Source organism: Xiphophorus couchianus, chromosome 23 (assembly GCF_001444195.1).
Source record: "Xiphophorus couchianus chromosome 23, X_couchianus-1.0, whole genome shotgun sequence".
In the NCBI taxonomy this organism is placed as follows: Eukaryota; Metazoa; Chordata; class Actinopteri; order Cyprinodontiformes; family Poeciliidae; genus Xiphophorus; species Xiphophorus couchianus.
Genome location: NC_040250.1, coordinates 19874298 through 20162655, shown reverse-complemented (window position 1 = coordinate 20162655; position 288358 = coordinate 19874298). Strand labels below are relative to the sequence as shown.

Here is a 288358-nt window from a genome sequence, read left to right as displayed (position 1 = left end):
GAAGAAGTCTTTACGAATGTTTGTCACTGTTGGCATGAAGTGTCATTCTGTAAATAATGATGCTTTTAATGCAAACTTTCTTTAAAATTTGCATTAGAAGTCAATTAAAATGCAAACTTTGCATTATTTAGTAAATAATCACACTTTAATGCAAAGGTGGCACTATTAATTGACGTCTTTGCATTAAAAGTGTCATTATTTACCAAATAACACTTCATGACAACAGTCATAAACGTTCATAAAGACTTCTTTATGTTCATAACAGGTGTTATGTCATATTGATGACAGTGTCATGTCAGTCTTATGCACACCCCTTCAAACAAAATGTTACCGAAAGACTTTTGAGACACAAAAAGAGATACATCAGAAAAAAGAAATACAATCTATTATTAAACAGACAAATCCCATATGGAAGGATTTTATTGTCTCCAAATGAAATCAGAAAAAACACATGACAATTGTGCATAAAAAACATCCTTCCCTATGTGGTGCTGCAAAAACAATGAGGATACGTAATAGGTTCTAGCTAAATTTCAAGGGAAATTAAACAACACTGTGCTTTTAGTAACATTAAAAGCCAGAATTGGTGGCTTTACTTGACTATTGAAACAAAGAGAGCCAAACTGATTTCATGTGAGTCAGAGAAATCAACAGAGTAGTAAATGCCTAATCCACCCATGAAAGGCTGTGTGAAAGCTGAAATGAAACAGAAACAAAGCAAATTATAGGCCTCTAAAGCTGAAAGAGAAAACAAAAGGAGATTTTATTTGAAAAAATAAATAAATAACGAAATAACAAGCTGTAAAACACAAAGCTCTGTGCTGCACAGCTGCAGGTCAGGGACTACATTTCCAACTTCTCATTTCCGTTACTTTTCGCGAACTGCATGTCGACATTTGGTCACCCCGCACTGCATCTCTTGCAGGTCGAGATCGACTCTGCCACTCATGATGAATGGAGGTGAACGGGGCGTGATGCGTTTAAGCTACAAACCCCAGATAAACACAGAAAGCGATGTTAAGAGTTGAAAGCTGTGTCTCCTGGTTACAAGCGTGCATCATCGTTGAGAACAAAATGGGCAGAAAATTATTTTTCAGATTGTTCCTGTTTGTTCATCCAGGAACTGGCTGAAGAATGATATGATTCACCGTGACAGCCCTTCCTGTCTCCAGAGCCTGTGATGTTCTGGGGGTTTTTTGACATTACTGCACACAAGTGAAATTGCTTCACAAAGCAAAATGATTATTTTGAACACACCCCAATGAATTGTTCCTCCTGCGTTTGGTTGGCCCCTTTAAAGAGTCTTTTCAAATTAAGTGCGTTTTGGGCAACCTGCTGAGCGTCGGAGTATGGAGCGTGAAGCCAACTGGAGCAGAAAGGGTCACTCCAAGAGGCTCCGCTCGGGAAACATCAGCCCCGAAACGTAGCTGGTGCACCGACATGAAGCGCATAGCTCGCATGAAACAGATTAAATGACTTCACTTCTGAAACTCAGCAAGAAAGGCCGCATTATTCATGTACGGCAAGAGCACTGGCATGTTCTCTGATGAGGATGATCTAATGCTTTTCTTTTATCACGCAGTTAAGTTTGGGTCACATTTTCAGAATATTTCTTATATATATTTGTTTCCATTGCTTCTATATGTAATTTTGTTAAGCAGCTACTGCTGCTCATCAATCTGTTAAAAGTTATGAAGTTATTTCCAAATAAGTCTGACTTTTGTTCGCCAATTAGGCCAGAAACCTAAACTCCTCCAAGGTCACACACCAGCCAACTTCACTGATGCTTGTCCGACTGGATACCAAATCTGCACCAGTGTATTGATAAGACTCAAGTATGTAACTTTTATAAAAAAATTTAATAAAATAAAAAAACACCTGGGACCTGACGCAATGTGAAAATGTTCAAGGGATGTAAAAACTTCTGCAAATACTGCATATCTCTGGCTGAACAGATCCTTAGTTACAAAGATAAAATGTGACCTTCTTTGACTTTAAAAAGGAGAAAGAACATATATCAAGTTATGGCATGTTTGGAAAGCCAGTCAGGAACCCCCACCCACAAAAACAAACTCTCTAGTCTAAAAATAACAGCATCCCAGCTTGCTTTTTAAATTTGCATAGGAACTAACCACAAGACCCCTGAAACAAACTCCTTTGGACAGCAAGGAAAAAAAGTGGAGACATTTTTCCTATATTGCCCAGAGTCATGTCTGAGGAAAAATAAACACACTTCACCAGCATAAACATATTATCCTAAAAGACAGAGTTGTGGAAGGAGGATGATTTGGGCTTATTTTTAGCCCAGAAACCTTGGCTCTTGGGATTTGCGTGTCATTTGTGTTTTCCTGCATGCAAGGACAACAAACATGTTCAATTGCAAAATTAAAGTGGAGCTAACTATGTAAGTCGTCATACTATATTGAGTTAAATTCTATTACATTTCTAAGAAGCTGGAGTCTGTGTAGTTCTCCATTAAAAAATGGAAAACATATCTCATTTTTTCCATTGTAAGATAAAATATTGTCTTACAATTTTTTGCAAGATATTAATAAATTGTACTTTCAAATGAATTACATTAAGTTAAATTCAATTCATTTATATAGCACCAATTTACAACACGCCATCTCGAGAGACATTGCAAAAAAACTCATTTTAATTTAATCACACATAAATTCCATTGGATCCTATCAAACAATGCAATAAAAACTCCAGCTTTTTTCTGACCAGAGTAGCTTCATCCACATATTTGTTCTCTTACTTTTAAATAGTTTCATGTGACCTCAGATATAACTCCAATATATGTTCATACTTCTGTGTATATTTAGAATTTTCTAGAGACTTTCCAAAATACTATATTCATAACAAATTAAAAGTAATGATAACCAGGACTGGGCTGTATTTTTGTATACATTTTGCCCATTTGGTGAAAGATAAAAGTCTGCAAGCCAATTCAAGCCCAGCTTTTTATTTCAAGGTGATTAACGTTATTAATGTCTTCCATTGTAAGAAGAATGAAAAGCCTTATTCTCCAGATTCTAGATATAAAGTATACCGGAAGTTTCCTGGGGTGAATTTTAAAAGAAAATGTCAAAGCATATTAGCTGCACTCTTCTTATTCTAGGAACTGTGCTATACCGTAGGCCAGTGTCATAAATTTGCGCTCATACAGATTTTATGTCTACATGAAAAGAGTCTGATCTCGCGAGATTTGTTGATGACAAATCTAAGCGACGTCACGGTCTCGTGACTTATGCCGGAAGAAGGGGATTCATAACAACACGAACGAGAGTAAAACACCAAGGAGCGGCTTAAATTCTTCCCCGTTTCCACCTTTTTCTCTCTTCTTATCGACGCAGAGATGGACAGCTCCGTCCGAGCATCGTCAGACTCGTCTGCTGGACCTCCACCGTATTTTAGAGGGTGAGGAAGCAGCCTTTAGTGAGCAGGCAGGCAGCATGGGGGATGTGCGTAGCAGAGCTCCCTGTTAGATGTGTCGTAAATCCTGCAGCGCAGCATTATCCAAGGCCGAAGGACAAAACCACATCAGTAGCAGCGGTGCTAAATCTAACAGTAGCTCGGCTGTGTTCGCTTCTGTTGGATAATGTGAACTTTTGCTCCTGCAGAAATGAAGGCTCCTTGGTCTCTGCCCTGAAGACTCTGCTGTTCTTCACGATCCTCATGGTGACGCTGCCCATTGGATTGTATTTCGCAACCAAGGCTTACATCTTTGAGGGTAAAATTCATTAGTTTTGTCGCCACTTTTTCTGTGTTCAGTTTGTGTATTATTCAGCAATTTGGATGAAAACAACAAGACTTCTGCAGACGGTCTTTTTGCATATTGTTTGATGCCTTTTTGGGCGCAGGCCCTTTCCATAAATCCACAGTATCACTGTGTTACTTTAATGCATATAAAAGTAACTACTATGATGAAGCAGTGGCGTAATCTAGATGAAATAAGACACAATAGACAGTGAGTACTGCTAATAAATAGGCTGAATCTTGAGATGTTTATATTTAAGTATATTTGACATTTTTAGAAATGTTGTGTGAACCATTTTTGATGCTCTTATATCTTGTATTAATACAAAGGTAGCTTCAGTTTATGTTTTCATACACTGAATAAAAAGCCATAATTTTTTCTCACTGTCTGATATTCCATCAGATTAAACCTTTCCTGTTTTAGGTCAGTTATTATCGTCAAAATGATCTCTATTTGCTAAGTGTCAGCACGATTGCAGTGCAATTTTTTTGTTGCTTCCTCAACATTCTGAACTTTGCATACAGTAAGATGATGCCAATACTTTTAAATAAACCAGGAAAACCCAGATAATGGAGACATTGCACTGTAAGCTTTGTATTTATCCACTTAAAAAGATTTGAGTTTAAAAGAAATGCATCTCTGGATAGATTTTAGGATGGAATAAGAATATGCTTTATTATCCCACAGTAGGAACATTCAGCAACTATTAGCAGCAAGTCAAGAACAAGAGACTGTCCAATGGGGGTAACACCTTACACATACTTCATCATTATGTGGCGACATGGAAAAAAATCAAGCCAACATTGACAAGATAACTGCAGACCACCACAAGTCTGGTTTATCCTCGAATACAATCGTTTTAAATGCCTGAATATGTCACATTAATGTTTTTAAACAACTACACGTGGATACAAACACACTGGCCATTCAGGGTGTGATGGATTCTCCATCCGTTATCTAAACACGCTTATCCTCGCGGGGTCGCCAGGGGTTCTGCTGCCTGTCTCCAGCAGTCATGTGGTCATTTGTGGAAAATGTGTGTGATTTGGTCACACACAATAATTCCCTTTTTCTATAGTGAATGTAAATATCTGGTTTCAACTGTTACGCACACTAATATATTAATTTATTAAGCATTATGCTGTTTTAGAATAACAGCATAAATGCAGTTAGTGACACCTAAAACAACAATGTGGTAAATAAAATGAATGAGAGCAAGCAAGAAAAACTAAAAATATCTAAGCTTATTATTCATCTTAATGGGAGTCTGTGTAACATCCCAAGAAGGGACTTCTGCACAAAGAAAAGAAAGCGCACCCTGAGTCTGCATCACTTTTTTGCAGCAAAAATATTATTTTCAGGGCATAAGTTTGGTTTTATTTTCCACACATAAGGGATTTAAACAGGGCTATGCTAATTTAAAATTTAATTTGACTGTGGAAATGACATATACAGTGGAATCCCATTTTTCTCACTTCTTTTCAACATCTGCTAATGAAGATCAATTGACTTTTCTCTGAATGAGACCTCAAAAAACATTTTGAAGTTCCAGATTTAAGGCTAAAGTCAGAATAACTTGGGGATGGGGGGTGTGGATTTTGACACCGATCCAACCACCAGGGCAGAGCTGCAGGACATTAAGAGTGTTCAAACATGTTGCTGAGCGTCATTTTTGGACAGACTTTTCTACTTTGCAAGAAACAATAAAAATTCTTATTGAGCAAACAAGAATATACAGATCTTTTCTTTTATTTACCCACTTCATTCTGTTGTTTCGCACTAATCTCCATGCTAAAGTTTGCTGTTCAGGAATTTTGAAGAAAAAATCTGTGACATTTTCAAACTTTTGGCCATAACCTTTTAACATTTTATGCACATATGCGTTCTTTGTAATGAACTAAGATAATTAAAACCTTTTTAGCATTAATCCACTGTCTCTTCCTCTCAGGTTCGATGAAGATGACGAGCTCCGACAGCTACTTCTACGCGGCCATCGTAGCCGTGCTCGCCGTGCATGTGGTCTTGGCTCTGTTTGTTTACGTCGCCTGGAACGAAGGGACGCCTAAAAGCAAGGGCAAACATGATTAAGGCATACCCTTATCAGCTTCTGAGGCCGCTGGAGATGGTCAGACTGCAGGCAGGGATCCACAGTCCTGTCTCCCGCAGGCATCAACACTCATTGCTGCACCGTCTACCAACCAGACAAGTCGTCAGGGGGGATCTGGCTTGGCTCAGGCTTTGACCCCAGGTTTATAAGCAGGAAGTAGTGTATTTTCCTTGACGCAGGGGTGCAGAGACCGGAGGGTGCAATTTTGTTGCCAGGCCCCAGCAGGCATAATTTTGTTCCCCTTCACACAAAATGATTCCTTTTGTTGACTGAGAACAGTTTTTGAAACAATTTGTCCTCAGATGCTTTTTGACTTTGGGCTCTGAGTCCCTTCACACGAAGAGTTTATGTCAAAATTCATCTGCACGGCATGTTGGTTTTTTAATTTTATTTTTTAATTTGAGTTTGATCGATCTTTAATCAAGAAAACAACTGATTACTCTGTCCTGAATTTTCAGTCCTTGTCCGAATACCTCAAGGTTTTCCTTATGTATTTTGGAACAAAGTTATCCTGGTGTCTCATTGGTACTTTGTTAAAATGACCTCATCTATCCGTTTTCTTCCATCGCTGATTTGAAAATGTTTGTCCACTGTAGTGAGGTGATGTTGTAAAACATGCATTAGAAATCATTGCTTTTTACTTAAATGAGTCCTGGAGATGTTACAATACTAGTAGGGTTTGTTGAATTGCTCAAATAAAATGTGAAACTTTTATTGTTTGCATGTTGACTTATTCTATGTCATTAAATTTCAGTAACATTTGAGATTTTGCTTTGAAATGATTATTTGGTATGTTTTTTTTTATTCTCATGGGAATCCGCAATGCTCAGTTAAAGGGACAGTTGTAAATTTTAAAGGGAGTTTTGAGCAAAGCATTGCGAGTAATTCATATCTTACCTACCTCTTCAGGCATCTTCTTTGGGCTACAGGTGTAATTTGTCCTTTTCCAGGTCATAAATTATTTGCTTCTCCCTAAACCTAACTGCAGCTCAGTTACCAGCCTCTTTAGTTAATACCAGGCTGAAAGTACCACTAATACTTTCAGATCTTTCTATCTCTACATTCTTTTTGGCTTTGATTCAACAAGCTGTCAGAAACCTTCCTCTAAGATTTTGCTTTACTAGTATATTGATGTCTCACATAGTTGTTGCAGATTTATCCATGGGACATCCATGATAGATTTCTTATTCGTATATCTTCTTTTAGCCTTTTGAACCTTTACACCTGTAGTCAGGTTTATATTGCTGATGGGAACAGGAAAAGTGATTTTGATCAAAGTCACTACCTACAGAAAAAAAAGACAGATTAAATAGTAAGATAAGATTCACATAAACTGCTATAATATTTTGCTACTCACACCGTTTTACTTTATTTTGACTCCTGGAATGTCCTGTTTTCAAATCATGTTTCTCGCAGGAAGATTGCTGGAAGCGCACCCTGTCCAATATGTAATATAACCAACCAAACAACATAATTTTTAACTATTAATATAATTATATTCCTCTACACCAGCGTTTCCCAATTCCGGTCCTCAGGCCTCCCTGCCCTGCATGTTTTAGGTGTTTCCCTTCTGCTACACACCTGGATTGAATATATGGGTGATCAACAGGTTTCTGCAGCACTTGATGGTCATGCAATCATTTGAATCAGCTGCTCTGGAATAGAGGCACATCTAAAACATGCAGAGCAGGGGGGCCTGAGGACCGGAATTGGGAAATGCTGCTCTACACCAACCGCCGCTTCCTGTAAAAAATTATTATTCACTTGTGTTAAAATAACAACCTAATCCACATATTAAAATAACTTACAGCATCAACAAATATATATATAAATATATTAAATTAAAACCACTGTATTGCTTTGAGTGTTGGAGTTGTTTTAAGAGAGAATAAGTAAACTCTGGTCTTAGCCCTTGTAAAATTAGGAGTTAGCTTCAGCCTCTGGGACCAACTAATTTTATTTATTACAGGTCAGATATTAACTATGGGTTAGTTCAAGAACTATCCCTTTAAAAAGATGATTCTATGTGTGAAGTAATTTTTTTTTAATGAATTAGAGCCTTGTAAAACCCAGTTTGTGGTTAAACAAAAAAAACCAACACAAACTATGTCTGTGGATTCACAAAAACCCTCCTATCTTTTAAAGGATCTGCTGATTAAAAAAATGTGGTGAACTTATTTTTTTAGGTCTGCGCGTGATGAACAGGCTGTACCACCTCAAGAGGCATAGACTTTCCTCCAGCATCTGTTGTTTGAGCCAGACTGAAGAAGCATCCGCACAAATATCAGTCCTGTGTTTGTGAGTTTTGACTTTCTGACACTGGCTTTCTAACAGTGTTTATCTCACAAGCATATTTAACTGTCACAACATTAATAAACCCACCAGGCAGTAATCTAGTTCTGCATAAAACCAACTCGTATTCACGCCCAAAACGGATTAGGTCAAAAGAAAAATGCGGAGGAAAAAAAATTCCAATCATTTGGAATCAAAAAGCACATTTAACTTTCACACAAATGTATCCCAGTTTTTCTGTGGCCTCAGAAACACTGCAGCGGAATGAATCAGTTGAGCCGTAATAACAACACAATCTTTCAAGAGACCATGAGATGCTTTATTAAGTTGAGTAGAGCGTTGGAGTTGTCACATGGTGGCAGCAAATGTTCAGCCTGTTCCTGTATCCCCATAAGGAGGCAGAGAGGAGCGCAGACAAATCTGATGCCATAATGACATTTTCTGCATCAGAAACTGTGACAACAGCTGACTTCAGTTCATCTCCCCCTCTCTCCTCGTCTCTGGAGCCCCTCTACTTTCCTCTTGCGCCGTTTTTCTGCTGGTAATGAACCCGGAGATGTGCGTGCTGCATTGGTTTCAAACTGAGGGTGGCGTTAGTGATGACAGGCCCGTGAGCAGACAGACTGATTCGGCTATCGGACATCAGAAGTCGTCCTCTTTTTCCTTTTGGCTGATATTTTATGATTTTGGCCCTGCAGCACCAGCAGGTTGGTGTAAGGGCAGGCTTTGCTTCAGGGCCTGTGTCATCATCACATGTTTACAGGGCAGCTCAGCATGATGGAAAAGAAGTCAGAGAGTGAGGGTAATTGTGTCAGGGATTTTAAAACACACTCATGAACGACCTACAGTTCTTCCTCTTAAATCTTAAAGCCTGCTGCCAATTCAGTGCACTGGCTGGCTGCTTTTGGAGACACGTGTAATATATCATTTGAATGCTGTGGAAACGTCCCCGTTTTTATTCATAAAACCCAAGGTGATGTCAATTCAACCTTCTGGTCATGTGACATTATGTGAGTTTGTGAGATCATCTAAAGCACATCTTTTTTGATGAAATATTGCAACCAAACATTTACCGTCTATAAAACATATAATCTTGGAAAAATAAAATAATTTCTTGAACAAGATGTCAAATACCACTCCAAAGAAAATTATTCTTCAGATCCAAAAAGTATGTGAATTAACTTGGTTACATACTGCATAATGAAATATGACAAGTTCATGCAATGCAAACTCTACAAAAACTGCCTGCATCTAGTTTAGCTATATGTTCATGTGTACAATATATCAGTTTCACAAAGGATCATTTGGATGTAATATAAACTCTTACATTTCACCTGCATTGCTTTTAACAGTTTGCAGTAAATGCCACACTTCATTTAGAGAAACCAAGGTATAAAGCTCACAAAGAGGCGATGACAGAAAAAGGTTAGAGTACTAAGAAGTACCACATTTAACACAACTGATATCATCATTGTAATATTTGACAATCATAGGATAAATAAATATTGTGACTTACAGTAAACATGGTTTCAAAGTCATTTTTCATTGGGCATACAGGTAAAATCTGTAAAAGTGATGGCCAGGTAAACTGGAAGCTAATTTCTTTGACAATGATTATCAACCATGTTTTATGTTTTGCATTAAAAAAAATCACATCTCATGGTTCTGGTTCTTCAGCCCAATATTCATAAAAAAATCAATAACATTTTTATTCTAAAACAAACAACCAAGATGAATAAATAACAAGTAAAGAGAAAGTTGTATGTACAGCAGATGGCGCAGTCGATGCACAAATGGCAAGCAGTGGGAGAGGTTTGAAATAAAAGTAAAGACAGAGGGCAGCAGAGTACTGCGTCACGCTGCAGGAGCTCAGCCCAACTGATCACAGAAACATAACCTCACTTGAATGCAGCTTGTTCAGTTCATCTAGGTGAATAATTATTGTTCAAGAAGGATATGATCAAATTAAACTGTCTGTATCTCAGGCTTCTTGATTGGGATGTTCTCCACAGAATATAACATTTAACTGGAGCCGTCTGAACAATTAGGGAGGACAAGCAAACACTTGATCTTCTGTGAAACAGAGCCTAACATAATCACTGACAAAACAATAGTATTCTTAACGCATCCTAACAACACTCACCCTGACATGTTGAAAATGCCTGACTTGAATACTGATGGGGAAAATAAAATTAGTTTCATAAAAGAAGTTATTTTGTTTGAAGGTGGTCACTATTTAGAGGTGATGAATCTTGGCATTAGGTTTTTGTTTAGTACTGAGGTTCATGCTTTAATCTGTCTGAAGGGATTCATAAAATTAAAATAACAAAATCAGATTTGTGCACTAAATGGTTTACCTGGCGAAATCCATTCTAAAATCTTTCACAAAGCTGAGAGGTGGTCACAGAACATATTGTAAAAGATCACACACCCCATAGATCATGACTTTAATTTTGCAAGAAAATCCTCATACCATGTCATCAGTAAGGAACGGTGGAAGCTGTATTATGGTGATTTCTCCTGGTCTTGGCAGTCAGCTTTCACTCATTTGACAAGGAATACTGAAAGGCAACGCAAAGCTAAATCTATCTAAGATGAAGGATCCAAACTATGTCTAGTGAAGTCCAAACCTCGCAGCATACTCTGAGATCAAATCAAAACATTTGCAGACAGAGCATTCTCTGTGAAAACCTTCAATTGCTCTTCAGTTTAAAGAATTTTGAAAGGTAGAAGTGTCATACTGGTATAAAGAGGAAGTGTACTGATATAACCCAGAAACCCAGAATAAATGCTACTGTACTTGACAGAGCCCTGAATTACAGTTCATCTATTATTAATTGGTTGACACAAAACTGATCATCTGATTCTCTTATTAATTCTTGTAAATTAATTCTGCGATAAAAATGCCATATTGAAAAAAGTGCATACATGCAAAAATTTGCAGTGATGCACAGTGATTTAAAGTTTTGGGGTAAATAATTTTGTTTCTATGGGCTGCATAAAATCATGGCTTATAGCTGCACATCTGTTATCATTTTAAAAACATATACTCTTTTTTGTATAAAAATAAGGACGAATCATTTTTCATCTTCATTTCAAAAGTATGCCCTGCGACAGACTGGCGACCTGTCCGGGGTGTACCCCGCCTCTCGCCCGGAACGTAGCTGGAGATGGGCACCAGCAACCCTCCCGACCCCATTAGGGACAAGGGTGAACAGAAAATGGATGGATGGATGGATTTCAAAAGTAGATATTGTCGAATATTTTATTTTCTTTGCTGATTTATGGTGTTTTATATTGCAAATAACACTTCTGAGTATTCAAATGTTATATTTTACTGACTTGCCCCCTCCCAGCTGTGAAGCACGTTGAGTCTGGCACCTCAACAAATATAAGTGAAGCCCTTAAACCTTGCCAAAATTTGAAATGTATGTGAAAACACTGGGAAAACCATGATTTATGAGAGGCATGACTCTTGGTTTTAATATTTCTGAAAAGGACGATAACCTGATTTGTTTTCCCGCTGACAGAGCCAAAACCGAAAGGAATTCATGATCAGTCTAAAGAAACGAGAGTGGTTCATCGTCCTGAACATGCAGTTTGAAGGTTTTCATAGAAGTGTGCCTGTTCGGTCCTCTGTCTACAGAACAGCATTAGTCTTTAAACATGATGTGTTATCTTCGTGCTCAACCATGTCAGTTTGGAAACAGTGATATATAGATGACTCACACCACACTTGACAATAGGTTAAATAGAACACTGTAGGCCGAAGCAACAATATCTGTTTTTCTATTCTGGAGTTGATCCCGATTCATTTACACTACCTTTCGAAGTAATATTACTCATTAAACATTTTAATATTTAAATTTATTGATTTTTTTATGACAGACCAGCAAAACCTGCAACAAAAATATAAGGTAGAAGGAAAGACCCATAGTTTAGTATGCTTTGCAATGAAAAATCTGAAGTGATAGAGACAAATCTATTCTTTGCGAAATAGCTCAGGCTCAGATTGAATTGAGAGTGTTCAGTAACAGAAAATTTCAAGAATTACCTCAGATTGCTTATTAAGTTTAGACCTAGGTCATTTCAACACATAGTTTGAGCATCATGAGGTAATGTAAAGTATACAAAACAACAGCTGCCACGGTTATTTTCCAATGTAATCACTTCCCTTTTCTCGATTTGGAGCTGGAACATAAACGAACCGCCGGCGGTGCAAATTTAAGACAGGTTTATTTTGAGCAGTTAAACAAACACGGTCGTCACCAAGTGCTTTACAGGAAACAAACACAAATACACATACAAACAAGGATCGACCCTTCCCCCCCCACCCGAAAATGTGTTCACAATTATCTACTTCATGGCTGTCAAAATAAAATACAAAAACAAAAGAGGCAGCACAAATCTTGGAACTCATGACACCAGTCCAACTTCTTCTGGAATCAGTGACAGCCAATCCTCCGTTCAATGAGCTGTCACGTATTGCACAATTCTTCGCTTCAAGTCAGAGCAAGTGAACTTGATTGTGACCTCAAAACAGGCAAAGGAAGCTAAACTTAACTCTTCACCCTATCTTATTTCATTCACTGAAGTCAAGCCAGAGCCCAAACACATTCCTACTCTGAAGTCTGAGAACTTTCTGAACTTCAATGAAAGACAAAAAAACCCCAAATTAAACCTGATGAAACCATGTAATTTAATGCAGAAAGAGTCATACCATACCACCCAATTCAATAATCAGCAATACAAATCAAATTTTCGTCATAATGCACTATTAACCTAATTTGTGTTCCACAAACAAATGTGATTTGGGATGAGATTAAAAAAACAAACTATTAAGTTTCACAAAATATGAATTTAATGGCAGCAAAGCAGAAAGCTGATCTGAAAAAGGGAACCCACGTTTGTTAAGTGTACAAATACACTCGCTTCTACTCTTAAATGTACCCCACACCCAAAGTTGGAATGAGTCAAACCTGAGTCGTCTTGTGTGAGAGGGTGAGTTCAGCATATACAGCAGCTTTCCTGACAATGTAAGATTCCCCTCACTAGTGTTTTAAGACCCTTCCAAGAAACATATACCTTCTCATATCTTCAGATCGTCTATTCTAGTCCGGCTGCTGCTGTGCTTGCCGCCATGACTGGACCTAGTTTGCGTAGGAGACCCGGGGGCTGATACTGATCCGTTTTTTCCCTTCACGTCACATTCCTCTGGCTTGCTGCTGCTCCTCTCCACCGCCAAATTGTCCTTATTCTGCTTGTAGGCAGCCTTGCTGTGGTAAGGGTGGAAAGATGAGTCTGTTCCCTCAGACAGGGGGGAGAGGTTGTAGCTTGGTACCGGAGGGTAAGATGGTTGGACTTGGCTGTGTTCTCGGAAGTAGTCATCGTAGCTTGGTACCAGAGGCACAGGAGTCTCCCTGTGCCCCTTGGAAATGCTCTGCAGGTTCTGTTGACCCCTCTTGAAGGTGATGCCCTGGCGGCACTTGGTGAACCCCAGGTGGTAGATCTCTATGAGGTTCAGGAACAATGAAACACTGGCCACCCCAAGCATGAAGATAATGAAGATAGTTTTCTCTGTAGGACGGGATATGTAGCAGTTAACCACATTAGGACAAGGTGGCCTGTCACATGTATACATGGGTTTCAGCTCAAAACCGTACAAGAGGTACTGGGCTACGATGAAGCCCACCTCAAACAGTGTCTTGAAGATCACATTGAAGACGTACGTGCGCAAGAGCTTCCCCTGAAGCCGCACCCGTCCCTTCTCATCCCTTTTGAGAGCTTTCTTGTGATGAGTATCCACAAAGGGAGCTTGTTTGTCGACTTGTTGTTGCCTCTCTTTATCTTTCTCCTTCTGCTTCTCCTCCATCCGCACCAGGTGTAGGATGTGTCCCAGATAGATGAGGGTGGGCGTTGACACAAAGATGATCTGGAGCACCCAAAAGCGGACGTGGGAGATGGGGAAGGTGATGTCGTAGCACACGTTCTCGCAACCGGGCTGCTTGGTGTCGCAGGTGAACCCCGACTGCTCGTCGCCCCACACCTTCTCGGTGGCGGCGCTGAGGACGAGGATGCGGAAGATGAACAGGACAGTGAGCCAGACCTTTCCGACCACAGTGGAGTGCTCCTGGGCTTTTTCCAGAAGCTTTCCCAGCAGGTTCCAGTCTCCCATGGCTGTGTCAGGTCACTAAGATAGAAATGAAGATGGATGACAAAAAAAAATCTCTTTAGAAAAGTTTAGAGTATGTTTCCTTGTCCTAAATGACTATAAATTGTCTAAAAAGTTACAGGAAACTCAAAACAAACAGGCAAGTCCCTGACAAGCTGAGGGTTCAGCTGCTGAGCAACGAGTGGCCTCATCCATGTGGATGCAGACAGGATTATATTTACTTTAGGAGAGTATATTTGGTGGGTGCAGACAGGAGCAAGGCAGGTTTCAGGCATGATTCTGCATGTCCTGGCCTTCATGACCCAACCCATGGCAACACGATCCCTCAAGAAGGTGAAATCAAACACTGGCCAGATGTGTTGGAGGTCCAAACCAGAGACAGTTGAATGATGCTGCCACTGTCGGCTTCTGATAAAAGCTGTGCTATGAATGTTTCCCATCTCAGATAGATTTAATGTTCAGTAGAATGATGCTATTGTGAATTGAACTGTTGTCTTGGGAGCCACTGCAAATACATTTCTAAAATACTTTAACAATTAGAAATAGAGCAGGCGTTAAAAACAAAAATGTATATCAAGCCTGCTTACCTCAAGGTAACAAAATAGAAACTCAAATAATTGATGTCAATTAAAGGCTAGAAAGAGCTTGTCTTAAGATGATTGAAAAACTGGTCATAAATCTAAGCCCTACAACTTTTTACTGTACACATAAAAGGTCACAAACACTTGAATGATATAACTCACATTTACTGGTGAAAACCACTTTGTGAACTCAAAACATCTCATGGAGTGAAGCTTTTCACGTCCTGAAGGGTCCATGGAGCCGTCATGTTCTGCAGACAGGCCTCGGTGTGGCGCCTGATCCGAGGGCCCTCAAGCAATGCCCTTGAATGGACAGGAAAAGCGAAGTCCGTCTAGCGATACGCTTCGTTCCACACTGAAAAAAACCATCCGACTCAATCGTCCATCTTCAAAGCCTGTTAACAGAAATCAGGACCCAGGCTGCGGCCCAGGGGTCTTCCACAGACACCTAGTGCATTGGAAGCCCTCTTAACCATGTCCAGCTTGCTCTTCCACATCACCCCCTCCCTTCTGAGGTTAAATTTGGCACAGTGGACTCTCTCTAATGTAAACTTCTGAAGACCTTCTTTCTCAGCTGTTGCACTGAGTGGCAGGGAAGCGAGCCAATGATGTTTGTTCATTGTGCCTGTCTAGCCAAAAGAGCTCCTGGGGCCTAAATATAGCACAGGGGCCTATCTCCTATCACAGAGGGTGGGTGACATGGCTGGGAGATGAGCAGCCTGCTACAGCCTGAGGAAAAAAGCAAACTATTGGTTGTAAAATAACATAACAACAAGTCAATTGATCAGGTAGTTTGTTTCTTTATTACACAGTGTGTAATAACCCAAAATACTGCATGGAGGGTTTTTACCTGGGTGTGAACCGGAGCATTTATGCATGTAAACAAACATGCATTTGAGAGCATAAAAAATGTGTTGAGTCAACAACAATGTGAAAACAATGACGGCGTCTTTTGATATGAACTTTTCAGACCTCGACTGATACAAAGTAAGCAATACACAGATGCAAGTTCTAATCAGGAACGTTGACAAGCTGGTCAATGTCAAACATTTACTAGAGTCAAGAAGAAAGCAACACCTCAGTAAATGCTAAATGTGATTAAGTTTCATTTTCATTTACAAGTATTTTAAAACAGTAACATAACCAAACTTTGATGTTTTCAGCTTGTTTGTTTCATAACAAGCTGAAAACAAAAGAAATTGTTGTTCATTGATAAATGAACAATGTTCAATTTTTACTCAGAAGTTGACATTTCCAGTTCAAATGTTGAATATTTAACAGAGCAGAACTACGTACTTCAACTTACCCTACTAGTTGAAGTTAGTTGAAGTTTCCACACCAACTCAAAATTCAACATGTCTGATTTCTTATAAAACCTTAACAGGAAAAAAAATGCTTAACTGCCTTTCTGACAGATTGGTTTTTATTGAATGTTTCATACAAAGTATTAGGTAACCTTTTCTGAGGATGTTTCTAGTCCTTCAAAACACAAAAAGCAGAAAGACTGTTGTTAGTTCCTATTGCTAACAATAGTTAGCCTGGTTGCTGCACATATTATTGAGCAAAAATCCCATAAGTTTATGAACTCGGACCTGCAGCATGGTTAAGTAAGGTTTCAAGAGGTTTGTGATTAAGCAAAAATCATTGCTATTGTATTTATTAACCCTGTATCACAGATTGTTTATTTTACCTCACTGATAATTAATACTAACACTTTACCACAAGTGGTACTCTAAGCTGGTTGCAATTAGCTGCGAATAAGGAGTTTCCATAAATGAATATTTACAGTACAGCAGCTTAACAACTAAGGGTGGCCCAGAGGGGGAAAAAAACAAAACATTAAAAGTAATGTTCAAATCTTTCTATTGAATACATCCTGTGTTTAAAGGCATTTTGTCAAAATATGGTTTATTTATATGATATGTTAATTTTATGAGCCATTTTCTAGCTCTATGTATCATAGTTTTTTTGTTTCGAGTCTGACCGAGTCTACATCCCACCTGAATTTATAGCAATAATTTGTTTTTTTAACACAATCTAAGTTATGTAGCCGTTTCTACAAAGTTAGACATTTTCATTGAGAGTAAACAGCCTTGTCTCCGAACACTTGTACCAGATTTGATAAAGGCATCAATAAATATTACATATAAAAGCATATTTCCTCATCTAGCTTATGATTGCTTTAGTGATGTTCATCCTTGTTTAGAACTTTTTACCAGGCACATGCCTTCTCATTGCAGTCAAAATTTATACACAAGAAAGGTGGTTGTAGTTTTGTAACCTTAAAAGTGTCAATAAAAATAATAAAAAAAAGTAAAATATCACAGAATCTGCTGTACTATGCCCTCATGTGCAAACTGATCAAGGACTGGCTTCCAAAGTGATACATTTACAATGGAAATGTTTCACAGCACCTATTTTATACTAGATTTTTGTGTTCTGGAAGAAGTCCCTCCATTTCACAGCTCCTATATACAACTATGCTGGCAGTAAACTGGAAGCTTTGAGAGCCTGGACCAACTGCACCTGCAAGAGCCCATCAAATGCATCCTGCTTGTAATGCTCCGTCAGGCAGCAAATATGCAGCCCTGAACGAAACAAATTCTTATGGTTTTCTTAAATCAGACAGGTTTCCCACAGTGTCAACTTGTGTGGGAATAAGTGCAAGACACAGAGCGCCACAACCTAATGCACTGTGGTGTTGGATTTGTAAGAAATCATTACCATGTCTTAATATGCTGGAGAAGATTTAAGCAAGAAAAAAGTCACAATTAAATGAACATAAAAAGGAAACAAGTAAATGATTTTATTATACATTTATATAAATAAATGGTAAAATAAACAAATATACAGTTAAGGTGTCATTCATGGACAGAATACACATTACAGGCATGATTTATTAGTTTAACGAAGCTTCAGAAGGCAGAACATCTCTCGCCCTGTTCAGTCGGGCTCTTTTTGGTCACAGTTAGCTTTGACTTGAGCGAATGATCTGCTATCAGCTGATTGATTTCATTTTGTCTGTATGAAGACAACCTTTGAGTTATCCAAGCTGCTTTAGCCTCGTCCTCGGGGCGACTCATGCACCGTTTGCAGGCCCTCGCAATGAGGTAAGCCACCTCGGCCAGGTTGAGCAGTACGCACACCCCGGACACGGTCAGCATGAACACTGTGAATATAGTCTTTTCTGTTGGTCTGGAGACGAAGCAGTCCACCGTGTTGGGGCAAGGGTACGAGTCACATTTCACCAGACGCACCATTTTAAAGTCAGGATAGATCAAGTAGAAGACGTAGAGGAACGCCACCTCAAAGATGAGTCTGAAGATGATGCTGATCATGTATGTCCACCAAAGAGCTCCTGTGATCTGAAACTTCTGGTTCTTGATGTGCTCCAGCTCCTTGGGGCTGCCGCGGCCCGACCTTTTCAGGGCTTTCTTGTCAACATGTCGCCTGTGGGCCACATGCATGGCCACCAGCAGCGCAGGGGTGGACACCAGGATGAGCTGGAGAGCCCACAGTCGGATGTGCGAGATTGGGAAGAACTGGTCGTAGCAGACGCTGTTGCAGCCGGGCTGCTGGGTGTTGCAGGTGAAGCCGGACTTCTCATCACCCCAAACGCTCTCGGCGGCAACCACCAGCACCAGGATGCGGAAAATGAAGATGACGGAGAGCCAAATGCGACCGATGCCAGTGGAATGCCTGTTTACACCGCTGATCACGGCATAAAAGGTTCCCCAGTTCATCTTCGACTCCAGGTCTGCAGAAAGGTCAAAGTAGAGCACATCTCTAGTTATTTAATTAAACTGCAATTAAAAGAAATACATTTAATTCTTTAAAAGAAAAAATAAGACAACCAAAAGACAAACTAAGTCTTTCCAGCACACTGCTAGTAGTTGGTCTCCTAACAGCCCTCCATCACTGACTCTTGAATAAATCACAGCAAACTGTTGCAAGAATTTAGTGTTCAGAGCCTTACCAGGCTCATCCGGCTGTGCAAGCGGCGTAAGCAGCACCGGGGCCAAAGATGACCATCCTGAGGCCTGACATGAACATCAAGCTGGACTCGTTGGACACAGCTGACAAGAAATGCCAAAGTAGCCTGCTGGCTCTATAAAAGCAGGGGCGATGGCCTAACACAAAGCAGCATCACAAGACGCAAGAAATCGAAGCCAATTGCAAAACTTTTGCTGAGTCACGTGGCTTGCTGACTCCATATTAATACTGTACTCCAAAACTGGCCAACCACTCATTCAGACAGACAGACCGACAGAAGGACAGCTGTAATTCCTCCAAGGAGCCAGAAAGCCATTGTCTAACGGCAAAAATACCACAAAAAAATACAATAATTTCCTTTCAAACACTACAGAGAATATGCCCTTCAAATACTTATCCTGAATTATCTGTTAGAATACTTTCTAGTTGGATATTAAGAGCACATCAGCTACATCAAATCACATCTCCATTCACAATTGATGTTAGTATATACAAAACTAAAACCAGAGTAAGTATTTTACCTTCAGCTGTGGTGGTACACAAAAATGTGTACAAAATGGGAAGAAAATGAATAAAATATTTTGTTTATCAGCAAGCCAAAAGGCTGGAACGAAAACACCGTGCGTTTGGAAAATGCAAATCATTCTTCCGCCACTAGCCGCTGCCCTGCACCGTAGCAGTCATATGCTCTTATATAAACTATTTACATACAATGGTGGCCTTTATCAGGCTGCAACAAGACTCTTTAGAATTCAGATCAAACGCCTCGATTTCCGCCCACCCCGGGGCAAAAGAAGGAATCTGTGTGGACACAAAAGGCCTCAGCTTCGCCACATTATTTATTGTGCTTGGCGGTTCAGTGACGTGAAGGAAGCTTTTGACCTGGGCCGCTGCTGCGGAGAGTCAGGTTGGAAGTTTACAAAAAGCATGACTGTTCAGATAATCTATGGATAAATAATGTGATGATCCTCTCAACTGTTCCAGCACATTCTTTTTAATGCATTACACAGTTCAGTGCTGTTTCTGAATCGTTTTCAAAACATCCTGGCAGAAACCTTGGCCAGACTCTTAGCCCACTTTTGTGAAATTATAACAAATTATCAGTAATTTACAACAGCACAGTTTGTGCAGTCTATGAAAGAGTCTCTGCTGCACATGAATTGAAAGCGAAACAAGATGAATCACTCAATGCTCGGGCTCTTAAACCCACCCAGAAACTTTTATGGCTCCATGAAGTGATTCCTTACAGTTGGTTCTCATAAGACAAGAAAAAAACGATCAAGAGAAAGAAACTGAATTCCAGAGGAAAACAATGCCCATTTGTCATTCACATACATTCAAATAATCTACAGCAGAATACTGTGCTATTTCTGCGTCACTTCTGACAGGGCCAGTGGGAGGGTTTGCGTGGAGAAGCTGATTCTTTGAATGAACTCAAAAACTCATTTGCATTCAATCCACAGAAGGGAGACAAGAAGCACAAACTGTGCCAATGATAGTGACTTTATTTCAAAAGCAGGAACACACATGGAAATCAACATGCAATTGGACATGAAGCAAATGTGGCTTTTTGATCTTAAGCAGGCAAGCAATGAATTTAAGAAATACAATAAATCTGATGTGCAGACAAGTTAAGTAGAATTTTATAATGAAGAATCTAGGTGCACTATCAGTTCAGACAGGCTCCAGGGGAACTTTTTATTTCTGCTTAATCATGCACACATCGCACCTTATGTCCTTCTTTCTACCTAAATATCACATGCTTCTTTTTTTTTTACACAAAATCTAAGTCTGTGAGAATATGAGTTACATACATTAAAAACTTTCAAGGAGCAGCAAAAATAAGAGAACAAGATGTTGAGGAAAGAAATCAGATCTGTTTATATAAGTCAGTGTTTCTCTGTGGAAGTACCAATACAATACAGTAGTGCTGGACTGGCTTTTAATGGCACTTGGATATAATTCTAAAGCAAAAACTATTAGCAAGTTTAAATACAAACATATCAATTGTAATGTAATAAACCAATTTATGCTATTTTCTAGAGACTTCTGAAGTTGGAACTTCATAAAGGTCCAGTTTCAAGTCTGAAACCCAGCTGGCTTTGCTGATCAATTTGTTTATTGAGGAAGCTAATAGTAGCAATATAAGCTTACAGTAGATTTCTATTTTCACATACTTTAACAATGTGTTCACTAAAATTCGTTGTAAACAAAATATTATAAAAACAAAATACTGCATTTAAAGGTAAACTTGCAAAGAATGCAGTTCTGCAGTAAGCCCAGTCAAAAAAAAAGTGAAGTTTGTACTCGGGATTTAATTATTTAAAATAAAATATATATTAATTCAATCACTGCAGATGGTATAAAAATTACACACATCGTGAACACTCACTTTCGGAAGATGATGTAAAGATCAAAAACTGAACCCAGAGTGAGTTCTCCAAGTTAAAAGGCTTTGGAAACCCATTTTGAATCCACTGTATATATTCACACACTGCAAACCAATCAATACTTCAGAGCTCCAAATTGCATACATTAAAAGCTTCTTTTACTACACAACAAACTTTCTTACACTACCTTACAATGTCCTTCAGTGTCAGCTCACGCGGTTTACTTTTTATTTTGAGAGTAGCATGAGATGAGATATTTTTCCCATTCAATCTCTTGTTCCTTCATTTTAAGTTGAATAGCACCTGTATATGAAAATCAAAAAGGTGACAAAAATAAGAATCATAAGCAATACGAGCAACACACCTGGGAGGAGATTCACTTGCTCTACTTACTTTTCTTCAGAAGACAACTGTTCTTCACTTTGCTGTGCCTTGCATGTCCATTTTGGGCTAATCTCAAAGACAGAGATGCACCCCTCCTAAAAAAAACACAGACTTGCTGGCATTTTCACATATTTACAGTTACTTGCACAAGTATCACTTTACAACAAGGAAATGAAACATATTCAGTAGACTTATTTTCTGTGACTGATTAACAGAGCAATGCATAATTGTAAAGTAGAAGGAAAATTACTAATAGTTTTTGAAATTCTAAAAATCTGATGAAGGTGTTGTGCGTTTGTATTTAAGCCAGTGTGAATCCTTTGTAAAAATCACTTTCATGCAGTTAGTTCCAAGTCATTTAAGTGATGTTTCTACCTGCTTCGTAAACCAAAAAGTTGCGAATTCTGTCCATTTTTCTCAAGTTAACATAAACTCAACCTGATTGGACAAAGCACCTGTGAGGTACTGACACAGGTTCTTAACTGGACTTAGTTCTGGGCATTAATTAGGCTTTTGCTGTGATTGAAACCAAACCACTATAAAGTGCATTTGTATGACTCTTCTGAGATCTCCCTACGGTAATTATCAATGGTGCATGATAACACCATTTAGGGATTCTCGGTTTAGTACATTGACTGTTTTTGCCAACGCTGCATTACCATTCGCTGTTTTTGCTTGTGCATGTTTCAGCAGATCGTATGGTCCTACATAATACATATACATTTATAATTTATATTAATATGCAAGTTCATTACATATTAACAATTACTTTTATTTGTTCCATTATTTCAGACTTTTTTAAAATTAAGTTAATAGACAATTTATTCATATCAAGCCACTGTTTAACTTATATACAAATTTCTGATGTTATTCTCTCGTAACACTACACTAACCACTCCATAGAAAACAAAATATTGGTATCATTTGCAAGTAATATAAATTTCAGTCTCTTTGAGATTGTTTTCGATGTTATTTGTTTTCACCTATTTGTGCTAATTAACTGTTTTTGTTGTAACTTACCATGCAAGTTGGGAATATTTCATGATCAAAGGTATAAATACTTTGACTCTATAAGTATGCATACTGCTTTTTTTAAATTGTCTGTAGCATTTTGACATTTCTTTAACCATTACCAATAAAGCTGGAAATGTGGATATTTTTCTGATACAGCTTTGATTTTCAAGAAAAAAATGTTTCTCAATTAATCATCTAATCTACCTGTAAATATTCTTTTCTTGGAGAACTGAGATAAAGAAACAGACCAGTAATTTGTAAATGTCCACTACCTGCTTTATTAAGGGGTATTACTATTTTCATGTTAAAGTTTTATTTAGCCATTTATACACCTTTGTGCTTTATGCACTTCTTTGTGTTGGTATAACACATAAAAATGCCCCAAAAAACACAAGTTTGTGTTTATAACATGACCAAAGAAAAAATGTGAAGGACCATGAATACTTTTGAAGGCACTGTACATAGTCACTATAAGTTCCAGATGATTTGGACTTACCTTCTAATCTAATCCACCACTTCTATCTGAAAACTAAAACTGGCTCCCCAATTTAAAAACATTACTTTATCCCCCTAATGACAAACTGATGGCATTTCCCTAATTCTCTAATTAATTAGTGGTTTATCATTAAGTACCTCATGGCTCCAAGTTTGCCCTTTTCCAGGAACAGCTCAACTGTAACCGTGGGCCCCTGTGGATACGTTCTGGCATACAGCGTCCTGTCATGTACCATTGCTTTGAACCAACCCAGCGCCTCCTCAGTCCAATCTGTGCCATTAATGGGCATCACCTGAAGGAGAGGAAGCAGACTAAGTACCGTGAGTTTAGTGAATTTCCTTCATTATGAGGCAATAGATAAAGCTGTGACTAAGTAAAGGAAATAATTAGCCTCTCTTTGTTACAGAGCTGTTTGTTAACTTTTTCCATGAATACAAGTTGTAGACATTAGTTCCAGAAAGTGACGTAGCTGGGTAAACCCCAAAAGAAAGCTGATAGGTTTGGAGTATTGGACCACTCACATGTGCCATAGAAACCTGCAAAGCCTGAAGTGGAAGCACCGCCATTTCTGAGGAGAGCTGCTTAATATTACAGAGTGACACACAGGAACTGTCACCGTAGTCCAACCTGTTCACCTGCACGTTTATGGATGACGTTTTCCCAGTCCTGTCTGTAGCATTCAAGACAAAACAGGTTAGTCTGAAATTCCCAAGAGGTAACAGTCTGTCTAAGTGACACTGCTACCATCTAGAGGCAAGTCTTTGTAAAGCCATTTCACATTCAACTACTCACTACTGCTCACTCCAGAAATCCCAGCCACCTGAGCCCTGAACCACTGCTCATTTTGTGGAGACCAGTAGATGACCTGAGCGCCGATGTCTGGGATGCAGTTCTGCTCAGCATATAAATGACTGACTTTAAGGCTGAAAATCAAAAACAAGACACAATTACATGAGGAAGAAAATGCCAAGAATCAAAAACAATAAGATGAAAGTGTATTTAACATGTAAACATGACGTGGGGTTGTGACTTATGACTGAACAAATGACTTACTCTGTAAAAAGAGCCTCCAGTTTCCTATGGGAGTCTGCGTGCTGGATGTAGAAGTGGCTGGGGCTGACAACATGAGACACCACCACTTCAGTCTCTTCAAACTTCCGGATCTCAAATTCGGGAATGTTTACAATATTAGCTGCCAGCCGACCTGAATAATTCGAGTCGTTTTTTTCGAGTCGGGGTTGCATGTGCTGCAGAGTTTGGGGTTTTAATTCTATACTGATACTAGAGTCCTCCACCTGAGCAAATGCTTGTTGCCATTTCTCAGTATCCAAAGCAGTGCTATGAACAGATTCCTCCAGCAAAACCTCTGTGAAGATGTCTCCTATGTCCCACAATTCAGTTTCCGTGGCGATGACGCAACTGTAGATCAGAGGACCGCAGGAGTGGACTCTTTTCACTTGGAAAACCGGAGCGTGGTTAACGTTTGCGTGCAACGTTTTAGGACCTCGCTCGTCTACTGAGTCATCTGTCACAACATGTCTGAATTGATAGCTTTTTGTTTTGACTGTAGGTGACGTCCGCAAGAGAGACCCTGAATTGTTTGCCTTGTATTTGCTTTTAGTCTGCTCCAAAAAAGTGACCTTGAGTGAACCCTTGGTTTTAGCTTTCTCTTTGAGAAAGCGCAGCAGTTGGGAGGAAGTTTGCTTTTGGTGTAGCACCTGGACGTCATCGCCATGGCCCCAGATTACTTGAGACCTCAGTTTGCACTGTGACTTCTCTGAGAATGAATCTTGGACAGAAGGTAGTAGGACTTCTGACTTCCCTTCACTCACCACATTGCTCTGAATAATGGCAGCTGGGATGTGCATGGAGACTTCTTTGTTTTTATCTTCAGACACAGCCTTTTCCTTTTCCTGCTTTAAACAGGAGGAGCTTGGAGTCAGAGGAGTGTTGACCAAGTCTGATGTCTTGCCACCATCTTGCTGACTTAAAGGGCGCAGGGTATCGAGGGAAACTTTAAGCTGCTGGTGGGACAGAGCAGCTTTGAGTGGCTGAAAATAGTTGAAGCTCACCCTATCAAATGATTGGTAGTCTGTGAACATGGGGGAAACAAGAAAAGATTTTATTCTTTAAAAGCCTGAAAGGTTCCCTTCACGTCAACCTTCAAAAGAACTGAATCATTTGATTTATTTGACTTACCAGCTTTATAATTCTTTAACAAAGCAGAGAGCTTCACAATTTCGTTGCACTTTCTGTCCAGAGCCTTTATGACATCTTTGTACCGAGGGTTTGGAATAGACGAGTTGAGGACACCATGTGCATCTTCATAGGCCTGGTGGATAGGACACAATGGTTTATCAGAGGGGGACAAAAGGGAATAGATTTGTCTTATGAGCTGAAAAGAAGAAACATAAAAGATTAAAAACAGTTCTGGGAATGAACTGATACTTTTAGGAAGAAAACACTGAGCACCAGTCATAAATCTTGTCAAAACAAACAGACCTAAAACAGAAAAGTGGAAAACAAAGTGCACCCTTTCAACTCAGTTGCTCATAAATCTCTCCATCTTGGATCAAACTAAGAAGCCAGAGTGGATCAATTTGTTTGCTGGAATCTTTTTTTAGTTTAAAGGGTTCCATCACACTGAAGGAAGACCATAACTTGTCTGGGTTTGTGTATATTTTGCAGCATAAATAGGAAATACCAGTGACATCGGCTGGCCTTGCCTGAATATGAAGGCACAAAATAAAAATATTGCCAGTCGTTAATTTTATCTTCTTAATAATTGATAATAAAAACCTGTAGTTTTTCAAATTTCTTCTAGTTTTGATTTAGATATATTTTTTTAAAAAGTAAACATTTGCCAAATTATTTAGCTGTTCTACTTGTATTATCTGACAAAGACCATATTTAAATATATAATACACTTTCAATTTAGATGGTTCCCCACATCTCTATAGGAGTTGGGGGCGATTTGTACTCCTGTTTTTTTTTTTTTTCTTTCTTTCATACAAGGACAATGTGACAAAGCAATAATTTCATATCTCGACTTTTACAGTACAATCTCCATCATAGTTTTAATCACAACAACAAAAAACAAACCTACACTGATGATTTTTCAAATTTTCCCACCTAAAAAGAATGAATAGGTCTGTATTTTTCATCCGAAATACACCTCAACGATGAGAGAATTAAAAAAAAAAAAAACTAAATCCAGATAATCACATTGTATTTAAACACATATTCATTTTGTTTAGTGAAGTTTTTTAAGCAAGTTTTGTGAACCAATTACATTGCCTCAATAAGCAATATATTACTGTGCCAATCGCATTTGCATTAGGGTTTACCACCGCAAATATTTTTGAGCAAAACCTGAAAATAAAGCAAATCAAGTCCACACAAAGGCTCGCAATTTGTTCTACATCTTGTAAAAATGCTTAAATATTAATGACCCCACATACTGCCTGTTAGAGCAAGTGAGACACAGTGAGACTTATTTGGTCATACTCAGTTTTCTTTTATCCTTAAATATTTTACTAATGAGTACCATTATCTATGTTGTATTTATTCGATTATTCTGTCCCCATTCTGACTTCAATAGTTATTTTTTTAAAGCATTAACATAGCCGACAACATGCATGCTAGTTAAGTAAAATTGCTTAGCTAACACCCAGGTGACTTGTGAGTGTCGCAGCTTTTTTTTCCATCCGCGTAGTTAACAATACCTGGTTTGTGAAGTCCCGAAGTTCTTCCTCCAGCTTATTTCGAGCCTTTTCCAGCAAGTACAGTTTATAGGTTAACTGCGCTTTCTGGATGATTCTGGACGAGCGCGGTTCCTGGTAGACGCCAATCCGCTGGGTAGCCATGACGACCCTCGGCGGTTTTCTTCGTTATTTTCCTACGCGTGCGCACTGCTGATCGGCGGGTTGGGTGTTTCGGCAGAACGTTCTTTCCTTGAGTAATTTGCCAAATTAGAATACAAATATTGTTCCGAGTGTAAAAAATACAATTTCCTCGGGGTATGAACTGTTTCCACACCACAGCAGTCCCTCTGAAGGTCTCAGAGAATCCTCCTCTCAGTTCGCAGCAGCAGCCGTTGGTTTTTGGTCGGATAACTCAGTGTTTGCCATGACGAAAAGCAGCTGCTAGTTTTCACTCTTTGTCTTGAGGAGTTTTAGTTAAACCACGAGTAAGAAAAAAAAAAAAAGTTCGGAGAGCTGTTCCCCGGTGTTTTACTGATGAGTTTTGATGGACGAGGCTCGTGTCGAGGAGACCAGAAAGTTTTTTTTACGAAGGCTTGTGGCTCCTGAAGTATGGCGACGAGCCTCGCAAGATGGCTGCATCACGTGACTGATTCAGAACGCGGTTGGATTGTTTTGACCTTGCAATTTAAAACATGATATGGCGGCATGTTTTAATTAAATACCGTCATTTAAAACATGACATATGTGTAATATATGGAAACCAGTGAACACATTGAAGTCTGCGATTATTATTATTATTTGTTAAGATGACCTGTTCAGTCAGAAAATTAGATACAGTTTTATTTATAAAATCTATTTTGAAATTAAAGTACATTTTTCTTTTCTGAGTGTTACTGGGCCTTGAGCAACCAATGCTGTTGTTTTATATTCTGGTTATTTGTAATTCATCCTGGAAGTAGCTTGAAAAGATAATAGGCAAGGTGAGCTGGATATGCCTCTGTGTTAGGGCTTTCTTCTTCCATCCCTCCTTAAAAATGGATCTGCCGAGATTGGCTAGCGATGACCTCCAGAGCCGCTCTCACCCCACCAAGATGCAGAGTGTTCCTGTCAGTTGCTCTGCAGTTGCCATACCAAAATGTAATGCAGCCTGTCAGGTTGCTCTCAGCGGTGCCCTGGATAAAGGTGGTGATAAATGGAGGACTTATCCCTTGCTTCAGCCCTCCGAGGGAGCCCTTCCTCACTCTAGTGAGTGTTCAGCCTTATGAAGCATATCATCCCAGCCCCTCCACGCCTATATCTGAAGCTTTCTCCTCACGAGGCTTTCAACCCAGCCCGAGACACCTTCTTACTGAATCTCTGTCATGTGTGAAACGACTCCAGCGAAATAGGGAGTTGGAAGTTGATCCACCACTAACACAAAAACATATGGCTTCACAAGGCCATGTTTTTCGCGCTGATAAGATGGAGCCAATGTGTGAAAAGGGCTTAGGTCAGTGTTACATTTATGGCTGGCATTTTGTGTATAGACTTTCTCCACTCACCTGCTTGGATTGTCTCAGTAGTGTACAAATACAAAATAAATAAATAAAATGTGAAGGATTTAATTAATAAATGGGTCACTGGATAAATAACTTGTAGATTTATATTGTCATTTTTTTCTGTAATAAGCAGTTTAGTTGTGATTCTAGGTTTCACTGCTTGCTCTCAGGTGCTACTAAAAAAGCTGCAGCATTTCAAAATGCCATGATACTACAACCACCAAGAAGAATGAATGTAATTTACCACTTGCATTCCTTTGGTTTCACACCTAACATCCACGCCGTATTGTGTTCTTGAAGTCCTCTTTGCTCAAACTTGTCAAGCTGCCACTTGATCTAGAAAACTTGTGGGGTGGGGCTGTTATATGGCTCAAGACCTGAGTGATAAGCACTCTGGCTATTCGGATGCTTCTGCTGGAGTCAATGACTCAGCACTAAAGGTAGATAAAATGCAAAGGACACAAAAAAAAGCGTTATATTGGTAATATATACCATTTGAAAGGACATCATTAGCAGGGGGAAGTTAAAGCAAAATGTTCTGCAGCACTAGTGCAGTGTTTTATGCTTCTGTAGTATATAATTAGTTAAATAATGGGTTCTTAGTTGAGTAAATATGATACGGTTCAAGTGACAATGACAAATTCCGGTAACACCCAGTGACTCATAAAAGTAGACACACCCCTGTTAAAATGGCAGGTTTTTAATGATGGAAAAAAATAAGATCACATTAAATAATTTATCTTAAATTACTGATTAAAGCTCTGTTAATCTGACATAAGTCCTGCACTAGTAAAGTGAAAAGAAAAAAACCTTTTCTTTGGAGAAAGAGCCAGAGAAAAGGAGTTGCTTAAGATTACTGACATAATTACTTTGTTTAACCACCGTTTGGTTTACTTCTAGTTGGAAATTTTCTTTCAAAGGGCTCTGCCAGCATGCCAGATCTTGACTTGGCAAAAACTGCCTTCTCTTCCCTAATAAAGAGGACACCTTTCGACACTCCTGTCCAGATTACCACAAAGATTTATTTATGCTCAGATTTAGTACTGGACTCTGGTACGTTATAAAGCTTTAGTTTTCTTCACAGAAAGAGCCATTCTTATGTTGACTTGGATGTATATTTAAAATCAATGTGATGATGGAAAATAAAGTTCCTCTTCAGATTGTTGAGCTTAATCTGATGGATATTTGACAATGTTCATCTTTTTTGACAAACCCCCCCCCCAGAACAAAACAAACAAAATGTTTCACATAATCCAAGAACATGAAACTGTGCCCACCAGGTTTCAGAACAGGTTTTGTTTTCTTTTGAGGAGGTTCTTCTTTCCTGGTTGATACCTTTAAACTATGATTCTTCTGATTCTTTGCAACCTCTTTCAAAACTTTAAAAATCCAGCCAAGAAAAAGTCAGGAGAACGCCACTAGCACAGCTGAATTTTATTTATGATAATTCAATTCACTAAAAATCATATGTGTGAACGAACACAAGATGAGTGAGTGCTATAAATACATTTAAAAGTGCTTCAGCTGAATATGCTTAAGTGTGTGCAAAGTTATGCAAGTAGGTCTTTACATTTTTCATGCTAACAGATTTCCTTTATTCTTGTTTTGGCTTTACTGTACAGGACATAAGTCATTTAAAAGGTGGAAACTATTTTTTAAAATAATTTATTATGTTGTATTTATTTTAGTGCACAAAAGCTTTGCCTTTTAACACATCTGTTCTTTTTTTTTTACGCTACTGTATTTTATGGTTCACGGGGAAAACATCTGCTGGGCTAAAAACAAAAAACAAAAACAAAAACATAGAAACTGAAATTCACAGAAAGTGAAACTCATCCACTTCCAACTTCATATGATTTATCTGTAGGTATTAAACCAGAAGATTCAGACTCTTAAATAAAGACTGCCGACATATTGTGGTAATTAAGTACAGCATATTTATTAAGTGCAGCAAGACTGATGCAGAATGACATCTTCCAGGGTTAGATCCACGTCTGTTAGAAAACTCAGATTGATGTTTGATGTTTGAAGAGAACTGTATATCATTTTTGCAAGGGTTCATACTGAAAGTGTTACTGTTATTTTTCCTTTGACGATTCTTGCTTGGATTTCTCCGCTCTTTATTCTGGGAATCTTGTGAAAGGCTTCATATCAAAAGTATTTCAGCTCAAGCTACAGTTTGATATGCTAACAAATGTTTCGCAAAGTTCGGGCAGCGGATCTGTTCCTCTGTAATCAACACAACTTGGGAGCCTTGGTGTCGATTCAAATCACAACTTTTGCACCGAGTTGGTGATGTGAAGTGACATGTTTTGTAAAGATGTGCAGAAAGCTTTACATGTGCCAATTTATACAGGAAATTTTGCTTCCTTTAGTCAAAAAGGAAAATTGTTTTCGCAGACACTTTTCTGAGTCAAGCAAAGTGAAACTCCCAGGAGTTATCAGGAAATCTGATCTGTTGTCCAGTTTGCCTTTGAGTGTTGATTACTGACTTTAAACGCAAAGTTCTGGTCAGAGGTTAACAGGCACTCATCATAGACATTACTGTCATATTAATTTTAAACTTTGATTAAAACTAAAAATCTTACATACTTATAAGCAACAACATACAATTTCAGGGATTTTTATAAGCAACATTTGGGTGTTTCGCACATGGCCAATCATCAGCATATATACAAGCATCCTCCGCTTAAAAAGTAAACACAATTCTCAAACAATGCTTTTTGTTGATTGTTTTATGCCGCTGGAAATAAGTTTATTTCCCTCTAAGTGGTGCCACATTTGTATTGAAAATTAATTTTCAGATTGAGCAGCATGGTTGAGTGTTTTTATTGCACCCAGGAAAATCTTTGCCAAAATGTCTCTGCCAGCCCTAAACAGCTTATTCTGCAATTGACGATTGGAACTTGGAGAAAATAATTAGTCATGTATTTATTTAGCTAGCCATCAGCCTGACAGTCCCTCGTCATGCTGCTTGTTAGCTTCATCACATAATGCTGTGGACTGCAATTCCAATTTTCAAGCAGCATCTTGTGCTAGTTAGCTAAACCATTTTTTATGTGTATTTGGGATCACTGTCATGTTGGAGCAACCAGTTGTAAACAAGTTTCAACCATCTGACCAAAAAAGTGAAAGGTTATTGGTTGGGATGTATAAGAATAGCACCGAAACCACAAAGGCTTAAGCCTGTTATAAACTAGAAGCTGCTGGCTTCACCAGCATTACTATCCACAAAAATGAGCATTATGGCTTGAAATGGTATGATATTTCATACTTTAGGGAAGGATAAAAGCAACAATCAAAAAGTATTTAAAAGTTGATCAGTTATTGATTAAAGCTCCACAAATCACCCATTTTCAAACAGACTACTTTCTGTACAAACATAGATTTTTTTGACACCATGGATTCAAGAACGTCAAGAATAAATTATCTCAAACCACCCAGGTCTTGTTTTTTGAACATTATTGCAATTGTATGTTCCATAATCATTCCACGTTATAGAAAGAGCAGTATTCCAACATTTAGATAGAGCTTTACACTGTGCAGACTTTGTAAATATCACACCACAGAAGATCTTTGAGTGCAACAAAGCTTCCTGCTAAAAAAAATGAGCACTAATGACAATACAGTCACAAATAACAACGTTATGACCATTCCTCCAAAATGAACTCCCTGCCCATTTCTTTCAAAGGAACAGTAAAACAAAGGACTTTTTAGGTATTCTGACATCGTTAAGTTTCTCACTTGTGTAAAGCATTCGGCCTGGCTAATGTCGGGCAGCTTAACCCTCATGTCATTCATGACTGTCAACCATCTGCTGTCACAGCAGTTGAAACGGTTGCCACTAATATACACTGTAGTCAGATTTGTGGATACAGCCTCAACCAAAGAATAGTTTAGGGTCATAAAGTCGTTGTTTCTTACATCGATTACTTTAAGAGGAGAGCACCCTAAGCTACTAAGTGTTGCATTAAGTTTGTTGTTTGATATGTTGATCTCAGTCAGTGCAGGCATGCAGGGTAAAGACAGACCCGAGCTGTTTATGTTTATCCCACTGATTATCAAAGACTGTAAAGTTGTTTGCACACCTTCCAGTGCCATCTCATGTATTAGCATGTGGAGGTTTTTGGCAAGATTTAAGGAAATGAGTGAGGTCCCCTGAAAGGCATTTGGCGGAAGTATTTTTATGTCATTTTCTCTAAGATTGAGGTGTTTAAGAGTCTTCAGCTGCCCAAATGCAGTGCAGGAATAATCAAAATCTATATGATTTTTTGACAAAGATCCACTCAAAATGCTGCACGGTTGCAAAGAATTGTCTTGTAGATTTAGTGTTTCGATTTGTGTGAGTGTCTTGAGGAAGACCAGGGGCAGATGGGGCAGATCGTTGCCCTGCAAGTCGAGGTGCTTTAAGGAATGGAAAATTATCTGACGAACTTGCCGCGGATCACTATAATTTCTAACATCCCAGTTTATGTTTTGCAAACAGTTGTAGCTAAAATTGAGTGCTTCTAAAGAGTTAAGCAAGCTCAACGTCTCAAGAGGAAAAGAGCCAAAGCGGTTAAAGCTCAGGTCAATGTAAACCAGTGGCATTAGCCTCCAGTTTGCATGAAAATAATTATTTTGAAGTATCGTCTCATTTACAACGCCCTGATAAAGAGAGTTTACTTCAGTTACCATCACAGCCTCTGAATCCAGAGCACCAAGCAAATTGTTCTGCAAATGTAGATACTTTAGTCGATTCGTTTTTGGTAGGATTGGGAAGTATAACAGCTTGTTGTGACTGAGGTCAAGAACTTCAAGATTGTACAACACAGCATCCTCTGGAGTAACAAAGAACTCCACTAAATTTCTGCTGAGATTCAGATATTTCACCTGGTGCAACGTAAAATCACAGATAAATGCAAGATTGTTTCTTGCCAAGTTGAGAGATTCTAATCGGCTTAGTGGTTCAAACGTCTGCGGTGCTATTTCTGATATCAGATTATCCTCAATAATAAGACTCCTTATACTTTTGCTCTCTCGAAACAGGCTGGGTGACAGTTTTATTAAAACATTACCAGTCATCTTAAGTTGATCAAGGGAAGACTTGTTTCTCAGTAATAGCTCAGCAGCGCCATTACTCAAGCCGTTCATTGATATATCCAAGCTCCTGAGTCCGCCGAGGGATCTGAGGGCTTTGCTGTTGCTGCCAAGGCTGACGCTCAGTCGATTCCTGGACAAATTCAAATGTTCAAGCCGGGCCAGGTTTCCAAAAGCCGCCTCGGAGATAAGATCCATCTGGTTGCCGCTCAGGTCAAGCTCCTCCAAGCACGGCAGAGCAAACGCATGTAGCTGTGTGATGAAGTTATTTGACAGGTCGAGCTTTCGGAGCCTTACATCCAGATCCAAGGGGACAGAGGAGAGGTTCTGATTGTTCCAGGACTGATTCTTGAAATGAAATGAACATTAATCATGGTTAAAATAAACTACACGTCCCAAGAAAATTCGGGCCTAAATGGATCTCTTTTAAGAATCTGCCATTGAGCCTACCTTTGAAGCATGACGAGTCCCTCCAGGTCTGTAAAAGCCAAGGGTAACTGACCAAAGAAGTACAAGATTAGAGAACGTATGTCTAACCATTGTGTCTGCTCTGCTATACTGTACCCCTGCTGTGTTCAGAGCTCACACACACCACCTCTTATAGCCCATGCTTCACAAAAAAGCAACAGAGTAAACAGCTGTGGACAATAGATACAGAGAGCGTGGTTTCTATTTTTAGACAAACACTACAGATTATCTCTCCCTTTTTATTAAAATGAAGCAAACAGATCTCCTTTAATTTAGAATATATATATGGATGTCCAACACATATGCTCATCTCTTTGATTTAGTTTCTTGCAAGTTTGGGAAAAGAAAAAGAACTGTAAAAAGGTTAACAATTATGACACTTGCATAAGCTGAATTATTTACACATTTTTAATTGATTAAAGACATTGCAAGATTTACATTGCCTTGTGCAGCTTCATTTCAACCAAGTAAAGCCTTTACAATGTGATATAAATTTATACATCTGTTTGTTCCTGCCAAAGTCTGAGGAAAGCGGAAATCAGTCCTAAAATAGAGGAGAGGAACAAATAAACAGACAACGCGTTGGTGGAGCAGGAGGGACCGGCGAGGTATAAAGAGACACTTTAAAATAGAGTGATGAAAGGTCCTAGTGGGACAGAAAAAGAGCAGCAACAGACAACCACACAGGGGAAAAAAGTTTTAAAATATACATTTTTAAGGATAAAGAATTCAAATTAGGTTTTTTTATGCTGAAGATTTCTTTTTTTTAACTTCAAATTACTTATCCAGGAGGTTTGTGTTTCTGTGGGGTATCATTATAACTTCACAAAGGCTCATTTCTTTAAGCCACATTTACTGCACCGCAACACACAGTGAGCACAAAGCTGAGGGAGGTAAAGCAAAAACTCTCTAAAACACCTTATTCCTACTGCTAAGTGTGAAGGATCTGTTATAGCCTAATGTGTTTTTTTGAAATACCATCTCCAAGCAAAGTTATCCCAAATTTTTGACAACAAAAATATGTAACTTGACTTAATGATTGATTCTATATTGCATTGTGATTCTGTGTTTGTAATGATGTAAAGCACTTTGAAATGCCTTGCTGCTGAAATGTGCTATACAAATAAAATTTGATTGATTGATTGATTGATTGATTGAATATCAACACAGAAATTGTTGATCGGACACAAAATTAGTGATCCCCCATTTCTCCCAGTTAATCTATGGGCAACTAGTGCTGTGAGCTGAAATGAAGGGAGCATAAGAGAAGACTTAGGATTGGGTGATCAGAAATGGTCAAATATCCTTCTTTCTGCCTGTGCTCCAACCTCGTGCGATGGTATATACAAATAATCTACAGTGAATATACAAATAATTGAAACATTCATTTGATTTGGTTAAAAAAATCCTTTGTAATGTAAGTTTTATTTTCTCCCACATTATGAATGTGCTCAAATTAAATGTCCAGCTGTGTGTGCATATTGTTTACACTTATAAAAGTTTCCAGCTGTTTTCCTGTTGCTGATAGTTGTTTATCTGCATCCTGTCACACGGCTCTGTGGCAGTTTCCCACTTCCTGCAGTAACACCATTAATTTATGTGAACTTGTTTCAGTTTAGCTGTATGACACCAAAAAAGGTCGAGTCAGCCTCCAGAGAGATCAGAGCCGATGGTCGACAAGGGATCATCATTTCCAGTTCCTCACCCAGAAGCAAGTGCACAGTGCCTGGAACAAAGAAACATGTGAGGTTGTCTATAGGTTCAAACTGAAATACCTTTTTATTCTTTATATGTTTTCCCATTTTTTCAGTATTTTCTTACAGATAAAATGTAACTTGATGAACAACTTATTATCCTTGAACTAGTCTGGATAGGTTTTCAACAACTTTAAAGGTTTCTGGGTATAGTGGCATTTTATAGCACAATCAAGAACTTTGTTACTTTCAGTTGTTATGAAAATGCTCTGTCTCTAAAAACTCCTCCTCTTTCTGAAACTCCGCCTTCAGGACATCATCACAACAGTGTTCCCCTATCAACCCTTTCACAACATTTTACCTGCCATTATCTGAGAAGTATGAGCTCAGTTCCACCAGGTGTTTGCTAATTGCTGCTGGCTAGTCTGAAGGAGCTGAGTGGGAAAGTCACGGGGGAGGTGTACTCTGTGAGTCAGTAACTTGGAAACTTGCAAACTGCAGCTCCGAGAAAAGAGCTCGGTCCACAAGGCGTTTTGCACAGCTCAGTGGTTGCCACGGGAGATTAAAGGATTTCTCAAATATGCATAAAAGAATCAAGGCAACACTCCAAGTATATTTTTAATGAGGGAATAACATTATAACATTATGTAAAGTTAAAAAAAACATAAACTTTACATATTACTGCTTGTTTAATGATTTAGGGGCTTATTGAGGCTGCTTTCTCGTCAGTAAAGAAATTTGTATCGTTTGGTTAGACACATACCTAAACCTGGATAATCATATTAAAAATGATAATGATCTACTTTATATTTTTGCTTAACATACACATTTATTAGATGCTTTATTTTGAGAGTAAATTGAAATTTTATAACTTAACCTCGAGCTCTAGCATGGCACGAAAAATGGCTCTAGAACTATTTCTGAATACTTTTAAAGTTTTACCTTTCACTTCATAAATGGCTGTGATTCCTGCAATTTTATCCACATATATCATGTTGCGGCTGGCCTGACACAAACTGACTAGAACACAGTTCAAAGAAGAGTGTATATGTATTTCGACACGCATTAAATCATTTAGCGAAAACATCTGCCCATAAGAGTAATTGTTATGGTTCCTCACTCTTATGTGTAACTACTTAAATATGTGGGTCGTGCTGAAAGACGAGCTGACTTATACAAGAGCAGAGGCGCAGGTTTAAAGAATAGGAACCATTTTTTAGGTAAAAGCTTTTTTTCCTCCTGTTTCATAGCTACACTGACAGTGTCAGGTCATTTTCTATAATCATAGCAGACTCTTATCTCATCCTTCTTGCTTAGATGTCCTCCTGGTTATGATTAAAATCAATGGTATCTGAAATCAAATTCCTAATAGTAAAACTTAACATAAAAACAAAGTTTCTAAATCTAAAATTGTATTTGGAAATACAACGTTTATTGTATCTACAAAAGCTTAAAAGGTTATGCTAAGAATTTATAGTTATTTCAGTCCAGTATTCATAAATCCTTCTTTCCCAGATCAATAGGAACCTCTTAGACATTCAGCAGGAGTTTTTAATTATCCCACAACATTTTACATATTTCAACCATCATTCTTATCAGGACAAATTAGTGAACAAATGACTTTTGTCCTAACTCATGTGGGTGCTTACAGCTCCAAATAGCCATAATTGGATAATTCCTTTAATTAGCATCGTGGGTATTTGACGTAACAGTTTTCAGATACCAACATTTTTTTTACTATTCGTTTAATTTCACCTGTAATGAGACTAAAATGACCTCCCAAGTTGTTCCTTTTACTAACTAAAATGTTGCTTGTGGTATTCAGAGTAACTCGTGCAGGTGCACATTCCCTACAATTACAAGTTATGAGGAGTTTGTTTTTTTTAAAAGTACTTTCAACAACCAGATTAGCTTTTCATGTGAGCTATCCAAAATAACTCATGATCAGAACGACAGAAAGTCAGTATCACATCGTAAAAGTCCTGCACATAAAATATTGGTAAAAAGATTGGCCTTGGAAGAATTTAGACTTGTGATATGTTATTGTGCTACATTTGGTTCATTCTGACATTGTGGAAAGTTGGACCTGTTCTTTTCGGTGGTAGGACGGCCCTCGTTATAGCAGCTCGGATTGTTGACCACATAAATTTCTGCTTACAACCCATTTGTTTTCCTCAGTTCTTTGAATTACAATAAAATTTGTGTCTATAATGCATATTATCTTGCTTTTATATCTTAATCTTTGTAAAGCACTGTGGCCTGCAAAGATTGGCCTACTATAAAATATAGCAACTATTAGTGAACCCTTGAATTTGTCTGCTCACATGTAACAAAAAGCAGCAGCTGTTTGGTCTCACTGACCTGCAGTGTAGCACGTATTGTCATAAGCTCCCTCTGTTATATCCTGCAGGCAGCGCAAGAGCTCTGTGGGTCTCGTCTCTCCCTCAGTGGAGCTCCAGCTTTGAATGACATGACCCATAACTGTGCTTTGACTTTGAAACAAAACCTGTGAGTTAAGTAGAACATTAGCTGAATACTTGGAATAAATCATATGCAATATCAACTTAGTTACGCTTCATTTGGAATGACACAATACTTGTCCAAACACCAAGTAATAACCATCTTCTTGGACAACGATCCTATTTTCCCTCTGTGAAATTGTATTTCCTCGCTGTGCAGAAACAGTCCAGGGGATCACAGTTATATTTCCTGGGGGGAAAGGCAAAACACATTTATTCAAAAATAATGGCAGGAAGGAGTGGAACTGAGGCCAAGTACATGAATTTAGTTTTACCTCTTCTCTCTGGCTGTTTGTTAGTGTTAGCTCTCAACTGTAGGAATGATAACGGCGCTGGCAAGAGAGGCAGATAAAAATCATGCTTTAATTTTATTAACTGTGAAGATATCATTTCTGATCCCACTACCACATTACACTGTAAAACCCAGCGCCACATCTCAACTCATAAATGAGACAAGTTACCATAACTTGGCTTTTCACAAAAAGGTAGTCTATAAGAGTTCCATCAAATATCGGCGCTTGATAAAAACTTAGTTGCTTTGAAAAAATGCACATGTTTACATTTCATGACATAAATGTGTTGTCTTGACTAATTAATTTAAAATTTATTATAGTACCGTCCAAACTTTGGAGACAGTATCTTGCTTCCACTTATGGAACAAAAGTTAGTTGTGCTTAAAATAATTAATAGATTTTTAATTATTAACAACTATAAAATGATTACTTAATTTGTTTTATAATATCTGAAAAATCTCAATGAGATTCAGTAAGTATGAAACAATAGACAACATGCATGATTACCAAGTCTGTTAAAAGGTCTTTTAGTGTTCTTAAAAATGTACAATTATTTAAAATTTAAAATAAGGCAAAAAAAGCCCTTAACCATACATTTCGAAGTAATGTAACCCAAAGTTACTCCACATAGGAAAACAAGACATTGCTTGGCTTAAAAACAGCACCAAACATAACAGTTTGCTGATTGTAAATGTTAATATTTGCTACCATAGTGTTGTACTGCACTAACACGTTTCTCATTCAATTGTTTTAAACAGTTTAAAGCAGTCGCCATCTGACTAGCTGTCAGCAAATCAAACAGGAAAGAGAAACATTACTCATAATAACCAACGGTCATAACTTCATAGAACCTCACCTCCAAAAAATACAAACTAACAATTTTAGTTAGCTTCACTTAATGTAGACATTATACTGATAATGTCTACATTAGAAAATATCTAAAGTTTTGTGAACTTGGCAAGTTCAAAAAAGCAGGCTGTATTATGTATAGCTACCTCGAATTACTCAGCGTAGTTGGGTTCTAACTTGATTCACTCTTAAGTACTTTTGAAATCAAACAATGCGTGTCATTTTAATCATATTAAAAGTGTATGTGCATGTTGGTTAATAAACTGCTTTGAAGCAGGAGGAGTTTTCGCCTACTACTTGGGTTTTACAGTGTAAAGCATAGCTAATAAGCACATTTTATTTTTTAGTTCTCGGCTCCAAACCCACCTCTGCAGCTGCTCTGTTCTCTTTTTACTCTCCTAGAAAAGCTCTCCAGAGAACTCTGAGCTCTTTGGAAAACACTTTGCTTCATGCCCTGGGAGAAAACAAAGCATCGAGAGGAAATTTATTATTGCAGCACTATCTGAATACTCGCTAATGGTATAAATCTCAGCGGTACAGTGTCCAAGATGACGCCATAATGCGTAATCATTGACATACCTCCCTTGTTTTAGACGTCTTGGCCAGTTTCCCATGGACTCCCTCAGAACGTTGCTGATTTAATTGCTGACTTATGTCCCCTCGGAGTTTCTGAAAATCTTTCTCTAAAACACTGACCCTGTGCGCGAGGAAAAGGCTAAGACAAAACATGATCGCCGTTAGCGAGAATAAAGCATTATAGAGCATAGTGAGACCTGCTGACGGGATGTTCCCCCAGCTACTCAAATGGGTGAGGTCACACATCGGTGCACGCCGGAAACCTGCAGTTTCAAAATGAGTTTCTAAATGAGGAACTGTCCTCTTGTTGCCTCTCAGAGATGGAACTCATTTAAAAACTGCTGAAACTAAAGCCAACTGCGCGGCTTGTTGTGAAACTCGCAGACAACGTAAAAAGCCACATTTTAATAAAGACAAAGGCCCCGCTCGCACAGCATCATTCATCCTTGTCAGCGCTCGTGCCAGTTTGGGCTGATATAAGAGGGAGATTGGAGGCCTTTAAATGAACACCACCGGCTGCACAAACACAGAAGACGAGGGAGGCGCACTTAGGCAGAAAATGAAAACATTTTAATCCATCAATCAACTCCATTTACAAAAGTATATTCCATTTTATATACATTATGTACAAGCATGTATTAACAACTTGTTTCTCTACATGGATTCAGTCATAAGGTAACTAAACAAGCACTGGGAGACCTATCACTGGTAATTTGCAGGGATGCTGTAGTGCAAATGTGCGCAAAAAAAAAGAAAAAATATATATATACATATATATAGTGCTGTTGCTCTTTGAATACCTTCCTTCATCCTTGCATCTTGTGGAGTTTTCAACTCCTCCTTCCATGACTTGTAGAAAAGGCTTAAATAATAGAAACAGGAACTAAATCATGAGAGAAACAGTGCCTCACTAAAGTACCTTTTTTATATCTTACCACAATACAATCACAAACTTTTAAGGTTTTTTTTGCTATTGGAAGTTTATTTGATGGCCTTAGAGAAAGAGCTGTGAAATGGAAGGAAAATTATACAATGTATTTAAACTTTACTAATAAAAATATAAAAATGTCATGTCATCCCAATGGCGGTATGCTGTAGAATTTTTTTTCCCAACCGGTCAGAGTTGATTGGACGCTGGCTAAAGCCAAGTACAAGGCAATTCTGAAAGAAAGTTAGTTGGTAGGCGGAGGTTCAGTTTTTATCAAGATGACTGCAAACAACGCAAGCGCTCCAATGGAATGGTCTGGATCAAAGCATATTCATGAAAAATGCATTAATGAACCAAAGGCCAAACTTGCATCAAATTGAGACGTTGTGGCAACACCTAAAACCTGTTGTTTGCAGATGCTCTCCATTAAATCTGTGAGATTAACGTTTTTTGCAAAGTCAAAGTAGCTAACATTTTAAAGCTGGTGACGACATTTCAGATTTTTATTTGTAAAAAACAAAAAATAATGCTCAAAACTTAATTATTTTCCTTCCACTTCAAATCTAAGGAAATCTTTATGTTGGTCTATCGTGTAAAATGTTCATAAAATATATTCATGTAACGTGATGAAAGGTTTGAGAAGGAGTGTGAATCATGAATAAATTTGCAAGGCACCATCACTGGTGTTTTTTTGTCATTGTTCAACAGCACTTAAAAGTACGTAATTACTAAGTACCTATCAGCACAGTGTCCTTCCTTGTTATAAAGAGAGCTACTGCGTGTAGAGGGTGACTATAAATAGAAATTTTGAAGTTTGACGAGGATATTTGGTTCCAAAAGGCGTATCTCTGCACAGATCCATGTAGTCGGGAAGTATTGTAAGTGTTCAGAGTCCTTTTTAAAGGCAAACGTTTGAAAGTGAACAAAAGTCACCAAAGCTCGCCAAGTGTCCTCTAGACATTGGCCTTGAAAGGAACCCGGCAATCCCACGTAAGGCAGGATGAAAAGACAGCAGACGGCGAGTGCGGTTAACCGTTCTGTCCAGCAGATGGAGCCTCTCCGAGCCTGACGCTGCCCAGGAAGGTGGTGTGATTGGTCATGTTTATGAGCGTGTACTCGTGGGCAATGCGTATGGAGATCTTCTGGCCCGAGCGCAGCAGGCTCACGCCTGCCGTGTAGCAGGTGTTGAACTTGCGCTGGCCTGTCTCGATGCTGCACGTGCAGCGTAGGAACGGGCTGGAGTCCACCATCACGTCATAGCTGGCAATGTCGGTGAAGTTGAGGTAGTACACCTGGTGAGAAAAGAAAAGAGATCCGCACAAGACTGAGAGGGGTAATCTAAACAATTTAGGGGTTCTCTGAAAGCCTGAGCAGCAGCAGAAGCAGGACTTCCAGAGCTGCACACTGAGCCACAGAGGGAAGAGAATGACTCAGACATTAACAAAGCAGGCAGGATTTCTTTTAAGATCAGCTGCCAGCTCTTCTGACTGTAATTTTAAAGGAGTTACGTCAAGGACCGTACTCACTTCTACCTGACTATATATGAAGTAGACACCGTCCAGCAGCACCACCAGCTCTCCGGTGCGAGGGTTCATCCTGAACACATCTTTATTGATGGACACCATCTTCCAGTTCCTGAGGACGCCTTGAGACAGATCTAAACATGTCACAACAAACACAGGGCGAGACAAACGGTCAACATAAACAACTCGTGGCTATGTTTTAACGAAAAACAGATCTTGGCACTGAGAGAATATAAACCTGCTTAATGATGCTTGTGCTCTGTCTTAGGAGAAGGACTGAGGTAGCATGCGAGCCTTTCAGTCCTGACGTCAGGCCACGTGGCTCTGACATTTAAAGCAGGCTTACATGTGTTAAATGAACATGAAACAGCAGTAAGATAACAGTTAGGCTGCAATCATTCTGCACAATGTTAAAGTCACGGAACCAAACATTTCTCCAGCAGGAAAATGTAGTTTCTCATTTTGCAGCAGCTGACATTCATCCTTCGCAATTCAACTGAGTAAGAAATAAATCTGTTTAAAGGACCAAAAATGAAACAATGAAATTTGTTTGAATATTGTCAACAATCAGTCTTCATTGGTGGCAGTCTGTGAGCGTCTCACTCCTTCACTTGGCAGCGTTCAGTCCCTCCAGGCAGTTGTGACGTCGAAACTTGACTCAAATGACCTCATCATTCACAAATTCACTTCTCTGCAAATCTTTCCAAGCAATTTAACGTTTTCTGTCTTTTCTTCTTTTCTAACCAATCACTGCAACTCGGCTGGATTTTGACCAATAACCTTAGCCCACTTCTAATTTAACCTCATGTTTCATGACATGTTGTGAAGGTCAAACCTGCAAGATGAAAGCATGTGATGCTAAACGGTAACATTTGCCTTTTTTTGTCTTTTTTTTGTTTTTGTAAAAACCATTTGAGATGTTTTGTAGGATTTTCTTATACTGAATATACAGTTCATGTTAACTTGATTGACCAATATGGAATTACACTTTTGCACTTTGACAACTCCTCAGAACATTTTACTATGAATTACAGGTACTAGAATTACTTAAACATGTTATTTCCATTTTAATTATTAAATATGGTATAATATTATCTTTTTTGGGGAAATTATGTGCAGCAATATTAAGTATTTCTATAAGACGACGCTATGGCAAAAATAAAGCCCCCAAAAAATTGCAACTCTGACTGCAGCTTTTTGAAAAAAGGTGCTGCAAAATCAGTAATTTTAAACTGCAACAATCACAAAAAACAGCGCAAAATCCTGGAAGGATTAAGTACTTGCCTACTCAGTTTTGCAGACATCTTTCATATCTATCCAAATGCTCCAACAGTATTTATAGTTTTTCTGTCGACTCTAGTTCTGGATTCTGGCTCATCTGTACCAAAAGCTGAATTTTCTTCACATTAAGTCTTTATTTTGTTGGACTTGGTTTGGCACAGAAAAAATAAAATCGCTCCTCATCTTTCTAGCAAGGACCTGAAGTCTTTGGGTCAAAGCTACTCATATCTTATTTATTTTATTTATTTATTTCGAACAGACTTTAAAACAATCAAAAAGAAAATAAAATAAAATGGAATGAAACAACTTAAGAAATAAAATATGAAACAAATTATTATGCCCATGTGACATGCAAAATTTTTCTGTTCGAAAAGGAGCAGGTAGAAGATACATCTTATAATGTCCTGCCCCTTTCCTACTTGTCAATGTATTTACAATGAACTGTCATAACATCAAAAAGAAAATTTTTTCCATTTTTCCATCATGTATAACTATACAAAATTATTTTAAGTACTATTTATATCATCAATTACATTATAGCCTATTGGATATTAAACATCTTATACAGCATATTTTGAAATGAGCTCTGCTTTAATCAGCTTTTTAAATTGGTTTACATTTGTAATTTGTTTTAACTCATCATTCAATCCATTCCAGACATTTACTCCACACACAGATAAACAAAAACTCTTCCTTGTTGTTCTAATATGTTGTTTTTTAAAATATCCTTCACCTCTTAGATAATACCCACCCTCTCTGTCAGCAAACATTTCCTGTATACTGTGTGGAAGTTTTTGATGTCTGACCTTAAACATGAATTGTGTCGTTTTAAATGTTACCAGGTCCCAGAATTTCAGTATATTTGATTTAATAAATAACTGGTTTGTGTGTTCCCAGTATCCCACTTTATGTAATATTCGGATGGATTGTTTTTGTAAGAGGTATAATTGCTGTAAATTTGTTTTGTATGTATTCCCCCAGACTTCCACACAATATGTCAGGTGTGGTGCAATGAGTGTATTATATAGAATAAACAAAGATTTATAGTCTAGTACGAAGTTAATTCTTCTTATAACAGCAACACTCTTGGCTATTTTAGATTTTACTTGTCCGATGTGTGGTTTCCAGCTGAATTTATTATCTAATGTGACACCCAAGAATTTTATTTCATGTACTTCTTCTAAATTAACACTGTCAATTGATATCTTAATTGGATTATTTTCCTGTTTTTTATTGTTTCCGAATATCATAAATTTGGTTTTATCTAAATTTACAAATAATTTATTGTTTTTGAGCCAATGCTGTAATTTTTCTATTTCTGTGTTGATCACTTTAGAGAGTTGTTGAATGTTTTCTCCGGTACAGAAGATACTTGTATCATCTGCAAATATAATATATTTTATAAGATTTGATATTTTAACTATGTCATTTATATACAAAATGAACAATTTGGGTCCCAAAACTGATCCCTGCGGAACTCCACAGGTTATGTTGAGTACATCTGATTTCTGACCATCTAATTCTACAAATTGTTTCCTATCTCCAATGTAGCTCCTAATCCAGTTTAATGGCACCCCTCTAATGCCATACCTTTCCAGTTTTTTTAATAACATGTCATGATTAATGGTATCAAAAGCTTTTTTGAGATCCAGAAATACACCAATTGCACATTTCTTTTTATCCATATTGTCTATAATTTCTTCTGTTAATGCCATCAGTGCCATCGAAGTTGATCTTTTTTCTCTAAAACCATACTGACAATCAGTCAGAATGTTTTGCTTTTCAATGAAATTATCCAACCTTTTACTAAAAACTTTTTCTAGTATTTTTGAAAATTGACAGAGAAGTGACACTGGTCTATAGTTGCTAATTATATTCTTATCTCCAGATTTAAATAGAGGAATAACCTTCGCTATTTTCATTGCATTTGGAAATGTTCCAGAAATGAATGACAGGTTGCAAATGTAAGTTAGAGGATCTGCCACATCATCAATTATCTGTTTTATAAGTGACATGTTAACGTCCTTCCAGTCCATTGATTTTTTATTGTTACATTGATTAACTATTTCCTTAATTTCAATTTTGTCTACTGGTTTCAGGTACATAGATGATGTATTTTGCTTAATACATATTTCCGATGAATCCCCATCCAGTGGGTTTGATTTATTTATTTGTTCTGCTAACGTAGACCCTACATTTACAAAATATTCATTAAATCCATTTACTATCCCAACTTTTTCATTCAGGGTTTTATCATTATAAATAATATATTTAGGGTGAGTAGTATTAGAAGAATTTTTTCTTATCAAGCTATGTAAAGTTTTCCAAATTCCTTTAATGTTTAGTTTATTATTTTCTAATATTTTAGAATAATAATCTGTTTTGCATTTTCTCATAATAATAGTTAATTTATTTTTATAAGATTTATATTTTTGTTCTGCTTCAACCGTTTTATATTTTATAAATTGTTTATATAGATTATTCTTTTTCTTACATGCCTTATGTATGCCTTTTGTAATCCAAGGCTTATGTTTGTTTTTTTGCCTGTAATTACAAGTTACGATTGGACAGTTTTTATCATAAAATGCTTTAAATATTTCGGTGAATATGTCAAAAGCCTTATCAATATTTCTTTCTTCATACAACACTTTCCAGTTCTGTGATTGAAGATCTTTTCTTAATGCTCTTATTGAGTCCTCTGATATTATTCTTTTGTAAGTGATGTTTGTGACCTTGTTTATTTTTCTGCAAACATCTTCAAGTATAACAAACACTGGTAGATGGTCACTGATATCATTTATAAGAAGTCCACTTCTCAATTCACTTTCCATATAATTAGTAAATATATTGTCAATCAGGGTTGAACTCTGTGTTGTTATTCTGCTTGGTTTAGTAATTAGTGGATATAAACCTAAACTATGTATAGAATCAATAAAGTTAGATGTACTTTTAACCATATGTGGATTCAGCATATCAATATTAAAGTCTCCACAGATGAAAATTACCTTTTGATGCATCTTAGCAAACAATGTTTCCATGTAATTTGTAAAGATGTCAGTATCAGATGCCGGTGCTCTGTACACACAGCTGACCATTATATTTTTCTGCTTTTCAAATTGGATTTCAATAGTAATACATTCCATAACTTCATCAATTGGCATTGACATTTTTTCTAGCATCTTATATTTTAGATCATTCTTAATGTACAAAGCAACACCTCCACCTTTTTTATTCTTTCTGTTAACGTAATTGAACTCATACCCCTCCAGTGGGAAATCTACTCCCTTCTCAGAGGTGAGCCAGGTTTCTGTTATTGCTATAACGCTAAATGACCTTTTTAGTTGATGTAAATATTCTTTTATTTTGTCATAATTTGCATAAAGGCTACGGCTATTGAAGTGATATATCTTCATCCATCTTGACAAACAACATTTTCCAGCTAACCCCAGATCATGATACAGCCATCACCATGTTTCACTTAGCATGGCGTTCTTTTAGTGTTAAAATATTTGACCAAGGTTTCAGTTTGTCTCCTTTAGATCATAAAGATTCCCACACAGTTTGAGAGGTTTTAGTCAGACGTGGATGTTTTCTTTGGACAAAAGAGAAAGGCTTCTCTCATGTAAACCTAATCCTTAGTCCAGACATATGGAGAATACATAAGACTGTTCTCACAAGGAGCGTTCAGTGGAAATTCCTGCAGCTCCTTCAGTGCTGCGGTCAAGCAGCCTCCTTCACCAATTTCTTTTGTGTAGCTTTAGTTTTAGAGAAACCCTCAGCTTTTGTAACCATTGTCCCTTTTTTCTCTCTGATAACTAAAGATTTTCTTTCCTGTGCCAAGATATTACTGTGGATTCTTACACTCTTGTCCTCACCAAAATTTTTGTACAATGAGATCCTTTGTGACCTTTCTGCAATGTATACCTTTAGCTAGAGGTTGTAAATCAGCAAACGCCAGGGAATTCCTACTATAGTAGGTCGACTTCACTTTGGTTTAGTTAGATTAGGTTATTTGACTGTAATTGATCTTAGGTATGTACCAAAGAAAACTAAATGCTGAAAACCAAATGGAAATGTGCTTCAACTAACTATCAGGTAAAGGATGGGCACTAATTTTGCAGTTTTTCCTTCTAAGTTAATTGGAACGCACTACATGGCCTGATATGTGTAAAAAATTAAATGATTTATCATGGCTACATATTTTCTTACATAGCACAAGCTTTACATTTTAACAGGGACTTGTAGATGGCTCCGCATTTCGACATAAAGACCATAATCCCCTCAGATGTGGCGTGCTGGATCTCTCGAGTGAACCATCAAAGGCCTGCCAACAATCTAAAGAAATGTCATTTGTTTTCTTGTAATTTCAGTGTTTGGCAGGCCCGTCTGTTTGGTATAACTCCAAAATTGTGTGTTTGACAAACAGCAGTGACAGGGATAATTCGTGCTTATTGCTTCGTGTCAAACACGCTAGTATATCTCTGAGTGAGCATGAGCAAGGCACCCACCTTCCCTCACTTGGATTGTTGTTTCTTGTCCTTGTAAGTGAACCACTGCCGGCTGGAAAACAAAGAACCCCAGGTGAATAATTTGCAAGGGGGCAAGCAGGCCCTCTCATTGACAAATATTTGTAGAATTAGATTTAATTCAATGAAGGGTGTACTCTTACCTGGAATTTCTTTGACTTATCAGAAACCCCTGCAACAATAAAAGACAGACATGATTTTTTTTTTCTTTTTTTTTTTTTAAATCCTGCAATTCAATGCTGGACAGAAACAAAAGGAGGAGCGGTGATTAAACAAAACAAACACTGACATAGTTTAAGGATAAATCACTGCTATTCTGCACAATGTTTGACAACCTGAATCAGACAGCCTCACAGCGGAGGCAATGAGTTAATCAATTTTGACAACTTGAGCCCCCTTCTAGTGTGGGAAAGCGGCGATGTGCTGGGGGAGCACTGTAATCTAGGTGGAAAATCTCTGAGCTCTGTTTTCTCGGTTATCTCAACGTATGTTGCGCGGAGTCCTGTACCTGCCGGACCTTGAGGGCCTGGAGGTCCCTGTGGCCCAGGGGGTCCGGGAGGTCCTACGGGCCCCACAACATTGCTTCCTGGAATACCGGGGATCCCTGGGATGCCCGGAGGGCCCTGTGGCCCTGGGGGGCCCGGGAGGCCAGGTGGTCCAGGTCTTTTCTTCGCTGTAGAAAGAGAAAGACAATAAAGTTACTTTTGTTGGAATCTAATCAGGAACTTAACTCTGAATGATCTTAAAAGATGTGGTCATATGAAGACAGGCCAGAGCCCTGAAGGTTTTGATGGAACCTTCAAACAAAATACACGCAAGTATGTTCATATTCCAAATACTCCATTTTGTCTCGTTACAACCACAAACCTCACTGTATTTACTAGGTTTTTTTATGTGATAGATCAACACAAACTTGTGTTTATTTGCAAGTGAAAAAAAAAATGCATATTTTATTTTTTTTTTAACAGCTAGTAAAATAACTTCAAAGTGAATAAAGTTAAAAGTAAAAATTTAATTGTGGACACGCAAAATCACTCAGATTCAGTCAGACTTGATAGAGAGTGTGAGTGGCGATGTTAATTTTCATGTCTTGCCAGATTTTTTAATAAGTTTTATTGTGGGCATGGAGCATCGGGGTCTAGGTTTTCTGCCACACAAACTTTGACATGTAGGGCAAAAAGTTCACTTTTGGTCTCATTTGGCTAAAACTTCTTCTGCATGTCTATTTTAAGTTTGAACATGGCCTTTCTTAATCTTATGCATTTATTTTAGTGTGTCAAATGAAAAGCACAACTTCTTATTGCTTTCTTTCAACAACTGCTTTTATTTTGCCACTCTTCCACAAAGGTCAGATGTGTGGCCTGCGTAACTAAAAGTTGTTCTCCCACCTGAACTGTGGATGTCTGCAGCTCTTCCAGAGTTACCATGGTGACAGTTTCTCAGATTGATAGGCCTTTCTGTTTATGTAGACGGCCTTTTTAATGTTATATCTGCAGTTGTCCAAAGCTCTTTCCATTTTTAGGAAGAATTAGTCCAGCGAGATGCTAAAATCTGGGGATAACGCCTGCTTTAAACCTGCTGGAACCACTTCAAAAATCCAAATCTGACCTATTCATGACCCCAGAGGTCATCACAGAACAACTCTATTTATACTACTATTAAGTTACATATGTGTAGACTATTTACCAGTAAGTTGACTAATTGGTTGTAGTGTATTTATTTAATAGTATCAGAGGAAAGATTGCTGAACACAAATGCATCCCACATATTTCAGATATTTGGGTAAAAATGTTTGAAACAATCTAGTTTTCCGTCTAATTTTATACTACTTTGTGTTTGTCTACCACATAAAAACCCAATAGACATCTCGCCAGGCACAGTACCAATTGTAATTAGGCAATCGAAGCTGCAGTCTTCTCAATAACCAAAAGAAAAACAGACAAATACCTTTTTTCCTCTCTTTCCTCTTCTCCTTTCCATTTGATTCTGAAATAGTAAAAAACAGCAGCATGATTATTTCTGAAATAGTTTCATGAATAATCACCATCTTGGACAGCATCCCAAGAGTCCGGTTCATTCCACGCAGGTATCCTATAATCGGTTTTACCAGATTCAGACGGTGCGCGCCGAAACACAGTGGAACACACTGGAGTGGAGGTATGTCAGTCTGCGGTATCTCGTAGTGTAGTAATTTGTAAGTGCGGTTTCACCTCCTCTGTATGAACAAGTGCCTTAAGCATTCGCAGGCAGTGGAACTGGAGAAGATCATTAGAGAGATACTTTATCCTGCCAAAATCCTTTTTCTTTGAATTAGACCCAGATGGAGAACACAGATGAAAGTGTGTGTACATGTGTGCATGTGTTTGTTTAAGCACACATTCACCACCGGCAACCAACCCCCCTCCCTCGTACCCTGCGTCGCTGTTGTGTGCGCGGCCGCACACGCCCGGATGTTCGCTGGGGCATCAATGTCACTGCTCCGGAGTTAAAATGTGCGCGCGTACATATATGCTCAGCTGAGGAATCCTTTCAAAAAGCCTTTTTGTGCATGTTTACCATGTCATTAGAACTACAAAGGCCATTTAACCTTAAAACCTCACAGTTTGAGTCCCCCCTCAAACATATGGGCCGGCGTTTCTCCCCTGGCTAAATGACTGGATGCATCCGCGTAGATTTCTCTTAACGAGCAGCCCTATCTGGAATCTGGTGCCCGTTAGAGGAGCGCTGCAGACACACACACACACGTGCAAAAAAGAAAAAAAAAAAAGAAAAAGGACACACATACATAAATGCACACAAAACAGCACACATCTAAGGCTGAGATTACAAAAGCCTTTGTCTGTGCGCTCTGCGTAGAGGAAAGACCTGGGAATGATTAGTGTTTAGAGGCTCGGGACGTTACTGATTTATGTAGAAACTCTCAAAGGTGAGTTTTTTCTTCTAATTTGAACACAATCACTAAATTCCCCCACCGCCGCCACACCCCAAGTATTCAGTGTCACGCCACAGACGCTGGAATGCCTTGTGATCATGGTGCACTTGTTGCACTCAGACATGAAACATCAAAGTTAGTTTTTTTTTTATTTGCATAGCTCAGATTCTAAACAAAAGCTAATTCAGACATATTGGCCATATGGGTTTTTTTCCTTCAGTGGAGTTATTAGTTTACATAAATCAGCTTAAAATAATGAAAGCCATCAACACTGCTGATTATTATTCTAATATTCAGATGTGCGATGATAGGTGCGAACGACATTTGGGAGACTGTGTTATTTTGAGACTGAGGAAAATCGAGAGGATTTCACTGTCTGTTTCGAATTGGTGCAACCCTCCCAAAGCCCTTGTTGTCCTTTCTTCCTATCCAAGTATTAATCAATCCCATTTCGCTTATTGTTTTTGCTATAAAAGCACAGCCAAATGATGTGGTGGGGTCGCTTTGTAAAGTCAGCACAAAGAAGTTTAAAAAAATACTAAAATAATTAATTCCACAGAGAAGTGAGAAGCCATTAACATCCAGTTTTCAGAATTTAGGAGCCGTAATCCTAACATGAGCCCTTTATTTACACAGTAACCGAACCCAGTTACTATAGAAACAATTGCTCAACAGTCAAGTCAGCAGGTGCAATGTAGTCAACAAGAGTGGACTAATCCAGAGGACAGCATCTGCTGGTTTTCCTGTGAAAGGATTTGATTGGTAATCAGAAGTTCAAGTATTACAAAAAAACCCAAAAACAACAAAAACCCAAAACCCATTATTTAATATTCAATAAAAAACATAAGAACTCCTAACACATTTGTTTTGTGATATCATCCCTACATTCTGATGCACTTTTTTTGAGTTTCCCAAAAGTGAGGTAAAAGCTGGAGACACCTTGAAGCTTATATTTCATTCATTTTCTGCTGGATTCAAAACTGTTACTTCTTACAAGCAACATACAGCACTTGGTACTTGTTATAGTCCAAGGCAGGGATGCATAATTTGGAAATAAATTTTAGATCTGAAACCACTCCAAGATAATTAACCCTGGAGGCTGGCCCTTAAAACGGCAGTATAAATATAAGTATATATACATGTGTATAGCATTTTACATGTTTGTTATGTAACAAATTATCATTATGTTCTGAAAGCATAATGAGCTTCTATGACTTCTCTCTACGCAGAGAAGGGAGAACGCTGTCAAGTTCACAAATAAGCTGCTCCGTCAGAAATAAAACAAAACAATCACAGTTAGGTGCACGATCTTAGTGATATCAATAATCCTTGTGTATGTGCTGCTCACACCCTCCCACTTTCTCTCTGCTGTTCTACAGCTTCTTCTTGTCAGCAGAGTCTGTCATGAAAGCTCAGGTTAGCAAGCAACATACAGCACTTGTGATAGCCACCGCTTGAATAGAGATTTTAAATATAGATGAGGAAAGTAAGTTCTGGGATACCGTTGACTAAAACAACCAGACGTAATGCCATTAATCTTGAGTAAATTAATGTTATTCAAATCAAATGCACATGGCATAATGCGTATTGTTGGGGTTTAGGGCCATGCCCCTTGTCGCCACATTTCTTCTTCATATAGACACAGTTTTACAAACTTGTACTACAGATGCCACAATTGTGACCACACTTTTTTTTTACTTTAAGGGAGCAAAAAAAGAAAATCCATTAAAAAATCTGAATGGGCTCTCCCAAGTTCTCCATACTTGAACAATGTTATTGACATTCCTATTTTGTTCTTTCTTCAATGAAAGAACTGAATGAGCAGTAAAATAATTCAATTTTGATCAAGTTTTGCAAACAAATAAATCTGTGGAAACCTTTTTTAATGGCATTATGTTGCATGGATCTTTGAATATGACAAACGATACATTGATGTTTATGTTGGCCAACAACAGGGGTAAGATTACATTGCATAAAATTGGCCAAAATTTTCATTTAATTCCAACAAGTTTGCAATTTGAAATTATTTCCAAATGTTCATGGATCACCTTCCCATGGAAATTTACTGTGAACATACCTCCTATGTGCAAAATTAGTGCTATAAATATGTTTGGCAGGTCAGACCTCAAAATAAATTGGAAATTGTTATCAACCAGGGAAAAGCCTAATTGGTGCACCTCTAGTAGTGAATCTAAAGGTGGAAAATGACAAGGTGGGAAACACAGCATCCGATTACAGCTTCTTTGTAAGGGTGTGGATGAATTTTAAAAAAAAAACGCCTCACACCTGTTTCTGTTTCCCTGCCAGGACTCCTTTTTGCTCGTCGCGTTCTTCCTCTGCTGTCTTTTGTGCCATGGAAGTCGTCGTTTCTGTAGAGGAATCTCTCCTGAAGGGGACACAAAGAGGGTGAGGGAAAATTTAAGAGTGGAAAATTGCCCAGACCTCAAACGTGCAACAAGCGTCGAACAAAAGAGCCCTGAATCGAACAGCTGTGAATATCAATAGCAGCAATGCCATCTGGGATGAAGCATCTGAAGTAAAAAGAAAATAAAGGAAAAACAATCCAGGGTTTTGAGAGGGAAACACACGTTATAAGTATTGATTCTATTCTTGGCATATAATGTTTGCACAGAAACAACTCGGGGCATTTAAAAAGACGCGAGCCGAGACATTCACCTGTGGCCAAGTCATTGTCTGTCCCAGTACGGGCGGTAATTTATCCCGTAACCCGAGTCGTTTCTGTCTGTGTCTGAACTCGTCACCTGGCCACGGACGCTCTAAAATTCACCTTTTTTTTTTCTTTTTCAACACAAAAGGAGGACATGAGGTGGGGTTAATAAGAGAGCAACACCTATTCATATGCACCTGGTCCCAACCTATTCACTGGTGACATGAATAACCAAAACTTAAAAAAAAAAAAATTCCAAGAAACAGATCTGGTGTGGCTGATTTAAGATCCGTAAATCAATTTTCCCACTGCTGTCTATTTATATGACCTACATATTGGTGTGCTGATCAGTGTCAGACTGACCTGAAACCTGGCACCAAAAACATCCAAACCACCATACAGACTTTATTTTATCATATCCCACAACCTGTACGTATATCTCTTTTCATGTGCAGCATCACACACGCCCTTTATTTTGACCTGTGCAATATTTAATGTTTGAATTTCACATGTCAGATCAACAAAAGTAGGACACATTGGTCAATTGACAAGAAAATTATACAAAATTTTGTTATTTCCTTATAATATTAGTGCTGTATACTATATCACAATTATTTTGTTAGTGAAATATTAATCTCACACTGGAGGGCTGAAGGTCACAGTGAATGAAGAACAACTGATAATAAGGGGATTGACACAGATGTGGATTTGTTAACTTAAATACAAAATAAAAAAAATCACCAATAATATTTTCCAAAATTGTGCAACCATAGTGGATATTCATTTTTGGCATTACATTTTGACATGTGATCACATAAAAAAATATTTAAATATTGCTCATTATACATGTAAAATATTTTAGAAACTTTAAGCAGCTTTTATATGCATTTTTTTTCCATTTCACGGTTTTATTTGCTATGTGTTAGGCTACAACATAAATATAATACATCAAGGTTTGCGTTTTTTAAGATAGTAAAATAGGAAGTATTTCTAAAAGTTCAGTCACGAAGCCCCATCAACCCGATATCGCCCCCTTCTGAAGCAGTGTGAACTCCCAGTGTCTCCTCAGTGAGGTTTTAAACCAAAACCACTGACAGACTATAGGAAGACAGACACAAGAAGTTATGTTTCTAGTTTTCTATACCTCTTTTCAGATGTGGGAACACCCACCCTCCCGAATGTCTTCCCTGAAGCGAGCGATGAGCTGAATCATGTCGAACACCTCCCCAGCCGGCTCAGAGTGCAGTTAACATCTACGTCCCTGACCAGCTGCCAGCTATGTCTGACCTTACGAGGCCCGGGAAATCCAGAACCGATGAACGAGCGCGAGTTGGAACAGTTTACGGACACACAGCCGCTCCAGATGTTTCTGGGAGCAGAAACGTTCGCTGTTCATTTGGCATGCAGGTGCCTCCACATCTCCTCTCCAGCTGTTGGTGTGTAAAAGAACGAGGCGGGGAGGGGGGGAGAAGGGGATCTCAAAAGTATTCTTGGTGTGTATGTTCAGCCATATGGCTTTACACTTTCGTCTGTTCTGACAGCCAAACATGATCTCGCAGCCAATTTCTGGCCCGAGATTAAGGACCCGGCAGAACGACGAAAGACAAACAAGCAGTCTGCGAGGCTACTACCAAACCGGTGCAGCTGACAGATGAAGGCATAAGAGCGGGGAAGAAAAATAAATTTTAAACTAAAAGCTCCCATTAAAGTACGATGCGGAATGGTTTCACACTCTCGCTTGCTTGGTTTCACATCATTACAACATTTGCAGCCTTCATCGTCTTCAAAGGCACGCCGAGTTACAGTAAATCAGGATGACAACGTGTTGGTATGTATGCCAAGTGCCAACTATTGAGTAAACCATTCTTTTTCGGCACAAAGGGAAAATGCAATTAATTAGAGGGCTTTCAAATCTTCAAAGTGAGGGGGGTTGCTGTTGCGAGCCGTGGATGCGATTCCCTGTTGCTTCGTGAGGATATGACTAAAATTCAGTCACCCCAGGCTGTGTAATTTTGCTATTACAGGATTGCTCCTTTTGCTTTAATTAGCACCACTCCAAAAGCTTGTATGCTTGCTAGCACTTTTAAACATCAGCACTTATAGTCATATTTTTGATGACTAAAGACGACAAGCAGATTCTCCTTTCTATTTTACTGCACTAAATATCCATCCTGGTTGCGGCATAGATGTGTGAAACCCAATAGTGCTTAAGAATGTGAGGTTACAAAGTTGAGGAGTTGAAACCGAGGGCTGGTGGCTGATGTTGCATGTCGGGTGCCCATCACCGCTGTGCAGGCATTACTAACCCCAGTGGCATGCATCCTCCCGAGAGCCAACGGCTCGTGACACTCCTGTGATTCAAGCGATCGAATTCGACGATGACGGCGTGTTTTCTTTTAAAACACCACACACAAAAAGGGCGGCCTCCCCGTCTTAACCGCTTCTCTCTGGGCGAGCCGTGTGTTTTAAACCATAACCCGGGTAATTCAATAACAGTACGCATACACTATGAAGTTCAACCTGAGGGAGATGTAGCCTGTCAGCAGCCAATCATCCCTTGGACTGTTGCAACACTTGCTGGCGGAGAGATTCCTCACTTGAACGTGTCGAGAATTTATTATTTTGGTTGATGTTTGCGACGACTCTGGACTCAATCTGTCTGCGCCATCTGCCTGTCAGGACGATTCAGGCTGTGCGTGCTTATGTGTTTGCATGCTCACATTGTCGATGTTTTAACCTCCTATTGGGCTTTTACGACAGTTCATTTATTTATGCATGATACCCGAGTGAACAATCATGATACTTGCTGTTTTAGCTATCGGCAGCAAATTACAATCAAAGAGGGTCACAGCCCACCCGGCGCCTCAACGTTGTACGCGAGTAAGGACTTTTGAGTTTGATTCCCATCAAACTGGCTTTTTTTTTTAATAGCCATTAACCAGACTCCAGATGTTTCAGCATGTGCTCTCTCTGAGACTTTGAAGGCACAGATCAGAGCACAGAATTATTTCATATAACAGAAGGCTCAAGAAGAAAACATGAGCCGAGCTAACACGATCAAATAATCCTTAAATCACACTTTAATACATTTCTCTCGCTGATGTCAGGTGGATAAAGGCACAACATGCTCAACCCCCACATCTCGCTGCCTGCCATCCTAGATATTAGCGCTATACACACCTGGACGGAGGTTGTTTTATTTTTACTGTTGGGAACTGAGCAGATCTGCAAAACAGCTGGAATTTACTGCCTTGCTCAAGGGCATTACCAACAGTGAGGTGGAGGTGAGGACTGTTAAGATCACTTCCCAGACCCAGATCATAAATCGCCAGCTCATCTGCTTGGATTAAGAGAGCAACTGGAAGGATTTGGTGAAACTGTTAAGTTTTTAAGTGGTTCTTAAGTTCTACCTGCATTCCGGAAACGGCTGCTTAGTTTTATGATTGTTTCTAAAAAATCTTAAAGATCTAAGCACTGCCATTCTTCTTAATGATCGAGATGAATACTTGTCACTGACATAGAAGACTAAAGTCTGCTGGATGTGACTTGCATTTATCATTATCAGTTCCATTTCTGCTTATACACACAAGATTTTTGATCTCTAATACCCATTACTGGCTGCTTTCTTCTGATTGGATTTTCATCTTCTGGTTTACTCTCAGGACTGACTGAGATAAGTCAAGACATCTACTCTAAGAGAAGGCAGCAGGCTATAGCTGACAAATATGCAATAAAGTGGGAATATTAGCCCTTATAAACAATGTCTTCAGTTAAAAGAAATGCTCCTTTACCAACTTGAACCCACACAATGCCATTTCTTTCCCTTTTACTACCATTTTGTAGTAGTGTACCAATTCCTCTCTGAAGTATTCAAACAATACAATATTCAAAGTGCCAATTATCTTTTGTCTTTTCCTACTGCCTCCAAACAAACCGAAGTAAACAATTAATGTTCTTAAGCTTTTATCAGTTTATTTCTATTACTACCCAAGTATTTTTTGATTAATTTTACAGATAAATAATTATAAAAAATAATTCTACATTCTGGAAAATGACCTAAAATCATCTGTTCTCCAAGTGGGTATGAAACCTTCTTTTAAGACTTTGTATAAATTGGTAATTAAACATTACTTGAGGCACAGCTGCGTTTCCTACAGAACTTTTCCTGAGTACAAAATGTTTTAAACTTCAAAGGTTATCAACTGTCCAAGGGGTGAAGTGACCTGGATCCAAATATTTTTCTTTATGGTTCAGTATTTTCATGGGTTATGGAGACAAACGCACCTAATATCTATCCATCGTTTTCTATAGCCACCTTTTCACAGGGGTGTTTAGAGGTCATTGAGCAGTCAGGTACACCATGGAGGGGCCGCTGGTTCATTACAAGGCAAAACTACTATTAGCTATTGTACAATTTAATTCACTTATGTATTGTTTTAAAACAGACATCTACTTTTATGAAATATGTAGCACAGAATGTCCATTGGCATCACTTGGTAGATGGCTCCATATAACACCAGAAAAAGTCTGCTAAAAGATTTTTAAAAACAAAAAGTGAGAAATGCTGTAGGGACAACATGGAGTCATTTTGTCCCTTCTCTACTTCTATGTTTGTAGGTTGGTCATACCGGACTTGTTGGTTGACTGCTTGACGTTTCTATATGAACCTAGCATTCACTTGTATCTATATTGACGTAAGTTAACTTTCCATAATCTGCTCACGGTCTGTTTGATGCAAAGTTAATTATGTGAGCTCATTTAGAGTCCTTTTGGTCTGATACTGGGTGGTTATCTGTCATATTGCACAGGAGGAGCCAGAACCAAAATTAAAAAGGGATAATAGTTAACCTAAGTTTTCAGAAAGCAATATACAATAAAATCAAATTATGGGTGAAATATGAACATTTATCGGCAATTTATTATTATAATTATTGGAAAAACCTGTTCACAAAGTATATAAGTGCAAAATGGTTTAGTTATAGAGACAAAAGGCTATGTACATATGTGAAATAGGGGTATGAAATGGTAAAGAGGTAAACTGAAGACTTGACAAAAAAGGCAAAGATAACCCATTTCTGTTTTATCTGTTGACACCTACAGTACCAGTGGGATGTCAAGCAATCATTCTCTTCTCAGTTGGATACAAGAAGCTGCCAAACTAGAAACAGCTCTTTTTTTTTTTTCTTTGAAATACTTTTGGGGGCACTTGTTCATAGAGGCAAAATTGATTTGTTTCGCTCAGAAACTCTGCTGAAACTGATCAGACACATGCTTCAAAATGTTTAAAAAGTCTTACCATAATGAAGACATCCATATCACCTGTCTTTCTCAAAACATAGGTTATACGCACAAAAAATCAAATCCAGGTTACACATGCTGTGAAGGACAGTTCCACTTGTTTTATGTTTTCCACATCAGATGTATGCCGATTGTTCTGCTACACTTGTCTGTATACCTGTACGTCACATCAAATTTCAACCATTCCTGCTGGGAACTGGGTTGAAATGTGAGGGGCCTTTGATGCAGACGCGTGTGAAGATTCCAATAAACATTTTTTAACTCTACAAGAGAGACTCTTCAAAGGAACGGACTTGGGAAAAAAAAAAAGGCTAACAAGTGCGGCCTCAATGCCACATGCTCCTGTTTCTCCAACTATGTAAACTGTGGGACGTGTAATCAGAGTTGTTTAATGCAGACATCTGGCACGGACAGCATCACAGCACTGTTAAATATTTACAGCTGGGCTACAGTCTTTCTCCTCATGAAGCATCACCATCTGGGCCGAATACCAGGCCCGTCTCACTCGGCTACAACAAGGGAAGCAGCTACTATCTAAAATAAGCCAAGCAAAGACACAGCTAAATAAATATCCAGAGCTCGTGAGAGAAAAATATTACGGAGAAATCCCAATACGAACGATGGATCTCATTAATGTTCCCTCCAGAGGAATAAATGTGTTTGCACTGGAAAACTTAAATTCCTCAGGGTGACAGCTACAGGTCCTGGCCAATGTCCCACACAGAGGATCGTTTTCTCCAGCACAGAGCTTACACAACCGCTGACAAATGAGCAGGAGAGAGACAGCAACGTAAAGTTGAGAGATACAACTTGGTACTTTTCGTGCTGATCAAATTAGGGAGTGGAGGAGTCGGAGGGGGGGAGGCTGTTTGCCAAAGCCACAGACAACACAATGAGTGTTCAATCAAGCCGCTGCCAAAAGGGAAAACGCATGTGAGACGGAGACTGGCTCTGCTCCAAGTACCAAGTGCCCCATCTAAGTCCTGATGAATTTACATCAGCCCTTGGGGCTTTGCACCTGCTGGTGATTCAGTTAATGTGCAGTCCACCTGCTCCAGCACACTCACTGACCCCCCTGTGCGTTTCCAGCTGGGCGAAAACTCTGAGCATCCAACTCTTTCTCTGTTTTTAGACTGAAAAAAAGGAGGACAAACTGGAATAATGAATAAATGGTATGAGTTTATTCCAATACATTCTCCAACGGGAGATGCTTTATTGAGCCAGGGCAGATGGGTTTACCTGACAGATTGAAAGATGAGGGAATCAAATATTTCTCTCAACATACATCTCCCTGGGAACTGGGTTGAAACAAGCTGGTGACAGGATTCTGCACATGAAGTTGGCCAGTAAAACATCCCAAGGACAGAACACAGACACACAACCTGACACCCTGACACAGAAACGGGAGCAATCAACCAGCCTCCGAAAGACGAAGCGTGCTGAATCTCATTACAGGTTTTCTCTTTACCTCTCGATCCTCTTCGCTGTGCCTGCTGCCGGTGTCCATTCGCGGGTGGCCGGGCGGCAGAACCCCCACCGGGTCATCCAGGTCAACCCCGGCGTGTGTCACCTTAGAGTCCCGCTTCTGGTGGGTAATTTCCCTTTTCACCTCGGAGCGCAGGTCCAAATAGCAGACCAGGGTGACTGCGTGCAGGGTGAGCGACAGCAGGAATAATCCCAGAAAGACAGCGCTGCCGCTCCGACCCCTGCACTTCTTGCCGCACATGCAGGGAGCCCCCCTGGGCATCACCGTGTCCGGGAAGTCTTCGGCGGGTGAAGCGTCATCGCATGCCATTATCGGAGGGAGCGCGGGTCATATGCTCCTTATCTCGGCATAATCAGCTCGTCTTGTGGCGCGTCGAGCCGGGGCTATTCATTTACGTGAAGGCTCATAGGTGCAGCAGCAGCAGGTCGGCTGCAAACTTCTCCCAGGATCTGTAGTAACAATGGATGTCCCGCCCAGCTCGGCTGTGATTGGTCCAGAGCGCTGACTAATCCAGACAGTCCGGGACAGAGGTTGGGCGCTGGATTCAAAAGAACCAGGGATTGAGCGACACCTAATGGGCAATAGTAGGTACTACAACACGTGTAGACGGGACGCTGCGAGAGAAAATTTAAAAAGTAAGAGGAAAAAAAGAACACCTGGATTTAACTAAGCCAGAGGTTCTCAGACTTTTTTTTTTTTTAAAAAAGGGGAACCACCTTGGTAAAACCTAACTTTCATATACAAATATATATAACGAAAGAAAACTATTATTTAGGTATTCACAGACCAAATGGCAATACCTGCACTAAAAAGACATTCTCATTAAAAATAGACAGAAAACACCCAAGAAAGCACATTCTCTGCTTCTTTGCTTTCTAGGATGTAAAAAAAAACTATTTTATGAAAGAACCACAATCTTTACAGACTAAAACATTTCTATGAGTCTAGGCTGCCATATTATATTTTACAAATTGCTGGAACACCTGGATATCACTAAGCCGTGGTTTACTCACATTGCTGAACTGTAGTCATTTAGTGGATAGAGTTCCATGGTGGATAGACCTCCCATGACAGGTCTTATTTGGGATTTCCATGTTTGCAGTGAAAAAAAAATATCATAATCTTCCTAGAAAGGCAGAATACTGTGAAGGAAAGTCAGATGTTTCTCAAAACCTCAAAACCCAAAATGGCTGCTCTGCATGAACGACAGTGGAGAAGAAAAAAAAAGACAATTTATTTTTCTGATTTGTAGCTCTTTAAGCTACTAATCCTTTAGGGAATGTGGTGCCACAGTATTTTAAAGCGCAAATCAGAAAAATACATCTTTTCAGTTTATCCTGGTGACATATCAACCAGCAAATCACACTGGTCTTCAAACTTTTAACTGCAATACAATTATCTTTGATATTGTTCTCAATTAGGAGGCAAGTAAAGCACAACAACTGATCTTCCACATAGAAGATGGAAGTACAGTAGGAAGGGGAGAACCACCAATGATCTTCCTGTGTAAAACAAAGACTACGAACATGCAAAATGACGGTTCTCAAACTACGGTACATGCACAACTGGCAATACTATACCAGCCTTTAATGGAACATTTGATATGAACAACTTACAAGTTAGATATAAAGCATATTATTTACTATGAACTAAGCTAAGATGAAGAGCCAATAATCTTAGACAAGAGGGTAAGCTCTTTAGGCACACAGATATCTGGTGCAACAAAAATAAAAGACTCATAAAAGACATCCTGTGCTGGATATTAGAGAACCACTACAGTAACTGAAGTGGTCAACAATAAACTGGAAAGAACTGCTGACAGTTTTTTAAGGCTGTGTTTCATTTACATAATTCTGAGAATACCATTACAACTAAAAACACAACTCAGCATATCCAGTATAATAACTGCAGCTATCATTACCCTTTAAAAAAATATGAAGCACATGTTGGACTTTGAGGACGACTTTTAGATCAGAGTAAATGTCTAATAAAAGAGTAATGTAAAAATAAACAAAACGACATTCACTTAAACAGTCATAATATTGTTGGTTTATAACCACTTTAATATATAGAAGGATTCATACTGTATTTTCTACTTTATTTATGAGGCAGTTATTCTGAAAACAGTATATTTTGTTCTCATGACTTGTTTCATGTAGGAAGCTCATTATCTGCACATTGCTTTCTACCTACTATTCCCGTGTAAAAAATCATCAGCATCTGTATAAATATCAACTCAATGCACAGATGAGGTTTGGTTAAACGTGTGTAAAAACCATTCGCATTTACCACCGGCCATTTTGAGATATGATTTGTTTTTGGTTAACAAGGCTAATTATTTAGCTTGTTTTGATTGTCTCTTTTGGGCTACATATTTTAACCTCACTTCAAAAATCCTGAACTATTTATTTTAACAGGAAACTCTATAGAAAGACAGGATTTGTAGTGTTGTATACTACGAAGAGTTATTTTCACTCATTCAATAGAGGTCACAGTGTCAACTTTTTAATCCTAACAAGAATGTGAGGGTTTTCATAAACAAGACCTTTGCAGTGGTCTGACTTTCTCATCATGTATTAAACAACTTGACAACAAAAAAAAAACCCTCTTTGCCACCCTGGAAGGAAACATTGTGATACTGAATGCTTTAATCTTAGACAACAGTCGCAGTCATTGTTTGCTGTTATGTGTGGTCCAGCACAGTATTAGTGAACATGTAGGTGGTTGTTGTACACTGTGTGGTACCTTGAGGCTGGAAAATACATTTCGTGACATTTTTTTGGTGACGTAAGCATGAACAGAGATGGGTGGTCACTGATGTAATGCATATTGTTTATACATGTGTTTTAGGGGTCTGGGCATGCTATTTTTCACCAGTGGACTTTGTTTGGCATTGTGGTTTTTTATGTTTGTGGCAGCTCATGGACTGGTGTTCCTCTGTAAATACCAGCCGGTGTTATTGAGAAAAAGGGCATTGCAGTTCACAATCTTATCATCGTAGAGTTAAAAGACAGTGTTGGAAAAGCAGTAAATAGCTTTTAAGAAACGATATCGCATTTTTAAATAACATAACCCCATTTTAGTGTCTGGCTGTGTGAAGAGGCCTGGAGGAGAGACAGTGTCACAATGAGGTCAGAAGCACCATCAAATGCAATGAACATGTGTCGCTCAGCTGGGCATGGGGAATGGTGTGACATTTATGCTAGCAAAGTGGCGCCTGAGGACAATTCCTTAACCAGATTAAATGTGGCTTTGAGGTTTCTGCATTCCCAAAAATCTGAAGTTGGGACAATCTTATTCTGATGCAGACACTTTGATCTGCTTTTCAAGAAACTAGAAGAATACTTGCACATCGGGGTTGTCCTTGAGAATCAAGATGATGAAACCGGCAGCCTAATCAGGCCTGAAACATGGGCCGTTGATGGATCACCACCTTAGATTACATTTTCGGGCATGTGCCACGACACATTTGTCTTTATTTTTGGCGGGACAAACCCTGACATCTATGTGCGCTTGCCCTACATAGAGGTGAACTCCCTCATGGTAAAAGCTCAACTAGACAGACTCTGAGGAGTCGTTGGGTTTCGCTTCAAATTGCAAAGAGGAAACAATGGAGAGGAATGACTTTTGGAAATCAGAAAAAGGGAGTTTTGTCACAATAAAATATTTTCACAGTCTGAGGCTAGTTGTTATGGAAAACAGGAACTGAAATGATTTATTCTGGTTTATTCTCTTCCACATTTTATTTTCCACAAGCACAAACAGTGTTATTTAAAGAAAAACTTGATCTTCAAAGGAAGTTATTCTAGCCAGCTGCCACTGAAGGGCAGCATTGCCAAGCTATAAATCATTATGACTGCATTCCTCTGTCTTGATGAAGTTAAAAAAGCATCTTCAATAAATGACAAAATTTATTATTATGCTTTTGGTTTATATAGCCTCTCTGTATTGATCTAAAATCAAGCTGTCTCTTCTTTCTCTGCAGTGAAGTTACCCCTCCTTTGTTAGCTTAGTAGACAGAAAAAAATAAAGAGAGAAAAACATTCAAAGTAACTCTTAAAGGGTCTGCGGCTAAGCCTAAGCGTGTTCGCCACGCTTCTCATTCAAGCAGCCACAATGACTTGGAGAGGCAGGAGATTCAGGGCTGCAAAAGTTAAGCGCATGCATTATCTAAAACTGTTGCCCGTTCCTTGGTGTGTTGAAATTATTTCTCGGTATGTATGAACTAAAATGCAGAATTGCTCTTCTTCTGTCAGATTTAATTAGTTTGCTTTGGTAAATCAGAGACAGAGCTGAAGGTCAGAGACGACGTGGCCGAAGCCGATCTGCTGCCTTGCTACAAGACAACACGCCACAACAACATTAAACCTGTAATAAATGACCGCAACTGGTGCTATGGTTTCTTGCTGTTTGCTGTTTAAAGGAGCAGGAATAATTCCTAAAATGTACCCAGGGCTTCCAAGCAGCGTTCATAAACGGCGAGCCACTCTATCCCCTCTGAGCTTATAACAAGATTTAGTGGCTTTCTGTGCCAGATGATAGAAGTTTGCAGGATGAATAGGTGCTCTTATATTATACCACCGCAAGTCAAGTGGTGCACTGCTCAAAGTTGATGGCTGCTTGGTCTTACAGCAAAGGAGTGGCTATGTAATTTCTCCATTCTCGTACTTGAACTGATAAAAGAGCAATTCAAACTCTATTTTCAATTGCTTTTACAAGGCATAACATATAGGCTAGAGTGATTTTTAGCTGGAAGCCCAGTACAGTTTCATATTACAGCAAATTGTTTCACAAAACTCCAACTCATTTGTACCGTCTTAGGCAGAAGTCTGTGATTTAAATCGTGGCAAATTTATAGACTGTGGCATTTGATTTTTTAAATCTCCACTAAATTGGACCCTGTCTGCCATTTCCATTAACTCACTCTCATTGTGAATGTCCATCTTCATAGTCCTTTTAAGATCACATAGCTTCCTGTACTCACTGGTCTTTCTTCCCTCTGCAGCTTTTGCTTCGTACTTTGCTCTCTTTTTTATGTTGGCTGTCTGGCTTTTACAAATAAAATGGCTTCCTTTCTTCCACTCCTCCACTAAGGTCAGATCTATGAAGTATTTGACTAATAGAGACTCAAAACTCTGGATTACAGTTTACATAAACTAATGTCTTTACCAGGGACTTCAACGCTTTTATAGACTAAGATCAGTTGACATAAATATGGTCTGAGCTGTTGAGGTTTCTATACATTTGCACTTTCCAATACATTTTTTATTAAATTGTTAACTATTTTAGGTGGCTATTACCTCATCCCTGTTCATATGTGATAGGAGAATGGATGGAACAAAATAAAGTGCGCATTTTAAAAAGAAAAAAAAAACAGAACTGGGGTGGAGATCCACTTTCCAGAGGGATATCTACTCTGAGCATACTGCCAACACTACAATGTGAAGGTTTAGATCAAAGCATTTTCATAGAGAAGGGTCAAGTCAAAAACCCAGATTGAAATCTAACTGAGAATCTGTTGCAAGAGTTTAGAAATGTTGTTCGAACACAGTGTTCATCCAATCTGACTGAGCTTTAGCTATGGGCAACAATTACTTCTTTTTTTTTTAGATATGTAAAAGTGATGTAGACAAATCCTGAGACATTTTTAGCAAAAGGCTATTCTGCAAAGTGTTTACTCGTAGGTGGAGAATACAGATGTGTGCCACACTTTTCAAATGTTTAGTTGTAAAAATGATAATACTCATGTATCCGTTTCCTTCCACTTCAAATTCAGGTGCGATTTTATGTTGGACTGTCACAAATCTTTAATAAAAGACAATGATGTTTGTGTTTGGAGTGAAACAAAAAGCAAAAAGGTTCAAGAGGTACACATCCAATTGGGAAGCACTTATGTGTCACAATAACGCATAGCTTTGATATCACACTTTCTCTTTGTTCCTTTGACACATAGGAAAAAAAGATAAGAGTGAAGTCTAACATCTACTGTTTAAGTAAATTTAAATTGGTATCTTCTCATAGCTTAAATTGCTGGTGTATGGTGGATGTTTCAGTGACAGACATAAAGTGTTTACATATTTTACTGAAAGTTTTTGAGCCCAAGAGCAGTTTTCATTTGCCAAAACAGTTTAATAGAATATATTAAAAAGGGATGTTTTTTCTGAAGAGGCTGTCATGTCTCGCTTTGCCTCAAGCTCAGCAGTCCTCCTCTGTGAGTAACCTTTTCCAATGCCCTGCAGCCCCATCAGAGGAGACATGATTCTGCTATTGTACATATTAATGAAAACCAGCAGATCTGGAGGCCGTAGCACATGCTCACATGACACAAGGTGAAGATCTAGTGACACACAATAATACATTTGTTCCCTCACTGGCATGTTCATTAATGTGTTGCCACTAAAACTGGGCTCTTAAACTAAAGCCCTTTGAATACATGATGTTTTTTAAATGCTTCGATAACTAGGGTCTTGGCTGATCTGGTACTAAAATAAAGAAGCCATTTGCTAAAACAATTTCACAATTCCCCTTTCAAATGTTATGAATATTTGCTTGTGTAGGCCGATGAGTACCATGTAAACCCAACCTGACATGGTTGTGGTTATTGCAACAGGGTTACAGCACAAAGCCTGCCTCTCTGATTTGCAGTTGAATGTGAAAAGACACATTTAAAATTGCTGGCACATGTTTTATGTCTTTTTCAGCAAAGAGAATTATGTTTCGGCAAAAACCTGAGAGAGACAAATAGTTATTTTTTATAGAAAGTTGGCACAATTTCTGGAGGACTTCTGTATTTGATGTGTGTCTAGCAACGCAAAGCCACTTGATAACTTTGTTTTGCTAATGTGGCTCAGAAACCAAAGTTTGAGATCAAAGGAGTTGTTAGTATCTCTTCTTAAAGGTATTTATTTGTAACGGGATGTATGGATCCGTATTATAAAAATTATATCCTTAGTAGGATTGTCAAAATAATCTAAATGTTTATAAGTAGGAAAACGTTGATGTAAAAGCTGGACTTCAAGGTTAAATATTGACTAAGAAGGAAAACAAAAAGAGAGATAGCAGATAAACCCAGGAAACATAAAGTATCTTTAATGAGGCTAAGTAACCATAGCGACTGGATACCTTGTAATCACTTCAAATACAACGTGGAAAAGTTTCCTGGTTAATAATAATAGATGCATGTAAAAACGTGACTCCACCATTGTAAATGTTAACAGGTAGAAAACACATCATAATAAGTTTGAGGACAACAAAACAAATAAAGATTACAAGTCAAGATGTTGTAAAAGTGTGTATTTAACTGTGTGCGCAGCAGTTACCACTTGTGATTGCCATCAGTTTCAACAAGCTCCGGTTCAAATTGAAAACGCTTAAAGTTACTCATCGCTGTTTTGGCTGGACAGATCGGACCACGCATACATCATTTAACCAGAATGCATTGCAGCATGGTGATGTCCATGTGACAATATTAAAAAAAAACAACAAAAAAACAGCCTAAAGTATTTTTGCTGTGCTGTTTTTACATCTCAAATAAATATTACTCAGATAAAGTCTATTGTTACAACTAATCATGGATCCCTTTAAGGTTTCTACAAACAAATCTGTATCATATTTATAAATTGAAGCAAGACTACAAAGTTATTAAAATAAAGACATATCGTCTTCAAAATGGAGGAAACCTACATACGAATGGGTGATCCATCAGCAGGGTAATATTAGGTTTCGTAAAAATGTTTTCCAAATCCGTGCCACAAAACTATTGAGCATGTGTGGAAAAAGTTTACGACTCACCAGTTTAAATATATTTTACCAATCATGAGAAAACATTGTTCATTTTCCTGGAAGATTTGTGCAAAAAAGCTTGAAGATAACAACAAAAGTAATGTGGTTAAGATAGCTACGGGTTAGGGACATTTATCCAATTAGAGACGTATAAATTTCTGAGCATGTGTGTGTAATTTTGAATCGGTGTGAAGTAGAGAAAATCCTCAATAATATCAAGGTTATGCACCCGATTATTAGTTTACGTGATTATTCAAGATTAACTTTTGAAATAAATCCTAAAAGAGCCAAAATAGTTTGACAATCATCCCTGTGAGTGCATGAAAATCTCACACAGGAACTGTATTTCATTCAGTTTTAATGTGGAAATTGCAATTATTGCTGCCTGATTAATTCTGAGATGAGAACAAATACGACATTCATTTTTAAATGGGGCAAAGTCCCAGCTGCGGATGAAAATACAGTGAAAACCAAGTTAAAGAACATTAAGGATTTTGAAGAAATGAATTAGCCGACTGTTCCCCAGTCAGGTCCACTATGCTCTGCCACCATCTTCATCAGTTAGGAAGTGTTTACGTTTTGGCTTTTTAAGCATTAAATTGCTCCCTAAGCCTCTGCAGGTACAGTTATTGAGATATAATGGAGACTATCCTCATGTACACACTTGAATACCTCGCACAACCTGTAAAGCCAGTGCCAGTAAAGATGTGAAATATGAGCGAGATCCCTGTTTATATGAGCCTTTATATGTGCCAGGATGATGGTTTACAGCCTCTGTGTTCCCGGGATGTTTTCCACACTGCTTGTTCTAAGGCTCATGTGAGTCTGCCATCTTCAATAAACAGTCACTACCCTTATCAAAACCTCTAAGCCAGACCAACAGCATGATTAAGAGGCACACCTGAGGTGAACCCAAAGGTAATTTACCCTGCAGGTTCCATTTCTCTGCTGCCCCCTCTTTGTTTATTTCTCCCCGTCTTGCTTGTTTAGATTTTCTGTAGGTTTGGAATGACTACGATGTTTTGGACCATATTTCCATGCCCTTGATTTGACTTCAACAATCCCGCTATGAAATCACACCCTGGTAATGCAGGACTCTCATATGTAAGGGATTTCATTTCTACACCATGACCTAAGTCCATTTTGTGTGGCACCAGGTGCTTTGTCGCACATTTTTTCAGTCTCCTTCAATCTTTCTCTCGCTATCAGTCATGCCTTTGAAAGATAAATGCCCGTTTGCTCAGGTCAGTGTTCATACTTTTTTTTCCCTCACGGGGTGACTTCACCTGGCCTCTTTAAGATGAATGACTGCAGTGCTCTCTGTGACTTCACTTAAACAACACAGGCCCATTTCTTCCTTCCAGCGGCTGAATGGACAGGCTCAAAAAAAGACAAATGGAAGGCGAGGAAAGCCAACAGCTGAATGTAATTGTTGTTGTGCTTAGCAGAGAAAAGGAAAACAAGTTGCAGAGAAGTTAATTCTAGCACACAATGATAAAGAGGTGGTGATGGCTTAAGCGACCCAGCTCATTTCAAAGTGACGGTAAAAAAAAGCAGGCAAACAAACTATATGATGCAAGTAAAATATGTGAAATTTAAAAGGCAGAGATATCCCACCCTTTTCGTATTGTCCATAACCATAATAGAAGTTTGTTTCTGTCAACTCTCAACCTAAAACCTTAAAAATGTGATTATTGCTTTAGAAATACCCACGTATTAGTCTGCAGGTCACTGAGGAAGGTTCTCCTTCTCCCACTAAGGTGCTGCCAGAGTTCATAAAGTAAAGTATTAATGTCGCTCTACCAGGCATCTTCACACTCTGATGAATTTAAAAGGCAGCGAGAGACAGCTTGGTGAAGCATGGGTACGGTGATATACAGACAACATGTCGCCTAACGTTGTGTCAGTGAAAGACTGTCGCAGGTTTAGAAACCTGGCTTTACTTTGACACCTCTAAGGATTATGGGCCTATTTATATGTGGATCCTTTGTGAAGGCAGCTAATGGAACCGAGCTGAGTCATGTTTTGCCAACAGTGCATGAAGTATATCACATCACATTGTGTCTTATTATATTTAACAGCATTGTATGTATTATTGTATCATATTTTATCACATGTATAATACATTTTGCTTGATACCATTACATTTATTTGTAATGGTATCATATTGAATTGCATCATATTAACATATATCATGTTGCATGTCATTGTATCATATTATATTCCATTTTATTATATTTCTCATTTTTATTTTTGTTTTTAATTGTATCTCAGTGGATTATATCATATTGCATTTCGCTGTATGTCATATTGGATTCCATAGGATGGATTGGATGTTACACCCATTTTAAATTTCCTTGATCAAAAGCTCTTTCTTGTTTGTTTATATCACATTTTATAAATCAAGAAACTATTCAGCTGAGCAAATGGACTGCAATTGTTTTTGCTGGTTCATAGTTTAACTAGCAGTTTGCAATAATAAAATATCTTTGCAGATTTGTCAGTGGAGGAAAAAGCATGACTGTGCATAATTACGTACCTAACAAATGACTGATTATAATCAAGGATAATTTATCAGCTGGATGAGAAGTCAGGCAATCAAAAGTCGGCAGTATTTATTGTCTTGAGAGATTTCATTCTTGGTTATTTCAGACTGATAAACAATCTATCATAGCTACCCTTCATGTCAGTAAAAAAACAGATTTCATGAAAAAGAACTGATTTTTAAAAATCTAAAATATAACTCAAAGCATCCAACCTGCACAACTGAATCCATGTCACTAAGTTTGCAAGTAAGAAAAATTATGTGTTGCAGTGTTTAAAAAGAAATATAAAAACACTCTCTTGATGGATGATTGTCCAATAGTAATTTGTCCCTGGAGGATGAGAGTGCATGCTATCAATTCTGCAATACATGAGGCTACAAATACTCAGCAATAGACTGTTTTGGTAAACAAGGAGGGGGGAAAAAAAGATTAATGGACCGGCGTTTGCTTAGAGAAGGGCAGAATATTTCAGTCAAGAAAATTACAAAGATCTCTCATTCAGACATGTGAGTAATTAGGAAAATAGGCTCCTTAATGTTTTCAAAAGCAATTCATCGTAGGTTTATTTTCATGGGAAATGATAAGCATGAGTTCACTGACGAACTCTGACAGTTTTATAGTGAACATCTAAAGGTCAGCTTTGCCTTAATCCCAAACATTCTCATCTTGAGCAACATGTGAGCATATAAAAAAAAATTATAACTTGATAATTCCCTGCGCTGAATCACATTGTTTATAAATTCACACCCACATTCATAGGATTTGACATGTTACCTTAATAAATATCATTAGTGCAATGCCTGTACTTTTATTAGACATACTGTGGCAGCTTCCTAAAAAATTTTTATCTGGACATATTACTTACATTGATTTTGTGAAGACCAGCATACTGACCTGAGCTTGTCAGTTTCTGTTAGCTAAAAAACAGCGGCATCTAAAACCAGACATGATTCTTAAGTGCAAATATACACTTCAGATATCATAAGTGAACAAAGCTCTTCTCTACATGTACCGATGCAAACAAAACCTATAAAGAAAGAAAAAAGCAAAAATGAACAAGCAGGATCGGGAAATGATTACTGCGGTTTAACAAAATGTATAAATTAGAATTCATGGTAACATTTGTGGATGCCTTGTCCTCTGGTTTAAAGAATGGAGAAAGTGATTGTTAGTGTATAGTTTAAAAGCCTACGTTCATGACATCGGTGCATTAGTCTTCAATGCACCGATGGTCTGGGTAAGTGCAGCCCTGTGAAGGAACCATTAATCATGAATCATTCGTTCTGGTTCTTACCTACCTTGCGCAGAGCTGTTTGTTGTTTAAGCAGGAGATTAAAAACAGCACAGCAAAAGATCTCTGAACAGTTTAAACTACAACATACCCTGTTCAATTCCTATTGTTATTATTTTCTTATTCAATTTGTCAGACTGAGAGTTTTCCATTGTTTTCTGGAAAACTGAGGGCTCAGCTTAGCATAAACTTAAGATTCTGCTATCTTTTTTCTGTGACTGACAAGTTGAAGTAGGTTGTCTCACACAGCATGAGCAAACAAAGGCAGGGGTTATTTACATGTGGCAAAGGCATCGCTGAATGTATCATTAGTTAAATCAGCAATCCAGTAGGCCAACCTCTGTCTCAGATTTAGAGCCATGATGCAGAGTCCAAATGCGAGTGAAAAGTTGAGCGAGGAGAGTCAGACTAGTCTGCTCAGTGGCAAATTTCGTTTTAAAAAACCCTATGGTTGGAGCGTATGCACAATCTTCAGGCCTCGATGCAGTTGTCCCAGTTTTGTCCTCGTTTCCTTTGCTGCATGCTTTACCCCCTTATCTATGCCCCCTTTAGATTACTGTCAAATAAAGGCCACTAGTGCCAAAAACATTAAAAAGAAAGCAAAAAACACAGGGATGGATGTTTGGATAAAATGAAGGTAGAATATAGCCTTTTTATTATAATTATATTCCAACATTCCTGCCAACGGTTCATAACAGCATTACAGAGGAGCATTGTTTTGATGACGTGCTGAAGGTGGAGCCTCGGAAATAGCACGAGGTACTTCAAGAGACAGAGGCCCAATTTCAAGGTGTCAAATTACAAAGTCAAATGTCTTTTAAGTTATGTTAGATATGCACAGCATTTTTATAGCAACTGAACAGTTACTTGATTGTGGGATAAAATATTACCATGTGTCTGGAGAGTACATAATCGTCATAATCGTCAATACTTCAACTGATTCTGTCAGAACATTACTTATTCACAGCGATCTGGTATTATGTTAAAATCTGATAAATAAATAAAAAAATATTTACAGGAGTACTTTCAAAGCTTTTGTTGTCGGTATTTCCATCTGACCTTGAAAGCTGCTTCAAAGCACCAACTGTCACTTTGTGTTCCGACTTTCATGCTCATGACCTCAGCTCCTTCTCGCCTTCTACCTCCTTCCCTCCATCTCATTATCTCTCCAAATATCATAACTTATTCAGAAGCTCTTAAAAAAGGCCAACTATACCCTGACACAGCAATATCCCACCAAGAGTGTGCCAGTTCATTAAAAAACCTCATCAAACATGCACAACACAAACACACGCGCACACAAACACGCACATTTCTGGCTAATTCAGCTTTCTGGAAGCTAATAAGTTTCACTTAGCTCCCATAGAGGGTCCTGTGGTGCAAGATCTGAATCTGATGGGAGTGCGGGGGGGGGGTACTTTGTGGGAGCGAAGTGCAGCGAGGGGAACTGGCTGTGTTGTCAACAAACCTGCAAACAGCCTGTGCAACTTTGCTCTGTCGCAACCAGGAACACCAGTTTTTAAAATGTTTGACATCATGCTATCAACTGTCACGTACCCTAATAATTTCCCGCTCCTCCTGGCATCCCGCTTTTTAAATTGCCCACACCTGGCTGCCATGTTGGTTGCACGTTTTTGATGAGAATCAAAAACATGCCAAGAAGGAATGCTTTCCGCTGGTCTCTCAGTAGAATAGCTTAGAGCTTTATTAGGGACCATACGCCTGTCTGACAACAACTGTCGTCGTGTTAAATCCCATATGCAGCTGTGTGTTAGTCACAGAGTCTCACAATTTCCCTGCACCTGTGTGTGTGTGTGTGTGTGCTGTGTTGGGTAAGCAGCCCTCTTCAGGTTTATTACCTGGCCATGAATCATGAGCCTTCATTACAGCCAGCTCATTGTGTTCTGAAGGTTAAGCAAACCAATTAGAGTTCTCCACACGCCGATGGGGTTCTCAGCAACAACTGCATCCCCACATCTTGCATTTTAAGCAGGAGAGATGGGTGCGGGGGATTAAAGAGAACTGGGAAGTGAGAAGTAAAGGAAAAGAAAGGGTTAATGGCCGAGGATGCAAGGGAGAAGACCGAAAATATGAGAAGAAGAGGAGAAAGAGCAGGAAACTATGCGAGGAAGAAAAGAGAAAGGGAGCCTATTAAAAGAAATGACACCGTCATGGTTCACTGAGCAGCCCTGTGCTTAATGCTCTCTGGCTGTCAGCACCACAGTCAGCAGCACTGGCTGGCTGCTCCCAGGGGGACGCTGTGTTGCTCCGTGCTCTCGATTAACTTTGCCGCTTATTAGAACAGATATCAGAAAAAGATGCTGCCAACCAGAGAGCAGGTCCAGCAGACTGCCGGATGTGGTGTGCTGTAATATTAATATTAAGGTTTTTATTTTTGGAGGAAGGTGGGGATCCTTAGCATGTCAGATTTCTTCAAACTGTCTTTCTTTTTTTTTTTACTCTCACATTCTAACAACACGTGCACTGAGCTTGACTGATGCAGATGCCTCTTTAGTCGTCACCAGATCCATTTTCCTTGGATCAATGAGTAAATGAGTCTGTGAGGAGGATGCACAAGCCCACACTCATCTGCTTTGGGAACAATCTGAGATTTGACAAATCATTAGTCTCAGTGGCTGCTTTTCAAAATGATTCGGACCCCTTAAAAGTTTTTATTTTATTTTATTTTTTAAACTTAATAACCGAACACTGCAATTATTTTAATGGAATTTTGTGTCATACTTAAAAAAAAAGGGGAAATTGTGAAGTGGAAGGCACAGTCATCTAGGAATAGCTTAAATCTTCAAATATTTGAAACTCTAACATGTCTTTAATAGTTCAAAGACCAAATACACCTTAATGTGCAGTAATATGCATGGTGGTGAACTGCCTTGGTACTAGGAGAAAATATCAACAGTCTTCTTCATCCCGCCTCTTCAGGATACAGCCAATCAGCACCAAGGAAATAAATGGCGTCCTTGGATTAGTTGCTTTGCAAACACCAGACAATAGTGTGTCAAACAGATTTGTTAGTAGTCATTTCAGCTTCCTAAGCTGCCTTTTCTTTTGAATATTTTGAATGTGCTGTATGACAAAATCTTTGAAGGACTTTCTGCTAAAAATTTTGAGTTACATTCCACAGAAAAATCCCCAAATACTGAACCATGAATAAGAGGGGGTCCACTGTAAATGGTTTTGAATTTTTTTTTTTATTACACACTTTAATTTAATCTGTTCTTTGTAGGCCTCAGTGGTTTGCTGAAGAACATTAGTGAACAAACAGCACCTTTAAGATTAACGATGGCTTTAAATCAACATCCCAGACTTTGCCAGTTTAGCAGTGGATAACAGGACATCTGGAAACTGAAGGAGTATGAAACAACTGCAAATCCACCAAAATACCTTCACTGACTGGCTGGGTAAAGAGGGCATTCATCAGAGAATCAGCTCAGAGGCCCATGGTAACTCTGGAGAAGCTGCAGAGAACCACAGTTTCGGTGGGAGAATCTGTCTTACTCTCCACTAACTTGATATTGTTTAAGAGAAGGAAAAAGACATCGATTAGTAAAAGAAATCAGAGGTCCTAGCTGCAGTCATGCGAGGGTTGCAGCAAACACATGCATAAAGGGACATGAGATAAAAAGGCAAATTCTTGAATGCTATATGTGAAAGAAAAAAAAAAACAACAAAGTTTAGATTAAACCGTATTCATGTGTTAAGATGATCTAATCAAAGTACAGACCCAAATCCAATCAAGAATCAGAGAGAAGATTTGAAAATTGATGTTCTCTGTGGCTGTGCAAAGCTGGTAGGCAGTTGAAGCCGTAAAATGTGCAAATAGTACTTACTCAGAGGTGCTGACTGTGCATCTAAAACTTGTCATAGTTTTCTTTTATTATAAAACAATGTGTTGTTTTAATTTGCACCTTTACTTCCATTCTTACTAATACGTTTTATTAGTTGATCACATGAAATTGCAATAAAGCACATTGAGATTTGTGTTTTATTGCAATGTGACAAAGTGAAAACAATTTTAACACACCTCGGAAGGCTCTGTATTGTGGTGGGCACATTAAGGATTAAGGTACACTGAAGCAAACAACGAAGGAAGGTTTGAGAAACGCTAAAATTACAGCTTTCATCCACATGCAAAGTGGATTAAGCTCCATGAAATGTGCTCTTTTCATGGCAGCATAAAGAAAGGTCATTGCATTTGTGAACCAGAGAGGAGGAGTAAAATTTAATACCATGTGACTTTATTAGGCTGCTTTTCAAATCTTGTGAAATGTTGAGTTTACACAATCACCGACCTTTTTTCTACATATGTTATTATTTTACATACGAGTCAAGTATGTGTGTGTTAACTGATTTTTCGTATTTCACACTGAGAAAGACGGAGGGAGGGAAAACTGGGAGAGTGAGAATGAGCTCATCCAGGAGGTATAAAGATGAGAGGCCGGGAACGGGCGGATGCTGGTGCACTAAGTTGCCATATTAGCATTTCAGAGGGAATAGCAGAAAAATCAGTGAGGAAACTAAAAGGCTGGTTCAGCACTGACAGACAGACCCAAGGACTAATGTTCAATGAGAAGGAAGGAAAGAAAAAACGCTCCTCTTTTCATCCTTCCTCCTCCTGATTTTCTGTTTTTTCTCTCAGCTGCACTCAGTCAGAACACCAGCTAAATATGAATGACTCTCAGAGCGTCATTATGTTTGGACCTTTTCTGCTTTAATCGCTGTTGGCCACACATTGCTGACCAGTATTTTTACTAAGTTACATAATCTGCTTTGTCTTTTATAACCTTGAAAAGCACATTTATTAGCGTTGTTTAGAGAGTTTATTTACATTCCTACTAAGGAAGAGTAAAAAAAACCCTGAAAATAAATGTATTTTTGTAGAGGCAGCATAATCATATACTAATAAAAAAAAAAAAATTGTTTTCAGAGAGAGAAATAAGACCTCACCACAACTATTGGCTCTCCTAAAATACTCTTAGATTGTGGTAAAGGAGGCATTTTTATGTGAACTTATATTTAAATTGATCACTTAGGAAATTTTGGTTGGTAATCCATTACTTTCCAATCTCCAGGGGTATAAGGATGAACATACCATGACACAGAGGTTCACCTCTCTTAGCCACTACTAATAAATAGAAAAACAGGAGAACATCCCATTCAAGTAAGGCTGAATATGGCCACCTTAGTTATTAAAAAAAAAAAGTGCCCATATATATGACTATAAATGTAGTGAAAAATACCAGAGATGTGTTTGTCATGATTGTTTTTAAAGAATGGCACATTGGTTAAACTAAATAACCAAGCATTTCAGAATGTTTTCATTCCTAAAACTGTATTTTTATGCTAAAGGCAGGTTCTGCTGTTGCATGATGGTCTAGTGTTTCATACTCTGTCTGTGCATTACCTTTAATGCAACACATGATGAGTTCTAAGTGCACTCCATCGCAGATGAAAGCTTCTCCTGAAAAATGGCTGAATTAGTGTGAAGTCAAGGGAACAGCAATGTCATAAATGCTGATGTTTTTATTATTATTATTATTGAAAAAAAGATTAAAATCTTTGCTTTATCTCTGTATTAATTTACAACCTATTACAACCTAAGCAAATGCTTCAGAAGCTGAACTTGACGCTCTGCTCCCTGATATAGTGTCGCTTCAGGAGCTGGTCTGGCACTTTACACAGTAGTTGTCCCCCCATTCAGTTAGATTTCCTTGAAGCAGGTTGAGGCTCTGGGGTCACAGCTGCTGCCTTATCAGCTTGACCTGTTTTAAAACGCCAACATCATCAGAGGGAAAGAGCCTTGAAATGCCTGTTAGTGCTGAGCTTCGTATTTCAATTCACAGCCCTCTAAAAGCCTCACTTACTGCAACCTGATAACAGCTCCAGGTGTCTGGGTGACGTCCAAATAGCCGTCTTTAGTCTTCGCTGGGTTAGAGCCGCTCCATTTTTGGAGTCGGTGCATGCACTGGCCCTCTTTCTTTCCCTTTTTCCCCCAGTCTGTTCTTCCCTTACCTCTCCTGTCCTTCCTTTCACACATTTACTCATTTTCCCCTTGCCTGGGAATCTTCTCCTAAAGACATTTTCTTTTTTTTAATAACAGAGCAGCTCCCCATTGATAAACATGCTGCCCGAGTTTCTTGTCAAAGACACTTCTGCCTGCAGAGTGTTTTTTTTTCCTCTGCACCTTTCAGCTTCAGTTAAACTGCAGGATGAGATGAGAGTCATATTTACCGAAGTCAGCAGTTTTATTATGGCTTATATTGCCATGGAAGCTGCGGGTTCCATATAATTTCTTTGTAATGCCAGATCTCTTGGGATAGTTTGTATAGGATGAAGTAAAACCATTAAATTCCTTTTCCATCGGCGTGCTCCATTCGTACATTATTCATACTGGGTCATTTTGGGTAAATTACTTCAGGGAATCCCTGTTCTCATATAGAACCTGCACATTGTGTACATTACGCATTTTGTTGTTCTGAGTCCAGCACACCAAGAGGTTTAGTTGTAGCTCAGAGATTTTAAATTTAAGGCAATAAATCTTTGGACACATAATGCCCACAACCTTTGTTCTTATATCGCAGCCACGGGGGTTGATGAGCTCCCTTGATGTACCAACGGAAAAGTTTGATTCTTGGATAAGTGTTTTATGTTCTTTTAACAACAACAACACACATCTACAGCACTTTAAACTGTATTATAAGATAAACTATGTTTTCATTCTTAAAATAAGTCATCAAATCTGACCTCTCATCTTTTAGTTAATTCAAACTGATTGGCTTCCTGTTACAGACAGTTTCATAGGATGTGAGCAGAATTTCGGTCAATGTTTTGGTGACAGCATAGTCTGTTTTATCTTTATATACCAACAAATATGAAATTTGAAGCCCCCTAATCACATGTGATGTGATTCAGAGGGTACCAGGAATTACCAAAGCTCTTGAAGCTGCTGGAACACCAGTGTCACTGTTCAAAGTGAAGTAGGAATGAGAGGCATGATGACCAAGAAAGTAGTGCATGTGTTTCTCCTTTTGGGCTGAAGCAAAGCTTGCTACAGACTACAAAGAGAAAGCAAATTCTTTCTGGGAGAAAAACCTTGCTCAGGTGAAACCATGATGGAGCTGTTTGGCCACAATTACAAGAAGTATGTCTAAGCAGTTAATATGGGGCTATCAAACCTAAGTACACGGGACCAACAAAGCAAATTCCACACCTGCATGTTTTAAACATTTCCCTGCTTTATCCCACCTGAAAAAAAAATTAAAAAGAGTCATTTGCAGAGTTTTGTGGAACTTGATGGTAGCCTTAGTTGATAATTGAGCAATTTGCATTTATTATGTTAGAGCAGAGACACATAAATGAACACGTGGGACTTCTATCCTCGAGGACCGGAGTTCCCAACTTCACTTTTTCATTAATTACAGCTAATAATTGGAAAAAGATCAATGTCACTCGGACATGGAACGTTTTTTGCAGTGAAATGTTTAAAAAGCATCTCTTGAAAAAATTTATAATGGACACAAATCATTTATTTGATCTCAAGTTTGTTGCTAACTTTACGGAAATTAACATTTATGTTGCATACAGTTGCACTAAAAATGAACATAAAAGCCTGAATACAAAGCAAGTTAATTTGTCAGAATTTTCAGTGTAATTGAGGAAATTGCTCAATCTTAGTTGGGGCTTACTACTTTATCTTTAATCATTATTTAAGAGGAAAAATACATTAAACAAATTTAACCCTGATCACAGAGCAGCATAACACCTTAACTGAATGGTTTAGGAACTTTCTTAAGAGTCATAATGGAGGCACATATTGTGGTCTGTGTTGAGGAACACTGGTTCTATCTGCAGATAGAAATAACTTATTTTATTATTCCAAAATTTAATTTCCTTTAATTTCCAATATTTAACAGTAACACCAGTGATGTTATAGTAGATTTTGGAACTTCGCCGCCATTAAAAACACACAAATCCCCAACATGAATAAACTGGAAGTTGATGTGAATGCAAATGCGAAAAAGTCCCCCGCCCCCACTGAACTAGCAGAAGACTTGGAATGTGTGCGCCGGTCTGACCCAGTTTCTCCATTATCACAAAATGTCGAACATGCAAAAATGGAAAGATGAACCTTAAAATGAGAAGATTCAGAATATCCCTCAGGCATGTGGCTGGAATAAAATCTACCCAACCCAGGCAATCTGTATGCCAAGAAGGAAGACATTCAAGTCTTTTTCGTATATTCATGTTTCACTCGTCCACTTGCTTTCGTTTCGCCCTTGCCTTCTCTCACCTCTTAGTTTCCTGTCTGAGTGGCTCTTGTCCCTGCAGACCCTCGGGCATGCTAGGTAATAGAATCATGAGGCAAGTATTAGTTAGACAGAGAGAATGTGAGCATCTTCTTACTAAAGAGGCTGATGTCTTTGGATCGCTGCAAGTCGTAACCTTCACAACGGTCATCATCTTATAACCAGAATGACACCGCCACAGAGCAGCTGATTTAAAGATTCTGCTGGGATTTTTATTGGGAACAACCATTTTTGGCTTCCTGCACCACATGAAAGAAATATATGGCTGCTTAGAGAGCTTGGGTAGCTGTACCTAAAGAAAGCATGAACATGCACAAACACAGACAAACTAGGATGAAACTTGAATCCATTTGAGAGCAAACTTTACTTGCAAAGCACAGAATTTCATAGGTTCAGTTTTTTATTAAACTTGTTGAGTTTGTTATTGTTTTTAAAAGTATGTCAGTCAGAGTTCAAATTAAATCAGCAGTCATTAACATCCAAGGACCTATGAATACAGTCAAAGAATTGAATAGGATTGCCATTGCTGAAACTTTCTGAATAAAGTAAATGTGTTTTTTTTTTTATGCTACGCTATGAGGAAATAATACAAAGTACAAACTTAGAAAAAATTCCTCTAACTTTCGCAGACATGGAAGAGCTTCAGCATTTACGTAATGAACAATGCTGAAGTTTTTTTCGCTTTTGGGAAAAAAGTTAAAAGCTGAAATGATGCTGCCTATGTGCATTCATAAAAATGAGCTAGAAATCTAAAAATATCAATCCCCTCCTTCCAACTGGAGTCCACACACACTCAAGAAATATTGCTTCCTGTGGCGCCAGCTGTAGGTTTTCATGTGTATTTCTGCTGCTGTTTATTCCCCTCTTCCTTATCTAATGCCATTCACTGCAGATGGTTCAACAAACAAACTGCAGCCATTTGATTCATGTTCCATAGAAGCAAGCCAATTACTGAAAACGAATTCTTTCATAAATTTCTGTGAGCGACGTAAATGAAAGCGTTTCGGAGCCCGGCTCTCTCTGCATCATAGCAATGTCTGTCTTGGGGTCCAATTTACAACAGGGTGTGCCGATGGAAGCATTAGGCTTGCTTGCCGCAGTAGGAGGGTGGTATCGTGATTAATTTAGACTTGTTTTGTTAGTGCAGGAAGCCACAGAAAAGCTCATTACAATCAGCTGGTTTTTGTCACAGTCTGGGCTCCCTCTCATCTCCCATAGAGAAGCGGGGCGATACAGCTTTCCTGAATATGCATTGATGATGATTGCATGATTTATGCATGAGCTTTGTGGCACCTTAAGACCATCTAGCCGAATAGAAGTCCTTGAAACTCCGAAATTGGAGCTTTTCTCACCATTCTTTAAATGTTTGTTTCAAGCACTCCTCCACATCAGTCACAGGCCACAGTGAAATGTATGAAAACACAACTGAGTAATGAGGAGGAAAAGATAACAGCGGCTTGTTTACTTTAATATTTACCAAGTACTTCTACAAAGCCATTAGGAAACATGATGTACGCTGTCATGTTTCCTTGCAGACTACATTCGGTGTTCACTTTGGATGCTTCTGTTTAACTTTGGGCTTTCAACTGACTATTATATGCGCAATTAGGCTGTTATATTGGCATAATTGGGAGTAAAAAAATGGCTTGCCAGGAAAAAGAATTGAACCACGACAATGATTGATGGTTATATGAGAGTTGCCAGACTGATGTGTGCATTGACCTTCGAGGAAGCTGAGCTCATGCGGTTGCTGACCCTTTTATGCATCTAGACAAGGCCTCCCAGACACTCGGAGTGTGTGCTGCCCCAGGGGGCTCCTGTTAGCTCTGATAGATGATGATGATGATGCACTTGGCTTACTACTCGCCCCACAAATGATTCTGCACAGTTACCTCTTATCAACAGCACCTGACTCTTGAGTAGGGCCATGTAAAAAGAATATTACGAATCTACATTTGCCAAAAGGTCAGTGGTGAAAAGGATTTTGAAAAAAAAAAGTCTTTTGTTTTTTCTTTTTTTTTTAGAAATTATGAGATCATTATGGGTATTTCCAAAACAAATTTTTGTTATCCAGTTTAGTAAAATACAGCTGTTTGTTTTGTTCTAAATTTTATTGATTGAATTCAGTATGAAGACAACTTGACATGAAAACGGAACTTTCAGAAATGGATTAATGTTTCCGCTCTTCAGCTATTAAAAACTTCAGCCAAGAAGAGAGAAACGTAGTTGTTTTTGTTTTTTTTTCATTGTATCAAACCCATTCGACTCTGTGGTCCAGCTTTAATGGGATTAATGTTTGACACAACTAACTCGATGTCTGTTGCACTTCTTCAGCTCCATAGTCATATGTTAATAGATTGTAAAGGTAAAGAAAAATAATACATGGTTTTCAATTTTTTATTTTGCAAATAAATTCTATTATTGTGTCATGCATTTGCATTTAGTCCCTTTTACTGCACCGACAATAAATAAGTGCATCATGAAGACCAAGGAACATATCAGACTGAAACTGACTAACATTAAGTACATACAGTAAGTACATAAGTAAGAGAAGCTCACTGTAACTATGGAGGAGCTGCAGAGATCAATAGCTCAGGTGGGAGAATCTTTGGACAGGACAACACAGGAAACATATTGTTTCTAGTGAAACCAAAATCAATTTTTTTAGCCAAGATCCAAATGTTATTTTTGGCATTAAAGTAACACTACTTTGCAGCCTGAACATACCATCTCACAAACAGACACAAACACACATAATATTTGTGTAAAAAATGATTTTGAAATGGATCATTTGCCTTCCACATCATAAATGTGCATTTTATTTCACGAAGACAAAGCCTGTTTGCAATTTAATTTTGATTAACCAGAACAAAACCTTTGTGCAGCTAAGAGTCTATACAGATGCAACAAAGAATTGCAAAAGTTTTGGTGCTGATTAAAAACAAGCAACTGCCTGGTGAAACATCCTTCTAATCCTAATTGGTCCATAAAAATGGTACTGAAGGGGCACCCAAGAGAAACAGTGTGGTTTAAAAGGAAAACTGTGGAAGGGTTCACTAAACTGTGAAAAAACACACATTGACAAATTTATTTCTTTAAAGCATTCACACCGTGAAAAAAAAAGAGAGGTAGCCTGAATTTGGAAAAAAAAACAAAGCAGCGGAGAATGTTACACCTTGTTAGAGCTTCATGCATGATTGAATTTTAAAGCAGACACAATTTAATAGGATGCAACACACTCAAAATCACTTCTGACGGTCACAGTCAGTGGAAACAAGTCATTTCTCTTTTGAACCAAAGTTCAAAGAGAGCTGAAAACTCGGTACATAGCATGCAGTTGAAAATGTGCTTGTTTCTCTGGGTGTAAGCTTATTTGGACCAACAATATAATTGCCTTTAAACTAATCTGCATAAATAGGCACCCAGCGCTGCTTTCAGCATGATTGTATTTACTAGGTGATATTTATGATTGCAAAACTGAGGTGGTCTCGTGCTGTGTTCCAGCTGCGTCAAAAGCTGGAACTTGGATCAAGGAGGGACGTTATTGTCTGTGTTCCAGTGACAGAAAAAAACAGAAAGGAAGTAGCGATTATAGCTAACTAATCATGACTTCCTACCATTACTCTTCCAAGCTAACCAGATTTTTCACTGTTTCATTTAGCATGCAACACTGTTGTTACTTACAGCCTGTGAAAAGTCTTTTATGAAATGCTTCGCAGAGTAACCTAGGCCCAAAAAATATTCATCACCTAAGCAATCACCACCTTCAATGTTCAGTGCAGCCATGTTGGATTTTAAGGATCCTCCAACTGTCCAACTTGTAATCCAGAATTAGTGGACATTCAATTATTCCACATAAGAACTCCAAATAACACCAAGACAGGGATTTAAAACATCTTGTACCAAAAACATTAGCTATAGTACATAGTACTATGCTGAATGGCACACTGAACAGGTTCTTGAGTCACTTGTTTTTATTTCTGTGCTATATTGTGTGTGAAACATCTGCCTGGCTCTGTAGTAAAAATGTAATTGTGCCTAACATCAATCAAGGTCTCCAAGTAAGTCAATTAGCATGACACCAAGTGTCGTGTGTCAAGTCTAGAGCTGTGCTTATTAAATGAATAAACAAAGAGTCACTGGCAGATTACCGGGCATAGATCATTGCAACTGACAGCTCACTCTCAGCTTTGACTCACGATCTGATAAAAGCTTTCTAAAAAGTTCCACCTCGGACAGTTTTACTTCGATCTGAAGAGGAGACGGCGTCAGTTAGCCGATTAGCAGCAACACACAAAAAAGTTCAACCCAATCTTTGTGTCCACTTGCATAGGAAATCTCTTCTTTTCTCATGACTCTCGCTTTCTCTCCCACCTATTTACCCCCTCCCACTCTCACTCTACTCTCCAGCTTTCTTCTCCCCCTCTCTCTCATCTCCCAACGCGGAGCCAGATCTCTTCTGTATTCCTTTTGCTCAGGTCTGCGTGCTGAGACAGTCTTATTTAACAAGCTCCTGGTGGGCTGGGCGGTGGATGTGGCAGCTGTGCAGTTGAGGCTGATGTGGCCCTTCCTACTGCAGGAGAGCAAATCCCTTGGAGGGGGTCTCCAGATGGGCTCGGTTTGAGGCAGTTCACCCCTGGTTCTCCTAGATGAACGGCATACGGGATAATACTGCATATCTGAATGCCTAATGAGGACTGAGTGTAATTAATTATGTGGATGCATTTTGATCCGTGCTTGCATACCGCACCTGATGCCTTTCCATCTTCAGCCAGTAGATCAAAATTATACTGTGGTCGGCGATAATAGTGCTGGGAGAAACTGCTATAGCATCTCAATTGGAAAAATCTGGACTTGAACTTAGTCTCTCCAAAAGCCTAATTTTTATTTATTTATTTGGTCATTCAGAGATAAACATGTTGGCGTGTGGAATGGAGTGTGCTTGACCTCAAGGTCACAAACTGTAGTGCCGGTGACGATTCTTTTACAGGATTTTCTGATAGAGAGCAAGTCACATAAAAAAATACTGCCACCACCACACGTTATTATCGATATGTCGTTCTTTTACTGAAATCCTGTGTTCACTCGATGCCAAATGTAACCCAGCCTGGCCATTGCCTTCCTGTGCAATTCCACTCAAAAAAATTCTCACTTCCAGTACAGTCTGGACTTTCTCCCCTTGATTTTTGACCGGACCAATCAGCGAACAGAAGTAGACGTAGTTGTGAACGATTATATTAATCATCTCTGTGCTGTTTTAGAATTGTAGTCTGCCTGTAGTTTTAGCATTGGCAGTGGAGGAAGTGAACAAAGTCGTTTAGTCCGTGTTGGCCAAGCTTTTGAATATTGAATTAACGTTACTAAGTTGGTGCTTCCCTCTTCGCAGTGGAGGATGGTTGCAACTTCCGGTAAGTTTCTACGCATTGAACTGGTGCATTACATACTTTATGGGCAAAGGTTAGTGGCTTGGTAAATTTAAAACCTCATCACAGTCCATGCCTCCCAGAAGCAATCGTTTCTCAACAACCAAGGGCCCAGATCATCTGTATGAAGCAAAGTGTAGGTCAAGGGACTGTTTTTTTTTTTTTTACCAGGGTAGGTGTAACAACATATTTCCGGCAAATGTGAGATGGTTCTTTAAGTTCTGTTTGGTCAGGCGTGGCATTGGTATTGCTGCCCTCTCTCTTCCTATTTGTTAAATTGTGAACACTGACCCTAACTGAAGTGAGCAAGGTGGCGAAATAGAAGTCAGCTATCCAGAAAAAAGAGGTTGATTACAGTCTTTTCATGATAGGTTACTTTTTCCAGACAGAGCCAGTTTGGTTGGATTGATTAGCTTTTTCCCTTATTAAACAAAAAAACATTTTAAAAATGTGATTTTACTCAGATTATCTGATTCACAATTCTTTGATGATCTGTTGCAGAAGAAACCTCAAACGGGGATACATTTATTTTTATGGCACTGTAGACAAAAAAAAAGAGTCCATATTATCTATACAAGTGTCTGACCGTTAACATTGGCCACAAAAGACATTTTGATATATTCTTGCTTCTTCTCTCCTTGTACAAGCTTCTGGTATTCTCCCCACGTGCTGTGTGCTGACACTGCTTTCTTCTGCATCCCATTGATTCAGGAGCCCTGAGTGATAGATTGGTTTAATAAAGCAAGGTGCAGTCCTCCCCAAATAAATGAGCAAATGCAGGATTTATTACCAACATCTGCATTTTAAATGGAAGTAAACAGTTCTTGAGCTGAGAAACATGATACTTCCCAGAAACATGAAATCTGGGCCAGAGCATTTGGGGATGGACTGAATTGTGCAAGGGGACACTCGTTCATAATTATTTTACATGAGCATTCCTCTCATTCCCTTCTCTTTTCTTCTATCATTGTCTCAGATTCTCACATCTTTCGCTGCTCATCTTTGTCCTTCAGGAAGAACAGATCCGACGTTGGCGTCTCTCGTCTTCAGAGCTCCTTACTCGTCTCACCCTTTTATTCTGATGGAAGTTCTCTCTTTTGAAGTTGCAGAGCAGTCTTGCTTTGAACCAAAGTGCTCATCACTGGTTTGTCATTACACATATTGTCCTTTTTGTAGCAAACAGCAGCACATTAATTTGTCCTTTCCTTTTCTTGCCATGCCAGTGCCACAGGCTGCTTAGTGCTGTTGATTTATCCGTGCACAGTGCCAGCAGAGCTAAATCTCTACTCCCGCTTGGCCGAGAAACAGTGGTGCGCACGGTTTAATTTCAGCTTTGAAAGACTGTCGCGCTGCCGTGATAATGCAGGCCTGTTTGCCAGTGATTGGACTAATTAATAGGCTCACAGATGATCCGCGCCCATCTCTAGCAGTCGCAGCAGTAGAAGGTGGGAAAATAGGCGAGGGGTGGGGGAAGAAACAGAAAGAGAGAGCAAAACCAAAGCTGCTTGACCTGTGAATTTTGGGAGGCCTTTTCTAAAATGATCGCCTTACACGTTTAACATTTTCACATGCGTAGATGGATGATGGAGAAAGTACAAGCACAGATGACATGCATATTCCCCAAGCCTGGGTATTTTAACAGTGGCATCTTGGTTGGTAATTACAAGCACATTTAGCAGGGCGCATGTAGATTTTTACTGTTTGCTACTCACTCTTCTCTGGAAATCTGATATCCTGCATTGTTTGCAAAGACCTACAGCAGCGCTCTGTCTCCATCTCTTTGTCTGTGCAGATGACCCACTAAAGCAAGGAATGTTAGGATGATAGCCATCCCTTTGAGCAATTACTGACTGAGCAGCGACTAAATGAAAAAAATATTGTGTTTGCCACAAATCCATTAGTCAACTATGTGCCTCACAATGGGGGGAGTGCTGTTTGTCTGCAGACTGTTGACAATGATTTATGGCTATATGGTACAGCAACTGGGCAATTTGTCCCTAAACCATAACTGTGTAATCTGGACTGAGTTTCCAGCCAGATTGTAAACTTATGGGCCTGAGCTTAATTGTCGCAAGTGTTGTTTTCACATTCCGGTTCAAACAGCAACTGGGATGTTGGAATTGATTTAAATGAGTCATATAGATATGATTTCCTTTTATCTATCTATCTATATATATATATAGAGAGAGAGAGAGAGAAAGAGAGAGAGAGAGAGAGAGAGAGACTTCAACCTGCTCTTCGAAGCTCCTCCAAATTAAATTCTTGACTGGATTTTCATGAATCCTTAAAAAGTTCATGTAAGGGAGGTTCTTGGCTTGGAATATTTTCCTCTATGTAAGATGGATCTGTATAATATATGAGGTCCACTTTCTGAAATGAGTGACAAAAAACAGTGAACCTTTTAACAACATGAGATGAGAATTATTTGGAGTGTCTTTGTATGCCAAATTCTGACCCTACCATCTGAATATCCCATCGGAAATCGATGCTCATAGGACCAGGCAAAAATGTCCTTATCTGGTCATTTTTGGTGACCAGAGGTTGAGGTTGTGAACATTGCCACCCCAGATTCTTCTTATTTGACAAGAGTGACACCAGGTGGTCTACTACTGCGGTAGCCCATCTGCTTCCAAGTTTTTTGGAAGCAGATGGATTCTTCAGATGGAAGCATTTTGTGGATTCTGAGATTGTATTCTGCAAATGACCATTAGAGATTCTGTTGGCTATTATTTCAAACCAATCTGACTATTCTCTGGACCTATGTTATCAGCAAGACATTTTATTTAAACAACTACCGCTCACTGCACTTGATATTTTACTTACATTCTTCGTAAAATTGAGAGATGACTGGTTAATGAATTTCTAGTTTGAATTTCGCAGACCAATTCCTAGCGCCAGCGACCATGTAATGTTCAAGGCCACTAAAATTCCCTTTTCTTCCTTATTTGTTGTGAATTGGCACTATATAAATAAGTTTTTTTTTCAAACAGGCATGTTCAGACTTCAGTGCTAATAAATTATCCTTGTTCTCTGTTCACTGTTGTTTGCTTCAGATTAAACATGAAGTTCTTGAAATATTTTTCATTGCATTTCTGTAGTTTCTGTTTAAGATTACTTTTTGATTGAACATGCCGTCTGACTTGATGTGGTTTATAAGCTCTAGCTCAAGGGCATGCATCCTTTTTGTTTACTTCATAAATAGTTTGGAAACAAATTCTGAGATATTGTCAAGGTGACCCAATTGGCACCAGCGGTATTTGTAGATTTAAGACCTTTGTTCTGGACTAACCTTGTCTGACGTGTCTCTCTTTGTCTCTGTTTGTATATGTGGAGCTTTGACTATTTATAAAGTGACTTTTAAAAATTATTTCTGTGCTTGCTGCGTTCCTTTTATCATAATTACAAAAACACAGAAGTATTTTACATAAAATACTCCTCAGCTTGGTAAGTCTAACAACTGTTTTCATGTTTGCAGATCCTAAATGAAAGACTATGTGTGACTGTCTGTGAATACAAAGCATGTTGATTTCATCAGCTTTGGAAATTATTTTCAGGTGTTGGGAGGGAGGAGACTCTCCAGAACATTAATTTTGGGTGAGCAATTATTTTGGACTGTTTCTTTTTTTTTTCCTTCCCATAATTTAGAAACAAAAATTTCCATAAGATGTCAAATTAAAATATCAGATTTTTTGGGGATTATTGATTACTTTTTTCCCAGAGATTGTTTAGATTTACAAATCGGTTGCAAGAAACTGCATTATTTATTTTCTCCCAAAATCCCAATATTTATGCAAACCAATATTTCACAATATATAATTTAGATTTTCAACACATTACAGAATCAATTGTTGTGCTCAAAGAGGTTCAAAGCAGCTTCCAACATTTCATGGAGACGTATGGTATGAGTAAGTTATTTAAGTCAATATTGTATAAGTATAGATTTAAGTAGAGGAAGAAGTCTACCAAAACAGTTATTGGTCCATTTAGAAGCAAACACATTATGCGTCCAATCTTTCCTCATTGATTGCTATGGCAACCGAGTTAAGCAGCATAAACTTTCTCTGTGTGTTTACTGCATTAAAAGAACCCACAAGACGTTTCCCATTTAAAGAAACTACTCAACCTTTGTTCTGTAATAGCAAGCTGCTGAATATAACTTCTGAGCTTTACCTAAAAATGTATGCTGGCAAACAAGGCGCTAAAACAAACAGCCCACTTCTTTTTGTTCATTATCTTTCTAATGTCGTTTTAAAAATAAAACCGACCACATAGGGAACAAATATCTAACTATGTGCCTAGTGCCTGAAGCCAAATATCACACTTTATTAGCTGTGAAAAAAAAAAAAAAAAAACCACTGTAATTTACAGTACAGGAACATTGTCCAGATGATGAAATTATCACTTTATATAGTGCCAGAAATATCTCTGACATTTTGCAAGGAAAAAGGTACTTAAATGTAATCCAAATAATCTCTGTGGGAAGAAGTGCCAGGTCCATGTTACTGTCAAGGGGAGGATATTTTATTGCTTTTCATGTGAGATTAATGGGTCATATTTGGTTTTGGTGAGGACCCAATTGCAGAGACCAGGACGTGGTGAATAAAGTTAATAGCAGAAGACAGGAAAAATCTGGTGTAGCTGTAGCTGAACCAGTGAGTATTTATACGGTGGAGTTTGATTACTAAATGCTACACAGGTTTGTAAACTGCAGAGGAACAACAAGAGAAACTAGGAAGCTGATTCACTGGAGGAAAGAAGCAATACTAGTTAGCCACTGGACCATAAGATGCTACAAACAGACCAGCATTACCAAACCAAACTCAAAATCCTTCAGATCTTGAAAAAAATAAATAAATATACAACACTGCCTGAAGTTCATTCCCATCATTACTTCTCTGGTGTATCTGGGATCAACATCATTGTGTATTCCAGAGCTGCTGGTTTTGAGCTGCTTGGGGGAGTTTGAGAGCACAGCGGCAAGTTAGCAAGCTGTTGGAGCACTGCTGTAAATGATTCATGTTGTACAAGCCGGCACATTCATGTCAGCATGGATTTTAAAGCAGCAGCTGAATGATGTCCTTTAGCTCAAGGTCTGGAGTCCCTGAGTGGATATTACACCTCAGGTTGGTCTTATTAATGAGGAGGAAGTGATTTTCCTCAGCCTCTGGAATGTTGTTCACATATGTTTCAGGAGAGTTTAGATGAAATGTGTCATTAGAGGGCCATTAGTCCAGGGTTGATCAAGCCACTGCAAAGCTGATGGTAATTTGCTCAGGGACAATCTGTGCTGGCCCCGTTCCACCCACTGGGACTGTGTAGGTGCATTGGCAGTTAAAAAAAAAAAAAAACACACACCTCTTGTTCAACTTCATGCTCTTACTCCTCGCTTCGCCGGCTTATTCCATCACCTTCCTATTATTTGTTTGTCCTTTTTTTCTCACCACACGTCTCCCTGCGCGAGCTCGTATTTTAACCCAGTCAAATCTCGAGCAGATGAAGTGGCAGGATAAGGTCGCAGCGTATGTACAGATTCTCATCGAGGCTTAATGAATACCATTAATTCAACCGGGGGAATTATTGGGATGGTCATGGCCTTTGTCCAGTCATGATTAAGCGATGCTATCAGTTATCAATCGTAAAGAGCTTTTGAAGCTGTGGGAGGGGAAGTGCTGGCTTTTGAAATAATAGCATCTTGGTCTCATGATTGAGGGAAGGCCAGACACCTATCTGTCTCAGCCCATTTATATGTGATAGGCTGGAAGTGGGAGGGAGCAGAGATCTGTCTCAGTACCTCACTGCTTCCCATTGTTTTGGTGAAAATAGACACCCAGGCATGTTTGTTTTGAGAATATCATGCCGATATTTGAGAATATTTTATGCAAGATGTCACACTGTGTATCTATATCAACAATGCATGCATAATACAGTCAAGTCCAGAGCTATCCATATCGCCGGCAGATTCAGATTTCAAATCATTCTCATTCAGCCATGAAGTTGGTTTTTGATAGCAAATGAGACAAGTATCTGTCATAAGATAATAACAAAAACAAAAGACTAAATCAATTCTGAAAAACAAGTATTTTCACTCAAATGTTGTTATGACTAGCATGTCAAACATTTTTTACATCCTCATTTATCGATGGAAATAAATCCTTACTTGTACAGCAGAACTCAAACTCTCCTTATAGTTGCTGGTCAGCTATTTGTATGTTTCACCGGGTATTTTGATAAGCTTTGTACTTATAAGAATCAAACACACGCATGTCTGAATTGTCTGTTCATTTTCCTTCTCCCAAGTACCAAAACTTGACTGACTTTCCACTCATGATTTTCTCTTTCTTGTCACCTCAGCAGTGTCGTCCATTCCCTGATGCACTTATTGCGAATGCAGCATCTGTTGGGTCGTTGCCCTGCAGATTTAAATAATTCACACAAAGCACAGTATCCATTCAGTTTTTATGAGCCCCCCGTGGCAGTTCAAGGCAGTTCAGTCTGTTTATATCCCCATCTCCCTTGTGTGCCATCATCTCGGTCTTTCTTAATTCGGCATTTGGTTGCAGTCCGACAAAATCCATCTCCACATTGATCTCTCTTTTTTTTAATTAACAAGCATCGATTCTGATACAAGGTTGAGCCTTTAAAGAGCTGCTGTCTTTTTATCAGCTTTATGCACATTACTACTGGCACCTTTTTTCCTGCATGTGGTTCAAGATTAGAATAACAAAGGCATATTCGTGGCTGGCTCATGTAATCAGGGACACACAATTCATCAGACAACCAACAGAAACAGGACAGCTGAGCAGCACTGCAACAAGCCTGGAGTAATGCACCCATCTCATCTCTCTCATAACGTTATTAAAAGTTTAGGCCTGGAGGCCATGAAGGTTTAGCAGAGGATTATTATTTCAAGCTCTCTGGAAAATAAATCAATCTTTTATCAAAGTCCACAGTCCCCACGAACTGCCTAATCAAATTGAACAGTGTTCTAGGCAAGTATCCTGCTACTCCTCTATTAAACCGAGCTGTAGCTGAGGGAGATGGCTCAAAAATAGCCTCCCTCATAAGACACGGTTGTTATGTGCAGACAATTGAAAAATCCTATAAATCTGTAAAACACTTTTCCTGAAGCGCTCCGCCTTTGAAGTTTCTCTTCTCGTTGTAACGAGAAGAGAAACCTGAGTGAAAAAAATGCCTTGCGTTGAGGGAAATGTCCGCACTGTGTAAGGTATTTAAGCTTTTTACCCCACGTAGCACCTAAGCCTCCGTGTTTCATATTTTGATGCAAATTTGTTGGGCAAACCCATTTCTTTTGTCCATGAATTTGTGCGATGTAATTTCTCTCCTCCTGCAGTTGCGCCTCTCGCTCAGACTGGTGCCGCTGTCCACTACCTGTGATTAGATGTGGCTGTCTTGCAGCCTTGGCACTTTTATTGAACTGATCCCTGTTGAATAGCCTCCCTGTCAGCGGGAGAAGCCGATGAAGTGTCTTTGCCTTTATGGTCCATGCTGGAAACGACAGTCAGTTTGGAAATAAGCTGATGAGTTCACTTGAAACAGCAATTTCCCTGAATTTAGATGAGACGGCGTTTACATGACATGCACCCTTCTTTCATTTTTTCCTCTTGATGTCGCCAGTAGTTTCACTTAAAGGTTTCGCTTTAGGACAATGACTGCGAAGTGGAACTCTTGGACTGTTTTCGATTTTACTTTTGTTTCAGAAGGGTATCACGACTTTGGGAGAATACATTATCCTAAAAAATAGATTTTACATCACGTGCTTTGTTCAGCGACATGAAATGCATAGATCTAAGCACTTTTTAGACTAAATTTTTGCATTGAGGTATGCATCTAAGTAAGTTTCCATGATTGCAAAATCATGATTGTATTTGCAATCATACTTCCAAGCTGATTACATGGGAATGTTAGAGGGAAGGTAGGAAAACTAGATTTGTCTGTAGTGAAAAAGATTTTTCACTAAAGGAAAACTTTTAAAACTTTTGCTCAATGCAAAAAAAAACAAACACTTAAGACTCTACTGACCTTACATACCACATTAACTGCTAAAGTTTCTGACAAGACATTCAGAAAATGACTGAGCCAGTATGGCTTGTTTGAAAGAGTTGACAGTACAAAACAAAAAAGAAAAAAAACTATTGTCTCTGCAACAAATATGAGAGCATGATTTCGGTTTGCAAAGCTGCAGCTAAATGAACAACATGATCTACACAACAATAGACAGATGTGACCAATGTAGAGATGATTGGCTATAATGCAAAGTGACATGTTGGTTCAAATTTAATCATAGCGTAATCAAGAATACTTCATTCCAGCTGTCAGGTACGTTGGATCAGGGTTGATCATTTGGTCTTGTTGTGCCTTCTAAGTAAGCAGTTAGTTCTTCTGTTCACCTCCAGTATCCCAATAATGGATTATGAACAGGACGATGATCCTGAACACAGAAACAAAACGGACTAGATCACGACTCAACTTGACTGAAAGTTTTGCAGCAGAGAAAAAGCCCCACAAATATCTATGAAATGAAGTAAAAACTCTAAATTCCTCCAAACAACAAAGTAAACTCTTAAAGTTATACAAAAAAATGTATTCAACTTATTGTCACAATATTTGTTTAGTAGTCATAAATCTGTTTCTTTAAGATTAGGACTCAGCAATACTTGAGCAAAAATGTTGGGAGAAAATACAAATAAAAAGCATTACTCTTTGTTGATGTGGAATTATTTTAATAGTAATTAGCATCAGTGTTTAATTAGAGGATAATATTTATTCAAAAGGCTACTGAAATTCATACAAACTTCAACTTTCAACGTTGAAGTCATCGAAATCTATGTGCATTTCTGATCTTTACGCTCAATTAAGGTGGCTACTGTGCTCACAACTTTGGTTTGCACACACAAAGCATGACTACACCTCATGCTTTATATATCTTGTCACTGTAACTTTTCACGTGTAATTAAAAAGATTTGTAGAGAAACAGCCAGGCTTGTAAATAAGTCTGAATGAATAACGTGCATTTTGTGATGCGTCCTAACCACATATCTGGACTACACACATGAAGTGTTGTGGAGGAGCAGCAGTGGCAGGAACATCACTTCCTGTTCAAAGACCCAGACTGTGTCACTCATCGACTGTACCCTTGCTTCTACTTCAACCGTAATGAGTATGCTGCATCCACTGTCTGTCTCATATAGGTTTGTTTTCTTTTTTTTCCACCCATCCTTTTGTTTAGAAGGTACATTTTATTTATCAGCTCAAGGGCTTGTCAAATTTAAAAAGCCGTGCTTTTATGCTACTGTCATTTGTGAATAGAGACATCAAACAAGCAACGCATTACATCCTCTCTTCTTCTACCTTTCATATTTGCTTACAAATGTGCAAGTGAGGTGGTTTTCTCTTTAGATGTCTCTGTGAATGAAGAAAATTACGTCTCACACTCTCTCTCTCTCTCTCTCCCTTGTACTGTCTTGGCCTGCCTCTCTTTTGATTTCATTGCCAGAGTAGCACCAGCGTAGCATTTTAAAACAGGGATGAGAAGGAGTCTCAGAAACGAAGAGCTGTGAATGAGCGATTTACAAACAAGCATATAGGCTAACTCTGATACACAGCCTACACAAAATCAGAAAAAATAAAGCAGTTACCTTCAACAATGATACATTTAGTTAATTGCTTAGACACAGAAGTTTAAGATTTTTAAATTTTTAAAGAATCGCTCTTCAAATGCTGAGTAATTTTTTTTTTCAAATACATATTTTTTTCAGAGAGTTAAAACTGTGTCCACTATACATGTACCTGAGCTCTTAAAATAGAACAGTATGAACTTTAAATAAAAGTTTATTTAATTATATTGTATGGTGAAGACATGCACAGTTAAGATTGGTATGGCTCATTGTTAAGGCCTGATTAAAAAAAAAAAACACACAATGTTCACAACTTACACATACGCGTTCACGCTGCGTTTCAAATATCTCTCCGCTTTGAAGAACTACATTTTGAGTCTTAATACTTCTCCTTGGGTGCAGGATAGACATAACTAAGTAATTACACTAGTGAAACAAGTTTTCATCAACAATATCAGATTTATTTGTCTGCGTCTGTTCACAGTCATGGTGTTTGCAATTAATACAAGATGAATGCCATCCTCACTTGTTGCTATCATGACCACATCCCAGGCTAACAAATGTGCCCCACCACAACCATGTTGATCCCTAAAATATTAGCATTTCCTTTCTGTCACAACCAGATTTTCTTTCCCTTTCTGAAGAGCAAACAAATTTGTGTTGTGAAACTACGTCATCGGTGAGACTTTCGGGAAAATGGTCTTCTAGATCTTTTCCCTCAACATTTACTTTCCAGTCTCTAAGAAAATGAGCCAAGTTTCCATCAAGGTCATTGTCTTGGAATTTCCAAACATTTCTGCTTGCCTGAGTGTGGCCTGGTACAATCTGCACATCTTCCATAGCTTTATGAAGGAGTTTTGGAGCATGTGGACAATACCCACATCTTCCATACCTTGACTATTGCTCAATAAAAACTTAAATATTACAAAGCTTGAAGAATTAAGTCAAGCATGAACTGAATTATCCTACACTTATTGGATAAAAGACAAAGTGTGTGATTTCTGAAAACTGTATCCTAGGAAGACAATGGAGAGACGCAGTTTTCCTCCTCATCTTGCTCCTGTGAACCCAATTTCATTTATTACAATTACCAATATAAAGTGAATCTGTGGATTGCCATTTAAAGGCTCCTAAACATTCTGATAAACCAAACCTAGCTACGAAAAAGCTTCAGTTTGTTTATACAAAATAATTATCTATGGATGCCAATAACTGTAGTACCAGAGATTGTTTTTAAAAACATTTCTTAGCATGAGATTTTTACACACATACTTACTAGGAATACCAATAATTATGGAGGGTGCTGTAAATGACTCTTATATGCTTGATAACTGTACTGTGTTTGTGTTTGCTTTAGTAATGCAATTTTTCTCATGTAAAATAACATTTACATTATTAGGCAATTTTATTACTGTAATGTCACGGTAGTGGTGCTTCCATTCACCTGTCACTTTGCTGCTGGAACAACTAAATATGTCCCCTAAGGAACAAGAAAGAAGATCACTATTATGTTCTGATATTAAAGCATATGCAGCATCACTGCAAAGCATTTCGACCATCTTGGGTTTTTTTTATGTCAATTGTTGAACAAGAAAGTTTCATGAAATGGTACAAGGATTTAACAGCCACATGCTGATACCTGAATATCTGAGTTATGGTGTTAAAGAACATTAGTCTGTTATCAGTCGATCCTGAAAACTAGACAGGAAAAGAGCTGAAATGATCTTAACACATTCGTACAGTGTGTTCTGGAGATTTAGTGTATACTAGAGAGACAAGGACTGTATTTTATAGAGTCATAATATTTCAATCTCATTTTCATCTCTTTACCTTTACCAGTCAGCCTTCTATCGATTTAGATCTACAGATCTATAGATATAGATTCTGCAAGCATGCTAAAGACTTGATTCGTGCACCAAATGTGTTGCGAGAATTAAGTTATGACTCTGTAGTTCATGTTGGTGAAATAATAGTGTTCTTTTTCTTAGACTCCAAAAGTTAGAGGTCCAAAGTTTACCTAAAGACTGCGTGGAGTTAGCATAATCTGCCTTCGTCTGCCTTTGTTTGCGCTTCTTACACCACATATGTGTAAATGTATGTTTTGGGTTTTTTTTTCATCTCTGTCTGTGATCCTCTGGTGATCTCCCCAAGCTGTTCCTTACATCTCTCTCCTCGACAGCTGGGACTGGCTGTGTCCTCTGTGTCCCTGTACAGAATGAATTCGGTATGAGGAAAAGGATTCATTTAAAGTGATGATGTTTGATCAGTGCTTTAGCCTCGGCTTGGCTGGAAAAAAAAGAAAAAAAAATCATTCAAAGTACTGAGCAATTACTTTGTCGCAGCAGGAAAAGTGCTAAAAATACATACATTTTTAAAAAGGTCTGTTTTTTTTTTTTTTTTTACTTGCTTTCCAAAACTATGTGATATGCCTGGATTATTTTTAAAATTACACTTTCTTCATTTTTTAAAAGTAAAACTCCGTGAAACTGAAAATTGCCCCGGGGCGAGTGAATGTGACTTGGAAAGTTTTACCCTGAAATGATGCTGACAGTGAAATGCATGACATCAGTTTAACGAACGGTGTTAAAGTCCCCAGAGACCGAGGCCCAGCTGTTCAAGTTTTTAAGGTTCTAAATTGTTAACTTGCTTTCACTCACACATAGGAGACTTACAGTGCAAAGGCCACATACCTCATGGAAGATAAAAGCTGCCTAGCATCATTTTAGTCTCCATACATCATACCACCATCTTAGCTCTGCCCAGTGAGGGCAAGGGGCAAGGACACCGGGGGGAAATTGACATATTCAGCACAAAAGCAAAATGATGCACAATAATCCAACAAGAACCATATAGCTGTGTTGTAAAAAATCTCTAATTAGAGAAGATCTGTGGTTCTTAAAATGAAGACCACCACTGCAGTAAATACTACATTTTCCAAGAACCAGCATATGGTGAAATATTTTATAACATTGCAACGACACTTTTTCAGTTTGTGAAGTGATAAAAACAGAACAAAAGCTGGTAAATCCTTGGCAGCACGCAATTACTATGCAATTCTATTATGAACAAAATTAGCAGTGAAGTTCAAAGAAATTTATTTTGGAAAGCTTTAGGTTTCTCTCCAACCTCGATCTCAAAATCCAAGATGGCTACCTTGTATATTCTATTTAAAACATTTACCCACATTATACAGTCTTCACTACTGTAGACAGCAGCAGAGTCTAATATGAGTAACATTGGCATCACAAATTGTTTCTGTTTTCTGCATTGAACCAAAAGCTACTGCCACACAAATTATTTGAAAGTTGTTGGAGCTTTGAATGCTGTTGGCCAAACTTCAACAATATCAGCACAGTAGAAAAACTCAGGAACAGCTTCCTTTTAAAAATACAAACCTTAAACAACATTGGAAGCTACTGAACTTAAAGCACGAATTTTTCTTTCTAGGGTTATAATAATTTATAATCCCGGAATATGACCGACGATCATTTCACTTGTGAATAATTACCGAAGTCTGCAATAAGACATTTTTCAGACAAAGCTACACACTGGCCAAAATTGGATGAAGTTTTATGATATAGATTTTCATTTTTTAGGATATTTTCAAAACTTCTGCCACAAGATCTCATTGTACTTCTTTTTGGATACATGTTCTAAAGTGTGTAATGTTGAGTCATAGGCTGCATTGGTCTGATATCTTCTGCTGTCTATTGCAGATGGCAAAATCCTTAGGCTCACTGTGGCAACCATGTTGTGTCATTGCCTTTGTCTACCAGAGTTCAGTTTAGTTTGGAGAGATGAACCCAAGATTTCCCAAAATAAAATTCTACTGTCCTTTTATAATCATTGATATAATCATGAGCTCATTTCAGCTGTCATAGAATATTTATTTTATTTCTAAGATATTGTTTTTCCAGAAAAGGAAACGTGGTTTTCATTACTATACACCCACTTCACCACCAAGTCTGCATCAATGCCCCACTGGTATGTAACTGTGGTCCTAGAGAGCTAAGATCTGGCAACTTTTAGGTGTAACCCTGCTCCAACAAACCTGAATCAAAGAGCTTAATTCCCTCATCAGCATGTCATTCAGCTCTGCAGAGAGAAGCTGAATCATCTAAATGCTGCAGCATGCAGTGCGCCACCGCCAAGTACCCCAATAAGCTGGATTGATTTGTCATTTGTGCTTCCTTTGTTGAGTAAACCCAACGATTGACGCTCATTAAAGTGAACTAACCTAGATTATTCTAATTTCTCAACAGAAGTAGACCGTGTTTGGTTTGTATGCAAACGCTCCAATTTAACATTTTTCATAATGTTTAAATGTATTTTGTATGCATTTCATTGTATGCTTTTTCTCTTATTGGTTAGTAAGTGAGATTTGCTTGTTTGGTTCGGAAAAGGACAATCTGTTTGTAATGTTCTAGATCTTGTACAGTACACCATCTTGCACTAAAATCTGAATAAACAAAATTAAAAGAAAAGAAAAAGCCACAGGATGCAGCTCTGGGGAGCTGGACTTCGGCACGCCTCTGTCAGCTGTCTATTGAGCTCTGATGTGTTGTGGTGCCTTTTTGTGTTCTATTTGAATGTTGTTTACCATTTTAGCTAAAAGCATATTCTGCTAGGAAAGGCTTCAATATATCAAACTAATTCTTCAGGGTAAGATTATCATAATATTTAAGACATTTTGGGGAAGCTTATGGATATTACATCGTGTGACTCACAGATGAAACAAGTTAGGAAGTGTCATTTCAAAGGGATCATCTGTTTATTGACGTAAAAAATGAGAATGTTATTTTCTCACTGTTTAGTAACACTCCAGTAGAGAAAAACAAGAGACGTAGAAAATACTTCAGTTGAGTCTATATACAGAGTTGAACTTTCATCGCCGGCCAATTAGTGTTTTGTTAAAAGAAGAACCGCAGTGGACTCATGTTTCCTTCTGTTATGATCATAATAACATACAAAAAATATTATATTATGATGATAGGATTACACATTGGACTTTAAATGCTAACACTGGAGCAAAATGACCAGCAGTATTTAAACAAGTAGACATTAAGACAATAGATTACTTTTCTGAAATGCAACAACTCACTGCAGCGCGGGAGCCGATGACTGATGATCATTTCACTTGTAAATAATAACCAAAGTCTGCAGTATATCTGGGACAGTTTGAAATCTTGTTGAAAGCTTGTGTTTGTGCCGTCAGCTGTTTGCCAAAAAATGTTTCTGTAAAAGCAGCCCTAAGCTGTAATGAACAAGTGCAATGTCCAGATGTGCTGTCACACCAAGCTACTTGTCAGCTCTACTGGAGCTATTAACGAGGCTCTGCAGGCCACAGGCCACTCCCTGTTTTGTTTTTTTTGTTTTGTGTTTTTTATCTCTCTTATCCAACACTGCAAATCTTCTCAATGCCTCTCTCTCTTTCTGCCCCCCACATGCACAGTGAAAGTAGAAAACTACACACATGAACAATCAAAGCTGGAGTAAATCAATTCAATGCGCTCCTAAGCTCACACACATTTGTCCAGAAGTTACACTTACTCCCAGAACAGAGAAATTCATCAAAGGAGGGATTTAGCATGATGCTAACAGCGCGCTGCAGGAGTATGCGCTTGCAGCTTTCCTGTAGTACCTGCAGATTTTTCATCCATGTTACCTGATCCATGCTGCGACCTCCACGGTGTGTTTGAGGAAAGATTCACCTGGCTGAACCCCTGAGGAGAAGATTGATACCCTGCCTCATTTCTTTTTGAACAACCAGCCCGGTGGTGTTCTGCCGCTGCTTTTTTTTTTTCCTTAAAATGTGAAGCAAACCATGTGAAACTTGTATTGGTTCCTAAATTGTAGGCTTAAGAGATGCCGTTTTGCAGCCTTAATTTCGCTAGAAAAGAGATTAGGAAGCTATTTTGTACTAATATGTTAGATAGCGTGAACTACAAAACAACAACAACAACAACAAAAAATCGGCAGCAAGAATTAAGGTAATGATTCACCAAAATAAGGCCAATTGCACAGAAAATTTCACCATGACTACTATAAATATGACATCATCTTCAGAAAGCTTTTCAACACCATTAATCTTTTATTATGCTGGTGTTTGCATCAAGAAAGGTCTATATTTTATTCTGGATAGTAGCAAATACTGGCAACTGGACATGTCAACATGATCCTGTCCTAAAGAAACACACACAAAAAAAAAACAGTCAAAACTTGACAAAACCAAAAACATTAACAATTTATCAGGTGCATCGCTGAGTTGAGGAATTAAATAATACAGAGACAGTTCTCCAAATGTGGTTCTGAACAAAACAATGAATCTTTTCAAGTCTAAAACAAGACTTGATGCCTGAGAGCCATTGGAGATTGGCGGACTGAGTCAGCAACCTTTCATCTAAGTAATACAGCACTCCTTATCTTCATCATCCACTGTACCACAGACCGTAAATGCCTGTCCATCAGTTGCAACTAACTGAACTATTGCTGGCTTTGATAATGTCTTATTAAATAACATTTTACGTAGATCTTCCAAGCACCAACACAAGAGTAAACGTCAGTTGTACATGAGTAGATGAGGAGGATACTGTTTCTCCACAGAGCTTCACCAATCAATAATGCACCACAGCTGCAGGTTATTTTATGGTTTGTGCAATGGATTCAACATCTGTTGTAAAATCTCCCTTTATGTAACTTTTGATTCTGATACTTAATGTAAGTTATGGACTATGACTTCAGGTATCATGCTGATGAAAACAATGCCCAGGGCATGTTGTGAGATTATGGAAAACTCAGAAGGAAGAACGTTTTGTCATGGGTCACTACTCTCCTGATTCCATGGGAGATTTTTGAAGCCTAGATGTGAACAAAGGGTTTCAACCAACCTTGTTTTTACCCAGTCAACATGACTTTCAACATGCTTAAGAATAAAAGAAAATGCAAAGAAATTATAAAGAAGTAGAAATGATTCAAGTGTAAATGGTACAACAATTGATCGTTTTCTTTTTGGACAGTAAAAAACATTAAATCCAAGTAGCTTAGCCTAATTATGCTTTATTCATGTCTTTATTGGGACCAGAAGCAGATATATTTTTCAAACTTTCTGTGCAGAAGAATACGCAGAGATATTAAATTAACAATTACACACGTACTTCATATGCAATTAATTTTCTACTGTGGTATAAATATAAGTGATCCTGGACACACCGGTGAGTAAATTAGCAATTGTGCATCCTACACACAGATACACAGAGATGAATGAAAATTGAGACTTTTGTGCTGTGACAAAACAGTGTTCACTTTATCATCAGTTTGTTGCCCTGAGTGATTTGAGATTAAAATATGATAAAATTTTGATTGGACCATAATTGTGTTTGTGAAGTAATCACTCTGACTAGTGTAATCAGTTGGCACCCGTTCTCTGAGGATTAATTGTTACTATTTTAGTGTACAAATGGGTTCATTTACATAGCTGCAATTTCTGCTTTAAGTTGGTGATCTGGTTAATATGGAACTTGATTGTTAAGGTGCTTTCTGTTTTTCCTTTTGCTTCTTTTCCCCCCCCCTTGTATTTCATAGTTACTTTGCCTTTTAGCCATGCTCGGCTAAAAGGCCGAGTTAATATGTACCTAATATCTTTTGTCTTGTGTTTTGCCATTTCTCCACTTGGCTCCCTCAGTTTTTGCTCCCCTTCAGCAGTAACACGTTCAGTTAATTAGTCTCACCTGTTCCCACCCTGGTAATTATTGTTCCAGTATTAACACTCTCTGTCTCCTTGCTGAGTTCTCCTGTTCCCCTCCATGTCTCTCACTGGGTTTTCCCCAGTTGTCTTCTCCTCTCTGATGCTGTTAGGTTTTTTTGTGTGTGTATTTTGCTTTCACTTCTCATTAAGTCACTTCTAATATATTTCTGCCTGCCTCTTTGTGCATGGCTTCTTTTTAAAACACAGCTCATGGCAAACAGATGTAAAAACCAGAATATCGTCAAAAGGCTCAATGTTTTTTCTTACTTCAAGCCTTTACTTCTTTCTCTCTTGATGAATATTTGCCTAAAACACAATGAAAACACAAAATTCAGTGACTCGAAAATTGAGAATATTGCAAAAGATCAATAATAATAAGATATTTTAAAGAGCAACATGAGACTTTTCTAAAATATAATTTCTATCAGCATCTTTACAAAAATTTGTCAGCAGAAGGAAGCATGAAGAGCTGAAGATTTGTGTTCACTGGACTTCAGAAACCGCAGCGAACCAACACCAGCAGATGCCATGGCACAACAAATCATCGCCGTGGAAACTTCCCACTGGACTTAGAGCAATGTGGATTTTGTGCCTATTTGCTTTTCCTCCAAACTCTAACTTAACTTTCATCTAAAAAAAAGAATGTTAAGCCAGTGAGCAACCATCCCGTTCTTTTTCTCCTTAGACACGGTAAGATGCTTCTGACATCGTCTGTGATTTAGGCCTGGATTTACACAAGGAACGCAATGTTTCCATCCCATGAATAAGACTCAGGTACATGGTGGCTCTTGATGTGTTGTCTCACTACACTCTACGTGAAGCTCACCCAAATTCTTGAATTGGATTTTGCTTGACAGTCCTCTCAGGGTTGTGATTGCTGGTGCACCTTTTTGTCACAATACTTTTTCCTCTCATTCAACTTTTTATGGATATGTTAAAACATTATCTCATATTTTTTTTAGACATTTAATGGTTTTGAGACAGAATCATCAAAATGAGCATTTACTATGAAATTTCTAGTGTACACACAACCATTTTCTTTCACTTCAAAACTGTCTGACTAGAAACTTCAAAAACATGTAGTTAAATTTTTGGCATGTGTCATAATGTTTAGGTTTTAATGTTTTATGAACTAGAACTTTATTATAAACAGGTAAAATACTTTTTAATGTTCACCGTCTATAGGACTCCTCATTTCATCTCAAAATTCTGTATCCTGAATTTTGAGCTACCTTAGGTTAAATATTTTTCCATCCTTTACAGTTCGTGGCCACATGTGTTTTTTGTTCCAGATAAAACAAAGCACTACTGGAGGCCCCCAGTATGTGGCCCTTCTGTAAGCTTAGGCAGCCTTTGTCTGTCTCGTCTGACCTGCTCGCTTTGTTGTTGTTTCTTATGTCAACAGTGCGTGTCTTCTACCCTGCAGCACACACTCTTTATTAGTCGCAGACCATGAGTGTCAAATGCACAGAACTCCAATGAGGGCGGCTGTCACGTTAAATGCTGAAGCAGACACAACTGTTGCCAGTAATCGCAACTTTGTGAAGAGTTGTATTATGAGTCCTATCTGCTCACATTCAATCAAGCACTTTCTGGATTTCTTATTGCTGTTTGCGCGGACTCTAAGTCACAACAGAATTCCTTCATTGTCTGCAGACGAGGTTTTTTTTTGTTGCATACACTAGAATCATATTTGCAGTCAAATTGCAAACACTTTTATGCAAAGCAGCGCATTTGAAATTTCTCGTGTGCTGCGGCTGGTGTAAATCACTCAGCGCGGTTTCTCTTCTAATATTCCTTTAATGTCATTTGCCAGTGCTGCCCCAGAGGCTTCACGCATGATCTATACATGTTGTCTTTCGCTACATCTCTGCCGACTACAAATTCAATTAAAGGAAAGTTCTTCAGGAGTCTTAATGAAATCCAATGAGAGATTGTCGACGCTAAGAACAAAGTGCCGAAGCAGTGGCAGTCTGTTGAAAGGCTGAGCACTATTTATTCCGGTGAATTTGAACTATTTTCCTAAATAATAGAGCATACGCTCGGAAGGCTGTTAAATGTCAGCCGAGGCTGTCGAGTGCAGGTCTCTTCAGGTGCACTTGAAAATAGCTGGAGAGCTAAAGTGGAGAAAGGAGGAAAATGGAACAAGTGAGTTGGAATGCGATTTATTTATTGTGTCCTTCAGAGGAGAGAGGAGGTGAACGGATGCAGTCAGCAACAAAGTGAGGAACAATGAAGGAGGATTTTTCTGCAGAGGTAATCAAATTATACTTCCCAGGTCAGGTCCTTCTGTAGCCTTTTGTCTTCTCCTTCCTTTTACGCAGAGAAATATCTGACCCTCTTCTCACTTGTGAGTGAACCCAAGTTAGATCAGATTATTTCACTGCCACAGGCCAACAGAGGCAGCAGCAAGCAGCAGCCAGCCACTGGTTTCACAGTTCAAAGTGTGTTACGATTAGCTGTCCTCTAGTCAGAGGGAAACGCGCTCTCGTGATTAGTTTATCTTTTACCCCTCACCTGTGTAACTTTCTAGATCAGACACCTTATCCAAATATCTGCCTTACCCTTGCTTTAACCTCTTTCTTCTAGGATAGTATCTGCTGAAGTTGTCGCCATCATTGACAGGTGAGCAAACTAATTCTGGAGAAAAGTCTCATGAGCCTCGTGTGCTGCTGCACTATTCTTGAACACCCCCACATTGTCTTATTCCTAGCTGGTAGCAATCCAGGCACAGCAAAGGGGGGAAAAATACATAAAGGAAAGGGAAAGCAGTGAAGCAAATGAAAGAACAAAAAAAGCAATATCCTTTCCTTCTTTGTCAGTAATGGCTTGCTTGAATTCTAATGTTTCATACAGCCCAGGCTGGTTCTACAGGAAGTGAATAAATCCTTCATCACAGCAACAGCTTCCAAAATGAAAAATAAGAACAAAACCAACATTGTTTTTGTCATGTTTGGTGGATTTGTTATTTGAGCTTTGGCAGATCGGATCTCTGTAAGGAGGCTTTCATTTCACCTGAGATGCAGACCCTGAAACCACCAACACAGTCGGTAAAAACCTTCAGATGTAGTTCAGGTCAACCATATACAAGACTCAAAAAATGGGAAGCTTATGAAGCAACTACAAACCTACCAAGATATGGCTGTTCAGCTAAACAGAAAGACCAGGTAAGGAGAGAATTAATCAGAAAAACAGCTCATAAATTCACCAGTAGTCACTGCAGAGATCCACAACCCGGGTTGTGAGAATCTGCTGACAAGACAGCTAATAGTTGCAGCCTACACAAATCCAGTGTTTATGGAAGAATGTCCAACAGTCATCCTGGTAAGAAAGAAAAAAGTAGCTAGAGTGTACCACAGGGCATGTAGAGGTCACTGCAAAGATTTTGAAAAAGGTGTTCTGGTCTGTTGAGAACCAAATTGAACTATTTTGCTACAACTGCATGGAGAAAAAGTAACACTGGACATCACCCTGAACACCATGCCCATGGTAAGAAATGCCAGCGGCAGCATCTTGTTGTGGGAATACATCTCTCCAGGACTAATGGGAAGATAAATAAAGTTAAATTTATGGGAATAGTGGAAGAAAACCTGGCTGCGAAATATTTGAGACTGGCATGGAAGTTCACTGTCAAGCAGAGGAATTTAGATCGCAGCTTATTAATGTGGCAGACTGTTCCGAAAACAGAGAATCTCAAACAAGTTCGAAAAACGGAAGTTTACTACGCCACCATCCAGTCTGACGAAGCTTTCATTATTTTATGATATATAATGGACAAATGTTTAAGTTTGTATTTGTGAAAAGCTGGTAGAGCTATACTCCAAAAGACTTGTTGGTTAGGATATACATATCACTTTAGGTGTATCTAAGGAAATGGGACTGAAAACAAATGTGTAGTATACTTGTGATCTTTATTTTTAAAAGCAATTGAAAACCTTATATAACTTTTAATGCAAACTCCACAATGTGTTTGTCATTTTGTAATGATCTATCTCAATTGCTTCCAACACAAGTCCTCAAAAACCCCCATTCGGCATTTTTAAGTTCTTTCCTATCTGCCACATGCCTGACTTAAATAACTGGGTGATTGACAGGATTAAACAGCACCAGATGGCTTGCAGAGGAGGTCATGCAATCATTTGGATCAGGTGTGCTGGAACAGAGACACATCTATAACATGTAGGACAAGGGGGTTGGGAGCCACTGATGCATCACATAAAATCCCAGTTAAATACATGTCTACGGTGGTACTGTGACAAAATAAGAACAGGTTTGATGGGTGTGAAGGTTTTTGGAAGACACTATTGTTCAAAATATACCCTGCAACAAAAACTTATAGAGCAGGCGGTATGCTTCCATAAGATTTTGGGGGTTATAATACATTATTGATTATGTCACAAAGGCTTTCGTGAAGAGTGAGGAGTGAAGAAAGAGCACGTCAGATGAAGCTGTCAATGTAGCCCTCAATCAGCGGATACAAGACAAGATACCAGGATTAAAGCGGATAGTGCTTACTATTGATCCAAATACGCACACTTTTACTGACTAACAGCTCAATATCGTACCACTACAGCCAAACCTCATCCTTTTATGTGTTCATCCACTCGAGCACTGCTTAGGCTATCGATGCACCGACAGAGGTTGCAATGTGGTTAACCTGATGCGAGAACCTCTACTACAACACCGTCTATAAATCCACATGTTTTAACATTAGAACATTTTATTCAAGAGAAGGAAATAAGCACAAAGACACAAGGACCTTTCTGTACATTTTATTTACAAAAATGTATTAAAATTCTTTGTACAGCACCTCCTTCGATGAGGTTCAGCAATTTATGCATGCATCTTTTGTAACCACTACGACGCTTGGTGATTTCATTTGTTTGTCTTGTTTTTTTTTATCTGGTTATTTCTGCAGGAGGTGACACCTACTAAAAATCAAAACAAATTCAAACAAGTTTTTCTTTTTAAAGAATCAGGACTTTATTTCTAGCATTAAACCTAGGATCAGTTTGTGCGTAGCAGGGCTCATCAAGCATCACTGATTTTCACATGCAGTTCTTTAGAAAAAAAATAAAAAATAATGTAAGAAGGGAAAACCCAATCTGTCATAAAGTTAATAAGTAATTCTCATTTGTCTAAATATATACATCTCTCCTGCTTGCTCTTTATTTGTCTTCACATTGTATCTTTTTTAATATAAAACTATCTGCCCATAGCTTTAGGTAATTAGATAAATATCCTCCTAAATCCTATGGAATCACAGTCTTTATGAAAGAACACAATTGATTACAGCAGTATGGAAATGTGCTAAGCTCCAGGAGATGCCCCAGTGTCATCTTATAAAAAGTCTATTTTTTTGTTGTTGTTGTATTTATATATTTTTCATTTACTAAGTAAAATCACTAAACACTTTAATTTTCATGGAAGAAAATCATTTTTGAAAGCAAACCACAGCTCATTGGAAAATGTGCAATTTGACATAAAATCCAAGAAAACAAAAAAATACAGAAAAAAACTTTACTGCAAGCCTTTAATCGGACTACAGTTAATCCACAACTGAAGTACCCATATGTTTGGTTTTACTTTGATTTAAAGAAGACTTGAATTAATCTAGGTTTCAGGGAAAGACTTTTCAGAGCATCAAAACCTCCTTGGTATTTTACAAATCGTATATATCCCAAACGCATTTTCTTTAGCCAGACTACATAATCATCGTCATACAAAACACACTCTTGGCAGTATTGGAAGTGGGAATCAGGTCCTGCTTCATGTCATCTTCTTCCTTCCTTCCGGAGTCCCATCAGACTTTCCCGAAGACAACATTGGCAGCAGCACCAGAGTTCTAAGTACAAACAACACGCATCTTTGTTTCGAGCTTGACAAGCACTTCGCTCCAATGCAACAGATCTTTCCTCCTCAAGTTCATGGTCATTCGAAGGGATTCACAGCAGCATAAAAAGCGATTATCTAAGAACCAGTGTCCTACAGTGCACTGAGTAGATCTAGTAAAATAAATTTAGCACATTGAACCAGTGGAAATCTGGCAGCAGAAGGATGATGAGTAATCTGATCATATTGATTACAAGAAAACCAATTGTCATGTATTATACATTGTCTTTCTGGCACTTCAAAATGTGCTTAGAGTTGTAAATGATGGCTTTATTCTCTCCTTTCTATATATATACTGTATATATATATATATATATATATATATATATATATATATAATGTGTGTGTTTTAACTCTGCATCATTCTTCTGTTTCGTATGAGTTTCAAGCAAAAAAGCATTATCGTTGTGATCGAGTTGCATTGTTTAGACTCAGAGTTCCATAAGGCACTGAGAGGCGGAGGAAACCTCATCGGCTTTTCCCATGACCAGTCAAGTCGTGTCGTCAATGCAGATTATCATGTCATGAAGCACAAACCCCTGTGGTCCTGTGCCTTTCACAGATGTTTAGTCAGTTTAGTTGTAGATGACGGCTCAAATGTTTCGTAAACCTGTGTCAACGAACAGAGCAGAGGCAAAGATGAAAGGAGTTTAGAATGCTACGGAGACACGAACATCAGCAGAAGTTTGTGAAGAAATGTTGCACCTTAACACCTTGAAGTCTTTGTTTGACCTTCTATAGCACATGAAAGTTTGCTGTGACAAAAATAACATCAATCGCCTGCGAATATTTTTGACAATTCTGACTTCAGAAGACGTGATCAAGGTGCTTTCTGACAACTGTCCTGCTATATTCCAAACACATTGACTGACAGCATCAGCAACAGAAGCAAAAATCTGTTCTGCGCCTGCCATCAAATTTGGGCCATTTGATGTAAATGATGTGTTCTGTTTTACAGCAAACTTCTTGCCTAATCAGATAAAAGAACAGAGCGTGAAAAGAAATCATTGCAGATGTCTTGGGTACATATAATGCAAACGTTTTTCTCCTCTGGACCAAAACGGAGTATCTGAGGATTCCATTTCTCGCAGTAATAAGATGATAGGAAAAATGTGTTCTTTTGGCATTTGAAACATTTAACATGTCACGCACTGCTTTTAATGAGAACGCCCATGCAATCAATGTAATCAAAAACAAAGCACATGTAATTTTGTATTTCTTAATGGACTGTTACTTATAGACATTTCCTGGTATCCACTGGTTTTTAGTGATACTTTATAGTGGCTTTTAGCTGGAAGTCTTAATAGCATTTTTTTACATTAGAAACTTCTTAAAAAGTCCCCAGTATGCTTCATGTGATGTGGTTTCTGTCTCTGCTAAGAGAAGGGTTTCAAAAAGCTGCGCTCAACATGATTAGCATTTATATTAGCATTTGGAAGAACGGCTGGGTGCAACGTGTCGGGAGGGGTTCACAATCATAGAATTACGGCTGCAGATTGACTTGGCCTTACAAGGCAGTTTAGTGGTTTTCAGTTCATTTTATTTGCATTCAAGTTGCGCAACTTCACAGCTTTAGTTTGTTCTGGTCTATTCCAACGCTTCCAGGTATTTTCTATCAAATTGAACAAGTTAACAGCTGGCTGGTGAGCCTAGTTTCAGCCATGCTTGGCAGACAGCATTTTAACCATAACGGACTTAATCATTAACAAAAGTATTCACAGTTTTAAGGATTCTAAAAACCTCCTGATAATGAGAATACAGCTGATCAATAGCTATTTATATTGAAAGACCATAATTGGACTTGTTCACAAAACAGTTAAACATCAACAAGCTCCAGATTTCAAACATTATAATACACCAGGTCAAGTAATTATCAGCATCTGAAAATTTCAATTTTAACAAAAGTAGAGCAACATGTTATTTTACAGACTGAGCAATTTAATGTAATTTTTTCCACGCCAACATTGAATGATGACTTTTCAAACTTCAGTGTCAGAAAATGTCAAGAGACTTTTACAGACTCACTTATACAGTGGCAAACAGTCATTGAATTCAGGTGTGCTGGATCATGGATGCATCTAAAAGTTTCCAGGGTCAGTCCTGGGGGTCACCTCTGATAGCAATGCAGGAGCCTGACAGCTGAGAGCTGTGGCAGTGGCATCCTCTGTCTACATGTCTCATGTTTCATGAAACATCACCCTGTGACAGTCTTTCAACAAGACAATACCAGTCCACAGCAGCATGAGTGTCTACAGACAGAATGGGTTATGCTGAGGGGCTCCTGTGGCCAGCCAAGTTCTGCAGTCTCGTGTAATCTGATAAAAGTGTGGAATCAGTTTAGATATCAACTCTACTGACTCGGGGGCAGAGGAAGAGGACTCACAACAACTGAATTCGGACCCAAAGGGCTGCAACACTTTACAGGATTGGGTCTGTCAGTCTGTCCATACTGCTGACTGACTTATCTATCTGATGTAATACTATGATAATGGCAGAACATTCATCTTCCATTTAACGTGTGGTTTTATTTATTGCTACCACTCCATCCTGTTTCTCAACTGCTTTCCAGTTTGTGTAGCAGTTTGTATTGTTTTTTTGTCTGTGGAAATAATTGGGTTTTGTCCAACATGACAACCATGAACAATTTCACTGGCAGCATTCACACAGCTGAATAATTCACTCTGACTGCTATGGGGGAAAAAAAACAAAAACTAAATGATTCATCTCTTCTGACGCACAGGGGACTCTGTGGAAGGTAAAGAGAGCCAACATACCTCTAGATCTTAACGCTCTCGGTTCCGTACACGTTGTAGCCTTCTCTGTATGTGGCAAAGTTCTGGGTGTTGGTCGGGGGAGCCGGCTTAAAATTCTGGGTATTCTTGGCCAATTTTAGCCGTTTGGTTTCTTGTCGTGATTTATAACAGAACTCTATCAGAGCCACCATCATAGCCAGCCCCAGCCCTCCAACCAGAATATAGAAGACTCCTGCCACATTGCTTAGGCTGAGAGCACTTGTCTTGTCCTGGGGGAAAGTGAATACCAGATTTAAGAGTTTTGCAGTGGAACAAAGTCAGCAGAGCAAAATGTAATTCTGAAACTATGCCTTAAACTACTCAAAGCTATCAACAACGTTGGTATCAGCAGCTAAGCAACAAAATCCTATATAATCAGAAGCCAAGACTATTGCTTTTTGCTGAAAATATTCCCTAATATTAGCAAAAAAATTGATAAGGAACCTAATTATTGCTAAAAGGAGCCAGTGTGTTTTACTCTGCTGGTGAATGTAGAGCTTTTTCTGTTGTGAGCTACTTGTACATAAAATGGCTTCTGCACTTAACCATAAAAGGAAGCCGGTCAGTATCGCATAGGTCGATAGCTCTTAAAAAAAAACCCCTGTCTTTTTAATTCTCTGAGACATGTACGTATAACTCTCATGGTACCAATGTCATACAGTACAGTCAAGTTGATAGCATATAAATGATAGCTCAGTTAAAAGTAAAAAAAAAAAAAAAAAAAAAAAACAATCTACTGTACGTGAAACCATTTTGCTGCTGTTTGCCAACCAAATGTATTTACGAAAAATTTGTTTATTAGAGTTTTACTATTTGCAGTTTAACCTTATGAGCATGGAGCTATATAAGACCTTATATTACCATGTTATTTGTGTGGATCTCAGAGGGTTAAATATCAGGTTTATTACATTCTTCGACTTGTTGTAATGCTCAAGCAAAGCATGTAAGTCTCCTCTGTGAGTCACCACAAAATTTGGAGGACGCCCTGCGGCGCTCCCGCTGCTCAGAGAGGTTGAATTTGTGTAACTCATCACAATAAGAGGGTTTTGCTTGTTCACCACACCACAGGAGGCCGCAGAATCTAACAGACACATCTCGATGCAAAGTAGTAAGAACGCAAACAAATCAATTTTTCATTAACAGTTTGGTAAATAGAAACAGCAGCATAATGGTCGAAGTATCATGAATGTCAAGAATGGAAATGAGCAAAAAGAAACAGCATTTATCAACATGTGTTAACTGCTGTCATTCTGAATCTAAAAAAAGGCACTTGTTTAGTTTCCCCTTAATGTTATCATTACAGTTCTTATAAAAGAGTGTCATGTGTTATACTGCTAAAAAGTGTCTAATAAAAAATTTCATAAAAGAAAAAAATATATATTTGGGGATACAGTGCCTAAAGCCACATAGAAACTGGGTAACAGTGTGTGGCAGAAATGGCAAAGTACTCTAAAAAAAGAAAGGTGTGTGTGGCAAATAAACAAAATGCATACTTCAAATGTGAAAGTTTTAGTCTTGCATATGAACAGTACGTCAAAATGCAATTTGGAATCAGTACAAACGACCTGCAGCGACTGACCTTACTTCCAGAGTCCTTGGTTCCACATTCACCCTTATCGTACCACCATTTGTTTTTCAGCTTGTCTAAGATGCCTTGTTCACTGAGTTTCAATACTGCAAGGTTTACAGGAGTTCTTCACATGGGAAATAACATAAATAACATTATATTATGTTATTTTATGTTATTCAACTTTTAAACTACTACATACTTTACAAAGCGATAAAGCAGGACACCTGGCTGTAGTCAACATCACAAAGAGCAGGCATTCTACCTATCACCTGTATAACCCCTAGTGTAAAGCCAGGACCTACCTAATCGCTTCGAGTAATCGGCAGATGCTGCTAACACGGCGACGAGCAGGTACTGAAAGTACGATCTGCAAGTCTGTGACCATCAACCAGAGAAAATCATGGGCAGGGAGAACCAGAGGCTATCAGCTGCAGGTCATTCTGTCAGGAGCTTTGTCTTTACTAAGCGGAAAAATACGATTCAGACCTTACGCTTTTCAACAAAATGCTTTTGTCTTGGTGTATACTGACAAAAATAAATTCTGGCAGTAAATGGGGCCCAAAAATTTAAGCGGAATTATGCAGTATGAGGTTTGCTGCCATTTATCACGGAGAAAACCTTTATGTTTTGACAGATTAGTAACAGACGATGGCTGCAGGACGAAGCTCAAGAGTAGTGGCATATTTGTCTCATGTTTGCCTGCAGCTGCATAACCAAGTGTATTATTTGCCTGGACTGGAATCTAAATGATCAGATGTAAGAAAGAAGAAAAACAAATCTAATCTAGCACACATCTAGGAACCACTTCATGAGTTTTTGTCATTTTTAGCTCAGCTAAATTTTTCATCAGATGTAAAAGTTCAATTAGAAGCAAAAAACATAGAACATTGATAAATGAGTGACCTGACTACTACCTCAAAACAATGTGCTCCCCTCCCCCCCAGAAGGGATCCATGCGACAGCTAATGCACTGAAAGAAGATCACACCACTGTATATCCTTCATAGCCAATCTGGAGAAACAGAGTGTGAAGACCAAACCATTGTCTTGACTTGGAAAGACATTGATTAACAATGCAATTACCCAGCAACATGCTCTGTGTCTGAAAGTCAATCTGGGCTGCGGTGTGTTGGGCCTGAGGGTGAGGGGGAACTCGGGGTGTGTGAGTGTGTGAGGGGGGGATGCATGCTGCTGGGTGAAAACAAATCCGTGCATCTCTTCATGTCTGCTAACGGGACTTCATAGCAGTCCCAGACCAGTTGATTGGATGCTCCAAACACATCGCTCCAGGCTAGTTTAGTCTACCTTTCCAATCTTCCCTGAGGAGAAATCATGAAACAGACAGATCGTACATTTCTTGGACTTCTATAGCGCATTAGAGAAGAGTGATGGATACTGCTGTATGTGGCAGAGGGGCTTCTTGAAACAAGTGACCTAAAAAGTTAGTAGTTGCTTGATAAAATAAAAAAGTGTAAAGGACAAAGATTACATTGAGGAGTGTTCTTGTAAAGGATGAGACTGCCAAGTGGAGACATTGAAAAATTCAGCTATGGTCAGACATTTACATACTTGTATCAGTATAAGTATGGCAAAGTAATTTTGGTCTTTTATTGAAGCATTCTGTTTTTGCAAGCTGGAATGATGATATAAAAAAAACCCCAAAAAACCCTTAAATTTAAAGTTTGAATTTAAATTGGATTTTGTCAGAACCCAACAATCATTCACACTTTGGACTACTGGTTGGGGCACTGGAAAACAGGTTGGGGAGATCTGGTGGTCTGAGGGGTCACAGTTGGAAAGGATTCAAACCACAGGTAGCTTTCATTAAAAAAACAACAACAGAAACAAACAAAACAAAAAAAAGCAAAAGTGTGGTCTTTAATTAGAGTTCTCACGTTTGCCTGTAATGCTTAGTCCCCTCAAGACACCGCTGTTCCCCTTGCTTTATGGTCTGCCTCTGTCTGGCAGCCATTTTCCATTTGAGAAAAACTGGTTCCTCTTAACCTGAGCTGTTAATGTGAAGCAGCTGTCTACCTAAGTACAGCAAAGCCGCTTTTACCAAATCCCCAAAACCGCACTTATGTTGACTTTTATAAAGTAGTATTGTTGACAAGCTCTTTTCTATAAGTAAATGTGACTTTTTCAGCTATTATAACTTAATGTGCACTATGAAATCAGCTGGTGATCAAAACAAGATGAACCTAGGCCAAAAACTCAAACAGTTATCTTTTTCCCAATCAGTGAAAACACCAAACATTTGTGTGTGTATGGTGTGTTCGCTGACAACAACTCTTTTGTGTGGTATACTGTTACTGACTCGAGCCTGAAAGTAACTATTTTCAATAGTTGCAGGTTGTTGTAGGCTATGTGAAAGCACAGGAAAATTGAACAAGCTATAGTAAATTTGGTCAGTTTTATTCTTTTTTAGCTTTCAAGAACTCTATAATGGAACATTTTGGATTTCAAAAAGTGTAGTATTTAAAAGATTTCTGATTAATACATTTTAATTTTAATACAGAGAGTGCAATTTTTTGTAATATTAACTACATTAACTGTAAATTGCGAACAGAGAATGCTAAAGTCAGGTTAAAATGTCAGCCCTGTAATTAATTTGTCTTCGAAAATAGTAAAGCCGATTTTGAAATTATTAACCGCAATGCTATTCTTATATTTTTTTACAATGCAGTTCTTAAAGAGAAACCAGAATCAGGTAAAAAGTGTTATTGACATGCCAAAGCTTTACAAAAACCACAGAACATAAATTGGCCAGAAAATTCTGATCAATGCATCTCTATTACTCCCCGGTACTGATAGAATTGCCCTTTACATCAGGGTGAATGAACACATTTAATCCTTTCACAACTATAGAGCAGCCACATTCACCTCCAGAAGCCTCAGAGGCCGTGTACTTCTCAGAATTTTAACTCTACAAGTGATGTTTTTCAGCTAGTTAAGGCAAAAGCTCCTTAGCTTCCAAATAAGCCATTACACCATCTGGTGAACCTAAACTATCATCTGCCTCAGTGCAGCAGGTTGGTTGGTTTGGTCTGGATCAGGATGGATTTCGGTTGCGTTCTTTGCTAACAGCTTTGCCGATTACTCTGAACTATGGTACCCGATTGTGGTGACATCGAGGCTGACCTTGGAGTCACCTCCCCCGCTGCCGCACTCTCCCTTGTCGTACCACCATTTGTTTTTCAATTTGTCCAAGAGGCCTTGCTCATTCAGTTTTAAAACTGCCAGGTTAACAGCATTTCTTGAAACGATAAAACATAACTTGTAAGAAAATGCACAGGTCCGTGAGAAATCTAATGCAAAGTGATAATGATAATAAGTCATATTAGGAAGCAATGGTAGAGAAACTACCAGTGTCAAAGAAGGGGTTTATGCACAGACTACTGTTAATCAGAATGGTCTAGGAAAAGGACAAATTGTTTAAGAATTTAAAGAATATGGAGAGATAAAAAAGGCTCATATAAGGCAGAGACAGTGTTAAATCTTGGAAAAAGGTGGCATGAAGGGTTACGTAGTTTAGAACTGAAGTGTGCGGGATGGGGACACTTGTCATTGAGAAGAAAAGGTAACAACAACAAACATCATGCAATTAACATTCGTCACACGTGACAGCGCAGCTTTTAAAGGCTAAATTGAAAAACCATTGAACTGTTAAATTAAAAGTGACAACACAACAGTCAGGTAGGACAGCACACGGGACAGAAGGAGAGAAAAAAAACAGCAGTAAGAAAGACATAAATATGAAATGATTGTTAACGTTTACCTTTTCATCTGGATTAAATTGGATTTTTTTTTTCTAACATAAAACAGCAATTCTATGCAGAAAAAAACATCAAATAACCTTTGAATCCAAGTACAGTTAAGGGCATTACTACCGTTACCTCTGCTTCCATACAAAACAAGAAGAGAAGAGAATGACAACAGGGGGACATCAGGGTAGGTGGAATACTATAACAACATGGGGGATATTGTTATAATATTCCACCCACCTTAATGCTGAGCCTTTGGGCGTCGCCACACCGTAGCCTTTGGAGTCGAGGTTCCCTCCCACTTTCATGGTGTCGCACGGCTTCCGCTGCTCGATGTACTCGTTCATCGTGGACTCAAGGAGAAAGGCAAACTTGCCCTTTGACTTTCGCACTCGGGCGACGCCATCTGGCGTGGTCTTCACAAACACATTGGGCTCTGCGGATTTCATGTAAGACCACATCTTCTCGTACACCGCTATTTTGGATCGCTGTGCGGAGGAGAAAAGGAGAAAGACCTTCAGAAGCTTCAACAACTCGCATCCACGGGATGGATTTTGCTGGATTTTCGTGCTTAGTGATCACTTGATTTAAAGAGGCGCTGCTGCGAAGTAGTCATAGACATCTAGGAAAGTTTGTACGATATCTTTGAATACTTCCAGAAAATACGACCATGATGAATGGTTACATGATCATGAGGTACAAAAATGTACAAAATCCATCTTCTCTCTGCAGACCTAACGCACTGAAAATATGTAACATCCCAAAATCCCTGCATGTATGTGAGCATCACACATCAATATCATTCCACTGTAAAGTTGTGCAAAAAAAATTGTATTTATTACCTGGTTCTAAAAATACTTTAATAAATAATTCAACAGGCAGTAAACAGCAAGTAATGATCTTTTTATTTAAAAACCTGCACAATTCCAGCGTAATATTCTTGATGGAGATTCAGCCTCAGTGAGTGAAATAAGGTTTTGTTTATAGTTCATCTTCAACTTGTAGAGTTTATTACACTCACACAGCAACATGGTTAATGAAATATCTTGAGTGTGACTCAGAGGCGTCGTGCAGAGGAAGCTGGGGAAGTGAACAACAAAGCACCCGTGACAAAGTGACAGAGACGAGTGCTTCTCCAGCGCCGCAGGTCAGGCTTAGTGAGACTGTGAAATCGGGGAGAGTTGGACGCTATCTATAATAAGCATCAATTAAAATATTCAGTGCTGCTGGACTGACTTTGGCACCGCAATGTCACACATCTTGTTGTGATCATTGTCCACGCAGAGATGAGCTGTTGTTCAAAAACTGTCCCATGAAGACATAAAGTAAAGACGCACTTTGTTTGAATGTAGTAAAATAAAATGAAAACAATCTAAGGAAGCAGAATTAACTAGAAATTTGCTTTTGTGCATGCATTTGTTTTTATTTCAGAGCTGTAGAATTATTTATTTTATTATCAACATTTAAAAATAAATTGTTGAATGAAACAAAAAAAAAACAATAATTTAGCTTTTTTTTATTCATTTAGTTTTACAACATGAATCTGCACAGTGTCAAGAAAATCCGAGCTCATCCCACTTCCCCATGCTAGAGATTTTAGTTTAACAGTAATAATAAAGTTATCTTTAAAATGAATCACTCAAGTGATATCAAGGCCCAACAGTAGACTTAAGTGTCAATAAAATAAATCTGGTTGTGTGTGTTGTTTTTGTCTCATGCAAACTTTGCTTTAATTCTACATTTTTCTATCTAATCATAAGAAATCATAGTCAGTCAGAGAGAGTCATTAAACAGGAAAAGCAGGTTTCCTGGAAAAAGAGGAAGTTTCCAGCCTGCAGATTTATAAAAATAGCTGAGACTATTCCTTAGTTTAAAGTATGAAAGTTTTAAAGAATGAAATCTAAACATTATTAGTAATTGGATAAGATTCAAAGTAAAATACTTATATGAATATTGGTTTACTTGTAATAATACACTTATATTTGTGGGAACTACAAGAAAAACAAGTAACTGTAACTTTAGTAGTAAATAATTAGAATCATGTATTATTCTTGGTTTCTTTTCAGAAAAACATCTGTAATAACTCACATTAAAATCATAAATGAATGATAGATCAGAGAAGCTGAAGAAAATAAATGTGATATAAGTTATGGTTATAAAATTATAAATGAATGCTAAATCAGAGAAGCTAAAGAAAATAAATGTGATATAAATGTGATTTTGACATTAAACTTGAAATGGTGTAAGAAGGTGTAACTGCAATTAAACATCACTGATATGTTGGAGGTAGAGAGTAGGTGAAAGGTTGTGCAGGCAAGGGACACAGGAGGTTGAGCAACCCTGAGACATTGGCACAGACATCAGGAAATGTCTGTAAGACAGTGATGGATATGAGATCATCTGTCTAAGCAGACAGCAGGCGCACCAGGGGGGTGGATGAACCCTATATAAGGTGAGTGCAAAAGAGGAACCGTTCGTTGGATCCTCCGGGCAGCTTCGAGCCAAGATCGAGATGGACAAAGAACTCTGCAGCTGAAGAAGAGCCGGGGCCACGGAGCCGGAGACTGTCCTGCACATGGAGACCAACCCGTCTGGCCCACAATCTGTGGCTTCGAATCGCACTTCTCTCATCGGCTGGGTTCTGACCCCAAAGACAAAGATGAAGACAAAGACAAGGAAGAAGAACTGGTGCCTTTTTTCCTGCCAGCACCAAGTCCTGTGTGACCTCAGCATCCATGCGGAGAGGAGGCTCATCAGACCTGCGGAGATCCTGGCCTTCATCGATCAACATCTTCCTCCTGTTGCAACACCTTCTTCATCATCAAGCCAGGTCTGGGGTTCGAGGCGCCAGGCTCCGTCCGTCTCTCTCAAAGGTTCCCTTTTTTAGTTCTCAGTATCAGCAGTAGGGAAAGATAGACTAGATGACTGATTTTACTTATTTGATTATTTCTGCTACTGAATTAAGCTGTACTGACCCTTGCAAAAATGCCTTACTAATAAAATATTTAGCATAAAGAAAATCTAAAGATGTTGTGGACATTCAGTTAATGAGTCACCTTAAAGTTCTTTGATGGTTGTAAAATAGCTGTGATGTTTGATTCTGGAGAGGAAGAGGTGGAAAATGTTTTTAGGTTGCTGGTAGCCCATATTTAAAACCTCATCCTTGGGACTCGCCCGAGTCACTAAAACCTACCTGGTTCAATAACAAATGCAAGTTGCAAAATAGAGAACGAGCGACCGTTAACAGGTGTGCTCTGTGAAACTAGTTGGCTGTAGGCTGCTCAGTCTGGCTAATTCACAGGGGGAAGAAGGGTGGGACACCTGGATGTAGGCCGTCAGATAACCAGGCGAATCGTTTCTCGAAACCAGCTTAAACAGAGTTTACTTCAGTTCTGGACAGGGTAAATCCCAGCAGATTTAGGAAACTCAACGGACCCGTTAGACGGAGAGCTGGTAGCACATCTCCCCTCTCAGAAGAGGAAGTACGAGAGTGAGAGAGTAGAGACAGAAAGGAGGGGGGGGGGTGTTGCGCAACAACAAGTGGCGCCCAACGTGGGGCTCGATCCAACGGAGTAGGAGGGCCCCATAAACCAAGTCAGTAAAATCAGATGTGTGATTCTGAATAGCTCACTTGGATGGTTAACTCTTAGGGAATAGAGTTAACGGTGACTGATAAGGCCGTCAGTCACAACCCTTGCAGTAACTGTATAGCATACAGGTGAGGGAAGGCTTCTACTGAGGATAAATGACCGGATCCAGACAGTGAAGCTAGTAGCCAACATAGTCTAGACCCATCCCTGCTCGAAGGCTAAAGAGAGGCTTTGGGGGATAGACAACTCGAACCGACAGAGAGACGGAGTGATGGATGATCACTTCGAGGAGGAAAATCTGGGGAAGAAACCGGAGGAAGCCGGCCGCCCAGATCGTTTGGAAAAGGAGGAGACCTCAACAGAACTGCATCAGCTTTCTGCACAGCTACCCAGGGCACCCAGGGCAGCGGATGGAAGGTTTGTTCATCAAGAGCACAGTCCCATGGGGTTCAGTCTGCATGGATGTAGCAGAACCAATGGGATAACAGGAAAGAGAGGTGAGACGTATCTCTTGGTGCTGATGGACACAGTGACAACTGCTAGAAGAGCAGGTCTTCCCCTGCAGAGGAACTCCGTTCACGTCACAGAAAGCAGGGAGGCGAAGACACTTCTCCTTTTTGCTTAGGAAGGAAAAGGGAAGTTGCAGCTTGAAGTGTCACTGAAAACAGGGCAGAGAGTTTGGATTAAAGCTCAAGATCGGCCTGCAACTACGGTGATCAAGCTGAGATTCAACGCCCGAGATTTTGTAAAGTAAGTACTGAACTTCAACACAGTACTACTGATGAAGAAAGGGGTCCATGAGGAAGCAGTGCTCAAGCCAGTTCTTAGCTACAGCGAACCAGAACATTACAAGAAGATGGCCAGAGAATCAAGCACCATGCCATCCTATATTAGACTGGCCACTATTACAGGAAGGTTGCCGTTCAAAGAACAACTTCAAGGCTTTGGACTGGGAGGGCCATGAAGAAATTGGACTATGCTAAAGAAGAACTCCTGTCACAACCTGATGGATTAAAATGGAAAAGGATCATGATTACGGATAAAGCGTCATGATGCTTATGCTTTTTGCTTTGCTCTGCTGAACAGCCAGAATTTTTTTTTTTTGAGGCCTTCTGTCTCAGCCCATCTTCCCTAAAGAACCATTCCACATCCTGAAGAACCGACAGTTCATCCAGCGAAGGTTCCTGTAGAAGAATCAGAGCGATCCAAGTTTTCTTCGACATTCATCACCTCATGGGGGAAATCAAAACTCCAAAGAGGGGGTGTCAAGAGAAGTGGAGTTTTGATGACTACACTGAGCCCTCTGTGACAACTGAGGATGAAGAATCTGCATCTTCACATCCCAGACGAACCTCTTCTCTTTCTAGTGGATGAGGACGGCGAACTGCAGGAGGGTGATGGACTCCCAGCATGTGAAAGGTCTGACCTCGTGGAGGGGGTGTCAAGAAAATCCGAGCTCATCCCACTTCCCCATGCTAGAGATTTTAGTTTAACAGTAATAATAAAGTTATCTTTAAAATGAATCACTCAAGTGATATCAAGGCCCAACAGTAGACTTAAGTGTCAATAAAATAAATCTGGTTGTGTGTGTTGTTTTTGTCTCATGCAAACTTTGCTTTAATTCTACATTTTTCTATCTAATCATAAGAAATCATAGTCAGTCAGAGAGATTCATGAAACAAGAAAAGCAGGTTTCCTGGAAAAAGAGGAAGTTTCCAGCCTGCAGATTTATAAAAATAGCTGAGACTATTCCTTAGTTTAAAGTATGAAAGTTTTAAAGAATGAAATCTAAACATTATTAGTAATTGGATAAGATTCAAAGTAAAATACTTATATGAATATTGGTTTACTTGTAATAATACACTTATATTTGTGGGAACTACAAGAAAAACAAGTAACTGTAACTTTAGTAGTAAATAATTAGAATCATGTATTATTCTTGGTTTCTTTTCAGAAAAACATCTGTAATAACTCACATTAAGATTATAATAAGAATAATTAATAAGTTATGGTTATAAAATCATAAATGAATGATAGATCAGAGAAGCTGAAGAAAATAAATGTGATATAAGTTATGGTTATAAAATTATAAATGAATGCTAAATCAGAGAAGCTAAAGAAAATAAATGTGATATAAATGTGATTTTGACATTAAACTTGAAATGGTGTAAGAAGGTGTAACTGCAATTAAACATCACTGATATGTTGGAGGTAGAGAGTAGGTGAAAGGTTGTGCAGGCAAGGGACACAGGAGGTTGAGCAACCCTGAGACATTGGCACAGACATCAGGAAATGTCTGTAAGACAGTGATGGATATGAGATCATCTGTCTAAGCAGACAGCAGGCGCACCAGGGGGGTGGATGAACCCTATATAAGGTGAGTGCAAAAGAGGAACCGTTCGTTGGATCCTCCGGGCAGCTTCGAGCCAAGATCGAGATGGACAAAGAACTCTGCAGCTGAAGAAGAGCCGGGGCCACGGAGCCGGAGACTGTCCTGCACATGGAGACCAACCCGTCTGGCCCACAATCTGTGGCTTCGAATCGCACTTCTCTCATCGGCTGGGTTCTGACCCCAAAGACAAAGATGAAGACAAAGACAAGGAAGAAGAACTGGTGCCTTTTTTCCTGCCAGCACCAAGTCCTGTGTGACCTCAGCATCCATGCGGAGAGGAAGCTCATCAGACCTGCGGAGATCCTGGCCTTCATCGATCAACATCTTCCTCCTGTTGCAACACCTTCTTCATCATCAAGCCAGGTCTGGGGTTCGAGGCGCCAGGCTCCGTCCGTCTCTCTCAAAGGTTCCCTTTTTTAGTTCTCAGTATCAGCAGTAGGGAAAGATAGACTAGATGACTGATTTTACTTATTTGATTATTTCTGCTACTGAATTAAGCTGTACTGACCCTTGCAAAAATGCCTTACTAATAAAATATTTAGCATAAAGAAAATCTAAAGATGTTGTGGACATTCAGTTAATGAGTCACCTTAAAGTTCTTTGATGGTTGTAAAATAGCTGTGATGTTTGATTCTGGAGAGGAAGAGGTGGAAAATGTTTTTAGGTTGCTGGTAGCCCATATTTAAAACCTCATCCTTGGGACTCGCCCGAGTCACTAAAACCTACCTGGTTCAATAACAAATGCAAGTTGCAAAATAGAGAACGAGCGACCGTTAACAGGTGTGCTCTGTGAAACTAGTTGGCTGTAGGCTGCTCAGTCTGGCTAATTCACAGGGGGAAGAAGGGTGGGACACCTGGATGTAGGCCGTCAGATAACCAGGCGAATCGTTTCTCGAAACCAGCTTAAACAGAGTTTACTTCAGTTCTGGACAGGGTAAATCCCAGCAGATTTAGGAAACTCAACGGACCCGTTAGACGGAGAGCTGGTAGCACATCTCCCCTCTCAGAAGAGGAAGTACGAGAGTGAGAGAGTAGAGACAGAAAGGAGGGGGGGGGGTGTTGCGCAACAACAAGTGGCGCCCAACGTGGGGCTCGATCCAACGGAGTAGGAGGGCCCCATAAACCAAGTCAGTAAAATCAGATGTGTGATTCTGAATAGCTCACTTGGATGGTTAACTCTTAGGGAATAGAGTTAACGGTGACTGATAAGGCCGTCAGTCACAACCCTTGCAGTAACTGTATAGCATACAGGTGAGGGAAGGCTTCTACTGAGGATAAATGACCGGATCCAGACAGTGAAGCTAGTAGCCAACATAGTCTAGACCCATCCCTGCTCGAAGGCTAAAGAGAGGCTTTGGGGGATAGACAACTCGAACCGACAGAGAGACGGAGTGATGGATGATCACTTCGAGGAGGAAAATCTGGGGAAGAAACCGGAGGAAGCCGGCCGCCCAGATCGTTTGGAAAAGGAGGAGACCTCAACAGAACTGCATCAGCTTTCTGCACAGCTACCCAGGGCACCCAGGGCAGCGGATGGAAGGTTTGTTCATCAAGAGCACAGTCCCATGGGGTTCAGTCTGCATGGATGTAGCAGAACCAATGGGATAACAGGAAAGAGAGGTGAGACGTATCTCTTGGTGCTGATGGACACAGTGACAACTGCTAGAAGAGCAGGTCTTCCCCTGCAGAGGAACTCCGTTCACGTCACAGAAAGCAGGGAGGCGAAGACACTTCTCCTTTTTGCTTAGGAAGGAAAAGGGAAGTTGCAGCTTGAAGTGTCACTGAAAACAGGGCAGAGAGTTTGGATTAAAGCTCAAGATCGGCCTGCAACTACGGTGATCAAGCTGAGATTCAACGCCCGAGATTTTGTAAAGTAAGTACTGAACTTCAACACAGTACTACTGATGAAGAAAGGGGTCCATGAGGAAGCAGTGCTCAAGCCAGTTCTTAGCTACAGCGAACCAGAACATTACAAGAAGATGGCCAGAGAATCAAGCACCATGCCATCCTATATTAGACTGGCCACTATTACAGGAAGGTTGCCGTTCAAAGAACAACTTCAAGGCTTTGGACTGGGAGGGCCATGAAGAAATTGGACTATGCTAAAGAAGAACTCCTGTCACAACCTGATGGATTAAAATGGAAAAGGATCATGATTACGGATAAAGCGTCATGATGCTTATGCTTTTTGCTTTGCTCTGCTGAACAGCCAGAATTTTTTTTTTTTGAGGCCTTCTGTCTCAGCCCATCTTCCCTAAAGAACCATTCCACATCCTGAAGAACCGACAGTTCATCCAGCGAAGGTTCCTGTAGAAGAATCAGAGCGATCCAAGTTTTCTTCGACATTCATCACCTCATGGGGGAAATCAAAACTCCAAAGAGGGGGTGTCAAGAGAAGTGGAGTTTTGATGACTACACTGAGCCCTCTGTGACAACTGAGGATGAAGAATCTGCATCTTCACATCCCAGACGAACCTCTTCTCTTTCTAGTGGATGAGGACGGCGAACTGCAGGAGGGTGATGGACTCCCAGCATGTGAAAGGTCTGACCTCGTGGAGGGGGTGTCAAGAAAATCCGAGCTCATCCCACTTCCCCATGCTAGAGATTTTAGTTTAACAGTAATAATAAAGTTATCTTTAAAATGAATCACTCAAGTGATATCAAGGCCCAACAGTAGACTTAAGTGTCAATAAAATAAATCTGGTTGTGTGTGTTGTTTTTGTCTCATGCAAACTTTGCTTTAATTCTACATTTTTCTATCTAATCATAAGAAATCATAGTCAGTCAGAGAGATTCATGAAACAAGAAAAGCAGGTTTCCTGGAAAAAGAGGAAGTTTCCAGCCTGCAGATTTATAAAAATAGCTGAGACTATTCCTTAGTTTAAAGTATGAAAGTTTTAAAGAATGAAATCTAAACATTATTAGTAATTGGATAAGATTCAAAGTAAAATACTTATATGAATATTGGTTTACTTGTAATAATACACTTATATTTGTGGGAACTACAAGAAAAACAAGTAACTGTAACTTTAGTAGTAAATAATTAGAATCATGTATTATTCTTGGTTTCTTTTCAGAAAAACATCTGTAATAACTCACATTAAGATTATAATAAGAATAATTAATAAGTTATGGTTATAAAATCATAAATGAATGATAGATCAGAGAAGCTGAAGAAAATAAATGTGATATAAGTTATGGTTATAAAATTATAAATGAATGCTAAATCAGAGAAGCTAAAGAAAATAAATGTGATATAAATGTGATTTTGACATTAAACTTGAAATGGTGTAAGAAGGTGTAACTGCAATTAAACATCACTGATATGTTGGAGGTAGAGAGTAGGTGAAAGGTTGTGCAGGCAAGGGACACAGGAGGTTGAGCAACCCTGAGACATTGGCACAGACATCAGGAAATGTCTGTAAGACAGTGATGGATATGAGATCATCTGTCTAAGCAGACAGCAGGCGCACCAGGGGGGTGGATGAACCCTATATAAGGTGAGTGCAAAAGAGGAACCGTTCGTTGGATCCTCCGGGCAGCTTCGAGCCAAGATCGAGATGGACAAAGAACTCTGCAGCTGAAGAAGAGCCGGGGCCACGGAGCCGGAGACTGTCCTGCACATGGAGACCAACCCGTCTGGCCCACAATCTGTGGCTTCGAATCGCACTTCTCTCATCGGCTGGGTTCTGACCCCAAAGACAAAGATGAAGACAAAGACAAGGAAGAAGAACTGGTGCCTTTTTTCCTGCCAGCACCAAGTCCTGTGTGACCTCAGCATCCATGCGGAGAGGAAGCTCATCAGACCTGCGGAGATCCTGGCCTTCATCGATCAACATCTTCCTCCTGTTGCAACACCTTCTTCATCATCAAGCCAGGTCTGGGGTTCGAGGCGCCAGGCTCCGTCCGTCTCTCTCAAAGGTTCCCTTTTTTAGTTCTCAGTATCAGCAGTAGGGAAAGATAGACTAGATGACTGATTTTACTTATTTGATTATTTCTGCTACTGAATTAAGCTGTACTGACCCTTGCAAAAATGCCTTACTAATAAAATATTTAGCATAAAGAAAATCTAAAGATGTTGTGGACATTCAGTTAATGAGTCACCTTAAAGTTCTTTGATGGTTGTAAAATAGCTGTGATGTTTGATTCTGGAGAGGAAGAGGTGGAAAATGTTTTTAGGTTGCTGGTAGCCCATATTTAAAACCTCATCCTTGGGACTCGCCCGAGTCACTAAAACCTACCTGGTTCAATAACAAATGCAAGTTGCAAAATAGAGAACGAGCGACCGTTAACAGGTGTGCTCTGTGAAACTAGTTGGCTGTAGGCTGCTCAGTCTGGCTAATTCACAGGGGGAAGAAGGGTGGGACACCTGGATGTAGGCCGTCAGATAACCAGGCGAATCGTTTCTCGAAACCAGCTTAAACAGAGTTTACTTCAGTTCTGGACAGGGTAAATCCCAGCAGATTTAGGAAACTCAACGGACCCGTTAGACGGAGAGCTGGTAGCACATCTCCCCTCTCAGAAGAGGAAGTACGAGAGTGAGAGAGTAGAGACAGAAAGGAGGGGGGGGGGTGTTGCGCAACAACAACAGGTTTAACTTTTATTGAACTTATTTACCTTCAGTAGGTTGGTTTAACTGGTTTTATTGTTTTTTCTAACACAACCATTTTATCTCATTTGACAAGATTTTTTGCTGTTGTTGAATTGTTTCTAACATACAAACAATATTATCCTACATATAAACCAACATGCCATTTTTTATTATTTGCACTACTGCAATGTTATTTCACCGGGATGAGTAAGGTTTTGTGATTTGTAAGTTTTCAATGTTTTTTTTTCTCTTTTCATCTAATACATCTTTTTAATAAAATTGTTACTTCAGTAGTGCTTACTCACTCAGTGTGGTTGGAGTGGAACTATCTAAACATGGTATGGATTTATGCACTGACAGTAAAAGGAGCACGGAAGAAGAGGATCAGTGCTGTTATTCTAGCCAACATTAGTAGGCAAAATGTAAATAAAAAAAAAAACAGTCACATCACAGACTACTGGTAAGTGATTTTGTCCCTTCTGTATACTACACTGAATCTGTATGTATTCCAATACTGAATATTCTAGGTGGCTAGTTGATGCTATGCGAGCAAAGTATGACATTAATATGAAGCAAACAACTTTAGGAATCAACCACATTGAAATATTAATGTAGAGATATGATTTTATAACTCAGAGGTTCAAATCTGTAACACTCGGTCCAAAAACTTTTGACGCAATGACTGTCTTCATCCCAGGTTGCTATGGCATCAGCTGTCAATAGCATACATCATGGCTTGTTGTTTGTGGGAGTCTCACTGAAATCAGTAGTGCTGAAACCCATGCATCTTGAACTCTTGCTCTGACTGGTATTTATTATATTCTTCTTCATCTGAGTTGCATTCACCAGGGGTAAATTCTAACAGGCGAGATGAAAAGGCTTCTGAAGCTACACTGGAATCTGTTAAAAGCTGCTTTTCTGCCAGAGTATTTACTAATGCCAGCTGATAACTGCAAACCTCACAGCTGTCAATTGTAGACGTCTAATGCCAATTCTTACTGCCTCGAGTGACGTCACTGATCTGAATCAAACAAAGTGGAATTTTTTTTAAGGTGGCCATCTTAATATGATTATGTTTTTATTATTTATTTTTGTGTAATTTACTTAAAGTGAACTTTTCTCCCCAGCCATATTTTTCTTACTGTTTCACCGCTGATGTTAAAGAAAAAATAAGCCAACAGAGAGTAACTTTTGTGTTGCAAGTTAAATTCCCAGATAAACTCAGATTAAAGTACTGCTTTGTTTTCTTTTCTTTTTTATCAGTGTGTCCAGTTTCATTAACATGATTGTTTCATTGTGATGAAAAGGCCACATTTGCTGTTCATTCAACAAGTTTTTATAGTGTTGGGACCAAAAACGTAGAGCTTTACAGTCTAGAACAATGTCTTTGTTTGCTATTAACCTGTTACTCACGTTTTTATGCATCTGAAGGAATTATTTACCATTTTTCCTCCAAACAGCCACAAGCCATGTTTTTAAGAGTTAGTCAATTCATTGTAATTATTTAAATTATATTTTGAATAACCCCTAAACAATGAAATATTGATTATATAATCTTATTAAATAATGATTAAAGTTATAATAATGACTTGATCCTTGAACCGAGAAATTGGTTTATGGACCAATGCTTTGGTTTATCTGATTATCAGCCTTCTGACTGGATTTTACAATTAGCTACAGGGGAGAAATAAAATCAAGAATAGGCTGCTTGCAGGGTCTTGGATGTGTTGTGCATTATGCAGAAGAATAAAATACATCATAGATTTTAAAATATGCTTTATTTTACTAGTTTAAGAACTTGGTAATATTATTTTCCTCCTAGAAATGTTAGTAAATAGGCAAAAATCATTGCTTTTTTTTTTTTTTTGAACATAACAGCAGATCATCAATTGCATTGCTCTTCCTGTCTAAATATGCTGATTATTATAGAGGGATCTCTGCCTTGAATTAGTAGGAGTCTGTCTAACGGTAGAGTATCCATCTCTAATGCATCCCCATTATTAAACAAAAGCATTAACCTTGACCGAATGAAAGTGCTTCTCTGGCTTTATGTAATCATATAGTTTGTTTGCAGGCATCTGTCGCTGCACATCGGGCCATGAGTGAGGCTAAGATGAGGCAGCGACATTACACAAACATAAAAATCTGTTTGATGAATGTTCCCCCGTTGAAATGAACAAAACCCGATGCTTGGGTTATATCAGTTCTGCTTTATTACAAACACAACAAACAAGGGGAGCGGCACTCAGGGAGAACTGCTATTTTTATTATTTTTCTGTTCAACAGTTATAATTTAGTGTGTGACATCATGAAAATAAGACTCGTTTGGAGGGCATTTCCCAGAAGACATGAGGCTCATCCTGTCAGCGGTGGGAAAGCTCCTTGTGCATCGGAGAAAAGAATAGATCTCAACATTGATCAATGACGACAGAATGTGCTGCTGCGGTGCCTTACGAAGTCAATTTATCAATATCAGAGAGGTTTTGCAAAGTACGACTGAAACCCAAATAGGCCGATTCACTGGAACTAAAAATCCCAGCTGAGATGCTTCCAGCAGAGAAACGGGGAGAGAAAACGAGATTCGAGGAGAGAGCTCAGCAGGGAAAGAGAACTATTTGATTGTTGACTGCTGGCACATTAATGTGCACACAGACAGCCTTGCAAACACATTCACATTTAGGGCTGACTAATACGAACAAACATCACTCATCTCTTTTTAAACGTTATCATTCATGTTCTTTGGTGGGCATGAGAAATTCAATTAGAGAGCAATTACCAAAGTCCATAAGCAATTAAGAGACGATTTAAGGAGCTATTAAATGCTGTTGGAAACACGGTTTTATATGTGCGGCCATTCTATACATCATATAATGATCCTGTTAATTTATGGCTGCTTCACAAATCTTTGCGCCGTTTAAAATGTAAATTCATGTTTCAAAAAATAAAAATAAAAAAGACATGATTCCAAGCTGTGCTATTTGCATGCATATTATTCTCCTCTTCTCTGTGTCTCTAAAAGTCATTCTGAAGCAATCACTGTGTTGCTGGCTTCGTAACAGAGTACCTAAATAGCCAGTCCTCCTACCTCAGCGACACGGTTACATCATCTGTGTAGGTGTTCAACCAGCAAATCAACCAGAAACAATGAGCTTCCTGCCGTCTTGCAATGTAATGTTTTCAAAGCCTCTGACCTGAGTCGAGAAAACAGACATCACTTGCCTCGGGAAAAGGCAGACTTATGGTGAAAGCAGTGATCCTTATTAGCTCTGTTTTACAAAAATCTGATACTGTAAACTCTATTAGATTGGATAAGTGCTAAACATGAGATATAATACGTGGACCACACTCCTCTAGATACAGTATTACAAAGGCTTGTTAAAGGGATAGTTCAGGATTTTTTTAAGTAAGGTTATGATAACATTAGAAATAGAAAGGGATCAGTATCTCCGAGGACCAAGAAGAAAAATAAATGTTGAGGAAGGAAGGAAAGAACAAAGGAAGAATATTATTTACATAATGGGAAAGAAACTGAAGTATGGAAAAGACATTTTCCATATCAAGAGCAGAGAAAAAACATGAATTCAATCACATTACATGTAATTGCCTGAATCACACCTAAAGCAATGTGAAACACAATACAATATTTATTGTGTATTATTATTATTATTATTAATATTATTAATTTATTCTAACCTCACTTGTTACACCTTTCTTTTCTGTTATAAAACAACAATAAGTTCAGTGACTCTAGTGCTGAAATAATGAAGTTTAATGTTGTTGGCGTTGTTATAGTACTATGTTTTTTTTTTCTTATATCACTCATTCAGAGCTCAACATACTAATATATGGAATAAAGGTTCTAGTTTTTAGCCACTGCTCAAAACTGCATAAGGAGTTGAGTACTGTCCTCCTGTACTTAAAAAGGTTACTCTGCAGAAATATATTTAAGGTCTTCATAGAAAGTGCTTACACGTCTGAATGAAGTCCTTTGAATTATCTCTGCTTTTCTGACAGAAAAGGACAGAAAGACAAGAAAGAGGACTGCCGCTGCAGTTCTGTATTTTAAAGAATCATTGTCAAATTCAGCAGAGAGATGCGTTTCTTTTTCTTTAAGAACCTCCAATGATGTCATTAAAACGTCTCTAAAGAGACAAGTGATTAAACTCCAAAGTCAAATAAATTGACCTCTCCGTTTTAAATGACCACTTAATCTATATCGATTTTGAGTTATGCAGCATTTCCAGCCCTCTGCCCACTGGCCTCCAAACTGCAGCCTGTTTTTTACTCTCCCTCTGGCACTGCAGGACTGCTTTCATTACAGCCTCCCCCACGTATGCTCCACTGCTTGTGCATTTAAAGGCCATCGCCGAGGACCTCTGCTACATTTCGTTCAACTCAACTTCCCTTCCATTTTGTTCATCGACATCGCCGCTTCCCTTCAATATCCTGTACACCAGGACTACCTGTATCTCAAGTAGGAAGAGATGAAAGTTGAGGCTCTGGGGGTGTATTTTGTCACTGAAGTGCCACATGCTTCATCCTGAATACCAATTACTCGTCTTTGATGCTCTGTGCTGGACTCCAATAGCTCCTCTACTGAGCCCACTGCTGCTCATCTTAACTTCGGCAAATCCTCGGAGGACTGTACTTTTCCTCAGAGGTTACGCCTATCTTGCAGCATGCACGTTTGTCGGGTTTCTTTTTCATGCAAACAGCCTCTGATCTCAGTGAGAACCTCCCATTTACTTAACGCTATTCTAAAACACAAAGTGACAAGAGTTCTGGGAGTTGTGCTGTATATGATGCCAGGGCAAATCAGGGTTTGCTTATACAAAATGGCCTTGCTGTCTCTTCGCCATGCAACCCTGCTCTAATGCAGGTCTGCTAAGCACAAAGAGCTGCTTATTAAACATTGTATCAGACCATCCTGAGACAACAGTGTGTGTTACAATAGCTGAGACGTGAAATTGATTTTCATGCTTTGCAGAACGTATTGGTGCCTGCACCCTAGCTGTTGTGTCCCTTAATCTCCAGCACACCTGCAGATCACTAAGATGCATGATAGTTTGTCATTGAAGCTTTGGTTAATAGTTAATAGTTTGGTTAATAATCTTTTGAGGGGAGCAGCAAACAAAGCCCCCCTACCCCCCTTTATTTCCCATGCAATTATAATTCTTTTATCTTTTGCCACTAAATGAGGTGCAAAAAGGTACATTGGAATTGCATTTGATCATCTAACCCATGTCTTTACAGGTAATTAAACAACCAAGTCAACTTGTTTTTATCGTCAAAGATTGTCTGATCCAGTCTTCACAGTATTGTGCATTTGAGAAATGCAGTGATCCATTTGGATGGAGTTTATTGACTCTCCCAGTAAGAATGTGTAAAAACCCTTAAAATAAATTGACCTTTTGTTGCAGGAACATAATGTTAGGTAAAAAACATTTGAGAAATTCAAATTATAATTCATGCTGTACAACTTTAGGTTTATCATAGTGTTTAGGATTATCCATCCATTATTTTCTGTTTCCCTGTGGTGTAATTATGAGGGGACACAGAGGTCTATTTCTTTCAGCCACATTAATCTGCAACCATAAACAGTCAGGAACAGAGTAATGGACAAGCAAACAAGTTGTCTGACAGGCATGCCTAAAAAAAATCCTTCTTACAATCACATATGAAAATATGTTAAGTTTGCTAAACTCTTGGTACTTTAGCTGGAGTCCACAGCACTTTACACTTTATTCAGTTATTCACCCATTCGCACACACCCCCACACGCAATGGTTACACTGAAGTTACATGGAAGTAATAGTTCACTATTATAAGCTGCAAAAATACCAAGCCTCTTGAGGTCACAATGACTCCATAACAATCTTTAGATGACAGCTACATCTCAGGAATGCCAGAAAAATATTATTCCACAAATGTCAATGTTTGGCATCTCCAACTGTACGCTTTACTTTCATGAGGCTGAGATAGAGCTTTAGATACCAAACACTCCAAGTCAGTTTGGCAAAAAACAAAGAGTAACTATATGGGAAAATCACCTCATGCACACTGTTGACTATAGTGGAGGATTTGTGATGCTGGGATTCTGTTTTATGATCTGAGGTCTCAGATTACATAGTCTGAGTGCATGAGATCATGCACTACTTGAAAAGCAATGAGACTGCAAATACATTTTTGACTGACTGCTCAAAAACTGACAACACATGTCAATGGGTCTTTTTACCTTGATTCTTGCAAGACAAACTTTAAATCATGTGGTCAGATCAACATTAATATGATACAAAGTAACTGTGAAATGACAATATCTTAAAGTATTGGGGTGATCTGAACAGATGAGTGCATAAAGCAGCACTAGGAAAAGGCATGTCAATGAAAGCTCTCTCTCTACGCAGGGAAATTACTTTTCTATTGGCAAAACGGTGCTGCACAAAGCTTCAACCACAGGGATGCCAATAACTGTGTCACAGATATATATACACTTTTCCCATTTGTACCTGATAAGGAGAGTAAATATACAATCAATGGTGCACCTCCCTATCGTTTTCAAATCACTGAAAACACTAATTGACAAACTTAAATCAATTTATGCATTGCAGTGCAGCTGTAGCGCTCAAGTAAAGTGACCATCTCAAGGTAAAACAACAGACAGGCTAACGACTGGGGAGAGAAATGCTTCCAGGGAAGCATGGTAGTCTGGGGGAAAGGAGCCAAGAGCTATTAGATAGCCACTGCCAAATGCCTAGAGTAATGGAGGCTTCCACTGGGCACATCAATGGGCTCCCACGCCAGAATTTGGGCTTTCTGGAATATCTGCTACAATACCCTGAGTTTGTAAAAACATCCAAAGCATTCCCAGATGATGGGACTAACCGCAAGGAGTGTTACGGTTCTAGTCAGGTAGAAAATACTTTTACAAATAGTCAATTTGACTGGAGCTAAAAAGTGCTTTCATCTTAAACCAGGGAGAAGAGAAGAAAAATGTAACCAAAAACTTGTGAATTCATGCAATATTCATGCCTCCACGTCATTTTTTTGTGCCACTGAAAGCAAATTCTTTAGATCATAGAAGTTGTTTCACTTGTCAGGAAAGCTTTGGAAAATAAACCAGGTGAAAGCATAAAAATTGGAGACTAGTGGTGTCAGACGTGATGACATGTGTCTGATTTGAAAAAGTGGGCTTGATTTTAAATTTCCAGCTGGCTGATGCCGTATGGGTCTAATTAGCACTGAATGTATTTTCTGAAGAAACAGATCTGAAACAGAACCTGAACTTCTATTAATCAGTGAGTTTTCTTCCTTGTCAGCCTTCTGCAGCTTTAATTAAAAAGACCTCTGGAATAGAACTTCACACATGTCATTTCCTATTTGAAGATTTGGGGATGTATAACTAGGACACTCGTTAGACAGAATACAGAAGAATGGGACTCCCCAGCCACATCCCGCATTGCTCTGTGACACAGCATACCTTTCAGGGAGTCTCCATCGTCAATTGCTGCTACTGTGCGCAGCACAGGCTTACACCTGTGCAGCATTTTTGATAAAAAGCAGATCAGTGACAAGTTTTGTCAAATATTCTGTGAAGAATAAATTTACTGTCAGTCCTAATATGTTTCCTTAAATACAAAGCATTATCTGCACTGAATTCAATCTTTTATGCCTTGCTCATGAGGGGTTACAGACTTTAATCCAAAGAATTTTAAATATCAAGCCCTGCAGACAGTTCCTCATTCTTTTGTTGACTGAAAGAACATGGATTTATTTCTGGATTTTGTGGTTGTGATTCAAAATTCGACTCAGACTTTCTCTAAAAAGTGTGCAGCTGGTAAACATATGTAATGTTTCTCTCCTGGTAATGAGTAATGAGGGGGCATAAGATAAAAGCCTGTCATATTGCCTTTTTGTCATCACAGTTAGAGCAACGTTTCATGAATTTGTTTTCAGGAATGCTATTGTGAACACGCCATGAGCAAAGACATCTATGGATCTCAAAGCAAAAGATTGATTGTCCAGACAACACGTAGCTTTGGTTAGCTCTTGCACAGTGAGCATGTGATTAGTTCTAAGAGACTCAAATACTCACACCTCAGATTGTAAGTAATTTATAACTTAATTGCTGAGCTAGTCTCTCAGGCCGGCAGACATATTGCTGATTCCTTCTGAAATGTCTTTTCGACCGTTCTGCTTGACCTGCGGGGGCTCTTCCTCATCACACCTAATTTGCCAGCCATGGCTACCTTGCTAATTATAACTCATGAACTGACCCTTCAGAGTTTGAGTCTTATGTGGGTGCTTTGATTAGCCTCCTGTTTTTATCACCTCTGAGCCTTCAGTGTTGTTATCATGCTTTCTGCTGACAGCCTCGGAAGGCCTCAAGGTTGCACACTGCAGCGCATGCTGCATAAATTTGACATTCCTCTCCAATGAGTTCAAGAATTGATACTTCATCAACATGACTTATTTGGGTGAATTTTTCACAGGTGAGGAGTTCTTCTCTGAAAGCACAAAAAGGAAGAGCTGCGAGGAGTTGTCTATCAAGGACATAGAGAAGGTTTATGATTTAATATTTAGGGCTCTACATGATTTACCACTTCAGCTGAAAATGCAGCTACGAGTCAGCTGGTGCATTGCGCAAAAAACCTGTTTTCTGACTCCACTCACCCTGAAAAACTCTTTTGTCGAGCCTGAGTCCAGAGTGCCGTACGCAATCTCTGTCTGCTTTGCTAGATCCTCTGCACTCTCTATTGGTGACACCATTCTCTCCACAGTCAAGAAGGCAGCCAGGTTGGCAGTGTAGGAGGAGATGATGATGAGGGTGAAGAACCACCAAACACCACCAACGATACGCCCTGAAAGAGACCTGACAGAGGGACGGTGTATGACGGGGGAAACAAAAAATGCAATTAGAGCGACATGTGGTGCCTGTCGAGCTGCTAACATCTACCAGCTGTGTTCAGTGTATAGATGATTGGATCAGTCATTAGAATTTCCTGGTAACTCGTAAAACTGAGATGAAAACGCATTAGGGAGTTAGAAAAGCACACTTCCAAAGAAAATAGTAAAACATCTTTGAATGTTTTTGGCTCTCAAGTCTGTGTCAAAGATTTCTCCAGAGCTTCAAGTGGCAAACTGTGAGACAGTGTGCAGTTAGGAAAAACATGCAGAATTCTGGTCAGAAGTTAACATGTGTATCACCATTAGCATAAATGTCAGCTACACTCCGTCAATAAATTAGAATATTAATGAAAAATACATGTATTTCAGTAATTTAGTGCACAATTACACAAAGATATTTTGAAACTTTTTTCTTAGTTATGATGATTCCTGGCTTACCGCTAATAAAAACATGAGATGTGTGAATATTTAAAACAAGAATTTGAAGAACTAATTTGTTAATTTTTTCGTATCAACATGGGGCTAAACTCATACATGCACTTAAATACATGCATATACCCTAACTAATATTAAGTGAGGCTGTCTTAAGTTGGAGAGAAGCTACTTAGAGGTAGCCAACCATAAATCCAAGCTCTCAAAACTCAAGCTGGGTTTGAAAAACAAAAGGTGGAATGGATTGAGTTTATATGGAGCGTCTCACATAAAATACATCAGACGTCCCCCATTATAGAGGGTAAAACATATCAATGGTGTGCAACACCTTTTTAGTATTCTCCTTTTATCAGGTGCCACCACTTATAAAGGAACTACCCTTGGCTGAAGTCCACTGATCTGTTTGTTTTGGCACACTTCACAATGAATCGTCCAGTGTGTGTATTGACACGGTGCCTAGCTATGCTTTTCAGTTTGATTGCACTTTAAATCCCACAGACAGCTGCAAACACTACATTGCACTGGCAGGGAGGACTAATACTTGCATATTGTAAGATGGTCAATTCAGAGCTGTTACTACCTTGGTGTGCAGAACAAAAAAATAATGGTAGTGTCAGGTTGACCGCACTCCAAACAAATGGAGAGAGCAAACACTTTACCGAAAGAGGTGAAGAATGTTTGGAGGAGTTGAGGAGAATTTCCCAAATGTAGGAACATTTTACCATTTGTCATGGAGGTGTCAAGCAGAGGGACTTTTTCCCTGTGAGTGGCACTAGTGTTTCCAATAAAGTGAATGGAATAATAATAAAGGAGGATCATCTCAAAATCATTACATTTCCCAATAAATTAAAGGCTAGATGGTAGAAACTTCGACACTGGTGTGGGCGGTTCAAAAAACATTTAGTTTTTTTTGTTTCTTCTGCCAGCAACAAATGTTGTTCATACAACATTTGTGCTCTGCATGCAAACCTCTGACCACAATCCAGATAAAATTACACTTTTATTTGTACTCTATCCCTTAACTAGGTGTCTACTGAAGTTCACCCACCTTGGAGAGATGTCGCAGCCCTGCTGCATGAAGGCGCCCAGTGAGAACCACAGAGAGTTGAAGATGCCAAAGTCATTGGGAGGATCAGGGGGAGTCTGGGGGTCTTTGGTCTCATCCTGCTCCTCAAGGTTCCACTCATACGGGCTGAACCGACTGACCAGGAACAGTACCACGCTCACACCAATGTAGGCAAACACTATACACATCCAGATCTCATAGGCCAGCGGGTCCAGGAAGGAGAAAACGCCAGGCTTGGATTTTTGTGGCTTCTTTATCATAATGGAGATGCCCAAGCTCATAAAAGGCTTGGAAAAGTCTATCACCTCCTCTCGAACCAGAGTAATGGTGAGAGGCGCAACGGCTATATCTGCCCTCTGGAAATAGGGACATGCACAGGGAACATGTTAGGGAAATAGGTCATTGTATGTGTGAACGACTGCAGCTGTTTAAAATCTCAGTTTACATATGACTTTTAAGAAAAAATTCTGTTTTAACGAGAGCTGTAAAAAAAAAAAAGGTGAATCACATAGAAAAGCAAAAACGTTGCTGGAAATGTAGGCAAGGTCTAAAATGAGAAGCAAAAATTTACACAGAAATATTGTTCTATTTGGAGGTAGAAAAGAGAAAAAGCTCAGAGAGAGAGGCAGCTTGGAAATGACCCATTGAGACAGACGGGTATTTGAGCAATGTTTGACTAAATGAGGCAGAAAGTGGAAAAAAAATTTCAGATATATAGAAACAAAACACCAAATTGAATCTTTGCACGGAAGTAGCACAGAAAAAAAACTGTGCATGTGTTTAATTAGACATTTTTATCTGCAGAATGCAAAATCATTGCTGCACATAGACATCTGAAAGCACTGGCAGTGTCTTCCACTTGGTTTCCCAAACAGCTTATTCTGGCGCTGTATTTTTTTTTCTCCAAGCTGTTTCTCTTTATCTCCTTCTCCCTTTGCTCTGCTACTTCAATCACATTACGCTATCAAAACAAATCCAATGAAGGTGGTGCTGCCCTTTTTTTCAGAAATCACAACAGCTTTCTCTGTAAAAGCAGAAGAAAATAATTAATCATGTCAGACAATGTTAGTGCATACTGTGTGTGTGTGATTAATTAAATAATGCTCCTCTTCAAAGAAGCAAGTGTGGGAAAAGACAATAGCGTCCATTGTTACATTGTGCTGCGTTTGCCTTTTCATGTCAAAAAATAAGAAAACATCGAACTGAAGGAGCACAAGGCGGAGAGTGTTTGCTTTTTATGAGGTCGAAGCAAGGAGCGACACAAATAGAGCCAATAAACACGACTGTTTTCTTTACCCTGTCAAAGCAACACTAAGATGTGGGCTATAACCATTTAATTCCTGTGCTGTGTTCAATCAACGGCCAGGCAAACAAAACAATAAAGAGGAGCCTCGGGCCAAACCTTTTAAAGACAACTAAAATCAAATTAATTTACTGGTCAAAAAGTCAGAATGTACAAAATTATTAGAACCAGCCCACCTGCTGTAAAGGCGCAGGGCTGGAAAGACTTGACTGCAATGTGTTTGGAATCAGTTTCCCACCACTTTCATCTGCAGGGAGTGGACTTTTCCTATTTGAAAGATTATTTGGCACATGAAACTGTGCAATCTCTCCAGCTGATAGTAAGGATATTGAACAAGCGAGGAGGTCTGACTCTCATGTATTTTGTATTTGGCCTCTGCTCAATTATTGAGGCCTCAAAAAAAGGTGACTGGGAGGGGTTGGGATAATTTGGGAAATTCTTAAGGTGTTGCAAGTGCCCATGCTGACTCTGGTCAGATGTATAACACACCGTGACCCCCGCCCTTAATGCAAAAGGTTGTGAAGCGCAGCGCCATATGGATCTTGTTGCTTCAAACCGCAAACCATCATTTAGCTGTTGATTCTAAAGCAGATTACTCAGCTGTGAATCTGGCATAATTCATCAAACACGTGAAACATTGAACATAATTACACAGTCACTTCAAAGACATACAATCTTTCATTCATCAAAGTGATTACAGTGTGTTTGCCATATGGACTCATTGTTTTCATGTACCTACCTCTGTTTCGACTGAGGGAGAGAAAGGGAGAGAGACAGTTTCTAAACTAAGCAAGAAGGATTAATTGCAATGAACAGCACTGAGAAATGATTTCATTTTCTCCGTCTCAAGATGATCACCAACTCCCCAATGCTTCAGGCTGCATTTGACAAATTCACTCACAGCTGAGCTTCAAGGGACATCATGGGACTTTGAACTGGGGCAAGAGCTGATGAGTTCACCGCGGGTTTGGTGATCACCTTAAGACAGAAAAATGAGATCTCCTCTCATGTTGAAGTTCCTTGCAAACTGTCATGTAATCAGCAGAATCGAGACTCCCAGTACTCACCCCATAGACCAGTTCACCCACCATCCCGTTCCACGTCTTGGTCTCAGGGTCTCGGGCTCCATACTTGCCGTCCATTACTATTGACAGTTTGTACTTAATTCCAACATGTTTGGCAATCTCAGATGCTAAATCGACGCAGTAGCCTTCATATCTGTCATTCCCCTCCAGATGCATATAATTTTTCTTGTACATCACATAAGGAGCTTCCTGTTGATTCAAACATATGCTGGTTTATTCACTCCTATGCCCTTGTACACGTATAAAAAATACAGAAATATGCAAACATGCGTTCAAATACATGCACATACACCGAACACGTACACACACAAACAAAAGATACACACACAAGTATTTTTGACATTGGAGCAGTTTAACTTAGAGATTTTCTTTATCCCTGACCTCCTAACCTCTAACTCCATAATCCATGAGTAATTCTTAATCCACCTTTTTCCTCAAACTTCCCCTGCTGTTCAGGGTTAAGGTTGTTCTCATAATTAGGATGTTAAATATTAATATATCCTCACTCAGTGGCCACTTTATTAGGTATCCCTGTTCAAATGCTTGGCAATACAAATAGCAACTTGGCTAATTACATCACAGCAATTCCATACATTTAAGGCATCTTGATGTGGTAAAGATGAGGAACATGGTCAGGTGTTGGTGCCCGACAGCCTGGTCTGTAACTGAGAAATGGCTGATGCCATAATTTAGAGGAGAATGGGTAGACTGGATCAAGATAATAGAAAGGCAACGACATCTCAAGAAGCCACTTGTTGCAACTATCTGCGATTTCGGAGACGATTGGTGTCAGCAACATGAAAAACACCTTGTGTCACCACTGACAGCTAACAACAGAAAATTGCGGCTGCAGTGAACACAGGCTCAAAGGACTGAGACACTGACATGTGGCAAAGTCCGATGCATTTCAATTGAAGCTATAAAATTTAAAGGATACAATTTGGTATAAACATAAAAGCATGGATGCCTTATATTACAGGTTAGACTGACAGTGACAGTGTAATGATTTGGGTATTATATATAATGCCACACACAATTTGATCTTTGTGGCTGACAATTTGTATCTCTTTATATCTGTATTGTACCAGTTTTCCTATGCCTATGTCCAACAGCATAATGCACGATGTCCCAAACCTCAAATCATTATGCTAAAACGACAGTTGTAGTGTAGAGCTTTTGGTATTAATACCAATGAGTTTTTAAGACAATGTATATTTCCAAAATTTTCACATAAATATGCTGAGTGTGACCTCTGCAACAATCTTTGCTATAACTCATGGGGGACCAAGAATCACGTGGAGGACAAAATAATAATGGAAATATAAATATTTTTTGTTTTTGTTCTGTTTTTTGTCTTAAGAGTTGTTCTGTTGGGTGTTTCAGAAAACACATTGTTTGAAATCTCAACTTTGTTTGTGGAAAAATGTCACCAAATGGTTCTTACTGTGCTCAAACATGGAATAACGGATCCTGACCTCATGGCATGTGTGAAACTAGCCATAGTATGTTTCAAATTTTTAATTCATGGGAAATTGCTCTCTGTCCTTGTAATGTTTTCCTTGAAACGTGACCACAGATGCACACCAAGCACAATCATACACACAGTCCATATATTACTAGCAGCTACAAACATGTCCATGCAGTCGTGCATAAACAAATGATGGCCTGCTAATGCACAAATATGCAGTGATAAAAGCAGAATGATCACACGGTTCGGCTGCTCTTATCAAGGCTTGACAGCCAGCAGACACCAAGCCAAACCGATCTGTAGTAAACTGTATTTTAATCTGCAAGTCAAACTCAGTGACTTTTTGTACGTGTAAAAAAATATACATTTGTAAATTTTACCAGCCACATTATTCTTATAATCAGGTTGGGTCACTGGTAGGCAAGGCATGGGTCAGCTCAGTGGAAAATGGGGATGAGAACAGGGGTGGGGAATGGGTTTCACAAGTAAATGCCAGTGACAGTAGAGGGATCAGAGAGTGCCTCTGCTAACTCAGCAAGCACACTGCACCAATGCACAGTTTGTTTTATTCAATAAATGAAAAAAAAAACATTTTGTTGCATAATTAGTAATTATTAAATAAATAATTAAATAAAAAAAACACTTAATGGATTAATAATAAACTATGATCCTATTATAAGTAAGCAAACAAGCTAATAAATAAAAAAAAAAATCAACCGGTTGCTATTTGTCATTTAGAATCAAGCAACAAAAAAATTCTTTATAACAACAATAATTAAAAGAAGACCAGGAGCGTGCCAGTTGTTTCACTCCGTTTTTAAAAAGACTTGTGCAGCTCATCCTTCCTCTAACTGAGCACATCGTCATTACAGAACAACAGGGCTGCTCAGGAGAGGCGGCATTGTCATTACAGCCACACACAATTAGAGTGCAAGTGGGAGAGCAATGATTTGTTTGTTCTGTGCTGAATGTATCCCATCACACTGGATCCACAGAGTATTTTCTACTCAGGCAGTCTGTTTTTCCTTCTCTGGAGATGTTCAGTTGTTTCCTCTCACTTCTGTGTGATTCTCATTCATTTACATATATATATTTTTTAAGATAATTACTGCTTTTCAGAAAATTTTTCTCCATCATCTCAAAATGTTTTGTGTTGCAATAAAATGTGTCTGATATGAGTCATCCAGTAAGCCTGAAATATTTGGTTGAATTAAATTAGCTTAAGAATGTGCTCCATTTCTCTTAATGTGGCTTACTAAAGTGCTTAGGGTTAGTATATACTTCAACACAGAACACATGGAGGAGCAATACAAAATAGATTGAAGAAGTGATAACTGGGAAAACCGCCATACCAACTTATCCTTCTCCAATGCTGTTTATTTTGCTTTGCCCAGCTTGTGAAACCACTGCAGCATCATTCTCTCGTCATTCTGCAGTCAGTCTGTCCCACGTGTCATTGAACATTTACTTGAAAAGGACAGACGGGTCTACTTACGTATGCGTTTTATGTTTTGCTTTGTTTTTTGTAACTGATGGAGTCAACTATAATCACTTACACCATTTATTGTGACGTCACTGCTACGACAGGCCACTAAAACATGGGAAACCAAAATGCTTTGACACCCACACGGATACAGTTGAAACACTCCCCCCGCCCCCGAAACCGCCACCTTCGCTGATCTGGGGCCGACTGTTTCAACATGTAGTGAGTGGGTGGAAAGCAACACAAAAAAGATGTGGTTCTACCCGTCCAGGACAGAATGTATCACTCATTGGAATCAACACCATGACCTCGAGTGGCAGAATACGTGAAACACTTAAAACTGCGTGGAAAGTGTACCATAATAGTAGTGACCACAATGGTTCGGTTTTCCTCTGAGATGTTGACCTGAGGATCCATAATATTTACAAATCCTGTGTACTCGTTCCAGCAGCCAATCTGCAAAGAGAAATCAGCCGTAAGCGACACATTCCAATACACTGATGAGGACACCAATGAGAACATGGACAGTGCCGTTCAAAAGTATTAATTCCCCAAAGTCTGTATGTCACTCTAACCAAACTATAAACATGGGGAAACATGGTGGAGGTAGCATTATGCTGTGGAGATACCTTTCCTAAGGAAGTACAGGAAAGTTTGTTTATGTATTTGGAAGATGTTTTTTTTTATCCCAAGTGACTTACAAACATGGATGTTTCAATGCAGTTAATATAAAAGCTAAGAATAAGACACTCAGAGGGTAGATCACTAGTCAGGTTGTGTCAGAGATGTCAGGAGCGTCACTATAGTGCACAAAGAAACTAGAAGTGATTCAACTGTTCAAGCTTCATCCAAGTTTGATCACTGATAGTCCAGAAATTAGAGCTTTCCTTCTTTTGAGTGCAAACATGCCACTGACCCTTTGGAATGAACACATATTAAACCCATAAAGAGCCATGTTCAGTCACATTTGGTGTGTTCACCCCGTCTTACCAGAGTATCCTTCTAGCTAAGGTACATGAAGCTTGAGATGCTAAAGACATTTTAGAGCTCCCAAATTCCAAAACATAACTTTCTCTACTGCCACAGTCCAACGCAATGGATCAATGATGCAAAAAAGAAAAGGCGGGAGCTTTATTTGTCTATCACATTAGGTCCCAATGTAACATATTGGTATGCTTTTTGTGAGATGACAAAATTTGAAAAGATTCAGGGGATATGAATACTTCTAAAAGGCACCATAGAGGGGGTATATATTATTTTGAACTGTGCAGTGATGCAAACTCATTTAAATAACAGCACACATCCCTGAGGCATGCTGCTTCCACCCTGAAGTTCAACTAAAATAGCAGCAAACGAGTGGACTACTAATTCAGAACAGGCAAACAAGAGCTCCACATTTGTCCAAGAACACAGTGAACACTTAATATTTCTGAATTCAACATATAGATGAGTGCCAAGATTATAAATTTCATTTTTTGGTTTTGTTTTTGTGCTGGAACCAAGCAGCTCCTGTGAAATATCCCTTACATATCCTTTACACCTTCAGCTTTGCAGGTTTTTATAGTAAATTATTGATACGCAGGCCAGCTAACTGCATGTACAGTGAATAATTAAGGACACTATTCCAGGGGCTCCACAGTTTCTTTAGCTCGCCTGTTGCAGCCCGTCTGTATTCTGCTGTGCAGATGTTTAAGGCAAATCACTGTCAAGTGTTTGTTTGCGCATCTGAAATAATGGCTGCTTTGGCTCATGATGAAACGTGTTGCATATGTAGTTGCCAGCAGTGTTGCTGGCTGGGAGTTTCCCCTTCACATCTGGTGAGCATTTTTCTGTTCCTCAGATCTTTCACTGAATTCGACAAACAGGTGTACAACAGTGCATTAACTTTCAGCTCCAAGAGGAGGTGCTAGAAAACAGCAAACTTCTAAGACTTGAACTCCAAACTGAGCTTACAGCTGTGAATGTATTTAGTGCATTTGCCAGAATAATAATAATAAAAAAAATTCTTAAATGCTTCCTTTTTTTTCACCCCATCCATTTGTCTGACAGTTATATTTCAGAGGTGTTGCTGGTGGGACGGAGCTGTTGGAGCTTGAAGAGCTCCAGAAAGTATGTCCTGATCTCACCCCAAGCAAGTGCAACACATATCAGCTCATACATCACTCGTGGCAGTCACAGCTAAGAACCCTCATCCTCTAGCTGTCACCGGGGTGGCTGAGGCTGCAGGTCCTGACAAAGTGCTGCCCGTCTTGTCTGATCTTCCCTCCCCCACGTTCTCCCACTGACCTCCTTTCTCCCTCTCCCGCTATCCATCTCCCTGCTCTCTCTGCCTCTGTTCGGCCGTGCGGGGATGTTGGTGAGGGCTATGCAAAGCTAATTGAAGTGTGGGCTTTGGACGCCTGCAAGGCAGGCAGCATAATCACACATCATATCAGACTGAGCCTACACTTATCCGGCAAAGGAGAAATTCACAGCTGCCTCTTGGATCTCAGTAGGGTTATGAAATAAAACCAGAGGTCATCATATGGTTCTGGTTATAATGCGAACGCTCCACTGGCAATTACCATTTTGAAGAGGAGCCAGAGGAATTCTTGGATACCTTTTACTGTAATTGGTTATTGGAATGGTAATTACTGTCAGGAGAGAACCAAAATCATATCCGCACTATCCCACGGCAACAGGAACCCCATGCCATTTTTCACAGCACAGTTTCAGCTGTCAGATTGGAGGCTCGGTGTGATTTGTGGACCTTTTAATGCTTGCTTTTACCTCATCAGTGCTGCTACCTAACAGAGGTTCAGAAAGTAATCAGGATTATTTTTTCTACCCTTAAGATCCACACAGCTGCTAATGAAATCGACTTTTGAAGTCCCAAGACTTGAAAGAACTTTGTAAGATCACAGTTTAGGTTTTAGGCTATGCTTTAGGAAGTCGGATTTCAACATCGTCAGCCTTCGACAGTTTTATGCATGACTAAAGCATGACCGGCTGCATTCATTGTGGTTTGGTACATTACTTTCAGAAAAGTCCATTTGAAATTAATTAGTCCTCTGTTTTGTGAACTTGTTCAGAGAATGGAGAACTTGACTGATCATCTGGTTAATTTGTTTTATTTTTTAGAAATAATTGGGCATTATTTACAAAATTATAATCTTATTGTAATAAAGAAGCTTAAAAAAATTACAAAATAAATTGACAAGACAAGTGACAAGAGTATTTTTTTGCTGACAACTATACCCTTACTTAGTGGCACCTCTTTAAAAAGATACATTAAGATAAAATTCATCGTTTAGTGCAGTTGCATAAACCCACGCTGGAAATTTTACAAAAAAACATTTAATTTTAGTTCATTTTGTTAATTCCACATTGAAAAATAATAAATGTTTTATAAATAAATGCCTGGAACCACAATTACTGACATCTCAAAATATTCCAAATAAATAATGGTAATCTTAAAGTTTTTTCTTAAAGTTTTTTTGGGGTCAATACTTTTAATTTCCTTTGACGGTCCATGAACTTTAAAGAGTAAATCTCAGCTAAGGTGCCAGTAAGATTTAAAGCTTTTTATCTAAAGCCACATATGAATGGTTTTAGATCAAATGCACAAACAAACCATTTGTACATTGCATTTTCTTATACAGGCCTACAAGTATACCCATGTTCTGTTTTATATATTTTTTTATTTCTAATAGAGTGTAAAATCCCTCATTATTATTATTGCAACATTTTAGTTTGACAAAGTTTTCATATTCTAAATAGGTACTGGGGATGCAAAGGTGTAGAGTTTTGCTGCTAAATACAAGCCAACTTAAACATTTTAACTTTAATGTTGGCTAAGGGAAATGATTCCAAGTAGCTCTGACAGCTGCAAAAGGTCTTACCTTCTTTGGCCCATCCTTTTTCATTTCATGTATCTCTATTGTGTAATTGGTCCTGCGGCCATAGTTGTCAAACTGGATATTCCCAGTCATCCCCTGCAGCTGGACCTGACGGAAAAACAGACACTTAGAGCTGGGGAAAAGTGGGAGGCTTGCATCACTTTGCAGATATAGCTGGCAATGCATTAAGGTGCCCGTGTCCATTTTGCAACTGGAGCGCACTCAGTCCGTTAATCAAATGATGAACTGGATACGCTTTAATAAAAGATGTAGTTTTATGGTAATGAGGGCCTGGATTTGAGTGAGCTCTGCACAGAGATATCTGGAGGCAGAGAGCGGAGAATAGCTCTGCACTCTCTCCCCTTCTCTCTGTCACTTTCCATCTTTATCATGCTAACCCTGCATCACTACTTCTCCCAGGCCCGCTTTTTTTTCTCTGTTTGGTCTCAGCCTACCACTCCCTCCCATATTCCTTCCTTACCGTTTTCAGAGCTCTCTCGATGTCTATGCCCTGGCTCCAGGGTACGGCGGGATTCGCCAGACAGTCTCCTGCGCTGCCTCGACGAGAGACGTCTACACGTTGGCGCCTGAGGTACCTGAATGCCTCGGCTATCACTAGGATGGCGTCGTGGGTCAGAGCAGAGGTGTACTGTCCAAAAAGAGAGTGATAAACACAAACAAGAGAACATACAATGCTGAAACAAATGTGCTGTGAAAACAAAAAGACTTTTTATTCTTTGAGAGACTGTTAAATTGAGAGAAGTCAGATGAAAAAGAGGCAGTTTGTGTGCTTCAAAGCATTTTGGTGTCTGCCGGTGAGGTTTGTGTGGTTTGGAGTGAATGCAAACTATGACATCTTGCTTATTGGTAGGTTACATGCAACTTAAGCTATCAAGGACTTATCTAAATGTCAGGACCTCATTCAAAACTTTATTGCGGAGTTAGGTGGTGAATAAAGGATAAAAGTTTGATTTTTATCTCCCACGTACTTACCCTGCAACTTCTCCTGACCTTTTCACCACTGAGGGGTTGAGCCACTTATTTGTTGACCACCACACCATGGCGAAATCTAATTAAATGGCATTCCAAATCCATTTCTTCCTTGATCATTGTTTAATTAGATGTAAATTGAAGCTGCAATATAACCTTGGCTTGCACTGCCTATCAATATATTGATTGCTCTGAGAAATGCAAAGCAAAGACGCCACAAAGAGCGAGGGAGGGTAGGCGAGAGGGCAAAAGAATGATAAAGGCAAACAGGATGAGAGAGGAACAGCTGATGGAGATCACTTCAGAAGGAACGACTGGCGTGTTCTGCATGCACAATGTAATAAAGCCCTGCAAAAGCCTGACTACCTTCAGAGGAGCGTTGCGAGCTTCTGGGAATTCTCTTTCATCCAGCTGGTCCCATCGCTGTTTGAACTGCTGCACAATTGGGTTCTCAGGGTTGACGATCTGAAACCCTGAAATGTTGGCTCCTCCAGCAATGACTTTGCCCATACTCACATTCGAAAATCCCTAAAAAATTACACAGGAGTGAAATGGGTCAGTGATGACACTCTTGCAACTTGCTGTTTTTTGAGAAATGTGATTTTCGTTTGTTTATTGGGCAGAAGAACCAAATGTTAAGACAGAAAGTCGGGGCTGTGTTTCGAGCGAGAAACTAATACGTAAATCAAATTATGTAAGGCAATGTCATCGGAAAAGTATACCAAAGAGATTTTGAAAAGACATCTGGAAAGTTGACACAAGCTTTTTGCTCTATTCGAAAGACAAACGGTCTTCATTATTTTTTTGTTTTTCTCCTGCATCACACAACACATCACATTCATGACTACAAAAACATTGGGTTGAAGCTGCAATGCACACCTGGTAGCTATGTTGGATCGAGTTTGGATCATGTTCACATAAAAAAATCACTGCAGAGTTATTTTGGTTCCCACTCTAGAGTAATTGTTGTGTTCACATCTACACAAATGAACCACATCAAGGTGGGAAAAGAACCAGAGTTTCAAATACACTAAACACCTAGGATGTTTAAACACCTTCAAAAACATATGAGAAAGCTTTGTATCTTTGGATGTAAGGCAAAAATGTATCTTTATCAATTGTTCAACATTGTAGAAAGGCAGCCATCCAGAGTCTGTGTTGCATCATGTAAGACAAAATATTTTAGCTGGCTGCCATGTTTGCTTTCCAGTATACAACGGGTCCAAATGCACTGCCTTTAAATCGCCTTCTTCACCCAAGAACCATGAAAGTTAGTTCTTTTCATGGTAAAATTGATGTTTTCTTTCTAAGGCCCAACATTGGGAGCTCATGGTGTGTGAGAACATGTGTCTGCCTCCTGCATAATCACATCTTCTACAGCCAGAGAAACAGCACAAAGGGCACCAAGTGAGAGCAAGCCTTCAATTTATAAAAACTCCCCTGCTAATAACAAGCTGAAATTAGCTACTCCTTCCACAGAGTGTGGGAAAATAAGGAAAGATGGTCAAAAAGGTTAAGTCATCTTTATCTAATAAACCATTAGTATGCTCAGTGACTGTGCAGTGTATTATGACAGCAGGGTTTGGATTTTTAATCATGCATTTGATTTTTTCTTTGTCAGGTTGGAATAATTACAAAATACCACCTCAATACATTTTCACAACAAGTCTTGGGTGCAGAAACCTGAATTTGTTGTGGATTTCCATTCATCACACATAGTGAGAAATGTATACACATGAACTCCCACTAATGTGTGGATAAATACTCAGTAGCAATTTGCTACACTTGAAATATCTTTTTTTTTTTTCACGTTTCATCTGGCTATGTGCTGGCTGAAATTGAAGATAAAATGTTTTTGGAGATGGTCCTATTTCCTCAATATCCTATCCATTTTTTTGCAGTGCACCAGTACCACCATCAGCAGCCATCATCACCTTGCTTGACAGATGGCACAGTTTTCTCGAGTTTCAAATCCTCCAAATATAATTCCTGTCATTGACTATGAGAGCAGTAGACTCAGTGGCTTCCCTTAAAGACCTGCTAAAAACACATCTCTCTTTTTTCCTGTGAATTTTATCTTGGAATGCACTTTGTAAATACAGTTTTACTTACTTACTCGTTGGATTTAAATAACTCCAATCTCTCATTGCAAAGAATTTCCCAGACATCACGTGGATTGTTCTTGTAAGCTGCAAAATTTCAGCTGAAGATTTTGGAGCAGCGGCTCCTCTAAATTTTAGAAAGTGCCAAAAGACATGTCAAAATCTTGCTTAGCTATGCGAGTTTCAGATCCCTGCTCTGTATCTTGCTTCGCTTTTACAAAGACAATGGATGACTGTTTGGTTCTAATGATTGAACAATTATTTGTTCCAACATGAAAATAGTCCCAAATCCATATTAAAACTCCTTATTATTAAAGTAGGCTAAAATTAGGCAATCCTTCTTTTGTGAACCATTCTGATTAACCAGCTAACTTACACTAACTTAGACTTGTATATATATATATATATATATATATATATATATATATATATATATATAGGTGCTATATACTGTATATATGTGTGTAATCTTATGTCTGGGCTGAATAGATGCAAACTTCTGACCAGAACAGCATAAAGAACAAACAAAAAATTTACAGAGCAATGAAAAACATGCAGAGCACTTTTTTCCCTACTACATACTGCAACCCAACTATGAGTATGCACATTTTTTTCTATTACATGTAGCAAAAAAAAAAAAAAAATGGTTACACTCCCTCTCAGGGGAGCAGCATGGTTATTACTCACAAGATTGACCAGAATGTAGTGGTAACCATGGCTGTTCTTCCCTGCGGTCACAACCTGTGGGAGAAAAAAAAAACATCAATACAGCAAACCACCCATGAGATGAGGGAACGGGGGTCGCGGCTAATGTAAGTGAGTGCAACAATCTCCGTAAATGCAGCGACGACCCGCGAGTGCACCGGATGTCACAGGAGTTTAAACAAAGCAAAGTTCTCTAATGGAACAGGAGAAAGCGGGGAGGCAGGAAGTGTTCATTAAAGAGGAAATGATAATAAGGCAGAAACAAGAACAACGTGGAGCCTCGTTGAATATTCAGCTTGCTTTGAAGTCTTTCACAGCTCACGGAGGAATCTTTTACAGCTGCTGGTCTTAAGGTGGAAATGTGGGAAAAAGTATTTCAAAGAAATTTACAGTGAGGCAATAAGACGTGGATCACACTATGCTTTGAAAATATCACACCTTTGGAGAAGAACAGCATGCTTTAACCTACGCAGCTTGTCTGAAAATAGTAAGCGGTGTTTCACTCTCATTGCAGCCGTAAAAACCATATGCTATCATTTTTCTTACTCCATGTTTTATTTTTGTTTTATTTTGGTGAGTCTGTAAACCCGCCGGCAAAGCCTTATAATAGCCCGGCTTTCTGTGCGCTGCTCCTGGTCAGACTGCTCAGCCAGGGCCTCGTGCCGTCTGTTTTTTCCCAAGTTTTCCGTCTTCCTCCGATTGACTTCCGAGCGAGTGAAGACCACAGAGATGAAGTTTGTATAGATCAAGGTTTTCTTCTTTACAAACACAGCAACACCAGTTTACACCAAAATCAGCATGTTTGGCTCAGGCTCTGGTTCTAAAGCAAACTGTCGGTTTATCATGTTTGAGTTTGCGTGTTAAGCCGAGGACACAGGATATTTGTTACAAGGGATAGTTTACAGCATTCCCACAGAATGGGAGCGAGTGATGAAAGGTACCCTTGTTTTCCTGCAGCTCAGGTTTTCGCTCTCATTTCAGCTGCAATTACAACATTTGCCTCAACTCCGATAATCTTAGCAGATTTTGGACATGCTGGTATACAGTAGCGTGAAGCAATTTGAACTTCACCCTTGCTTAGGCATAGCAACCTGAAGGATAAAATAAACCACTTGTCTGCCTCCCTGTAGACACCAGTCAGTTGTTAACAACGGGGAAAAATGTCAGCGGTGCTTTTCAAGAATGGCACATGAGGGAGCACAACCACACAAAACCTCTCACTCAGTCTGTATTGATGGGTCAGCATTCTCTGACAGCTTCCTCATCATTAAGGCTTTGCACCTCCAACGGCGCATGATGTCAGACAGATGGGAACAAACCAAAAGAATGAAACAGAAACAAAGAGGAAATAAACTGATTACGATGCTGAAATAGCAAGGAGTTGGCTTTTAGATCCCATCAGTCTCATTTCTAATGAGTAAGTGACAGAAAATGTCATGGAAATACATTTCTGCAATGCTTTTAACGACTTAGATGGAGCAGTTAATCACATATCTACCTAGTGTAATGTATTTCAAGCACTGCTGCATTTTTGCAGCCAAAGCCCAGGGCTCCACACTCCTTTCTGTGTGTGCTAACCTTGACTCTGGCTGTAAGCCTCCTCACACCTGCTCTGGAGCAGAGCATAGAAAGACTTCACCGCTTGCATGCCTGCAGCCCACAGCCAGACTGGCAACAGCTACATAAAGCAACCTTGGGATGAAGTACAGCAAGACACTGATGACAGCGGATATACACAGCACCTCCAGCCAGGACACACAACCCTTTTCCCTCAACTTCTTTTAATAACCAGTCAGCAAGATTTGATTCAGGCTAAAACATACACACTGCACCACTAAACGACTGGTCTATGTTATATAAAATCATTCATTTTAAGTGTTAAAGAACCATTACTAAACAAAAGTGTACAGCAAATAATCTATACTTATTTCAACATAAAGAAACAGTTGTTTTAGAAGTAAAAAGGACATTTATGTTAAGACACTCTTAAGAGTAACAGTAACCAATTGTTTTTAAAGTGGTTCCTGAAGGAAGGTTTAGTATCTTAAGACACATTAACAGTCAGCACCCATTCAGTTTGTATACTGAGGGAGTAATTCTCAGTGAGCGCTCCAGCTAATTCTGCCCGCTCTAAAGTGGATTTCAATTAAAGCGGATTTGCCGATATGGCAAAAATAATGCACTTTTTTTCCCCACAAGCCATGCAGAACCCTCAGATCTTTTGTAAAAGCGTTTTTCTAATATGAATACGTTTACTTTGGCTTTATGTTTAAGTTCATAATTATTTATCATGTCCTGTTTTATTTTAAAATAACACCAATAACAAACACAGGGAATAGAACACATGATTTAAAGTCCCCATGATCCAAAGAACATCTGTGATGTGTTTCTGACTTATTTTAGCAAGTATTACATTAATTATTTAATTTTATCTGTGTTTATTTTTCTTTATTTTTTCCCCCCGTGTCAGGTCTGGCAGTGTGGGACTCAAAATTGTTGTCTGAGTGCCAAGGTGAGGCCCAGCAGATTTAATTTCACAAGCAGAGCATTACAGCAGGTGTAATGCTGGTTTATGAAGCGAATGAAAAAGGATTTAAATAAAACTGATTTGCACATGCAAGACTGGATGATAAGGTATTAGCAGACCTTCAGTATATCCTAATACGTTCTGATCTACTGTCCTCATATTGTCTAACCCTAATCAAACCTTAAAAATATTGCTTCAAGCAAACCCTGTTTAATGGATTTTTTTTTTTTTTTTACAACATATCAGCGTTCAAATGTAGTTGTACTTTTTGCGATAGCTTTTTAATGGAACATTTTGCAATAGAGCTTGATCAATGCTACCATAGAGCCTGTCATCAGGGTAAATAAGCACAGATGACCAGCGACGCAATGAGAAATTAAAGCTGGTGAAAAAAATTGGATGGTTTTGTGCTTGACTGGCCCTGATCTGTGATTTGAAACTAAAAATCTAATAATTTCTTGTTCAGTGATTGAGCTGTGCAAAAATGCAAACAGATCTTCCTAAAAACACTCAGAGTTGAAGTTGTTACTGAGGATAGGAGACCCAGTTTTCTATTTTCATTGATAAGTTGATTAAAAATGAAATCAGACTTTTTGATACATTTAAACAGGTAATGTGACTTTGTCCTATTCCCTTTATAAGAGTTTAAGTTCCTTCTGCCATGGATCAACCTAGATTACAAAACATTAACAGTGTTTTGGAAATTTCACTGTTGACGTAAGAGTTTACTACCTCATCAGAGAATACTGCTGAGGTAAACAAACTTAGATATAGAAGCTAACCATGCTAATCATTCAAGTCATGCCAGTATGTAATTTAACACACTAGAACAAGTTTAAAATGTCATGACTGTAATTCTTTTTTTTTTATTATTTCACAATGCTGAAACAATGTGTGGTCTGTGGTTAAGACCATTCCATTTATGTGAAGAAAGTCAAACATAAGTATTTGTTAATATGGTTGATGGTCAAAATAGAAAAACTGAAATTGCCTAAAATTGATGTTCGCAGGTCAGAGCTTCACAAAATTGGTGAAAGGCCATAAAACTCTTTCATCGGTTCATGTCTGTAGATGTCTATGTACAAAACCGTTAACTGATTGGTACTTCAGATCTGAGCTGTTTGAAGATGATTCCAGAAAAAGCCGAGCGAATGTCTCCCTTATGCTTTGTGAGATCTGTGTTATGACAGATCTGATTAAGATAAGATATTGGCTCATCATCATTCACAGAATAGGAAAGAGTGCTTTGAATTCTTATGAGATGATTGATCACAATTCTCTAATTTGATTTAAATTATTGAGCTTTTCCTGGAATAATTTCTTTTGCAATCTTTAGCACAATGCAATATTTACTAGAAGCAAAGACGATTTTAAATTAGCTTACACTGGGTCTTTGTGTGTCTTGGTCATTATCTTCCATCATCCTATTACTCTCAGGTGGTCTGTTTTGCTGTGGTCTTTGGAATGCAAACATAAATGCACACCACCACTAACAAAAACAAAATCCTTCTGTTTCCCAGAATGATTTTCCCCTTTTGCACATCGATCCAGCAGCTTTCTCCACCACCTTTTGTTCTGCAGCTTAAGGAGACTTTGCAGAATTTGAGTTTTCTTTAAAGCCTCACGAGGGAAGAAAACTCATCTGACCTTGACTTCACCTTTGTCCAGCCATGAATGGGACCTATAGCCGACAGAAAGAGCCAAATGTAAAACTACAGCTTCAGATTTTTTAGAAACGTTTCCACAAAGTATGTCCTTTCCGCCGCAGACTTAGCAGCAACACAGGAAAAGGCAGACTGAAATGATTCTCACAACCTTATAAATATCGCTAAGGTGGATGAAGGATGAGTGAATAACAAAGTCATTAGTTTAGGTCACCACTTGAAAAATTAAAGGAACCAAAATAAAATAAATTACCAAACTGAAAAGGAACATAAACGTGTTTTTTCATAAAACACATTAAGGTTCATGTTCATAAAGTGCAAGATGCAAAAAGATTCAATGAATCCAAACAGTTTTGCGGTCACTGTAAATATTGTTTTGCATACCAACTTAACTGCATGATAGTATTAATAAGCCAACTACCCCAGTCAATTATCTTGTGTTTAGTGTTAGCAGACATTACCCCACCTAGTTTTTGCAGCTGAAGAAGTTGATTTGTTTTCACCTGTTACTTACACACAATTTGTTCATATTAAAAAAAAACTGTTCCATTGCATGTAGCTTTAATCCTAGCCCACCAGTGGCATCTTAAACAGACAAATAAAATTGTTCTACTTCATATGACTAATCTTTACTGATGAATAAGATAAATAATGATGTCTGATTATGATTGTCAATCCTCAAAGTGGTTGCTAAATTCAATAAATACAAAGCTCTGACTTGTTTAACAATTAAAGCTCCTCTTTGGTTTGTCATTTGAAGATAATTTAATATGATACAGAGGATATGAATGCATAATTCTCTATACAATATTCAGAAAATGTAAGTAGGGTGCATCATGGTATGATCATTGCCAATGTTGGCTAGTTTTGATCTTGGCTCTGCAGGTCTTAACCACTCTGATCCTGCTTTCATTTTAGTAATCTAACAGGATCACTGCTCTAACAGGGCACTCTGATTCAAACCCATTGAATTTAAAGTATGATTTATATTTGCATTTTTAAGTGTCCATAACAAGCCATCCTGACTGCTATTTCATTTTGCTCTGCAGTGAGCTACCAAAGTGAAGCACTCAACACAGTTTGGGACAATAGGCTGAATCTGATCTCCGTAAGCCTTTGATGCAGAAGGACTTTCCTCTCTTCTGTCCCTATTTTTACTTCAAGGCTCTTGCAGAGGTGCTCTTGCTGGAGTACTCTAGCTTAATTTACAGCCGGCTGTGGCTGGGATGTTTTTTTTCCCTGGCTGCAGTGATTTATGCCCCTACAGACAGTGGCAGAAGCGTTGGCCTCCCCCTCATTGTAGAGCGTTTTAGATGCACATGACTTGTATTCAGATAACATCTCGCCATTCCTTGGAGATATAAGAGCAATTTGGGGTGGGGCGTGTTGAAGGGAAGAAATCGTTTGACACCGCGGCTCATGTTTGTGTGCCAAAATTTTGAAATTCTAAGATAGCCTATCTCGTTTTTACTGAAAACGATCTGGGTAATTTTTCACGCCTGATAACGTGAAAATAAAGGTTTCCCAGGGTCACAGGCTTTATTAATTTACACTTTGTTCCTGTGCAGTCCTAGAAACATAATAAAATCTCACAGAACGTCTCAGCCTCTCATTCAAATGTTGAGTCAGCGGGTCACTTTCTCTTTAATGATAACACTTTAATCCTATTTAATTCTTTAATCACAGTTTGTAAATGGTCCTCAACAGGGAAGGTTACTGCAAGCGATTTTAAAGCAGTATGTATCAAGCATGAAGGACCCATCCAGAGCACTCCTCAAGAAGACAAAGGGGAGATAAGATAAAGTTAAAATCAGAAGTGTTTTTCCAAAAGAGGCATTAGGCCGGAATCTTCCATTTTTCATATTTTCCAGTCAAGATTGCTTTATTAGTCTCCAACAGCAGAAATTTGTGCTGTTAAAAGGGTCAACTAAGACATTTCAGCAGGACGTAGGTGGTCAAAAAAGAAATAGTCTAAAAAAGAAGCAAGAATTGAAACATATTTTGTCATCATGCCGTCAAATAATCTGGGTTGTTTATATATCAAACACACAACTGCAAGTCTTAAGTCTAGCTGTATTTCAGAAATGTTAAAACAGTACAAGGGGAACTTTTTGAAGGTGTTCTTGTCTACTTTTAATGGAATGAGTACTTCTACTTGCTCCCTATTGTGGCTAATGCAAAGAAAGTTATTTTTTATCCAAATGGCTGGAAGATTCAGAATGATCTAGTTAATCTGTTTATCACATTTCTAATAATACCTACTTTGTAGGTGAAGGTCAACTTATACTTGGCATGACAGCCAAAATAATGATGCAAAACCTTATGCCTGAAGCAGTTTGATGAGGCTCTGTTTTGTCAAAAAAAAAAGTCAATGATGCAGATGAACTGAGTAGCAACTTCATGCAAACTTTCACAGTAAAAACTTAAATATATGTAAACTTCTGCAACTCATAAAAGCACAGGATTCAGAATACTGGGTGGATTATGTGTTCCTGTTCCAGAATGTTCCAGAAATATGAATGATGCATTGCAGACAGGAACAAAGCATTTATACATATTTTTTTCATTTATTTATCAGAATCCTGTTTTGCATTTTCAACTGTTAACAATTAAAATATTTCATAGTGTTTATTTCACTGCAACTAATATCAATGTATTAAAAAAATGTATTTGAGAATGCATTAAAATTTAATGTTTCGTTGTTTCGTATACATTTATAAATTTGTCTAAATCTTCCAACAAAACTCTGAGACTCTGAATACAGATGTACCTTAATACAAAGAAAAAAATGTTTTTTAGTCAATACATGACAAAGTTAAAAGCTGTTACTACCGCTACAGGTAAATGATGGAACATTTTTAATACAAGTAAACAAAGTTATGATACCGAGTGTTTGTGATGTTGCATGATGAGTGTGCAAAAATGGTTAATGAAAGAAATGTGTTATTAATATGTTCACCATGTTCTGTTGTTTTCTGTCTTTTAGCGTATCTCATTGAAGCCTCTGTGACTTTAAAAACAATAATCATGTTACTACATTGTTCATACTCTACTGATGTCCTCCTGTTAACAGTCTAATTGATTGCGAAACAACCTGACTCCCCCCCAAAATGCACAACTTGTCAAAGAATGAAAACTAATTTTTCAAGCAACTGAAAAACCTGACAATTAAACGTTTAAAGATAGCTGCAAAATGACTTTACAACTTCATGGGCCGTGTTACAATATATTGAAATGAACATTTTCATCCAGCCAGTAGACTTAAATACATGAAGTTACATGTATTAAAGCAGATTATGATATTAATTTCAAATATTTCAGCTTATAGCTTCTATTCATACATTTTCAGTGCAGAAATATTTTAACTCTTTGCATAGAAATAAAATGTCTTGTCTTGTGCAAGACAAGTTAGTGTTGCATCTGTAGCACTGCGATTGTGGTGTTTTTGATTTTGTTTCATTCACATCATCACATTCCAGCCCATTCCTTATGACCACATTGAAGCTTCTACAGGCAACAGAAGGCTAGACCAACAAATCCCCCAAAGCACCTACTTTCTTTACATTCTCTTTGAAAACCCAGTTCAGTTCTTATTGTCTTTTTTTTTCCTGCATTAAAATACAGCTTTGTGGCTGGCACAGAGCTCATTGTCTGCCTTTCTTTGAACAGCTTGCTCGCCCTGGGCTTGTCCTCAGTTATTATTTTTTCTTCTTTTCTTTAGTTTTTTCTGCCTTTCTTTACAGAAATGACAAGCAGGTTGCTGCTTCTGAACAGGCTCCAACACATCAATCCCTTGAGGAAAGTGGGCCAGCAAGGACCATCTAAACAGATATGAGAAATCTCATACATGCTGCAGACAGATGTGAAAATATAAATGCTCAAACACAGCTGCAAGAGAGCAATCTTTGTGTAACCACTTCTTAATATATACTCAAAAATGATTCTTGTTTACAATCAATCTTTAATGTCACATTCTTGTCACTTAATAACGCCACCAACCTCCAAGATTCAATAAATGGGTTTTGGGAAACACGGCCATTGGGGTAATTTATCTGAAGAACAGTACTGATGGAGAAGTCCTGAAGGTGATAAATCCAAACTGGTTGTTACAGCATAAAATGATAATGGCGCTGGTGTAGCTTTCTGCTCAGCATCCCAAAGCACATTTACTGGGCAACTCACTGAGCTCTTAAAACGTGGCCTGACACAGCAGTATGTAAATATGTGTCTTGGTACGTCGTTACATCATGCCAAACGTAAAAATGGAGCCAGTATAAATAACACACAGGCGGATGTGCTCGGATTTTAAAAGAGGCAATGTTTTGTGTACAGTGAGCCTGATGAGCCCTTCATCATCTTCAGAGCACAAACTAAAATAACTAATTCATTAAGTGATTGCCCCACCAGAAAATCAATGAGCCACAGTTTTAATAATTACTTAATTAGAGTCATTAGATGAAAATACCAGAATGCCCGCTCTGCAACTGTATGAAGAAGAAAATTAGCAGAAATGAACATAAGTTCATTTCACAATGAGTTTAACAATACATTATGAATACTTTGTGATAGGGTTCATCATTATTATTAAGAATGCTTATTTGACCAATCATGTTCCAGTCACAGTTAGGACTTTCCAGGTCCTCACATCTGTTGGTCTACTTAGTTCACTTAGTGTTAATTTTGGAAATATAAATGGAGTTAATTGTCCATGCTTTTTTAAGGACAAATGTTTTGTTAAAATTGAGCTCAACCTGACGTCAACTATTTGGTTTCAATCATTAACTTTATGCCAACTAACGCTTTCTTTCTTTCACACTGCTAGGAGTTTGAAAACATCACACACTCAGGAACCAACAATGCATTTCTTATTATAAAGGGAAAACATAATCTCTACAACTTTATCCCTGACATGTTTGCTATTTTCCTCATGTTTGCTATTTTCCTTGTGCTTCGTGTTATTATTTTATCACAAATGTTCTCTAACAGAAATATGTGTTCTAACTGATACGCACCATTGATTTTACTCACTAACTTGCCTTCTGAAGGCAGATGGTTGCACTGCAAGTTAATTAGAGGCGTCAGAGTAAAGGCAGCTGAACACAAATGAACATCACCATTTAAACGCTCATTTTCCAAACACATATACTATGTAATTCTGTTCTAAAATGTTCTAAAATATAGAACATGCAGCATTCCAATCACTGGATAAACTGTGGCGCTCATTCACAGAGGTTTTTTCTGCTGTGGAACAATTGTATCAATTTTTGCAAGCTCAAACTTGCCTATTCAACATATCCTCACATTCCACAAGCTTCAGCAGCTGGCATAAAGACATTTATTCTGCAGGGGGATTACTTACAATTAAATCATAAAACTAAACCACTGAGAACATTCTCTTTTCGCTCAGCAGTCGGGCTGCTGAATCTGCACCACCTTCTGATTCCTTCTCGACGGGCAATGACCTTGACGGAATAAAGCGACAAGTCAGCATTACAGCACACGGACACTGATCCCGGCTGCTCAAACCCTCTCACCCGTCTGCCGCCAATGTATCTGTATCTGTCTGCAATCGCTTCTTAATAGAGCCACAGCAGCAGGTAGAAGCCACAGGTCTCCACATAGCTGACAGTGGGTGCCATTTTTGGTGTGATTTCCCTAATGGGACACAGTTCATTCCTGACTCAGAGTATAATGGTGTGGCCCAATAGGGGGGGAACTACAGAGAGAAGTCCAGCAGCTTCCCTGAATGCCTGTGACTCATTTATATTGCCAGAGCTGGACGGATTATTCCAATTAGCTCCCAAAAAAAAGGGAGGGAGCCCCCATGCTGAGGCTGTCGCAGAACGAAGGGGCAAAACCAAGCACACAGCTGCTTTGAAGGTTAGCTGCTGTAAGAACGTCTCTTTTCAGCTCAGTGTGCAAAAACAAACTTTAGAGAGCAAAAATGTGCAATGACAATGGTTGCAAAGAAGAGCAGCGTTCGCAGAGAAAACGATTTCATTATTAATGAGTACACTAACTGAAACAGGAGCGTTTCAAACAGATTATTGCCCAGCATCGTAACGGTTTGCATGATAGAAGCAGTTACACACATTACTGTTAATATGCATCGCATGTGATTTCTAATGAATGTTCTAATTCTGCCTTAAAAGCCTGAGCTTGTTGTTAACACAAACCGGGGGGAAGAAAATCTGTCTGTTCCCAGGATTGTTAGGGGAAGGAAATCTGCAATTCGAGAATTAAATTAGACACAGCAAATTAACACTATCAGCAGTTCTGTTTTTAACGGTGGCTCTGGGATCAAATTAGATTCATAAGAAACAAGTGAAAATAATGGTTGTTGAGGGGATATTGTGAGGTAAACAGAAGCTAATGTCTAAATGAATGCTAACCAGCAGAATCCAATTCTGGAGCATAACCCAGCAGAAGCAAGCAGTGAAGGATGGAGTGAGCCACGCAAATAGAGGAGATGCAAGAAATAATAGCCACTCATCTATTCATGGTAATTGTGTTTCCCTGTACGACAAGAACCGGTGGACCTTTCATTTGCTCCTCCGGCAATTGATGTGATCGGAGAACGAGTGGTGGGTTTCGGGTTTTCAGAGAGGGATTAAGCAGGCTGTATCATCTGTGGTCTCTCCAAATGGCTGCTCACACTGAGACCTCCAGAGCTTAGGCTAGAAGGTGTTTATCAGTCATGCAACACCACCCTGATCTTCGACAGGTAGAATTAGTGTGTCTAATCTGACATTAGTCATGATATTAGGAAGTATCAAAACTTCTACAAAACACGTGCAGTGATACAGAAAGTCAGCGTGACACTTTCATTATTCTGCTAGCATCTGGTGTTGCTTTCTAACCTTAACTTTGATGGTGTTTGCCTTTTTTATACATGACTACCTTATAAAAACTCCTGCCCTATACTTTAAGATGTGTCAGCTGAAACTCCCCAGAATCAAACAATTAGGTCATAATAAGACTCTGCAGGGCTCGACTGCATGCTGAGGAGTCAGTCAAGCTATTTGATTCAGCTGTGCTGGACCATGAACACATATAAAAGCTGCTGGACACCAGCCCTTCAGGACTTGAGTTTGTGACCACTGCATTAAACCAAAGTAAGTGACTGTACTCCTACTACTAGAAGCACCACAGCTGCCAACAATACTTTTGCATAAAGCATTCCAGTCTACTACAACTCCGTCAGGAACACGTAGAAAATATCCCTGACTGGGATCTGGGATCCATGGGCCTTTTTCTTTTTCATATTTTCCTAGAAGTAGCAGAACAGAACAGTCTTGAGCTGATACAAATGGAGTTAGTAGTGATCTGAAAAAACAAGCAAAAAAGGATTTTATCATGAGAAATGTCGGAAATCGGCACGGTCAACTATAAAATCTCAACCGTTTGCAGATAGTGCATGTGGGTCACAAAATACATACAGTACGCCAGAGTATTTGGGAGCTTTAAAATTCAAACAAAGTAGAATCAAGATGAAAGAACATATCCTTCAGGATGAACATATCCTTCATGTTCATTCAACACAGAGTTTTCTTAATGTAGCTCTAACTGACAAAAGAGTAACCCCTTTGTAAAACATTGGACATCAGTAATGTGCAGAGTGTGAGAGGACTCTTACCTACTAGAATAAAACTTTCTTTTTAGAATATAGAGTTACTTTACATAAATTAATTTTGTGTTTAACACAAGAGCACAACAAAAGATTTGGGACTCTTGGATCTTTTAAGAAGAATTAGAATATGAAGTATTCATATTCTGATACTTGCCATATCAGAATATGAATCTAAATTGCAGCACCCACCTGTTCCAATATAGTATCGATACGGTCCACCTCGCAGTCGATCACATAGCGCTTCTCCTGCCTCCTGTCCATCTCTTCAATGACTTGCTTGAACTCTGTTGCGTTCGTTGTGCTGCTGACAGAGCGAGCAGTCACCTGCCAGTTGTTGGCCACTGCTGCCTCCATAATAGCCTGCAGGATGGAAAAACCTGGAGAGGAAGACAGAATGACTCAGTAGATTGAAAGAAAAAAAAAACACAGTCGGGGTCAAAGAAATAATTATGCAAGGGCAGCCTGACTTCTGAAATATTCTGGTGGTTAATAGAGGTTAAAAGGCCATCTCATTAAATTAAAGTATTTGGACTTCTGCAGAGCCTAAATATTGTCTATTGTTTGGACAATTTGTGTTCAAAATTGTACAGAATTTTATGTGTATGAAAAGGGATTGTATTTCCACATTATTGAAAGATCAGTAAGTGGTTTTATTGCACTTGGCATCTATTAAAAGATGGCATTTAGCTCAGCCACATGTTGACTTTGACGTTCCTGTGAAACACTCTGCTGTGTCCCTTGTCTCCTTAGAGGATTGTGCCTGAGCATTTAAAGATAAAGACAATAAAAGATTCATCCAGGCCAGAGTTAAAGAGAGAGATCATTATGCTATGAGAAGAATGGGGAATGAGCCCTTCTAATGATTAATTCACACGTGAAATATTTTCATTTAACAGTGCGCTCAGAAACACTGCGGTCAAATCACACACCACAGAATGAATAATGTAGCCCTAATTCTGGGGCGATGAATTGCATGTAGCACAAGCTGGAATAAAAATGGCTTAACTCATCTCCAGTGTTGAACAAGTGACAATGAACATGAAGGTTATTCATGAAAATCAAACACACTGCCGGTAATTCATTAAAAACCAAGGACAGTGAAATTGCAAATTGAATGTCAAATAAGCCTCTATTCAGTATCTCCGTTCATTTTTCATAGTTTGACATGTGGGTAACTATTACAGAAAGCGGGGAAGAAAAAAAGTGTGGCACAGTACCAAATTTCTGGCATGCACATATAGATTTTATATCATGATTTATATAGTTTGATATGAGACGATGCTATGCAGATTTCCTGACACGCTACTGTGGACAAAGTAAACACTTGTCTTTTTTTTACTCCTGTAAGCACTTTCTCTGGGCAAGCAGATCTCCACATTGACAGTGAAAAATGTTAAAGAAAGAACAAATCAAAACAAAAAATGTTAAATGTCCTGGTCAAGAGGGTTTAGGCTTGGGGTTGTTGTAAGTCTAATTCATGGTATGTATCTATGATATCTCACAAACCGCATTGCCACCACGTGACCTAACGCCATGTGGCAGAGTAAAAGGTGGAGGCAGACAGATTGTGTCATCACTAAAGGTAAAAGTTCATGCTGCCTAGAGACTGAAGGGACTACCAGATTGGCAGGTTTCCAGGCTAAATTGATCAGTGGCTAGCCAGTACTTGTTGCACAACACATTGTTGTGTTTACTGCAGTCCTGGGCAATTTAAAGTCCTGGAGAGTTTGTAGTACAAGTGAAAATCCCATTATTTTGTTTTTTGCACAAAATGTGGCTTTTATTTTAGCACCATAGCTTCCTTAATATCATAGATGTGCTGATGTGCCTCATCAAATGAGTGGAATAGCTTTCAAGAAGTTAGCTCTGAAAAATTCATATATGCATAGTTTTTAACAAGGTAAGGATATCTACACACAGTACGTATATAGATATATAGACCTATATATCTATATATATATTTATATAGATCTAAAGATAGATCAATCTATCAATATCTTTATATATAGATATAGATAGATCTATCTATCTATATACATATGTGATACTTTTCTATTCATTTATTATTTGTTTAAGATCTAAGTTTAATCAATACTAATATTAGTTGTGCAACAAATTACATCATTACTGATATTAACAATTTCAGAACAAGGTAGTATAAAATATATAAAATTTGATCATTAACATAGAGTTAACAAAGATTAGAGAAAATTTTGTTTTGCAAATGTTTATAAAATCTGAACAATTTCCTCCCAGAACCAAATTAATAATGGATAAAGACAATTCATATGGCAGCAGGTACAGAAAACCAAGGTAGAAATCTAATGTTAATCAATTCATGTTAAATAAATGGGAAAAAAAATTACTTATTAAATATTTGGTCATTATTTCAGTTTGAGTCGGGCAGAACTTATCTGTTCGTTCCCATAGCAACGATCAGAAGCAGGACCCTCCCCAGAACCACAGTGACCTCACTGATGAGGTCACTGACGACATCATGAACATCACAACAGATCAAAGAAGTTCTGAGGCTTTAACTGCTTGAATCTCAACACATCAGTTAGAATCCAAACGCTTCAGTGAGATTCAGGTTTTGTGTCTAGTGAGGATTTTTGTGTTTCAAAGATGCCATACCCTTTAATTTTCCCAGTTGGTTTTGGACTAGGATATCTGGTGACGACAGGGATGAGGAAAGTATTCGACCATTTCTTTCCTGGAAATGACTCAGTTAAAAGTACCCCCAAGGATGTTGAGACAGATTTGTTTTGGGACGGCCTTCCATCGGTTCCCAGACATAGAGCTGACCCGGCTGGGGAAGTTTCTTCTGGGGCGAATCGCAAAGCTCAGGTTTGGAGCTCATCGAGAAATGGCGCATCCTCCAGGGTCTCTTACCTTAAATGGTCCCCAAACGGGACATCGGGGTTAACACACAGGAGCAGGAGTGAAGCCCCAGGTAGTAAGACTGTTCCCAAAGACAAAACTGCCCCAGACGTAGCAGGTCACTCTGAGGATGAGGAAAGACTTTGGGACCGGATGTTACTGATTCCGCAAAAGAAAAACTACCCCCAATGCAACAGTTCAACCTCAGAAGAAGAGGAAAAACTTTGGGACCAGAGTTTACTGATTCCCCAAAAGAAAAAGAAGAAGAAAAAGAAGAAGAAGACTGTTCACAAACACAAAACTGCCCCAGACGTAGCAGGTCACTGAGGATGAGGAAAGACTTTGGGACCGGATGTCACTGATTCCCCAAAAGAAAAACTGATCTAGATTGTGAGGTTTTCTATGATGAACAAAAAGATTATCCTCAGATTCCAGCTGCCATAAAGACGTCCTCTATAGAGGACAACCTCTTTAAAGGTTTCCCAACAGGTTCAGAAATCGTTCTCAGTTCTTAAAGCTTTCTGAACCTGTTCTCAAGAAAACGTGTACAAAAGTGGGATTCATAATGAGAAGCAAACACATGAAGAGAAACGCCACACTCCACAGAAAATCCCACCTAATGGTTTCTCCTGCCACTAATCTCCAAAACAACAAAGCTGTTTTTAGAGGAGGAAGAAACATTGAATTTTGTGAATAAACTATCAAAAGTTAACATCCTGTTTGCAGGTTTCTCTCCGGGCGCTCCGGCTTCCTGCCACAATCTAAAGTCATCACTGTTTGGTTAATTAGTTTCTAAATTCTCCTTTGGTGTGAATAAAACATCAGTGCTGCACAGTGGCTCAGTGGGTAACACTGCTGCCTTGCAGTAAGAAAGTCCTGGGTTTGAATCCCAGCCTGGTTCTGTCTAATGGGGTTTTCTGGTTCTCCATGTCCATATGTGGTTCTCTCCGGGCGCTCCGGCTTCCTCCCACAGTCCAAAAAGATTTAGTGTGCTTTATAATGGATGGATATTAATAATAATAATAATGATATTATTATTATTAATATTACTATTACTATATATAAATAGATATATCTATATCTCTAAATATATATATCTATTAATCTAACTCTATCTCTATCTCGCTATATATATATATATATATATATATATATATATATATATATATACAGTATATACACTGCCTGGCAAAAAAAAAAAGTCGCCACCAAAAAATGGTCACACTCTCTAATATTTTGTTGGACCGCCTGTAGCTTTGATTACAGCCCGCATTCGCTGTGGCATTGTTTCAATAAGCTTCTGCAGTGTCACAAGATTTATTTCCATCCAGTGTTGCATTAATCTTTCACCAAGATCTTGTATTGATGATGGGAGAGTCTGACCACTGCGCAAAGCCTTCTCCAGCACATCCCAAAGATTCTCAATGGGGTTAATGTCTGGACTCTGTGGTGGCCAATCCATGTGTGAAAAAGATGTCTCATGCTCCCTGAACCACTCTTTCACAATGTGAGCCCCATGAATCCTGGCATTGTCACCTTGGAATATGCCCGTTCCATTTGGGAAGACAAAATCCATTGATGGAATAACCTGGTCATTCAGTATATTCAGGTAGTCAGCTGACCTCATTCTTTGGGCACACAATGTTGCTGAACCTAGACCTGACCAACTGCAGCAACCCCAGATCATAGCACTGCCCCCACAGGCTTGTACAGTAGGCACTAGGCATGATGGGTGCATCACTTCACCTGCCTCTCTTCTTACCCTGATGCGCCCATCACTCTGGAACAGGGTAAATCTGGACTCATCAGACCACATGACCCTCTCCCATTCCTCCAGAGTCCAATCTTTATGCTCCCTAGCAAACTGAAGCCTTTTTTTCTGGTTAGCCTTACTGATTAGAGGTTTTCTTACATCTACACAGCTGTTCAATCCCAACCCCTTGAGTTCCCTTCGCATTGTGCGTGTGGAAATGCTTTTGCGTTCACAATTAAACATACTCCTGAGTTCTGCTGTTGTTTTTCTTCGATTTGATTTGACCAAATGTTTAAGTAATCGCCGATCACGATCATTCAGGATTTTTTTCCGACCACATGTCTTCCTGGAAGACGATGGTTCCCCACCATCCTTCCAGTTTTAATGATGCGTTGGACATTTCTTAACCCAATTCTAGTAGTTTCTGCAATCTCCTTAGATGTTTTCTCTGCTTGATGCATGCCAATGATTTGACCCTTCTTAAACAGACTAACGTCTTTTCCACGACCACAGGATGTGTCTTTTGCCATGGTTGTTTAAGAAATGAGGAGTTACTCATTGCATCAGCTGGGGTTAAATAACTTGTTACCAGCTGAAAGATAATCGCCTATGCAGTACTTATCCAATAGGAGGCTTGTACCTATTTGCTTAGTTAAATCCAGGTGGCGACTTTTTTTTTGGCAAGGCAGTGTATTTTTCTGCCGGAAAACTGACCATAAATTTGCAGAATTTACAAAGATCACGTGGATAACAGCAGACAGAAAAAGCCGAAAACAATCAAGAATCCTCAACATGCAGGGACGACGGATTACAGAGGCAAAGCGGAAAAGATTTCCACAGTAAAATATCTGTTTAAATTATACCCGAAAAAATTTGACTGACAGCTAAATGTCTTCAAGAGGATCAAATAAACTTAATGAGCATATAAATGTTAAAGATAATGCTTTTTTATAACATTCAACACGATTTATATATTTAAATGAAAGATAAAATTAAAACAAAAAGAAATATATAGAGTTTAATATGATTTTAACATGACCAGCCAAAGTAGCTTGTCTGCTATAATTTCTCAAAACTCATCCGCCTAAAGCTGAAGTGACAGGATGCAGGTTTGAAGAACATGGATGCATTATTCATTGAAGACGTGCTCCGAACTTCACCAATCATCATCCAGCTGAACAGCATCTCAGTCTTCCCAGCAGTAAAAGCTTCTCACGTTAAGAGGCGTCATGCAGATTAACTGGGTCAAAATGGTCTCTGTTGGTTTGGAAATGTTTAAGAAAGCTCTGCAAGGTAGAAAATGTCAGTGAGCCATTCAGCATGCTGTAATCACATCGGCTGCATGACATGATAAAAAGATATGAGTTGGTGTTTGTTATGGGTTTACAGGTATCTGATGGTTGTAGCTGTGCAGCTCGACAGACAATATTATATATCTCAGAACCTTAAGGAATAAAAGACAAAAAGACTCTCATGGGAACGCAGAGAGGATTTTTGGCTTATTTTATGCAAGTGTCAATGGTAGTGTGCATGAAAAATATATAATGTTCTTTTGTATGAGGTTGGAGGTGCCATAGAAATAAATATAAATAAAACGTCTCCAGTGCGGAGGAATGAAACACCGTTCTGTCAATCAGATTCAAATCATGGAGGCCTTTTATTTTGAAATTGCTGATTTGTACAGCATTTGTCTCCTCGCTGCTGCTGGCAAACGCGGAACTGCTCAGGAACAATTGGATTCATTTAAGATTCACAGAAGATTCCATGCCTGCAGAGTTTTACATTTGTATGGAAATGAAGAGATGGAATCTGGTGGCAGTAAATAGTCTGTCCGGAGAAGGATTATTTCTGCTCTTATTCTTTTTTCCCCAAGTCAGCAGAAAAGTTTGTGTTTTGTGATTTTGACTTAAAAATCTACACAGAACTGAAACCTTTTTCATGCAGTTTTATTCTCCATGATACATAATGAATTTTTTCAGTAGCATCAATGCCTATTTGACCATCGTTACATGGACCTACAGGCTTAAATGCTTTTTATTGGGACTTTATGTGATGGACCAACACAAAGTACCTCATAATTGTGAGGTGGGTGGACATCCATTATCCATTATTTTCACTTGGGTTACATATAAAAATCTAAAAACAAATATGGCATGAATTTGTATTCAGCCTCCCTGAATCCAAATTTTGTAGAACCAACTTAGATTGAGCCAGAATATTATTTCATTCTTCTAAATAGCTTTGGTAGGCCTCATAAATTATCTTAAGCAAATATGTTTTGATATGAATCCTTCCACCGTTGCTCTAGTGGAATGGTTAGGACCAGGGTCCCGCTCAAAAGTAAAATTTTAGGACGATGGATTGAACAGTGCTCTGGTGTATTTTCTAAGGTTGAGATAATGTTTTAAACACTGACTCTGCTTTAAATTTCTTTCCATTCCTGACCTCTCTGTTGTGTTCATCTTCATGTTTCTGTTCCTCTACTAATGTTCTACCAAACTTATGAAGCCTTTAAAGAACAACCGGACTTATATTGAAATTAAATTGATCCCCTGTGGATTGTAAATTTCCAGTACAAGTTTAACTGCTTTGTGTTAGTCTGTTAAAATCAAAAACATCTAAGGAAAAGTTCACTTGCAATTAAGCATTGCCCATGCTTTTAGAACAGAGTTGAGGCAGTCAGTCACTATTTTTGCAGATGGAGTAAGTTTGATCCTCAGCTAGTATAAAATTTCATCCTTCCAAACAACCCTTGTGGGCCTCATAAATGCTCTTGATAGTGGTATTTATTTACAACATGGAGAAAAAAAAGTTGTAAATAAATGCAAGTCTTTGCCAGGAACTCCACAGCTGTGCTGCATCTGAAAATATAACACAGTCAACTACATAAATTATGGAAGACAACAACACAGTTTCCTTATCACCTCCTATAAATCGCTGCACTACAAATGCAACAGCGTGCAGCAGCTTCTGCTGATCAAGCTTCTCAGTACTAATCATAGAATGGAGACAAGAGTATATCTCTATAAATCCATTTTCATTACTTCTCATTGTGATCGCTCTTGCCTTAGGTACAACATTTCTGGGAAAATGTCTTCCATGCATCTGTTTTTGGTATCTCAAATAGTGACGCAATGTCACAGTGACCTCCTCTCATGTTTCATTTTGGTTGTGATAAAACACACAAGTGTTTCTGCAACATAACGTTGCCAGGATACAGAGCAAAAGTAAAGGTTAACTTTGATGCCTGCAATTGCGTTTAGAAAAGAAAGCACTTGCTCGCACACTGCTGAGGCTGACACATGGATGGGTTAGATGTACATCTAAATGTTCGACAGAGTAAAAGGAGCTTGTAAAACATTGTTTGTATTCAGCTGCAGTATTTATCTTTACAAAAGCATAAGTTCGGGCTGAGTTGTATAGTCTGCAGTGAATGTTGGGGTGAATGTATGACTAAGAGCTAATACGGAGGAACCAAGCTGAGAGACAAATGATGTCAGTGCCAGAGGCGTAACTAATGGCAGAGAGACTTTGTTGGACAAAAGTTGGTTTCTGAACATGTAAATGGGCTGTTTTCATGCCTGAACAGGGTGTTAAGTTGCTTTTTAATCTCCAAATGCTCTCTTGGAACAACTGTACAGTTTGTGGAGCAGTGCATAAACAGCTGCATTGGATAAAAACTCAATTATTCCGACATTTTCCTGCTATCAAATCCAGATGGAGCCTAAAGACACCGTGTGTGCTTATAAAAGCAGAGCTGTTGCGAATGAGATGTTGTAGCAGCGCAGCGTAGAGTGGCTAAGTGAGAGCTGCAGCCCTCTCCTTCGTCTCCGAACCGGTTCCTAACAGGATGAGTTTTGAAGCGTCACCCGTGGAGGCTCAGCAGTAATTGAATTGAGTTGCATCTAATCTTATTGCCCAGCTTCTTTGGTTGCCTGACTCTCATTAGGCTTCATTGCTAGACCTCCATCTCGCTTTCTTTCCCCCTCACACTCTTCCACTCATATCTCACAGCCAATCTGCGCTAACTCTGTAATTCAAAGAAATACTCTAATCCCTCTGAATCAAGCACCTTAGCATTAGCTGAAACATGGCTTTCAGCTTCAGAACCACAACAACACTAGTTACTCATTTTGCATTATTGTGTTACTGCTTGCCTTTCAATAATCTTAACACTAAATCTAGTAATCTAATGAAACAGCTAAGAAAATACGGTCATACCCATTTTCATATTCTGTCGATTTACAACCACAAACTTCCATGTATTTGAAGTTTTTTTTGCTTTTTTTTAAGTGGTGGAGGAGTTTTCAACTTTTTTCACAATTGCAACATCTAGAATGTGTTGTGTTTTATTACAAGTGAAAGCAGGTATTTACTTGATAAAAAGGCAAAGCATCCATTTTTAAGTCTTTTGCAAAGACTCTCACCGAGATTTTAGTATGGAAATTGAGTAGGCCATTCCAAGTCATTAACAGGCTTTGATTCACAACTTGTATCTGTATGTTCAGGGTTATTGTTCTGCTAAAAGGTGAACACCATTCCAGATGTTCTCCCTCAATGTCTCTGCATTTACCTGTCAACTCTGACCATTTTTGCTTTCCTTGCTTAAGCAGACCTGCAGACTGATGCTGCCACTACCGTCTCCCATCATGGGGATGGTGTGTTCAGGATTATCTACACAGGGAGCAGCATGTACAGTACGTCAAAATAGTTCATTTTTTGATGACCAGAGCATTTTCTTCTATGTTTGCTATGTCATCTACATGGCTTTTGGAAAACTACCAATTGGACATCTTTTGGTTTTTAGCAAAGGTTCCCATTCTTGTCTTGTCCACAGATTCTCCCATCTTAGTTGGAGATCTCACCATTTGCTGACAACTATTGTGGCTTACATGACAAACTTGGGTGACATTAGTAAGAAATTGGTTCCACTTGATTTTATTTATAGGAATCACAGTATAGGGGTTTATTTATTTTATGTATTTATATATTTCAAATAGACAAAAAGTAAAACCAAGAAAAAAATTGATCATGCCCAACTGCCATGAAATTTTACATGATCTGTTCGAAAAGGAACAGGGAGAAGATACAAGATGTCATACTCAACCAACAAACATTGAAATCGTCAATATGAGACAATATGAGCTGCACTACTTCAGATTTTTTTTTTATTTTAAAGACGTTTGAAAACTATGTATATATTTTTCACTTCACAAATTTGCACCATTTTGTGTAATTATTCAAAATGCAGCACAAATCCTATTAAATACAATGAAGTTTGTGGTTGTAACATGCTAAAATGTAAAAAGGTCCAAGGGGTCTAAATACTTTGCAAGGTTCTGTACAAAGAAATGAGCCAATGATACCCTGAGAGTTACTCAAAAAACAAATTGGTTCACAATCAACTGAAAACAGCAGCCCAAACCAAATAGCCTCAACCTATTTATGATGGATAAAAATCTAAGGGGCCAGACATGGCAGATGTGGAGCCAACACTAAATGTAGTAGCTCTCTGCTGTAATGTGCCAGTACTCTGGTAAATGGGGGTCTCTGGCAGCCTGAAATGCCCTGTTGAGCACTGTCCCAGGTCTCACATGGAATCAGAAACAACTGAGCTGAAAGCACAGAGATAACATTTTGTAAAAGTAGGGTTGGCCTGATACATAACCGAAGAGAGATGGGGACTCTGCTTTGCAGAGGTAATGCTATTACAATCTCTCCATAAAAGATATATTACAAAGAAAAAGAAAGAGAAAAACGATCAGGTAGAGATGAACTCTACATGCACCATGTGCAAACCATTTACCTCTGCTGGTGTGGTGCCAAATATATGACTTTCTGTGTCTCCTTTTGTCTTGGATTTTGGAAAAGCATTTTCTAAATGTCAAATAAATTATTTCATTCTCAGTTGTTTCGCGGCAACAGAGAGAATATTTATAAACCTGGACTGAAACCAATAGAATCATTATTAACAAACTAACATGTTTGTCTGAATAAATCTTTTTAACATAAACTAAGGTTAAAAGAACTGGGTGACGAGACTGCTTTATTAGGACAACCAAAGTTCAATGTAAAATGAAGCAATTCAATCAAAGCATCAACATGTGCAATTTGAAAGGCGGGAGATTAATCAAAATTTGTAAAATATAAAAAAAATTATTCCTGGTATAATTTCAAAATAAAAGGAAGGCCAGCAAAGTAGCTCAAAAGTCTGCTGCCAAAGCTTTGACATGCCACTTACAGCAGGACTGTAACCAAAACAGCTTCTACCCAGGGTGTTGTTCTAATCAACAAGATAGCAGGTGTAAAATCAAACTAAATCAGCGTGCTGTCTGTTTCTTTTACATGCGCAGGAGAGATGAGAGGAGCACTTTTCCCTGGTGAAAATCCACCCACAGACTTTGGGGAGCTCCTCAATATTTCCCTGGCAATTTTTGTTCCACTTCACTTACTACAAACTGCGCCACACTTGTGTACAGTATACATGGATCTTGACAAACAGACAACGTTGTGTATGTGTTTTTTTGGAAGGGACTAATTAGGTTCTGCTCTGAAGTCTTTGCACAGCTGAAGCACAAAGAAAAATGTAAAAGGAGAGGAAGATTTTTTTTTTATTAGTTTGAAATGATTATGGTTTATTGTTTACTGTTTAGGATTATACATACGTTTGTTCTTTCAAAGAAACAAATTGGCCCAGTGGCATACAGTAACATCAAAGCAATCAGCCTTCTCCATGGCTGCTTCAAGAAAAGGCCAGGGCACTTTGTTATAATGAAAAAAGGAAGCTCCCAGTTGTAATTTCATGGCTGCTGAAGCCAACACTGGGCAGGTGGTAAAATAGCTTCATTCCAGGTTCAGTTAAGAGGACACAGGGAAAGCAGAGAGGTTTATTGTCTGCTTATTCTGACAGACGGTGGCTCTCATATCATGTTTTTTTTGCTCAGTTACAGGTGCTTGACTCACAGTTTTTCAAGAGGTTACTGAATTAGATGGTTGGCTCTGCAGCTTTGACACTGTTTATTGGGCTGTCACTTTGGCAGTGATACCAGTTTATGTGTGCAAAATAAAAAGAGAAGGTGAATGCTGGTGATGCATCGCTTCATCCATATTTCTTTAATATTATTTTTCTAGTGCATTTTATGGCTTCTCTGATGTGCCCTTTCTTGTCAGCGTGTCCAAGCTGATTTATTCTCCTGATGCATGCATAATTTAGTTGTTACGAATTCACCATGAAGGAGAAGTTCACTAAAGCACAAAAGACTTGTGTGGGGGTGCGTGTGTGGGTGCGTGCGTGTGTGTGTGTGTGTGTGTGTGTCGCAGCTGGGTGCAGCCGAAGTGGTATTATTGTTGCTGAGATGGGACATGAATGTTGAAGAAACAAAGTGTGTATGATACAGACATGGCTGCAGTAAGCACCTGAAATTCACACTTATTATCTGACTGGGGGTAGAAAGGATAAATCACCTTTTGTGGAGGACAGGGTTGCACTTGCTTGAAAATATTTGTATGAATTATGTCAGGGCAGGAGCAAAATATTTTTTTATAACTAGGAAAGCGGAAAATACGCTGTTGATCTGCATTTTTGTGAAAGACATGTTTTGAGTTTTAAAATGAAGCGAGGTCAAAACAAAAAAAGCAGAGTCCTTTGATACAATCTACATGAACCCCACCAATTCTGCTACAGCACATTCAGTACTTTGATACCCCTAAATAAAACCTAGCATGCCAAACTGCAGGGAGTTCCTTAATTAGTTGATAGAGCTTATCTGTGCCTCACGTAAAATCAGTATAAATTCTGGACAAGATTGTTAAAAACCAATAGTGAACAAACAGCATCCTGAGGATCAGGGAACACAGCAGACAGGCCACAGATAGGAATGAGCCAGATACCGGTTTCAAGGTATACCACGATATGAAAAAGTCACAAAGTGTGTGCATCCCTGCAAGTTCAGGCAAGTCCCCTGAAATGCCCCCCAAAGCTCTGTTTAGTCCGCTATATGGGAACACTTTGACAACCTTAAGAAGACAGATGGCAACTTGGAGGAAGAAAGTGGGTCTATGTGCACAACAAACATGATGATACATCAAGGGAGCAACACCTATCACTATTTGCTAAATTAAAGGTAAGGTTTATTTTGTCTTGAAATTAACAAGCTACCATTAGCATCAGAAATCAGTGAAAGAAATATAAAAGTTTTGCAGTATCACTGTATTATGACTACAATTCTAAAATGTGTTATTTTACACAACAATTCGGACAGATATGGGAAGTTAAAAAGAGTTTCAGAATCAGCCTACCAACATAATCTCTGTAGTCACAGTCAACCTCAATTCTCTTTGGAAGCTGTTTTAAATTACAGGTGTGATGCCGAAATTTCATTCCTCTTTAGCGTGCGAGTTGGTACTTGATTGCTTGATATTTGGTACATAACACAATTAAGTTATACTGATCATCTAAACATCTAATAGTATAAATACGTTTCCACTGCTTCCATCTAAGACAAATCAGGTTATACGTGACAACAGTCATCTTTTTATTGACAGATGTGTCATGTTGGGAGTTTTTATTCTGTTTTAGATTGTGATATGGAGTTTGATGTGATGATTGTATATCTAAATCATATGCACACAGAAAGGAATCACAAGTATGAATGTGTATATACAAAATGTGTGTCCAGCTAAAGTCCTGCTTAGGTAAAGCTACAGAAGCACTCTGTACGTCCGCCTTTCAATTAAACTTACTCAAATGCACAACCCAGCAACTCCAACACATTCATGCAAACAAGTAAGGTTATCGTACCATAATCATTTCAGACCGGCCCATGCCTGGTCATGGATAAAGTTGTAGAAGGTTTGGTTAGATAATAAATCAACACTTTGCTTTGAGCATTCCTCAGAGTAACTTTCAATCCATTTAACAAAGTGTAAAGAGTATAGCACAGCTGCATACTGACCAAGACATGACCGTCCACCAAAACTGACAGGCCAGGAAAGGGGAGCATTAATCAGACAAGCAGCCAAGAGGCCCATCTTATCTCCATTGGAGCTGCAGAGATCTACAGAGATTTTGTTAGCAGTACAACTACGAGTTATGCACTCCACCAATGTTTCATTCATGCAAGAAAACCATAAGTAGTTGCATTTTCCATTGTCACAAACAATGTAGGGGACACAATGAGGAAAGCGCAATGGTCAGATGGGACCAAAATGAAGCTTTCTGGCATATATGCAAACGACTCTGAGTACAGGAAAAACTAACACTACACATCACCCTGATCGCATCTTTAATTATGCTGACACACACTGGAGTAGGAATGCCAAACCACATTAATCTAATTAAAGATCCGACTTCATTTGAGTTGGCATCCAAGGCATTCAGGAGATAAGCAGGAGGCATTTATTGTAGGACTCTTTTGAGGAACAAAGGCAACTGTCTCTAGATAGCCAATTAGAGAGGATGCTAAAGGATGGGGAACAAAGTTCACTTCAGATATTTACTCCCCTCTGACCTATATCTGTCCTTCTATTCTCCTCTCTGCTGAACTGTAGCTTGACAGAAAGCATACAGTTTTAAAATCCTCTTTTGTGCAAAGGATCCCAGAAGGTAGACAAAATCAAAGTAGCTACTTGTGGTCACCCTGTCGTTCAAAAGCTCTTCTTTCATCAAAATATTTTTTGACAAATGTGAGATGGTCTTTTTCAGTCCCTTGAAATTTTATTCTTTGCCTTTGTTGAATTGTGAACACTGACCTTTACTGAGGCAAGTGAGGTGTGCTTTTCCTTAAGGTGTTTTAATGTGACATTCTCAAGAAATTATTAATGCACTACTAGACAAATTTTGGCAAGAACCTTCACCACTGTTCTATGATTTCTACTTTTGTGAATAGTGCCTCTTCCCGTGGTTCGCTGAAGCAGAGACAGTGATGGATGTTGTGGACCTTAATTGTCATCTGATCCTGAACTTATTTAAATTGGGGCATAACAAGTTGGTCGTAAGAACATTTAGCCTACTTTATCTTGAATGAAAGATTTTTCATTGTTTGTTTTGGGGTTTTTTATATGGCTTGGAAAACTAAGCACATCTTTCCAAAAGATATGGTTAATCCCTGTCAATTTAAAGATTGAAAACTACTTTTTCACACTGGGTCAGGCTTGGTCAAGGTAGTTTGATGTAATAATTAAAAAATGTTAAAAAATGTTTTAAAACTTTAAAAAGTGTATTGGATTGTCTATTGTATTTTTTATTTTCTTTTTCTTGTGTTCTTTTTTTGAGAGCACTAACTTATTGAGGTCTCACTCTATCAAATTATGAAAAATGTCAATATTTTGTGAAAGGAATATAACTATTTATGTGATCAGTAGAGATTTTTTTCTGCTTTCAAGTGTATCCTAACTGTTTCTGCAAATTAGATAAATTGATCAGCAAAAACGGTTCTACGTCAAACACTAGATATTCTAGTGTTAAAGGAAATTTAATTAGATGCTGTAAAAACACATCTTAATGAATGTAGAGGTTATTTGGGGAGTTAGAGCTTGAATAAAATCAAACTGCGGTTACATCTTTTATAATACAATCTCACCTTCTCTAATACAGACATACAAGTGGCTTTTTCACTTCACATTTTGTCTTTTCCTGCTTTTATTTCTTGTTCCTGCAAGTAATTCAAATACATTATGTGCATGTTTAAACTGAACATCCAACAACTGCATTTGAAAAGAATCATTCTCTACTTTTTTATTGTCATCATTTATTTGCTGTTTTAAACAGCACCGAGTTGTCATTGCTTACATTGTGCAAAACCCAGATTGACTTGTTTGATTTGGGTTTATGCAAAAACTGTTCTCCAGAAGACAATAAAGGAGCTCCTAACATCCCTCAATGCTTCTTATACAATGCAAACACATTCCTCCTGTGCAAAGTTTGAAATGTGAACTTTTTTTTAAACTGTTCAACAACTTTATAATGCATGCTTGTAGGATAACTTTGTTGGCCATAATATTTCACACATCAATTTGACAGAAAGCGCTTTTCTACTCCGTAGATATCTACATTGCCATCTAAGGCCATATATTATGAAAATTGATTGTGAAATCCTTATTCTCTACACATCTTGTTGTTTCATGTGAGTTCATTGAAAAATAAAAAACAGCATGCTCAGAAAATGGTTAAAAATTAAATAAGACTTCACATGGCATTGCTTTGTCCAGATTCTATAATGAGGTCATGACATAGTTGAACTATCACCACTTGAAAGATAAAAGCAAATGATCAAAGCAAGGGGTCATATTAGCTTTCTTCTGTGCAACAGGCAGCTGCTGAATTGTTTTCCTATGAGCTGCATCACATTCAGAGTATTGATTAATGGTGGCAATGATGAAAACAGAGGATACATAGCTCAGCATTATTCTTAATTTGTCTTCAGTGCCTTTGTGTGCCAAGTGATATTTTGAGACAAGCCTAAATCATTTTTATTACAACAGTAAGTGAGAAGGTGGCATCTCCAGGCCATTGCTAAAATAGAAATAGAAAGCCCTCCGGCCCTGTTACTTCCACAGTTTTAAAAAACTCACACTCAAAATATGCTGATAAACATTATTGGCTGGCTTTATTCTGTGGCTTCATTAGTTTGCAACACTACTAACTGTACTGCTTACTACTTTTGCAGAAATAGAAGGGTTTTTTTGCTTCACTGCAACATATGTTTTTTATATTTTCTAACCAGTAATGAGTATTTAGATCATTATCACCAGAATTCAGAAACACTATCCGATAACTCAGCCAGTGACACTGAATCTTCAGTTTTACTGCTTCATTGTTACCAAAGATTCAGGATTACTGTGCCTTGCAAAGGCAACTAATGTTTTGTTATAATACAACAGCAAATGTCAAAGTGGTTTCAGTGGGATATCTGTAAAATATATCTGAGTCAATACATTGTGCATCCACCTTCTGCTGTATTATGGGGACAGGTGTTTTGGGGGTATGTTCATATTTAGTTCTACAATATATGTTAGATATGAATCTATGGACTGGGAGGCTATAAACAAATTGCATATTGAATCTAACATCCTCCCTGACTCTGAATCTAAGCCACTCCACTGCAGCTTTGGGTATATGTTGAGGGTTCACATCTTGTTGGAAGGTGAACCTCTGGCCCAAACTCAAGTCTTTTGCAGCTTTTAAAAGGTTTTCTCTCACGATCCTCCTGTATTGAACTCATCATATGTTAGCTTTTTACCACAAATGCTAGGTTGTTGCATAGACTATTTCAAGCTCCGTCTTGCCTTTTTAGTAAAAAAATCCCCCTTATTGAAGATATAAGGGAGGAGAAATATACAATACACCTTAAAATTGTAACACTTACAAAAATGTTTAGGTTTAGTGAATGCTCAGAGTGACACAAATATTATCCAAGCAGGGATCCATCTGTTTGAATGTTTCCAGCCATTTGCCCCACATTTTGAAAAAGATTTTTTGCCTATTCAAAATGCCTTTGAAAGGTCTTTTTTAGAAATGGAGGAAAGTTTTCACGAAAGAATATAACAAACATTATTTTATATGGCAGCTAAGAAATCTTAATTCTTAGCTGCCATATAAAATAATAAAGTAAGAATTGTTAGATGTTTTTGCTGCCTGCATAATGAATTCAGTAATTGTAATATGCTGGCCGGAATACACTCATCATGGGCACAAATTATGCATTTGAATGATGATGTTCTTCTTTTAAGAGTTGCACATCTTCAAGAAGTCAACATCACACTTGTTCTTTGGTGTAATAATACTTATTTTGACTTCTCTAAACTTACATCTCCTCACCGGGTCAAATTACACGCTTTCATCTCGATTTATTCCAAAACTTTTCACCTGAACACATTTGGTTCGTTCAGACGGACAGTCTGAAATTTCACTTGAGCTTTTAGGTGCAGATTTTGGGTGCAGCACACAAAAAACTGCCCAGCACTGTGAAACTACCCATTTTTCACTAATCTGACGTAGGCAAATTAGGACTTCATTTGATATTTTAAAAAAAACAGCCCCAAATCAATATGGAGTTGTGCCTATGATGAGTATATACAAACATCCACCTGGCTCTTTCTCATTGTGAATCTATCCTGAAGACAGATTTTTAAATAATGTTTTTCTTGTATTGTCCTTATTTCTTGCTTCAGGTCCATGCAACTTGTTTGCCTAGTAAAGACAAAGTTAAATTAAGTGTAATTGTACCAATAAGCAGCTGTTGGATTAGGATTATGAGTTTGTGCATGGGGCTGAATGTTAAAGACATCTTTAAGAAGTTAACAAAAGACCCTGTTTTATGGTAAGTAGTAGCTTAGCAAACAGTTAATGAGTTGGATGCAGCCGAGGCAAAGACAACTGTTGTCAAAATGTTCAGTGTAAGAAGCGCTTTAAAACTCAGCACCAGTTCCTTCAAAAATTACTATGAGCTGTGCAATGCTGATATTCACATTAAGTGATCCGGAAAATTCAAATTTGTTTTTGGATGTCAAACAAACAGCACATACTCTGACCCCTTGTGATTTGTACAGCAATTCATCTTTTTCCAAGCACTTTGCTGCCGTCGAGGAAGGAAAGGTTGTGACTGCTGTGCAACAACAATCAGAGTGAACACAAAGACATACACTTGGGGGAGGGAGAAGACATAAGTGAAAGCTAAAAGCACATAAAGAAGAAGAATGGGGGGTGGGGAGGGGAGGAAAGAATGAGGGAGAGTGACTCATAAATCAAGAAAAGGTGAGATTGCTGAATCAGGGTTGATTGTGCCTGGGAGAGACAATAAAGCCTGTAATCATCTGTCTCTGCTGCACAGACCTGGCAATTATCTGCCCATACCTGACCGCAAAAACAGAAAGGGCAGGATCCATCTACCTTCACCCGATCACCCCATATCGCTCCAGTTTTTAAGGGGAAATATGATGATGCACACTGTAAGAGCAGGGCAATAGTGTTCCCCTTCACAGGGGTATCTGTAAAGATAGAGTGTGCGAAGAGTTTTCTTCTGCTTATTCGTTCAGATATTAATCAAAGTAGAGGGTGGTGATAGTTGCTTTGGATCTTTCATCTCCCCCTATCCACATGCATATTAACATACACACATAAGGAAGCTTGTCAATTTATTACCACAGATAAGAGGAGAGTAGTCACTTATTATGACAGTGTAACACTGCCTAGGTAAGCTCCATTTGCTTCAGCTGCAGCTCTTCAACTGCAACATCTGCTTTCAAACGGCTTCCGCATATTGGCATTTAGGATACAAATTTCCCATCATTTTTCTCCAATACTTGTGAGCCTGAAGCGTATGGACATCGCTCTCTGACTGAAAGCACAGCACAGAGGGCTAAAAGCATTTTTTGCCTGTCCAATAACAGAGCTAAATGAATAGTGTGGCTGTAATTAATCTTTTCTATTGACTGAATAAAAACCTCTTGGTACTACTCAGCTGTTTTTCCCTCTCTGTATTTTTCTCTCTAATAGGAGAGTTTGGAAAATAATTGCAAAGTTGCTGCCAGTGTTGTGGAAGACCAAATCTTTTATCAAACACAAATTAGAAAGCAAAAAGGAAAATATATTTCAACAGGTGATTAGTGTTGCACATCCCGAGCACAGGGTCATTTGCAATTCTCATTTATTTATTTAATTCAATGCTTGTGTTCAGCACATCGTAAATGTAGCCTCTCATGAAAAGGAAATGTGCTATATTCAGCTTTTATTGTTGTTTTCACCAATGTCCTCTCCGAAGACCTTGTATATGGAAATTATTTTTCTAAACACATCTGCCTGATTTATTTTTTCAAGAAACATTTTTGAAAGAATTAGCAAAAACCAGTTTTTCCATCAGACAACAAAATACCAAAGCAAAACTGCCTGGCAATAAAATAAAGTTGTGCAGTCTCACAAAACATTATTTAATTACCAAAACTGACTGGCAGTAAAATAAAGTCATGCAGTCTCACATTTTCAGCAGGGCAACGTTCTAACATAAAACCTTCATTTTGTTGTTAAATTATTATCAGGTGTAGTTTGAATCAAGATGGCATCTAAAATGTGGTGATTGTATGTTTTACCTGAAGAAAATGTCACCTAAACAGGTAAGAAAGAAACTTTTAAGTAGCCACTAACATTAAGTGGAAATCATTTTTGCATTTGTACAAAAAATTATATTTATAGGACATTTATCATTTTCTTTTTACTTCACAGATATGCACTTTGTTGTGTTTGTTTATCACATGAAATATAAATCAAATGAATTGAGGTTGGGTTTTATAATGTAACAAAGTGTACAGAAAAAAAAAACCTTGTGAAATGGCATGTTGACAAGCTACAATAACTAGTATTGTTGTCAGTGAAATAAAAACCTAGAGTAAGCTAGCTACCGAGTGAAATAACCTGAATAATTTGGAACATAGGCTTTTCTCTGAAGCTCAAGCATTACTTATATAAAACTAGAACCACAGAGAGAAACTTAAAGATATGCAATGAGTATTTCACTATGCATTGGAGAAACGTATTTAAAAAATGTTATAGGCAATTTACTATTAAAATACAAGGCTAATTAGCCCACAAGTAAATCACAATAAGTTGTTTTTCAAAGTAATTAATAGAGATAGCCAGAGTTAGAGAAGCACAATATTATAAAAGCTTGCAAAGGTGATGATATCTTTAACTCTGACAGTGACTAAAGCTGTTGTGGTATGTGCCCGTTTTCTTATTTCTCTTTCTCATCTATGCTTGAGATCTTTTCCATTTGGGGGATGATCATTTATGTCCAATGTGAACATATGCAGCAGTGAAACGATGCCCAACTGGCTAAGTCTTACATTAGCATGAAATATGCAAGTTTGTAAGATTTGGGCTAAATCAGCCAACAGTCATTGGTGATATAAATATTGCAAACACTGATATTGCAATGACAACATTTTAAATATATGTTGTTAGGACCAACCAGTGTAGACAACTTTAAGCAGATTATGATCCTAACTCAGATTAGGGTCCATACTTTGACTGGACCATTCTAACACATGAATATGGTCGGGTCGAAATCAGTCAACAACATTCAACAAGCGGTCACGTACAGGACGTTGGTTCTTGCTCACACCCTTAAAGGTCCACAAGACACACCTAGCTGAGTTCCTGTGAAACCTCTCCCACTACAGTTTACATCATGGTGTTTTGCCATATGTGTGATCTACAGCTAAATATTAAACACAGCAATCATAGCAGAAAGCAACAACTATTACAAGTTCACAAGAAGAGGAAATAGTCATTGACAAGCTGCAGTGTCTAATTTTTTTCCCCATGTTTTTGAAAAGAAAAAAAAAAAAAGAACAGACGGCATCAGTGGGACGTTCTCCTGCTGCACAGGACCAGAACTAAGCGGGTGGAGTTCAGTGTTTTGGACCAACGGTACATACTTCCTCACCGCCTCAGAAAATTGCCATCTTGCTCTCATGCTGAAAAAGCTTCTGGCAATTGAGTAGTCAATCAATCAATCAATCAATCACATTTTATTTGTATAGCACATTTCAGCAGCAAGGCATTTCAAAGTGCTTTACATCATTACAAACACAGAATCACAATGCAATATAGAATCAATAATCAAAACAAAGCATTAAGTCAAGTTCCATCCATAAATTTGTAATTGATTACATTTCAAATACAATTCTAAACAGGTGGGTTTTTAGTTGAGATTTAAAAGAAGTCAGTGTTTCAGCTGTTTTACAGTTTTCTGGAAGTTTGTCAAGGCTGTTTGGCGCATCAACAAACACGGCCACAAAATTCAGATCATTCACACAATAGTTGTGCATGCAAAGAGCGAAAACTTCGCAAGAAGGGTTGTGACAAGATGGGACAGACAATATGAGACTGAGTACAAAATGATGCGATTTTCATCATGCAACTGCGACCTTGAGAACCAATTTGCTTTATATAATTTAACTCTTAAAACCATTTAAGTTTAAAACATGGACACAGAAAAGTAGAATAATAGACAGGGTTTTTTATCTTGCCCTTTATCTAAGACTTTTGTTTTGTTTTGCTTTAGTTGATCAAATCAAGCCAACATTTGACTGAAAAAACTAGAATTTGTCTTTGTGGATCAAAGTGCACATCTCATCGCTTTGAGTGCGTAGATAATGTCAGCATGAAAAATCTGATCAGAATAATAGATAAAATCATTTGAAAGACTTTACTACAATGTATTGAATTGTCTGCCAGTTTCCCCCTTCCTTCAGAGTGAGTCTAATAGGAAAACATGCACCCTTGAAAGCAGTTTTCCCCCTGTCACTCTTCTTGCTTTGGCCAGCAGTCAGTGTCCACGATGCCAGGGGAGCTGCACTACCTGATAAGCAAAGGTAGAGGCTCTCTGACACATCTGTCTGCTTGATGAGCCAAGTGTCAAAGCCCCCCAAAGTGCTGGATGAAGTGCATCAATAAACGACTTTAATCCCCTCCTGGGGCCAATGTCCTCCCACTAATAAGGGATCGTTTTACACCGCTGGCTGTAAGCAGAGAGGTAAAAGTGGCTTGGCATGCGCCTCAGCACGCGGATGTGCTCTACGCTGGGAATTGTCTGTACACAGGTAACAGGCTGTAAATCACAGGCGCCTGCTGTTGCTTTAATTGTCGGACTGAATTGGTGTTTGCTTCCTGTTTGTTTCTTTCTTGTTTAACCTCTCTCTGTTGCCCCCTTTTGCCATTTTGTTTTTTAAAAGACCATGCCCATTTGTCATCACTAGCTCTCAATCTTTCCAATACTTCCTGCAATGTTGACTTTCAGGCCATTTTCCTCTCATACCACTCCAACTCTATCCCAGAAAGTTTCAGATACTACAGAAAGTAAAATAAAATAATAATAAAAAATAAAAAAAATAAAAAAACAGAAGCACAGGGACTGAGCAGTATTGGTTGTTCTGAAGGACATGTGGGTTGCTTGCATCCGCAGGGGAGAACCAATGAGTGTCCTAGTCAGAGTGACCCTAATTAACCACATATTATCTACAGGCTGTGCAGAGGATTAAGGCCCTTAGCTGTGGACCGTTCAGGCCTGGAGACCCAGGGAAAGAGGACTGCATGAAAACCCACTTCATATTCTGCCTCAAACCTGAATTTAGATAAAAGTGGGAATGTGAGACTGGACCTCAAAAGATCCAAGTAAGAAGGCAGAATGCAGAAGAGAAATGTGGCTGGGATTATACAGTTGTATGAAATTTAAACATTTGCCACTGTGTTTTCCATTTTTGCCTTTTATTAAACCTAAATGTTATGTTATGAGGCAAGGATAACCCAAGGCAATACAAAAAAGCAATTATTAAAATGACAGTTTTATATATAAAAAATGCAATCATCCTAACGAACCTAACACCATGTGAAGAAGTAATCACCTTCTTGTTAACTTGTTTACTGTGGCTAAAAATGTTTATTTTAATTGTTTTTTTTTTTTTGGAAAGCTAAGTTGAATTTCACTAAAACTACCAGATCTGTAGAATCAACAAAATTTTCAAAAATAACATCTATGACAACATAAATAAGGTTTAGTGGTCTTAAAATATTATCTGCTTGTGTTTAGATTTAAAGAGAGAAAAAAAGTTACTGTGATATCATCCTGGAAAGGATTACAAAGTTATTTCTAAGGTTTAGGAAAACTAGCAAACGATACTAAGAGTTATTATCCATAAACAACGGAGGTGAAACTTCAAAGAAGTGGTTGGCTGATCAAAACTACTCCAAAAGCTGATTGATGACTTTTTAAGTGTCATTTAGGAACCCAGAACATCTAAAGCACAACAGACCTCACTTGCTTCAGTTAAGTTCAGTTTTCACAATTCAGCAATGAGAAAGAGTTTGGGCATAATTGGAACCCATGGGAGACTTCCAGGGCTGCTAACCAAAAAGAACATAAATTCATGCCTGATAATTCTGAAAAATATCTGGACTATCCCTGAAATCTGTGAGAAAATATTCTTTGGACACCTTACAAAAAGTCAGTTTGACTTTTTGTCAGTCCAAAAAGTGCAAAACAAAACTATCAAATTAATACCACATCAATGATTAAGCTTGGTAGTTGGATGGCCTTGAGCTACTTTGTTTCTGATGGTTGCATCTGGTGGTTTGCTGTTGCTGATGAAATTCAGCTTTCATCAGGTTATTTTAAACTGTTGATAAAATTTCTTCATGGTCTTAAGCATGTGACAAAAAGCTAAAAGAATAACTCTATAAAGGATAAATACTTTTTCACAGCACTGGATCTGCTGGTCAGGGCTTTTCTATAACTACTAAATATAGCAACCACAATTCACAATGCACATTCCCAGGAAAACACTGTTTCTGGCACGCTTACAAAGAGGAACAGATATTTTGACTTTGTCTGTCATCTGCTGGAAATCTCCCTCTCCCCCTAGCAAGGTGATGTTTGAACAAATTGAAGTTACGGTAGGAGGAGAGGATCATTTTTCTGTTGAGAGATAATGAGCTCATTTTCCCGCCTGACATTAGAAATCCAAGAAATTAAAACTTTCCTGTGTTGACAGGTTGTCATGTACACAGCATCCACAATGCAAGGCAATCTGGGGACTACACAGAGCCCCCATTGAAGCAACACAATGAACTGCTCCCGCAGGCCGCCGCAGAGTCTGATTGCGGTTGGAAACACTTTAGTAGCAGCTGTGACATACCTCATTTCAGTTGAAAGACGAGCCAATAACAACAACATGATTAAAGAGGAGATTAACTGGCATCAACCAGTCAACTGTTGGATGGATCCAAATGCTACAGCTCATAAAAGTGCTATTGCTTTTAGAGAGGTAGAGTATTACAAGGGTGATGCTTTGCAAGTGAATGCATTTCATATTTTCATAATACCAAAATATTCTATTAGAGTTATAACAGTGCAACTCTTCATGAGGCTCCCATGGGGTATTACAGAGCAAATTTAAACTTCCATTATCCTGCTACGCGTTAGCTTTATGGAGTCACTAGAACACAGTTCTCGGCTGTAATCCAGTCCATATGCGCCCGGCTCAAGACTCTTCAACTTACCTCGATCGGTGTCATAGAGGTAAACAAACTTCTGCCACTTGTAGTAGGAGAGCAGGCTGAGCACAGCACCTCTCAGGGTCGGCCGCATCTGGATGACAAACTGCACCTCGTTATCGGTGGGGTAACTGGGCGTGACAAAGGAGGTGTGCAGAGCGCCGCAGAAGGAGGTCAAGGTGTTCATGGACTTCTTGTCGTAGAATCCGAAGATGGCGTACACCCCACGGGAGAACTGGGAGCAAACTGCAGGGACAGAAAAGTGCAAGAGGACATGCGTCAGCATGTTTTCACTTTTGTTAGCTTGAGCTTCATCACTTGAGGGTGTAATCGTTCTTTATGTGGCAAACACACAACAGACTGAAAAAGGGATCATCTGTATGTAAATGCTCTGTGTGCTTGATAACTAGTGAAAATAATGTAAATAAATAAACACACAAATGCAGATGCTCACAACATTAAGCTGTGACATTTTCCTCATTTTATATTTAATGGCTTTCAAGATGCATGTAACAATCTACAGTGCCTTGAAAAAGTATTTATGCCTCTTGATTTTTTTAGTCATGCCTCACATCACAACCACAAATTTCAACATGTTATATTGGAAATTTATGTGACAAACCAATACAAAGTAGTACATAATTGCAAAGCGGAAGGAAAATTCCTTTTAACATTTTTGATTAAAAAAAGGAATGTGTTGAACATTTGTAATCCCCTTTACTTTGTGAACTAAGTAGAGATCGCCTGTAGTTCATTCTCAGTAGAACTGTTTTGTGAAAGCCTCAGAGAATGACATTTAATGCAGGCTTATGTGAGAAAACACTGCTTCGTTCGTTTTCTAAAAGTGGGAACATGATGGCTTAATAGCTAACCTAAGTTTTACTGTTTTGGCCGTAATTCAAAGTAGTATATGTAGCAAAAAACGAATGCCGTACATAGTGATAAACACTCCATCCCTATTCAAAAACAGATATGGCTTTGTCATAATGTACGATGCTTTTTTTTTTTTTTGCTGGCCAGAGTAAATGAGAAAATGGATAGAACTAAAAACAGGGAATTATCACATGAAATCCCTGTACTATAAAATGAAACGTGGCTATGGAAAAATGTGAAACAGAGAGAGTTAAGAATACTTTTTTGCAGAGCATTATAATCCCTAGAGAGCGCCGACAAACCTTTTTGTAATTAAACAAGAATCAGTGCTACAGATGATGTCAATATGATGACTAATATCTGATTTTATTTTCATTTTTATTTTATGACATTTTCTAAAGAAGGCATTCATCATTCAACCGCAAGGACTTGAAAAATCTTGGCTGAAAAGACTAAAAACTCACAACGACTGATGAATAAAACATCACATAAATCAGCCTGGAAATGACAATACTAAATCGTCACTATAGTTTTGTAAGTGAATTCTGTAAGCATAAAAAGATAAAAAACTTTAGGTAATTTTATAAAAATATATATTTCTGAAATGTTTAAATATGCAATGCAATTTCAAGCCCTGATGTATAGAAAACTGAGGTCAAAAAGTAAATATCACTTTAGGTAATGGTAAATCTTAGTCATCTGATGACATCCAAATCAGTGCACTGCATCCAAAAAGATAGCCCGCTTTCCCACAGAATCTGTTGATAAAGGCTGCAGCTTGTATGCTGGGAAAGTGGCAGGCAGCGGATAGAAACGTCACAACATTCAGTGAAAGCTTCCAGCTCCAGCTCGAAGCTCCCAGCAGTTATCTCTCTGCTCCCTCATCCAAAGTGAACAAGTCACTGCGGTATTCATAGCAGCTGTGAGCGCTGCTGCTTCCTGTCCCCGCTTCAGTTGGCTCCCTCCAAAAGAGCTGCGAACGTCAACCCTTTTCACCTCCAGTAGAAAAACACAACGAGTGAACTTTCACTTTCAGCAGTCTTGTAAATAATAGTTGTGGCAGGTTGTGGCAAGTGTTTAAGGTAACAAGTGTCATCAAATGCAAAATAGATCTTTTTTTTTTTAGACAGGCCAAGAGAGTTTGAAAAATAAAATCCTTAGAAAGTTTTTAAAAAACGATACTTAATTTGGCATTTACTTTCAGAGTGAGAAAACAAATATTTTATTAGTTTTGGCGTTGTCTGGAAAAAACTACACCCCAACAATCCCGGAATTGTACAGTTCAGTAAAATGATAATTTTCTTCGTCAGAAAGAGCTTGTGGCATTTCTTCAGAGACCACAACAAATGGTTTGTGTATTCATCTTGCACTCTAGTGAGACAGCATAAATTGCTAGGCTTGAACAGCTTCCATTAAGTCAGAAGCCATTAAGGTGTAAACTAATATTAAAAGCTACAGGTGTGTTTTGGTTGCCTGCTCTATCATAAACATATTCTGATTGACTCTCCAGTTTTCCTGCTGGGTAATCAAGCATTCTCATCATTCTTAAACACTTTGAATATTACAGTTCAGCAGTTCAGTTGACAAGGGTGGGCGATGGCTTTATCCAATCCTATTTGATGGCTGTTTCAAATGTTTGTTTCTGATTCCCTGATGGATATTCAGTTAGGTTACACAGTGAGATATCGCTTCGACTCCTGTCTTAAATAGGGGGTGTTAGCAACAAACAGTCACAGAGGTGACAGTTCTTATTTTATGCCCTCTAATCAGGCTGACGATACTTCTTTATTCTCTCCCCGTGGGGGTTTTGAGCCTTTGTGATTGAATGTGAAACCCCCCTCTGATGTTCAAAGAACAACATGATGGTGCTCAGATATTTGGCTCTTAAGCAGAGTTACTGTGTGAATGAGAGATCTCATCACTGGTGTGATTTGCCTCATCTGCTATTATTCTGTTCCCTTACCATCTACGCTCAGACAAGGACCTCTTCCAAAGTATTCCTGATCTCTGTTTTTCTCTCTCTTTCTCACACATACACACAACAAAGCCTCTTGATAAGTGAATCAACAACTGGACTGCAGCATTGTGGGTAAGGGCTGCAGGGTGAGAGGGACAATCTCCCAAAGTGAATGCGAGCCAGTGAGAGTTGCAGCCCTTGTCGAAACCCGGCTTCCTCTGCACTTCCTCTTAATTTGGGCGAGCACTGACATAAGACCTATCCTACGGGTCTAGATCCAGCAGCTCCTTTATCTCAGCTGAGCTGTCCTGTGCCTTTAGGGTTAACCTTTGAGCAAGCCCAGACGTCGCTACCAAATCATCCCCTGTTGAAACCCTTTGGTAGTTCTCTGAGCTGAACTTATTCTAGTGGAAATGTTTAGGGGGCTGCTGTGATTCCAAGAACAATGCCATCTTGAATAATCTGAGTTCAATAAAGATTGTCTCAAGGAGGTGACATTTGCACAGATGCATTCTGCTTTTGTTTTGCAGGCTTACTCCGGTCATTTTCTTTCCAAAAGACATGCTTGCACCCTCTCCTCTTTTTACGCAACCCATACCTAACTATTGCTGAAGGTAGTAAACAATCATGTCTTCAGAATCTGCTGCTGCACCTCCACCTTTAGAGTCAGCCTTAATGAACATCAATTGTGCCTGCTTACACAGCACCAGGGGGCTTGTTGTTGTAGCAATGTGTATACGTTGCGCTATAGACCCTTCTAGAGTTATTCTACAACTACATACAATTAACGGGAGCAGTGATATTGATTTTTAGTAGAGCACTTTAAGCTTGGTGCAGAAGGCTCTTGTTTTTTTTCTCTCTCAATCACTACTGGGCAAGTTCCAGTTAAAAACAAACATAAACAGCCATCTTCAGGGCTTTGCTGTTTGTGCTAACTAACAAACAGGTGCATGGATGGAAATAAAAATAAAAAAGCAACCTTCATCCAGCTGAGGCGACTTGATATGGGCAATGGCTTTCTGCCCAGAGAAGCACGGCTTGGCAGACAGCCATGACGCAAGAAAAGTTATCCATCTATCATTGGCCCCGGAGCTAGTTTTCAACTGCTTAATCGTATGTCCAGTCGATAGGAATGGGCGCTCCCTATTTAATGCACAGTGCAAGCACTGCTAAAAAGTAATAATGATATTGTTTTGCAATGCAGGTGCCTGATAATGTTGAAGTTAGTGCCTGATTTGAAGCTAATGATTTGCCCCAATGGAGATAATAGACTATTTTGATGTTTCTATGGAGTCTAGCATGCATTTCACCACACCTTGCTCAAAATATTAAACATTTTACCATTTCAGTCATTAACTAAATAGGCTTACACTGAAAATAACTTGAACATGATTTGAGATTTGTGAAGTCTATTTGTAAGAACTAAAGTAACAATTGCAACATATTCCAAATGTACTATTATCATAGTATGCAATGACTGTCTAGATTGCAACATGTGTTAGCAGCTGATCATTAAAGATCTGCCTTTGTCATGTTTTAAAATGCATAAAGTAAAACTATAATTCTCTACTTCATGTTTCGTTATTGTTACCTTTGATGTTTCTACACTGCAGCCTGTGGGTGGGGTTCATGTTGACACCCCAGAGTAAATACCACATGTCTGCAGAAAACCATCAATCTTTTCTCATTTGTAGTGACGTTAATCCATTCTTGTCTTTTAAGTATCCAACTCATGGAAACAATCAGCAGTACTAAGTTTTGTTAGTCTGATTTACAGCTTTCTTCTGTGACCAATTTGCTAACAGGACCTATTTGCAGCTTTTAGGAGATGCAAGCTGGTTTCTGGTGATGTCCAGAAATTAGACCACACAAGAAGCTGGAAGGTGTTGGATTTTTAATCAGGTTGATGGCTCGGGTTACCTATAAAAAGGGAATTATTCCAGATTTGTCTGTGATAGGCACCACTAGTTTATTTTTATCTCACAAGGAACTGACAGTAAATTGTTTGTTTTATGTGGGTGTTAACCTGATGGTCTTGTATCTTTAGCACTGTAATTCCTCCAGGCCTGAATTATTACCCAACAGGCTGAGTTAATGTAATGTTAATTTATCTCAGTCCTGACAGAAGGTGTGCAGGTCATGATCTACGCTGCGTAATGCTTTATGGGATTATGGACTTTTGTAGTGGAGGTTATGTCCTTTCTACTCTAGTTAGTTGCTAAAGCAACAAAAAGAGGAAGGTTGCTGTTTATTTAGAGAAACTGAATTTAGAGTTGTTACAGTGACTTTCTATGGCTCGTCTCTCTCTCTCAATCCTGTTGGTTAGTTATGGACCGGATGTGCACTGTGCACTCTGCAGCGCAACTTAAAAACGACACAAACATACCAAACATTAGGTTTCTCATGCAGCCTCAGTGGAGAAAAGAGACGGGGGCAAAAAGTTATGCTTCTTTAAAAAGACAGTACCTCACTCTGCATTTAACTGAATTACTCACCTGAAACAATATCACTGCGAGGCTACCAGAAACAAGTTAGCGGACGTGACGTCATAATGCTACCTGCAGGGTCTGGTGGGGGGTTTCCTAACAGCTGTGCATGACACATTCAGGTACAGCTAGAAAATTAGAGATTCTAAATGTCAAACAACCCTAAAGTGGTTCAAATATGTTTTATTGTGAAACATGTTGTATTCTAACATTTCTGTACCGTTTTCTGTTTATATTATTGCAAAATCTATCTCCAGACATGCGCAATGTCTGATTAGTATTTTTCCAAGTAAAAAGTCACAGAATATTTTAATAGCCTCGCATTTCTAATGTAATTACTATAACCTACACCTTTGCCAGATTGTTGTACATAATGAAGAAGTATTGCTACCTTAAACTTTTTTTCAGTTTTATCCGATTACATCTGCAAACTGTATTGAGATTTCATAGACCTTCACAAATTCATTCATAATTGTGAAGTGGGACAAAAATGATAACGATAAAAATCCACAAAATGTGGTGTACATTTGTATTGAGCACCATCTACTCTGATGCCAATAAATTCAATTCAGTACAACCAACCATCTTCAGAGATCACAAATGGAGGGCATCTGTAATTTAGTCTTAGTGATGTAGTTGTTCTGAAAAAGCCTCAAAGGTTTATTAGAGAACATTAGCAAAAAAAAAACCCCAAAAAACAAGCATCATAAAGACCAAGGACCAAAGCAAATTGGTCAAACAGAAAAGTTGTGGAGAAGTTGCCACACTTTTCACATTGTTTTATCTACAAAACATTTTAAAAGCTGTGTATCCTTTGTCTTCTACTTTCCAATTTTGTTGTAATACAATTACAGTGTATTTATGTTGGTTTAGTACAGAAATATTCCAAGGCAATGCAGTAAGTTTTGTAGTTATTACTTGAAAAATAGGTGGAATGTTTAATGGTTATGAATACTCTTGCAAGGCAATTTAAATTTTTATACATTTTTTGTTCAGAAAATCAGATATCAAAGTGCTGCAGAAATTAGTGCTACCCTTGAGATTCTTGAAAATGTAATGTTAATTTAATCTTAAAATAATTTTTTGATAATCACTAAACGGTTTTGTGCTTCGACATGTTGCAGATATTGCTCACTCATTTTTAAGTAAAAAGCAAAGCTAGCCATTTTTGTAGACGCAAGTAGCTACGGCATTTTAATTAAAACTCATACAAAACACTATTCATTATGGTGCGAGAAGTAGCACACAGATAATCTCAATGAATATATGAGCAGGTAATTTTACTGTGTAATTTTGTAGTATTACTTTCACCAGCAACAGCGATACTGATCTCGATTAAATACTGAAAAATGTGATCTAATCAGCGATTAATCTTCCTTAAGCTGGTGGGCTTAATTTAAAAAAAACTGGCGCACGGAAATAATGATGACCAATTTGCTTTTACTCGGTGCTAGTGGAAAAAGATAAAGTGCTGGCTATTAAAACAGTGAATACTTGTAACAAAAAAAAGAACAAGGCTTGCTTTTTATTAAATGAAAACTTTATACCTTTTTGTTGTTACATTCAGTTGCCACATCACTTATTTCCTATTAATATGACTGTACACAATAAAATAGGAAGTAAGACTGAACTAGAACAGAAACTTCTTTCATTAATACAAAAACAAAACCACTGAGTAAAAACAAATAAAGCCGCCTTCATGTAATATCATATTTTAAGCAAATAAAGCCATGGATCAGAATTATTATAGGTCCCTTGATATTCTGAAATGTACACTGTTTATCACTTTGTAACAGAGTTGTCCTCCTATGCTGTACTGACCCTCCTCTCTTCCATCACTTCAGCATCTCCTTCTTGTCTCATCTTCTTTACCCTCGCCTCCCAATTTGACCTCTTATTTTTTCTCTCCTGTCTTTTGGCCATCTGGTCATCCCCCAAAGCACACATCCTCTTCAGGCATGGCAGTCTTTCTCTCCACCTGAGTGCCTCTCACTTTTCTCCCTCTCTCAGATTGTTTCCCCCATAATATCGCTCGGCTCCATCAGTGGAGCGCAGATTCGTGCTGGACTTAGGCAGGGAAAACAAAATTGCGCGGTGTGGTGGAGCAGAGGCGCTGTGCAGAAATGCCCTGGCCTCAGTTTCATCTCTTAGCAATTAAATAGAAATGAAATAAATGTTACGCTCCGGATGGAAATAAAGGCAGCTGAGCTGCTCTCCAACTCTGAAGAAGTTATGTATCAACTAATATGATTCCGGGAGCATCACCTGGAATTTCAATAAGGCTAATTTTATTTAGGTCGGACAACCATGTGCATGCAGACAAAGTCATTACAGGGGTTTGTATTTGACTGAGTGGTAAACAACATCCCTCTCATCTGCTCTTTCTCTTTTCTGTTCTCCTTAATCCTATTTTTTCCCTTCTTTCTCTGCAGCTAAGTGTGGCTCTCCTCCCCCCTCCTCCTGCAGCAGGAAACCATGCATCCCATCTCCAGTTCACTGGTCAAACACACAGTGTGCCGCCCTCATTCCCTTCTATAATCAGGACACTCTGTAGCGTACGGGGATGTTACATTTCCAATGCATCACTTAAGATGGCTGACCTGGTGTGCTAATTCAGAGGGAAATGTGACATCTTCCAGGCACTCTGGGCTTATTTATAAAACAGATTACGAATTAAATAATGATAATAATTTCAAAAATGTATATACAACTTTTCACAGACTCGTGGTAATTGGGCTTCAATGCTCTCTCTGGCACAAAAGAGGCTTTATTATTGGAGCCAGGAATGGTTAATGTCAATGATGATTGGATGGCATTAACTGTGTTTCTCGCCTGTGTCACAAAATCCATGTTCTCACTTTCCCGCTTTGGCTCAGCTTCTTCCTTTCTCACGTTTCCTCCATTTTCTGCCAATGTCTCAGTCTCTTTCTCCCTCTGGTCTTCCTCACTGCCGGTTTCTCCCACTCTCCCCGCTGCTCCCATCTAACTCGCCTACAACAGGGCCCGCCATTCCTGCTCGGAACTGAAGAAGGAACGCTGTCACAAGGAGATCTCTTGTAAGTGCCCAAGGGGATTGCATCAGCTCTTGTCATACAGAGACATGAAGTGCTTCAAACTGTTAACTCAAATGGCAGACCCAGATTCAAGAAGTACTCAACAGCCGTGATGCCGTGAGATGATAACGGCAAGCTGTTCCTAGTCCTGCTGAATCAACTTTGAATTATCTGATCTATAAAAATCACACCAGTGCGAAGGCCAGGATAAATGTGAGAAGGTTGAGAATAAAGAATAGCTTAGTTTTTATTATCTTGTACCTTTCAGAGACATAACAATTTGTGATTATGATGACCCTTATATTTAGCATTGATTGAGTTAAGGTCCAATGAATTATGCCTTTGGATAAATGTCACACAATATATGTCACACAATATTATAACTCAAAAGGTCTGGCAAAGCTGAGTTCTATTTTTGATTGCATAATCCATCTCTTTTACTTGCAAAGTCAAATATGTCCAGAAAGTAGCACAGTATAGATGAACACTGCTGAGCCGATTAAATAAAGTCACACACTATAATAACTTTACACATGGTGGTGGCAGCAACATGCTGTGGGGCAGTTCTGTAAGAAAACATGTTTATAATGCTATGTATTTTAATACTCTTAAGTAAGGTGGAGGACCTGTGATGCTGTGGCCCTGTTTGTCTTTCAAAATCCCTAGGAACCCCTTTTAAATGCATAGTAATAATAATGACTTTATTTATTATGCTCGGCAGTATTTGTATATTTTATTTTTTATTTCTATATTTTTACCATTTTTTTCTAGTTACTCAAACTACTCTAAGTAGAGCCAAATCTACAGCATGCATATAAACACACAATACACAGTCTGATATGCATCTCTGGGTTAACCTTTCCCCAGGTAGAGTTATCAGGTAGGAGGCTGGACTCAAACATTTTATCTAAAATCCCAAAGTGTTTTGTTTAGGTCACTTTCTGATATTGTTTGTTTTGCCTAAATACTGACAATTAATTATTAGAAATCGCTGTTCTTTGGGCTTTTGGGAATAAACATAAAATCAAAGCCAGCAGATGTTTTGCAGGTGATCACATCTAAAATTCACTTTGCTTTTCACAGAAGCTCCGACTCTCTACAAGAAACTCTGGATTTGACATCTGCCCCGTGTTCAAGCTGCCAGGTTGTGAATTCCCAGCGCTCAGTGCCTCATCTGCTGTTTGGGTTGGAAAACAAGCACAAGCAAGTCACTGGTGTATTCACATCTGTGTCTGCATTTTTTTATTTTTTGCATACATGCCAGTGCTTACCTGGTGACTGTATATTGGACAATAGAGACTGGCCTGGTAATGCTTTCACGCTGTGGTTTCTTTGCCCAGAAAACATGAAGGATTAGTTACTGTCAAAGTTGAAACAAGCTTACAATGTACTTTGGGCAACTTCTACGCAATTTTGTGTCATTTTTAGCAAAAGTAGCTTGTCATCAAAATAAATAAATAAATAAAATCATATAAATTTGTAAACACCCCAAACGATCTCCTCTTTGTATTACTCTTTGTTGGAGGTAATAGTAATCTGACAGCCAGAAAAGCTTTTGAGATTGGCTTCTGCTCTTGTGTTTCTCTCTAAAGAAAGATTTTTTTAAAACCTGTTTTTCACCTGTTGTTTTCATGAATGAAGAAAACAAAGTTCTTCTAACCATTACATGTAATATGAGAATCAAAAGCAGCATGAGGAGAGACAGAATTAATTGTATTATAATCTCATGTTTTCAGGAATGTAAATCGGCAAAAGTACAGATTTTCAACTTTATCATCAATTGTTTATGATAGCACATAATATAATAGCATATGTAGCAGTGAGTATCACAAAAAATGTAGAATAAAAATAATCAAAAACATTCTGTTGGTCCTTCTGTCCAAAGTTTGATTATTGTCTTTCTTTTAAAATTAGCTAAAAAATGAAGAAAAAAAAACATACCAGAAACATCAAGATGCCTATTTAATTGAACTTAAAAACAAGTCTCATCTGGTGTTTTATCACTTTTCCAAAAGAAATTATGTGGAACAAATGCTCCTTTTATTTGAGTCACTGTGGTCCTATAAGCAATCTGTTCAGCAAATGGTTCATGCTTGAATAAAGAAAAAGGCAAACACTTGTACTTTTCTTTTAGATGTATAATAAAATTTTCAGCATTAGGTCTGCCTATTGTCTGCGTGTCAAATCTTTCATTTTCATTATTAATGCCCCGACACATCAAAAGTTTTCCCACTTTGAGTTGCAAAGAAAGAAAATGTGCCATGAATGTGAAATAGACCTTTGGAATTGAGATACAAAGGTCAGCCTTGTGGTTGTATATCTCAACCACAAGACTTCATTTCCTATTCTCTTTCCTGCTTTGTGCCTCACAGTCCTTCAGCCATCAGCCCCCTTGCCTCTCCATCTGCCATTTTGCCGGTACAGTCAGGTAGAGGCGTCTGCTGAGCAATTCTCAAGGGGCTCGGTGACTCAAGTCCATCTCTGTCAGACAGATATTTTCCCCTCTGTGGTCTTATAGTAATGCATTTGTATAAAATGGCTAAAAACACTGCATGACATATACAGCAAGTAAAAAAAAAGAGAGAAAAAGATGTTTAAATAAGGATACACCTCAAACATTTAAAACACAAAACCACTCCAAAGGCGATGTGGTTGATCTGCAGAATAATCAGTTTGATAAGACTCCACTGATACATTCTGCATGCCCCTATTCTCTGCATGCCATCTCTTTGACACATGCAATTAGGACTATCTGTGTGAGGAGATAACAGACCTCACCCCTTAGGCCCTTGGTTTACCTCCGCCATGACACACACCGAGATCCCATCCTATTACAGAGTGCAAATAACCTTTTCTTCAGCAGGCTCATGCAGTCCACTATTTGCTGCAATGCAGAGGGGGGAAAAAAGAGTGCTACTGAACTTGTCTCATCCCTTCAAAGTTGATCACTCTGCTCACCTGTCATCACAGTTTACATTGAGGATGGAGGCTAAACACTGACCTTTCCGGTTTTAGCGGTGTGCATTTTTAAGGGGGATTCAGCAGAGTATGAAACATGTACGACTTATGATAGTCTGTAATTGGATTTCCTGGAAAAGCTGGTGACAAAGTCCCTCACACGCCACTAATCCTCCCAATCACCAGTGCAGGCGTAGAGCGTCCTCTTCCTTCTAGATGAATGTGGAAGAAGTGAAGAGAATGGTCCACGAAGTGAGGAAGAGCACAGAGCTCTGCGGACGAGGGCGAGGGATACGGATAGCAGCACAACTGCTTACTGGCAGATACTTTTGAGTGTCGAAGGAGTCCGGCTAATCACCACCTATGAGGTGGAAGAGAAATGATCAGAGGAAGCAGAGCGCCAAGGTCCACAAGAAAAGGCGAGGCGAAGTTCAGCGTGTCACTCTAAAACAGCAAACATTCAAACTGTTGCTGTCAGAAGTGTTGCTGGCCTCTGCCATCACAGCAGGCGGGGCAGATAAGCTGTGCTGAATCATAAGAGACAGTTCACCTTAAGGCTGCCTTTGAGAGTAAAAAGATGCAAGAGGAAACAAATCTCATCCTCATCAAAGAGATGAAAGCAACAGCTTAACAAGATGACACTGAAATATTTGATTCAACTATAAGACTGTTGATCTGAGTAAAGGTTCATGCTGGCATATTTTTTGTGTAATGTCCTGCACACAGCCGACTTGTTTTGAATCCAGTTCATCCAACAGGAAGAATAGCTGTCAGATAAAAACATTTGAAGCAATGCGACTAAGGAGAAAGAAAGAAGAAAGTAACTGCTGGTAAAATGTCACTAAATTACTTATTTACTGACTTCAATTGTGAATTACAGGATCTAGTACACGCTAGTGCTATTTGTATATTTTGCTTCAGTCAAAGCTTCTCAATCAGATCAACAGTTAATGGATAACTTTCAACTTTTTGTGTCGCAGCTATGAAGTATGGCTCAAATTCACATCTACAGCAATGTGTCTACTGCACAATGACATCAAATCAGGAAGAAGTATGTATCAGTCCTGCCACTGAGAACATTCACATAAAAAAAAGCAAGCTACATGTCACTGAGCGATTTTCAGCCTAAATCCTGGTGACAAGGCTGCATTTTAAAACAGAAACCTTGCAGGACCGGTGTCTCCCCGCCATTTGTCGCTTTGTGATAAATCGCAGAATAAGTCAAAGAGGATGGTAGATGGGATCACATGTTTAACCTTGAAGGCATCACTTAAACATTTCCCTTTTTTCTGTCTCAGCCTCAGCGCAGGCGTGGTTAAGTATGTAGAGTCCGACATCACTTTCCATCTTATTAGTGCCCTCGCTGAGACGGTACGCTGTTCCTGAATGATAATGCTTTAGAAAGGAGGAGAGAGATTGAAATGGAAAACAGAGGACTTACATGGCCCTGTGACAAAGTGACTGAAATATAACCTCTTCACATTTCACCGCCTCTGATGGCAAACTCTTAAAAGTAGATTTTATTCTTGCTTGTTTTTCTTAAAATAAATTAGTCAAAGGAAAACCTACATTAAAACCTATACAAACTCAGACATCCAACAGAATAAAATATTGTTGGGTTTTTGTTTGATTAGAGAATAAAATGATGAATTGTAGGTCACTAATGTGAAATAAACCTTACTGCTAATCACCAACTCTTTGAATTCCTAAGATGTAGCTTAAGAGGATTATAGGTGTTTTTTTTATATATATACATATATATACTATCCGCTACCTTAAAACTAAAACATTGTTTTTTCAAAGCAATTTTTTTTTCAAGCTATAATTATAACATTGGTATGTGGAATAATAGTAATGGGGTGTAAGTTGAACTCAGCAGCTCATAGACAAGAGATGCTCTAGAAACAAAGATGTGATTTACATCAATTATGGGTCAATGGTGAAAAATTAAAGAAAACCCTCTTTAGTTGCGCAATATGTTACTTTTATGGTTTCACCAATCTGTTTAGTTATTTTCACTGACATAGAATAAGTGTTACCCTAATGATATCTTTCCAGGTTTGTCTGTGTATCTTTTGTGGGGATTTAAACATAAGTAACATAACATAACTAAGCCTTGTCAAATAAAGTGGAAATTGGATGTTAATTTGCAGACTGTAAAACTGCACAAGTCATGTGTGCCACCAAGGTTCAAAATTAAATAATTTTTTAACGTTATACTTTTTATGCAGTCAGTGTGCCACTAAGAGTTTTGATGCCTCCACCATCTCAGCCTATTCAAGGATTTGGAATACAGAGCTGAGTGAAACGTAGATTAAATTACATTCAGAAGTCAGATTAAAATTTTTTGTAAAGTGACGTTTTAGGCAGGTTTAAATCGCAACTTCTGGTTTTTGAAGCATGCATGTTTGCATGTATGGTATCTCATGAAGAGAAATGTAATGCTGGACCATTATTTATTTAAAGTATTATATCTTTATTTGCTTTTATGTGCTGAATGACAGGCAGTTATAAAGTAGTGTCATGAAAAAGTAGGTTTCCTAAAATCAACTTGTAGTCTGGCTTACGAGAACAAACCTTTCCTATTTTCAACACATCCTTCTTGGAATCACATAGTTGTTTTATTTCAGCTTCCTCCCACATGTCTTGTTGGGCATAGGTAATACCTGTAACTCCGAGGTTGGGACCAGAAAAGCTTTATACGTTCAGCCTTTGTACCACCAAGCAACAAAAATCTAGACACATAAAACCTAAGTAAAGGTTGGGCAATCAATGGCAGTGAGGGAATTTGGTAATATTTGACATGTCGAGTGAACATGTTATAACATCATGATAGGATTGTGGGCCTTAAATATCTGTAAACAGAAAGGCTAATGTTTGTAACAGAAATAAACTGTATCAAATTACAGGTGTGTACTTGATATGTCACTTATGTCACCGGTACTACGTGGGTGTTTTTATTATAAATGAATTATTTTCTATCATGCTACTGATGGAAAGAAATCTGCAAAGGACTATTAAGATGCTATGCAACATAGCTACTACAAATAATTTGTTTGGATTAGCTTTTTATTTCCAGCCACAGCCGACTAATGACAGGATGCACACAGGACCAAATTTGAAAGTGTGAATCAGCTTCCAAGATGGAGCTTTTACTGAAAATAAATTATGTGTTTTGTCATTTTTGCAGTCGCCTTGTTTTTATCTTATAAATGGGCTTGTCTAACCCAAAGCTTTGTGTCAACACGTACACAGGCTGACTAGGTTTGCTGAACTATTGGGTTTATATTTAGAAATGCAGCTGTGCACTCAAAGACTGCTGAGATGTGTTAGGATACCAACATAACTGATGACCTTAAGTGACACCACAACAGGCATTTGCAATATACAACCTTTAGGAAGGTAGAAAATGACTTGCCTTCAGAGCACATTATGGACTTTGGATGTAAAAACACACTGGCTGCTAAACAACCGCTTAAATCCTCTCATGGAACAAAAGTGTTCATAACTTGTAAATATTTAATTCAGCTACAAGGAGTCCCAAGGCTAAAAAGCATTACTTAGACACAAAGCACTAGAAACTGGAAGCCCTGAAATGTTCCCTAACTTTTTATAAACTTTGGCCTCAAGAGAATGATTTCAAAATTAGGCTTATTTATGTATAAAAGACACAAAATCAGTCCCAGTTACAGCTCGGAGATGGAAACAGACAGAGAAAATATGACCGCTAGCAAGAAAATTTAAAGTCAATGGAGAATCATAAAAATATATATTATAATGGCAGAGTAGAGTAGATGTTTGAGAAATGTACAAGACTCTGAAGAGTTCTTGAGTGATGATGTTGAACAAGAGTTCTTCAGGCTGTCAGATAGCCCCGAAAACACAATTGGATATCTGACTTATATTTCAGTAGTAAGTTTCATCAGCAGCTAAGCCATGTTGCACAGATTTTTAAGGCATAGTAAAAAAAATTTAAAACTCTGTGGCATGAGCATGACAGATCTGAAAATCACCTACAGCTGCATTCAGTCCTTATTCAGTCAAATTGCCTGAGAGTAAAGCAAGATCTATTTGTGACTTTACAGTATTTACCTGCATTACGAAAAACTGCAAAGATGGACCTGAATGGATTGTAGAGAAACTTATGCAATATTTAAATTTGAATATTATGTTTAGCAGTGGCATCATCAGTATTTACTTTATTTTTTTTTCTTTGAATAATCAACTCTGTGCTAGGATTAAATGAACAATCTCTACTTACTTCATTATCTGCTTGACAGAAAAAAAGTCTTTGTACATAACATAATAAATACATTGAAAAACCAAGGGGATACACCGCAGAAATCCCATTTGGTGGAAGACACTAAAATGTTTCAGACCAAATTATATATTTTTTAGAATACTCACTGGAACATTTTGAAAAATGCAGCCTGTAATTTTGAGCATAATTGCTCAATGAACAAAAATATCTCAGGTTAATCTCTTTATCTCGTCGCCATGCTTCTCTCCACCACTGTTCCCTTCCTTTATAACCATCACTAAGCTACTGAACTTGTGTTGCTTTTCATTATTTTCTAGCCCTGTTAGGATGGCAAAAGCCACTGACGTACAAGAAACAATTTCCACAAAGGCCTTTGAAATGGATCCACTCTAAGTGGTGTTTTTCCCTCACTTGCTGATGCATATTAAGTCTGTCATGAGTCCAGATGAGGTTCTTCTTTCTGATCTGAACTTGTCAAAGGGAATAAAGCTGCTACAGGACAAAGAAAGGCATGGAAAATAAAACTAGGGGAGGGGATGGTTGATTATAGCATGATGGACAACTTCAATATTTTATCACAACAATCATGCATGGACACGCAAACACGGACAGCGGCCTAAGCGCATCCACCCACGGGTTTTATGTAGCCATGTGTAAAAATACAAGAGCCACACCACCGCAGTCTCTTTGAATTAACTTTCAGAGGGAGAAACAGAGGATGGTAATGGTTGAAAAAGCACATCATGTTCACTTAATTTTTTTCTGATGGGGGGCCAGAGAGCACTAAGGACAGGAGAGCAGCAGTGAAAAAAAAAAAAGAAGCAAAGAATCATCTAAAGCAAGGCTGCCCACATGTACATCATCTCAAAACAAATGATGATTCTTCGGTGGCCAAGCAGCAAGACAAGTCGAAACAAAAATGGAGCTTTACAGTCCCCTACAACAGATTCTAAGCATATTACTCATGGCTGTTTGGATATTGTCCTAGTCTTTACAGCATTCATGCAGAATTGATTAAATCCATGCATCCTCCGTGAATCAGTGAGCGATCTCACTGAGCTTGCTGCAGTTACAAACCCGACTACAGTGATTTTGAAGGCTCAGGTTCTGTTCCTCCTCCTCGCAGTAGAATATCTCAGTTTCTCTATCATTAGCAGTTTAAGCCACAGCAACAACAAACCTCTTTGTGACATCGCCGAAGCCTTTTTTTTATTTTTATCCTGCTGCAGCCACAGTTGCAGTAATCGCATGAATTCACCCCCATTGCTTTGGATTATGCCTTTTATTATAGAAATAACGTTCAACGTTAACAGTAGAGGCTATTCCTGGCACAACTATCTTATTTGCATCTTTATACCACTGCAAGAAATATGCTAATATTTTTCCCCTCTTTTTTTTTCTTCTTTCCCTCTGTGGTAGAGCGCCCAATCGCTAGCTTCACAAGGTTATGATGCTTCAGTGGCCCGGCGACTGTGAACTGTCACAAGCAATCACTTATGATGGAGCCCTTGTTTCTGTACAGACATGCTGCTTTGGCAGGGGCTTAGCCAGCGACTGGCTCTCTCGAAACAGGCCAGAAACGTGCAGATCAATCTGCTCAGCCAGCAGATGGAGAGCTGCAAGCTGGAAGCCCCCATCGCACTGTGATCCAATATTTACAAGTTGAAGAACTACATCGTGACACTCCCAGTTGGTGCTTTGTATTCATCACAACACAGCCGCTTCAGTTTTGGCTGCCTTTAGCACAGAAAGCACACAGCACAAAAAGGCAAAGAAAATCGATAGGCTGATGATGTATAGGCCAAAAAGATTAGAATGTGTGTTTTGTTTTTTTGTTTTTTGGGGCGGGGGGATGTTTGGAAGAAATAGCAAAAGAAAAAAAGCTGCCCGACCTTGGTTAGGACAATGTGGTCTGCAGCCTCCCACTGAGGAAGACAATATAAAAATTCCTCTTTTTTTCTTTAGGGCTCAGTGAAGTCAGAGCAATGCAGTAACCTCTAATGAAGCACAATGTGCATGTGTTATTCTGACTCAAGTAAAGGATTACTGATTCAGTGATTACGGGTATTGTAGTGGAGTTTAGCATGGGCCCAGTGGGACTGGAGAACAGTACATGTTAGTAACTACCAGATGTGAGATTCGTGGAGGGTGACAATCTCGAGTAAAAGTATCACAGTTTCAAAGTATCACAGTTTTTAAACAAAAAATTAAAACAGTGTTGTATATTATAATCTATTTGCTTTCACCTAAAGAAACAAACAAACAACAAGTACTCCTTTGGCTGCAAAAATACATTACCACCCTGAGAATAATATCTACAACAGTCATCCATCGTCTATACCAGCTTATCCTTGCAGGGATTCAGGGGGCCTGGTGTCTAACTCCAGTGGTCATCGGGTGAGACGAGGGGTACACCCTGGACAGGTCACCAGTCCATCACAGGGCAATATTTAAAAGTTATTTTAATTTTGATATATACAAACTGGAGAAAAATAATAGAAAACTCATGACATCTTGTTGTTTTCAATGGCTTATTGTTCACAATATTATACAATTGAATTTCTCGTAAACATGCGCAAAACACAGTAGCCTTCATTCAGGCAGCACACATGCAGTGGAAAACCATGACCGATTGAAAAACATTGTCTGTTCTGATGAGCTTTGGTTCAAACTACAACATTCAGATGCTAGGGTTTAGATGAGTATTGTTCCTGAACATGTGCAGCGCCTTTACGATAGTGTACATATTTACCTGTGGCTACATACCGTAGGACAATACACTTTGTCACAACCCTCAGCCCCCAACAGAGCACCTATGGGATCTGGTGGAACGGAAAATTCATATAATATCACAAATGTGCAGCCAAAAACTCTGGGGTAACTTTACATTAAGTCAACATGGATCTCTGAATGTGTCTGACACTTTTCTGGACATGTCCCACTACAAAATGAGGCATTTCTAAAAGGAAAAGAGGACAAACCAAATACTAGCAAAGGTGTAGTTAGTAATGTGACCAGTAAATATATATCCACATATACAGGGTGAAGTGGGGCACAAACAGAAATAATAGTAAGTACAGGCAGTAATGGGTAAAAAAAAAAAAAAAGGGCAAACACACTAACTGGAAAGAGTCAGGTTTTTAAAAAATGCTTGTCTTTCACTCTTTTTGTACATTAGTGCCATTTCAAACCTGGAGGCTAAATGACATATTGAAATAAGAAATATTCTCGGTCGCAAGAACACAACCCACTGTGCTTGAGAGGTTTTGCTCAGTGAGAAAGCAAAATGGAAAGCAGCCGTCACACACATTCGGACAGCTGGCGTGAGATGAATAGTTTAAAAAAAGCTGCTTGGCCCTCTGTTCGCTTCACTTTAAATGCACAACAAGTGGCGTTTGTTCCTTATCAGAAGCAGCTTTTTCTTTTCACAGAGAACACCAGCAAACCTGTTTAATTCACTGCAAAGATTTTGTGTCTCTCCAACTGTGTGGCCCCCCACCAGTGTGTGTTGCTGCTTTTTCATATACTCTGCCTGCTGCTTTTCTTCATCACAGGTCTGTGTTGATATCATCTTCAATAAGGGAACATGGACTTATCCTGTCATTGTTGACTTATAGTTCAGAACCCACCTCGTTATTTGAACAGCAGTGTGCAGATGGGCAGAGCAAATATGGGCTGTCATGTTACATCATGTCTGCTGGCAAAAAAGGGAACTTGATGTACACTTGGTGTAACGCAATTGCAACAAAGCTCAAAAATCCAAGATTTTTCAGCATATCATACCTAAGTTTGCTAACTTCAGTTTTTTATGGTAACATCAGGTATTGAAATGAGGCTCAAATGCCTTTAGACACTGTTTGTCCAGAGCTCTTTTTTTAATTAGCGCAGTGTATTTTTAATTATCTTAAAATGAGCCAATTTATATCATACAGTGTTTGCCAAACTTATTGGCACCCTGATGTAAATGTGCAAACAGCCTGACTTAAAATTTAGTAAAAATTCAACCTTGCATTTGAGACCAATAGGTGGGAAAACGTCACACATTAAGAAATAATTGCTCCTAGCTTAAACACAATCATTAGTGGTGATTTGTACCACAAAGTCATTGTGGTACAACTGTTGGTATAATTAATAATTCCTTAAAAAATGCAACTAAAACCATTTTTTATTTATTTTAATATTTTTTGTATATTGATTAGAGTTTCTGGGCCCTTAAAATAAGTAATCCACATTCTTCTGCTTCTGTTGGATATACATAGAGGCTAAATTCTCTTAGCACCTGGCCAGATGACCCATATTTATGTTTTCAGCACAAGGCAGGTAAAACAATCTCCAAATTCGGTGGCTCCAAGATGGTTCAGACAGAATCAACAGACCAACCTATCAGCAAGGACTGAGTTCATCAAAAACCAACACAACCGGAGTTTTCCACTGACACTTTGAAATGCTTTAGGGTTCTTGATAAGACTAATAATGAGCTGAAGTGAACACCCCTGGGTTTGTTGTAAAACAATGAACAATAATATGGAAAGCACATCCTGTTTTCTGCGCGGTGGTGTATCTGTGATGCTGTGGGCCAGGACGTTGTTAATGGCCTCCGCCAGTAAATTTTAATCACTGAACAATATACTTATACAGAAATCAGACTCAAGATTAACCTTCTTCCATGGTAATCCTGAGACTAAGAAATAAAAGGTAAATGGGATGTATGTGATGTATACCATTTTATCTTTATTATCTAATAATTTTACCACTAGGGTTTTTGTTCAAAGCAATTACTGTACTTCTTAAAATTTAATATGTTTTTTTTTCCCTTGACTGAATAATTATACTAAAATTGACATTTTAATTGGTCAACATTTTCAAGTGTGACTGTATGCTGTTACAACAAAAGAGGAATTTAGTTTTAGTTTTTCAAAACATCTTTGCCAATGCTGTTGATAATTTTGCCATGTAACTGCAGTGGAGCAAAAATAAACAGCAGTCCAATCTTGATCAATGTCGGGTTCCCAGGACATTTCACATTAATTATTACTTCTTAATCCTGTTTAATCTCACTTGAAATTCTGTGACATTTCATTCAGAAAACTGAGCAGGAAGGGGATCAATGGGGACTACAAGAACTCCTGCTTTACTGGCATGCCTACATAAATCTTTAAAATTAAAAGATATGATGATGTTAACTGATCTTTAAAATCAATAATTTCTCACTATACTGCTTTTCAGTCATACTTGATAGCTGCTGAAAATGGCGAAATGCCCTGAGTTTGTAAGAGATGCACAGAGAATTTGAGCCAAGTACAACAGCAAGAGAGGAATAAATGTTGCACCAAACAACATCTGCCAGTATTGCAGGGTCCAAGACAAATAACTCTCCGACAGCAGCACTTCTCCTTAGGTTGGGTTCAAGAGGATCTTTGATATTCTGATTAAATATTAATTGTGTTGGATCTGCCTGGCAGTGTGTGCTGTGTTTAGTATTTTGAATCTCATTACTGCCTCTGTTATGTGCCTAAAATTAAAAAAAATAATAATTTAGAAGAAATGCAGCAGAGGGCATCTCATGGCCAGTAAATTAGGTCAGAAATATTGTTTTCTTTGGAGGCTTGGTCCTTGGGGTATCTCTGTGGAGCTCAAAGAAAAAAAAAACTTTCTCTCATGTGACCATATAAACATGTAAGAATGATTGAAAAACTTATAGCTAATTTTGAATTGGATATTCATTTCCTATTTACCTAAAACTATGTGAGATGTGAGGCTTTGCTATAAATGTAGTTGCAAAGATGCTTATATGCCTGGTTGTTCATCCTGCTTGTCTGTGTTCCCCTGTGGTCAGGGGCGGTCTGGCATACGGGACTACCGGGAATTCTCCGGTGAGCCGATGGGTTAGTGAGCCGGCAGTTTAGCCTGTGGAGAAGCTGTCGAGCTCATGCAGTAGTCACGCACCATGCTCTTGTTTTGTGGCGCCACTATACCTTAAACTATGCCAAATCAAATACCTTCTCTACCTCTCCTCCGCTCCATTCAAGCTCGTCATAGATCAGCTAAGTGTGCGGCAGCGGAGTGGACCTGTAAAACACACGAATGAGTGCTTCAGAGCCAGTCGGCTGACAACAAAGAGAGGAGATTAGAAAAAATCGCTCCACGAAGCCCGGCCTGCAAAAAACAAATTTGTCCCAACTAGTGCCACGTAAATTAAATCTACCTGTTTGTCTCGCGCATCCAGCTCAGAGATGCACAGTGCAGTGGCTCTGGCTCATCATGCAGGGCCAATGTTGTAGGGGGTCTTGAGCAGAATGTGATTTAGGGAGACCTCTTAAAGAAACATCATCAATGCTAGTTTCAATTGGCCAAGCTTAAAAGCAGACAGTCATAATTGGTTATTATTTACAGAGATGTGATTGTGAACAAAGTGAGCTCAAGCCACAAGAAACTGGTAGCACCAGATTGTAGCTATGGTAACATAATTGTCAAAATATATTGTGAATATTCTTTGCACTTTTGCAAAGTAACCTGGCCAATTAAATCTTAAATGAACGTGTTTAATTCAAACAATTACTGTACATATACAACTTCCGCAACCAAAATTCATGGTTTTGCAAATTTAGCAGAGGTTTTCACAATCTGAATTTGTATCGGAAAAAACATCCTCCACTTATCTGATCTTTTGCTATCTGAACACTGTTGTCAGTGATGTGCTGACATTGTGCTCCTCTCTCAGGCTGTGCAGCTCCCAGAGCTTGTAACCTCGTCCCAGCTCACTACTGTACCACTCATTTGACTGAGACCCATATCAAGCCACCTCTAGAGGCCTCTGAGATCGCCTGGCCTGCTGTCCTCAAAATCGTTCCATCACTGTGCTGTTCATTACAGACAAATAGTGTGCAATTTGTTAGATCTAATCTGAAAAGATAAATATGAAGGTAAATAAATGATAAAAATTCTTCTTTTGGCAATGAAGTGGCACATTTTAACTGTATTGATTTATTTATTGGGTCATTTATGTATTTCCTCTTTTATTTTTAATTCTGTCAGTTTTGGTCCTCCGTATCTCAAGTGTTTTTTGTTAAAAAGACTCGTCATTTCAAAGCCGTTTTATGTCAAATCTCTCCTCAAGTTAAGCTCTTTAATGGAAAACAAAATATTAAAAGGAGTGTAAAGATTTTTAATGTAGATTAAAAGTTACTATTTGCACATAAACCAGAGTAAATTATTTATTTTCATAAAATTGAATTAATAAAATTAATATTTAAGAATAAACTGAAATAAATTTTATTCTATTTTACATTTTAATCAACTACTGTGACTACAATATTTTGGATTTCAAAGGTAATAATCAGAGACTTTCCCTCAAGAAAAATACATTTGAACGCGTGAAGCGTGAAGGACATTTGAGAGCGTATTGATATATTTAATAGAATTTGATAGTATTTGCAAGAGAGCTTAATGGTGTATGTCTGAGAAATGGAAATCATAGTGGTGTTTGTGAGAGGGCTTGGTTGTCTTTCTGCAAGTGAGTGGTTGTGTTTGTGTGAGAGTACATGTAGGCATGTAAGCGCAATAGTAAGTTTTGCCTCGTGGGGTCTCTCATGCGTCTGCATCATAGCCACACACAAACCTCCATCTGTGCCTCCAACACAGCTGCACTGTGATGGCATGTCCCTGCACAACCCCCCATTGCCTGGAGAAATCTCTCTCTTAAACACAGTCGTGCACTCACGCTAACACACTCTCTGAGCAGCTTAAAAGAAAAAAATTATATTCTCCTTCTTTCTCTCACTTACCCCAGTCCCTTTCTCAGCCCTCACACTACTCGGTTTACCTCTTTTCTTTCCCCACGTTTACTCTCATCACACCTTTCAAGCTGAGCTATGCAGCCTCCAAGAACCAACACTGTGGCATTCTTACAATCACCTGAGGAGCCTCTTCAGACGACAGCCTGTCCCTGTCAGTGCTTGCAGGTCATGCGCTGCAAAAACATGCCTCCTTGTCACTTCGTTTACAATCTCTTCCCACAGGAGCAAAACAACAGCATCTCCAAAAGCTACACATAACAATGCACGCAAAGATTTGGTAAGCACCCCTATTGTCTGTGCTTCGCAACATATGCCATTTACCACCTGTGCTCTGTCCAAGTGTGAGCTGCCACATCCCCTTCAAGAATCTGTTGGTGTTTCTGGGCAGTATGAGGAGAACCACCTCGCTAAATGGGGCACAAATGTTGAAACAAATCATGACTGCAAGGCCTCTGAATCTGAACAGATCTAAACAGAAATCAGTTCTTAGCTCTCATCTGTATTCAAAAATCTGCTTTGACTGACTTGAAACTTCAATTTGTCCAGAATTCCTCTTCATGACTAACCTGCGTCACGGTGCAAAACATAAATGCCATGTTTTCTTAGTTTTACTTGCCTCAAACTAAACACTCCACCACATCTGACTAACCAGCTGACCAGTCTCAACAGCTGGCGGTTAAAGAGTGGGTCATTTGGGAGACACAAGTTGAAATGTGGAACTGCTGCAGCATGTTCAGCTTTAAAAGGATATAATTCTTTTCCAGCATTAAAGCATCACCAACATTAGGAATTATTAATTAGCTAAAAATCTGTTTTTTAAATGGGTTTCAACATTTTTAATGCAGTACAGCATTTCATGACGTAAACGTTCACTGGGCTCTCTCCTCTTTTTCCTGGTATTTAATAAATAGAAGTAATTCTAACTGATCTAACACAAAAAATTAAGATTTTGGCCTGTTTGTAAAGCACATGGAAACATTTTCTTCCAACTATTTCGTTCTCTATGAGCTCACAGTGATGTAAAATCTGTGAAATAGAGGGAAGGGAACTACAACTGATAAAGATGTTATGTATTATGTCACATTTTCCGTTTTTGTTGTTTTTGTTTGTTTTCTGTGGAAAAAATAAAACAGCAAAACAAACGTTTCAGTAATGATCTATAGTTATTGTTTTTTTTTTTTATCTCCATTGCTTTTGAATGTATGGAATTATATTCAAGCAGCTCATATGCAGAGGACTATAAAGTCAAGTTTCACAATTATGTTATTCTCTAGTTTAGGACTAATTAAATATATAATATTCTCTCTGTTTCTATGGATGCTTCACTTGTAGCCAAAAGGGCGAATGGGTGAATGAGTGGATGTGGTGTGAAGCGCTTTGGGGTTCTATACAAGTATAGCCTACTTACTATTTCACAATATGAAGCTATTAACAATTGAACAAACTCAACAAACAGTACCAATATCCCAATCTCACATTTCAGTTTTCTCCTATCAATTTTTTAAAATTATTTTCTTCCTTTCATACGTCTTTATCAAGGGAAATTTTAGCACATGTATTACCGTGGCCACAAATATCAAGCTGGCAGCCATAAAATGAGGAAAAACAGCTGACCTGGCAAAGCCCAGAGGTAGTTAAATTTACGTACACCCCTATAGCTCATTGATAAACACATATTATATTTTTTTTATATTTGTTTGAAAGCCAGAGCGATAACTTCCTGGTGTCTCTGATGGATCATAGCCAACTAACTACACATGCATTATCTGTTACATTCATTCTGGTTTCTTCAGTTCAATAAAAACCCAAAGTGTTGGAATGGGACAGCCTTCGCTAGATCAGCGAGAAAAGGTGGACGGACACAGCAGCCAAGGAAGCATGTGATCTTGCCAGAGTTTAAGGACCTCAAGGATTCAATAAAATAGGATAGGCAGATGTAAAAAGGCTGGCAAAGGGGACACAGACCATTAGCTTAATGACAGAATGAGGAATGAGGAGCAGTGAGATAAGATTCAAAAGCCAAGGAGTGCAAAATTGTCTTTTAACAAGAATCAAGGTAAGTAATTTCATAAATAGCACAGCAAGAGATGTGCAGAGGATTGATGTTTTTTTGTCTCACGTAAAGGAAGCAAAGAAGAAGGGTAAACAGGTAAGAATGGATGACAGTGTCATTAAGTTGGTGAAGCCATGACTATCAGCAACATTAATGCTGTCTGCTCTGCTTTTCCTCAAACGTGGACCCTTTGCTTTGAAGCACTTTTGAGTTCTCTGTGAGCACACCTGACTTGTAGCCTCAGCAGCTATTATAGAGCCCGAGCTGGTAATTACACATTTCACAATTTCTCATGTTACTTCAAAGCAACAACAGTCTTGTCACCAAAGGACACACCATGCCGCTGTGGTACAAAGCAGAGCCTCGGGGATTTTTGAAGCCACGCATTGTTGCTTTAAAAGTCACTAATTTCATTAATAGCACACGGCTTTAAAGTTGCTTAAAAGAAATTGAAACGACAGAAAACCAAGCTTTTATTAAAGGCAAGGATTGTCAAGTTTCATTTTTAGAAGCCAAATACAATTTATTTGATTTTGAGTGCATTTGAATGTAGTAAAGTCTTATGGTTCTTAGAATTAACAACTTAAAAGATGCAAAAATAAATTGTTATTCCGTCAAACATAAATAAAAGGCACCCTTTTCAAAACATTTACAAAGCATACAGCAGGCGTTTGCTACTGCTGACAAAGGTCTGAGTCATTCACAGGAGCCAAATCAAACCAAAGGAACTTTGGATGTCCGGTAAATTAACGTGACAGTTTGCAGAACAAACAAAACAAAAAACACCTGACAAATGTAAAACTCCGAGCACAGGCGGTCCTCTCTCACTAAAACGTACAGACCCAAAGGTCTGTAAGTCAGCAGATAAGTGATATTTAATAACCTTTATCTATTTTTTGCTCCCCATATTGGTAGAGAAAATGTATAATCCTTGTGGACTATTGTGAGCTCAACATGAGCTGTCTTCAGTTTGCGGTCTCAGCTAACAAGAATGTCAAGGCACCTTCTTGACAAACACCACAGATTGCACAAATTACATCAAAAGGTATAGACTTGTCACTGAATATATTGAGGCCACTTACAGGTAAAGTGAATAACACTGATTACATTTCCATCATGACACCTGTCACTGAGTGGGATATACATAATATACCTTCACACATAAATTATGTTGAATGATAGTCTTAATAAGTCCTAATAAGGTTCCACAAGACATAGGATTACATTTATGTGAATGACCATCCTTATGACATTTGAAAGGTTAAAGCATGTATGTAACTTTTAAAAATATATGTTTTTCCAATACTTGTTAAAACTGTCACCATGCTGAGACAGTATAATATTAGACAGATAGTTTGTGAAAAGATTGAGCTCCTCCACCTTCCCTCTGAGCTGCTATTGCTGTCTGAAGAAAAGCACCACTCCCGACCTAAAAACATCCACTCAGAGCTAGGAGGAAGGTCTTAGCGCAGTCAATCAATGTTGCTCAGAGTGCTAATGACGGAGAAACAACTCAACGTTCCAGAAAATCCGTTTCCCCACAGTCATACAACAATATTCCAGGGAATATTGGGTCCCTAGCCTCAATATTCATGGTAGTGGTAAACTAGCTGTAGAATAGCAGAGAGCAAGAGGAGGGTGTGTGTATGAGAGTGATTGACAGCGCTAAGACCCTCCTCCTGGCTCTGATTGGTTATTACTGACTGAATGGTGTATTTCTGCAGCTAGCACTGAGAGAATGCAGAGGAGCATAATATTTTCACAGATTGTCTGTCTTACATTATATTGTCATGACATAATAATAATTGTACAAAAATGTTAAAATATGTTAAAAAACTTTTTTCTTTTTAAAGTAAAGTTACATACTACAGCCGCAGACACTGATGTTGGATGAGAAGGCCCGAGTTGCAGTTTTCTGTCTAATTAATTTCAACAAATGCTGCTGAACACTTTGGAAACATTGTGTTCCCAATGTTTACAAGCAGGACAATTGAACAAGTGTAAGGTTTCAGGCAAGTTTGACAAAGGCTGAAATTTGATGACTGGATAATTGGGTCAAAAGTGATACAAGGAAGCAACAGCAGTAAACTGGGATAGGCTAATTGATGCACAAGAGGAATAAAGGCTTGTTCACCTGATCCAGTTCAGCAGGCAAGCTGCTGCACCTCAAATGTTGTGATAACGTGTCGAGGTGAACAGCACAGTGCAGTTATTTGAGTATAACCACAGACCCAGTCAGGAAGCTCATGCTAGTCATAATGTTATGCTTGATCACCGTACGCCTTGGCCCAGTTTGAGAACATGCTGTGTTTTAATACAAACTAGATACAGAAATATTAAATAAATGTGAACATTTTTGAAAAATGCAAATACTTCCGTAACTCACTTTATGAAGTGAGTTGATAAAGTGAGATTTAATTTGAACATGGCGTATAATTTAAATTAAATTACACCAGACCAATAATATTTTATTTATTTACTAATTTATTGAAAATGGCTGCACATATTGGCTGTCGAATGCACATCCATCAAGAACAACAAATGATTTGGACAGTGTCGTGCAGGTTCCCTCCCTACTAACAATAAAATTCAGCTCATTAGCTCCTCATTTGCGATGCCCAGGCATGTTGGCTGCAGGTCTTGTCTATTTTGGAATAAAGATGGAAATCCGTCCTGTAAATTCAAGCACATCTCTTGCATGCACTTTCAGTTACATTGAGCAGATTCTGAGACCGTGTAACAAGGTAGTGATTTTGATAGGCTTTTATCGTCTCCTAAGAATTGCACGATCAGAGTGACAATTAAATGTCTCATAAGTATCCAGCTTTTACGTTATGAAACTGTGGTTATGGCACATCGTTCTTTAGTGGCAGCAGTAGATGAATATAGAGAGTCCACAATCGGCACAGATGAATGTCCGTATCAAGAAGACAGCGAAGACTTTTCTAAGAAAGATGGTTACATTTGGAATTAGATTTCCTCTGTGTTCTGAGATTCTGAGAGGCAGTGATGGGGGTGCAGCTCGTTTCATTTAGCCCTTCAGCATTTAGAACGTCTGTAGATTTGATTTTCATATCTGACTTCTTTAGGTACAAAAAGGAGGTGCCTGCTGTCTGAAGTTTTGTACAAACTAAACTTAAATTCCAACCTACATTAAGGACATTTCATATTGACTTCAACATCTAATGACTAAAAGCAATTTCCTATAATTTGCTCATAATCTACTGCAAGGAAATGTGACTTGTGTGACTCCAATAAATACCATCTACCGATGGGAGGTTTTCTTCCAGCGATCTGTATCTCTCATGTAACATCTGAGTTAACTGGAGCTAGTAAGTGTTTGAAGATAAACCAATGAAAATAACATGCTCCAGAAATAAAATTTGATTAAATTAAATTTTATGTCAGATTCTAAGCATTTTTAGTACAATTTATCGACACAATTCACCAAAATGCTAACAAAAATAAACTAACATGAATGGCTTAAGTGCATAAGAATGAAATTGTTTGTGTCCAGGCACGAAATGAAAGTGAGAAAGTACAAAGGGGTCAGGTTGACCAAGTGGCCAGTGGTAGACAAACCCCCGAGACGTTTATCACATTCCTTGACCTACTCATGAGCAGCTTCTGCTGTGGGCTGGTCACATTGTCCTGCAGAAGATTTTCTATGCCAGTGCATATGTGTTATAAACCAGTGTTAAAGTTACCGGGGATCCTCAAATCGAGGCTTCGAGGGCCGGTGTCCAGCAGCTTTTAGATGTGTCCCTAATCCAACACACTGAATTAAATGGCTGAATTATCTCCTCAGTATGCAGCCAAGTTGTCCAGAATCCAGTTAATGACCTGATTGTTTGACTTGGGTGTGTTGAAGCGGAGAGACATCTAAAAGCAGCAGAACACAAGAGTTGAAGACCACTGACGTATAACCAAATGGTTGCTGAGTGTCGTCGAGGATTTGCACAGATGTTTCATTCCTATGTGTTTTTCTGGAAACACACCTGAGGGAGTGTTTTCTTTTTTTCCAATCTGAAAAGCAGCAGCAAAATCATAAAACACACCTTGAGGCTCACATCAAGTTATTTTGTTTCAAATGCATATGATTTTCCTACAGCTTAACGTAGTCCTTCAACACTGAGGCGGACTATTAGTGAGGGCAGCTAGAAACAATGCCGTTGCTCCTTCGGGGTGAAAATTCCTTTTGCTAAGACTCTGCTTGCCTCTGTTTTTAATTAGATTCTGATATCAGCCCTTTCTCCTATCCTCCCCTTCCCTCTTCAACATGCGTGAAATTGAACGGCATTATCTATTATTTATTCACCCTCTTTTGCTTATTGTTTCTCGTGGATGCCTTCGTTAAGCCACTTGCTGCTCTGCTGCCTGCGATATGATGCTCTGCTTCAACTGCCTCACTGTTCGGGCCCACCTCCTCTGCAGGTCTGAGTCCAACTCATTTGCTGGCGATGGTTGGGGAGCTATGGATTTTTTTCCCCTTTCACCCAATGACAGCACGGTGAGGTGCTATGAGGGCTGAGTGCTAATGAGCTGACTCTGCAATGCCGGGGAAGACGCTCTCCAACAAAGACGGGGGGGGGGGGGGAATCATAGGACAGAGCAGTAGGCGATGCTCCAGCAGACAGGGGAAGTCAAGGGGCCATTATGATCATGCCATGCAGGGGGTTAGAAGGACACAGCTGCTACAGTCAGTCAGATAAAGCTGTGGGCCAACAAAGTTGGCTGTTTCACCAAATGGAGGTCCTTGTTTATGTTTAACAGCAAAGAAAAGTGTTGCACTCATCTCTTGTTTTACGTCTCTGCTTTATTCAAAGAGATATCAGTCAAAAGAAAGCTACACAATAATGTTTTTTTTTCCTTATCAACTTTTATGGTATGATCATAAACATGCAATAAGGAAAAAACAAGAAATAATTTCCCAAAAATTAAGTTAAAGTTTTCTTACTTCAAATTAAATATATGATAAAATTATTGACATTAAACAGTTTTAAAGAGATTTTTTTTTTTTTTTTTGCAGGTCAGATAACTTTAGCAATTAGACAACTTGATTAGCAAGTGAGGTGCTGTCTTGTTTTAGAGGGGCAATATGACTAACCATACAGGGCGTCATGGATCAGGAGTGGCATGACAGCTTAAAAAAATGAATCTGTTCAAGTTGAGACTCCAATTTGACAGTAAACTAAAGAGCTGTTATACTGTTTTTGAATTAATCTGATCAAGATTTGTGCAAAAATATTGGTCAAACTGCTTACACAACACTGAACAGCGATTATTTAAAACCCAGTTTTTTGAGATTGTGCTGTTTGTAAAGACAAAAAAACAGCATTTCCACATTTGATGAGGCATAACCTCAAATTAAGACAATCAAAAAAATAAATAAATATATGTCGGTAAATAAAAAAAAAACTTGAACTGGATTTACACTGATTCTACTGATTGCACTGTTGGGATTCGTGAAACACACGTTTGTGGAAAAACGAAAAAAGGAGATTGTTACTTTTCTTAACATTCCTCTGAACCCAATAATTGTGTATTGTATGTTGAAACTTGAAGGAGGGGCTCGTTCATGCAGGTACTGCCACTGTGACGGAGTGATGTAACCTTACAACATGGAATAAGTGTGCAAAATGATGTGACGTATGCTTTGAATATGTTGTGTTTTACAACAATAAACGCAGTCTATAAATAGATTTTCACGGTGAGAAAATAAAGAGTTGCTATTTCCACTGAGACTTTCTGAATCCAAGAAGAGGTGACAGAAACTTGTCTGCACGCCCGAACTCAGCTGCAATCTCCATAAAGCACCTGAATAATTACTGCTCGTTCTTGGCGGACCCCAGAAGTGCACCGGTCGCTCTGGACGCGACTGACAAGGAAGCGCACTTACATGCATGGGTGACCGAGAAGCTGTTGGACGACTCGAGATTGTCGACGTTGTAGTTGAGGTGGAAGGGCTTCTCGGTGGTGTTCTGGTTGGTGTTGTAGAGTTGGACAGCAAACCTGAACGCGCTGTGCTCCTGCACCGTGGATCGCATGAACAGTCCCCCTTTGGAGAAATTCAAAACCAAGATCAGACAACTCTCACGGTGGCGTGCACAGTTCATCGCCGGCTTTCACCCTCATTCTTTGGTCGCAACGCGAGGAACTCGGCGTGAACAAAGAAACTATTTGTAATTTACAGATGAACTCGTGCATTACTGATCGGTGCGCCGGCCTGGAACTCTTCGGAACTGAGACGACAAAACGTTGCCTGTCCTCATCTGTAACCATTTCTGGTAGTTTTCAGCAAGAGCTGAAGCTTTATTGTAGTTTTAAAACCAGCCGCTTTAAGAATGCAGCACTGGGAAATCAAGTTAGTCCGGCGCCACTGCGGAGAGCTCCGCATTCAGTTCCCAGTATAAAACTGCAATCATGCATTATATTACGCAAACAACAATCAGCAGCTCGCCGAAACGAGCGGGACACTTACCGATGTTAATCTGATTCGGAAATCCGGCTGAGGTCTGGTCAAAGAGCCACAGCAAAAAGAAAACCACGCGTTGTGCCATTTTCTCCGACCTGATCTTTTCAACTCCTTAAAAGGCTCTGTCTAAGCAGATTCATATGTTCGGGATGGATGCCGGGAATAAATGGAAATCCAGTGGGTAGATGGTGGTGGCTGTGCACAGTGCACCAATTCATTCATTGAGGTGCAGCCCAGCTGCAGAACATTTTTCTATTTTTTTTTTTTTGCAACTAAGAAAGAGAGGCAGAGAAAGAGACGGAGAGGGAGGGGTGGTGGGGGAAGATGAAGCTGATCTGAACTCTGATTGGATCCGTCGCGGCAGGCCAGTGCTGGTCAAACTTGATCTGACGTTAAATTTTTTAAAAATAACAATAATTAAATAAATAAATAAAAAATAAAAGAATAAAGCCTCAGCTTGCTAGATTACGACACCACAGGAAGAGCGCTGCACGTGTCAATATTAGTCAATATGACCGAGTCAATAAAAAAACAACAACACCGCAATCTCAGGCTGATTCTGACTTGACTGGCCGCTTCCAGCTGTGACAGCTGCTGCATTGTCAGGATGCACAGAGAGGCGGCGTTTGCTCCTCCAGGAGGAACATGTGCGGTTGTTTTTACACGGAGCGATTCCTCCAGATTACAAAGTTTGGATCACATTGGAGCTCAGAAAACCACGAAGTTAAAGTAAAATCGGTAAAAGTGATCGAGGCAACGCAAAGTGTCCAATCTACGTTCACACAAGTAAACCAAGCATCCAGAACTTTAGAGGAGAGGCGAGGGAGAGAGCGTGGAGCTGTCCGTGGTGCTGAACGCAGGTCTGAAGGCAAGCGAATATTTTATTAACGTGGATCAAAAATATGTTGAATCAAATCAGAAAAGAGACCGTGACTAAAAGATTATTTTCAAAATAGCACGTGTTTTACCACATTTAATTTAATTCTTACTCTATATTAAATAAATCACGTATAATAGATGTTATGTATTAAAATCTTCAAAAGCTTCTGAAGATATAGCACATAGATAAGACTTTAGAAAACCGTATTACAATGTACCATGTTCCCTTTAGTCTGTGACAGAATATCTGTCGATTTTAAATATTCTGTGACATTTTCAATTTTTTTGCAATAAAGGCAAATAACATGTCTTTACATTTTTGTCATCATACAACTAAAATCCCCAAAGTTTTACTTAGGGATCGTAAATGATAGCTTACCTCAGAGTAGTGCATATGTTGTGAAGAAGAGGTAAGGGGTTTTCAATATATTCTCAAAAAAAAAAAAGAAAAGAAAATTGATTTGGGCCCCCAGGGTCAATAGAAACCTCATTTTGTTGTGATTACAGCTTTAATTCAATTGGTCAAGCTAGGATTTAAGAAAAGAACAGAGCCCATCGCTCACAGGTCTGGTAGCTTTATTCAAAATATTGAGAACAGTACAGTTAAAATAATGGAGCCCAAAAGTTTATTGATAAAGATGCTTGTTTATCACGTTGACATTTCAATTCTGAATGACACAAGAGGTAATTTATTTGAAACAGTGTTGTTAATCATCCGAGGAAATGGACTAATTCTGTGACTTAGTCACCAGGCAGCGGAGATTTCCTGACCTAGTCGGGGGTCAGAGTTGGTCAGTTTCTATAAATTAGTACATCTCTGGGGTTTAATATGCTGTGAGATTACATTGATTTTCTTGTCACATTGATATCCGTGTGTCAGAAGTAAATTATATTGGATGCTTGGATATAGAGACCGAAACTATTATGCCGGTGTCGGTGCAGATTGTGTCGATATTTTCACACCATCACACCACACCACTAGTTCAAGTGGGCACACGACGACACCTTTAAAGATGACTCAAAATAAAAGTTAATTCAAAAGACAGGGTATGCTGAGTCCTTATCACGACTGAGGCTAATGAAAAAATAAAAAAGGGAGAAAATGATTCCCCACCAAAGGAATCCACAGAGTTGCGATAAGGCCTCAGCATAATTGATTTTAGATTATGGTGATTGCACTGTAATATTGGTAATTAGGGCATTTTTTGCCACGCCGCATTATAATTGTTATCAGGGCTCAGTCTCTGCAGGAACTCCATCCTCTCAAAAGTGCAAACATTCACAGGTATTATCTACTACATGACAACAAAATATTATGTTATCTGCATTTTGAGCTTTTTAAAAACACAGAAATGGATGTGACATAGACAAAGGTTTAACAAAATGACTGAAGATTGTCATAGGGGATGTTGCCTTTGTGCCTGAAGATGACGACGATTCGCAGCCTGTAGCTCAGAATCTCACCAGCAAGAATTAATCATTTGCTCCCTCTGATCGCCTCCTAACACAACATGATAAAGTCTTCATCTCTGCCTGTTAGGGGGGACATGAATGAAAACGTTTGAGGCTAGTGCAACATTCACAGAAGAAATGACAGTCCCTGCCTCCATTGCTAATCTAGAGGCAACGAGTGCCATTATTTTTAGGCTTGATTCAATGATGATTGCTGGACAATTATTTTGTCATTTTGACATTTGAATCCTACACTTTCTCGTAACCGCAGAGTGATCGTCACAAATGTGGGGTATAATAATGGATTTTTGAGGCAGATTCTGTCGTTCTCCTTAGGGGGCTGAGCATATTTGAAAAGTACAGAACTATAAGTGCCTATAATTACATAAAATACATCACATTAGGAAGCCCTAAAAGGAGCTTAGGAGATGGTAGCAGACTTGTTAGTGCTTGTTAGACACATCTATAAATACCTTCTGTTCACTTACATCTATAGTAATGTTTCTACTTGCTAAATGTACGAAGCAACCTTTAACAGGTTTATTTGTGACATTTACAAGCAGGGCCGGCAGAAACTCCACATATTTTCCAAGAGAATGAGGTTTCTTAATGTCATTGTCATGCTAGAAGGTGAAAATTTGCCCGTTTCTTGAGTCTTTTGCCTTTAACTGGTTTTCTTTAAGCAACACCCTGTGCATGGAGCTGAAACAAAGAGACATGTGCACATATGTCGTCACAGTCTGAAGTTAAATTAGAGGAAACTTCTCTTGTTTTAGGTTACCAAGAATTACCAAAATTATTTCTATGCAGATGGTCCTATTAATGTAGCGTTTTACTTGCATTCAAATGGACTCTGCTTACTAACGTTTGGAAGGCAGTTGCAGTTAACTTTATTTAGGGATATCTGACTAAGTTATTCCATACATACCACACATTTTAGAATTTTAATTTGTAAAGAAAAAAAATATATGTTTGAAAGCCATATATCATTTTTCTTCCACTTTACAGGAGTCAATTAATTTATGTTGAACTTCCACAAAGAAAAAAAAAACACACGAAAATAAATTAAAGATTGACAAAACATGAAAAGGTTCCATGGTTAACTATTAAGGGAAATGACTCGTGGGATGCACCTGCATTATTGTCACACCACAACAAAAGGGATTCTATTTTAAACAGCATCTTTAGGCTTTTATACAAGTAAGCAGTAATGAAGTGCTAACTTTGCATTATAGAAAAAGTGATTTTAAACAAGGTAATTTCCATTTTTCTAAAAAATGTGTTCCAATAGCAACCAGAAGAACCAAAGCCTTGAAACATCTTGCAAAGGGCTTGCAAAAAGAAAAAAGAAAAACAAAAACAAAAAACAGGATTATAAGGATTAGTAAAGAAGATTACAAGAATGTCAGATTAGTGGAAACATACGTTATGAAAACAACTGAGCCGAGACTTCGTAGGTTCGCTCTCAGTTTCTCTACATATAAAAATGACTGCCCAATCAAACAGGTCATCTGATTCACGTTTTTTTGTTTTTGTTTTGTGGGTGGGTATTGGGTGGGGAGTTCAGTTTATTTATTGGGTGTCTCACACTTGCTCCTGTGTCACACATCTTTACAAGGGCATCTGTGTGGGGGAGATGTGCATCTGTAGGACATTTTTTGTATTTTTTATTTTTTTGAATCTCTGCAAGCTTCTCGCTGTCAAGTCAAAAGAAGCAGCTGGCAATTCCATGTGAACTGGAGACATCACATGGCTGTGAACATCCTGCCTAGGACAGTGCTGGGAGGCAGCTCAGTGGGCGCTGCAGTACATGAGGATGTGACCATTAGAAGTGGGAGAAAAAGCTGTTGTTTTGTCCAGGCAAAAATATTTGTTGTTGCAAATTGACAAAATCTCCTTTTTTTTCTTATTGTAATAAGAAAACAAGAGACATAAACAGTTTTTGTCTGTGATCAAAATAAGGCAACATGTAGCTGCATGGCAGACAGGTGAAGCAGACTTTTCCCACCAAAAACGACTCACTGTGGTACATCTGCTCTAACCCTTTTCGTGTTTAACCACACTTTTGGCAAGTGCTTTGCAAACACCGAACCAGGTGTTTAAGTTAATTTTTTTTCCCATCAAGTGCAGATTACCTCAGAGTTTTGAATTAATAAGCTGAAATGCATGATGACAGTACTGACAGGAGGGATAATTTCCTCTGAAAACGGCTTTTTCATTTCAGTGAAAACTTCTTTCAAGCAAAGCTTTAAGAGCTTAACATCTGGCAAATTTGATATTTATCAGTTTTGTACTCTTTGATCTACCCACGTCACGTCATATTTCAATTCCCTTTCGCTCATGTAGGACTTGACTCACCTTTCAGTCCCGTTTTTCTCGCCCTTTAGACTACTGCCTCCCATTAATCCTGTCCTGTTGAGGAACTAATTTCAGTAATCATAGAAATTGGTTCCTCTGGTGAAAGACACGTAATGAGAGGGGCTGAATTAGCATTGTAGGAAGGATGCGGTTAAACAAGCATTATGCAGCTCAAACTCAATGATATTTGGAGAGCGCTTCCAAGAGCCCATCAGTCTCAGCTAGATGTTGGAGGCTGATAAGAGAGTCCGCTCTCCAGGAGCTCTTCTTTATTCTGTCAGCGCCTTATTCAGTGAGAGAAACTGTGGGTAGGCAGAGAGGTCTAGGGAGATAGAGACGCACTTAGCATTGTGACAGAGATGCAGCGTTGTAAAGAAACAATGGATCGAGCTGAGCAGAAGATGTAAGAAATTGCAGAATACGAAAGTATTATTTTATTGACAGAGCGACAGGACATTCTGATAGAGAATATGAATTATACACTCCAATTCAAGTGGCTAATATTCACTGTCTGCATGCTAATGAACACACGGCTCGTACGCTTTTGTTGATATAAACTATCATTACCTGGGTTACACAGACCTGATTTTATCAGCTACTGAGATTGACAGGCTTAATCCCAGAACCACAGTACTGCAGCAGTAAACTCGCTGGGCAGCAGGAATCGTCACCACGTCACATCAAAGCTCTGACATTGCAGAACAGCTCCCCATCCTCCTCCTCCTCCTCCCATCTCAAACACAAATATGTACAAAACGAAACATGTTTAAACACTATTACACATATTTACAATGTTTGTGTCTGTAGAAGATGAATAACCGCCCCCTGTATGTGCAAATAGGCACATGTACTCAGAGGATTGAAACCTTTATGGAGAACATCAACTTGAAAAATACAATGGGGTCAATGTAGTGTCACCGTTCGACAAATTAAATACAGGCAGAAAACATATCCTACACATAATTCAAAGTGTTTTAATATAGGGTTCCACAAATCTGCTCATTTTAAAAACAATCAAAACATATCTATCGTTATAGAAGAGGCAACTGACTGCTCACTGATTTTAGCAACATCTATATTAAACACTAATGAACCCTATCATTACAATAATGAACCTTGTGGCTAAAACTAATTAGTGCAGTAAACAATCAAATAAGTCATTGAGTAACTTTTGAGACAGTGGCTTATTTGAGTTTTGAACTGCACTTTTCTTGCTTCTTGCAGCAAACGGTTGTGCTGCAGTTCATCTTAACTTGAACATGAACAAAATGACTGTATTGGTATGAACTGCTGAACAAGCACAGACTCAGAACTACAGCATCCATGTTTAAACCGATATCTCTTTTATTTTGTAGTGTTACAGATAAATCTAAAAACAGAAATATTAAAACAGCTGGTACAGTCATGCCAAAGAACAACTCCTGTGACCGAGTCAACTTAGTACGATAACTGGGACTGAACAATTTGGCTATTGATAATCGAGTGGTGCTCCAACTTGGGCACCACCCACCAGTTTTATTAATAATTGCATTAAAGCAGTTGCTGTCATTACTCAAAGCCAAATCTTGACTCCTACATCACAACAACACTTTCTAATCATACACACATATATAGATTACATTAATTAATGTCTTGTGATTAAATTAATACTCTAATTTAACATCGGTTTTACATTATTGAGGTAAAACTGAGCAAACTTTATTTGAAAACATATTTTTATATGTTGAATACTATAAGGCGAAAAACTACCCTCATAAACATCGATTTAGTTTGTTAGTTTGACCTGATTGGCCAATCAGGTCTAACTTTAGGTCTCTTTATTCATACTAAATTTGGACAGACTTCATCAAAAAGGAAGAATTTAAGCCTAGTAGACGGAAGTCTGCTTCACTGCCAAAAACTGGGAGCTGGTTCAAGGGAAAAGGAGTCTGACAACTAAAAGACGCGCCTCCTTTTTAGAAACTCCAGAAACCACCAGCAAACCTGTCATCTGAGAGCAAAGTTATTACTTTGCTCAAATGAAATCTGATCTGTAAAAAGAGATGGATCTTTATTATACAAAACGTTAAATGTAAAGGAGAGACTTTTAAATTGTTTCCTGGATTTAACAGGGCGGCAGTGAGCAGAAGGCTTTTACGTAATTGTTTGGGCTTCCTCATATTCTGGAATTACAATAGTGAAGAGCTAACAAATTATAGATTTTTCCACATTTGTTTAAGCTAAATAAGAACACTGGCAGGCCGATGTTTGTGGTCATGCAGTGTTTTCTAGGAGTAAAACCTAAAAATTATACATTGCCCTTGGGCATATACTGTAGATGTCTGGAGATGGGGCTGAGTCTAAAGGAGGATGTAAAGTATATTTTTCCAACCTACCATATTGCACAAAGCAAAGGGTAAAAGAAAAACCTAAAGTTAAATAGGTTTTTAACTTTAGGTTTAGGCACCAGAATGGCATATAGAAGTAGAAAAAAAAGCACAATATGTTGTTGATTTGGGTCAGATTCCTATGACCCAGTCCTTTCAAAACTAAAAAAAGAGTGGCAAAGGTTGAGCAAGTTACATTGCCAAAGGAAAAAAGAGTTGAAAACTAAAAACAATTCTTCAGCAGCAACAGAAACGGGGACAACGGCTTCGATTCCTTTCCTGCTATATCTAACAAATAGGAAATCAGCTTTTTCTATTCATTGTGAATGATTAATTGAGAGGTAAACTGGAGAAAAAAAAGGTAAGGAAAATAACCTGTAATAGTTTGTGATATTTTTAAGTAAGTACAAAAGCGCCTTCTGTGACATGTTACACTAATTGTAATTTCAGCTATTATGCCCATTACCACAAGTCTGCTAATCTGAACAAGAATTAGTTCAATTATCATATTTGTTGATAGCTTTTATTCTAAGAGTAAATGTTGAAAATTAGATAATTCAGACCGATGAACTTTAACTTTAATGAGGTTTTGTGTAGGCTAAACAGTGAGCATGAGAACTGCATGCAAATCATAATAATAACCGGAGGCAAAAATATAAAAGCAAGTGAAATATTTATCTTTAAATAACAGACGTACATGTTTTCAGGCACACGATATTAGCTTAATGGCACTCAATCATGTTTCCATTTCCAACAAACAAGAATCCATAAACACAGAATTCAAGGTCAAGCTTTTTAAGGAAGCAACCCACTGAAGCTTGAAGCGCATAATAAATGGCAAACATTCTCTAGTCTGTGTTGTACCTCTTGAACGGGAAAATTTAATGAAACATTAATTTACTGAGGTAATTAATATTGCATGTCATTTAATGACTGGGGGAGAGGTGCAGAGGAGAGGAAAGTGGTCAGAAGGTAGTAAATATTTTTTTGTTAATATTCTGCTGCTTCATCTGCCCCAAAGCCTCGGCTGTTTGTTGATCCCACACACACTGCAATGCTTCCCTTGTTCTATTGTTAGCTGATTCTGCCATACCTGCAATTAAATTTCCAAAGTCGGTGGAGCGTAGCTAATTACTGCCAAGCAAATGGTCCGATTTTTTTTTTTAATGCAAATAGTGCCTCAGTGTGCTTTAATAGTTTAGGAGGCCATAATACAGGGAACTAGGGGAAGCACACACTGTCAATCAATATGAGATAGGATTAGTAATACAATGTAATGTCAGCTTCTTCTTTGGCACTCATTTGACAGATGAAACTGTAATCAAGCCAATGCACTGCACACAAGGGGACAGGTCAAAATGACATAACTACTTTTTTTGTTTTTATCTGAATAAGAAAATAACTCAAATGCAGCATTTCTCACTGACAATTCAGAAAAGTGCCAAAACTGGGCACAAAAAAAAAAAAAACTGAAGCACTTTTTAAAAATCACCTCCTCTCCCTGAAAATATGAATTTTAATATAAAATTCCCTCAATTTTGAGACACATTTGACTGTTTTCATGTGGTGTGCTGTCAGCGGCTGTGGTGGGTGGTATTGGAAATAAGAAGCAGTGCTCACTTTGGCATACAAGTGCTGCTATAATTAGAATGTCTGCAAGGCCTATAAACATCACCTGTGGGGCAACAAGGCCTTCAAAACTACCTCTGTGTGGTGTGACTCTGCAGTGGCCGAGCTACAGCTGCAGGCCAGGTCCAAAAAGGTTAAAATGTTTTATGAAAAACAAATTGTAGAAACATACAGCAGCATTTTCTAAATGGTTGAAATTCTTCCTTAAAAAAAAAAAAAAAAGCATGCAGTGTCTTGCAAAAGTGCCCACATACCTTAAACTTTTCACATTTCTTAAATTGGCATTTAAAACACACACCATTATTTCATGTGGATTTGTTCGATACATATTCAGTTCGAGCCAGTTTTATGCATAGGCCACATAGGCAGTTGCCCAGCACCTGCTATTGACGGGCTTTTATTATTCAGTTTATTTACTAAAGGTTTCGAAAAATAACTGTTAAACCTTCAAAGAAGAGCTAAATTTAAAAAGCGAGATTAAATTACAAAAAGGGGCACTTTTAAACACTAAAGAAAAAATTTAAATCCATTGTTTACAATGGATTTTATGTAGGGTTATCAGACTGAAGAGGTCTGAATAAAAATGCCCACTTAAGATTTTTACTTGTAAAACAAACTGAAATCCATACGTTTTCCTTCACCTTGACAAATTGTGCACCACTTTGACTGGATCTATCAAACAAAATCATACTGAAATATGTACAAGTTTGTAATTGTAATGAAAGGAAATATGGAAAAACTGAATGGGTATGAATACTTCTGCAAGTCACTGTAACTAATCTGAATACTGAAATGACAACACGTCTAAAACGTTAGAACTGAGGAAGTTTTAGCACTTTTGTTAAATTGACTCCAACAGAATCATTCCAAAGTACTCATGGTTTCCCGTTTTCACTACGTTGCATCACATTTCCTTATAAAAGCTCCGCACGTGTGGTTCTGAAAACCAAGAAGCCTGACTTGCTGCAGAATGTAATATTTTCCCATGCTTCCTCAGAGCTTGTATTGTTTCTAGACTTTGCAGTTCAAAACACAGCCCTTTTTCTTTAAACTACACGACAGAACGAAGAGCTATTGCAAAGACATGCTGCAAATCCATGACATGGTGAGTACGTCTTTATCACAATTATAAAAAACAAGAACTGTGTTTTATAGGTGGGCAGCAAATGGTAACGATCAGCATCAGCTGATGGTGCTGTCATAGTTCTTGCAGATAAAGCTATCCTGAGTATAAAAAAAGGTAGTGGACACATACTGTGATTGATTTGTAAAGTGCCCCCATCTCTTTGTGAAAGGTGCAGGATTGGCCTCTCTGCAGACATTGAATGATTCAGGTATTGAGTCTAGCAATGCATGACTCATTTCCTGAGGTAAGTAGCAGAAGCACAGATGCTATTTATTTTTCTAAGCGACTCCAGGAAAATGAAAAGATTTTTATATATATATATATATTTTTTAAATTAAAACACTACACATTAACGTTGAATTCTCACTTATCCATGATGTGATTTGTTGGAAGATTTTTTTTTTTTTCACTCATAATATGACTTTAAACCAGAAACACAACAGAAGATGAAACTCAAAGAAGCCATTGCCGTGGCAAAAGAAGACTTTGAAAGCAATTTCTTTTAGTTTATTTTTAACAACCCATGTTATAGTGACATTTCTATACACTGTCCAGTTTGTCACATTTTTTTTCTCCTTTTCTGAACACCACATTCCTCTTAGAGTCATTAAATTTTCACATATCTTCTTTTTTTTTCCATTCCTTACAGAGATAAGTGCACTGGATGTGTCATCCGCATGATCCAATCCACTTTGACAGTAGCCTTTATAGCTGAGCTGGGCTGGCCCTACATGCAGGCATGTCCTTGAAGAATGCTCTGTATTTTTATCTTTTTTTTTACATTTATCCTGACCAGTGGTGGAGCCACGGCAACAATGGCAATAAAACACCTCATTTATTTGACATGAAAGGCGATGATTAGTAAAGACAGCTAAAGTGGTGACAACAAAGGCAAAGGAAACCCGCAAAAGAAAGGTGGGGGGTAGATCCGTCACAGATCAAACAAATGGGCCTGTCACTGAAAGGGAAAGCTGTACTTTATTCTCTGCTGTCCGTTCAGTTAACCCAGATTTCTGTTTAAAGTTGTTTAGAAAAATCCAGCTGGGTATAAACTTATTATGACAAAGGCCATGGGTTCTTAAAAAGTCCATGCAGGTGGTTGGTAGAGCAACCTCTTGATTGATGTGTTTAGCTGCGTGTTTGTTCTGCTTCACAAAGGGTTTTCCAGTAGAATATCTAAGCTATAACAAATTGCCCACCGTTATAAGATTCATCATTGTCAGATGCTCTTTTCTCCTCCTTTCTATAGGTCATCATCCTTCCCCCAAAACAGGAATTCTCTGAGAATATGGCACACTTATTTTAAACCTCCTCACCTGACATTTTAAAAGGTTAAGCTCCTTGGAAAGGCCAAGCTAATTAAATAATTTCTCCTCAAAGAGAAGAAAAAGCTAGCTAATCACCGCAGAGACATATCCCGCCCATATTACATGATCACTTAGACGCACTTCAGAAAAGGCTGCGGAGTGTGTCAGATCCACCAGTTTCTGTTTCCTACGTTGCACCTGTTGTCATTAAAAGTTCAAGCAAAAATAAAAAGGTTCCTGGATAAGGTAATTAGACTGGAAGCTAAACAATGATGAAGACGTAATCACAAATCACCCGTTCATTAGCTTCGGTAACCAAAACTACATAATTATAAAGGTTTAGATTTTGCTAAACACAAAAGTAATGAAAGTATAGTTCAATTTAATAAGCGAATTGTTACGTTTTTAGCATATTGCTGTCTGTGTGAAACTTCTATGTATGTTATCACATTAATATGTCACTAACAGGTAAATTTAGTCTTACCAAAAATATATAAAAATTCAGTCATGATTCTGGTACGCTTGAGACAGAAGCCTCTGTCGCTTCTGTTAGCCCAGAGCGAGTTCATTTTTGCTTGTGTGCAACTTGTGCAAAAAGAGAGAGTTGGCCTATCACTGAAGCTATTCAAGGCAAAAATACCATCTCAAAACATGTTACAGCAATCATATACAGTATGTCCTCAATGCTGTCACGGTATGTAGTCCACATTTCTAAAAGCCACAGGAATGATCAGGCGTTTCTGAAACACTCGAGAGCCGAATTGGAAAATAGCATTTTGCACCAATTTGACAACAATAACTATATTTCTTATCAAGATCTAATATTCATCCAATCAATTATTGGCACAAAGATTTTTGAATTATAAATGTTGCTTATTTATGTTGCAAGTAACTCAAATAACTCGACTTAATCAAATCCCAGCACTATTTTCTTTATCACTATTGCTATCTTTTTGTATGTGTCCATTTGGCGTGTAAGTTTGTGCATATATATATATATATATATATATATATATATATATATATATATATATATATATGTATATATATACTGCATATATATATATATGTATATATATATATATACTGTATATATACTGTACACACAAAACTCTTGCTTAATTTTGTCCTTCAGCTCCAGGAAATAATATCTTCCATACATGACAGTGCTGATAAAAGATTCCTGTTCCTTTCAACATATAATTAATTCTGTTCCATTCTAAATATAGATAATACTTACTGATGTAACTAGCTTGTAACTAAATCGTTCTGGTTTCATAATTCCAGTTTCAGTCACTGAACCCGGAGTAACAACTCTGCAAAGAAAAACAGTACCAAAGACAACACACCTCAAAGACTTATTCATGCATGAAGTTGAATTTACAACCTTAAATTTATTTTATTGGGATTTATATAAGATGGATCAAGCCATGGCAGTGAATATGGCGTTGACAAAGTATATGGAAAAAAATATATATTCTTGCTTAATTTCATCCTTCAACTCCAGGAAGTAATATCTTGAACACATCATAGAGCTGATAAAACATTTATGTTCCTCTGAATAATAAAAAAAAGATTACTGCTCATATTACATGAACTTATAATACAAACATAAGTTCGTATACTAAAAAAAGATTAGTATCACATTTCTGTTTCCTCATTCTGTCTGGAAATAAGGATTTTGTGTCAAAATGCTAACCATTTAATCTTCCCAAAAAGAGAGAGAACTAGCACTCTTTCTACTGCACCAGTTTATCAAATTGTTCCTCGTCTTTATTGTTGGACATCGTCAGTGCTGCGGCTGCTGATGTGGCAAATTTGCCAAGAACCAAATAGGTGATCATGATCTCGATATTTTCACCACGACATTGTGTCCAACCCTTTGCATAATGGGATGCATTAGCATGATTAGGATCAGGACAGGAGCGATAATGCCCAGCGCGGCTTGTGTGATTCCAGAATTTGACACAGCAGGTTATGATATAAGACTATCCAATCAGACAGGAAGGAAACGATGGACAAGGCAGCTGCACTAATGCAAAGTGACACTCAGTCCCTCAGCGGCTCTTCTAATGGCACCACACATAGACGGGTAACACAGGGTAGCGTGAAGGGCAAAAGGTTGGAGGTTCACTTAACCACTTCCTCTGGTCAGACGTTTTTCATTTATTGCACTAACAGTACTAAAACATCAGGAATGCATTAAATATAGCTTGTTGTTTTTTATTTATAGGGTGCATTATATGTAATTACTCTCTGTGTGTGAAAATTCTGAGTTATCGTTCTGCTTAAGAGTGAAAAAGCTCCTCGCTACTTTGAGCCCTGCAGCCCCACACGTAGAGACAGTAAACAAAGTGAAACATGGTACTGCAGAACATGACTGTAATAAAAGTGCAGGTAGGTGTTTAGCCGAGTGACAGTATTCATTTGTCATCCTGCAGACTTCTGTCGGTTGACTGTGAAGAACTCAGGAGTACGGGTTATGTGCTGTTGTCTCTGCATTTTTAAGGAAGCACAAAGGAAGGAGAGTGCTTGTGGCTAAGATGCTTCAATCTAAAACCCCATTCTGCAGTAACACTCAGTAAAGAGAAATAATGAAAAGGAGGCTTTTATCTGTGACCTTGACCTGAAGCCATCGGGAGAGAACTGGATGCTGTCACTTTGCACTTCATTAAATACAAATGTCTAAGAATAAAATCGAATACTTTTTTTATTCAAAATTTTTGCATGCACTGAATGTATTTACTTTCTTATAAATCTTTGTTTTATTTGTTTCTTGTTGGTACAGTCTCATAAAATATCACATTCACTCTATATTAAGGTAGCACCGCTGAGAGACTGTTCATGCCTTGCTGTAAAGTACTCAGGTATTATATAATAAGCCCTTGCAGTGGCTGTGAGCCTCAACAAGACTCCTGATACATTTTGAAATTGGGCACTTAAACACCCAGAAACTAAAAGATGACTTTTTTCCCCTCGAATTTAATCTTTTGATGTGATGCAACGAGCAAGGCTGCATCGAGTGATTTGTGTGGACTGTGTATCCAGCAAATTTATTCAATACATTTACGTTTCCTTTCATCCTTGTTTTGTTAAGTTTAATTACCTAATTTAAATGTTAGATGTTAAAGCTAGTCAGTTGGGGTTTTTTTCCCCCTTAACTAGCAGTTTAGCAAAAAAAATAAATAAACACTGGTAGGAGCTGGATATAATTTTTTTGAAACTTTTGAAACATTGCTACTTTGACCAGGTGTGCATCTAGATTGATGATGTCACACAAGACACCACAAATTCACAGTGAGCCGAAAGGTTGTCAGTCTGCTGGTAAAAAGAAACATTGAAGCAAACAACAAATAATTGACATGGTATTTGTCAGACCTTTGCCCAGAGGATTCCATACAAATTAATAAAAACACCGTGAAGATTAGACAGATAAATTGTGTGTCGTGGGTGGTTCAAGCTTTTTATACTGTGGTTTAAACATTTCCATCTGATTGGTGTCTTTGCATGTTTACCACCCATGTTCACTTGAATTGCATTAATTAGTGAATTTAGTGCATCCAACTCAGTTTGGAATAGATATAATCCAACATGGAGAATACAAATACTGAAAACTTATTTTTTTTCTAGCTGGATCAGTGGGTATCTTTGTAGCCATTTACTTAAGGTAATTTTTTGCAAACGATTAAGTGTTAATGTGCATCCACATGACGAAACAGAGCATGTATGTAAATGCTTTGAATGAAGCAGGAAACACTGAACAATACCAAATGCTGGCATGTTTATTTGTGAGAGAGAGGCAGGTATAGGTTATACAGAGAGAAATGGACCTATGACATCACTGTTTCGAAAAAGTATGGCTAGCATGTACACAATGAAATGTGAAACCGGTGTTTTGATTTTCCACTTTTGGCCCCGTCCAATTCTCAAAGGTCATTACCCTGCATCTTTTCCGTACATCCCTTCTTCAACTCACCTGAATCAAATCAAATGAATAACTTGTTAGCAGTGCTCTGCCAGACTGAAGGCTGATGAAATAATTCCTCCTCATTTCATGCTGGCAAAGATAAACATAAAAGTTAAAGGACAGTAGCTGGTGAAGTCTGGGCTTGGGCACCAACGATTTATTCTCATCCCTACATTGTGTATTTTCATTAAACTGTTTATTTTTAATGAAATGTATGTATATATATATATATGTATATATATATATATATACTCTCTCTCTATATATATATATATATATATATATATAGAGAGAGAGAGAGAGATTAGAGGACCAGCTCAATAATGAGACACATTCTGGGTTAAGAAAGAACAAACTACTATTCAGATGTCAATAGAGTGGTGTGGCTATGAAATTATAGTTATTTGTAAATGAAAAATAAACTACAACTCTTACAGTGTCAAAATCAGATATGTGAAACCCGATTACATCACACATATTATAACAGCACTAGATTTACGTTTGTTAACTTAACCTAGACTCCTTAAATCCTAAAGAATGTTAAATAAGCAGTAAAAATGTCTAATAAGTGACCGCACAGCTTTTAGAACAAAACCGGTTACATTATTCATTAAATAAATCAGTCTAATTGTTTGTGATTCATAAATGATCGCCATTGTAATGCATATCTTTTCAGACCTGACAACTCAGTCAGGTCTTACCCAGTTGAAAATGCCTTCAGGGTTACAGTGTCTTCAAGATATCACAGATCATTGACATAAGTGCATCTAAAGTGGAGACTTTTCGTTCCCTGGACGGGGATGTCTCTTTTTGCAGCACTTCACAGAGTGTCTATTTTGGTTTGTCACCTAAAAATGTTGTGAAGACGGTAAACAAGGAAAACCAGGCAACAGCACAGAACCAGCCTGAAATCCTTCAAAGACTAAGGTTCATAAATCATCATAAAAAAAACATGCCTTATTTTGTTTTACTTTCCCCCCAAGTGGACATTTTGTTTTCATCAACTTGTTTTAAATGCAATCAGCATTTGCTCACTAGTCAGAATGACTTATCCCTATACATCTGGATTTTTGCTACTTAGTTTTTCTTTGCTATTTTTGCTGCTTAGTTTTTCTAGGACTTTCCCCCCTTTAACTGCTCTTTCATGTTTCTGTCCTAATTAAGCAGAAACTGTAATTTTGCACAACAAGGGAACACCAGCGACTGTTATTGTTGAACTCGCTATTGTTCCACTTTATCTTACAGAAACATTTGTTTAACAAAGGCTATGTTTGTGGGAAACTTAAGGCTCATCACAGCATTTTGTAAACACTTGTGTTGCACTTGTTTGCCGATTTGGAAGTCTTGCTGAGAAAGACCTTCCACGTGGAATGGTTAAAGAAGCTAATGAACGATTAAGGTCTCAGTTTTTTCTATGTATATATAGTTGAAACTTTGCATCAAGCCTTGTTCTTTTAACCTTTCTAATGTTTTAAATTGTCCCTTTTGATGCATTCGTATAACACAGAGTTTACAGCAGAAAATAATCTTGAGTAACTATTCATCTCTTAATCATTTTTATGAAAGATTTTGACATCTATCAAAATCGCCTAGCACAGCACTTGTACAGGTTTCCTCTTGGCCTTTTTTTCTTCAAATTGTTTGAGCCACGTTGAATCAATATTTTTCCAGTCATTTTAAGAGAAGTACTTGATGGCAAGATAGTCCCCCACGTGGCATGTGCCACTGGAAAACTGAGACAGTTGGCTGACACTTAGAATCAATCAATCAATCAATCAAATTTTATTTGTATAGCACATTTCAGCAGCAAGGCATTTCAAAGTGCTTTACATCATTACAAACACAGAAACACAATGCAACATAGAATCAAAAACAAAGCATTAAGTCAAGTTCCATCAATAAATTTGTAATTGATTACATTTCAAATACAATTCTAAACAGGTGGGTTTTTAGTTGAGATTTAAAAGAAGTCAGTGTTTCAGCTGTTTTACAGTCTTCTGGAAGTTTGTTCCAAATTTGTGGTGCATAGATGCTGAAAGCTGCTTCTCCTCGTTTGGTTCTGGTTCTGGGGATGCAGAGCAGACCAGAACCGGAAGACCTGAGAAGTCCTACCAATAACCACAGAGGACTGAAAGAGAAGCACAGAGGCAGTAATAATGGTTGAATGGGTGGGGACTCAACACCAGAACAACAGAGGCTACGGTTTACCATCAAACAGGTACAGGATGTATAAATTGCTACTAAAATGGCACATACCAGACAGTAACCAAGTGGCTGGAAAAGTGTAAAGACATCACATACTGTTTGGGAACATTAACTCCCACTATATTCTTCTTATCGGTTTTGCCCACCATCGCAGTTGGTTGGGTCTGGACCTGGATAGTGGACTAAAATGTCACACAGATAATGATATTTGATCTGGCATTATGTGAAATAGCATGTTGTGGCATATGTATGTTTCTATTTAGGCAGGAACCAAATCACGTAAAAGTTAATAAGATTTTAACAGTACATTAGTGTTCTTTTATATTCCAGCAACTTTATTGCCAGATAAATTACTGAGCATTTAGAAAAGGCATTTAAGAAAAGGCGGCACAAAATAACCCTTCTTCTTTTGACAAAGCTGCCTCTGTCACATCTGCTTACAACAGGAGTAACAGCAGATTAAAGTGCTTCCATGTCAAAATCCACCTATTTAACAGTCACATTTTTCATCCTTATCCACGGCTTATACATCACTTACTACAATGCAGGCATTTTGGTGCCTCTAGTAGAAGGACTCACTTTCTAATTCCTGTTTGAAATGGAAAAGAGACTCTTATCAGCACAGGAACAAAACTGCGTGGAGCAAATGTACATTTCCTGGTTGTGAGCCCCATTAAAAAAAAGAAACAATCAAAGAGCTCAGCAGTACATAACATCCTCCCTGCTGCTAATTGGAAATGTTTCACCATGAATTTTGTAATATTTTGCCTTCAAGCTTACCTTAACAGCTTTTGTTTTTAAGTCACTGAAAAGCTGAAAGCAGAGAACAAATATGCCTGACGGTGACTTAGACAAAGAGGGGCCATCTCTCATTTTGCCACCGCTTGTTGTAGCGCTGGTGTGACTAACAGCGGGGCTGAATGTCTATTGTCAGTAAATGAGACTTTAATATGTTGCACCATGGAGATGGGACGTAGAGTGTGAGGTCCCTGCTGTTTCCTTCATCAGCGCCTTGCTTTGTCACAGGCTGCTCCACATGGCTCCACTCTCATCTTCAGCGACAGGAGCCTGAAAGATCACAAACCCCAGCACCTTTGTAACAGTTTCATAATGTACTATTTGATGTGCATTCACAAGGAAGCTTTTTTATTCAATGGTAAAGTATGTAACGATGTTCTCACAGATATAATCAATCAATTATCTTTTAATTAAAAAAACTCATGATGTTTTTCATATCAGGCAGTTGTATTGAATGTATCGGAGCTTTTCCCATTACAGGAAGTATTCGTACAACAAGAATCACTCCCAATGGGTCACCAGCAAATAAAAAGATGAGTATATGGAAAAGCCCCTTATACCTTCTGTTAATTTTGGTGATCTTTTATGCCCTGAGCCTGCTTTTTTCCCCTCAAAAGCCCTGAAAACCTTGTTCAACTGTATGACAGCTTAAACTTTTGGAAGTACAAGGATGTTTAAGTCTTTCAACAGAATAATGAGACCTAAATCCAACAGCCAACCTGTGGGGTCCGTTGAAAAAAGGAGAACATGAGATAGGACACAGGACTCTGGATGATATAAATGGAAAATGATCAACAACCCTTCTGGCCTAACTTAGCAAAATTTTGCTGTTGTATTGGCAGAATGATTATTACTATATGTGCCAGTGAGTACTGCACACAAGATTGCATGCAATATTGTACATGCCTTTATCAGAATTAAAAATCTATATACAAATACATACCGAGTTATCATTTATAGTTACTACGTACTTATGTTTAATTGTCTTTTTTGTTATTAGCAATTTTATCAATGATTATTTTATCTATTTAAATGTATCATTATTCATTGCTTATCACATAACAGTATTTATGTTTTCTATCTTTTCAACTTTTGCATTTGTCGTCGTCAATTTTTGTACTTTGTGTTTCTTCACTTATCTGATCTGCTGTAATTCCTCAGTTACCCATCCTCAAAATTACACTCTAGTGTATTTATTTATTCAAAGTTTTTGTACATTTATTTACATGACTAAGTCAATTCTAGTGTGGTTTATACTTTTGCCCATCTATTTTTTGATTAATTGATTGATAGATATTCCTCTCCAGCCCCTATGTATCTGGATGTATGTTTACCTTTAATTTCTTTAAAGTTAGTAACGCATACAGTAAATATTGTTAAAGTACTCAATAAATTAGCTCATCACAATGTCATATTTTAATGCCATATTTTAGAGGGACATGCTTGCTCCACAACTCAAAAGGTTAAAAAATAACTTTAAAATCCCCAACCTAAATTAGCTCACTGGGGAACCAGCGCCTTATTAACAAGTCAATTGACTAATGTGGCTCTCACAAATCAAATTTATTCATCCTCATCTTTCCACAAAAGGGTAAAAATTACAATCGCTGAAGCTAATTGTATGCTTGCCATTTTGCTGCACCGGTGAAACACTTTTGATAGCCCACAATATCTCTTCTCTTATTCCAGCTAGCACTGGAAGTAGTCGGACTTGGTGAGGACTTGTCAGAGGAGATGCAAATTTCCTTGATTTTCTGAGCAGTGATTGACAAGAGCTCTGAATGCCTCAGGATAGTCGGTGCTCCTAGCATACCAGGATGATAGGATGGAACGATGGCCTTTCTCTCTCTTCTACAGCATTTTACTTATTAATCACATTGAGAGTATGAAGCGTGAAATGAAAGCCATCCAGTTAAACTACCCTAGCCTTGACTAAATAAATAGTCTTGTGAGGAAATAACTTTTCATGGGATTGGTTTGTTGGCAATATCCCAAGACGATGCAAAATACCCCCAAATCTGTTGTAAATCACACACCAGCTTCAACCTTGTGGAGAATTAAACAAGCTTTTGCCTTCCTGTCACTTTTAATCAGCTTTAAACTGTGTTGTAGCACTTTATGATTCTTTGCTTGATATTGTGAAAATATTTTGATAAATGTTTTCTTTCGGTTCCTGTCCTATGAGGGCTTGAACCAGGAGCAGTCATTTTAATAATTATTCTAAATGTAAAAAGAATTACTTTTATGTTTCTAAAAGATAATATGAAAATGTGTTTTGTTTAAGAAACACTGTCTAATAATTTATTGTCATGTCACGGTAACATAGGGGTAATTAATAAGAATCCTCTTTCTGTGGCCTTGCCTTAGAAGGTCAGTGGTTTTATTCCTGGCTGCTTCTGTCCTTATGTTGATGTGTCAAATTGACTCTAGCCAACTTATATATGCAACATTTCCTCTCTAGGCCTCATTGCCTGTGTGGATGTCAGGGATATGCATTAAATGAATAGATATTGCTTTAAAGTGTGCCATAAATAATGTCTGAATGAGATAAAGTGTTTAAGAAAAACAGCACAAGTGCAGTTTTAGGGTCAAATGCTGGACAGTGCTCGGCGTCAGCTGTGCTGCGTTGTATGAAAATGAGTCACTTGCATCTTTTGAGTCATTTAAATGAGCTCAATGAACTGTGGAAAATGTTAATTCTCTTCCTGGGGGCCTTTTGTGTTCAACATCCCTTAGGAAATGAAAAGAACACTTTTTCAAAAGTTAAACAAGCTCAAACTTTGGTTCAAATTTAGTACTGCTGTCACTCTCTGGGCATAGAACATCCTCTTTTTATTTCAGGATTTACTTATCCTTTCCAGTCCCCACAGAGAAAATGTTTTTCTTCAAAAACACATTTTAATGTCAGCAAAAAGAGGTTGTCTGACAAATTGTAGTTTCAAATTACACTATAAATTAGACTAATTATCATATAATTATCATAACCAGATCAAGCTTCAACAACTACTCCTAGAAGCTAGGTGACAGATGATTTTGAACTGGTGCGACAAACGAGTTCAGTCTCATTATAAGTGATCTCTGACTTACACTATTACAAAAAAATCACAAAAAATAACACTTAATATGGTAAATAAGAAGGTTGCAAGAAAACTAACATCAAAGCTAAAAACATAATACATGATGCTATGGAATCATTTCTTCCAACGGATCAGTCTGAACTTTTTTATCAAACGTGTGCTCTTGACACTTGATATAAGTCTTGGGGTTAAAGCTGTTTTATATTTGTGGTTGTAGATTGAAGTTATCATGACAGAGGAACAATACCTTTTCTCTGTCTTTTTCTCATCAGAAGGATAAAGCAACATGCACATTGAAATTTCACTTGGAAATACAGTCTTGGGGAATACTGGATTAAATCTGACTTGGATGTTATTTTTCTTGTTTAAGTGAGGCTTGAATATTGTTGAACATTTATTCCAGAAATGGCCGCATAAAAAAACACAAGTGGAGCTTTGCTTTTAAGGCGTTGTTCTATATACTTTCAGTAATAGCTCCTTCTCATAAATTGATTCAAATACATAGTTTATTCGTTTTTCTATTGATTTGGCTCCAATAAATCAGCAAATATGCTTCTATAAATGTTAGATATTAGCTATATTGTAATGATAGTGTTAGAGTTGCACAGCTCAGTAAACAAGTACTAGTAGCTATATGCTTGCTTCGAGTGGAAAGACTCCAGAGTTTATGTGATTATTCAGAGTTTCTGCCATGCTACCCTTCGGCCAAGCAGCGTGTTTATCAGCAGGAAGATGTGAAGTTCAGCTGAAAAATCCATCCACACCCATCGGGAATGTATGCATGATTAATACGACTTGTGTATGTACAGTACACTCACCATGTAACCAATGTTTACCATGACTCATACAGCCTATGGCAGGTGAGACAGTAACCATCTAATTTCTGAGACGTTTATTGGTGCCATCTGCTCTGCTCTATGATTTTTAACTTTATGCGGTCACCAGTCATTTTGATTAAGTAAGATCTTGAATATTCTCTGTGGTTACAATATTAAATGTAACTTTTTCTATCCATACCATGAAAAAAAAGAAAAGAAAAAAAAACTTGCTCTGACGTTCTCCTGTACTGTGTGATACAATATTAAATAATTATGAATAACTATGATGCATGCTACATGTGGTGATGCACGTAGTATATTATATAGAACCAGTTTTAAAGGTTTGTGTGTGTAACAGAGAGAAAATGCAGTGCTCTCTCTCGCTTATGTTTCATTCAGGGACTTTGTGCAAATGTCAGCAGGCCTCCCTGCAACTCCCAAGCAGTCTAACTGGAAATGGCAGCGAGGCACAGCTGACCATATGGCTCTTGTAATTAATCGCGTCGATTAATTTTTGGCTCGCCCTCAGTGTCTGCACAGACACTTATGTGATACCAGAACCTGGTGAGGAAGCAGTGCCGGTACACTGTCGTACTGCGGGTTCGAATTACGAACACATGGTCATATGGTGCTCAGGTTATCACCACAGAAGAGAGCAGTTCTTTTTTCTTTTTTTGTTTAAAGAGGACATGGGTGGGACAGTGATAAGCAGCACATATTCCCTTGCAAAAAAATCCATAAAACTGTTTGCTTCTCTAATTTCCTCTATGTCCAAAAACATGCACGGTAGTTTAACTGGTGATGCTAAATTTTGATTTAAATTTGTGTTACCGTTTGTTATTGGTATTTTTGAGTAGCACCTGTGATGAATTGGTATCATGTCAGTGATGTATTTTATCTCTTTCCCAACAACTGATGCATAGCCCATTTTCTTCTCAGGGTCTTGAATTACAAAAGGAAGAAAAAATTAGAATTAATAAATTAATATTTTGTTTATTAGTGTCAGGAGTTAAAAACAATGTCCTATGTCATAAGCTATTCTTTGTGTAAGCTTCAAATTGAAAGATTTTTTTTCACAGTAAAAACTTTGTTTTTATTGTCGCCTTACCATCAGCCTTCTGTTTGCTCCCCTTTATAGCGCTTAATAATCTCCTCAATTAAAAAAAAAGTGACAATTGGCAGCTCAAACATAAAACTGAACTATTTTAGCATAGCAACACACAATCAAGAGCAACTTCGCACAAACTATTTGGAAAACTATTTCCGATAGAAACAGTTTTCCGAACAGCCTCAATCAACTGTCTTTAAAACTTGGCCAAGAAACACAGTGTTCTCAATCAAAATGCACAAACTGGACTTCATTTTTACAAAGAACATCAAAATAGGCGCTTTTACAATGCAAGTGACAGAAGGAACATTTTGGTGGTACTTGAGTGAAAGCCGTTACATTAATTTCAAAGTTCACATGTAATTCTATAGTAAAATTGTTATTCGCTTTTGAACAGCTTTGTATACTTTATTGTGACAGGGAACTATAAAGATGGATGATGAGAAAGTTTAACATCTGGCACAAAATGGGAATTTTGGAAAGACATTATATGTCCTTCTAAATCTATCAGTTTGGGCCATGGAAATGACTCGTGGGCCAAACTAGATTTATAAAATAGTGTAGGGAAAGACATTAGTATCAGACTACACATCTCAGTCTCAGTATTCTATACAGCCTCCTTATTAAAAAAATAATAAAAGCTACTTTTGGCTACAAAACAAAAACATCTCAGCTTGATTCTAGGAGTTGCTAACTGCTAACAACGGCTCAAGGTATTAAAATGTTTAAAAGAAATGTGGCGGGTGACTGTTTGTAACACAAACCTATAGGGGAAAATATAACAGCTTCATGTGACCTTATATTTTTCACATAGCAAGTTAACTAACATGGGTATATCGAGCTAAACATGTAAGCTAAGAATCCAAAATGAGTTTTAATGTCAAATAAAACGGCTTGTTGATTAGCAACGTATGATAGTGCAGAATATATACTTAAAATATGTTTTAAAGTTAACTAAACAAATATGTGCTTGTGTTAGTTCCACTTTCTTCTCCCTTAGCCTGAGACACACAGCATTTGCGAGTACACATGACCTCATAAGCTGACACACTTCAGAGTACAAGCATTACCCAGTATGCGGTGTTTACTACTGAGATAAGATATTGCTTCTACAAAGAAAGGGGGGGAAAAGCCTGGGGGCTTCTACTCTGACAGATGTTCATTTATAAAGCAGAATATATATTCACCTTTAATCCACTCAGATGTTTCAAAGGAGCTCTGCTTGTTTTAACAATTCAGTATATCAGATTGGACAATATGCAGTGCTGTTTTGTGTTTCAGTTTGAAGGTATTCAGGTAATGCTGTCTTTGAAATAGCCAAAGACAGAATTTGTGAAAGTTTGCACCCAATGAAATACATGTTCTTTGGTTGCTTTTGTTAAAGGATTTTTGTTGACCTGCATCGATCAGAACAGCATTGTCAATAATAATAATAAATAAATAGAAAGTCAATGTTATCACTGACTTTTTAAATAATATTGAAGCCATTAGCTCTCTGTGTCACCGGCTGTCTTATAAGGCACTGTATAATTATAGTTGGGTTACAAAAGAGTATGAGTTGTAATATTTCTTTTGAGAAATATAAAAGTTTTGGTTCAACTATATAAAGAGGCATTTAGGCGTTATTGTCCAGAGCCTAAGAGACACAGGCTTGTCAGTATAATTATAATGCTACCTTTTGCCTCTGCTCTGGAATTGATAAGACATCTCCTACAGCTGTACTTCTCTGCAGAATTGCACAGTGATAACACACCAGCAAGAGATCAAGCTTTTATCTTTGATGTAGACATTTGATAACCTTGGTGACATGTATCAAAAAGGTACAGAGGTCCAACAGTGTAAACCACAGGGTCCACATAGGACAAGACACAGGTGTGCAAGAATGTTAAAATTGGGAAAGTAAACAAAATTCTGCCAAAATGAAAATAAATAAACAAATCAATAAAATTTAATTGAACATTAAAAAAGAACTTGTAAACCCACTTGTGAATCTGGTCAAACTTTGTCAAGAGAACATCTTATGTACACAGTGGCACTGGTGACTTAGGCCCTGTCCACAATGGAATAGAATAAAAAATTACCTTCATTGTCCCTCTAATGGGATATTCAACAGCATGAATGTAATATCTTTAGAAAAGTGCACAATAATTATGAGAAGAGCTCTCTTTTATCTCACTTCAATTAAGAGGAAACACCAAAAGCAAATTCCCTTTAAATTGTGTTGTAATCACACATTTTGGACATTTCTGTAAGTATACAATGTAATAGATGTGATTCACTGATTATAGCAATGTTTCTGAAGCTCAATTATATCTTCATGACCAAATTCTCCTCACAGCGGAAACACATACAAGAAATTACCTGCAAAGATGATAATCTTCTCATGGTCAGACCACACGTTGCCTCGCTTTGTCTTAACCGTTAAACTTCAAATGCAGCTGAAAAAGTTAGTGACTGAGAGGAAAGGGTTAATTGTGACACAAAAATCATAAAGGACAAGATAACTGTGAACAAATGCTTTTAACAGGCCATCTAATTCATTCCTTTTGAATTAAAGACAGAATATATACTGTAAAGATACTGAGACACTTTGTTCTCCAAAACTGAGTTAATTTTCACATTAAAAGAGGATGGTAGTCCTCAAGAGCCAGCCATAAAATGGAAGGTGCTACCTTATCTTTGCCTGTGCTCTCACTCGCTTTTATTATAGAGGTAATTTGCATTTTAATTTGGAGCTTGAACCTGTGCTTAATAGAATTATACTGAAAGACACATTGACATAGTTTTCTGACCCCTTCAAGTCTTGCAAGTACCATAGGGGCAAAATTGCTGGAAATTATTGTGAGGTTGGAGGTTGACCGCAGCTGGGATAAGCCTTAAAGATAAACACTGGCCCCCATAAACAACAATTATTACTATACGTTTTGAACTCCTTGCAGATGCATTACATTAAGTGGTAAAACAACATGTTATGGCAAAAGCATAGATTCACTTCATCTTTTGCTGCAGCTCTTACCACAAAAACATTTTTTTTCTAGAATGTACAAGTTTGGAAGGCCTTGCAGAGGAAGCAAAGCAGTATTGCAGTTTTCTCTTTCATTTATGGCAGCACTGTGGTTTGTTTTGCAGTAATAACTCCTAGGCCTGTATCTGCGAAATTGGAAGTGGGCATGTCAGACATTTGAATGTTTACCACAGCTTTGCATTTCCTATTTCAGTCAACATTAGGTTAGGCTATGGAAGAAATAGCTTGAGAGTGGAAAGTGCTATGAAGCATGAAAAGTCTAGCTGTCAACCAATGAGAAAGAGAACCAGAATGGATGAAGTTTGGCATTTTATAATGAGAGACGAGGGGCCGGAGAAGCAAACAAAGCATTTCAGCTATCATTAACTTTAAATACAACAGGTGAAGGAATGTGGAAATGTGGCATGTTCAGTGAGTAACATCACAACTCCTAAGCAGATGCTGGTTGACTTTATTATGTTAACAGTGGATCTGTTATCAATGGTGCCTTGACTGAGCATCTGTATTTGCTGTACCATACTTACTGTACTTCACATGCACCCACTTCACCACTGACTATTTTTAAAAAAGTGTAATTTTGATGTTACTTATTGTGTACAATAAGTAACTTTGTACTTTGTTGTACAAATAAAACAAAGTCTTTGCAAATGTTATTTTTTAAAAATTAAGTGTACAATTATTCATGTAAGGCTTGAAAGACCTATGTACAGGCAATGAAAAAGTATTTCTCCCTCTTTCAACTTAAATATTTCAGATCGACAAAACAAAATAAATAACTCTCAAGTACTTTTCAATGATATTTCTTTTAACTGAAATCTGAATTACATTTAGTGATGGCAAATGGGAGTAGTTAATTCATTCTTGAGGTTTTTTTTTTATCTTAAATGTGCACTCACAGGAAAATGATTATGCAACATTCTTGATATTACATATAGCAAGATGTCCCATGTGAAAATAGCTTTTTTCAATGCGAGTAAAATTTCCCAATTCTTCAACATTTTGCTGGGGGATAATCACGCAACATTAATGTCTGTGCATGATAGATAGAGCATGAAGGTCAAGATATAGACTACCTTCAATTTTATTGGCTGTTCTGTTTCCTACAGATATACAAAAATCATGCAACTTTTTGGCCCTATGGTTTCCCACTTTCTTACTGTGTCCATGATCAACAAAACACTAAGAGGATTTCCAGCCTGTGTATGTTTGTCTCCAAACTCAACATACCAATGCCCAGCTGAGCCAGAGGCCATTTCAACAGATTGATAGTCTCCGTTTCATTATACCCAGATGAGCCCACAGCCCGTAACTGATCCGGGGGATTGCTGGGTTTGACATCATCTACCTCCAATCTCTCAGCTACTCATACAGAAGTGCAACAGTCCAAATCAGCTCCTTAAGGTATGTCATAAAATATACCACATCTATGTTTATTACTCCATAAAATTAAACTTTAATTTTCATATACATACATACATGCTGCCTGAAGTTATTTCTGCTGAGAAGTTTTTTTTTTTTTGTTTGTTTCAAGGAACTGATTATTTATTTTTGGCTTGAAGTACAGTGCAATGCCAATTAAGTCAGACAGTGGTTTGGTTGTTTTTGATCTTCATTTTGTTTGGCCTATTAAAGAAAGTGTCCTGTAATTCTCTCTTTTCTGAAGTTAAGTAAAATGAGTTTTATTCCTGCCTCTTCATTTGCCTGAATTGTGGGACCTTTACATAAAGTTCTGTTGAAATTAAACTTCATGCTATAAACCTCACGTTTATAGAATAACCTTTATCTCAACACATACTTATACATTAAGAGATACTGTACAAATTATTTGCAGAGGAAATATGTCGTAAATGCAGTTTATTAGTTTGTCGAGTAAAAAAAGTAAAACATTTTGCATATTATCTTGAGCACAGTTATTTTATATTGCACTTTGCATTTTATGTTGCACATGACTAAAGACTCATACTTCTACCTTATGATTAATAAGGAATACATGTCAAACACAAAGGTGCTAATGCTAAATCATATTGCATTAAAAATATGCTCAGCACATCTAAAAATGTTGTTTTAAACTGCTGAATTCGACCACGGCATAATTCAAAATCTATTCACAACCAGTGGTTTCATGTACAATCAAAAACTGTAACTGAACAAATTTCTCAGGCCCAAAACACACCGCTCACATCTGATTTTCCCTTAAACCTTTACCTGACATATAGGCTTCAGTTCGATGCTCCCGCTACAGACCCGTCGGACTCTCGAGAACGAGTCCAAATTCGCAACATTATGTATCGGACAACCCGTCAGCATAAACGCAGACTGGTTTGGCAGTCAACTCAAAGCTGCAAGCTTATCGTTTCCCTCTTTCATCTTTTTCTGTAGTTCTGAGTTCCTACCATGACTAACTACGCTGTTTTTTTCCCATAAGCAAAAGATGCAAACACACAGACATGAACTGCTTGATGCTGCTGCATCAAGTTTTGTACTAGCTTGGGGAGAGAATGTATATAATCACTAATATAGGGTTTTTGCTGATGTCCTCAACCTTCAGCATATCATGGTTAGTGCTTAACCTTACCCATACTTCATTTATTTGACAAAATGTGTTTTTTCTTACATATTTTGACTTTGTAAATTACTACTTTACTCTATATATCCCCATGGATTTGCTTAGGGTGCCAAAAGGGTTGCAATAGTTGTTTAGAAACGAGAATCAGGGATAACCTTTAACAGGTCATTTCCAACACATCTAACAAGCAGTCCAATGACTGTAAATTAAAAATGAGTAAAAATATCAATATTTACACCATAACTTTATGACTAATTTTACTTATTTGTAATTTGCCTTGGATTTATTTCACATGTTATGAGCACTGAAATGGAAAATAAAGAGAGAAAGTTGGGAAATGAATGAATGAAAATAATTAAGATAAGAGTATAGGACAAAAAGAAGCATAGAGAGAATACAAGTCGACACCTGGCAAGTATGCTTCTAAACCTTCAGAAAGGGAAAAAGACAAAATTAAACAAAGATAAACTGAGAAACCATAATGAGAAACAACATATGTATATGTGATAAGAGTTAAAACGTCACTGAAAAGAACACGATACAGGTTAATGCTAGTTGTATTTAGTAGCAACCACAGCCCAATGTAGAGTGTGACAGGGGCAGCCTATGACCCAACCTGACAGATAAACAGGTACACAAAGATATAAACACATGTCTGCTACCTTCATACCCATGCACAGAAATTCACACTCACTCACCCAATTTAAACACATGCCAAAATGGACGACCACAACCATTCACACTCCCTATACACTTTACGCTTAAACTTTAAACTCTTGGGACCTCCCAGTGCCCTAATGTGAATTTCCTCATAGGACCAACCGTAACCAGCACCAGAACATCAAACACATGGCCCAGAACACAGATGCTGCAAATTCATAGGTGCAACCCTGCATGACGAGAACACACAGTACGAGCTACGCACATTGCTCCCCTCCAAGAACAGCGCAATAAAACAGACACCTTGGAGCCATGCAACAACACCAGAAACTCTGACCCAGCACCCGGACAGGATCAACTCACCCGAGCAGTGCTGCTTTGCAAATAAAAACCGACATCCTGTGTTTGTCTAATTTTGTCCCAAGCACACTCTAGAAATATATCTATGAATCCAACATATATATATTATATATACCAAAACTGCATTGCCTTGCAAGCATTTTATTAACATCAAAGTCTACAACATCACTCTCTCAGATTACACATTTTAAAGCTTGGGATTCATCAGAGAAAATATATGTTACTTTCAAACTGTTATTCACTTTGAAGCTGTTTCTTCACTGCTCCCGTTCCCCCTACTTTTCTGGCAAGTTCTCCCAGCAAGAACATTCTGACAATATTTCAAACCGTCTCCCTCTCTCCTGCTCGGTAAAGAATTTGAATCTGTTCTGTGTTTGTTTTGCTAAGGAAAAAATTTTATGTGCTCCAGACTAGCATGATCAGAGGGAAAGTAGATTGAGACGGACACAGCCCAGATCTATAATTGGAATCTGTTTGTGGATGTTCACAGTGTGAATGCCTATTCTCCAAAAGCTCTCTCTCCCTCTAATAGCAAAGGAGCACATGAACAAATCTTTGTAGATTCCTGCTTCTGTTTGGCAATTGCAACAGAGGAAAGTGCTAAATATTGATGATGTTGTAGAGAATTTTACTTCATAACTCCATGAAAAGCACATTTTGTGAAAGGAGCAGACATGTGTTTTGGATTGCCACCAAGTAATAAGTTCTGTGGATGTCTGTTTTATATTTACTGTGTAGAAAAAAATAATAATCTCTTGATATCCTTGAGCTTCTGAGCTGTGGATGGTCATCATTAATGCTTACAATCCCTTGTTTCTGGGGTCTGAAGGCCAGAGCTCTGTGTTCCTGTTGATTGGTCTATTATCAGAGACACCAACATGGAACTGCCTGTGGTGCTAATGGTGTGCTCCCTCATTCATACTGACACTGAGAAATGGTAAGCCATTTTAACTCACAGCTTCTCAACATAGCCTGTCACTGCAGTCCTTCATTCAGCATCCATCCTCTGCAGTAGACCAATGATTGCTGTTGAGGGAAATGATACAACACCTTAATGCTAACATTTTTGAGGTTGCAGACAGAAGCAGTTTTATTTTACGTTTTGAAACCCAGTTACAGAAGTGAAGAGCTGCTTAAATCTTGCTGCTATTGCAGAATAAGCCAAGTGGGAGCTAGGTTGGTTTGGTTGTTGGGACAAAGCAGAGTAGCCTGCGAGAATGGGGGAAGAGCATGAAAATTACACAGATTTATACCCAGGGCTGCTGCAAGGGAGAAATGCTAAGAGGTTGACTGGTAATAAATGATAATCTATTTTGTTCAAACTTTAAAAGTTTGGTATGTTGTGGTGTTGCAGTAATCATAACTCTGTTGCTCTATGGAGGAGAGAACATGATCAATAGAAAAACCACCACCAATATTTAAAGTCACTTTATCATACAATTCTTTTTACCCAGCCCTCTGTCATATTACTTGACAATGAATAACACTAAATGTTTAAGTAAAACTACCCTCTTAAATCAAGTTAACTTTACTATCCCTATCTCTTTTTTTTTTTTACAAAGCTTGCAATGGTTATTTCATGTTCCAACCATGCAGACAGTTTGGCAAAGCAAACCTTTTGCTACATCCCAAAAACCAGGAAATACGAAGAACCTCAAATGATGGAGTTATGTGCTGAATGTCGGCAAGTCTGTCTTGGAAACATCAACCAAAAGGATGAGATGTCGAAAACATCAATAATCTGCTCCGATCACTTTTACTCTGGTAAATAAGATATATATATTTTTATATCTATATATTTTTTAAAGCATCAGTGTTTAACTGTGGGTTGCACATTGGTCAACCCACAGTTGATCAGTGTGTCCAATGTGTCAATATGTCTTTCATTTTGTTGGTCTCGATGCCAACAAAGCATAGATACCATGGTGCATCTATGCTTTGCCCGGCGCTTGCCTACCAAGATGGCGGTTCCTGTTCAGACTTGTGGGAACTATGTATTGACTGAAGTGATGAACTCACCTCACTGTCTGCCGTGAGCAGAGCGGATCCACTGACAGAGATGAGCAACAAAAACGTAAAAAAACAAACAAAAAAAAAACAACAACTGGGGAGATAGTTCCCTCGAGATATCTCTCTCTCTCCCCGTTTCTTGTGTCTTGCCCTCTATCTCTCATGTGGTGTCCTCTTTGTATTGCTGTGTTTGTAGCCCATCCCTTATAATCATAAATGGTTATCAGTGACTATCACAGTAGCAGATTTTTGAGTTTAGACATAATACATAGATTGGAATCCCACAATTCTGGATTTGAGCTATAATTAAAGATCTAATAGTAAATCCATTTAGTATCTTTTTTCAACAATTGGTAACAATTAATATAGGTCAATATTTTAACCATTTAAATTGAATTTAATTTTATGGCAAATTTAGTCATGTTTTATTACATCCTCTCAAAGAAATAAGGTAAAACTAACTTATACAATGCACTGATCAGGAAACCAGGAGATGAGACAGAAAACGAACTAACCATCGAAGAAATGTTAAGTAAAAGTAGCCTTTCCATGTCATTACGTCAATTTACTATTGCACTGTACAAAGCTAGAGCGGCCAGTGACAGCGATGGAAAAGCTGTCAGAGGATAAAGCCACAATCCCTCTCCCGCATCACTATTTATAGCTGAGCCGTGCAAATGTCAGTGATTTATGCTGACATGTGTAAACGCTGCTGTCACATTAATAATTGTGTTGCAAAAATAGTCATAGGAACAGCATGCAGAGTAAGCAAGGGTAAACAGATTTCTATGTATGTATTTGGTTGACAGTACACACCCTGAGATATGGATCATAAAAAACACAGCTCAATGTATATTTTTTCATTGATTTTAAAGAAACTAGTGACTTTTATGAACTATTTTAATGTATGTAATAATTTCAATAAAAATAAAAAAATCTGAAGACCTTGGATACTATTTAGTCTATTCATGGTGGAAGACACCTGGTCCAACTGCTCAATAGCACTACATGCTCTGCTTCACAATAGGTACATCAAGAAAAACATACTAATCAATATGTCCTTCTCTAAGTGAAGGCTTTTTATCTTGTTGGAGTCGCTGTGTAGGTTTCAGAGTGTGTTTGTGTATTTGTCTAGTATATTCATTTGCACTGCTGTCTGCTTTTCTTTGTCTGCCCCATGCAATTCCTCTTAACTCTGTGAAGGTGCAAACCTCTTTTATCAATGTTTAAGCTAAACATCAATTTGAACCCAGGTTAAGGTGCATCAGTCAGTCTTCTGTTATTCTTTCTCTGTGTTGTTTTGCTCTCCTATCATCTGAACAATTTGTATGTACTGTAAAGGGTTTCATGTTGCTGTAATCAGTCAAGGGTAATTAAAAGATGATTACTTTATGCAGTCTGACTAAAAGATATTTAGCTTTTCAGGTTTAGATACTTTATCTTGCACACAGTCTCAAAGAAGAAAGCAAAAATCAATACAGGGAGGCAGTATTAATGGATATAGCTGCTTGAAAGTCTAATTCTTTATCAGGAAAAAGAGCAATCCACAGTCTTGACAATTATTTTAGCAAACAAGGCCTCGGGAGACCTGTGAAATCTCAAGGGTTTAAAGTGCAATCTGCATCGCAGGGGAGAACAGGCTTATATAAGAACAGTGTTATTATTTTTAGTTTGTGGTCATAGCTTGCATAGCTGTTCATCCTCTAATGCAGGGGTGTCAAACTCCAGTCCTCAAGGGCCGGTGTCCTGCAGTTTTTAGATGTGCCACAGGTACAAAATACTGGAATGAAATGGCTTAATTACCTCCTCCTTGTGTAGCTAAGTTCTCCAGAGCCTTGCTAATGACCTAATTATTCTATTCAGGTGTGGTGCAGTAAAGTCACATCTAAAAGTTGCAGGGCAGTGGCCCTCCAGGGCTGGAGTTTGACACCTGTGCTCTAATGGCATTTCAAGAAAAGGTATTAATATGTAAAACTTTACCAAGGCTCTTTTTTATTCTTGTAAGAAAATTAATACGGTGAATTTTCACTATTAAGTTAAATAACTACTGAGAGGCAGATTCCCCACAACATCTATGTTGAGTACAGTTATCACGACTTTCTTGGCTAAATCTTCTAACTCTCCCTGGGAATGGCGTTGCAAATATCAAGTTTCCCAACCAGCAAATTTTTTTCTGAGGCTATGCTTATGTGTGATAATCTGCCAAACTTTCAAGTGCAATCACTCTCCACTGGAAAGTCCTGCTTTTCATTTGACACGGGGTGTTACACTGGACCAGCAGCTAATTATTTTTACCCAGTGATTAACATTTGAAGGAAGCACAATCTCCAACAGCCAGAGAATGTGTTGCATCACAGCACAGCTCACAGGCATGCAAGAATTTTTAAGACTATTTTTATTTGATGTTGGTGGGCTACTTTTTTATGTCTATTTCTAATATTCTATACCACCGTATGCATGTGTGCGCGTTTGGGAGGGTGATTGCGTGTGTGTGTGGCCTTGTGTTTGATACAGGGAAAGGGCCATGTTCCTAATTCATACTGCATTATGAGGACTGACTGCTCATTCTGGGGCCCCATAAGAAGAAGTGTTGCTTTTGGATTACATTTAGGGTTAGACATGTAGTAGCAAAGGTTTAGGGTAAAGGTCAGCGTTAGGCTCTATAAATGAATGAATGTATAGGCAACAAGCTTCCCCATCAATTTTAAATATCCATAATCAAAAATAAAAGATTTCAATTATTACTGTCTCCTTTAGCCATGCATATTTATTTGTCTTCTGATGTCTTGCATTTCATATTTACTCTGTCATCTTTTTAAAAGCTTGCTGTGACCTCTGAACACAAGAACACTGCAACAAATCTATCCTTTTTATCACATTGAGCTAATGGGTATTGTCAAGTTAGAGAACATTGTGACCAGAAATTAATGGCCAGGGTTCACTGTGCAAATTACTGTATACATTGCAACACTAGTAATTATTCTTTACAATAAAAATATCTTTGCACATGAGTTGTAATCTGAATTGAACGTGACGGCATACAATTACAAGAGCAAAATTACTGGTCTTGACATAGTTTTATGTGTAGCTGCTGTGCTGAAACTATTGTTCCTACCAGTCCATTGTTTTCCACAGAAATGCTGGCATTCATAGTTTAAAAAGGGGGCTTTTAAGATGCTAATTCAAGTAATCTTTGTTTCCGCATTACATTCAGAACATGAGGAATTTTCTGTTTTAGTTTCTTACTCATTGGGGCCTGCCATAGCAATGCATAGGAGAGCATTGAAATGCCTTGCTTAGGCATGAACTAACGCACATTTTCTGGTAACTAAATGCCACAATGTATAAATCAGATTTTTACTTTTGTGTTGAATGTCTGTATTATAATGTATTTACCACCGATGAAAAAAAAACTACTTTCACTTTTACCAAAATTCACCCACTGCACAATTCTTGTTAAGTAGTATAAAATAAGTAGCATTTCAAAAGAGCAGAAGAAATCTTATGTTTTTTTGAACAATAACAATATTTGTTGTTAATCTATTGCTAAGAGATCAGCTAAGAGTTTTCTGGTAACCAAATGCCTCGAAGTAAACATCTGATTTTTACATTTGTAAAATTTCCCAACTGTGAATTTCTTGTGTCTAAGTAGATAAAAAGTATTTCAAAAGAGCTTATGTTTCATAAACAATAATTAATTTGGTGTTGAGAGATGAGCATTTTTTTTCTGGTAACAAATTGCCACAAAGTATAAACCAGATTTTTACATTTGTGTTGAATGTCTGTTTTATAATATTTTTACCACCAGTGACAAAAAAAACCAAAACATTTTCACTTTTCACCAACTGCATAATTGATGAGCGCGTTTCCTGGTAGCAAAGTGCCACAAAGTAAACATCTGATTTTTACTTTTGCAAAAGAAAAAAAACAGAAGGCAGTGCATTAACATTAGCACAAACATTAGCAGTAGCTACTGCCCACATTAGCAGTTGCCTTTTCCCTATAATAAGCTTTTTAGCTATTTATTAGCCATGTTTAGCACACTGAATGGAGGACGTCAATGTAAGACAACATGCTAGTTAATAACCCAAATGCCACTGGCAGCATTTAGGCTAACATTAGCATTTTGGCTCATTTGAACTTATACACTAATTTTAACATATTACTCAACATGTTGAAGTAAAATGTTACTTTAACATGTTAGTAACTTTATGCTTGTTGAGCATGCTTTTGACTCTCCACACTCTATTGAGTACATTGTAGCTTACTTTGGCATTTATGCTAATTTTTAGCATGAGAACACAGGGTTCCAACCAACAGGAACATTTTGGAAGGCCCCGTTTAAATTTCTTAAGAAATTCAGATTATTATTTCCTATTTTTCCTAACAAACGCAATGAAAAGTACTGCATCTTTGTGCTTTCATGTTATGTTTTTTTTAAACTAGTCAATGGAAATATAATAGAATGGAGATGTAGCAGAAAGAAGAGAAAACTCTGAAAATCAACTCTGCAGAAGCTTTGAAAAAAGTCAAAGACTTCCTGCATTAGTCTCAAGGCATCTCAGAAATGCATGAAATAATGCTTGTGGGTATGATATAACCCCAGTGGGAACAGTCACTACATTATTCTGAATAGTGAGAGCATCAGTAATATCTGAACATATGTGTGTTTATCTTGGTGTATCAACCAAAATCTCTTTCAGGTAATGCATTTATTTTCATTTAACACATGTACAATGTTTTCCACTTCACTGCATTCTCACTACTGACATTTAGCCACATTCTCCTTTTGCTTACTCTACATCCCTGATAATCCACAAGCTGTCTCTTTTTAATTGCTAATGTCTGAGCGAGCTGGAAGGTTACATTGACGGATGGTGCTCCGAACTGTAAAGGACACCAGACTCGCCGAGTGACACAATTAATTTGATGCACGTGCAAACTTTCATATTATATATCGTCTTTAAAGGCCAGATTTCTGCTATTATTGTTCACTCCACAAATCAAACCTCTATAGAGAAGTGGAAAGAACAAAGTCCTTGCTGAAAGAAACCCTGTTTGTGGATTTCTTTTTACAAAAATACAGATAGGAGAAGAGCAAACATGGAAAAATATCCTCTGGTCAGACAAGATCAGTTGGACACAAGCCAAGCAGAAAATACCATAAAGATGAAAAAGGGTGGCTTGGTTAGACAAGACCAAAATAAAGCTTTTTGGTCTTTGTTTTTTTTTTTTTTACCACTGTCTACATTGTGAAACATACTGGAAGAAGCATCATGCAGTGAGGATGAAATTCTTTAGCAGAAACAGGCAAACCGGTCAGAGTTTATGGGAAGATGGAAGAAACTAACTGGGAGACAATCTCTGAACATTAGGTGCTGCAAAAACACATTAGACAGGCTCCACCTTCCAAAACTGACACACTAGACTCCATCTAATCTGCCTGTGCTCGAGCAATTTTGCAAAGTGGAATGGATACATACTGTATTTCTGTCTAAATGTGCACAGCTGGTGTAAACATACACTAAAACCCTTGCAACTGTAATTTCGATGTAAGATGCACATTGACGTAACGGTCTGAATACAAACCCACATCCAAATTTATTTTTAAACAAAAATTAAACACAATGTGTAATTTTTGTTCAATTTTGTGTTATACTAATATTTTTTTTTTAATTATTCAAGCATAATCACAGGGGCTGGGTTTTTATTAAACTTCAATAAAATTAGTACAACACTTAGCACAGCAGAACACCTCAGTTTATTTGCAAAAGAGAACACTTCAGTCAAAACTCCACAATTGTCCACAACCCAATTTTCTTGTCAAAACATCCAAGACATCCATCATATGGTCTCCTTCTGTTTAATTTAGTTAAACACTCCTTTGTTAATCATAAAATACTCATAACATTTACACAGAGAAAGTGTAAAAATAAATTTACCAATATGCCCTGCAATATGGCCGGCAAGCCTGCAGACCAAGTGATGGGGCTATTATTTTTGGGGGGGAAATAAATACAGCAGGAATAAAACTAAGAAGGCTAAAACTTGCAGTGCAAAGCCACACAGTCAGAACAAGGAGTTAACTAAAAACCCAGGTTAGGTAGGCAATGTAGTGAGCAATGTGTTAGAATCAAATGGAATATTAAAAACTTTACAATAATAACAATAAGATATTATAAACTTCAGTGATAAAAATATAGAAGGTAGCATAAAACCTTGACCTAACACTCCACGGGCAGAACAGAAAAGAGAAAAATACTAAAATCCTTAGAAGGGCACACAGCAATAAAAGTCTCTAAAATGCAGAGTCTTAGCAATAAAAGTGGGCATGGTCCTGCTATTCTTTCTTGCAAGTCCCTCAGTAGTCGACCCTCAGCTATCGATCCAGCTGTGTCTCCCCTGAGACTCTCTCCATCCTGTCCTCATCCCTGGCCTGGAATGATCCACATTGTCCAGCACCGTTGGGTCCTGGGCTCAGGTGCACCTCCACATGGCTCCAGGGCCTCACTGTTTGCGATCTGTAGGGTCACCTTTTCCATTCTGCTCTCATCTCAGAGAGGCTTCACCTCATGCTGCTGTTCATTAACGCACCTCTACGGTCCCTATTGCCTGTGTCTCTCAGCCGGTTAGCTCATCCCTGGTTGTCGCCCTTGCTGCTGGTCTGCCTTGCTGTGGCTGCTTGCTACGGTGCTCAACCACTGGTCCAAGCGATGGCAACCATCTTGCTGCTCTGTCACGGCTTGTTTAGTCTCTCTTTCTATTTGGTCTTTCTGGTCATTAATTCCTATGTGCCACATCTGTACAGTCAGTAGGTGGGACTTTCTGACTTGGTCAGAGTACTTGGGAAATGATCTAAACTTGTTCTTCTTAGCAACTGTTTAAACCTTAGCAATTGTGGACCTCAGCAGAACAATGAAGAGACATCGTCTCAGACAACAAGGCATCTCATCTAGTCTGGCCTGGTGTTTTGTTCCTTGACTGTTAGGTTTTGCTAATTATGGGACAGTTTTGATTGTAGTGTGTCAACCAATTGAAACATACCCCAATACAAATTTTTAAATTAGTAATTATAATGTGACAAAATATGAAAAGACTCAAGGGTACGAATACTAATTCATCTCCTTGCTATGCAATTTAAACCTCCCCCTGATTCTCCTCCTCCAGTTTTATACTAAACATAACAGTAAGCTTAAATTCTCCCTAGCTGGTCTGATCAGAGTGAGACAAAGACAGGCTTATGCACAACAGAGTGAACTCCACATCTTTCAGTGAAATGTGCGCAGGATCCTATCGTCTTTAAGGCGGTTTCTGTCACTTAGATTGAAATAACTTATTCAGATAGTGACAGGAAAGCTTAACCTCATGCTAAGCTTACGTTGAGCCTTACAATCAATTATGGCAGCTGTATAAGTCAAATAGATTTAACTGCAAATTAGTCTTGTGCCTTCTGGGGAAAGTGAGTAATATGGAACTGCTGAACTTATCACTCTCATACATATTTTTTGTACCACAAATAAAATTTTGTACTGAAGAGATCAATTGGAAGGAATATGTTTAAACACATTGAAACCCATTTTTAAATGAAAATATCTGCACCATTCCTTGGCTTAAACACTTTGTTTGCTACCAGATGGTAGGTCAGGTGGTGTTTGAATCCTAATCCTAAACCTACTGAAGTGGTGAGGAATATTATAGGAGGAACTCTTTGTTCAAAAGAAAAAAAGGGGCTCATTCATACATATTAAACACAGGCTTGAAGAATACTGTGTTAATGTCAGGTGTTCCCCATGGTGTACTGGAGCATCTGGCTCATCTTGAGAGGGTGGGGACATTTTCTTAACATGTCTTAGCTCAATGGCACAAGGGTGCATTAATGTTTTTACTAAAGATGTTAAGAAAATATAATAGTACCAGTCTTTTGTAATTAGTGTACAGTATGTGTAGCTATGAATGGAAAATATATAAAAGCATAATATGAAATGAAAGTAAAGGTGGATCATGATAATAAAGTTCCTTTAATAATTGACACTGTTTTAATTTTTACATACAGATGCATTTTTTGCTGAGGTCTGCAATCACAGGTTGTTCAGCAAATAGTACTGATCACTTACTGCTAGAAATTTGCTGATCCACGTCTCAAATTTCTCATGTTTTCATTTAGCATCTGTTGCTTTTTAATAGACTCTCTAGCTTCTTTCACAGTTCATACAGTCATACAGTTCAAGGTAAGCAGTGGCTCTGAAACGTCATGTTTAATTGTGTGTATTATTGTCTGTTTCCATTTGTTTTGCAATGGACTTGCAACATGTCCAAGATGCAGCTTGCCTCTTGGTCCTTGATGATTGGATAAGGTCATCTACAAGTAAAGATTGGTTGTGATATGCAAAGGTTCCATAAAAGCTTTTGTTTATAGAAGTGCCAAAATATTCAGTCATATCATTCAAGATTTAAACAACCCTGCTGACACCGGTGAGGTTTTTCAGCCAGGTCAGCTTATATTGCACTTCTTCCTTACTCACAAGAACTAATTTAAATTTTTGGACATATTTTTGGAAAAGAGTGGATTATCAAGCTAACGTCAAGCTGTTTGTGCTAATCCATAAAGAACAAAACTAATAAACTATGATTTTGTATGATAAGCACTTGAAAACCACCACAACATTACAATAAGCAATAACTATTGTTGGATGCTTTTAAGTCTAATATGGTGTAAGCAAATCTAATTAAGCACTGACATACCATCTAAATCTTTGTACACTTTGTACAAAACAAAGCCACAGTACTAGAAAAAATAAATCCATAAATACCCTGATTTATACAGTGCCAAAGACCACATCATGAGGCACCCTATGAATTTAAGCTAAAAAAATGCTGAGACAGAAAAAAACCAAATATTTAATGTTTCTACATTAAAAGTGATTAGTCTACTTTAGACTGATTAGAACAGGAGGCTGCGCAACTGTTTTGAATAGCTATGACAAACATAAAATGACAGTTGTTGAATTGTGTTTTTGTTTTGTTTTGGCAAAGAAACACTTCCATACACACCATTGGTAAGTAAGATTTTACTGAGAATATGGTCTGCATTATTTTGAGAATCCACAGAGAAACCTCAAGTGGCTGGCTTAAAATGGCAATTTCCTCGATTGTTTAGCTGATAGCAACATGACAAAGATGATAAGGAAGCAACAAAACTGGACAAAGTTAAATCAAAAAAGAAATTTGTAAAAAAAAGAATCTTTATTTTTTTCTTGATTACAACCACAGTCAGCAATCCTTGGCTTGGAGACAAAACAAAGCAATTCTTAATTTCCAGCAGTCACAAATGCCAGAACCCAAGGCGCATGGAAGAGGCAGATAAAGTTGTTATTGGCAAATGTCCTTGGTGCCAGCAGAGTGAGCGCTCAGTAATCCTACTTTGTTATTAGTCTCCCAGGACCCAGGGACTCGGCGTTGCTATCACAGGCTGGTCCCATGTAGATAACACCAGCTCAATTCACCCTCACATCTACTCATAGTTAAATTGTCTACAATTATCAAGACTCAGGAGCTTATTATTGCCCTCTTTTATTTGTGCAGCCTCCCACACAAGCTCTGAAGTTTTAAATGGTGACGTTGCATAACATGTTAATTCCCCATTCAAGAAAAGCATAGATCCCATCAGCTTTCCCTTAAGCTTTAATTAACCACGAAGCAGTGAGGTATTATATAGTCTGCAATTTTATTGTACCTAATCTGTTTTTTCTAGTTTTTACATCCCAAAAATAAATTTATTTCATACCACACTAAGAGCAAAAACAAATAATCAGTAATAAACAAACAGTATCAACAAAGAAAATTTTTGTAGCTAAGGAAAAAGTTATGACACTCTGCCTATAATTAGCTATTGTTACCCCCTGTGGCTTTGTGACATGCTTCTTGTAGCTTATCTATCAGTTTCTGTCTGTGGATGATTTGCCCCACTTCCTAGTTTCAGCTGTAAGATGTTTAAAGGGGTTTCTTTCATTTCTTTTATTAAGTCACTCCAAAATATTATGAAATGATAAGTTGTAGTTAAATATTGGTGTAAAGTTCTTTACCTGAAATGCTGCATTAGGCTTAGGTCAAATGGGTTTTGCGTTCTTGTGTATTTTAGATTATTTTATCCAAAGGCATTTTACTTAGAAATTCAGCTTTTTTACTCAGACAACCTTTTATCCAGCCTTTAAGGTTTTGTTTTTGGAAAGCACAGGTTTCCTCCCCATTTCCTCCCAAGAAAAGTAACCCCTTAACTGTCACCCTCAAAACATTGACGATTACTTCAAACTTAAATCTGCCATGACTATGAGAAATTTGGGTCTTAACTGTATTTTGGTGTGTATGCATTTATGTATATTCTAACTGCTGATAAATATGTTTCCAGAACTTTTGTTAACTTCTTCATAATTCATAATTCACGGCTCAGCTAACTCTCGGGAGAAAATAAACAACTGTCAGTAACCTCAGTGCCAGCTGTCTTGTGCACAAAACAGCATAAAAATGATTAAAAAATAAATAAAAATACAGTCTGTTTCTATGTAGCTTCCAAGTGGCAGGAAGAGCAGCTGAGGCTCCAACCCTCTCCATCAAAATAATGTTACCTGTGGTCATCTGATGTTGGTTGAGGAATACAACCTTACTTTGGCTCAAAATCTAGAAAAAATGAATTGGCCTGTCAGCATTTCGCAGACTATGAGAATACCAAGAAACTGCAAAAGGGAGGAAAATAAATACCCAAACTTATCAGTTCCGACACGGCATGTGTTGCAGCATTCTCTGTCTTGTTTGGATCCATAGTTCCCACAGGCTTTTCTTTCCATTTATCCAAGCTTGCCAGCTGAAAGGCTAAATAGAAATGAGGCTTATCCATATGGGTAAACTGAAATGCTATTGGTCCTAAAGCAAAGTACACTGGAAAATGTTTTCTCAGAGAAATGGTAAACATAAATATCCCCAGGGCAGATGGCGTACTGCAGAGCTCCGTGAGGAATATAAACAATCCACAACTTCAAATTTTATCTTAATTAAAGATGTAAGAATATTACTAAAAATCCAGTTAGCACTTGAAGTATTATACCTTACCCATTATAAGAAAAATCATAGGAAAACAGATTGTGTGTGGGTTTTATCCTTATTAAGTGAGACTGATTCAAAACACTAAATTAACAGCTGTTTAAACTTAAAATGTTCCAGTACCATTTCTCTTTTTCTGGATATGGTACAACAGCAATATCCTTTCTATGGTGGTAAAGTTATCTATCTGAAAAATAACCATAAAATGGTTATTCACCTTATGGTAAGTTAAAAATATAACCATGTTATAAAAATGTTTATTTTTCCGCTTTTCCTTTGAATTTTCACTCAAAAACTTCTGAAACACACATATTTCATTTGCATGACGGGGTACTTCACTGATGGAACATTTATCAAAGACATGTTTATTGATGACATAATCTGATTCAATAATTAGCTAATAGTAGGGGTAGCTAATCTACCACATTGATCACTTATGATCAACTGGCTAACCTGATTGGCTAACAGTCTCCGCGCTTCTTCTCTACCTGTGTGCCAATAAGGTTACAGTATTTAAATATATGTAATACAGCTTGGCAAATTTTGGTAAATGTTTTTGCCCAGAAGAACAAAAGAGCGACAACAACTACTGATAACTACGGAAGAGGATTAGGGAAACCGAAAAAAAAATAAAAAGAGTTCTGAGATTAAAGTCAGAATTCTGACTTTAATCTCAGAACTCAGTCAGAATTCTGAATTTAATCTCAGACTTTAAAGTCAGAATTCTGAGATTTTATTTAATTTTATTTCTCGGAAATTAAGGATCAATGACGACAACCTACTCATTTGGACATAAAAAATGGAATTTAAATTTTTTTTTTTATGTCCACTAAAAAAAACCTAGACAAAAAAAACAATAATTTCTTTGAAATTAATCTTTTGTAAATTTTTTAATATTACATTTAGATTTTTTTTTCAATGGGTGATCTTTATAATTGAACCTGAGACACTTATACTGTTCAGGGTCAAATTGACCTGCTGATTAAAATCAAGATAAATGAGTGATGCAGGGAGTATTTATGTTTTCCTCCACTTCTGCTGAGTGTCACTCAGAGAGGGTGGAGTTTGCTCACGGGAACAGAAAAGGTTCCTGTCAAAAGTTGTATGAACACCTGCTTTCTCGCAGTTTCCTAGTGAAGTAAAGAGTATAGTGAGAAAGTGGGCTTGCGGGGGTGTGCGTGCGCATGCAGGGGTGTGTTAGTGTGTGTGTGGTGAAATGTGGTTCATAGCTGCAAGGAAACATATAGAATTGGGCATTTTTGAATCTTTTTTTGCAGTTCAACTTGACTGGCGAGTCAAATTGACCTGAACAGTATCTATGTAAAAAGTAGATGCAGGGTGGGTTGCAAATGTGTAAAATCAATAAATTTTCAATATATATGCATAGTATATATATGTAGTGCAGCTATAAAGACAAATAGAAAAAGTTTCATCCAAAACAAATACTTCCAACTATTTAAAAAAAAAAAAATTAAACTTTAAATCGGGTCAATTTGACCCACAACATAACAGGAGGGTTAAGTGGATGGGATGAAATACATTAAAGGGATCAAAAGCAACAAAAAACAAAAATCCTGTCATTAAAACATGCCTTATTTGACAGTTAAGCAAATACTGATCTAAAGCAAACGGATACCAGGAACTTCAACGGCTTGATATATCTTACTTTGAAAACATTAATTCAACTCAAAGCAGGATATATAAGAGCAAACACCGGTATCATGGTTATTGTGCAAAACACCTCATTTATACGCATCAGGAGAAAGTCAACAAAAAAAAAAAGAAAAAAAATTAATGCATTATCAAACCATCTGAAACTGTAAGCCTTGCTTTTTTCCTCTTGTGGCTGAGTTCCAACTGACCTTTTGAAAATTTGATCTTTGAATTACACTGACAGGAAAAATACTGTCAATGTGGCATACATTTCTTCTGGAGCTTGTGGTTTAACCCCAACATTACATGTTGCATCTGGAACACACCTTTTCTTATTTTGTATGTGGTTCTTCTGGCCAAATTAGCCATTTAAAACTAGTCCAAGCAATCCACTTATTGCTATACTGGACTGACCTTTGAGATTTTACATCAGCAAAGTGGCCTTTACATTGCATATGCGTGAGTTTGTATCTTTGTGTGGACTGTGGTTTATATTTTTACCAATACATCCTCAATGTACCTTTTGAATATATTCCTTCCACACCACAGATGACATTTCAGTGCTTGTCCCATTCAAACCCTATTCAACATAAGATATTTTTCCTTTATATATTTGTTTTTGTAAGACAAAGACAAAACCCCCTGAACAAGAAGGAACATGCTCTACGAACAAAATATTGTGTTTTCCAATCAGCAATGGACAACGATGTTTGAACACCGGAAAGAAATTTGAAGTACCCTCATTTTGTAAAGGGTAGATTAATTATAAGTTTACATGCTTTACAAACCTGCCAATTTAAATGTTGCCTTGGGCGCCAAGTGGCTAGGACCAGTCAGCTCCTTTATTTATTTATTTTTTTAATATTTCTAATTGAATACTGACCCTCTAAAAATTGATTCTTGGAAAGCAAGAGCCACAAATTTGGGTATTGATTACATTAAATATGTATTAATCACTTATAGACCTCTAATTTTGGTAGTGTCACATCTGTCGTTCTCATCCTTATTTGTATTATCTGTGTTTTAACATCAACCGACCACTGGAACTAGAGATGAAAATTAGCCACTTGGCTATAAACATGAAAATGTTCATAAATACATATTGTCCAATTTCTAAAACTAAACTAGAAACTCAATATGTGTACATGCACTGGACCTGTTTGAAATTATCCCCATTTTTGCCAAGGATCTTCCAAATATTTTCTAAACCATTTTTTTTTTTTTTATTCTAGATCCTCCTACAATCATTTCTTTTTGAGATAGTTCCTGTCAGGTGATTCTTTAATGATTGTAATAAAGCTGAAGAGCTTCTTCATTTTAATTGTAGTAGCAATTTGGCCTCATTGCACTGTGTCCTATGTCAAAAATATGCGATGTACTTATATATATATACATATATATAAATGTTAATACTATTGTTATTATAAATTTACTTTTATTTCCAATGTTCTTTTCTACCTGATAAAGTGTAAAAAAAAATATATGTTGAGCTTGAAAAAAAGAAAAGGTGAGAAATTTAGGATAGTGTTAAAAATGTCAGTAATATTTATTCATTTTTGGAAAGCCCTCAGATCACTAGAAGACTGTTATTGAATAATTCATTTGCTTTGTAGTGCTTTATAAATAGACAAAAGTAGGTTTAATCCCTCAAAAAATCCATTGATCAATTTCACGTGTGTCTTCAATTATCTTCGCACAGATTTTGCAGAACCGTTGCAAAAAAGAGCATGCTAAAATGAATAATTCATCTTACTGTCTAAAAACTTGCAATCTTGCTGATACATCTAAATGGACTTGCAGTAACTGCTGAAATATTCATGTAATTAAGCTCCACATGCAACATGCAGGGTTAAGGGGAAAGGGCGCACCCGTCATTTACTCTTTGGTGTTACACGGGGCAGAAGGCACGTTTAAGTATGCAGCATGTGCATTGTTTATTTTCAATAAAGCTATATGTTTGGTCATTGTCCTGAATACATAGGACAGTTAATTGCCCAATAGGAGTGTAAATGGGACCATTCTGACATCCAAGAGAATCTCCCCATAGGTGTAATTAGATGTGCATCTGCCAACGGATCCCCTATAGAGAATCTGCCATGGGTAATATTTCTTCCCAGTGGAAGCTTGAGGAAAGATAATTGGCGTAATGTTCATGCCCACTGTTGTGAGCTAATTAAAGCTAGGAGCAATGGCCATCAGCTCATACAAACTTTACAGCACACGTTCACTAGGCTACAAAACGTTGGACATTAAATCTTTGTGTTGTGATGTTAAAATGTTTGTATAATCATTCATAACTACAAAGTAAAAAATTTTTTGGGGGGCGGGGGCTGTAAACTGTGAAAATAATTGAGTCAATTCCACCAACCGGAATTTAGTCATTGTTTGATGATTATCTTGATATGAAAATATGTGTTATGTCTTCAAATATCAACAGTGTTGTGTCCCAGATAAGCATCACTCCCAAGTTTTCTGTTTTCCTAATATTTGTGAAGAAGCAGCTTTTATCAAGGATTTCCTCGGTGGGGATCTCATTCCGTATTTTGAGAAGAAACGATGAGTGCAATCAACCTCATGCTGTGAGGGTATTACTGCAGCGCTGCAACGACACATGGTTTATCTGCTAATGGATCTCCACTAACTTTGTGGTGAACCCTTATCTTGCTACTTCTTTGCATTAAAATCACTACTCCGGTTAGACAGAGGAGTATGTTTAGCTTAAAGGGACAACTGCAGAAAATCTAAGCTTAGTGGCATTTGTAACATAAGAGCTTTCAATTTACAAAACAGAGTATTCCTCTCTATTTTCACAAACTTAATGCGCTGAAAAAAGGCAGACTGGTACGAAATGCGACCAAAGCAGCATGTCGCTGTGCGCATGCCTCCTGCTGTGAGATGGCGGGAGGAAAACCCTTTGTCTGCTGATTATTTGTGATTACAACTGATAGTCAACGGTACTATTCTAATGTTCAACGTAGGGAAGGAGTGAATTTAGAAAAAAAAATAGTCTGAATGCTAGATATACTGCAGGTCTGACATGTTTACCAGATAAACAAGCTAAATGAACAAGACAAAATTTTGTAAACGGCTGTGTTTAAATGCAGCTTTTGTGCTTGCTTTTAAAAGATCCCAAAATGTCATTGCTACCAAAATACAGCCCAATGGGAGGTAACAGCCAGCAGACAAAGCGTGTGCAGTCACCAGCAAATGGATTAATTCTAGAAACACCAATAAAACATGAATCTCTGCGTCACAGGTTGATTTCTCTGTTCCTTAGTTTCTCTTGCACAACAAGGCAAAAAGCTGGTTCTCTAATTGTGCACACTATTTCCTACCACTCTATTGACTCTACTTCAAAAGAGACAAAGTCAACATCTTTTATCCATAGTCTTTTTGTAAGTGATCTCAGAAAACTATTTAATCTCATTCTCATTTGGATTTGGATGCTTACTCACTGTGATAATGAAATGAAAATCTCTTTTGATTTTCAGCAGACATTTGAGGATTTGGGTCAAAACAGAATTGAGGATTGGGAAATGTCATAATTTGTCTCCGTTTCAACACGTGATGAATAACCCGAGTGCACAGTTTGAAATGATTTATCAAGCTAATTTAATTCATATGGAAGAATCTGTTACAGTCATGTACATAGATATCAAGAATAGTTTTCAGAGGTGTGTATTTGTACATGGTCAAGAGAAAAGCAGCTGTCACACAAACCAGGAGGAGAAATTACAATGGTATTCCTGTTTTAAGCAACATTAGTGATAAAGTGAAGAGCAAAATAATTGCATTTCTCAGCACTTTGGAGCTTATTTAGTTCATGTTTCAAGGGATTAATCGGTTTATTAATATTCACAAACAAAATGTAGCTTATTTAAGAGTTTTCTTTTGCTTAAGATTTGATGTTTAAAGTCATCCACTCCTACTCTTATTTTGTTTTTATACATGCCACATCAGCTTTGCTCTTGATTTGAGCTTTCTTTTATTAAAGTTAATATTTAACTTCACCCACCTTCCTTTCACAAATGAGTCAATATTCAGGATCAATAAAAACAATGGGAGGGTAAATGTCCAGTTAACCTCCACAGCAGATTTAGAGAACCATTCAGGCAGACAAGGTACTCGGCTGTAATTGCATCACAGTGATTATGGCTTTTTATTTTGGAAGCTTCTCACAGAGAGAATGAAAGTGAAACACCATTACCTTGCCCTGATTAGACCCTTCTTTTCATCAGCTAGATAGATAGATAGCATTTATTGTCATTGAACAGAATTCAACGAAATTTCCATTGCAGCTCCCGTGCAAAAGGTCAAATATATACAGTATAAATAAGCAAACACACAATAATAATAATAACAATATATACAACTAAATTAACTAAAGGCACTCAACCACACCAAAGAAGTAGCAGCAGGTCCAATTATGGCAAAGTACAGATGATGTGACAGTGCAAAGTGCAGAACAATATGGCTGTGTGGGGGTGGGGGATATGTATGTGTGACTGCGAGGTTATGATATGTGTGGGAGGGGGGGGCGGCAGGGAGTAATGGCTCTGACGGCTGTGGGGAAGAAGCTGTTTCTCAGTCTATTTGTTGTAGTCCGTATATTCCTGAACCGCTTGCCTGATGGCAGCGGCACAAACAGTCTGTGGCCCGGGTGGCTGGAATCCATCGCTATGGATCCAGCTGGATAATTGTCCACAGGTTCATGATCTGTCTACTGGGTTGACTGAAATAATTCTGAAAATCTCAACACTACTGAAACACCTGAGCACTGAGACCCGCCCCTGAATGGCAAAAAAGTATTTAATATAAAATCAGTCTGTTGATTATTGAAGGTTCCCAAAGCAACACTATACATCTGGAAAAAAACACACTTAAAAAGAAATAAAGCAATGTGGATACATTTTACTGCATATTATTATTATTATTATTAAAGTCACTTCATGTCATTGCAGTTGAACCTAAAGTGGGTCCATTTCATATTTTATTAAAAAGAGAAAAAAAAAATCCCTCCCTAATTTTTGAGTTTCTGTTAAAGCGTTTATATCAGATGTGGGTCCGCTCCAGCAACCCTGCCTGATAGGGAAATGATGACGACAGCAGACTCGGGCACTACAGCAATCTACTCCCCTTTAATCGTGCTCCATGGACATCGCCAATGAAATCTCCATTACAATGTTAAACTCTGTCTGAGAACGCAACCTCACTATTATGTCAGTGTCAGAGGCTTAATGCTGATTCACGCAGCTGCACAAATCCCAGATTAACCTCCAGGATGGAAGACCTATCCCTGCAGAAAACCGCACAACTTATTTCACGTAAAGGAGAGGTGGTGATTGTTCTTTAATATCGAAAATAGGCATGCATGGACCTAGATACCTGCACAGATTGGCACAGATGGACAACCCCGAGGACTCACTGTTGAGAAACTGCAAAACATCCAGTGCGACATACAGTGTGTTAAATGACATCGTTAAGGTCAAGGACATACTGTACTCAACCATATGCAAAGATATAGTGAAAAGCCTAATTTCGTATGAACTGTGTTTCATTGTCTATCCACTGCCAAATAAAGATAAAATTTGAAAACCAAATGGTCCACACAAAGAAAATGCAATGAAATCTGAGTCACAATTGCATTTCTGTGCTGCAGTGCACCACCACTTTCACAGGCCTTGTTGGGCACTAAGAGCTGCAGCACATTTCTGTAAGAATGAGAATTATACTATTGAGGGCAGCAGGGGGAGTTTTTAAATTCAAGTCCTTGCATGCTGCCCAGTGTAACACCCCTCCTTTCCAGAAATAGAGGCCGAGCAAAATATATGCGGCTAATATATTAGCCGCAAATTAAAGCAAATCATTAATTTTTCTTTTTTTTTTTTTTAATCTTTTTAAGAGTTATCAGAATGATTACATCAGAATTTAAAACAGTAGCTATTTGCATCTTTGAGTTTTTGATAATCTGGCTTCTATTTTCAATTACAACATTTTTTATCACATAATTTTATCATTATGTCAGGGCTTGCTTCCAACTGCGCTATGTTAGATATTGTCATTGCTCATGAAGATTTAGAGCTTGCTTGACAATCTCTTCACTGAAGCTGTATGTCTGAGACACGCCAAGACTTGGTGCAGGAAATTGCATTATATCTTGTGTGAATCAACAGGCTGGGGGCTTGCTGAATGAATGTGTCTGTGTGAAAATGGGCATGTGGTGCAAGGAGTGCAATACAACAATCAAACAAAGAGATGAAAGTTTCTTTCTGGACAATGGCCTTAAGCATTTATTTGAACAAATTGCAGTTTGGTGAGTGAAGGGTTCTCACTAAAAGATGTTGTTTTTTCCACAACAGCCACTTCCATAACTCAAGCACTGAATGCGTATCAGACTTTGAAATATGATTTTGCATTTGGAAGTCAAAATCTTGCTGTGGCATTGACTCTGGGTGGCCCTCTGCCCTGAGGTCCACTGAAGACTTACACTTCCTCCAGCTGGTTTGTGGGGGATATGGCTCATTAAAAGTTTTCTCGTGTAATACTTCTGAAGAGACAGTGTTTTGTAAACACTTAATCCCTTCCCGAAGCAATCCAAACCAAACAGATTAAAAATATAAACAGGATAGGATAAAAATACTTATCATATCTGGTAATCTAGTTAAATTTAAGTCTCCCAAGTTGTGTTTCCACCATAAAAATATTTTCCAAGAACCAGAACAGTTTTCTGGGGGATTTTCCATTTTTAGCCTTCTCTTTTTCCATTGCATTTACAGGGATAAGTATGCATTACCAAGCTAGAAATTCTCCATGGAAAACCCCCATCAAGGTTCATGTCCAGAGATCTGAAGTCCAGGTAGGTGCAACAAGGGTGAAGCAAAGCAGAGTAAAGCAGGAGACAAGAGTGAGGGTACTAACAGCAGGTCAAGACAAGGCAAGGGAGAAACCTTACACATCTACACACCAGCTATCAATAATCTTGCAGGTTGATGGAGGTGTGAGGGAGCTTAAAAAACAAATGAGACACATGGAGATAATTGCAAAGCGCATGTAGGCTAAATAACTTAAAATGCTATTGTCCATATGCAAGAATAAGAACAAAAACAAAACGCACTCAAACATTTCATCGGTTACATTTGTATTGCTTAAAATCACATTTTGTTTGGTTCAGGGTAATTACGGGCAGGTGGAAAAAAATTAAAGGTTGCATAAAAGAATCAGTGTACAACATAGGACACTTGAGTGCACCTTTGACAAGTCCAAGACTTTTACATTTCAAAACAGTGTGGATCTATTGATAGATCAAAAAATCTGTAACATCATTTTCCCACACCACGTTCTAAATACCATAACCCATATTCAGCAGCATTGGGTTAATTTATGTTTCTTGGAAACAACTGAGGATTTGACCCGATAACTACCTTATCACATAAAGGTTAATTTTCTTGTCCTGAAATGTCGAGACTGTATTAAAAATTCAGTTTGGAAAAAGAACTAAGTTTTAAAATTAAAAATAAATCAAACATGAGAAACTGCTTAAAATAACATAAATGTAAGCACTGTTTACTGTCACAACCATCATGTTATCTATTTAAAGTGATTCAAATTAGTAAAATTTTAATTTATTTTTAGTCTTCAATACCAAGCATTAACAAGTTAGGGAACAAATGTAGATGTAGGCATAGAACAAAACGGATAAAACAAGATTTAAGCTAATTTATTGATTTGCTTTAAATTATGCTTGTAAGCTTTTGCACGTATGCCAGTTTGTTTACCTGCATTCTGACAATCAATAGTTTTTCAGCATACAAACCTAAACTTGTTTTTTAAAATTACATTTATTAGAATAAAGAGATAATGTTGAATATATGAAAGACAATCTATCCTACTTGATTCAGAATGGCCAGTTTTGTGCATAACAGCCATTTTTGAGGAAATATTACCATTTATCTTTACCGCAATCAATACTTTTCCTCCTAATGAGTGAAGCGGAAATAATCCTGACAATGGCTGCTCCAACACTGACTTGCTCTGTTGGAGAAACTGAAAGAACACACACAAATGTGTGTTAATGGCGTCCTCATCAGCTGTTAAAACGTCTTTCATTGAAGAGGAAGCCTACACATGAAAAAGAAAGTTGTGCAGACACTGGTTTGAGATAAAGTCAGAGAGCAATACTTCTCTCTAGCTGCTCTAATTGCTGCCAGATTTCACCTGAAACCTTGAAAGAAACCAAAAATAGCTGTTAATAACAATAGCAGTAAGCTGTTCTTAGCACAGAGAATTGCTTTCAGTCTTGCCTGAAATGGTAATGACATCTTAGCTTCCTTCTTCAGCCCTGAGCATTGCAGTCTGATAAGAGTTTGGTTTGTTAATCTTACGTCTGTTATGTGCGTCACTCAGATTCTGTGCTTGCTCTTATCAGTTGCACAGTCAGATGCCCCAAGTTTTTCACACCTTGTGTTCATCTTAATAGGTTCAGTACATCTCTAAACCAAAGGTTAAATACACTTTAGGTATATCAATTCTGCCTTAGTGAGTTTCAGTTTCTTCACAGGTAAGGCAGATTATTATAATTTCTTAGATTTGCAGATTTATTGTGGCACCTTCTTCCTGACAGAGTTCAAGAGCACCGAGTTAAAATCTTGTGTGTTATCCGTCTCCAAAGCTCATATAGAATCAAAAACAATGGGAGATTGTGTTCCTTGATAATGTGGTATGTGAGATGAACTAATCTGGGTTGACAAAAAAGATTATTTTCTGACATGTATGTTGACACAGACTACTTCATCTGCTTTGCATTTGCAAGCCACCGTCACTCTATTTATCAAACATACTTTAACTTTTCTTTGAGCTTTGCTACTGGATTTTGATTCTTTTTGTCACACTTCAGTACCTCAGTCTGATGAGGTGCTGAAAAACCTTGACTATGACTTGACTGCTATACTCGCTTTTCCACTGGTAAAATGCACACTAACCAATTAATGTGCAGTTTGGTTCTTGAGCTTTTCCATTATACTGTCTGTTCCTCACCAGTGGGTGCATGTGAGCATGCAGCAACTGTGGTCAACTCTCAGCTGATGTTTGCAGCAACAAACAGCGAGGGAGATATTCGAGGTTGTGATTCTGATGGACTCAAACCCAGATATTAAATTTATTGCTGGCCCAAACATAATGATAAAGACTCAGATCAGCTAATTATTTTGCTACATGTTGTGGAAAAAAACTAGTTCCAAGCACTGTTCAGGTAAAATCACTCAATCAGGTTTATTCATGAATTGTGCACAACTCAGAGAGCTCACAGGACAATCAATAATGAAGCAAGTCTGAAATGGAAAGCTCTGCCTTTGTACAACACATGAGTTTTGTACAAAGGGATAAGGGATCCAAAGCATGGGAATCAGACTGGTTCCCATGCAGCTGGGGAAAAACAACGTCCAACCTTGTGCATGTAACCCAAACAGCTATAACTTGGTGGGAATATACAGAACTTAGAATAAACATATAGCAATACAACTAGCAGGTGTAACCTAACTGTAATTTTTCCACATCACTACACATAATCAAATTCCGCCCCTTTATTATTTTTTTTTTAATTTGCAACTTCTTGGATTTACGTAATACAGTCAAAAGATGTAAACCAATAGCCACACCTAAACTTTTTTTTTAATCCTGTTCTCAAAAATCTGAGAACAGCCAGGCAGGGCCGCGAAAGATTTACCAATGGAATGTGAAAAAATAAAATTAGCATCATAATCCGCATCATAATCTAATTTTATGCCGTTCTCGTCAGAAAGCTGACCGCAGCGTCTCCGTTTCTTCTTTATTGCTCTCCCTTCTTCAAAGCGACGAGCTGCAACTAGCAGTGCTGTTAAATCATGGTCATTTCGCTGTAAAAGTTTCCGCATGTGTTCCTGGCACTGCTCCTGTCCTCAAAATTGCTCCTCAGTATTGAACAGATCTCTGATAGCAGACAGCGTGTCCAGGGTCCACAGCTAAACTATAATGTCTGGAGTTTTCAGTGACATAAATCACGAGCGAATCAACAAATGCGGTCAGCTGTCAATTAAATCGTTTCGGTGCTGTACCTGGCTCAGTCCTGCTAGTACCACCCCTGACGTAGGTATGGAAATCTGAGAACAGCCAGGCAGAGTCATGCCGAATTTGCCAATGGAAAATGTATCTGGCCGGGGCAGACCGGGACTGTACCAATTAGATGTGGTCTAGTGGAAAAGCGCCTTTAGATTGCCTTCTTTGTGTTGGATATAACTAGAAGGCTCTTCGGGAGTTTCTGTTAGCTACATATGGATCTTTAACAGAGAAAAAAAGAACAAAAATAGCCCTAAAACTGCTTCCAATTGGCACCAACACATTCTGTTCCATCATTCAACATAGCAACATATTCAGCCAATTTAACATCATCTGCTCTCTAAGCTTGCAATGAAAGCATGAAGAATCATTTTTGTTCCATGAAGTATGGTCAGTAGAGCAGATATAAATTTGTACCCATGAAAAAAAAAAAAATCAAGTCCACTGTGCATCAGTTGGTAAAGCCCTCATGATTGAAATAGATATTATGAGATCCACCAAGGTTACAGGGTGTGACCCAAAATGTTGAAAAGTGTTAATCCATTAGGTTTCACCTATCTATTTGAGTGATGGAAGGATGCATAATGCTTCGTGACAGCTATGAAATAAACTAAACCCAACACTGCTGTGAGCAAGTATTTATCTATAAAGCCTTACATTCTGATGACATAAACATTTAAAAATGATGACAGGCATTCTTTTTTCATCTCAAACAAAATATAATTTCATGCTGGATTAACTACATATCGACCAGAAGTGAGAAAGAAAATATTCTTTGGGCACAATCGAACCCTGCAGGCTAAAAGATGTTCATCTAGTCACTGTGTTCCAGCTCAGAATTGAAGGAGTAAAGAGAGAGAGTCAAAGAGGCGAACAACAGAAGAAGAGTGAGTCTGATTTCGACTTGTGACCCGAGGGCTGTCGCATCCTTAATCTGGAGACATTACTTCTGACACTGCAGTCTACATTGCACCACACATCAATGATTAAATTCCACTACTTTACATTTTAATTGCTTATTACCATGTTAGTTCAGCTTGTAGAAAAGACTTATAGGTCTATGATAGCAAGACATCCCTGCTTAAGCTCCATCATAAAAGCACAAAACTGCAACTAGAACACGAACAGAAACCAGCTGTCATTTAAGAGTATATCAGTTGTGCACATCAGGTACTGCTGTTCCTCTGACTTTGCAACCAGAGTGGACTTAAGATGACCTTTTGTTTTAGAAGAAGGAACATTTAAGCCAATCTGAACATTTCTAGTGGCTGTGCTTAGTTAGGTTTGTACTTGATGGTTAAAAAAAAAAAAAAAGAGAGTGTGAAGCGGCAGAAGTGTTGAAAGTATTTTCTTCTGAAAGTGATATCCATTAATGAAACATAATAATAGATTAACATTGTATTATAATACTGCTGAGTGTAACGATACTATTAAGGTTTTTCTCTGAATACTGGTTCCAGCTGAAAGGTGAAAAAATTGTGCAACATTGAGTTAAACTTGAGAACCAAGTAACAGTGCCAGTAGCATTTTTTTTAAACCTTAAATAATAGACCTGCATGTTGATAGTTTTTTCACAAATACAATTGTAAAACATGTAATCCGCATATTTAGCCAGTTCCACTGAATCAATACTTTGTAGAACCACTTTTTGCTCCACTTGGTATCATTCTTTTGGGGGAGCCCGTTACCCTCTGAAAAAAAGTTCGTCCTGCTCTGCACTGATTCTATTTTTACCAAAATGTGCCTTACAGTCATGGAAAGTGACATTTCTGAAGAAATAGTCTAACTCATGGTTGACATGCACATGCTAGACAGACAGGCTTTGTGAATTTTGTAATTAAATATGCACCATCTGCACACCTTAACAGTAGTAGCACTATATAGAATAATTTTCATTAAACAGAAATTTTACAAACATCTGGCAGTTGTCGCACAATGGCTGTGTTTGGAGCTTTCTGTGTATGTTGTGTGTTGTGGAGCTTCTGTCTCATGAGAATTTAGGGATTGTGGGACTTTCTGATTCAGTGTGTTATATACACCAAATTAAATAAAGCTAATGTATCAGATATATGAAAATGACAAAACAAGGACATGTGTCACTGTTGAAACTAATAATCAGCAATATTTGGCTATAGCAAATCAGTTTTTGATTTTCTGTCATTGTTAGATTTTAAATATTTAAACAGTTCATATATATGTTATGTGTGTCTTAATACTTTTAGCTGAGCACATTTTAATTATGTGTTTGATGAATAGATTAAACAAACAGAACCAAGTTTGACTGCAAATGTTTTATTTTCTTATTTTTGTTATATTATTATTGGAAAATTGCTCAAAACTGGATCATTTCCAACAAAAACAGTTTGGATAATGAAGGTGGTTATTAGTGTGTCTAATCTAACCCTAAGTCAAACATGAGGAGAAGAGCAGGCTTCTTGGAGGTGCGGTAAAATGTTGGCTTTACAATTGTTTTTTATATTGTTAAATGTCACTGGTTTTCACAAATGACGTTCCTGAAGTAATTAGATAAACTGAGACATTTGTCTTTTAATGGTCTTTGTTTTTACAGTCCAGCTGGCTGTCTACTCATTTACAAATGTCAGCAACATTGTTCCAAAATGACAGATCGTTTGTTGATTAAAAAAATAAAGGGAACATGACAAAAGCAAAGTATAGTTGCCTGTTTAATTAATCCTCAGTAAATTCAAAATAAAGCAGCAACCTCTCTTAAACAGCTGAGAACACACTAAGCAGATTACACTGCCGTGCGGTATTTCATGAATATACTTTTCCATGGTTTCTCAGTTCAGTCACTTGATCTCTTGTATCTTCTGTTTTGCCTTTCTATATTCATCTGTGTTGGTGTTCACACAGAACTGCTCTGATGCCTTCAAATCTTGACATAATGCGCACTAATAGATTATGACTGGTGATGGCACCACAAGAAGGGGAAAAATATACTCAATTAGCATCGCTCTATCACAGCAGTGAACAATTTTCATGATCACCAGCTGCTGCCTGTTAGTGTGTACACCTGTGTGGCTGAAGTTCCATGCATGGTGTAAACTACAGTGGCAGTCCGTGGCTCTATGCCCTCTGATTGCTCCTAGTTATCCACAGGTTTCTGCTGAGCTGACAGCCAAGACTCGTGGGCCAGATGGCCACAGAGAGGAATCTGGGCTTAGAGTTTTACAAGGCCACTTCGACTCTTATGAGCTCTCACGTCAAATATAAATGTCTAATCAGCAGAAATATTTGACTATTTATAAAGTGTTCATATATTCTGCAGGTCAAACACCAGCTAAAGCTTTGGGAACATTTTGCTGATGAAGACTAGGAAAAGATTATTTTGACAGATTAAAATTCACACTCCTGATGACGTTGGTACAGAAGCGCAGACGTTCTAATCTTTACACACAAAGAATATGTAATGAAATCAATCAAAAAAGATTTCTATAAGAGCATTAGAGCCTCATCTCACACCTGACACCATGCTCATGGCATCTTGAAATCAACTCCCAAAAGTCAAATGCAGTAGTTTTCAGGGTGATGTGTACAGTTAGTTGTTTGCAGAGGTGGGTAGTAACTAGTTTCCTCAGTTACATTAACCTGAATTGCATTTTGGAAAAAAAGAAAAAAAAGAAAGAAAATCCCTTTTACATGAAGTTTTACTACATTGTACTTTTTACTTGGGTAATATTATTAAGATCTATTGCTACGTTTCTGGATACTCGCTCCAATACATGTAACTTCAGCGCAGCATGAAGTTACGTAATGTCATGTATTTTGAACAAAAAATATATGAGATCAGACGTACATCTATAGACTTTTTATGATAGATGTTCTTCTGACCCTGCCTCTCAGTTCTGCTTGTCAGCCAAGGATTTGCAGGTTTGCAGTGCCTAAAACTGAAATTGTTCTGTAATATAAGTCTTATTTAAATCCTCCGACAACTTAACGCAACAGAGTTCCTTATCTTAAATGTTTTTCTTCTCCTATTTAAAGATATGACTTATTTATTTTATTTATATTTTGATAAAAAGTGGAGGCATTCACTAGGCAGTATCCTGATCGTACTAAAACTTAATGTGGAGCTAATTTTGGTTAACCTCAGAAAACAGAGTTTTCCTCTTAAGACGTATTAATAATTAAAGAACTATACTGCATTTCTCCTCTTCAGCTCCAGAGACAGGAGACACCTTTTCTTGACAAATGAAGGAAATCTCTGCCATCTACCAGCCCCAGGTCAAACTCATCACCAAGCTCTACACTGATGAAGGGGGAGCTGAATACTAATGAAAGTGTCCTTGACTCACTCACATCAGGTGAGGTTATGTGTCCTTAGATCCCTTAAGAGACGCTTGTCAGGCCAGCTGCCAATTTGGTGCTTCTTCCTTTGCAAATTTATTGCCAAATTGACTCATTTTACTTCATCTTATTTACACCAATTACCATCTTTATGTTCTGTTGTGTGAAGGATAGAGTATTATTTCAGAAAAGTGCTATTAAAATGTCTGCACTAGAAAACTGTGATGTGAAGTTCAAATTGTATTTACACAAGTAACTTCAGATTAAGTATATATTTCATTTCACTTTCAATTGAATTTGGATTCTGTAAAATAGTCAATGTACAGCTTGTTTAACATTGTAAATTTGCTTACTCCTCAAAATAACTCAACACACAGAAATTAATGTTTCTAAACCACTAGCAAAAGTGTGTCGGCCCATAAGTGAAAATGTCAAAAGTTGTGCCCAATAAGATATTTTCCTTCCCCAGTGTCTTGTAACTCACCTATCCTAGAAGGCCTCAGGTGTAAAATGGGGAGGAGATGTGTTAAATCTGGCGTTATCGCTCGAATACTGGCCACTGGAACTTCAACATGGCATGTCACGGCAAGGAACTCTCTCAGGAGCTGAAAAAACAAATTGCTGCTGTACATAAAGATGGCCTTGGATATACAAGATCACCGACACCCTAGAACTGAGCTGGTTTGGGGTCACATCAGTGCTGTCAGGTGTGGAGAGCTTTAGTTATTTGAAAGAATCATTAGTACCAACATGTTCTATGATATGCTGAAACAAAGCAAAATCCATGCCATGATTTCACTATTGCACTTTTTTTTCACATTTAAAGATCAACTTAGCATCTGGGAATTAGATTACATTCTCTATTAGGGCTCTTAAAGTGGTTAGACAATCATTAGCCAAATAAATCAGAAAGTAATTTAGTCCATCAGTTTCATCAGTGAAGATATAGGGGGGGACAGCTGACAGTGCTGGCTCCAAAGTGTATTCTCCATGGATAAATGTCCTGCAGGGACATTTCAGGCACATTTCAGGCACTCTAACAATCTGCTTTTTGGTCCAGACAATTATCTGTCGATGTTTGTGGTCTATGAGTATAAAGCATTTCCATAATGTGTCATACAAATTTTATGACTTCTTACACAATTGAAATACAATTCAGATACACTGTTGTTTGATGTGGTACTATTATCTTCTAATGCTGTCATTAAACTAACTTTTTTTGTGCTTCAGAATTTTGTTGTGGGAGAAAGGATAAATTCTGCCACAACATATATTTTTTCTACTACCTAAGCATAAGAACAAATTAGACATTTGTAGGTGTTTGACAGGCCCAGGTCAATGGCTGCTCAGCCCGCTCGTGACCCTGCAAGGATAAGAGGCTTTATACAATGGATATCAATGGAAGGATTCATAAAAACTAATCTGGGGGCATTGATAATTAGCTCTTTATTATGCTAATATGTTGGTGGTCAAATGGTGATAATGAAAATTAATGGAGATTAAATGAGGAATTAAAAGTTCATCTCAACCACTAATAAAATTACAGACAAATAATAAATCTAATAAAATAATGAATGAATTATCAAACTTCAGGTAAAGGATGTCTATGTGATAATGTAATGAAGATTATCACATCCATCACTTGATGGAGATCTTGCTTACTCTAAAGAAATGAATTGATGAAATATGTTATTAAAAGAAACACTGACAGCCTGAAGTATCACTGCCTGCTCTACATCTGACCTCACACGGATTTACTGGTGGTCAAAATAAAACTGTTTTCTGGACCTTGTCCTTTCAGGTCTTGGCACTTTGAAGTGAAATTTCCAATTGACTGTACTTCCTCTTCCCTGCCTGCTAATCAGTATTCTCTGTCCCTCTGGGATGCTCTAGTTGTAGAAAGAACTAGGAGCCTCATGCATTAAAGAGCATGCAGTTTCCACACTGGAAGTTGGAGTTTATCAATTATCAAAAAGTGCAGTGCACAAAAATATTTAGATGTATGCAATTGTGTGAATGCATGTGGCTGTGCAACTTTCCTTCATGCAGCCCAATTTGCATAAAATGGAGAACAGGTGCTGCCCGGACCACCCTGTCACTGCCAATAACTAAAAGGCACCTTTCAGGGCACACAAGATCATCTTACAAAAAAAATAAAAGCAATCTGTTCTTCATTGCACAGAATGGTGGCTGATGGAAATTAAATAAACACACCCATAAAATCCAGAGCAATCACAATAGTTGCACACGGAGATGGGGGTGAAAAGTTCGCAAGGGGTGAGTGACAAGAAAAGGTCAGATGACCTTTGGTGAGGTTGAGGGAAAAAACTACGTGATTTTAGTCATACAGCAATGAGAACTACCATGGTCTCCATGAGACCAATTGGTAATGAGAAGGCAGTTGATTGAACCAAAAACATCATCACACACAGATTAAACACATGCAGACACAAGCTCTGTCATACACACTCATACATGCATGCACAATCTCAACAAAATGTATGTTGATATTGCTCTATTGCAAAGAAGCTCTCTTTTTGAAATCCTTTAGAAAATGTTTAGGAAATTCAAAATAAATAAAAAAGACAAACATTTTAAACATTTTAACTAATAATGCAACTAGAACGGTTTTCCTATGTTTCATATAAAAAAAAGTATGATACCTGAAGTTCATTGCAGCATCTGGGATTCTACACTTCTGGTATCAGTTGAAGTGGGGGTGGAGCGTCGCAATTACACAGCTTTTTGTCCTCTTCTTAACGAGCACAGTCTAACCGCCCTGTCAACAAGGTTTAATTTTAATAAGATCACACATAGTTGGCTATAAAGCACTGCAATCATATACAGTGCTGCAATATGTGAATTTGTATATACATATTCTGCAACATTACTTGACTAAAAAGGCAAAAATGATGAGACGGTAAGCAGTGTGTTCCGGATTACGCAACCTCCCTTCATAGCGTAAGCGGAAGCTGCAACACCTATTGGCTTCATACTATACTGCCCCCTTGTGGTGCACTCCACAACCACATTCACTTCAGGATCAACCAAATAGATGTTAATAACGTACGTGCTAGAATGATTTTCCCTTTATAACTGAAATGCTCCTAATAAAGTCTAAATAAACTATACTCAATATAAAATAAACAAATGTGACTGCACAATTTGTGTATTTCGCCAAGTATATTGCCAACGTCCCAACAAATTACTTATTCCATGCTGCTGCAAATGACAAAGTTGCAAACGTAAAATCTAAAGCTCTTTTATGCAAATAAAACCCCTGTTTAAGTTCTAATATATGTTTAATCCTAATTTATGTGTTCTAGCCAGATTTCTTGTGGCAAGCGATGTAGTGCCTATATTTCCTAATTATGTCTCCGTGGTATTAATGAGCTGTTATTTCTCCTTTTTCTAAAGTTGATCTTTTGTTATCCATGCCAATATATAAACTTTAATTTAATCGAAGTATTTGGATCCTTTTGCAGTCTGCTATTGTTAGATCTCTGAAATGTTACCACATGAAGGCATGTATAATATCACCTTAGAAATTGGTCATTTTATTTACTAAAAGAAAATGTCATTTTTTGCCACTGACAAATAAATAGAAGTATGACTATTTTCTTCTAGTGAAAAAAGGAAATTACTTTTCTATCTTGTTTATTGATAGAAATTTTCATTTTCTATTTTTGTCCTTTTCTTGAGTTTAAATGTTAATGTCTCACTGTATATTCTGGCAAGGACATCACATCACACTTGGAGTGAACTGCTCAAAGACACAGTCGTCATGTTCTTCTTGAAGACCTTGATGCCCTTTTTATGGGCTGTGTTTTTGTGTTTTTTCAATGAATGCTCGTCTCTGAAGAGCCACTTCGAGGATTCTCTGTGGAGACGACCAAGAGAGCATGTGATATGTCCCCAAGGCGATATGTCAGGATGTTATTAATAGGTTTCAGGGACATCCTCCATTCCCCTAACTCCAGACACTCCCAACAACTTACACCCTCTTCTCAAAATTCTCCACATATGGCTGCTCCTCTCTCCTGGCATGGCAGTGGAAAAGGTGGTGGGTAGTGAGCCATGATGTTGTGTTTGCATTTTTAAATATCCTGTGGACTGAAGATGCTAATTCCATACTACCTTGTATTTACATTTCTGAATTATAAGGAGCTGTTTAAAAAAAGTGTCTCTGCGCTGGCTGGCTTTTGCAAATAGTGCTTTGATAAAAGTCTAAACAGTTTGTTGTCAGATTTTTTTTTTTTGAGAACTGAAGAGATGATAGATGTACTGGGCAGACCTGAGTTTGTTTTGCAGTCTGGCCCTATTATGATTTGTGGCTAAATCAATTCACAAAGTGATAGATGTTCCCCAGAGAGACTAAAACATCACAGTGTTGAAGATGACCAGCTGCTCCTCTGGCAGGTTGCACTTCTTAAATTTCTTCAGAATATAGAGATGAAGTCTGCTGTCATCTCTGCAGTCTTAAGCGGGTTAGGTTTAAGCTTCTGGTATAGGATATGTGGGTTGATGGCTTTGAAAGTTGAGCTAAGTCCTGGCATACATCCCAGGTTGGTTAAGATTGTGCAGGATGAAGCATAGTCCAAATAACCTGTTTGCCCTGTAAGCTCACTGTAGTGGTTCAGCAGGGCAACCTACAATCCTTTTTAGATGGTTTAACACTAGTCACTCAAAGTATTTTATGACCACAGATGTCAGGGTGACAGGCCAGGCCTGTTGTCATTTAATCATATAATGGTGTGTTTACCGGGGGCCAGAATGAAGGTAGGGCATGTTGAACAGGACAAAGCCTTGCACAGCTCCAGAGTGCTCTTGAAAATCTGAGTGAACTGAAGCTTGGGTATATATGCTCTCAGTTAAGAGGGAACACACCATCAGGTATGAAGTTTTCCTGGATTTCTAGCACTTGAAGAGCCCTTTGACATCCTCCTCGGGGATCTTTAGTCCGGTCAAGAGGTCTGAGGACAGAAGGGTGATTGGTGCATGGGGACTGTTTCTATGATGTGAAAAAGCTGGTAGGAGGTAGGCATGGCTGCTCTTCAAACTAACAGTAGCTGTTATGGTTCATCTGCCAGACAACGGTTTTGCTCAAGGTGAGGTGATGGGCCCTTGTGGTCATTGATATTGCTGGTCTTTTGTAGAGAGGTTATTTTGTCTTTTTGCTGTGTAGAAGGGCAAAACACAGAAGAACAAATCACGTTGAAATGGATATTTAATAAAGCAACAAAAAAGTTGACATACTATCGAAGACAACAAGGAGGGATGAACCCAACAAGATGTCAAAAGACAAGATGTAACAGTACCATTCACAGCAACTGGAGAATCTCACAATAATGACTAAATTGACTAGCATTAATAAGTGAAGAGGATGATTAGGAGACTGGAAATAACTGAGTGATCAATCAAAGCTGCAAAGGTACATGAAACAAAGGAAATCAGGGACGCTGTCATGACTGAAAGCAGACAATATTTAAGTAGAACGTAGTGAAGCACAGATGACCACTAAGGAAATGCAAAGAGCTATGTAACAAAACTAACAGAAATTATCATCACAGGACTGACTCCAAACATAAGAAACAGAACATAGAACTGAAATTAAAGCTACAATATGAGCCTAGATAAACTACAAATTTGTATAAATGCAAAACAAAAAGTTGGGTTCAAGTAGGTGTCTAGGTTCAATAAGTCTGACTTGTCGCTACAAATCAGAACAATTTCAAGTACCTGTCAACTGCTTTTCTTGTAAAAGTAAAATAAAAATTAAACTGATGGTCTTTATCATTTAATATGTATTACTTTTTTGCATATAGGAACATATTATAACAGTAACAAAGTATTTTATGTCAAATAAAGTCAGACAACAAAGAAAAATACTTACGATATTAAAGGACAGAAGCAAGATCTAAGGCACATGCAGTTATCTCTGTCCATATCTCTGACTCACAAAATCACATGTGAGTATTACAAAAAAGTGACCAGAACAACTGATAACACTGAAAACACAAGTTTGCATAAAATATCTGTGTATTTATTATAGAATACCTATTGTTTACTTTTTTTTAAATCAACCAACCGATTGGCACAATCAAAAAATAAGCAGAGCCTTTTTGGCATATAAAATAAATCTGATATAAAACATGTCCACATACTCGAGTAAAAGTTTGAACTGAATGGTCTACTTACTTCTATATGTGATAAATATCAATGCATCTTTTATATATTGATTTAGATTAAGTCATTAAAATAGGAAAAGTAAATGAAGTGGGAGAGTGGGTTGTTGTGTTCCTACCATTGTTCAAACCAAACCTGTGCCCTTGGTCTTTCCATGAACAATTTACATGCACAGACATTATCTGACTACTAATAACACATTATGGTTAGCCCAGGGACAACAATGAAAGTGTCTCCTTGGCCAGGTCAGTCTGCATGATAATGAAATCCTGTGACTCAGTATTTATGTATAGTATTACCATAATAAACCTAGACGCACGAATAAAATTAGTATTTTGGATTGGAACCTTCAGCTGGTTATTATTAAGGGAAACATTAGCGTAGTTTTCAACAAAAAAAACAAAACATTGAGTGATGAAAATCCTAACCTTGGTATGCTCTTCTTGAAGTTCTATTCAGTCTGAATGATTGCTCTTATTGGTACTGCATGTAAATCAGTTTCTGCTGCTTCCATTTTTCATACTGCATGAATATAATTACAATTATTACAATGCATGTCATAAGATATTAGTACTTATCACAAAGCTCATGCAAATAATGTTCAAAATATTTATGTACTGACATGTTAAATCACATATTTTGCATAATATAGTCTGGTATTTTCTTAGGAGTATTTTCTCAATCTTGTATGTCGTTATTTGTATAGCTTCACTTTTGTGAATGATGACTTGACATGTAGTTTTAGGTCACAATTTCTGCATATTTCTGTAAATTGATGCTTATCTGCTGATCAGTGTGTCCCACTGTAAATACAAGTAAATAAAAATAAAATAAAAACAAAAAGCACATATAACAAAAATTTCAAAATAAATAAACTTTTAAAAAATTGATAGTCTATTTTATGACAGTATGACTAGAAATGTACACTTTGGTATTTGTTACTTACATACTTTTGTTATTCAACAGTTATTAGTTGTCCAAATATCCTACAGCTAAATCCACAAAGATACTTTACCCCAAGTGACAGAAGGGGTAAAATAAATACTGTGACAAGTGGCTGATGCAAATACATGTAGCCGAGTGGAAATTAAGGTCCTTACAATTTACCACCATTAGAGTGCGCTGTTTTCCCCTAGTGATCCCAGAAGTCTGCAGGAAGTTAAATGTAACCGGAACAACGTTACTTTGAACGATGTATCTCATCAGCTGTCGGTTGGAGGGAGATTCAAGCTTACAGACGGTAAATATCTAACCAATATTATCCATCCATCCATCCATCCATTGTCTGTTCACCCTTGTCCCTAATGGGGTCGGGAGGGTTGCTGGTGCCCATCTCCAGCTACGTTCCGGGCGAGAGGCGGGGTACACCCTGGACAGGTCGCCAGTCTGTCACAGGGCTAACCAATATTATCTTTAAATCTATCTTTCTCTCTCTCTCTCTCTCTCTCTCCATATATATATATAGGTCTTCAAGAATTATGTCATTTCCGTTTTACTTTACTTCAAGTTATAATGTTCGTTCATTGACTTGAGCAAAAAAAAAAAACAAACAAACAAAACTAACTTCATTTTCCTAATCACATTCATTGGAGAGTAAAATACAATCCTTATCAGTAAAATGGCAGTGTGTAGCTTTATTTTAGTTGGAGAATTCATGCATTAATGCATGCAAGTCAAGAAGTACAAAATACATTTATCATCTGCAATGCTCTTGTGCATTGATAAATTATAAAAGCATGTCACTGAAAACCAAATGAGGCTGAGAAAAGAATATAGCATTGTTTAAAAAATAATAGATGAAAAACAAATATTGAAACAAGATAAAAGTCAAACTAACATTATATCATTATTTCATTACCTTAGAGGCAAATCCTTAAACCACTGAGACTCTATATTACCAAATATGTTGTGACAAGATTTTCAAAAATGTTATTTTTTATTCCATTGCTTTCTAAAGTACACTTTGCATAGCTCACCGAAAGCTTAGCAGTATACACTTCTGTTTCTATTTAGTTGTGGTAAAAAATAAAACTACTTGATTGGAAAATTTCTCAAGTTCTGCTAAAAAGTAAAATTTCTAACAGAGTAATGAAGAAAGGGATAAGTATTTTCAACAGTACCTGGTTTTAGTTAAGAGGTGGGTACATCCATTGATTGAACGTATTATTGACTTTATTTTACCAATATGCAATAATACAAATAAGGCACAGACTGTGGAAAAAGCTGTTTGTCAGCAATAAACTTAAAACTCAGTTTTGGTATGAAACTACTGAACAAAGGATTTTTAAACAGTGAAGAAAGACAATATTTACAAAGTGATAACAGCTGGCTGAACATACATTTTCCTAATGATTTCAGCAGAATGATTATATAGGACAGTGATCAGTTAATAAGGTAGATTGACTATTGGTAGGAGTTGTACAAATGCTGGACCAGCTGGTGAACAGCAAGTAGATTCTTCAATAGGAAATATATAACTTCTGAAGGACACCCTAATAGATGAAACTATATTTTTACTGTGGATCTCAGAGTTTTTCTTTCCTACATTAAACTGAAGAATAGTGATTGTATTCAAATTTATAATAATTTAGCTTAGTGCTTAAAAACAAAAAAGATGCAACTAAAATCACAAAAAGACAACAATATAAAACAATTACAAGCTGAAAAGAATGATTAGTTTTTGTTTCTTTTTGTTGAGACTTACTTTTAAAAAGCACATGAATAACCTAAATATTTCAGTTTGTCATTAATAAGCACTATCATTCAAGAATGTATAAAATATTTAAGTGCTCAAATTAAACTTTCATTTTTTTAAATATCTGAAATCACCTACAAAATGCCATTTTTCCTGTGTGACAACGCAACACAAGAAGCCATCTTTTTTAATGTCTCAGTTTTTTGTGTGCTTTTTTGCTACCTTGAGTCATACTGCAAACCAAGCAAGCCAAATAAGCCCTGTCATCATCATCCACCTTGACGTGTGACTGGAGCGGTGCCCAGTCTTTGGGGGTTGTTCTGGCTGCTCTGTTTGATGCAAGTTGCCCTCATCTTTGCAGTCTGTCTCACCCATCATGTCATCACTAACACAGTTGAGAGGATCTTTACAATCACCCATGCTAAAGAGGAAGTAGAACTTGAAAGTATGGGATTTTGAAGCCTTTAATGAACCCGCCTCAAGCATTTCTTTATTAATTCCTCAACCTTGAGGCATCGTATTTCTATTGTGTCTGTGTTTTATCTATGACCCACTCCATCTTTTGTTCTTCATTGTGTGTCAAGCTGATTGACAGATAGCTGAGACTTCAAACCTATACAGATAAAAAAATATTGAGAAACACAGAGGTATTATAGACGTACATTAAAGAAAGTTAACTTTATATGCCTTAATGTATAACATTAAGGCTACCAAAGCCTGGATTAAACATAATAACTCACAACCTTTATTACTAGACAAGTAATATTTTGTCTAAAATGAGTGAACCATTTCCTTGCTATTGCTAGCAAGCTAAGCACTTAGCAGGTAAAAGATTAACATTTCTTTAGTGAATATATCTAAAACATAAAAGCCATTGTCACATAAAAAGATGAAGCTTCGTCTCC

The 288358-nt window shown here is 38.2% G+C and overlaps 7 protein-coding genes and 1 long non-coding RNA gene across 18 annotated transcripts; 1 reads left to right on the top strand and 7 right to left on the bottom strand.

The window, feature by feature from the left end:
- The first annotated feature begins 3233 nt into the window (after positions 1-3233).
- vma21 (vacuolar ATPase assembly factor VMA21) lies at positions 3234-6634 on the top strand. Its single transcript, XM_028009588.1, has 3 exons — positions 3234-3423; positions 3627-3736; positions 5712-6634. Exons 1-3 carry the CDS (start codon positions 3362-3364, stop codon positions 5849-5851), a joined length of 312 nt encoding a protein of 103 aa, XP_027865389.1. The 5' UTR covers positions 3234-3361; the 3' UTR covers positions 5852-6634.
- A 5868-nt stretch (positions 6635-12502) lies between these two features.
- On the bottom strand, positions 12503-15452 carry LOC114138700 (gap junction alpha-3 protein-like). The gene is made up of 2 exons (XM_028008089.1): positions 15078-15452; positions 12503-14352 (listed from the first exon to the last, which is right to left on the bottom strand). The coding sequence occupies exon 2, from the start codon at positions 14335-14337 to the stop codon at positions 13252-13254; it is 1086 nt and encodes a 361-aa protein (XP_027863890.1). The 5' UTR covers positions 14338-14352; positions 15078-15452; the 3' UTR covers positions 12503-13251.
- A 247-nt stretch (positions 15453-15699) lies between these two features.
- Positions 15700-27545, bottom strand: LOC114138638 (gap junction beta-1 protein-like). Of its 5 annotated transcripts, XM_028008014.1 has the most exons (9): positions 26918-27545; positions 25392-25524; positions 24246-25284; positions 23985-24115; positions 23714-23862; positions 23330-23484; positions 21692-21777; positions 21486-21601; positions 18536-18672 (listed from the first exon to the last, which is right to left on the bottom strand). In XM_028008014.1, exons 1-8 carry the CDS (start codon positions 27056-27058, stop codon positions 21519-21521), a joined length of 1917 nt encoding a protein of 638 aa, XP_027863815.1. In that variant the 5' UTR covers positions 27059-27545; the 3' UTR covers positions 18536-18672; positions 21486-21518. The 5 variants fall into 5 exon arrangements, with proteins under 5 accessions (XP_027863819.1, XP_027863818.1, XP_027863817.1 ...); XM_028008015.1 differs by lacking the exon at positions 18536-18672 and having other exon boundaries at positions 20391-21601; XM_028008018.1 differs by lacking the exons at positions 23330-23484; positions 23714-23862; positions 23985-24115; ... (1 more) ...; positions 25392-25524; positions 26918-27545 and having other exon boundaries at positions 15700-18672; positions 21692-21710.
- A 4210-nt stretch (positions 27546-31755) lies between these two features.
- LOC114139320 (transforming growth factor beta activator LRRC33-like) lies at positions 31756-34990 on the bottom strand. Its single transcript, XM_028009190.1, has 2 exons — positions 33964-34990; positions 31756-33861 (listed from the first exon to the last, which is right to left on the bottom strand). Exons 1-2 carry the CDS (start codon positions 34051-34053, stop codon positions 31993-31995), a joined length of 1959 nt encoding a protein of 652 aa, XP_027864991.1. The 5' UTR covers positions 34054-34990; the 3' UTR covers positions 31756-31992.
- A 154-nt stretch (positions 34991-35144) lies between these two features.
- LOC114139322 (tumor necrosis factor ligand superfamily member 13B-like) lies at positions 35145-40198 on the bottom strand. The gene is made up of 6 exons (XM_028009195.1): positions 39916-40198; positions 39703-39790; positions 38470-38526; positions 38272-38384; positions 38037-38181; positions 35145-35707 (listed from the first exon to the last, which is right to left on the bottom strand). Exons 1-6 carry the CDS (start codon positions 40156-40158, stop codon positions 35592-35594), a joined length of 762 nt encoding a protein of 253 aa, XP_027864996.1. The 5' UTR covers positions 40159-40198; the 3' UTR covers positions 35145-35591.
- Positions 40199-40460: 262 nt separating this feature from the next.
- eda (ectodysplasin A) lies at positions 40461-61013 on the bottom strand. Of its 2 annotated transcripts, none has more exons than XM_028009194.1 (8): positions 60537-61013; positions 53389-53488; positions 50118-50156; positions 48679-48843; positions 48314-48342; positions 48153-48204; positions 42373-42497; positions 40461-42132 (listed from the first exon to the last, which is right to left on the bottom strand). In XM_028009194.1, exons 1-8 carry the CDS (start codon positions 60861-60863, stop codon positions 41869-41871), a joined length of 1101 nt encoding a protein of 366 aa, XP_027864995.1. In that variant the 5' UTR covers positions 60864-61013; the 3' UTR covers positions 40461-41868. The 2 variants fall into 2 exon arrangements, with proteins under 2 accessions (XP_027864995.1, XP_027864994.1); XM_028009193.1 differs by having other exon boundaries at positions 42367-42497; positions 60537-61012.
- Positions 61014-108055: 47042 nt separating this feature from the next.
- Positions 108056-220224, bottom strand: gria3b (glutamate receptor, ionotropic, AMPA 3b). 5 transcript variants are annotated; one of them, XM_028008727.1, is made up of 16 exons: positions 219724-220211; positions 219142-219300; positions 187812-188051; positions 163315-163502; positions 151287-151340; positions 148864-149025; positions 147989-148156; positions 147511-147615; positions 143987-144085; positions 140661-140867; positions 138273-138646; positions 136559-136757; positions 117557-117804; positions 116694-116808; positions 111966-112213; positions 108056-109801 (listed from the first exon to the last, which is right to left on the bottom strand). In XM_028008727.1, exons 1-15 carry the CDS (start codon positions 219800-219802, stop codon positions 111968-111970), a joined length of 2643 nt encoding a protein of 880 aa, XP_027864528.1. In that variant the 5' UTR covers positions 219803-220211; the 3' UTR covers positions 108056-109801; positions 111966-111967. The 5 variants fall into 5 exon arrangements, with proteins under 5 accessions (XP_027864528.1, XP_027864527.1, XP_027864530.1 ...); XM_028008726.1 differs by lacking the exon at positions 116694-116808 and adding an exon at positions 113563-113677; XM_028008729.1 differs by lacking the exons at positions 116694-116808; positions 219142-219300; positions 219724-220211 and adding exons at positions 113563-113677; positions 193131-193149.
- A 15576-nt stretch (positions 220225-235800) lies between these two features.
- LOC114138824 (uncharacterized) lies at positions 235801-281538 on the bottom strand. Of its 2 annotated transcripts, XR_003594319.1 has the most exons (6): positions 281464-281538; positions 281236-281351; positions 279057-279177; positions 250375-250444; positions 236900-238074; positions 235801-236553 (listed from the first exon to the last, which is right to left on the bottom strand). It is a non-coding gene; the product is annotated as an uncharacterized LOC114138824 (long non-coding RNA). The 2 variants fall into 2 exon arrangements; XR_003594318.1 differs by lacking the exon at positions 250375-250444.
- Between the last annotated feature and the right edge of the window lie 6820 nt (positions 281539-288358).

Coding starts and splice junctions, on each gene's coding strand:
- gria3b (XM_028008727.1), bottom strand. CDS start 219,802: ATGGCACAACGCGTGGTTTTCTTTTTGCTGTGGCTCTTTGACCAGACC. Junction 163,503..187,811: donor CCTCTATGACACCGATCGAG/GTAAGTTGAAGA, acceptor CTTCCTCTCCAG/GTTTTTCCATCCTGCAGGCT. Junction 138,647..140,660: donor TGGGTGAACTGGTCTATGGG/GTGAGTACTGGG, acceptor CCCTATTTCCAG/AGGGCAGATATAGCCGTTGC.
- LOC114138700 (XM_028008089.1), bottom strand. CDS start 14,337: ATGGGAGACTGGAACCTGCTGGGAAAGCTTCTGGAAAAAGCCCAGGAG.
- LOC114139320 (XM_028009190.1), bottom strand. CDS start 34,053: ATGGTTAGACATACGTTCTCTAATCTTGTACTTCTTTGGTCAGTTACC. Junction 33,862..33,963: donor GGACTCGTCATGCTTCAAAG/GTAGGCTCAATG, acceptor TTTCATTTCAAG/AATCAGTCCTGGAACAATCA.
- LOC114139322 (XM_028009195.1), bottom strand. CDS start 40,158: ATGTGTGACCTCACCCATTTGAGTAGCTGGGGGAACATCCCGTCAGCA. Junction 39,791..39,915: donor AGACGTCTAAAACAAGGGAG/GTATGTCAATGA, acceptor GTTTTCTCCCAG/GGCATGAAGCAAAGTGTTTT. Junction 35,708..38,036: donor CAATACGTGCTACACTGCAG/GTCAGTGAGACC, acceptor TCTTTGTTCCAG/GCACTGTGCACTTGCTTCTG.
- eda (XM_028009193.1), bottom strand. CDS start 60,863: ATGGCATGCGATGACGCTTCACCCGCCGAAGACTTCCCGGACACGGTG. Junction 50,157..53,388: donor TGGCAGGGAAACAGAAACAG/GTGTGAGGCGTT, acceptor TTACTATTTCAG/AATCAAATGGAAAGGAGAAG. Junction 48,844..50,117: donor GAGGAAAGAGAGGAAAAAAG/GTATTTGTCTGT, acceptor CTCTTTCTACAG/CGAAGAAAAGACCTGGACCA.
- LOC114138638 (XM_028008014.1), bottom strand. CDS start 27,058: ATGGCTACCCAGCGGATTGGCGTCTACCAGGAACCGCGCTCGTCCAGA. Junction 25,525..26,917: donor TTCGGGACTTCACAAACCAG/GTATTGTTAACT, acceptor CCTATCCACCAG/GCCTATGAAGATGCACATGG. Junction 21,602..21,691: donor CAGTTGTCTTCTGAAGAAAA/GTAAGTAGAGCA, acceptor TTTCATATACAG/GTGCTATTCAACTTAAAATG.
- vma21 (XM_028009588.1), top strand. CDS start 3,362: ATGGACAGCTCCGTCCGAGCATCGTCAGACTCGTCTGCTGGACCTCCA. Junction 3,424..3,626: donor CCTCCACCGTATTTTAGAGG/GTGAGGAAGCAG, acceptor TTGCTCCTGCAG/AAATGAAGGCTCCTTGGTCT. Junction 3,737..5,711: donor CAAGGCTTACATCTTTGAGG/GTAAAATTCATT, acceptor TCTTCCTCTCAG/GTTCGATGAAGATGACGAGC.